The sequence below is a fragment of the Talpa occidentalis genome, unplaced genomic scaffold, assembly GCF_014898055.3.
Source record: "Talpa occidentalis isolate TD23 unplaced genomic scaffold, MPIMG_talOcc4v2.1 talOcc4.10, whole genome shotgun sequence".
In the NCBI taxonomy this organism is placed as follows: Eukaryota; Metazoa; Chordata; class Mammalia; order Eulipotyphla; family Talpidae; genus Talpa; species Talpa occidentalis.
This window is the reverse complement of record NW_023600993.1, coordinates 32,129,285-32,384,387: the sequence shown is the minus strand read 5'-3', so window position 1 is coordinate 32,384,387 and position 255,103 is coordinate 32,129,285. Positions and strand designations below refer to the sequence as shown.

At 45.8% G+C, this 255,103-nt stretch overlaps 6 protein-coding genes, 2 long non-coding RNA genes and 2 other non-coding genes across 21 annotated transcripts in view; 5 read left to right on the top strand and 5 right to left on the bottom strand.

Moving 5' to 3' along the window:
• Positions 1–12,830: 12,830 nt before the first annotated feature.
• CCR9 (C-C motif chemokine receptor 9) lies at positions 12,831–16,196 on the bottom strand. Its single transcript, XM_037520238.1, has 2 exons — positions 16,172–16,196; positions 12,831–13,977 (listed from the first exon to the last, which is right to left on the bottom strand). Exons 1-2 carry the CDS (start codon positions 16,190–16,192, stop codon positions 12,904–12,906), a joined length of 1,095 nt encoding a protein of 364 aa, XP_037376135.1. The 5' UTR covers positions 16,193–16,196; the 3' UTR covers positions 12,831–12,903.
• Positions 16,197–36,799: 20,603 nt separating this feature from the next.
• LOC119252777 (uncharacterized) lies at positions 36,800–39,876 on the bottom strand. Of its 5 annotated transcripts, none has more exons than XR_008553361.1 (5): positions 39,855–39,876; positions 38,852–39,032; positions 38,013–38,138; positions 37,721–37,924; positions 36,800–37,322 (listed from the first exon to the last, which is right to left on the bottom strand). It is a non-coding gene; the product is annotated as an uncharacterized LOC119252777 (long non-coding RNA). The 5 variants fall into 5 exon arrangements; XR_008553359.1 differs by lacking the exon at positions 39,855–39,876 and having other exon boundaries at positions 36,800–37,107; positions 37,226–37,322; positions 38,852–39,846; XR_008553360.1 differs by lacking the exon at positions 39,855–39,876 and adding an exon at positions 39,746–39,846.
• A 15,670-nt stretch (positions 39,877–55,546) lies between these two features.
• LZTFL1 (leucine zipper transcription factor like 1) lies at positions 55,547–76,441 on the top strand. Of its 5 annotated transcripts, none has more exons than XM_054693634.1 (10): positions 55,547–55,741; positions 62,541–62,665; positions 65,490–65,684; positions 67,227–67,287; positions 68,413–68,484; positions 69,631–69,696; positions 69,782–69,859; positions 72,031–72,207; positions 72,434–72,504; positions 72,976–73,013. In XM_054693634.1, the coding sequence occupies exons 1-10, from the start codon at positions 55,739–55,741 to the stop codon at positions 72,980–72,982; spliced, it is 855 nt and encodes a 284-aa protein (XP_054549609.1). In that variant the 5' UTR covers positions 55,547–55,738; the 3' UTR covers positions 72,983–73,013. The 5 variants fall into 5 exon arrangements, with proteins under 5 accessions (XP_054549609.1, XP_037383599.1, XP_037383625.1 ...); XM_037527702.2 differs by lacking the exon at positions 72,434–72,504 and adding an exon at positions 74,093–76,441 and having other exon boundaries at positions 55,551–55,741; positions 72,976–73,079; XM_037527728.2 differs by lacking the exons at positions 55,547–55,741; positions 72,434–72,504 and adding exons at positions 55,905–55,923; positions 74,093–76,441 and having other exon boundaries at positions 72,976–73,079.
• A 1,496-nt stretch (positions 76,442–77,937) lies between these two features.
• Positions 77,938–78,098, top strand: LOC119237771 (U1 spliceosomal RNA). The gene has a single exon (XR_005123416.1). It is a non-coding gene; the product is annotated as a U1 spliceosomal RNA (small nuclear RNA).
• A 10,965-nt stretch (positions 78,099–89,063) lies between these two features.
• SLC6A20 (solute carrier family 6 member 20) lies at positions 89,064–123,660 on the top strand. Of its 4 annotated transcripts, none has more exons than XM_037520206.1 (11): positions 89,064–89,294; positions 103,957–104,097; positions 105,717–105,808; positions 109,536–109,763; positions 112,154–112,264; positions 113,012–113,253; positions 114,144–114,306; positions 117,610–117,814; positions 119,686–119,845; positions 122,518–122,683; positions 123,511–123,660. In XM_037520206.1, exons 1-11 carry the CDS (start codon positions 89,174–89,176, stop codon positions 123,658–123,660), a joined length of 1,779 nt encoding a protein of 592 aa, XP_037376103.1. In that variant the 5' UTR covers positions 89,064–89,173. The 4 variants fall into 4 exon arrangements, with proteins under 4 accessions (XP_037376103.1, XP_037376094.1, XP_054555119.1 ...); XM_037520197.1 differs by having other exon boundaries at positions 89,174–89,294; positions 112,934–113,253; XM_054699144.1 differs by lacking the exon at positions 103,957–104,097 and having other exon boundaries at positions 89,174–89,294.
• A 4,126-nt stretch (positions 123,661–127,786) lies between these two features.
• SACM1L (SAC1 like phosphatidylinositide phosphatase) lies at positions 127,787–169,171 on the bottom strand. The gene is made up of 20 exons (XM_037527691.1): positions 169,044–169,171; positions 161,741–161,838; positions 159,271–159,345; positions 158,681–158,808; positions 156,062–156,211; positions 153,075–153,134; positions 152,202–152,235; positions 149,638–149,739; positions 147,555–147,640; positions 146,700–146,786; positions 146,124–146,192; positions 142,413–142,492; positions 139,346–139,444; positions 136,812–136,950; positions 135,697–135,766; positions 135,505–135,577; positions 133,049–133,142; positions 132,853–132,945; positions 132,098–132,155; positions 127,787–129,622 (listed from the first exon to the last, which is right to left on the bottom strand). Exons 1-20 carry the CDS (start codon positions 169,073–169,075, stop codon positions 129,486–129,488), a joined length of 1,764 nt encoding a protein of 587 aa, XP_037383588.1. The 5' UTR covers positions 169,076–169,171; the 3' UTR covers positions 127,787–129,485.
• A 307-nt stretch (positions 169,172–169,478) lies between these two features.
• On the top strand, positions 169,479–169,551 carry TRNAR-ACG (transfer RNA arginine (anticodon ACG)). The gene has a single exon. It is a non-coding gene; the product is annotated as a tRNA-Arg (tRNA).
• A 1,369-nt stretch (positions 169,552–170,920) lies between these two features.
• LIMD1 (LIM domain containing 1) lies at positions 170,921–220,439 on the bottom strand. Its single transcript, XM_037527678.2, has 8 exons — positions 218,631–220,439; positions 196,084–196,185; positions 183,033–183,100; positions 181,676–181,738; positions 177,421–177,551; positions 176,977–177,028; positions 176,375–176,443; positions 170,921–175,201 (listed from the first exon to the last, which is right to left on the bottom strand). The coding sequence occupies exons 1-8, from the start codon at positions 220,015–220,017 to the stop codon at positions 175,064–175,066; spliced, it is 2,010 nt and encodes a 669-aa protein (XP_037383575.1). The 5' UTR covers positions 220,018–220,439; the 3' UTR covers positions 170,921–175,063.
• Positions 220,440–238,152: 17,713 nt separating this feature from the next.
• Positions 238,153–243,702, top strand: LOC129145518 (uncharacterized). The gene is made up of 3 exons (XR_008551215.1): positions 238,153–238,188; positions 240,355–240,479; positions 243,493–243,702. It is a non-coding gene; the product is annotated as an uncharacterized LOC129145518 (long non-coding RNA).
• Positions 243,703–245,858: 2,156 nt separating this feature from the next.
• The window catches only part of LARS2 (leucyl-tRNA synthetase 2, mitochondrial), a 142,185-nt gene continuing 132,940 nt past the window's right edge, over positions 245,859–255,103 (bottom strand). The window contains exons 20-21 of the mRNA XM_037527664.2: positions 251,386–251,513; positions 245,859–247,162 (exon numbers count right to left, since the gene is read on the bottom strand). Of these exons, the coding sequence (XP_037383561.1) occupies positions 246,983–247,162; positions 251,386–251,513 (308 nt within the window). The 3' untranslated portion in view covers positions 245,859–246,982. The remainder of the gene's footprint in view (positions 247,163–251,385; positions 251,514–255,103) is intronic.

Sequence of the window (255,103 nt, the reverse complement as noted above, 5' to 3'; positions counted from 1 at the left end):
AGGGAGGGAGGAAGTGAGCTGCTTACACTGTCCTCAGCACCCCCTCTTGCATTAACGATACCCTTAAATCAGGCCTCTTACTTTCCAGCCAGCGGGTTGAAGTCAGGTAGAAGCAGTTTATCCAGTCACTCAAAACGGCCAGCAGAAGGCTTTTTCTGTTAATACCACAGTCCTTCCAGAGGCTTGAAGTCCACATGGGCTGGGGGCCGAAACGAGAACCAGCTGAGATACACAGGCACGTGTCCCCCGCTTCTGCGGCTGAGTCTGTCAGAATCCCCATTCGCATCACCCCACCGCTAAGCCCTGATTAGCCCAAGGTGCCCAAACTCTGAGACTTGCCACACATACACACACACACACCCACTTCCTTGAGTTCCGGATAATCCAGGCCCGACTCTGTCCACAGGCTCTGGAGATGCCGTCTGTCCCCCGCTGCTGCCAGAGGATGCTGAGATTCCCCAGGTGACTCAGAGGATGCTCTCAGCAGGGTCAGCCCTTTCGATCTGAAAGTGCGTGGGAAAAATCTGGCGAGAGGAGCTCACCGCCCACACACATTTGTAAAGCAAATAGATGGTGAAATCTGTCACCCAAAATGAGAAAACGGACTTTTTTTGAGGGAGCACTGAAGCCGAAGCCATCAAAAGCCGGCGGGGGAGGGGGGGACAGCTATTTTGAAAGCTGTTCACAGTGACTTAGGGTTGAGAGAAAGGTCAGCCTTTTACTTTTCCCACACCCGCCAGTTTCTGAAGATGGTAAAGCCAGGCAGAAGCATGAGCATCAGCCTCTGGTCTTTGGTGCATGTCCCTCAGCCCTCCTCTGCCCACTGTGGGAGGACAGACACTGGGGGGGCGGGGGGGCTTCCTCACACCTCTGGCATGTATGCACTGAGGTTTTCTCGAGAGATGGTAGCTCCATCTGAATCCTGGAAGAATCCCATTTTAGCTAAAAAATGAACCAAGCTGGACAGGCCTCACCACTCCTGAGATATTTGTGTCCTGACCAAAGGAAGCCCTCCTTTTCAGACCAGGTTTGGCTTTGGGCCCGGGGCTCCACAGAATTGTCAAAGAGAAGGTGATTTCAGGAGGGCCTCCTCAGATCTCTGCCCCCCAAAGGCCTCTGACTGAGGCACAAAGAGAAGGAGACTGCTCCTGGGAGGCCTTAACATCCACCTGCCAGGTCAGTGGGGTCGGCACTGTCTCCTCCCTGTGCAAGAAAGAAATCAGGTGAGGGAAAGGGGTATGAGGTAAAAGAATATGGGAGCAAAGTGGGGGTGAGCCAAGAGGGGGTGAGCAAAGGGGGGTGAGCAAAGGGGGTATACAGGAAGGGCCTTCCGCCTGGGAGGTTGGACTGGAGCTAGGTTAAGAGCTGCCTTTCTCATTGGCAGAAGGCGCAGTGGGGAATGGCAGTGTTGGTGTGGCCAAAGGCAGCATCCACATCTGGTGGGGGCCACATATTAGTGGAGCCAAGAACTGGCCAGTGAAAGTGACTGCAGACAAGGACAAGATAATTCAATTCATTCTGTCTCTGGAGCTGGCCTCAAAGCCTTGCGTGCTTTCATAAAAGGTCCTGGGGTGGGACAGCACCCTCCCAGGAGGTGTGTGTGGTTTCCTCACACCTTCTGGCACGTATGAACTGAGATTATGAGAATTGAGATGAAGTTGAAAAAGAGGCAGGATCCATGTGTGTGGAACCAGAGGTCTTTGTAAAGACAGTCCTTCACCAGTAAGGACACGGATGTGTGTGCTAGGTGTTCTCAGAAAGGATCACACATTTGTGACCCCAGGATGATCTGTGGAAGAGGGACAGGGAAGCCATGTCAGCTGTAGATCAGGCCTACAACCCCCTTCATTATCAGAGGTTCAGATACCAAACTCCCAGAAAAAGTTCTGCTCACCCAGGGCTCAAACTGTCATATAAGCTTGTGGCAAAGAGTTTCTTGAAAGGTTCTCTTATTTTGGTTACTGGATGACCTATTAAAATACAGATTCATAGGCACAACCCATATCACTCTGGTTCACCAAGTCTGGTTCCTTCACATCTTCATTCTGGTGGAGGTGATTCTTGGATGACACTGGGAAGGGTCTTGACAATCTCTGCTGTTAGGTTAGGACTTGAGGAAAGAGGTAGAATGAGCTAATGGGGCTGTCTCCTGATTTATTCTACCAGTGACCCTTAAATCTTGGACTGGAACCTCCTCCTCAATCAGTTGGCCCAAGAACTGGGATGCGGTGCTGGAAATTTCATTCTTTGAGATGAAGATAATTCTAAACAAACCCCCTGATGTGAAACTATCCTAAAGGTAAAATTTTTGCAGCCAATTACTTTCATGGCTTGTGCTTGCATTTTAAAAGAATGTTGCTAACTGGCAGATCATTTATCAATGGAAAAACAAATCCAAAGCGGCTTCATTCATGTCCAAAATTTAAAAATTAGAGGGAGAAATATGAGCTTGGCGGCAATGGCTATGTGATGGGCGGGGAGGGGAGGCGCAGAGGGGATGGTGCAGGTTGAAAACGTTTTCCTCAGCCGATCCATACACAGAATCAGAGGGGCTATGAACTTGGGTGGGGAGCAGATGGGAGTGGGGAATGGCATTTTTCCCCCTTAACATCTAACTAAAATTTAGGTCTTCCTTCAATTATGAATATAGAGTCATACTGGCATGTATCAGAAAGGCAGTGACATCAGCGCCAATGGAAGTGACAAATAGTTTCATATTTTCGTGGCAGTTTGTTTCATACTCTCAAAATATCTTTTATACTCCCCTCCACTCTGAAATGAAGATTGTCATTGACCTGCTGGTAAATTTTATTTCATGTGTTAATATATATCACATTAATACATTAATATTAATTCATATATTACATTAATACATGTAATACATTAATACATGTATATACACGTAATTAGTTTATAATTTTGTTATAATATTTACAGAATTGCTTTGTAATATCATTGATTTTCTCTACAATCCTCTCTCTCTATTATTTTCTTTTAGAAAACGTTCTGGGAAGGGGGCTATAGGCCTTGTCAGATCACCAAAGGAGTTGCCCACAGAAGCAAAGGTTAAGGACCTCTGGGTTCTGGCAGATCTTTATGGAGAAGAAAAGAAAGATCAGCTCCTTATAGCTATTTGTTGTATTAACAACAATAGTATCAGGTATCATTTAGTAGATTCAGAGTTCTGTAAATAGAGGTGTATAAACAAACAAAACATGTGGGGGTGGGTTTCTCTAACCATTCTCATTTCACTTGAACATAAATTATCAGATGATGAAAAACAAAACAAAACTTCCATAAACCAGGATTTACTAAGGCAGCCCTTGACCTCTAAGTCCTTACTATGTATCATCCTCCACACTAAAGGCCAAACAGTAACTTATTGTCACAATAACTACATAACACTACATAACAAGCAACATTTTTTTGTTTGGCCTAAATCACCAAGAATTCACTGCATTTATTTAGGTCACAAATCTGCAGTCTGACTTGGGAGTTCTTCGGGACTTACTCGCACTGGGCTCATTGAAGCCCTTGGTCAGCTATATGTCGTCCAGGCAGCACTGCTAATCTTGGCTGTGCTCTTCCATGCCCGAGGGTTGACAGATCTTAACTAGTTCACTCCTGTGTCTGTGGTCAGTTGATTGTTAAATGGGGGCTGGCTAGACTGGAATGGCCTTGGCCAGATGACTCTGCTCTGCTCCACATGACCTCTCATCCCCCAGTAGGATGGCCTAGGCTTGTCCAGATTGTGGACCAAGAATGATGGGAAATACACAAGCCTCATCTCAGAACACATCACATTGACCATATTCTGTTGGCCAACACAAGTCAAAAGTCGTGGGAAAGAGACTCCTCTTGATGGAAGGAACCACAAGTGCACTTGTAAAGGATATGAAGATAGCAGTGAGTGGAAATTTACAATTTTTTTCAATCATTCTACCACAGAATCAGAGAATCTTCCCTTCTTATACTTCCCTTTCCATCCCAATTCTCATCCTCCTTCAGGAAAACATTTGCTCTTTCCAGATACTCTCATCCATGTATCCACACATACATGGACACACTGCCTGAGAAGGGGGCAGATATTAACTAGTTCACTCCTGATTAAAAAGTATATAACTGCACTGCACACTAGACGACTATACACACATACATCACTAGTCACACATATTTATGGATGAAGGCACTAGAAACTTAACAGTGACTGCCTCTGGAAATAGGGCCGAGGGCTCAGTCAAGGTTTTGGAGATAATGACAGGGATGAAATACTTCTCCTTTTCTCTTTATACCTCTCTGTACTATAGAATTCCTTTTATAACGTGTCCCTTTAACTGACACAATTCAAAATTAATTTCTAAAAAAATAAATTCACATCAGTTTATGACTATCTCAATTTCCCAGTAAGCAGTCAAATATCCCATTCCTAAAGGTTGAGTCGTGACAAGGTAACAAACCCTCATGCATTCACCAAAAGGTTCAACTACTCAGCAACAAGCACAGCAGCATGAAGTCAGGGAGGAAGCCAGTCTGGCCACGGCTCCTGCTCTCTTACCTACTCGCTGGCCCATTGTGGGTCACTTCCATCCTGACTCAGGGCCTATGTGAAAAGACAACTATACGACACCAGGGTGCGAACAAAAACACTTGAACTCCAACTGGGGAGAAAGTGTAACAGCTCACAGGAGATCAGAGCCTATTATCAGAAAGACATGAATTCAATCCTGGAGCCACTGCCTACTAGCTACAACTTGGAGCCCATGACTGAACCATTCTGCACCTCAATTTCCCCATGCTATGAAGATTACATAAGATCAAAAAAGGGCCTCCCACAGTGGTTCTCATAAAGGATCACTCAAAAATGTGATAGCTGTTATTATTCAAGTGGTCGTATATAACATTCATTCTCATTGATGCACACCTGCTCAACTTATATACACTTATAAATGTCACTTGGATTAAAAAAAAAGAAGAAGGCAGGCCTCCCCGGTGGTGCAGCGGTTGAGCGCTGGGTTGCGAAGCTGCCCGCAGCCTCTGCAGGGCCGGTTCGATCCCCAGTTGCTCCCCAGCCACCGGAGGAGGGTCCCACATGGCGCGCAGACCTCTCCTGCCGCCCGCTGCTCCCCTCAGCAGTGTACTTCGGTCCTTCTGCCTGCTCTGCTCCCCCCTCTGGCTCTGGTGAATTCTCTCACCCTCCCGCGCTTCTGACTGTACCCAGTGCTTGTATAAATAAATAATTAAAAATTAAAAAATAAATAAAGTTCAATGTACTTTCTCACCTTAAAAAAAAAAAAGAAGAAGGCGACTCCATTTTGCCGGCCTGTCTGCCTTCAGGAAAACATTTGCTGTCCAATCCCTTTTCCTCTCCTTGCCTCTTGGGCTCTTTTCTCTCTGGGGATTAGCCAGCTTGCTAGATTGAGGACTAAGTGACTAGGTTCATTGAAAGACAAATTAACTTACAAGAGAGCAGATTATGGTGGTTTTCTAAGTGACCACAAAGCTATTTGACGAGCCTCCCATGAGAGCTGAGGCCCGTGGTAGCTGCCCTTGAATCTGAGCGGCCTGTCCTTGCTCTGACCCTCAGAGAGCAGCCCAAGTGACGCCACGTGACTCTGGTGCCCAGTCTGAAAAAGGCAACTTCCCCGGGTCTCTTGGGCGCGTGCACAGGGGAGGCCAGCGGCCATGTGAGTCGCCCGAGTCCTGTTAGACCCCTGCTGGAGCCAGCAGGTGTTGGTGCTCTACCTAGCAGCCAGCACTGGGGCGGCCACGCGGTGCAGTCTCCCCATCAACCTCCGGGTACCTCAACCACAGCCCAGGCCTGACCGCCACCACAGGGGAGACCCCCACACCATCGATGTCCCCCCGAGCCACGTCCAAATTCCTGACCCACATAATGGTGAGAATAAAATATTTACCGTTTTATTGAGTTGGTGGTGACAAAAACTGGGACCATCTGAACAATACAAGCCAGTTCTTAAAATGGCTCCTTTCACTTTATTTTTAATGGGCCAAAATGAAAATGTTATTTAAAAAAAATGGTTTTGTGGGATTATCCCTTAGACTTTCTCCAAGCAAATCTGACCCCCATTTTGTTTGCACGTTCTCCGTCCACGGCCTCACTTCTCATTGGCTCCTCACCTGGCTCCGTCTTCCTTGACTGAGCCTGGGGAACAGCTTATGTGGAAGCCACCAGCAGCCTCTGTGGGCTCAAGACCACAAACGCTTCCTGTCCTGGTCTCCTGCAGCCTCGAGCATCTCTCAACACTCCTGTCCACCCGCCTCTTGAACCCGCTCTCACTTGGCCCCTCAGTGCGCTCCTCTCCCATGTCTCTTCTCTAAATGTCCATTCCCTGGTCTCCTGCACAGGCTCCTCCTCTCTGCAGCCTCTGACAGGAGGTTCCCAGAGCTGCTCCCTCTGTCTTCCCCACCTCGCACCCTCTGCACCCCGCCCGCTGCTCTTCCCACTCTCCTGATCTTAGCGCTCCCGCGTCTCCGTCCTCACGTGGATGACCTCCAGGCCCACCAACCAGCCAGGCCCTGCCTACCCTTGCCCAGGCAACTCGGTGACATCTTTGCTTGAGTGGCTCGAGACGAAGCTCTTGCTTTCCAGCCCCCAGACCTGTCCTCCACTAGTGTGCCATCAGCCATGCAGACGTATAAGCTCAAGACCTGAGCCAGCCTTAATTCCTTGCTGGCAGACTCCTGTGCCTGTGCCTCTATCCCCAGGGTGAGCCTTACCTTCTCTCCAAACTGCCCTTCTCCCTCATCACCCCCGATCGCCAGTGGGCCTTTTTCAGCGGCCTGACCATGATGAACACTTTCCTGCAATAGTGGTACCCGTGAACATTAGAACTGGGGGTCCCACACTACTCAGTCATTATCAGATTTCTCTGGCCCTTAGGGTCTCTCTGATTTCCAAAGTTAAACAAGAGAAAACCACTGGGGCTCACTCTGGCCTTTCCTAGCCCCCGTGGGGTATTCTGAGTTACCTAGGTTGTCAGCTCTAACTAGAAAGTGTCACCCACAGTGTGAGACCTTCTAGAGTTTGCTCATCCTTTCACAACTGGCTCTGCACCTCCCTCGGGTCCCTTGGTAAGGGGTGGCTGAGTGGAACAGAGGAGGCTGCCACTCAGTCTCAGGTTTCGTTTCTTTGTTTTTATCTGGAGCTGTAACCAGATTAAGAGCATAAGTGTTCAGGGAGGTTGTGTCTTATGTTTGTTCTAAAATACTCCAGCAAAGATTTCTTTTTTCTTTTTTTCCAGCCAAGGTTTGTAAAAGAAGGCGCTATGGAAGAAAGGCAAGTGTGAGGGAAGATAGAAGGAGGGAGGAGAGTAAAGAGGGACAGAAGATGGAGGTTGGGGGATCTGTTTGTGAGAAAGGAGCCGGGGGAGCTGGAGGCAGAAGTGTGCGTGAGGAGGAAAGTCACCAGAAGTATTCACTGCTCCAGAAATCTGCCAGGCTTGGTCCATTGTCATGTATCCACACGCACACACGAGTGCGCTCGTGCACACACACACACACACACACACACACACACACACACCCCGTTGGGGCAGAATCTGTGGCTTCTTCGCAAAGGACTTGAGGCTCCATTCCTGCATGTGTTTGGGGTGGAGGCAAAGAGAGGGGACAGGTAGGAGCCTTGATGGCACCATCCGTGGCTGGTGCACCGTCATAGCCCACTCTGGGAGGCTTCAGCAGGGTCTGTGTCGTCACACATCATCATTAGAGTTTGTGCGCTGTGGAGTCTGAGGTGGTGCTGGCCGTGGCTGTGCCCAACTGTCTTCATATCCTCTGGCACTCGTCCTGGGACTTGGCAAAAGGTGGGTTGGCCCTCTGAAGCAATGAATGATTTGTCTGACCCCATCAGGCAAGGCAGGATGGCATCTGGACCAAAGCCAATGTTCAAGGGCAAACACACCCAGGGTGTCCTAGCCTGACCAGTTACTAACTGCGTGACTGGGTGGGCTTCACGTAACTCTGTGTCTGGCTCCTTCACCCATAGGATGAATTTAATTATGGTATCTACCTGTAAAAAAACGAACAGGAAGGTGCAGAAAGGTCCTGATGGGAGACCTGCACCCAGGTCTTGGCCCTGCACATTTGACGGTCAGGAAGATCTGTGATAATTGAGCTAAGATCAGACAGGCCTGTGTGCCCAGCCTCTGGCAAGGGTTCTGTGACAGACATTCACCCCGCTCTGCAGCTTGGGACACCCACCTCTCTGCCCATTGGGTCTTAAATGGCTCTTGGAGTAGGAGGTCCCTAATGAAGAGATGGTGCAGACTGACTTCTCTTGAAGTAACTCTGAGCTAAAGATTGGAGTGCGTACTAGTGATGATTATTAGGGATCAACACCCACCAGGGGAAGCAAGAGGCAGTAGCATTGGCAGTGAAAGAAGCAAACTGTGGTGCAAGCCCAGCAGACCTCAGTCAGCCTGACAAAGCCTGGCCAACCTGGGGGACAGAGCAGACATGGTTCCTCAGCTGCCCCAGTCCCACTGGTGCATTCTAGCCTTGCCTTTGTGCAGAGGATGCAGGTGGCCTTGACTGACAAGGTTTGGGGCAGGCCTACCCTGCAGGGACCGGCAGCTGGGGACCACAAGCTGGCCACAGTCCTGCAAGTTCTTCCTTGAAGGGAGATGCAGCTGGTCTATCCCCATTTGACCACAGTGGTCTGCTCAGCTGGTGGTACCAGAGTGTAACAAGTAAGCATGTCAGGGTGGAGAGGAGCTCATGAAGAGTCACAAGTGGGAAAGACACATTTGCATGCTTCTCGTAGGTTTTTATAATACAAATGTCAATGAAAGACATTAAGAGCGATGGTGAGCTGTCTGTACCAATAAAATAGAAAGTCTTCGAGCAACACCCCCTGTCCCGAGAGGCTGCTGGGCACAGACTGTAACAGGAGCAGCATATGGGATACCAAAAAAGACTGGCACGTTACCGTCTTGATTGTGCATATCATGCTCACGTCGTGGTATTCATCAATCACACGCAGCGAGCTATCAATAACTATTGAATGAAGAGAGAGATTTCCTCTGAGCATCTAAAATGTGCAAGGTGTGGGTGCTGGAGGCCATGATTACTCCCTCTTCTTTCAAAGTCATTCAGAGCCTCTTGACCAGACCTCACTTTGAGACCAGCAAACCAGCATGTAGGAGGAAGAATAGCTTTCGTGGAGAGAAGTAAAATCGATTGAAGGACAGAGAGCCTTGGCCCCCAGCCAGGGTGGGGCAAGAGTTGTGTTTTCCTATCTTTTGACCTGGACCTGATGGGGAGCTCCAACTAACGAGGCAAACTCAGAACTGGACAACCAAGTTGACCACACACTTGACACAGACTTTGACAGGTATGAGTCAAAGACCACAGAAACAAAGCAACCATCCGGAAATATGAGACAACTTTTTACTTATTGAAGCAGAGAGTCAACGGTGCCATCCAAAGCTGTTCTTCCTGGCAGCCTCGCTGATGTGTCTTAACCCATCGTGGAACACTACGAGGCCACCTCACCACTTGGGGATCGCCCCATAGTGTGCAGTGAAGGGTGATGAGGTAAAGCAAGGATCTCACTGTGGGCTGGCTGCTTCCTTCCACAGGACTGTTTGTACCAACTGTTACAGGCAGGTGGAAGAGATTATAACCACACTTCTGGCAGGAAGTAACTTGAGCCTCTGTCAAGTTAAGAAGATGCTGGTATCCAGTCTGATTCCCCCCAGCCTCCCCTTGACCACCAGTTCCTTTCAAGTTGCATGGAGGGAACATGATGGCATTATTACCCAAAGACTGTAGCATTGCTCAAGGTTGCCAATATTTTCTTTGAAGTTTTCTGGAAGTTGATTTCTGATCCCTGGAGTGCAAATTTGAGAATTGACTCCTTTTAAATTTACCAAATGTATTAGTATTAGTTCAACATGCTGTGTCTACTACAGACAAGCATTCCATGTGGGGTGCATGTGTGTGGCACATCCCTGAGGTCAAGAACACACAGGGCTCACCCAAAGACACTCCATGTGTGGCTTGTCCTGAAACAGGTGTCTGAGCCTTGTGTCAGGGGGTACCCCCTGACAGGGTCCAGCAGCTGAGTCCACATGGCGCTTGGCTTTTCCAAAGCCCTAGAGTACCTGTGTCTTGACAGAAAGGATTAATATATCCCCGTCATAAGCCCAGTGCATAGAAAGGGACTGGCTAATAGTGTGTACACAAATGTTTGCTGAGTGAGTGATGACCTGGAAGCCAGTCCAAAAAGAGTAACTCTCTAGTCACACAAAACTGCTTCAAAACAATAATCCCCACTCAAATCTGCATGTTATGATATGTTCACCAAAATTGGCAAAAAAAAAAAAATCAGCAAAAAAGCCAATTTCTTTAATAATGAAAGCACATCATATTTCATTTGGTTTTTTTTTTTTTACTTTTTTGATGCATATCATCAGATGCTATTGTCATCTCTTATCTTTGTTTTTTAAAGTACTAGCACAGCATAATTTCTAGAAATGCTTGTGGGTCACAACTTCCTTATGATTTCCCCATGTTGACTCTACCAACATTTTAATTTTAGAATTAATCTACTACTGAAACCTACCTTAATTGAATGCAAAATGGTCCTATTTATTCAACATTTATAAGCTAAGACAACTTGCCAACGAAAGTTTCTTAACATCTTTAAAATATGACAGTTGCAATACATCTTTAATCTTACACTGAAACTGTGTTAGCAGTGGGACTGACCCTGCAGGAAGCCCTTGGAACTACGTGTGAAGAGTGCACCCTAAGGTGTGATACTCCTGCCTCCTTTCTCAAAAATCAGAGGGAAAAAGGTGGCGTCCCTGGCATTTTTCCCCCCAACTAACATATATTGGCCAAAATCCTATTCACCATCACTAAATCTGCACCATAGTGTTCTTTAAGTGATTGTAGGCTGAGACTGGATTTGGCACGATTTAGCTCACCCCTTCCGCCTGCCAGCCCTCCCACATCCTGTGTCGCTGGAACCCCCGTGACATGTAAGCACAGCATGGGAAAGGCAAACTCATGTGATCTTCTGCCTAATTGCACAATGTTATTTAGGTTTGGCCTGTTCTGCTGCTTGTTCTTCCACCTTCTCAAAAGGTGTCTGGGTCTCCTGGAAATGGTGGTGACACGGCTGGCTACACTCATGGCCCAGCTTTGGAGAACACATCCTCCTGGGATGATGAGTGGAACTTGCTGTTCGGGGGCCTGTGATGTGCTGTCTCAGGTTGAAGCTTATTTACCACCGACACCCACACACAAGCAGCAAAGTCTTTGTATCACTCCCTTTGCTTCCCTGCTGCTGCCCATTTGCTGCTAATTTATTTCTCACTAACTTGTGCTTTAGAAATGGGTGGGACAAAGAAGCATGAGTCCAGTGCTTTTGTATTCCATTTTAGAAGGGATGGTTTCATTGGAACTGAAGCCACGGTGATGCACAATGCACTGAAAAACCAGATGCTGCTTCCTCTGGAGCAAGTGGCAAACCTGGGGTGGGTTATGGTGCTGCTCTGGTGTTCCTTCTGGAAGATTCCACTGGACTAAAGGGAAAAACTTGGGAAGTGAGTGTGAGTAGAGGTGCAATAAAGACTGGTCAGACAGGTGGTTTTAGGGTATTTTGGAGATTTTATTTCCTTATCTCAGTCTCTATTCTTCCTAATCCTAATATGGCTATTCAATCTATAATTGTATACACTTAAAATATAGAGAAAAGTGAAGAAAGTGGTAAATCATGGTTATTGTTCAGTTATCACTAAAAAGCACTTTTCTAATACATAAAATGTTTTAAGATGTGATAAGTTTGCCAAATAGAAGACAAAGCAAGAATGAAGTGGATTATTTTGGGGGGTGTGGGGTAATCTAATCTCTAAATTGAAAATCTCTAAATCTCTAATCTCTAAATTGAAAGCCTCTTAGCATACTAACACTATACAGTAAGAATGAAGAAGCATGGAGACAAATATTCTTCCGAGCTGAGATTGGCCATTGGCACCCTCCATGTCACAAGGGACAGAGTCCATCACAAAAGCCACTTGATGAGGAAGCCTGTGGCAGAGCCGGTCCCCACGAAAGCTGGTTCTTCGTCTCCCTGGCAGGCTGAGAGGGGCACCGCCACTACCCCCGCAGACAAGCACCTCCCAGGTCAACCCTGCAGCCAGGTGTGAATTCACAGGATGTGCAGGGGGACACAACTGGGCTGGCAGGCAGCAGAATCCTGATGACTTGCAGGTGTGCCTTGGGGTGACTGACCAGCCCAGTTTGAAAACAGAATGAGGGCTCTCCAGCAACATGGCCCAGACTGACCCAGGAGACCGGAAGGGGGCGGGATTTGATTTGAGATGGTTTGGCATGATTCTAGATCAAGAATCTGTGTGACCCGGCAAGGGTATCCGGCTCCCAAAACCAAGATGGAAATTGCTGGTGGATGGATGTTTCCCTGAAACCTGGTGTTTCTGTGGACAATGGTGGTCGTCGATGTTTCTATGACCGCTTTTGGAATGGGTGACATTGGAACCAGAAACACAGCAGTTCACAGTGTCTTGAGAAAATGAAAGCCTCTGCTAGAGTCGGTTATATTAATGCTTAAGCAAAGTGCTCAGCCAGCGGCCGCAGTGACGTTAGTCTTTCTTTGAAAAAGGCAGGTACTGCAGCATACTATCCTCAGGGCTCAGCAGGCAGCTGAGGTGGCCGGAGGGCTTGACAGCTCTGACTAGAAATACAAATGTTGAACTCCAGGCCCATCTGAGGTTTTTTTTTGTTTGTTTGTTTGTTTGTTTTCTTTTTTTACTTCTTTTCATTTCCTTGGGTTTTCCTTGGTCTCATCAGTGTGGAAGCTGCATCTCTATTTCTCGTTACTTCCAAAAGGACCAGCCACATGAGCGCGGAGACCCCTCACAGGGAGAGCGCTCCCGAGGTTGTCTCCAGCAACGTGGATGACAGCCTGAAGCTGCCCTCTCTCCGGGTAAAAGAGACCCACTGAGCCTGGCTAATGCAGCCCAGTTTCTTCAGGGTTTTCACAAGATCCCGGCGGAATCTCTCACCCACGAAAACGTAGAGAACAGGGTTCAGGCAACTGTGGAAAAAGGCAATGGTCTGAGTGACGTGGAGGCTGATGTCGATCCGGATGGAAGCAGCACAGCTGGAAATGAAGCCAAAGTGGACATCGATGGCCTGCACCGCCAGAACACAGTTGTAAGGGAACTGAGATAGGAAGAAGACGGTGAGGACAGAGATGGTGACCTTGAGGGCCTTGTGCTTGGATGACTTCTTGGCTTGTATCAGAGTGTGAATGATGAGGGTGTAGCAGCAAGCCATGACCACAAAGGGAAGGAGGAACCCCAGGATGACCTTCAGGGTCAAGACAGCTGACTTCAGCTTGGTGCTCTCATCCCCAGGGTAGACCATGGTGCAAATGAAAGTGTCGGATTGCTCCTTGATTTGGCTGTACATGATTTCTGGAATGCAGAGCAGAGTCGCTAACACCCAGACAGCAAAGCAAACCATTTTGCTGTAGAGAAGTCTTTTCTTCTTCCAGTTCTGTGCCTTCATAGCCCGAGCAATGGCGATGTACCGGTCCACGCTGATGCACATGATCAGCAGCACGCAGCTGTAGAAGTTCATCTTGTACATGCTGTTGACCACTTTGCACGTGAAGGTTTGGAATATCCACCCGTCAAGGCCAATGGCCCAGAAGGGAAGAGTGGAAAGAAAGAGCAGGTCGGCGATGGCCAGATTCAGAAGGAACATGTCGGTCATGGTCTTCACTCTCGTGCAGTACCAGTAGACGAGGGCGACCAGGCTGTTGCCCAGGGTACCGATTAAGAACACGATCCAGTAGATGGGTGGGAGAGTTTTGCTTGCAAACTGCCTGATGTGGTCTTTATGGCAGAAGTAGCTGGTGGTGTCGTTCATGTAGTCATCCGCAGTGGCTGCAAAGCTGTACATAAACTCATCGGGCATGGGACTCTGTAAGGAAACCCAGGATGCCATTACGTTGAGAACAATATGAGAGGCCAGAGGCCATGCAGGTTTTTGTTTTGACTCTGGACATTTTATTTGAAACCTCAATGGGGTTTTACATGATGTTGAGATCATAGGAACTGCGGGGTAGGAGACAGACCCGGGGGAATAGGAGGGGCTGCCCAAAGCCCTCCGATACTAGGGGGAGGTCAAGGGGGCACCTTTAGTCCCTCCTGACCCAAAGCCCTGCTCTCCATGTTCTGATGCTCGTAGTGGCCACACCAAATCTGAGCCTCCAGCTGGGGTGCCAGGCCCCTGAGCCCCACCTCAGGAAGCCCAGTCACGACAGCTGTTGGGTGCCCCACCTTCACCTCCAGAGGATGCCTGCGGCTTCCTCGGTTAGAACAGGGGCAAACCGCAGCACACAGCCAGGGCAAGTCCCGCAGAGCTCTCACCTTCAGGCTGTGGCTCCTGTGCCCGTGTGTCTGCTCCCTGCAGGAGACTTTGGGCTCAGAAATAGCAGCCCTAAGCATCAAGGGTTGGCAGAAGAAGGTCTCAGAGCTTTCTGGGCCCCCTCTTTACTGATCCCTGTTATCTCTGGTAAGTCTCCACCAGCTCCAGGCCTGGCACCATTCCCATCTCTGGGACGAAGGCAGGGCAGAGGGTGAAGACTGTCCAGAAAGGCTGTGCCCTCCCCACAAAAGGAGGTGGGATGGGAGAGGGAGATGGAGGAAGGGAGGTCAATCCACTGTGAGCAGCTGCTAATACACTTCGTCCCCACACTTGAGGAAGCAGTGAGCTGCAACAGGGAGCCTTTGCATTTGACCCCAGCAGGCAGCCCAGTGAAGCCTGAGCAGTGAGCACCCCCTCCAGGGGTCCTCCTCCACTTAGCTGCAGACCTGGAGCCCTCAGGCCACTCTCCCATCTCAATTTCCTTGTCTATAAACGCAGCTCTGCCTTCTCTGGGAGGCTGAAGGAATGTGACCCCTGGGCGGTGACCACTCCATAACACGTCCTCAGAGAAGTGGCTACTGGGACGTCATGGCTATTTCCCAACGAATGTGTGAGTCCACACCTCAGAGCTCCTGACTTTTTCTGATGGAGGAGGTGCTAGACACCTAATCACAGAAGGTCATTATTGGGGTGCGTTTTCTTCTCTGGGGTTGCCTCCCTGAGTTTAGAAGTTCCCAAGATTCCAACTGAGAATACAGAATGACTGACAGTCTCCAACACTCCCCTGGCTCTGTCCCAGCCTTGCTCTGTTCCCAGCACAACAGGGGGCATCCGGTCAGGAAAAAAAGAGATTCGCCTCCTTACTTCACCAGGTCCAAATTAGTACATTTTTAGTTGTCATGGCTCTATAACAATACGTGCAATACTTAGCATCGCTGGCATGTCATCAGTGATGTGCTTGACCTCAGCGATTGCAGTCACCGCTCTCCACACACCATAGAGACTCGAGGTGCTGTGAAGGGCAGTGTGTCGGCGCCTCTAAGGAGGCGTCACTACAACTGTGTACACGTAAAACCCAGACTTTCCCTCTGAGAAAAGCAAAATTAAAACCCTCAGATATTTGGTGAGGCATTTATGACTATCGAAGAAGCACCGGAATTGGATGTAATTGATTACATTTGGTTATAAAACCACAAATGATTCCCTGGATGACTTTAACCACCAATTTTTGTTAACCTCTTTGTCTCTTTCAGAGAACTATATACTACCGTGTGTCTTTTGTAAAGGCTACATGTTTGGTAAAAAACAACTAATGAAGTTTACTGTGGTTTTTAAAAAACACATGAAATGGATTCTGCCTTATTTATCTGCATTTCAGAGCAGATACATGGAACAAGTTAAAGTTAGTGCATCCTAGTTAAAGACCTTACCTATTCATAATGTTAATAAATAAATACTTCTGTTCATTTATTATTTTTCAATTATTTTAAAATAAGTTTTAATTAATTATTCATCTATAATGAAATCCAAAGTAGCATTCTCCTCTGTCTTCACAACAAACCCACCCCAAGGCATCCTGGCCCTTCTTCGTGTGTGTAAAGCCCTCCTCATGGGCATCCTGTGCCCTGCGAGGGGCGCTGCCCTGCAGATCTAACACTAGGAACCCACAGGAAGAAATCCTTCCCCAGCCCCAGAAGAGGCAAGACAAAAGTGCACTGGATGGGCCTGGGGAGCAGGGGATACTCACCATGATTTCCGTGTCTGTCATGATGGATCAGATGCAAACTTACTTCTAGAAAGAGAGGGCAAAAATCAAAAGGAGGTCTGGCTTATAAATGAACACCAACAACCATGTAAAGGTGGAGATAAATTGTTAAAACTGTTTGTTCTCATGAATAAAAAAAAAACCCACGCAAGAGTTAGAGTCTGTGTTATACTTATGAGAAGTCAAATATCCTGGAGCTCAAAATCATCTTGAATATAAACAGAAATGGAAAAAAAATCTCTCCTTTGAGTGTCCTTTGAGCTTGAACATTTTCCCCAGTGTGTCCTTTTTATATTAGCTCCTTTTCCCTTGACTCCGCTCCTCCTTCAGGGTCTGATTTGCTGACCACCACTCCCTCTCAACTCATATGGTCAATCAAGGGACTCCGAAAAATGGCAGGACAGCAGTGGATTTGGGAACATTCTGGGCCCATACTCTACAGGGGAAGTGCCTCTGGGCAACCAGTGGCAAGAGCTGGGGGTGGAGGCGTTGGCAGGAGGGAGGCCCTCTCCCCAAGGGGCCTAGCAGCCCAGCACCTGCCGGAGGCTCCATTTACAAGCTGCAGGCAGAAAAATAGACCCTACTTTCTCTGTCCCCTAAATCCAGCATGGAAAGGAAGCCTTAGCTTTGTTTACCAAAGAAATGGCAGTTAGTTTCCTAATTCAAAGGACCTCCAAACCGACTGAGTAAATCTCAGCTGCTGTTTTCATTTTTGAATCTCTTTAAAACCCTACCCTACGTGACCCAGGAACAACAACCTTGTTCCCTTCAAGGAAGGTGTCTTGAAGTTTGGCATTTTCTCTCAAACCTTTAGAAAGTATGTTTCAAAGATGCATGAGAGGCGCCACAGCCCAAGGTTCCAGAAGAAAACTTTCTCCTCCAGAAATCCAACCCTGATCTGTTGGCTTCCTTTCCAAAGCACATCATGACTCACGCTGCTTTTCTGAAAATACAGTGGTTTTCAGTCATAGCATGTGGTACAACCACCTTGGAAAACTATTTTGTCAGATGCTTAAAAAGTTAAGCCTACACTCCCCGTGTGATCTAGCCTTCCTGCTCTGAAGTATTTACATAAGAAGAATGATGCAAATCTGCGGTCACCAAGGACCGATATGTAAGTGTTCAGACACGAAAGCAGGCTTACGTGTAGTAGTCAATGACTGGAAACAAGCCAGTCTGTTGGGATAGTGACTGGACCAGCAGACTGTGGAAAGCCATGCAATGGACTAGAAACGGGTGGCTATACACACAGCCATGCGAATGAATCTCAGGATTATGATGCTAAGAAGCCAGAATTCAAAGAGTACATGCAGTGTGATTCCACTTACACAAAATTCTAGAAAATGCAAACTAGTCCATAGTGAATGAAAGCAGAGCAGTGATTTCCTGGTAAGAGAGAGAAGGGCAGGGCAGCGCAGGAGGGTGCAACCTTCCATGAAGAAGATTCTGGGGTGTGAGTATGTTCTTGATACTGATTGCAAAATGATTTCACATTCTGTGATCTACTCCGCAGCTCAAATATTTGTAGCTTATTGTAGCTGGACCACAACAAAACAGTTAAAGTGACAAAAGAAAAAAAGCAAGACCTGATGAAAATTTTCTGGTTCTCCTCACTCCTCAGAGTCATATCTGACTGTTAGCAGGTAAGGAGAAAGGCAGCCAAATCAGGGAAGGGGAGGGGAGGGGGGGGTAATTTGTGTGTGTGTGTGTGCGCATTTGTATGTATGTGTCATAAACATATTTCCTGGCCCCGTCCGCCAAGGGACCCCAAAACAGTGACATGGAATGACTAAGAATGAACCCTACACCCGATGTTTCTAAATACCTTTCTCCACTAAAAAGAACCAGGACTCCTTAGAGAAATGTCTGGCCCCAGAGCAGGGCAGGGAAATGAGAAGCTGAACCTGGACGTGATTTTTGCAGCAGAAAGCAAGGAGATGCCCAGAAAGATCTCTAGGACTTGTGACATCCGCTTCATGAGATTCCCGGCAGGCAACGCTGTGGCAATTTGAGCACCAAGCTAGATAATGGCGGTAATAATTTCAGCACATTCAATTAAATGAGGACCCATGAATCTATACTGGTAAAAATAGATGAATTAATAATTAAAGGTGGAAAGAGAAAGCTCTTCTTATGGTGCCAACTAATAAACACAGAAGGAATAAGGAATTAGAAATTAGTGGGTGTGCATATGATGAGGAATAGCATAGTCACCATCTTGAAGGATCTCCCCCCAAATCATATATTCCACCATTGATTTTATCATTCTCTTTCTCCAGGTATTTTTCTGAATCAAACTCTAAAAAAGACAAAAAAAAATTTTTAAATGTCCAGTGGAGTTTAGAAGATCCAACTCAATCTTATTTTATCTCAACTTGGGCAATATGGAGATTGACTTTTGAGACTTAAATTGGAAAACACTTCTTGGACCATGTCACCTCCTGTTTCACTTGCATGAAAAGAATGAATATGAATCAGATTGTAGCTGCGAAAACAAATTCTCAAAGACAGAAGAGACTGACGTTGGGCGTAGTGGGTGATTGCAAGGTTTAGGACAGGGACAGATATTCTCCAAACTTGGTAAGGGTTTGCAGAATAAGCCTCTACCTGGGGTGGAGAGTGTAAGCGGGTGACCTTTTTGGAGGCCATATCTGTCCAAACTTACAAAATTCTCAACAGCTGTGAATCAGCAATTCCTCTTGCAGGAATAACTCTCCTGGTTCTTTCACCAAAAAAACAAAGATGCACAGAGAAACACATATCACGGCATATTAATTTTTTTTTTGGCAGAGAATGAAGCTAGAGGAAACCTAAATACTCAGCCATTGGTACTTTCCATTATATTATTTATGCCTATTTATCATATAATAAGTACACCTATATCTATTAACAAACCACATGCTGCCCATAAATAGAATAAAATGGGCATCAGAGAGATACAAAGAGGGCACCACAATTATTAGGTAAAAATGCAAAGTGTAAAAGATTATGTTATGAGATCTTTTTAAAAATGTGTAAAAGATCAGACATCTCACTGCTGGTCAGGACTGAAACATTTTCTGGATGGAGATGGAGCCTGATCACAAGCAGAAAGTGAGACTCATTTTTCCCCAAGCAGAAAGTGAGACTCATTTTTCCCCTTTAGGTTTTGTAAAGTGTTGAAATATTTTACCTTGTGTGTGAAATTTTCAAAACAATCTTAAAAACAACTTGTCAGCTTCTTTTTGAAAAGACTAAGACAAGAAGGCCCAGCGCTCTTCCATGTGCACACCCCTTAGCAGAACTCGTCCGAAAGTAGAAGTCAGGACCTGCCAGCGGCCCTGGAAAGTGGGCAGCGCTGAAAAGCACAGCCTGCTGACAAAATCCGCTATGTCTGCTTTTTATAATTTTGAAATCCTGTAACAGGTTTTTTGAGGGTTTATCTTCCTTCCATTATACATAGGTTTCTGGCTTGTGGAAAATTTGGAGAGAGCCCAAGAATAAAAAATGAAGCTCGCTCCCCCTGAACCTACGACCTAAAGACACTGCCAACGGCCTTTAATTTATTTACTCTTGTCCTCTCAGCATCGGATGATATTTTGAATATTTTGCTCCACAAACTGTAAGGTCTGAGAGCTTGCTTTCATTTTCTTCTTTGCCCATAAAGAAGGACAGAAAAACCCGCAGACAACAAAACGTACTGAAGCGGAGAAACGTCTCAACCGTCTCTTGGGAGCACAGTAGCAGGTGACTCATCACTGACCCAAATCTCACGCCGGTGTCAGTGTGGCCTCGTTATGGGCACTGTGGCCGCCCAAATCTGGAAAGCCTTCTGGGTTGAGGTAGGGGGATCTACGGAGCAGAAGCAAAAGCCCCCATCTGTCCCTGGGCTCAGCCCTTAGTGCCTGGGGGACCCTGGCGAGGCATGACATGCCCTCACTGAGACTTGGGTCCTCACCTGTAAAGTGGAGGGCTTAGCCCCACCTGCTCCAAGGGCTCCTTACCAAGGCCAAGAGCATTGCTGTTCTGGATTCTCTTGGCAGGTAGGCAGAGCGCTGTGTGAGCACTAGGGGACATGCTGCCACCCTCAGCTCACAGTGCGTTCAATGGGTCTTGACACTTCACACACTTGCGTGGCTTACACAGTGAACCAGACATGGTCCTCAAGGAGTTCATGTTCAAGTACAATGGCTACATCTACATTGCAAATCCCATCCACGGTAAATGCCGTGAGATGCTCTGGGAATTGAGAGAAGGAAGTCATGTCTCCAACACTGGGAAAATTCAGGAGGGCTTCATTGAGGAGGTGATATTTTTTGCTGGCCCTTGAAGGCTGAAGAGTATGGGGACATACAAGGAGACAGAATCTTACTGCAGGTCAAGGAAACATATCAACAAGGCATGAAAGCCAGAAAGTGAGGTGTGTGCAGGATCCTAGTGGAGAATACCAGTTAGAAAAGGTAGCCTGGAATCCATTACTAGCCAACCATTATTTTTGTATTCACTACAATTCTTTAATAACCAATGTGAAAATCTGCCTGAAGCTGCTCTGGGTGTGGCAACTCCCCACACCCTAGCTTCTGAAGCTCATGGTAGCGCCCTGAATTGGACACAGACAACTAACAGCGGATCCTTATGCTGATCTTTGTCCAATTTGCTCCATAGAGGTAAATCATCTTTTGCATTTTGGGGTAGCTTTGTTTTTTCACCCTGCACAAATGTAGGGGCTCTGAGCTGTCTATCAGGCATCTGCTTCCCAACCCTGAGCCAAGTGCCCGCTACCCTGCCCGGCAGGAGCTGCGCTGGGCCCTGAGGCTCCCGGTGTGAGCTTGTGAGAGGAGTGCCGGAGAAGGGGCTTCAGAGCCACAGGCAGATACTGGAATGAGGAAACTCCCAACCTTGAAGTGCTGAAATCGCAGCTTGACTGGGGGTATAATTCCATCATCCAGATTCCCCCATAGTTCTCTTAACCCATCACCTCTTGCTGCAAAGTTCACTTTTTCCCATTTTTCACAACTACAAAGAATGATGCCCAAAACTTCGGGGGTTCACTTTCCCAGCCCCTAACCAGCTACCCCTAGCACCTTGCTTTTCCCTCCTTGGAGATTCAAACTGCCCTGAGCTACGATTCACATGTGTGTGTGGGAGTCTTATTACTCATTCTGGAAACCCGGGCAGGGCCCCACTTAATTCACCTCTGCCTCCCTGACAGCGCCTACAAAGCACCTGTTCCTCCTGACCATTGAACAAGGGAACAAGAGCCGGGGATTTAGAAGCCGTGGTGAGAGCACACACCTGCGGGCACAGGTGACCCTGGGCAGGGAGGAAGGGCTGGGCAGTACTCACGTGGAGAGCAGTGCCTGCGGCTCCAGGAGAAGACGCCCCAGCCTGTGTCTCGCGGCGGGCCGGCTGGCTCTGCCTGGTATGAGGAGCAGGTTCTGTGATCTCTGCGCCTGCAGCCACCGGTAAGTAACCAGAGAGGAAACTAAGCCACCCCTGCCTGTTTTGTCACTGGAGGGTGGCCCTGGAGGGTGGGGAGTCACAGCTGCAGCTTCCAGCAATCAGCAGAGCTGATCATTTGCAAACCGAAATGAGAAGTCAAGAACTAAGGGACTAAGGGACGCCCATGCCCTCTGCAGATGCACCTACAGACTGATCATCTGAGAATCATTTCTTTCCTAGACAGCACAGCCGCTGCCGGGGATGGGGAATTGGAGAGTTCTGAGGAGAGTTCCAGGCTTGTGCGATGTGTGCATTCGCAAGGTTTCTTTGGGTGCGGCTCTCTGCACAGGCCTGTTTGGGATGGTTACCCCAACACTGTCCATCACAACGTCACCCTTTTTGGCCTTGACAGATGCAACTGAACCCCTAAAGCCGCACTGTCCCATACAGTGTTTACTGGCCACATATGTCTCTTTAAATATAAGTTAATAAGATGTGACTAGTGTCTCGGTGACACCGGCCACATTTCAAGTGCTCCCTGGCCACACGTAGCTTGTCGTCGCCGTAGTAGACAGCACAGAGAAGGCCACAGAGGCCCATCACCCCAAAAGCTCTATTGGATGGTACTACTTTAGAAAGAAACCTGGCTGGGAGCAGAATAATGCTGGAAGATCACAGAGTCAAATCCAGTAAGACTTATTTTGACACGGCCATTAATACATTTCATCTTAACAGTGAGAGCTGAGGGGAGACTTTGAAAAGCCTAAACAAAATGTTATATTTTTAGCAAAACTCACAGATGGAGTCTTGTCCGCCAGGTGATGGGAGAGCCTTCGATGACAGCAGGATGGCATCCCCTCTGGGTTCCAGGGCCAGGTGCTGTGCCTGGTGGCCGAAGGGCATCTAGGGAATGACTGTGCGATGGAAGCTGCAGTCCACAACCTCCTCCTTCTGTCACAGAGACCCCAGTTGATTCCCTGTTGTCATTAGGACAAAACTTCTCTGTAATGTTTGTTCTGGGGGAAATCACAGCCACACGTTAATGGAGACTGAATTCTCTTTTCTATGTTTCTCGTCATAGTCCACAGTGACTCTCTCCAACAGGCTGGGCCTCCCCAGACACATGCCCACCATCACTGCTCACACAGAACAAGTGATGTGTGAGATGCAGGTGGATTTGAAAAGAACATCAAGTATGAAGATGGAGTTCGTGAGCACTAAGAACGAAAGCACAGGTTGATTCAGCAACCTTGAAGTATGAGTGAGCCATGAAGTTCCCTGACATTCGCAGAGCTTTGTGTCTAAAATAGTACATAACTAAGAATCCGCCAAATGCTCTGGGCTCTTGCTTCTCTCTCTAAATTGGCAATTGGTGACAGAGAAGACAGGGCCAATACTGGGAAGAAAATGCTCGTGGACTTTCTGGGTGCTGGGGGCCAGGGAGACCTTCGGGGAGTGAGCACCTCTGCGCGAGCTCTGGACGAGGAAGAAGCTGTACCTCTGCCTTCCCGGGGCTCCAGCTGTTCCTTCACCAGGTAAGAGCACCCCCGCACACACTGCGTACCCCCAGATGGTTGGGTCAGGCTGGTGGGGTGAAGGGAGTGGGGAGGAGGTGAGGGAAGAAAGGGGCGAAAGTCACCGCTGAGGTGCTCTTCCCTCTCCCCTCTGGCCCCCTGTGCTCCGAAGAGGTGGGGGTGCTTCGGTGACATCAAATTCTGGAAGAGCGACTTTAGAATTTTCAGAGAGATGTGAGGCTGGGAAGGCAGGCAGATGCTGGCAAGTAGTAGAGAGAACTTCTCATGTCTCAAAGTTGCTGAGACAAATGGAATTCTTTTTGCTGTCTTCTCGGTCAGGTTCATTCCTTGGAAGGAGGGCCCCATTTGGGGGTTTGTGTTCTTTGCTCAGTTTCTCTCCTTGTGGGTGGAATCAGAGCTGGGTGATTTAGAAGAGGTCTCCAGTGCTCTTTTTCTATGGACCTCTGTGTGTATGTGTGTGTGTGTGTGTGTGTGTGTGTGTGTGTGTGTGTGTGTGTGTGTATTCTAACCCTCCAAAGCTGAGTTCCAGAGGACAGGAGCACGCCTGCGTCCTTCTGGGTCCCAGGACAGGCGCTATGCCTGCCGTCCCCGGGCCTAGAGGGAAAACCCGTGGAAGAGAGGCCGCAGTCCACAGGCTCTGATGTCTGCAAGAGAGAAAAGGCCAAGATGAATTTATTACAGGGGCCCAAGAGAGGGCCAAGTCAGGATTCCCTCTTGTTTGCTCTCACATTCTGAGTGTTTAACGCAGAGCCTGGAAGAGAATAAATGAGTTTTGCTGTATCCTCTACATCTGGATCTGTATCTGTAAAGCTAGATTCATAACCTTGCTCTCCTCCCTCCTGAGCCATCCGTCCATATTGGGAAAGTCATTCTAGAAGAATGACTTTGGAAGAGAATCTACTTCATTAATCAAAGGCTTATCTTAACTTGGAAAGTTCAAAGTGTGTTGAAGGGCCTAAGGGTAATTTGGGGTGAGGGGCTGATGGGTGCACTTATAAGGCATCCCCTCAGCAAACATCTAAGGAGTTAAATCTGTAGGGACTTTTCTCTGCCCACTAACTCCATCAGGACGGGGACCAGGGGTCTTGGCCATGGTTGCAACCCAGCAGCACATTTCAGGAGTTTATTAATCATCTTTTGGCTAAATTAATGGGGGGAATGAGACTGGGATAAGTCCTGGGAATCTGGAGCAGTGCTATCTAATAAAGCTTTCTACAATGGGGGTTATTCTGTATCCGTGCAGTCGCCAGCCACAGTAGCTAATGCACGCAGACTATGGTTAGTATGATTGAGAAACTGATTTTTTTAATTGTGCTTAATTGTAATTGGTTTATATTTAAATGCACATGGCTGCACAAGGCTAGTGGCCACTGTAGGACATTGAGAGTACAAAGTGAGCCACCTGGCAGCAGGTAATAGCATGAGCCTGGGGATCGCTCACTCTCTGATTCAAGCCAGGGATCTGGCCCAACTGGCAGGATCACTTTCTTCTTCTTGAGGGAAGAGGGGCTTGGAGGTCAGCACCTACCTCCCCGGAAGGCTTAAAACCCTGCACCCTTTAGCTTCACTGGTTTTCTGGGATATCTGTAGAATCTTACATTCCTCGTGTTTTATGATTTGCAGCAGAAACCATTGAAGGACAAGAGCGAGGAGAAAGGAGTCATTTTTGCTAAACTGAGTTACCATGAATAACCATCAAAGGTTGGGGTGTCAGTTAGGAGGCAACTGTCAGACAGAGAGAGCGTGAGCAATAGAAGCGACAGGCAAGGGGGAGATATAGCCACAGAACGTTGGTGGGACTCTGCAGGAGGAAGAGAACGAGATATTTTGGAGGTCTTGGGCACCTTGATGTGACAAAGATGTGGGGTTTTGCAGATAACAATGCCTTTAGCGTTGATGTGATTATGGTCAAGCTACTGACGTCTGGAGCCAGAGGGGGAAGTTAAGAGTTTACTGTGTGGCCAGCAAACTTTTGCAGAACACAAGTTATTTATAAGGGACATAAGCGTCACCTGTACCTCCTGAGGTTTTGTGTTCACAGCACACAAATCGTGAGACCGTTGCAGGATTTTTGGTTTTATTTACCTCATCCATTAATGATAAAAATCACCCCTTCTGCCCTGACACATTATCTCATTGAAGATCTCACCTGTGTTATTCACTCAGCTGGGCCTGTCAGACTCCTGCTATGTGCCAGCAGCCACCTGAGAGGCAGGGCGACCGCAGGAAATAGTGGGTGGGGGTGAGAGCTGACAGAGAACTGAACGGGGAGCCTGGGAGCTCCTCAGCACGGGGGTAAGGAGAGCTCATGAAGAGGGGACATCTAAGAGCCAACTGACTGCAAGTTCCCATAAATATAAAGACTGGGGTCTCCACTCCCAGCAGAGGGAACTGTTGACAGGGTGGCTGCCCATGTCCAAGGACGAGAAGACCAGCGGGTGTGAGGGCAGCCAGAGAAATAGAAGGGACTGGAGGCCTGAGCCAGTGTCCTGATCCAATGCGAGATGTGCGGGAAAGCCACAGAAGGGCTTAGGTAGAGAATGACAAGTCCCAATTTCCATTTCTAATAGACTGAGGGCTGTTGCACGGGAAACTTCAGGGGAAAAGGCACAAACCTGGTGGCTGCTGGCAGGAGCCTCTGGCCTGAGCTCCCACCCACCATAAGCAGCAGATGGAAGGAGTGTTCCTTCCACTGGCCACGGAGGGCTAGGCCTCCACAGGAGCCTGGGCTCGGGCCCTGGCCCTTCTCCCACCTCCATCTCTAGGGAGGCGTGGGGTGAATTCAGAGCATTTCCATCCCCCTTCTCTGCAACACCCACATGGAGGGAGCGCACCACGCTAATTGCCAGGGAGCCTTCACTGTGGGGATGGCCAATGTTTGAGAGAGTTTTCAGAACACAGCAAAATTAAGCAGAAGGATAGGAGAGTCCCCGTACATCCTCTGTCAATGGCGGAATCTACACTGACACATCACTGTTACCCACAGGCCATCATTTACCGTAGGGCCATGCTGCATCCCGTGGTGTGGGACAAATGTGTAAGGACCGGTGTCTACCATTATCATACCACACAGAGCGGTCTCGCTGCCCACCTGCTTACTTACCCCTCCCTCCCTGCTGAGCCCTGACAACCACTGATTCTTTCACTGCTGTCGTAGTTTTGCCTTTTCCAGAACATCGGGTAGCTGGGCCCACAGTATGCAGCCTTTCCAGATTGGCTTCTTTCCCTTGGTTATATGCTTTGAAGTTTTCTCCATGTCTCTTCATGGTTCATTAGCTCCATCTTTCTAGTGTTAAAAATACCCTATTGTCAGGCTGGGCCACAGTTTATGTGTCCAGACTCCTCCTGAAGGACACCTTGGCGGCTTCCAAGTTTTGGTGATTGTGAATTTATCAACATTTACATGCAGGTTTTTGTGTGGCTGTAGTTTTGAATGCTTTTGGGCAAATGCCAAGGAATGAGACTATTGGATCATGTGACAATAACATGCTTAGTTGTGTGAGAAATTCCCAAACTGTCTTCCAAATCACTTTCTATTTCTGAGCTCTATCGGCTGGGCCACCTTGTACTTCCACCAGCCCCGGATGAGAGGCCCTGTTTGTCTTCACCCTCAGCACATTTAGTGGTGTCAATGTCTGGATTTGGGGCATTCTGATAAGTATCTTATTGTTTTAATTTGCATCTGTCTGATGACATATGATAGAGATCTCTTTTCCGATGCTATTGCCTATGGTGACTATAGTAAGATGTCTAAGGCCTTTCACCCACTTTTTTTTTTAAGTCAAACTGCAAATGTATCCCCATTCTATTTTTCAGTCACAATAAATGAGTTTTTGAAACTGAGCGCCTAGTTTTACAAATACAGTCTGATACAAATCAGAAAATAATCCTTTGATGAGAAAGATACCTGTTGTTCAGGGATCACCAGAGAAAAATCAAGACGTCAAATATGTAACATACCAGAGTTTCTTACTTCCTACTTTGTACTCTACCTTGTAAAAAATAAATAAATAAAACCAAAGGAAGTAAGCCGCATGTGTATTTATAAGTACAAAAGGAAACCATTTTGCTACGGAATGGCTTTCTGATGGTATCTGTATAACTGGCTGACGTTCACAAACATTTAACAATTACCGCTAGCAGACAGGCAGCGTGACACCCTGAGAAGGGGCCACTTTAGAGACCCCTGCTTATTGGTGGAGATGTGGCCCTAGTATTGTGAGCTCCTCTGGCAGGGAACACCCCAGAAACTGTCACACACACACAGACTTAGGAGAAAGCCTCATTACTGGGGGAAAACGAGACTCAAAAAGGAACAATAGATTTTTAGAGGAATTTGGGCAGCTTCAGCAGATGACCTCTTTCCCTGACTCTGCGGCCGACCTGTGAGACTGGCTTTCTCTATTTTGACTTTGTGTGATTGCATGGAGGGCTTTTCCCAGACACATGCCTACTCAGTATAATCGTCAGGTTCCTGGTCAATACAAATGCTCCGTCCCCGGTGGCCCACACACAGCCAGTGGTCTTCTTCCCTTCAAAATGCAGTTTTTTGTCTCGGACGTTCCATCTATCCCAGCTTTTCCAGGGGTTCTTGTGTTATCCTTGCCTTTCTATTCTGCATTCTAAATATTCTCTTGATGAATCAAGATGCACAAGCATCTTCAAAGTTATCATCAGGAGACGTCATGAATTTCTCTTTAAAGTGTTCATATTCACTGACGTGATCCTTCAGAAGCCATGGCTTTTGGGCCCGTGGTTGGAAGATCTTGGACCCAAAGTTCACTGGCTCCAGGAGACGGCGGAGGCCAGGCCCTCCCATGGCCTTGACCCATTTTTTTAGTAGGTTGTTTCCTTATTGGTGAGTTTTAAGATCTCTTTTATATTTTAATACAATCCTTTATCAGATGTGTCCTTTGCAAATGTTCTTCTCCAGTATGTGACTTGACTTCTGATTCCCTTGACGGTGTCTTCTGCAGAGTGGATGTTTTTCATTAGAATGAAGTTGAGCTTTTTTTCAAGGCCTTTTGTGTTTGATCTAAAAAGTCACCACCATACCTGAGGCCATCTAGGTTTTCTACGATGTTATCTTTTTGAGTTTTAGAGTTTCATCTTTCACATTTAAGTGTGAAATCCATTTTAAGTTTGTTTTTGCAAAAGGTGTTAGTTCCAGGTTCACTTATTTTTTGCATATGTGTGTACAGTTGTTTGTGTACAATTTGCTGAAGATATTATCCTTCCTCCATCTATTGCTTTTCCTCCTGATTACTAGTATTATCGCTTGCTAGTATTATCATGGGTTTCTTTCTGGCTATTTTTTCCATTGAGCTTTTTGTCTATTCTTACATCAATGCCACACTGTCTTGATTATTGACAGCCTTAATTTGGGGGCTATTTGTGACCCTAAAAATCAGACCATTAATCTTTTAATTCTTTTCTTATATAAAAAAAAGGTAAATCAGAAATGGACCCCCACCCCACAACATCATCCTGCTCCCAGTTTTTTTCATAGTGTGGCCCCTCACCCAGGACCCCATGCTGCACTGATGTCTGATCATTTTTCAAAAGCTCAAAGTTCAATGGCAGATGTTTTCTAAAAGTTAGAAAATTTCCACAGCATTAAAATAGCTGTGTTGAAATGTCCTCAGTTTCAAAATGGCCACATTAAAACAACCACATCAAAAGGTCAAGTCCCTGCAATGGCACCCCAGAGAAGAGCTTCTCAGGGGGCCAACTGACCCGAGGTCCCGGCCGGTGTTTGCTCTTCGAGTCTCACACTTGCGGAGCTCAGGGCCTTTTATTGAGCTTCTACCTGCTGGACACAAGAAAACATGCATTAAGACACCATTACAGGCTTCAGATTACTCACGAGGGTGCATCTGAGAAAAAACAGTCCGGTTTCAAACATTAACCACATTTGGAAAAAAATACACGTGCCCCAAAGCAACTGAATGTGGTAGGTATTCAGCAAAAGGTGAATTATTTTTGCAAAACAGACAAAGCAGCATATCAAAGTTTCAGAGAAGACCTATAAGAAAGAAGTTTGCTTGATAGTGTTATCTCTTTTTCTCTTTCTCTGACATGTTTTGGTGACATCTGTAACCTCCCTTCCCCCATATTCAAGGTTGTGTGGGAGAGAAGCAACTGTTGTCTTCCGCCTTTGCTGCCTTATATCCAGGGGGCTCCAGGAGAGGCTGCAGGACAGCATCCCCGCCCCCAGACTTGTGACCACCGCATATGACTGTTCCTTTCTGTTGGCCTTAAACATTTAACTCATTTCTCTTTCTGATTTAAGGTTCTCACTATCTCCCCAAATTTCTGATTGTCCCCTTCCTGCCTCGTACCCTGGAAATGGACGGGGATATGAGTGAAAGGCGGTGCTCATGGAACAGAGATTGGTGACTGCCACTTACTGTGGAACCCGGGCACCCCCTGCCCTGGCCATAGTGCCCCCCCGCAATGGGTGACTATGGGGTGAAAAGAGCCAATGTAGGATAGAGCCAGTGTGGAGGACTGTGGGGCACTGGTTGGGGACAGGTGTGAGAGTATACGTTTGTAGTGGTTTGAACCTGTAACCCCTGGAGCCGCTATGAAGATGTAAACCGACTTTGCCTCCATAAACATAATGTAGAAGAAAGGAAAACACGAGTCCCACTGGGCCCGGCTCAGAGCTCACGATCAGGGAGGGGCACTGGCATGCTGGGGTGAGGGCTGGATGTGGGTCTGTCTGATGCTACATTGACTTACAGGGTGGCCTTTGTCTCGGAGCCACAGTTTCCTCTTTTGTAAAACAGGATATTAGATCTATTTTTTTTTTAAGATTTATTTATTTATTTATACAAACACTAGGTACAGTCAGAAACGCGGGAGGGTGAGCGAATTCACCAGAGTCAGAGCGGAGAGCAGAGCAGGCAGACTGACAAAATACACTGCTGAAGGGAGCAGCGGGCGGCAGGAGAGGTCTGCGCGCCATGTGGGACCCTCGTCCGGTGGCCGGGCATCTTACTGGCGCTGCAGAGGCTGCGGGCAGCTTCGCAGCCCAGCGCTCAACCGCTGCGCCACCAGGGGAGGCCCGCATTAGATCTATTTTTATATAGCTATTCCCTGGGGTTGCTCTTGGAGAAGGGGCGTTGCTCTCAAAAGGTGCCAAAGTAACAACACTGGTCCCTCACCTGCGACCTTTGCCCTAAGAGCATTTCTCCAGTTTCCTGACTCTTGGCATTCCCTTCCTCAGCATCCTGAGAAGAGACCATAAGCAAAGGGTCTACTAACTGGCCCCCATCTTTGTTCTCCCCAGTTAAAGGTTTCTCTGGCAACTTATCTCTAACCCAGTGATTCTCAATGTGTCCCCCACACCAGCACCACCTGGCCTTGGGTGCCCCTGACCCCCGAATCAGAAACTCTGGGCATAGGCCCACCAGGTTGTGCTCCAGGGGCTCCCTTGGGCATCACAGCACCCCCTGTTCCATTGCTGGTTTGTCCCAGGTCCCCCCAGGGCTCCCGTAGCACCTCCTGTGATAACTTTGGCTTAGTAGCCACTTTCACAAGTGATGGAAACACAACCTGCCCAAATCTGTTGTTAAAAATGACCGGAGCATCTCCCTAGCAAATCTCCTTAGACCATATTTTAAAACAAAGGAGTAAAGGCATTGTGCCACAGCTCTCCAGTTCTTTCATCCATACCACATCCCCCATTTGGAATTGATCCATGGCTAATGGACACACATCTCAGGGCCAACTACAAAAAAGACAAATCTCCTGGCCCTTCCTTGTAGGCCCCTCTGCATCCTGTAAGTCCCCATTCTCTCAAGCCCCCAGACTTCAGCGTTCACCCAGGAAGATGCCCTGTGGAGATAAGCTCCCCTGCGGTTGAGCGTGAGTCAATGAGCCTGCCAGCTATGACACTCCTCGCTGCCACCTGTGTCACTGCCAGGGCATGATGAGCCCCCCAGATAACCCCAGATGAGGACCACAGACTTACATCACTTCCTTCAGGGAGCAACTCATAAGCATGAGCTCAGATCCCAGGCTCTCACCATAGGGCAGATTTCTATAGGAATGAGTGGACCATGGGGGTGCAAGTGAAGCTTCTGCGGCCCATGAGGCCAGATTTCAGCTGTTGCTGAAATCGCCTGTCTCATTCTTGAGCATTTCACTAAGCCTCACTTCGCTTTGCCTTTCATCTTCGCCGCTGCCAGCTTTGGGGGCTTCAATTCATTTACTGAAGCTGTGTGGGTGTTAAAGTCACGCTATGGAAAAACACACACTCACACCCCACAGGCTTTTTTTTTTCTCCGTGTGTTTCTATGCAAACAGATGCTTTTATGGCTTTCATGTCTATTGCGGCTTGCCTATCACAGTTTCTTTTCGAAAAGTTCTTCTACAAACTCAAAAGAAAAAGACCAGTAACCCAAATTTTAAAATGTGCAAAAATACGAAGAGGAGGTTTGCAGATAAGGGGGAGAAAAAACATCTGAAAAGATGCTCTAACTAGCAATTAGGAAAATACAGCTTAAATATTTTCAAAGTTTGAATAGGCAACCTTCCAGAGATGAATATTGGGCTTTTTTTTAATGTCAAATCCAGTTTTTATTGCTATATAATTCACAGCAAAGGATGCATATTGGGCTTTGCAGTGAGGAGCTTGATACTCTCCCAAGCCTGAGTGCCAGAGACGGTTCAGCCACCTGGGGAGTAGATGGTGACAGGGGTGTTAACATAGAAAGGTCGTGCTATCCCACAATGCTATCTCTTTTAGAGCACAGTCATGCATGCCTTCCAGACTGCATTGCCACGAAGACCCTTGTGTTGGAATTGGAAAACCACTTACGCATTTGCCAATAAGACAATGATTTCATAAAGGATGATACTGGCATTCTCCACCCCCCAACCCCCACCTCCAGTTTCGAAAGTTCACGTTACACCACTTTGCTTTCACAAAAAAAACTTACCTTGGTACCTTTTTCACTAAGAGAAAAAAATCCAAAGATTTTCACTTTTACAACAAAAGGCATCAGTGCCTGCATGGCAACAGCTGTTCCAGAGGCTGCGCACACCCTGAGCAGAGGTAGCAAAGTCCACCTCCTGCCCCAGAACTGCTCCTTGCAGGCCAGGCTGTATAGCATGTCGTTTCTGCTTCTGTGACATATGGGTGTTATTTTAAATTATATGTGTTATTTGATATGACTTGGGTCTGGCCATGCTCAAAAATTTTTTCCACATTTCATTGACCACACTGCTTACCTTGGGTAGATGTCCGGGGTTGGTGGGCCATGGTCAAAGATAAGTTTTGCTCTGCCTGTAATCACTGAGTATTTTACTATGAGAGTGTATGCAAGAAAATATTGCATCATTGTGTAATTGATATTACAGGCTTAAGGATTCTAATAAGTGTTCCTATCAGTTGAATAGCATAAAAAATCGGTTAACTTTGTGTTTATACACATATGTGTGATCACATTATTATAAAATCATCTCATTTGTTAAAATCTCTCATTGTTCATCCGATAGTCAAGAACAAAGATAGTTTCTCTTGTGTTCAACCACAAACACACACACACACCCCATCACTCATCCTGGGCATAGCAATTTCCACCCTTTGCCACACTGTGCTAACTTTCAGGATGTCTAAACCACATGCAAGCGGGCCTTTCTGATTAACTGATAACTTCGTTTCCAGACTTCCGTGCCATCTGATTGTCAACTCATAATTTCAGAGCTGCCAAAACACCAGATTTGGTGGTGGTGCCTGGATCTGGGGGTGTAGCCTGACAACCAGGTACCTGGCTTCCTGACCTCAAACCACACTTCTCCCCGCGTGGGCCCTAAGCATCCTCGAGACATATGACCCTGCTCGTCCCCCTGGCGTGAGCCTCAGAGCAAGCACTGGGGAGAGAGTGGGAGGCCCAGAAAGTTGCCGATCTGACAGAGTCCTCTTAGGAACATCTTTATAACCATGTCTTGATTTACACCCCACTTAATGAGGCGTGTGGTATAACGGGAAGACACCAAGGTTTGGAAGAAAACATAAAATCCAAATGTCACTTGGGGATTCAAGTTCTCTTGTTAGTGTAATTCCACCACCACTCCCCCACCTCCATGGATGGACCCACTAGAGCAGCCAAATTACAAACCTTCAGAAAATGGTTTTAGGCAAGAGGTTAGAAGAAGATGGGATGATGTCATCTTTGGTTTTCCCAGACTTTAGGGTGACTTCCCCTCTTTGCATCAGATAGACTTAATCTCCTTTTATTCCAATGAGATGCGGATTTTTTTTTTATTAGATAATAAATTTTATTGTTATATTCCCCATTCAATTGCAGCGCCCCCATTCTGACCCCAATCCCTCCCCTCCCGCCCCTGCCCCCCTAAAAGTGTCTCTGGTTCATAGTTTTTTGTTGATTTTGATTTTCACTTTCTTATAGTTATTCATTTTCCTGGTCCCTTATTTAAGTTTTCTAGATTCCTGCTATGAGTGAGACCATCCGGTATTTTTCTTTTTCTTTTTGGCTTATTTTGCTGAGCATGATCCCTTCCAGCGCCATCCATGTTGCTGCAAATTGCATGTGTTTATCTTTTTTGAATGCTGAGTAATATTCCATGGTATATATGTACCACATCTTCTTGATCCAGTCATCTATTTTTGGGCATTTGGGTTGTTTCCAAAGCTTAGCTATTGTGAGCAGTGCTGCTATAAACATAGGGGTGCAGGTGTTCTTTGGAATTGATGTTTCTGTGTCCTTTGGGTAAATACCTAGGAGTGGAATTGCTGGATCATATGGAAGCTCTATGTTTAGTAGGTCCAGAAATCTCCACACAGCTTTCCACAGTGGTTGGACCAGTTTGCACTCCCACCAACAGTGCAGAAGAGTTCCTTTTTCTCCACACCCTCGCCAACATTTGTTGTTGCTAGTTTTTTTAATATGTGCCATTCTCACTGGTGTAAGATGGTATGAGATGCGGATTTTAAGGCTCCAGAAAGAGACCAATCCAAGCTTTCTTGGGCTCTTTATTCCCTACCACCTCAGTGCAGTCCTCCTGCCCCACACCCCAGAGGTAACCCACACTGCTCCCAGCCACCTGCTGCAAAGGCGGGGCTCGTTCACAATATGACAATGTAGCCTAAGAGTTGGCCACATTTTCTTAAAGATCAGAGGTGAAGCAGAGGATGTCTCCTTCTTATTGTTATGCTTCAGCCTAGGCAGGGGAGGATAGAATTATGGGCACAGGGTGACAACCAACTACTTACTTCATTTGCGACATTGACTGCATTCTCCAAGAGAAACAAAAAAGAGTAAACAAATGTGATTTGTAAATGAAAGGGAGCTTTAAACTGACACAAAGCAGACATGGCGTCTCATGTGCCCTGTCTCTAGGAAGGTCCTCAGGAAGTCTGACCGATAAAAATGGATTGCAGTCTGTTATCCCAAGGGTGCCCACGCCAATGTGCAGGGCCAGCAGTGGGTGCCGATGCAGCCCTTGCTCAGCAGGACTGGCCTTTAGCCAGAGCCCTCCATCCCTGAGCAAAGCTGGGATTGCTCTCAGTAATCACCTCTGTTTGACGCCTCTTTTTCTCTTCCCCCTGTCTGACCAGCCTGTTTCAATGCACACAAGGTCTCTCTAGGTCTTCAGTCTGTTAGGGGGAAAAGGATGTCCCTTTTTAAGCGCGCGGGTGAGGACCCACAGCCAGGCAACCCGTTTTATATCGGGGCTGCTCCGTAACAAGTCTGTTACACAAGGTCTCTGGCCTGGGGGACCCTGTGTCTCTTCTCAATGACTCTGGATCTCTGCTCTGACATTTGATGGTAGGACTTTTCAAGCTTGAATGGGCCTACATGTCACCCAAGTTCTTGTTAAAATCTGGATCTGAGTCTGCAGGTCTGGTTGGAGTCTGAGCACCTGCATTTCTAACAGGCTTCCAGGGCGTGGCCTGGCTTCCCAGCCAAAGCACACTCTGAGTAGTAGGAGGCCAGGGCACAGGCTGGTCTCCTAGTCTGGAGGATGCGAAAAGATGCCCTGCATCAAACTAGCCATGTGAACAGAGGAAGGTGGTCAGGGCCCGAAATCAGGGGCCCAAATTGCTTTGTGAAGTGTGGTGTGCAGAGACAATGCAACATGGCTGTTACTACTGCTTTCCTGTATATGAACTATCACTTACTTTGGATTCAGAGAAAACTGGATTTAACCCCGTCACCATTTTCTAAGTGGAGGCTTGAGGAAGTCACTCCATTTCATTAAGTTTCAGTTTCCGCAGCTACAAAATGGGAGGTTGTCTTTTCAATAAGGACATATTTGTAGATATTCTGAGTAAATATGTATTTATATATGCATCTTCTCTTTATTAATCTCAGACAAGCAAAAATTCTGTGTGTGTGTGCAGATGTGTATGTGTGTTTTACTCATTAAACATTTCTGCTAAATCTGGAACCAGAACGTAACTAAAAATAATCTGCAAAACTGTTAACTAAATAGCCTGTCAAGAGTCATCTGATTTTCTAAGGTTTACAGAGCTTCTTAAAAACTAAAATGATTTATGGTTTGCTACCATAACGCTACAAAGCTAGTGGTTTCAACTAAGTTTCACTTACTCAACCCTGAAATTCAGTGGAAATCTGGGGAAAATCCACTCAAAAGAAAATTGCTTCCCTGAATCCTTCTGATCACCAAGCTGTCCAGAACCAAAATTTGGAATTTGTTCTGCTGGGGCCAACATTTCTCTTTGACTATAATAAGCACTCTAAAGAGGTGCTAAACAGCTGTGCTGTAACGACAGACCCCATTTCATTCCAACCCATCCAGAAGATTCTTCAAGACAGAGCCATGGACCATTTTGTCACAAGAATGACCATAAGTGCCTATCATAGCAACTCTGTGCCATGTTGTCATTGGCTCTGTTTCTGCACCACCCTCAGTCCTCACAACCATCTTGAGAGGTGGATGCCTTTGTTACTCCCATTTTACAAAAGAGGAACTGAGGAAAAGAGAAATGAATTAGCAAATGAATTTTAAAAATGGAAACGTTAACACTCATTTTTATCTGAGCAATATAAAATTAAGTTGTTCATCTGCTTAATTGGGTTGAAAGAACTGTCTTGGAATTACCCTGGGATACACACAAGTCTTCTATGCTATACCCTAAGATTGACATGCAAAGCTGAATATCACAGCACTGTGGATTGTATCAGAAAACTGTCAAAAACCCCAACTCTGAAATCAAAGACTGTGTGCAGCCATAAATAAATTTTCAAAGAATTCTTAGTGACATAAAAATGTTGTAATGATGCCATATGAAATAAGGTAGTAGGCTATTTACACATTCATTTATTCAAAATAGTTCATGAACACAGACTTTGCTGACATGGAGCTGGGAATAGAGCAGGTGAATGAGGCAGACTTGGCCCTCTGGAGCTCACAGTCTTGGAAGAAAAGACCCCTGAATCTTAGCAGTTGTCTTAAGGACTCAGGGTTCTGTTTACTTTCCACCTTCAGCCTTACTCTAAATTTAAGCATTATTTTTTTTTTTTTACAGATTTATTGAGCTGTGATTAGCATGCCACAAACTGCACCCATTTAAAACATACAGCTACATACACTGGATATAGTATACACTCCAAATTGTGAGAGAGTGAGGCCATCGCCACAGGGAGGAGAGAGAGTGAGCCTATCCATCACCCCCAGAAGTTTCCTCAGGCCACATTTCCCCCTCCCACTCTTCATTTAATCACCAATCTGCCTTCTGTAGATTCCTTTACATTTCTAGAAGTTTATACCAAATGGAAATACACAGTATATCCTTTTTTTGGTCTGGCCTGTCACTCAGCACCTTTATTTTGAGTTTCGTCCCCATAGGGTACCAACGCCGCTGAAGAGGATTCAATGACAGGACCGTCCACCCGGATGTTGTCCATTCCCAGGCTGGTGAGCATTTTGGTCTCTTCCAGTTCAGAACAATTACACATCGTGCTTCTAGAAACATTTGTGCCTTTGTGCATACATCTATTTCCTTTCCTCTTGGGTAAACACCCTGCAGTAGGATGGCTGGTCACACAGTAACTCTATGTTTAACTTTTGACGAAATGCCTACCTGCTTTCAAGTGGCTGTCTCATTTCTACCAGGAGGGTATGAGTTCATCTTTCCTCTGTTCTAAAAACCAACACGAGAAATAAACAAATATCTGCTGCTGTAAAAAAAAAAAAATTAAATTTAGAATTATGGGTCCCAATGGCGCAGCGGTTGAGCGCTGGGTTGTGAAGCTGCCCGCAGCCTCTGCAGCGCCGGTTCGATCCCCAGCTGCTCCCCAGCCACCGGAGGAGGGTCCCAAGTGGCGCGCAGACCTCTCCTGCCGCCCGCTGCTCCCCTCAGCAGTGTACTTGGGTCCTTCTGCCTGCTCTGCTCCCCGCTCTGGCTCTGGTGAATTCTCTCACCCTCCCTCGCTTCTGACTGTACCCAGTGCTTGCATAAATAAATAAATAAATCTTAAAAACAAACAAACACCAATTAAAAAAAATTTTAAAAATATAAAATTTAGAATTATGTACAGTAAGTGAAATTCAAGTTCCCTTCTATTCCGTTCCTTACCTACTTACTCCTACATATTACTCATTAAAAGAGTGACGTGTGTTCATCCAGTCTTGTCTTCGCTGTATGTGTGTGTGAGTGGGTTCTGTGATGCCTGGTGCTCTGTTCTGACTTCACGCACTGCACAGGGAAGCCCGAGGGTCTTTCCTTGTCCATGCATACAGCTCTCCGTCTATCTTTCAATTTGTCGCTGAATATCCTATCCTATAATAAGGAGGGAAAAGTGTTTTTAATGTGATTACAATTTTATTTATCTGTCCTATGAAAGAGGCAGCTTGCTTTCATGTCTTACATTAGTGAGACTCTTGATGAAGTTCCTTTCTCTTCTCAAACCTAAGCAAAGGCGGCCTGAAGAAGGGCTGTGCTTCTTCCTGCTGATCCAGGTCACTTGGCACCACAGTGGGCTTGGCGGCCCTTGCTGGAGTGAGATAGAATGTGGTGGATGGCCACTGAGGTCAAACAGCTTTGCATCATGTGGCAGTAATGCTCACTTTGTGTTTGTCAGAGAATTGCCATTTCTGGACTACCATCTGGTCTGGTTCTCAGCAGTCAGGAACGCGCTCATGGTTAGTCATTCTAAGAAAGGCAAAAGGGCCTAAACTCTTCAACTTTCAGCTTTGGGGCTGAGTAAAACTATGATTTTATTTTTATCATGTCAGAAAACATAGCACATCTGCCCTTGTGCTACCAGAAACTACTCTTCTGTTTCAAATAGACCATAAATTGATCCATGCTTGGTGAATGCTACTATTTTTGACTTTTTCCTTTATGTCTAGTTTTTCTCTCCCATTTTCAGTCCTAGTGTTACTAGGACTGCATTAAATGCACCTCTTTATTCTTCTCTCAGGATTATCTAAGTCATTTACAGGGGCTAAGTCATATACACTTACATAAAATTGGGACTCTATTGTAATATAGGTGCATGCCTTACAACATGTTTTCATGTTAGTAGATATCAACCCACAAGTTAAATTAAATCCAAATCTTAATGGCTAATTTCCTCATAATATTTCAGGTATGGACATCCCATAATTTTCTCTAGCCACCCCCCTATGACCAATCAATTTGCACTCATAATTGAAGAGTTCTGCTAGATTTTATCCAAGGTGGTGCTGTGATATCAGCGCTTACCATCTGCATGTGTCGCCATGTCTGATGGAAGACCGAACAGTAGGTTAGAGTGGTGGTACTCTGATCCATTTGTTGTGTTTTCTCCTGCTGTTGGGGTGTTACTTTGGTTCCAAGTGGCCATCCAGGTCCCATCAAAGAATCACCCAATAGCTTAACAGATGATGATAGCTCTAGCTTGGATCTACATTGTCATGAGGAGTTGGAAGATTATGATTTTCTAAGTTGTCATCCTTCTAATTTTACTATCTTTCTACATCTAGCTGGCATTCTTCCATAAAATAGAGCTTTATTTTGTCAGCTGGAATTATAGGGTTCAAATAGACAGACATCAAGGATACTTCACATTAATGACATGGTTTCAAAAATAAGGAGTGAATACTAGTTGCCTCGATGATAATAAATTTTTTTGGCTTTTTCTCTTTGAATATCATTATGGGCGAAAGAATTTTGATATGTTCAATGGCTATGTTTTGATTGTGTTATTCTTGGTTCCCATGGAAATATTATTCTCCTCAGATAACAGCACATCTCCAAACTGAGTTATTTAAACCAAAGTATCAAAACAAGAGTGGTTCCAAATATAACCTTCACACATTTTGGAAAGAGGAAACATTATTTTCTAAGAGAACAATGACAAGATAATCTAATAAATTATTTTGTTCATTGTTCACATTTGTGTTCTCTCTTCATCTTCAAGATGTGGGCGAATTCCAAGTGTGCCCTGAAGGAAGGCGGCAAGATGAGGATAAGGATCCTCACTGGTGGCCAGGGGCTTGGGAGTATGTTGTACTAAGGCAGCACCTGTAAACTCAGATTCAGCGTCAAGAGCTAGTCGATTGACCCACAGTTAAGATGCTTTCAAACCACAGGCATTATTAAATTCTTGTTCCTAACCATATCAAGAACCCAGTCCAGCTTCTCTTTCTTTCTCACATAACAGAGTGCAGACACAAGAGGCTCAGAGCCTCAGGCTGTTCACTTCACTAAATCATGGTTTACCCACCATGCTTTGCAGGAGAAATGATGACGAGGCTAAGCATTGTTGTTTCTAAGCAACTGTTGAGGAGGGTGTGAATGTGGAGCCCCACTCTTCAACGTCTTGTGGTTTGCCCTGTGATTCGGCCCCTTGTCTTTCCCGGTTCCTTCCCTGGGGAGGAGATCCATCTGAGAAGCCAGAGCCCCAGCTCCTCTCTGCAGGCCTGACCATGCCTCCTTCCCCTTCATCAGAGGCTACTCCATGTATCCCTAGCAGCTCCAAATGGAGGGTGCAAAGGCTAAGGTTAGTCTGCAAGTTTCTTCAAAGGAAGAGCAAACTTTTAAGAACCACATCAGCTTTCGGGCTCACTTTACCTCACAAGAGCAAAGACCATAGCTGTTTTCTTTACCTTTGTGACCTTGGGGCCTAAGATGGTGTTTGACATATCTGTCAGGTCTTAACATACATTTGGTGAACAAATAAATGAACTTACTACCAGAAGTGCATAGCTGGTCACATGGAATTTATGTTTATACTTGCTACTCTTTGGACTTCAGTTGTCCCTAAAACATGTCTGTAATAAATGGTGTGAACGTCTCTCACAGCTTTCAGCTTCTATACCTACATTTCTTTCCCGTAAGTTACACTGAGAAATGTCATTGGTGAAATGTATGAAAGTCGTCAACCTCAAACCAGGGTATGCTTTAATTTTCAGTAAAGTAGTGCCTGCTATGGTCTCACCTAGGGTCTTCTGTGGCTTTTTTCTTCCTTGTATCAACAAATAAGCAGGCATGAACACGCACACACACACACACACACACACACACACACACACACACCCTTACAAATACACTCATGTCAGGGTCCATCTACTTATAGGCCTTTTAAAAAGCATCTTGCTCCCTCCTCTGTACAGGTTGACGCTGTAGTAAATGTTGATTGTCTTAATCTAGCAGCCAGTTAAAAAAAAAAATCTTTTAGGAATAAGGCAGAGATGTTTGATGGACTTCTGCGTCGGAAAAAACAACAGTCAGCAAACCAAAGCTCTTCTGGGTTATCTGAGCTTTTGCATTTTAATCATCGCTCTTGATTTTACTCACAATCCATCTTCCCTTTTAACATTAAAAGTAAGTACTCCCTTGAACTTTTGCCCTCTGAAGTTTTGATCTCAGAAAGGTGATTTTTATTTTTGTTTCTTTGTATTCTTTCAAAATAACTGTAATGCCCACAGGAATATCTGTATTGAGATTAGCAGGTTTGAAATACACTTCCCCAGGGTCCTCTCTTGTTTCCGGGAAACTGCTGCTCTGCTCTAAGCTCATTTGCACGAGGTCCATGTACTTGGACTTGGCGCTAAATGTACTTGGTTGTGTGCTAAATAGTTACATTTTGATTCTTACCTTTTCTCTAAAAAGAACCCAAAAAAAAAGACTCAAAAGAAATATGCCCAAGTGAGAGTCTAGCAGAATAATGTTGGCAATGGGTTGGACCAGAAATCAGTTAGAGTCTTAAATTGAAAATCTCTCCTAGCAGCAGAAAAAAGAGTTGACGGTGGGGATTTTTTTAAAGAAGGTGTGAAAAGATGAAACTGGTTTCCCTGTTGTGACTCACTCAGCTACTCCATATTTAATTACATAAACTCCTTGAGCTGAGTTACCTTGTCGTGGTGGCATTTCTGAGACCACAAGAGAAGGCAAGCTTGACCCACCGCCAGAGCCTTGCTGGCCTTTGCCAGCCTTTGCTAGATGACTCTAAGTTCCTTGAGCCTGGACACTGCAGACTGGCCTTTTGATGAAAGGGATGCATCTAACCTGCATATTTTGACAGCAATCTAAAACAGTAAAAGATTTGTTGTAGGCAAAGAAAAATCTTTGCTTGCCAAAGAGAACGCCTCAAGCCCACCTCCATTGGGCTACTCTTGTAGTTTCATCACCTACAAAAAGCGCTAATTAAGCTTGAGATCAATGCCCATCCACTATCTGAATTATCTTAGGATTCAAAAGTCCTTTGTCCTTTTCATTTTCCCACTAGCACACATACACACATTCATGAACACACCTGTACACTCATTGACACACACTTCTTTCCTTCTGTTACCCTAATTTCTTAAATAAATTACTACTTGCAGGTGCAAATTTTAAAATCTTTCTTCTCCTTCTCTAAAATAACACAGCTGTTCATCATGCTGTAATCCTTAGCAATTACTAGAACCATAATCTATAATTAATATATAATTCCTATGTCATTTCAGTTCAAGTTTTCCAGATTCTTATTTTTCAAGAAGAAAGTGAATTTTATTGCTGTGCTTTATGTTGTTTAGGTAGAAAATACTTAACAAGCATTCTATGAAATGTTCTTTGTGAGAGGTTCATATTTACATTTTTACTTTAGCCATTTGAAAATGAGAAAATTTAGGCACAGGTGTTTTTTGCTGGTGAAAAACAAAAGGGCCAGATTGAACTGGAGGCAATGATGACATTAGAGGATGACTATTTTAGGCATACTTTTGAAGAGGTATGAGTAAAACAGAAAATTTAGAACAGAACTTCGGCTCTTAGAAGGTGAAAAATTCTCTCTGCACAGCTGAATTCTCTCTGTCCCACATGCTGTCTCATCAGCTAGCACCATCAGAAGTGAGAGTCTGCACTCATGTTTCAATTCAACTGTTTGAGACCATTTTTATTTTCACTAGACAATTTTATTTTACCATTTTTGCAAGGAGCAATATCCCACGTGTCCCTATTTCTCAGAGCACTTCCTAGAGGTCTGTGCATCCAGGCAGTGGGTTCATGACAGGTTGATGAAATATATCAGCCTCCTTTGAAAACCACTTGCAGTGAACAGACCAACTTCTACAGTAAACACACCATAACAAACAGTTGCAACCTCGAGCTTCAAATCAACAGTTCCTAGAACTATTTTTTAATGATGATATTACAGGATGACTCTTTTAGTAAAAACAGGCTCATTTTTTTGATGATGAGATAAAATGTGAGTCCAGATATTGAAAGTTCACATCCTTTACCTTTGGATTTAAACAAAGGTGCTTTCAAAGCAGTCATGTCAATAGCGTCTGACACTCTCAGATATATATTTCTTTTTACTTGAGGTTGCCTTTTTTTTTTTTTTAGTTTTTGTTTCTATGGCATATGTAACGTATAAATACAGCTTACAAAATATGGCATATGATTTTTAATGCTAACAAAGGATAAAAAAGTTTCGAGGGGCATTAATAAATTACCTTTAAACAGGCAAAAATGTAAGCAAGTGTGTTATTTAGTTACCTGTCATAGGGAGTACTTCTCTGCCACCATGTTTATCCCAGCAGTCCTGGACCCTGGAGCCCTGCAAATTTTCCCTTGACCTTGGAGGTAACATTGAAGGGCTACTTCATGTGTTTGCAAAAGTACTTCCCAATACAAGCCTCTCAGAATCTTTGAGAGCAAAGAAGAGCAACACAGAGAAATTTTGTTGTGAAGTGTGAGGTTCTTTTTTTCTTCCTTGACAACACAAATATGGTTGTTAAAAGAATCAAATATGGTAGCATTTATTTTCAATCTACTATTCATATACTTATTCACTGTTCTTGGAACTGCATGTAAATTAACCAGTATTTTCTACCTAAAAATTAGATGTGTAAAAGTGTGAAATCCATGGAAAGTCTTTTAAAGAAAATAACAAGAAAAAACTGTGGGCCATCAGTTTAATCCATTCCACAAGAAAAATGCAAAATTAGCAGCCATTAAAACCAGTTCTTCTTTTATAAAATGATCATTATGGTTAGCCAAATTGAAAAATCACAAAACACTTTTTTTTTTACACGTTGGAAATGAAAGCAAAAAAACAAATGGTCTTTCATCCTATCTGCCCAATAACATCTCTAACAGGTTTCTTTTTTAACCTTTAAATATTTAAACATTAATTTTAGCCCAATGGGAAATTTTGTCAATGTGATTAACTTCTGGGTGTGCAAAAACTAGGTCAAGGATGAAAACCATCACTTTGATTTTCCAAGATACAATTAAAGTTTTATTTTGAACCCTCATTTCATGGGGAAAGAAGAGAATATTCATCATCTTGCACCCCACTCACCTACCCTACCACAACTTTCCCAGGTGGTTAGTTGGTCTAAATTCCAGTAGGAGAAAGTTCTGTAAATTGACAAATACTTCAGACATGTCAGAATTATGTTTTGGTTGTTGTTCATATTGCATTTTTGTTTTTATTTCAGTAATAAGCATGGGACCTGGGAGTAGCTGTTAGCTTGAAGAAGATGGAAGTGGAAGTTTTGAAAGTTATTTCAGGAGATAAAAATCCCAGGATATACTGGAACTAGCAGGGAAGAGAGGACAGTTCATAGATGACCCTAAATCATCTCACTGATGGATGGAGATAAAGTGATTGGTGATGGGACTGGACCAAGACCAAACGTATGTGTAGAATTTATGTAGCTTTTGAGACTCCTAAACAGAGGAAACCTGGCAATATAATTAGGGTGTGCATGTGAGAAGCATGAGATGAAGGTGCAGATTTGATGGTCATCCTAATATATGACTGGTGAGAGTGTAGGAGCGAATGGGATCACACAGACAAGAAGGGCAAAGACAAAAAGGGTGTGAGGCTTCCCAAGGACACTGGCTTTCAAGTGAGCAGAAGAGCCAGCCATGGAGAGCAACAGGGAAGGAGAGAGCAGAGTAGCAAAAGCCAAAGAGAGTTTAAAGAAGGGGGTTGCAATATTGTGAAATGCTGCAAAAACTAACTGAGATGAGGGGTTAGATTTGGCAACTGAGAGAACATTTGTTGACTTTTGAGAAATATGTTTTGGCAGGGAGGTGAAGAAAAAAGCCAAACTGCAAGATGATTGACAGGTGGCGTGTGTGCAGTCAGCCTTGAGCACTATGTCAGGTTTAGTAATAAATGAAAGGAAAAAGCAAAAGCAGTCGATTATAGAAAAGGTCTGGACCAGGAAAGGGTTGGTTTGGTGTTTGTGTTTGTCATTGCCTTTTTTTTGGTGGGGGGGAGGTAATAATGTGGAGCATACTGGAGCATGATTTCAAACTGAGGAGGATCAAAGAGAGAAGATGAGCATGCAGATAGAAGGGTGTGGGTGGGGACTCTACCCTCAAAGGGTAGCTAATGGAGTTGAACCCTAAACAGAGTAGAAGGAGTTGGGTAGGATCATGAGAACTGGATCATAGTTAGCTTTGAACTGGTGTTTCTCCTGAAAATCAGTAGGACAAGGAGAAGGTACATGGGTGTTCTAGAAAATCAGTCAAGCACATAGATTCTATGACATTTACTGCATGTTTAATAATTTTGCCCTCTATTTCTGGAAGGAGGATGGCAGTAATAAACCATGACCAAAAATCATTGTTCTCAAAGTAAGTCACACCAAAATTAATATGCACCTTTTCCTTAGAAGATACTTCCCATAATCCAGTGCAGCCTGACACTTGTCATATTCATGTAAGGTGTATCTTTGTGTCCAAAGACATCTGCCAACTTCCTGTTTAATTTTACTATAAATTGTCTGAACAGGAGCTACCACGTGAGCCTAATTCACATCACAGGCGTTATGCCAGGACCTCAACAAGGTTGAGCATACGGGCTCAAAGGGAGCTCGTAATCAGGGTCATGAAGCAATCACCTGATGGCCAGAAAGTTTCTTCCTTTGGCTCCAACCACCTCACCTGCAACTAGAAGGCCTGGGTGTGCCCAGTCCTCTGGAGAAAAAAGAAAGAGAGCTAACAATTGAGGGCTGCAACCAAAGTGAAACTATCTAAATATTGGTGGTTGAGTTTGGAGCTAAGAATGAAGAGGAAAGGTCTCATGTCCCTTAGGTGGTCTTCATCCAGGCCTCCTGGTGACCTGAAAGTTCTGCCCCTTTCTTGTTCCTGCTCTTATAGGGATGAGGCCTGGCCCTTAGGAGGGAGCTGCCTTGGTTGCTGTGATCAGAAAAAACAAGGGCAAGTGTGACAAAGGGTGTTTTTCTATCAGCTTTTGGTTTATTTTCTCTTTATATCATTAAATTATAAAATTATGAAAATTATGCCTACTTAATAATGAAAGTCATGTACAGAAGAGCCCAGCCACTCCCACACCTACCGCCATTCTATTACCCCACCCAGATTTTGCTACAGAAATGTTTGCTTTACCTTTCCAGGTTTGTCTTTATATATATTTATAGCTAATCAGTATTACTAGATATTACTAGAACTACTATTCTTAAACTTGATTTCTTTATTTTATTATATGTTATGGATATCTTTTCATGTCATTGCACATGAATTCTTTGTTCTTTTTGACATCTGCGGAAAATTCCATTTTATTGCAGCATAATTTATTTAGTTATCTCCCCAACAGATTCCCCCAAAAGAATCTCAAGATTCTTACCACATCAAAGCTGCAGTAAACATCTGTGTACACACATTCTTGTGCTCTTGTTTTTTTCTTAAATAAATTCTTAGAAGTGAAGGCAAATCACTGGGTCAAAGGGTGTGTGCATTTTCAGTTTTGATAATAATTTCCAGTTTGCCCTCCAAAAAAAGGCACGTTGCCTTATACTCCTACTAGAGTTTTTTAAGAGTTTCTTTTTCCTCACACTCTAGGCAACACCGAGTATTATTGATCTTTAATGTCTCCTCACTTACTAATGAAGGTAGTCACTTCAGACAGAAACACAGAGACATTGAGTGGAGCGAGCTTATCTTTCTAGAAAAGCAGGAGGGGAAGCATCTGCTGGGACTGAAGAGGCGGAAGAGGGAAGAATGCTTTAGGACTAGGAAACTTGAGTAGATAACCACTTGGGTAAAGTAGAACAAGAACTGACCCAGAATGTTTAAGCAGCTGTAAAGCCCAGAGGAAATTGAAGAGAGAGAGAGAGAGAAAGAAGTCAACAAGTTTTTATAAGGCTAATATAGTTAGTTAAGTGACTTTCCTGGTTTTGAAGCAAAAACAAAAAAAAATAATTACTGATGGACTTCTGGTTGGAATTTGTCATGTTGATGCTGTAACAGAAAGTCAACTGGTGAGAGACAGAAACTTCTCACGGTTGAGTGATTATGAAGGTCTAGTCTTGAGAGCAAGAGAAATGAGTCAAGAAGGGTGATGAAGCAGAAGAAAATAGTTCAGAAGTTCACAGGTCACAAGCAGGTCAGAGACAAGGTCAAGGCAAGTGAAGGGGTTGGAACAGAGCTCAGATGGCTGGTGAGGGCCAGGCAGGGATATTTCTGAGTCTGACTTCAGCACTGCAATGGAGCAGCTGTTGGTTAGATGGAGTGTGGGGAGCAGAGCAGGTGCTAAACTGAAGCACAACTAAAGGCTGCTTAAAGCAACAGCAGAGCCTGAACACAAGGGTGCTAGCTAGGCAATACAAGGTGAAGCCGGATGCCACAGGCCTATTGAGTGTGCCTGAATGAGTGAATGATCCAGAGGTTGCTGGAAGACAGGCAGCAGTGGTGTAACTGCAGACGAAAGCAGGCAGAGGGAGGGATCAGGAAGTGACTATGAAGGAGGCACAGATGACCAGTCCAATCCCACCATGGCGACATGTGTTGTGGGGAGCAGAGGTGGTATGAAGGAAGCTCCCTCCTGAATGAGCAGTGCTCAGGAAAAAAACTAAGGTTCTTAGGACATCACGTATCCTAGGGAGCCCACGGGAAGCTGGAGAGGGCAATTATTGACCAGGATTTCTAAGAAGAAATGTGAGGACTCTGGAATGACCCAATGTGGATTAAAGGGTTGGGGGTCAGGGGAGCTGAGAATGAGCACAAGGATGCAATGGCTCATGTGGAACTTTCAGGTGAAGGGGTGCTGCTCCCCTGTCCCCCACCACCCCAGAGCTGTGCTGCCAGAGGAATGAAAGTTAAGACAATTGAGCCCATCAATACTTTTAGGGCTGGGAGACATGTGCCTGGTTGCTGCCTCTCCATACTCCCCATCTCCAACATCACCGATTCTCACGACCTTGCAAAAGTTCCCTGCATTCGCTGTCTCTACTCTGTGCCTTCCAGAACAAGAATAATCAGAGTATTTATCTCATGGGGTTGCTTTGAAGTTTAAATTAAACATTGCATGTTAAACATGGAGCACGTGTTACTGAAACACAGTGAGTTATAATGATTACATGCTAGAGGGTTTACAAACACATATCCACTTTAATGAAGGAAATCTTCACACCTGTAAATTCTAAGTAAGAAAATATATTGGGCAGAGGGACAATCTCAACACACACACAGAACCTTCTTGTGTGGACACAAGCAGAGCTGTTAGTCAAAACTAACTCCATGGCTTCAATAGTTTCTCTCACTAAAAAACATCAAATATAGAAATCCTCACTTTAAATCTCTGAAAACGCAAAAATTATTTGTTTTATATATGCAGATTACAAAGTTTATGTTGGTCTTTTGCTTAAAACTCAGGTCTCACTATTTTTATTTATTTTTATTTTTTTTAATAAATTTATTTTTATATTCCCCATACAATTGCAGTCCCCTTATTTTGACCCCAATCCCTCCCCTCCCCAGCCCCCACGCCCCCATAGTGTGTCTCTGGTTCAGTTTTTTGTTGATTTTGATTTTCACTTTCTTATAGTTATTCATTTTCCTGGTCCCTTATTTAAGTTTTCTAGATTCCTGCTATGAGTGAGGTCTCACTATTTTTAAATGGGACAAATTATATCCGATAAGAATGATTAGGGGCCATTCATCTCCAATTCCAGGCACTTCTGTGCATACAGGATGTTCAGGGGCATCCACACTGTTGGGGGATGTGATGGCGCAGTCCCTACCTGCACCTGTACTTGACAGTGCCAGGTAAGCTTTGCAGGCAGACTGAGTGCGGGTCCGATAAATACCTTTCATTGCTGGAAAGAGCCTCCCCTTGGGTGAATATCATGCCTCCAATGGTTGTCTTGGCCTCGATGTTAGCAGCAGATCAGATATATAATTTACTTTTATAGCTCCCTGCTTTTCAGTCTATTTTCCCTGTAAACATAGTTCTACTAATAACCTATTCATCATTATGTTTAGCAAAGTGGGCCTCCCCGGTGGCGCAGCGGTTGAGCGCTGGGTTGCGAAGCTGCCCGCGGCCTCTGCAGCGCCCATTCGATCCCCAGCTGCTCCCTGGCCACCAGAGGAGGGTCCCACATGGTGCACAGACCTCTCCTACAGCCCGCTGCTCCCCTCAGCAGTGTACTTCAGTCCTTCTGCCTGCTCTGCTCCCCGCTCTGGCTCTGGTGAATTCCCTCACCCTCCCGCGCTTCTGACTGTATCCAGTGCTTGTATAAATAAAACAAACAAACAAACAAATAAATAAATAAAACATGCCTCTAAATAAAAAATTAAAAAAATATATGTTTAGCAAAGCAATGACATTTTTTGCAACATTAACTCCTAAAAGTAGATGTTAGCCTAATATTTAAGCTCTTGGGGTTCATTAGAAATTCACATGCCTGGCTGTTTCGGGTTCATGAGTGCCCTCTGCGCTTTCTACCTGGCTTCCCCTTCCTCCCCTGGTTTCCCAAAAGGTGACTATATTTTGTTGACATGACCTTCGAATGCGTCCCTCTCTCCTACTTCACAGAGGGTTGTTTCAGTCATCTTCATTCTCCCAAAATACAACAGGCCTTTAAGACACAGGACCTAAATCCTAGAAAATGTGTGAGAAATATATTTGAAATAAAATGCATTGGACCCAATTTAAAAAACAAACCCACCATTGTTTTTATGTAATTGTTTTATGGGATAGCTTCAAAATGTAACAAAAGTGAACTGATCAAATAGAATACAATCCATAGTTATAGGAAACAGAAGGTTAAACCACAGGAACCAAATAATTTGCTCTCAAAAACTCATGAAAGCTACATAAGCCACCTCAGAATTACATTTAACACAGGGAACAGGGATAACTGAATATATTTGCTATCATAAGATACACCACCCAAGAAAAAGGGTCAAAATACTATGTCTGGAACCCAACAGATACTCACAAATGTTTATTGAGCTATTGCTGCTTATCTGTGATTCAATTCTGCAAGCATTGCCCAGAATTTCTTATGGCCCAGCCTTGCTGGAGGCTCAGGTTGGTTGTATAATAAAGCTCTCTTTTCAAGGAGCTTGAAATGTAGCAGTGGAGAAGACATGTAGAGGCTGACTGAAGGCAATATTTCCTTTTGCTTTTCTTCTTTACCCAGCCCACTTAGAAAACCCCCACTCACGCACACTGCTCACCCTGCATTCCATTCAGAGCTTCCATCCTTCATAGCACCACCTTTATAGAGAAGATTTTCTGAGCAAATTTGTCTATTTTCCATTTTTCTAAGACAGAATCCTGTTCAGTGTCTTTACACTGGTGGCCATCAGGCAGACATTCAGTGAAGATCACGTATCTAGGGGGCCCATGTTCCTGACTAAGTCGTTCGTGTAGAAGCCCCATCCTGGCATCTCTCTCTTGGCAACCTGACCTCAGAAAGATCCACAAACCTAAATGTATGTCTCTGAACATCCCACCGCCTCTCATGATGGAAACTGGTTCCTAGCTCAGGACAAACTTCTCTCCTCCACAATCATCACCCACATACCTCTTAAGACCTGACCCAAATTCCAGTGCTTCTGGGAGGCTCTCTTAACCTTGCCTTTCTGCCTTCCCTAGAGGTGACCTTTCCTTTCTCTGAGCTCCCTCACCACTTACTGTCTGCTTTGAGATGTTCTACAAGTTTGCCCTCTCCCTTGACTTGGATATAAGGTCATGCTGGGAAGGGACAAATCCCATCTTCTTCATTGTTCCCTTCCCCAGTTTTTCTTGTGTGTCCCGCCTTCCATGAACACAAGAGCAAAGCTTGTGCTTTAACTCAAATGTATCTGTTTACATGGGAATGTGGAACAAGGACTCAGAGCTGGTCATCATATTCACAATTAATTTTTCTGGCACTTTACAGGAAGGTATACCCACAACCAATGCCTAACAGTTTATGAAGTAGATGTAACTTCTTGATGGTTGATGGTTTTGGTGTTTGTTTCCTTTGGGGTGTTTTATTGTATGGGGATTTATCAGTGAAACTAATCTATCATTTGGGCTAAGAAATTGCCGTCATCCACACAATCTTAAAGGGAGTTGTAGTATTTTATGGTGAACCACTTCCTTGACCTCCTTTAAAGCACATATAGCAATTTCACTAATCTAATTTGTCAGCACCGCCAACACTGATGGTCACTGGAGCATTCTGCAAATGGGAGCAAATAGCAGAACTGAAAAATAGCCTCTTGCACTTGAGACCCAATCAAATGTCATAGCTCCTGTGGAAACTTTTTTGATCCTAGCTTCTTCCCTTTAAAGTCTTGACTGCTTTCCTAGTTTTAACTGCAGAGTTGGGGAAGCTAGAGAGGACCCTGGTAGTATTACATGCAAAAAGACATACTCCAAAGACTCTAAATCTTTAAGAAAAGCCCATAAAATGTTTTTCTCCTAACCACTTGCCACTCACCCCCAGTTCAATGTTTCTCAGACTTTCCTTTCCCATATAACCTTCAAGATTTTTGCATTTTCTGCACCATCTATGTTATCTTTTACTTAACCATTTTATTACTTTCTCTTTTTATTTAAGTAAAATTTCACCTTAATCTCACCCACCCAAACCCCTCACCGAAAGATCTATAGAGCAGGGGAAACTGGGGCTTCCTGAATCCCTCCACTTCTCCCCACAGATTCTCATGATGGTGGCCACAGAATCTGACTCAGTCATTTGGCGGGGGCGGGAAGTGGAGCAGTGGCAGAACATCTCTCAAAATTGCTAAGAAGCCCATGATCGCCATCCCAATTTTTTTTATGCCTTGTCTAGACTGCAAACCTCCTGAAATTGGCCCCAGTGTTAATGGCCAGTAATTTTTAAACACATAAGAGTTCTCATTTTGAAATAATTTAAAAGATAGTTAGATTGAAAGTGTTTCCTTCTTTGTTTTATTTGTGTTAAACTACACTAAAAGGTATACAATGGATTCCTTTGCATGCCTCCCATTCAATCCTCCCAAATTTAAATACACACATGTATTTTAAATTGTCAGAGCCATTTTTTTCAGACTGAGAAGCTCACTATTAAAGCTGGGTGGAGCTGCTCTCCCTCACAGCTCGAACTGTTTGTTTTAGTAATCAACCCAAGCTAGTAAACAACCCAAAGCACAAGTTCAGCCTTTTCATGAGCCAAATTCATCAATTTAAGATAAAAAATACATGTTCATATTTGCTGACACTATTTAGACAGCTTATGTAACAACATTCAACTCAGCTGGGTAGATTAGCTAACAGTGATATTATAACATCCTTGGTACAGAAGATTTTAGATTAGAATAGAATTTTAAATTAATAGAACTTGCTGATGAAGCTTTAGAGAATAACTTTAAAAATCCCCAAGCCACATAGTCGTAAATTAAATAGTTGCATTATCCACCCACTCCTTAGTCCCCCTGCACTAATAACCCTTAGCAAGCACAGGGTTTGCCTGTGGGAAAACAGAACTACAAACTGAGGAGCACAATTGTTTGAGTCTCATATAAGTGTATGAAATTCCTTTATCTTGCATGCACAACACCTAGTAAAGTGACTTTCTCTGTATGTGAACTCAGTATCTCTTGTAAGACAGAAGCAAAGATTGTGAGACTTAAATTTTGGAACAGACTATGTCTAGCTCATAATCAGAACTGAATACTGCACAACATAATAATTGTCTAATTCAACACTTATCAGAAATGTGAAAGATGGCATGGTAGATATTTAATTGAGCTTGGAGGGAGGTTATGAGCCGGGTGGAGTGAGAACATTCAACCTTGCAGGAACTTGCAGGGAGAGAGAGATTTTGTCCTGATGATACTGGGAGGCCAAAGGAAGTTGGGCGCAATCGAGCCAATAACCCCAGACCATCCTTCTATGTCTGGGAGTGCTCCGGTCACACACAGGGAAAACTTTTCAGTTGTGTTTGTCTCCTCATGATTGTGATCCCACCACAGGCAACTGCCTGCCTGTCATTCCTGGATCATCAAGCAAAGGACTCCTGATGATGACCTAAGACTGCCAAACCTCATCCAAACTGGAAAACTCTCTCCCCCTGCTTTTCAACACCATGGGACATTTCTAAGCATCCCTAAAATGAGTGTAAGGGGCCTTACCTTTGGAGGGGTGGGTATAAATTTAGAAGAGCAAGCTGTATTATTTGCATTTGGGTGGGGCTAAATGGTAAAAAATATGCAGCAATAATGAAATTTGGATTTCAGATTTGGTTTTGCTACCTGTTACTACACAAGATCCTTTTCTAAGCTATCTTTCCCCATCTGAAAGTGTTTCCTTCTAGTTATTTCTTGATCTGAAATTGTTTTAATTATTTCCATTTGACCATCTGACCACTTAACTTACCAACATGTTTCCATTGCTGCACCTTTTTCCCTTTGTTCTACAGAATAACTTCTATAGAATTTATCTGTTACCACTTTGTTCTACCATTTAAAGTTTCAAGTTTATTTTTAAAAGTACTGAGCTCAGTTCATGAGACAACTACTAAGCTTTCTACATTATTTGGTATATATATCACTTACATTGACTGCAGTGAATATGGCGATAAATGAAAAGAAAATGAAATTCTTGAAACCAGAATGATATAACACTCCTGTACCAGAATAGGTAACACCTGCTTTCTGGTTTTGCTCTTGAAAACGTTATTTGCTTTAGTTTCATCACAGATACACCCACCTAGTTCTGAATTCTTGGAAGTTACATGTGACCTTGGCACACTCTCTTCACCCATAAATTAAGCAGTTGAAACCAGGTGTCTAAAATCCCCTCTAGAATCTTACATCAAAATTATGATCCATTTTAAGTGTCGTGGCCAAAATCAGTATAAACTCAAAAAGCATTATTTATTTATTCATGAGTCACAGCTAACGCCAAATATCCTCTTCTAGGTTTGAAGACTTCCTAGATTCTCAGAAGCACCCCCTTGGCACTGTCTTGTTTCAGTGTTTACCCGCGCACTTTTTAGCTTACACATCACCTCTTCAGTAATTGTATCTGGCTAATGTTCGTCTTCTAAGCCTGCTGAAATGCCCACCCAATGGCCTATGACCACCCAATAACTTTCATCCACCCACTCCCAAGCCCCAGGTACTTGCAAAAAATATCTCATCCTACACTTTTGCCTCTCCTAAAACAGTGACCACTCCTGGGTGGTGGGTGAAAACTGCAGATTCCGGGCCTCCACTGGTGGTGCAGCGGTTGAGAGCTGGGCTGCGAAGCTGCCTGCAGCCTCTGCAGCACCGGTTGGATCCCCGGCCACCAGAGAGGGTCCCACAGGGCCCGCAGACCTCTCCTGTTGCCCACTGCTCCCCTCAGCAGTGTATTTCGCCAGTCTGCCTGCTCTACTCTCCCCTCTGGCTCTAGTGAATTCTCTCACCCTCCTGTGCTTCTGACTGTACCCAGTGCTTGTATAAACAAATAAATAAATCTTTAAAAAACAAAAACTAAAAAACTGCAGATTCCAAGTACCCTATCTAGACTTTGTGGTTTAATATTTATGAGGGTGAAGCTGTTATAGAGCAACCCCGATATTAAACGGGTTCCTGGCTGTGGGTCCTCACCCGCGCGCTTTAAAGGGACTTATGAATACTCTACTACAGACACACACAAAAGGGTTAATAAAAGGTTTATTTACAAGAGAAAAAGAAATAAGGAAAATGTACAACTCAGGGAGAAAATAGGGAAATAAAGTCTTTAATGCGTCCTACCCGATCCGACGACCTGGAAACCCAAAGTCACTCTCAGAGCTGGCCTGACGATTCGAGCTGGTGGAGAGCCAAAATGGGGGATCCCCAAAGCCCACGTGTCTGCCTTTTGTATCCACCTGGCTGCTTAACGCCACCCTCAGGTCCCAGCCACCTTCCCTTTGGTGGTGATGGGATTTGGAGTTCCCAGTGTCTTTGGCTTTGACCTGGGGTGGGGGTGGAGTCCACAAAGCCTATATGGAATTTGCTTTGGGACATCCTTTTCCCCCTAACAAAGCCAAGAAGGCATTTGTTGAACAAGCTTCCCTGGTGATTCTAGGCCTAATAGTTTGAACACTGATCTTTCACTGACTCCGCCTGTCACTTTTATATATATATATATTTAAAGATTTATTTATTTACGCATACAAGAGCTGGGGTACAGGCCAGAGATGTGGGAGGGTGAGAGGATTCACCAGAGACAGAGCGGGGAACAGAACAGGCAGACTGACTGAAATACACTGCTGAGGGGAACAGCGAGCGAGTCAGGAGAGGTCTGCTGCGCCAAGTGGGTTGCTCCCTGGCCGGCCGGGGATTGAACTCGTGCTGCAGAGGCTGCGGATTGCTTCACAGCGTAGTGCTTAACCCCTTGAGCCACCAGGGAGGCCCACTTTTTTATGTTTTAAGGGTAACGGTATAAATGAGATTATTTTCACCAGGAATATATGAGAAAACAAAATGGCGGGATACAGAGTGAGGGTAGGTAGAGCTCTACCCAGGAACCTGGCAGAGCTGGCAATGCCTACTTTCCCGGGCCAAGTAGGGACGCCTCTCTAGTGCCCGCCCCCTTCGTTGCCGTTGACAACAGTGGCCCCGCCCTCCAGCCACAGTCTGCGTGGCGCGGAAGGCGGGACTTCCTGACCTTGGGAGCCAATGCGCCTGCGGCAGTCCGTCGGCTGAAGTGAACTTCCTGTCGCGTGATCATAAAGACCAATGAAAGCGCATAACTCTGGGTCACGTGCTTCCGTTCCCATTAGCAACCGGAGGCTTCTAAACAACCCGCCCGCCCTGCTCATCTTCTAAGATCCAGCCACCCTCAACGATCCCGGCTTTGGCGAGGCTCTACCCGGCCTCTCCTGCTCTCTAGGCTGCTGACCTCCGCCCGCCACCATGGTGAGTAGCCGGCTCGCTGGCGTCACATCTCGCCGAGCAGAGGACAGCGGCCGGGACTAGAGACCCGGAGCGGGGTGGCCGGAGTGATGGCGTGGCCTGCAGTGGGTGGGCGCCTGCTCCTAGGCCTCCCTGAGGAGGGGAGGCCCTGTCGGTTAACTTCGTTAACTCCGGGATAGTCCTAGGTAACCCCCCTCTCTTCGGAGAGTGCCACATCCCTTCATCCCTCACCACCCTGCCAGGGATGACCTGGCCAAGTCACTCGTCGGTGGGGGCTGGTGAGGAGAGAGCTGGGGGAAACCGGCAAACACACACACCTCTCTCTCTTTCTCTCTCTGTCTCTCTCTTAAACCGGCGCGCGCGCGCGCACACACACACACACCACACACACACATACACCCTCTCTCTCCCCAAAAGGCCAGCTTTCCCTGTATGCTGAAAACACATTCGCTTAATCTTTTACACTGATATAGCAATATCAACGTAAATAGCAATTTTACTTAGAATAGTGCACAATATGGAAGTGTTCAGAAAAGGAAGGCAACCAGGATTTGGAGACGTCACTGAAATGGGCTACTGACTACCCTGGTAACCAGAATTCCGCATTATGTTCCAGGCACTCTCTTGCTACTGAGGGTACAGCTGTGAACAAAATAGATCGGTTCCTACTTTCTTTGAACTTAGAAGTTGACCTACTCATTCTCTTGACTTTTGTAAAAGATCAAGAACAAGTTGAAAAACGGTGATGGTAATGTTAGCGAAAAATTGACACTGTTTCTGTTCTGTCTTCCTGTAATTTGCTTCACAGCTGAGTCTTTGGAGTCAGGCTGAGTTTCTTTAGTAGATTGCAGATAGTTGAGATAGGGTTGTTAAAACGATAAATGAAATAATGCATATAAAATAGCACAGTGCCTGTTAAAATACTAAGAACTCAATATATAATATAATATATAATATATAATAACTCAATATATAATAGCTCAATATATATACAATATATGTAAGAACTCAGTATAAAATACTAAGAACTCAATATACTGCATTTTCTTTTATTTATCATAGGATATGGATTTTAGGGGCATAGTCAGAAACAAGAAACTATTTTTGATAACTTCATTCTCCTTCTAAGAGAATGCTTGGCAGTGCTTTGGGAGGATTCTTGACCTGCGTTTTTAATTCTTTATTGTTTTATTAACAAGTTATTTCTCAAGAAATTAAATTTTGCTTTCACTTTTTAGATAGCTCCCACTGAATTTAAATAATTTAGAGATCATATAGATCTCTAATTTAACAGATGATGTCAATGAACTTAAGTGACGTGGTAACAGTTGTATAGCTAGACTTGGTTTTTAGTCCAATGCTTTGTCTACTTATATCACACATCAGCCTTTTTCTTTTTTTTGCTAATGACTTGACCTGTGCACATATCGTATGCAGGTGTGTGGGGAAGCAAAGGTTTGTGAACACCCTTTCCTGGGCTGGCACTACTTCTCCTAATAAACTTAGCTGCCCATTTTTGCTCCCTTTCTACACTCGCATCCACTTTAAAGGAACTTCTCTGTCTTTGGTCTTAAAGATCTTCTTTCTCAATTTGAGTAAGTTCTTGGTCTTAGGACAATCTTAACTTTTCTTCACACAAGAACAAATATGAATTGTTATGAATTGATACGAATTAACAGATATGAACTGAACACCTGCACAAAACATTATATAGGAGCAATGTAGCTTACAAAATGATTCATGCCCTTGGGAGCTTACAGTCTAGTTGGAGATACAACACCTGAAAACAAAAAGTTAGTATAAGGTAGTGCTCAGTCTGTATTGGTACCAAATTAGTAGCAGAAATGCTATATACTAGTTTTTAGAGGGAGGCATATACTAGACTTATGGAGGGTATATTGGGAGGCTTCACCAGGGCTGTAAAACAAGTTTGGCCTTGAAGGGTGTCCTGGAGCATCCTTGTACTGGCTAATGAGAGCCAGTTGTATCTGTTTCTTCTCACCTCTGCTCAGTGACATTATATTGGTACCTTGAAATCAGCTGTGGTGAAAGCATTTTCACCATAAAAATAAACAAGGGCTACAAATCAGTATTTCAAACTTCCTCCCCCAACCTGTTAAACATTTGCCAGCACACCATTGGGCAGGATTTGGATTCTTGAATAGGAATGGAAAAGTGCTTTTAGGCCAGGATCAGGATAACAAGAGCGAAAACAGAGCCAGGAAATGTTATCATACTTTAGAAATGTTTTTTTGCATTAGAGTCCTGGAAAACAGGGTTGGTTTGAGGAGTTTGGAGGGCTGGTAGGCATAGATGTCCTACTTAAAACAGTGAAGAATGAGTGAGAATTTCTGTTTATGGCTTTTTTTTTTTTTTTTTAACATTGCGCCATTGTTTTAGGCATTTCTCAGTTGTGGGATGGTCTTACCTATAAATTCTGCCGTATTCCAAAAAAAGATTTGAAACAGCAGGGTTGAGTGTGGGCTCTGGAGTTCAATTGTCTGGTTCAGATCCCTGCTTTCCACTTACCATTTCAGTATTTGAGGAAAAACTTCCTCTCTACACTTTAGTTTTCTGTCTTTAAATTAGAAATGATATTACCTCATTCATAGGATTGCATTGAGAATTAAAGGAGCTTATTCCTGGCACATTATAACCTTTGAATGACTTAACTGTTAATCATTACTGTTATTTCTAATGTTTGACATTAATTCAAAGAGTTGATAATAATCAGTGTAAACTAAAACATAAGAAAAATTTTCCTTTCATGTTGTCTAGCCTCTAAGGTGAAATATTAATTACCAGATTAATCATATAAGGCAGAGTCATGGAATTTAAGGTAAGTGCATACCTCAGATATGTCAGTTCACATTGGGCAGAATATGTCAACTGGTTGTTTTGAAACATGAGTCTGCTAGATAAATAAACACTAAAGAGCATCATGATATCTTGCATAATTCTTAAATTTTTAAACTTTGACATCTAAACATATTAAAAACACTGTCAGGGAAAAAATACTTGGTGAGGCCTCCACAGTGTCAGAGGCAGCCCCCTGTGCTGAGTTAGAGCTAAGCCTGAACAGGAGGCTTGGAAGTTAGGCCTTTATCTCCTACAAAAAGGCTATGAACCAGTGTTATTCTTAATGTAAAGATAATTCTGACTTACTTAGTTCCCTCCGTTAGCTGCTGTCATTTGTTTCTTTTCAGTGTTTCTACAAAATGAGAAAGAACATTGCTAATTTCTAACTCATAGTTATCAAGCTCTCAAATGATTTAAAATAAAGACCAATTAATGGCTATTCAAAACTGTAGGGTAAGGAAAAATGTCAGGCTTTTCTGCCCTCCCACCATTAGGATAGATGATGGATCCTTGCGGTCTTGAATGCATGCCTGATGGCGGACACATGGAATAGGGTGTGGGCATATGTAGATAGGAGTCACCTGGGCTAAGACTGGGCTTTTAAGGGTGGCATCATGAGGACGCCAGTGGAAGCCAAAGCCTAGACAGAAGTAGAATAAGCAGAAGCCAAGAGAAGAAGAGAAGCAGAAAGAACACCAGAGAGCCCAGATAGAGTGAAGACTTGCTGGGGGTTGGGAGGACTACCAGCCTCCCAGCCCCCTAGCACCCTTGCCTGCCATATGCCTGGTAAATCTAAATAAATAAAAGACCTGCAAAAGCCACTGAGAGCTCCAGGACTCCTCCTTTACCCCATCTACTGGATCAGAAAACCTGCACTGTGTCCAATCCTGCCCCTACAATTGGCGTAGTTGGCAGGATGATCCATGCAGACAGGTATGGAGCCCTCCAAAGACCTGGAGGTACTAAGGAGTAACAGACTGTGTTTGCCTGTGACAACGCTGGAGGCGTCATGGCAGCACAGGAGATGGACAAGGTCCGGGAGCTGTGGGATGAGACCTCGCCTGCAGGAGATGCCCAAGAGGACCAGCCCAAGACCACCGAGGCAGCAGAATCTTTGGGGAAAGAAAGAGGACCACAATTCAGAGCTTGCCAGTGCTGACACAAGGAAGAAGCCTAATGGACTTGGACTGATGGACTTTGACTGATGGATTTGGACTGACAATCCCTCCAAAAGGCGGAGGAACTTTGCAAGTTAAGTTTTTGGGACCCTGGGGGAGAATGCTATTGTTTGTACACCCCAGGAGATAAGAATCTGGGGGTGGCCAGTAGGCCTTGATGGCCAAAAGCAGCCTGTGTATGCCCAGCAGCTAGGCAGAGGAAAAAAGCCAATTTTGAGAAGGCAAAAGCTGGTACTGATGCTAAGCTTGGGAAACCCTGAGTGGCTGCTAAGCACTAAGTAAGCTGAAGAAGCCCAGTGAGTCTCGTAAAATCACCTGTGGGTGATGCCCTGCTTGTTGTCAAGTGAGGGTGAGGAGCTGAGGAATCCGTCCTTGGGGGACAGGTGGGGAACGTGGCTTGGGGTGGAGCCCAAGCTGAATGTAGAGTTTGTATCCAAGGATCCCCGACCCATGTGCTTGTGCAATGAGTTGGCCTGAGTGCAGGGGTCTGTGTGTCACATTGGTGGCTATGAAAGCCAAGTGTTGGAGTGACCGCAGACACAAACCCTGAGGGTTGGGCGATTACCCCCAAAGAGTAGAGAATCCCCAATCCAGGAGTGAGTGCATCCTGGAGGTGAATGTGGTGTGTGGTTTGTGGCCAAGACCACAGCCAGAGAAGGTCAGGAAGCCTGACGGCTCCTGGCATGTGACAGAGATGTCGAGTGATTTCCCCTCCCTTGTATGAGCAGTGCCTTCAGCAGCAGAAGTGGTGGATCATCTGGTACCAATAATTGTCTTTTGCCACTAGGTTGGTGACCTGCCTGGACTTATTTGTGTTCTATTGTATTTTGTTACATTGTGATATATTTCAATTGCTTTTGAGGGCCATGGCTACAGTGTTCATATTGCCAGGAGACATGTGTTTATGACTTGTATATAGAAACTGATAAAGACTATATGGCAGAAAACCCTGAGGGGGTAGACTGTAGGGTAAGGAAAAAATGTCAGGCTTTTCTGCCCTCCCGCCATCAGGATAGATGATGGATCCTTGCAGTCCTGAATGCATGCCTGATAGCGGACACCTGGAGTAGGGTGTGGGCATATATAGATAGGATTCACCTGGGCTAAGACTGGGCTTTTAAGGGTGGCGTCATGAGGACGCCAGTAGAAGCCGAAGCCAAGACAGAAGTAGAACAAACAGAAGCTGAGAGAAGAATAGAAGCAGAAAGAACGCTAGAGAGCCCAGATAGAGTGAAGACTTGCTGGGGGCTGGGAGGACTGTGAGCCTCCCGGCCCCCCAGCACCCCTGCCTGCCATGTGCCTGGTAAATCTAAATAAAAGACCTGTAAAAAACACTGAGGCCTCTGACTCCTCCTTTACCCGGTCTGCTGGATCCTAGAAAACCTGCTCAGTGCCCATTCCTGACCCTACAAAAACCAAATATATTAGAGTTGTATTAAATGGAGTAAACTTAAGTTGCAACAAATTCAAAAATAAACCCAAAAACTGTGGATTAAAGAATACAAAAGTTTATGTCACTCATCAACAACCATCTCATCATTCATCTCAGTTAGGTATGTGAGGGGGGCGGTGCTGCTCCCTGAGTTCAGTGAGGGATACAGACCCCTTTCATTGTACTACTCCTCCCACCCCTAGGGTTGAGTTGTTCTGAGCTTGGTTCAGCCAAGTTGCCTCCTCCTCCAGATCTCAGAAACAGGCTGTGGCAAAGGTCCGCCCAGGCTCACATCAGTTACTGGGAAGTAGGCACATGGCCTCACCTGACTGCAAGTATTGCCGGGAGGTATCCTCAAATGGGTGACTGTACCTTGAAGAGGTGAACTGAATTTGGTGGTGTAGGGTAAGTGTAGGGTAAGGAAAAATGTCAGGCTTTTCTGCCCTCCCGCCATCAGGAGAGATGATGGATCCTTGCTGAATGTTCCCTGATGGCGGGCACCTGGAGTAGGGTGTGGGCATAGGTAGAGGGGATTCACCTGGGCTAAGACTGTACTTTTAAGGGCGGCGTCATGGGGACACCAGTAGAAGCCGAGAAGAAGCCAAGAAGGAACAAAAGCCGAGAAAGAAGCAGAGAACGCCAGAGAGCCCAGATAGAGTGAAGACTTGCTGGGGGCTGTGAGGCCTGCCAGCCTCCCGGCCCACCAGCACCCTTGCACCAGCACCCACCACACCCTTGCTGTGTACCAGGTAAATCCCAATAAAGGACCTGCAAAAACCACTGAGGACTGTGACTCCTTCTTTACCTGGCCTGCTGGATCCTAGAAAACCTGGTCAGTGGTCCTTCTGCCTCTACAGTAAGGTAAAAAGTATCAGGCTTTTCTGCCCCCCGCCCCCGCCATTAGGATAGATGAGGGAACCCTGTGGTCCTGAATGCATGCCTGATGGCGGGCACCTGAAGTGGGTACACCTGGGCTGAGAGACTGAGTTCATAAGGGCGGCGTCATGGGGACGCCGGAAGAAGCCAAGAGCGAACGGAAGCCGAGAGAAGAGAAGCAGAGAGAACGCCAGAGAGAGCCCAGATAGAGTGAGGATTTGCTGGGGGCTGGGAGGACTGCCAGATGCCTGGGATATCTAAATAAAAGACCTACAAAAGCCACTGAGGGCTCTGACTCCTCCTTTCCCCAGTCTGCTGGATCAGAAAACCTGCTCAGTGCCCTGTTCCTGTCCCTACAGGTGGCCATCTAGTTTCTACCATAGGGTATTCTGTATATTTTCATCACTGGTTCCTTTAACACATCGTCAAGACTAACAGATTATTCTCTCTCTTCCAGGCAGAGTTGGGCCTAAATGAGCACCATCAAAATGAAGTTATTAATTATATGCGTTTTGCTCGTTCAAAAAGAAGCTTGAGACTCAAAACTGTAGATTCTTGCTTCCAAGACCTCAAGGAGAGCAGGTATGTGAAGAATCTAAAGAAGCCCTCTAAAGGGAACATGCATCCGTCCTTTCTGGTAGCCAGTGTGGGGATGCAGTCACAGGCCCTGCAACCATACCCGTATTGTCACGGCCTGTTATTCACTAAGAGCAGCTCCACTGAGCCCCGTGATATGTGAAACTCAGAAATATCCAAGAAGTCGGACTGTGGTAGGAGCCATCTATTATCAAGCACGCCCCTGTGATAATTAGGGGAATCCAGAGTTTCAGAAAGGCAGTCGGGAAATTGAAGTCCATGTGGGTGAATGATTGGCTTACTCTGTATTAAAGATTCTAGATCTTTAATTACTTGAGTTATTAATTAAAAGATTAGAGCTACAAGACGTGGCTATTAGCAAGAAAACACTTAGGCAGTATATATTGCAGAATTAAGAGAGGGGAAAACAGCAAGAAACCATGAAAAGCTTGCTGACTAGTTCCGATGAGCAGCAGGAGATGATAATTAGTTTGGTTGGACCAGTAATGGAAGATAACTGACGTCTACAGATAATGTATGTTTTATCTAGAGGATGAAGAGAAAACCAAAGAAAAAGGCTAAATAATGAGACATGAGATTACTTGGGCATCAGATATTGGCCACTTAAGTGTCATGTAAGATGTCAGTGAAAAAGGCCTGCACAAGACATCTACCTGTCATAAAGCCATGAACTTGGCTCGGCAGCAGAGACCATCAGCTGTGGATGGTGTCTCTTTAACCCACTAGTCTAAATCATCTGGTTTCCTGACCCCAGCAGATAAAAGCAGTTTAATTGGCAAGATGTGAGAGCACTAGAGAATGTACTTCATTACTCACTCTGCATCCAAGTACCTTAACTGCTGTTCATAATAACAACTTGGGCTGCCCAAAAAGAGGTTTAAGCAATTTTGATATGCTCTGTTAAAGACTATAGCAACCTCATTAATACATTCAATAAGAACTTTCAACAAAAATAGTTAAAAGTTTTGGGTTTTTTAGAGGGACTAAATTTTTCATTAAAGAATAGTAAATCAGGGACCTCCCGGGTGGCACAGGAGTTAAGACGCAACCTATGAAACTGTCTGCAGCCTCTGCAGCACTAGTTCGATCCCTGGCCCTCCAGGGAGCAACCCACATGGTGCAGCAGACCTCCCCTGACTCGCACGCTGCTCCCCTCAGCAGTGTATTTCACTTGGTCTGCCTGTTCTGTTCCCCGCTCTGTCTTTGCTGAATCTTCTTACCTCCCACACTTCTGGCCTGTACCCCAGTTCTTATATGCATAAAAATAAATAAATCTTGGAAGGAAGGGAGGGAGGGGAGGGAGGGAGGGAGGGTGGGAGGGCAAGGAAGGGAAGGAAAAGGAAGGAAAAGGAAGGAAGAAGTAAATCAAATACTGTTAGCTTGAGTCAGCTGCTGGACATGTGCTGAGAGTGCTGGAAATGATTATGGGATTGAGTGGCCCCCAACCGGGCGGTGGGTATGTCAGTCCTCCCTGTTCCCTTCTGTAAAGTGAGGGGATTAAGGAAGACTGCTCTGAAGTTCCCTCCCAACTCAGACTTTCTCTCTGTGAGAGTGAATTTCTAATACCATAATTGATTTTCTTTCTTTTTTCTTTTTTTGAGTGCTCATTGGGCAATGGAACTTTAACTAAGATGAGTATTTTTTCCCCTTTGGGAGGTCTCAAGAATGCTAAGAGAAGCAATATATGTTTACTGTTCATTGACTCATAGGTATTTATTAACATGAATAGTTTAAGAAGGTCTTAAAATGCTACAGAAATAATAGAAAAAGGAGAAATTATACCTTTCAGGTGACTTTTGAAATATGACTTTACTAAATGTGATGAGACTACTTTAGAGTGAAAAAAATTCTAAGTAAAAAATTGAAGAAAAAGGCAGCTAGAGAATGCTTCTGATACATGTTACTTGTATTAAAGGATGTGTATATTTGTTTTTTTAATTAAAATTTTATTTTTATATTCCCCATACAATTGCAACCCCCTTATTTTGACCCCAATCCCTCCTTTCCCGCCCCCCACTCCCTATAGAGTGTCTCTGGTTCATAGTTGTTTGTTGATTTTGATATTTTCTTTCTCATAGTTATTCTTTTTCCTGGTCCCTTATTTAGGTTTTCTAGATTCCTGCTATGAGTGAGACCATCCGGTATTTTTCTTTTTCTTTCTGGCTTATTTCGCTGAGCATGATCCCTTTCAGTGCCATCCATGTTGCTGCGAATTGCATGTGTTTATCTTTTTTGAATGCTGAGTAATATTCCATGGTGTATATGTACCACAGGATGTGTATATTTGAAGAACGAGCCACAATTGAATTTTAGACTAGACATCAAAAATTATTTGAGCGTAAATTATTTCCAGTCTGTTTTATTAATGAAGATAGCTCCCAGAGAGATTTCCACTTGTAACCCTCTCATCCGTTGGATGACATGTGTGGTTTTCTTTATTTTTGCTTTATTTTGCAAATAGCTTTTGCTGTTAATGCAGAGGTTTTGTTTTTTTTTTTGGTTTTTTTTTAAGATTTATTTATGCATACAAGAACTGGGGTACAGGCCAGAGGTGTGTGTGTTGGGGGTGGGGTAAGAGGATTCACCAGAGACAGAGTAGGGAGCAGAACAGGCAGACCCACCGAAATACATTGCTGAGGGGAGCAGCGGGCAAGTCAAGAGAGGTCTGCTGCGCCTTGTGGGTCATCTCCCTGGCCAGGGATCGAACTTGTGCTGCAGTGGCTGCAGACAGCTTCATAGGTTGCATCATAACTCCTTGCGCCACCAGGGTGGCCCCACGCAGAGGCTTTGGATTGGGGTTGTTTTTCAGGCTGGTGGAGGAGACCTTCACCATCGATGAAGTCTCCGAGGTGCTGAATGAGTTACAGGCCGTGGTCCACAGTGAAGTGGAGTCTGAGCTCATCAACACAGCCTACACCAACGTGTTACTCCTGCAGCAGCTTTTCTCACAGGCTGAGAAATGGTACCTCAAACTGCAGACAGACATCTCTGAACTTGAAAACAGGTAATAAATCTGTATCCACAGTTATGACAGTAGAGACCCAAACATGATCTTGAAAGTTAATGTATGTCTTTGCAGCATCTTTTGGGGGGACTGGCACAAGAGAATATTTGGGTTGTGTGGCAGCTGAGCAACTGGTTAGTGACTTAGCTCTTAGGTGCCATTTACCATCCTCTTCTGAATTCTCTTACTGCTGTACTTAGTTGTTGTAAGAGCCTTCAAGATTTATGAAATTGCTGTTCAATCCATTATTAATTTTTCTTTTCCACATCTGCGTTATCTGATTGGTAGTCTAATACATCTTTAGAAATAGATAAAGAAATAAAGATTATGGAACAGTTAAAAATTAATTAAAGTAGCATCAGTTCAGACTAGTAGGGTAGAGAAGTTTATTTCTAAATAAACTTTGAAACTATATGCTTGTCTTTAAAAAGGAAAGAAAGGAAGTGTTACATAATCTAAACAATATCAAAGAGCTCATTAATTTCAAAAAGTATGGTAAAGTTGGTGAAAGTGAAATTCATTCTAAGGAAAGTCGTACCAGAAATGAGGCGAGTCTGGCCCCCAAATCCCTGGGAGCTGGTCTTTAAACACAGCCTCAGCACATCAGCTCCTGGGGGGTGTTTAGTCACACTGCGGGTGACCTGTGAGTAAGGAAGTAAAACATTTGACTTCACCAACTGTCAGTAGGTAATGGGGGAGAAAACTTTGAGAAACTGACTTACTAAGAAGCTTCGAAGAGTAGTTACTCCCAGTGATTCTGTAAGCTTTTGCCTAGACATCTCTCATTTACCTTTGCAAATGAAAGAAAATAATTAACCCTAAGCCATCTGTCTTTCTTGAAAATACATCAAGCTCTTTTTTAGCAGATGTGATACTCTTTTGCAGTAGATAATAATAGCAAATTCCATTTTTCTGAGGTTTCTCTGTTAAAACCAGTTTCTTCAGAATTGAAGCAACTAGACAGGGAAGGTGGGGAAGGGGCCCCGTGGACCGTAGTGGTGGATTATGGCTGTTTGGCTGGTGGGTGTGGTGTGGCAACATACATCTGAAGAGGCGTGAACCCTGCAAATCATATCACATACAGGCTTATAAACCAATGTTACCTCAGTATAAGATAATACAATTTTTTCAAAGTTAAAAATAAATAAAAGACAAATCAAATTTTCTTTCTTGAACATCTACTGGCTCCCAATGTATATTATATAATAAAACAATCTCCTAGTAGAACTTCAAAAATGAAAAGTTGGCTATGAATGCATAAGTATTAACATTGTAGTTTGGTTCTAGCAATAAATTTTACAGATAAGAACTTTACACCCAGTAGTGCAAAATATGGGTACTGTGCAAGATTCCAATTTGAGTTCCTATGGTTTGGATTTTTGAGCATCAGTTAACTGATGTATTTTTCATATGGTCAAATTTTGTCCATCTTGCTCTATTCTCTTTAGTGTGTAATAATCGCTTGATACCAGTGATTTTATTCTTGTATATGATGCAAATCTATTTAAATAATATTTTTTCATATTTGCTTTTATCTTCAAGAGAATTATTAGATCAAGTTGCAGAATTTGAAAAAGCGGAATTTACATCTTCAAATAAAAAGGTAATTTTTGGTCATTCTAAGTCCATATCTTAATGCCCAGTATTTAAATCCTCAAGTCATTCAGCATTCAGAGGTTAAAGTGAAAACTCTTAAGGAAAAGCATTTTGACTTGAAAGCACAATTCACAAATTGCTCTTAGACTTTCAGGCAAAGAAGAAAAGTTTTAGAAGTAACTTTTTGTCTACTATAATATATCTCACACACACAGACACACACACACACACACACACGTTTGTGATTTTGCATACAATCTCTGCCATCCATCTAATTCCAGCCATATAAACTCGTCACTGAAATGATGCAGAGGGTAAGTTTTGGGGTCCATTAACGCTGTACACATACCCTAGCTCTATCACTCTCTGAGTTACCTGAGATGGCTGAGCCTCATTTTCCACATCTAGCGAATGGAGACAGTAGAATAGTTGCCTGCTTTTCTTTTTAATCATTCTCATTATTTACAATGACCGCTTAACATTGCGTTGGCCAGATGAACCATGAATAGCCCCTGGTGTTGTATGGTTAAATGCCACTGAAATCAATCCATGTGTGTAGACATACCAAACAATTTTCCAGTGATTTCTTTGAGATTTATTTCTGGCTAAGAAATTTTGGAGTCAGAGGACGTAGATTCTTTTGTTTTTAATACCTATTGCTAAACTGCCAGAATATTCAGGCCAACCTATTCTTCAACTGTAATGTAATTGCCTAAATCCTCTTCAATACTACAATCTTTCTCAGAGTCTGGGGTTCATGCAGAAATCTCTATTTCAGCTCGCACAGGTTAAAATCCCAGCTCCTAGATGCTCGGATCTGTACCTGTTCTGGCTTTGAATGTCCTCCCTCCATCCTTTCTTCCCTCCTTCCCCTCTCATCTATATTATTTTTTAATAGATATGGGGAGGACAGCTGTCATTTTTATCTCTAGCTTATATTGGGCACTGTGGGCCAGGCACTGTCCTGGGCACTAGGAGGAAGCAGAGAATCAAACCATCAAAAATTACTGCACTTGTAGCACTGACATCCCAGTGGATATATTTACAGTGTCTTCCACTTAGAGAGTCAAGTGTCCAGTGACTACTCATGATGTATTCTGTGGTGAGTTCAGTTTGGTTTCTTTCCTTTCAGCCCATCATAGAAGTCATAAAGCCAAAACTTGCTCCACTTAATGAAAGCGGCACAGCAGAACTCCTAAACAAGGTAATGTCATCATTTTGAGAAATGGCAAACCCTCTTACTCTGTGCTCACCCCTGCACTACTCCGAGAGAGAGAAACTGAGGTGGGAGGAGGTTGATTCAGGCTTTGGGCCCCTGAGAGTAAGTGTCCGCCATAGTAGCTTTTACTTTATGATCCAGATGGGCCAGGAGAGGGTCTAAAGCAGCCTGGCTACACCTTTTCATGGTGACGTGAAGAGGATGGAGAGTTGAGGTTTATGATCTGTGGTAACACTGAAGGGATTTTTTTATTACGAAGTTTGTAAGACTAAATTACCAACATTCAGACTTTTTTTTCATGACTCCTGTAATTCTCAACATTATGCTACTTCATTTTAGATTAAAAGCAGTATAGTATCTGCCCTTCTTCCTTTGAAAACCAGATGGTCTTACTGGGAAGGGAGAACTGACATTCTAGAAACTGACAGGATGATCCTAATCTCTGTCACAGGTGCCTTAGAGTAACAGACACATTCCACGTGGGGGTAGTGAGGGCAGTGAGGACAGGCTCTTGGACACAACAGTGCCTGAGTGGGGCTGAAGGGTCAAGAGAGATTAGTTTTTGTCAGAGGGAAGAGAAAGGGGCCATGGAAGGCAGGGCGCAGAAAGAAGAGGGCGTGACTCGGAGTACAATGTTTTCTGACTGGGCTGACGTGTGTTGGAGGATAGCAAGAAATAAGACTTGACTGACAGGTGACTCTCGTGGCAGAGCTGCTTAAGTTCAAGTGTTTGACCTCTGCGTGGAACCATTTAGCGGCATGGGCACAAGGTGTTGAACTAATGAAGATTGGGCTTTTAAGATATATGGCAGTGTGCGTGGGAGGCCAAAATAGACCCCAAAGTTGCAGTATCAGTCAGGTGGGAGGCAGCAGAGAAGAGGGGCTTTGGAAAGAGAAAGTGAGGGATGAAGAGAGTGTAAGACCGAGAGAAGGAAATAGAAGTCTCAGAGCTAGATGACTCACAAGTGTTGAGGTTGGTGGGCTGGGCGAAGTTGGGAGTTCCCACCAGGGCATGCACATATTTAAGCAACTGTGTGATTTAAGTTTAGTTTAAAGATTAAAAGTTTAAGTGAAATGATTTCAAGTGTTAAGAATATTTGTGTGTTACTGAAACCTGAATTTACTCACAAAGGAAATTTTAAGACTTCAAGAAGAGAATGAGAAGTTGAAGTCAAGGCTGAAGACCATTGAAATACAGGTAAGTGAGGAATACTTGAGCAAAACGTTGAAAGAGTTTCATGCAGACTGAAAATACTGAGTGTTTTGTGTAAACTCCATCACAGGCTACCAGTGCACTGGATGAGAAGTCAAAGCTGGAAAAAGCTCTGCGGGACTTACAGCTTGATCAAGGAGACCCAAAGGTAAAAGAAGTTTTTGCTATCTTTTTTACATTTTCTAAATAGAATAAAGTTCTATTCTTAATATCAAGTCTTAACTACTGTTTGCTGTGCCCCTCCCCACCACTCCTTGAGAGGGTTGGCCCTGTTGTCCTGCATCCTTGTCTAGGAAAAGCCAGGGGAGAGCCGGGCCCTCCCCTCTGTCAAACCGGCAGCTCACCTGCCTCCCCTCCCCAGAGACTCTTACATTTATTTTTCAAGTTTTTTCCCCCTTTCACTTTGACATCCCAGTTATAATGGGGAAAAAGGTACTGGAGACAGGAAGAGCTTTTAGTTCATTGCATTTGTAGCTGGGCTTTATAATACAATTCTCATTATTAAGCTTTCCTTCACTCAGTGTGACAAAGTGGAATGAATTTATTGGTCGTGAATCTTCAAAGCCATCCATATCCAGTGGCACTTTTGTGTCACAATGAAATCCAGTGTCCCCCTTCTCTGGGCTGGTCTTAGTAGAAAGGCTGAGGTGGCCCCACCTGCTGCCAGCCACCAGTGCACAGCTCTGCCTCCCCAGCCCTTCCAGAGAGCCCTGTGATCTGGGCGTGGGCATTGCGATAGGATTTTACGGCAGCCCACCCACTCATTCATTCAAGGAATTTTCAGTGCAGCCCTGGCTTTTCTACAGTTACATTATGGTTGGAAATGTGTACTAAACAATCCCCATGCCTACTTCATTAGGCTGTTGTTATACTTTTTCTATGGAAAATTTGAAACATACAAAAATAGAAAGACTAGAATAGCCTCAGATCTATAATTGCCTACAAGTTTTGTCTTTTTGGTTTTTTTTTTTGTTTTTTTTTTTTTTGACCCTTTGTTGAGTTTCTCTATATTCCTCCTATAAATGATATCATTTGATATTTTTCTTTTTCCTTCTGCCTTATTTCACTGAGCAAAATCCCTTCCAGCTCCATCCATGTTGTTGTAAATGGCATGAGTTTATCTTTTTGGATTGCTGAGTAGTAGTCCATTGTGTATATATGCTACATCTTCTTGACCCATTCTTCTGTTTTGGGGCATTTAGGTTGTTTCCATATCTTGGCTATTATAAATAGCACTGCAATAAATATAGGGGTGCAGATTTCCTTTCAAATTAATGTTTTTGCATCCTTTAAGTAGATACCTAGGTGTGGAATTGCTGGGTCATGGAGTAGATTCATTTTTAGTAATTTGAGGGTCCTCCACACAGCTTTCTAAAGTGGTTAGACCAGTTTAATTGCAAACATTTTAGATGATGAATTTGTTTTAAAAGCCATTTTGGATTTTGCTCCAGTTTTACTTTTAAAATTCTGGAAAAACAAAATGATACATGCCTACACTAGTTGCGGTGAAGTAAAATCGTTTTTAAAGACCAGATTGCCAAAGAGGAGTAAGGAATTTTTCTGTTGTAAATAGCTTCATTCTCATATTGAATAATTATAGACCATTTTCCTTTCTTATTAATACAGTCCTGTTTTCCTTTTACAAATTTTATCAGGTTAAAAACAAGATTTGGGTAGACTGAATATCCAGTTGCTTATCTCTGCTGACAAAGTGCACAGATGTGCATATCACACAAATATACAAAACTTCAAATTTTACCAAGTTAGCAGTCCATGTAATCAGTAAGCATTGCTTAGGATCTCATAATAGTTGATTATAAATAATGATTAAATATGTACTATTTGATATAAACTTTATTATTGGGTTGTCAGAAAACTCATGATGCATTTTTTTCTGTTTTTCATTTTTTCAAAGAAAAATGTCATGACTTCCCTGACAACCCAATAATTTTATTATTTTTATCATTCAGAATTCTCTACCAGAATTTTTTTTTTTAACTTGACTTTTTAAAATGAAACCTACTTGTCATCCCAACTCGGGGACACACAGCCTTGTGGGATTTAGGATCTCATCTCTAGCAGTTCCTAAGTCACACTGGTGTCTGCTGTGTGCAGGGCACCCAGCACAGAGAACTGAGGGGCAACTGGGAGTGTGGCGACCCTCGAAGACCTGGTGCTCACCCAGGCTGATGAGGGAGGCCGGTGTGCACACTAGTACACAGTGTTTGTTTATATCTCCTGTAAAACTGAGTCACCATGCTCAAACAGTTACTATCCAGGATGCCAACGTGAAATTATGTTGACATATGTTCCTTATAGGATTCTGTACAAGCTCAAGACTTGAGTCACTTGGAAAATACAGTTGCTGCTCTAAAGAGTGAGTTTCAGAAGACACTTAATGACAAGACACAAAACCAGAAGTCCCTGGAGGAGAATTTAGCAACAGCTAAGCACGACCTACTCAGGGTTCAGGACCAGCTGAGCATGGCTGAAAAGGTCAGACTTGTGTTTTCCTGTCCAATTAAGGGATACAGAAAAGAGAGAGGATCAGGTGTCACAGGGAAATGCAGGTTCACCTTACCTTTTCTCAAGGTGTATGTCAGAAAGATTTATCATTTCTGGGCCCTGGGACTTTTCCATTTTTGGAACTAAGATATCTGTGATCATTAAAAACACAAAAATGCCCATTCCTTCCTGGCTGTGGTACAATGTCCCTCCATAGATGGTTTATATCCGCTGCCCTGCACCCCCATTTGCACTGCCTGCTTGTCTCTCCTCCGGCCTGCCAAAGAGGTAGGTGGCTTTTTCTTACAGTATTATATGCCATGTTCTTAATTTATATGAAGTATGTTGAGAACTGAGTTCTTGCTTTAGGGATTAGATTCTTACGAACATGGGCACTAAAATTTTAATTAAAAATCCTTTTCCAAGGCATATTACTTTGAATTTCAGTAAAATATATGCGAATTTGACCTAAAAATCAATTTACTATGTCAAGTAGATTTCCTGTATCTAAGGAATAGTCTGTTGGGAGTTATTTGCTAACACTTTACTTGGGAAAATGTTACTGTTTTATTGGCTTCTCATTTGAATGAATATTCTTTGATAGTCTTGATTTTATATAAGTAGATTTTTAAAAGAAATTAGAAAATATAAGCAGAATATTAATAAAATTAGAGTAAAAATATACATTTTCATCAAAATTGTTCTTTCTTTCCTTAACTATTTCTTAGTAATGGGCTGACTATTTTTTTCACTACATAGGAATTAGAGAAGAAATTCCAACAAACAGCAGCTTATCGAAACATGAAAGAGATTCTCACCAAGAAGAATGACCAAATCAAAGACCTGAGAAAGAGACTGGCAAAGTAAGCCATGCTGATCATGCCTCTCAGATTTTTCTCCCCACTGGGCTGGTGTTTGTTTCTCATTAAATCTAAGCGTGTGTCCAGAGAGGTCAGGCCAGCAGGTGGTTGCTCTGTCATGTCCAGAAGTCTGCATTTACGAAAAGCAGGAGAGCGCTGGCCCAGCCTCGTTGGCAACACCCACAGGGCTTCTTTTTAGGTTCAGCTACACATAACTACAATACATTGCTCTGGGCAAAGGGTTTACTTAACAGGATATTGAATGAGAATTACAGCAAACTCGAAGGGCAGCACTAGGCATTTCTCCTTGGTGGTGGTAACCTGGCAGGAGTCAACACCCAGTCATGCTGTGCCCTCAAGGTTTGAGAGAATGAGATTCACAAAGGCCAGTGCCGTAGCCAGTGTGGCCTAGAAGTCCTATTCCATGTATGCCGCTACCTCTGTGTGGCCACATACTGCCCACATGAGGACATGGCCAGTCATAAGAACTCACTGCCCAGAGGGAAGCCTAAATCCATAGATCCCACCACGTAGTTAAAGTTTTTTAAGTCTTCCTGATTCAGATACAGTCTATCAATCAGTCATTTTTGTCATCAATGGTTTTTGGCTGGGAACTAGCTGACATGCCTTCATCAAGGTTCTTGAACAGACCTAGGATCACGATCAAATTTATCCTTAGAGAAGTGGGTTTGTTAACCCTTTACTCATATATAAGGTGTTTGTGACAATCTGGATAGTTACTGAATTTCTTACCAAGCTATCCCGGAACTAAATGCCCACTAGAGACATGGTCTGAAGGTGTCCCAGCTGTCTTCTGCTCTCCCACCTGCTGCAGGGATCCTCTCTAGGTCACCAGCATACGCCTTGGATGTATCTGACTTCCACAAGAGCAGTGGTTTTAGGTGAAATGGGCAACATTGATAGTTAACATCGGAGATGTTTCAGGTAAAATTCATTTGGTAGCAGCAGCAACAAAAAGTATCATGACATTGTGTTCTGAATTTCTGTCTTCCCAGATATGAACCTGAAGATTAAAAAAGTTGATTTCACCTGGAAGCTGCACAACATGAAATACAAGCTGTTTTTCAACTTCAGGCATGTATTTCGAAGCAGTTTGTTATATTCACTCTTTATTTTTCTAATATTTAGACATTGCTTCTAATATTTAGAACTAAAGTTCCTATTTTCAGTTGCCTAATTGAGAAGAAAACATACTGATTCTGGCCAGTCATCCCAAACCCCTCTCTGCCAAGTGCCCCATCTTAGTTCCTCTGCAGAGACAATTCTTCATAGCAAAGAAGAGATTTTCAGAGTGGAAAGAAGAGTCATAGCCTTTTGCACTGGTATAAAGACTATACCTTTTTAATGAATATTAAACATCTATCCTTGTGCATTCCCCAGGGTAAACATTAAATAATTATTAAAGACAGTTATTATTTAAAAAGCCCTATTTTTAAAAATAAAATCTAAATTAATTTTCTCTATTTGATCATCTAAAAAGTATTAATTTACTGAAAATGTGAATACCACCTCTTACAGGCAACATTTTTATTAATTATTAGGAAAATTAACAGTGAACGTGAGGATTCACTTAACTTCCTCTGTTTCTATACAAATGCCATGTTTATCAGAGGAGGCCCAGAAACTTTTTGCAGCACAACTTACCACCAGTCTGTATTTCTGATGGAGAAGTCAAATCCATCCATCTGATGGAGAAGTCAGATCCAGAAAGTACTGAATTTACAATAACCTTTATGTTACTTTCCAGAATATTCTTTTTAATTAAATAAGAGCATTCTTTAAAAGACTTACATTCAACATATAATCAGTCACCAGTTCTCAGACTCAACTTTTGGTTATAGTTTATTTTTATGCATATATAGTAATTCCATTTTCAGAAAGTTTTGTTTCAATTTCCATTGATTCTGCTTTTTCCTGAGTGATTATGGGTAAATCATTAGATATTGAGTATCATATTTGCAGCCGTGTAACACAACAAAATCCTATAAGGATAAATGAAATCCAGAAAGCAGCAAGTGCCTCAGAATGAAGGCTTACTTGTAATATGTTATTTATTAAGTAGCTATTCCTGCTCTCAAAAGTAGAATGTCAACCCCCAAATGAGGTCTACTAGGATAGGTCTATTAGGATAGGATAGGGGAATGTCAAACCCTAAATGGTGTCTACTAGGATAGGTCACTCCACTTACGCAAAGGAAGATTTTATTTCCAGAGAAGAGTTTACTGATTAGAGGGTAAGGCTCCTTATTTTCACTCAAGCTTTTAATATTAGCCTTGAATTTGTTGGGATTTTTTTTGTAGTCTTTATGTTAAAATATTGAAGGAACAAATGATAAAGGCTAAGATAATTTCTCCCTAAAAGAACAGAGAAGACGGTCTTTAAAGGATGAATGACTCACAGAAAGGAGGGGGGAAATCCAATAAGCCAACATGTACTGCATATTCTTTCTTCACCTACCTCTCACTACCGAGGTCACAAATTAGCTTCTGTGTCCTTCGAGAACATTCACTGAGGATTCTGGTCTGACCCCATGTTTCTTTAGTGCAAATGTGATACTGTCCAGAAACCTGATACATATTTATGGACGAGGATATTCTGTAAAATTCAGAACTGCACTCTTGATTAAATGGCTAGTGTATCCTTCAGACATTTAATTATTTTCTCCCTACACTTTTCTTAGTTTGCTGCTCATAGGGACAGAGGAAGGTATGTTGGGAAACCTCTATTCCTGATTAGAATTTCAACTTACTGTCTTTGATAGCAATTTTAAAATATTCTTTATAATGTGTTCCAGTTCAGTAAACATTCTGAAAGATTTCTGAAACCTGAAAACCTAACTATACAAGATTAAACAAATATAATAACCGTTGGCATAAATCAACATGATGATTCTTTCATATACAAAATACATCTTGTGTTCTAGTTTCATCACCGTATGTTTTGTTTTTAATTTATGTCTTCATGTATGAGCTTTAAATTTTTATTTTTTGAGTAGATTGAAGATTTATCTCATTTAACAGAGAAAAAAAATCCTTTTATTGTAGGTATGTCTATATATTTTAGGTCTCTAAGAATGGTGGCTCCAGCCTTGGAGGCGCTGTCAGTATGCTAACTGGACAGACAGTCTGGGCATTGGTGGCTTTTGTAGTGGAGCCTTGGTTCCCCTTAAAAATACAAGGCTCCCTCTAAGCTATGACTTAAAGCATTTGTGGACAAAAGTAAAATATAAAGGATTTTTGTTATTTTTCCTGTTCAACATTTAAGTGTTCATTTTTTATTATATATGACATGCTGAGTCTATAGCAAATAAATGTTTCTGAGCACCTGTTGTGTCGTATGTCACTCTACAAGGAAAACATGCTCTACATTGAATTGTAATCCTATTTGATGAATTCTTTGCTATTTGTTATTATCACTCTGATCAACTAAAAAGGGTCCAGAGAAATGTTCACATGTAAACATTCCTTTTATATCACTTTCATATACATTGGTGATTTTATATATATTGGATTGTAAACATTTAGTATTAATGGTTTCCTTCTGCTTATTTGTAAATCCTTATATTCTAAAGCTTGGCCATTAGAGACATGATTTCGGTCACATAAGTCTTCTAGAAACAAAACCCATCTCAGTGAAGTATTAGTATTTACATAAAATGTAGTATTTAGACAATAGTATTTAAACCAAATAATTTTCAAACCACTTTCAGAGAGCAAGAAAGAGCTCCCTGGGGACATCTCTGGGCATGAGAGACTCTGAGCTGCCAGGGCTTGGGGTCTATATAGTGTTTGAGAGCAAAGGAATTAAACTTCATTGGCTCAGAAAGTAAGGAGAATGGACTTGGCTGAAGTCCATTTGTCCATCTGGGTGTGGTCCATCTTGTTGCTAAGCATGAGCACCCCTCAGCTGAGCTCAGAGGGCTGCGGGCTCATGGCCATCTCGCGGGTAATGTCTCATGGAAACTGTGCCCGCAGCTCCGCTTTGACCTGGTCTGGTCTCAGGTCTGTTGCTCCCTTCTTTGACAGGCTAACTTGATAAGCTGTAAAGAGATAGCTCAGGAATACACAGGCTGGGGCGGGCGGGGCGGTGGGCGGCGGGGGGGGGGGGGGGGGGGGGGGTGGGGGGGGGGGTGGGGGGGGTGGAGATTAGTACAAAACACTATGGGTGGAGAAAATTTATGGCAAGCAGGTACCTGAGCCTAGAGTCAGATTTATTTAATCTCTTATCTACCAGCCCAATAAAGATGATGGGGCAGCAAAGTTCTGTCCATGAGTCCTGTCCCTCTGTCTCTGTCAGGGGATCGCTCCTGTCTCAGAAAATGCTTCATATTTTTAAAAAATATATAACAATGAGCCTACTATTGAATTAATAGCTTATTAAATGGATTTTCATGAGCAATTAGAAAAGAAACTAATCACCAAGGGTCAGCATGTGTCTCCCTAGCAAGAAATAGCATAGCAGACCAAACTCGTGTGTCCTTTAACAGTGGGAGAAACATATCAGGATTTCAGCTAGGTGCATGGGAAGGACCACATGCTAGCCCTGCTGCAAAGGGGCTTACTTGGGTTGTCCCATAAGCAGATCCTACCATTCAGTGCATGTTGTGATTCCAGGAACTCCTGTGGGATACTAAGGAATTAAGACAGTGAGGGGCTAAATCCTACTGGGGACCTTGAGGCACTACTAATTTTCCCTCACCTCAGCCAGCATTTTTTCTGGTTAACATTGCTTTCCTAGCAAGATCAACCAGACCTCCCCCTCTCAGGTGAGAGAGAAACTAACATCTTTGAGATGATGTAGTCAGGATCCCATATGAGCCCTCAGATACATGGTGCTGGCAACACTTACCTGGTAGGGGAGATAATGATCAAGAATGTGGTTTTCCCAGGGTGAGGCTCCCCCATTGCACTCTGGTTTTGCTGAACCCTGAGATTCCCCAAATGTAGGAAACTCAACTGTGTAATTTGTGGTAATGAGGGACTGCATTCCTGCTCTCCCCTATTTATGGGAAAAAAAAAAAGTGGTACTGGCAGAAGCAGAATGGACAGGTCAGGTAAAACCCATGCTTGAAATGCATGTCAGTTCTAATAAAGATGAATCACTGCTCCTTCCAGAGTAAAAGAGACCCAATATAATCACTGGTAACACTTGACTGTTCTAGAATGATAGCAGTGTATCAAGGGCTCAGTGCAAATTCCTGCTGCCACATTTGGGCATTCATCAACAGTTCAGTGAGCCATTGTTATAAAGTCCATGCTGTGGGATCCAGGCACAGCCTCCATCCCACCAGCATAACTACTTCATTTATGGGTTTATTGTGCAGGTACTGAAGAAGTGAGGGCAGAGGCTGACTGACATTTATGGGCAAGTCATTCTTCCACCTAGTTGCACAGCATCTTCTGCAATGAGTATCCTCTAGTGGGCATTGCCAAGAGTTAAGAGGATCCATCCCCCTTACTTACCCAAACCTTTCATATCAGGGTAAGAGTGTCCCCTCTCACCATTCCTTTTCAATATTGTGCTGGAAATTCTAGCTAATGCTATAAGATAAGAAGAGGAAATAAAAGGCACACTGATTAGGAAGGAAGAAATAGAACTATATTTGTACATAAGTGACATGATTGCAGAAAAGGTGAGAGAGAAATCCTAAAACTATTAAATGATTATAACAAGATTTCAAGATACAAGGTTAATATACAAATGTTAATCTTTGCTGTTTACCAGCGATGAGCAAGTAGAACTTGAAATTAAAAATATAATATTTATATTCACACCCCCAAAATGAAGTACTTAGGTACAAATATAACAATATGTACAGGATATATACAAGGAAACTTTTATGAAAGAAATTTAATTTAAAAATAAATAAATAAATTGGGAGATAGTCCATGTTTGTGTATGGGAAGACTCACTGTTGTCAAGATGCTGGTCCCCCCCAACTTGATCAGATTTTTAAAAAGCCCAGGAAGTTACTTTCTAGATACCGACAAACTGATTGTAAAGTTTATTTGGACGGGCAAAAAATCCAGAATAGCCTATACAACAGTAGAAAAAAATGTTAGAAGACTGACACAAGTTGATATTAAGAAGTACTATAAAACTTTATTAATCAAGACACTGTGGTATTGGCAAGGAGAATAGACAAGTAGATCATGGAACAGAGTAGACAACCCAGAAACAGACCCACATATTAACAGTCAACTGATCTTTGACACAGCAATACAATGGAGCAACAGCAATACAATGGAGCTAAGACAGTTTTTTCAACAAATGATGCTGAAATAACTGAACATCCACATGCAAAAGAACAAAATGAATCTAGCATAAACTTCACTCTTCACAAAAATTAACTCCAAATGGATCATAGACCTTACTGTAAAATAATAAACCAGGAAATAACAAGAGTGAATCTGGATGACCTGAGGTATAGTGGTGATATTTTAGATATAACACCAAAGGAATAAGCCATGAAAGAAACAATTGAGAAGCTGGTCTTCATTAAAATCAAAACTTCTGCTCTGCAAAAGATAATGTCAAGCAAATGAAAAGACAAACCACAAACTAGAAGGAAATATTTGCAAAAGACACATCTGAAAAGGGACTTATCCAAAATAAATACAAAGAAATCTTAAAACTCATCAATAAGAAAACAAACAACCTAATTTAAAAATGGGCCAAACATCTTAACAGACACCTCACCAAAGCAGATATACACGTGGCAAAGGAGCATATAAAAACATGCTATTTATCATGTCATCCAGGAAATACAAATTAAAATAAGATATTACTACACAGCTATTAGTCCAAAATACCAGCACCACCAAATGCTGACAAAAATGTGGAGCAACAGGAACTCTCATCCACTACTGGGAATGGAAAATGTTACAGTCACTGGAAGACAATTCAGGAGCTTTTCAAAGCTAAGCATACGTGTGATGTAACAATCCAGCAGTCACACTCCTTGGGGCCATGTGGCTACATCATGTCGGCTTTGGGGGCCACTGGAGCGATTCAAGATTTTACTCTGAAGAAAATGTTGTGAGCCTTGGAATGATAAAATCTGACATTTCAAAGGATCACTCAGTGACTGGAAGAGTAGAGTGTTGTAAACTAATACAATTTTGATGAGTTATTAAAGTGCATCTATACAAATTTAAAATTGTGCCAGTTTCACTATTGGTGTTTAACCATGGATGTATAAAAATACATCTATAAAGGTTGCAATAGTAAAAAGAATCATAAAATCTCATCAGTAGAACCTCAAAGGATAAGTGTGATTGAATCTGGATTTTTTTAATTGAAGTAAAACACAGCAAAATGCACACAGCATAAAATTTTTGTAAGTAAACACTGCCTTTAACATCCAGGTAAAGGATTACCCATTATCTGCCGCTCAGAGGCTTCCTGTGTGCCTCTCAAAATACCAAAATACCCCCTAGGGTATCCACTCTCCTGCTTACTTGTACCTGAGATTCATCTTGATGTTTTTGAACTTTTTATACATGGATTCATGCAATATACATGCTTTTATGTCCAGCTTCTTTCAACATTATGTGAGATTTGTCTCTTAATGTATGTTGCAATTGCTTTATAGCAATTGCTATATAGTATTCCCTCATGTGAATATTCCACAACTCATTGATTCATCCAACTGTTGCTGGACATTTGGGGTTGTCCTGGGCTACTTATAAAGAGTGCCGCCATAAACAGCTTGTGTGGATCTTCTGGAGGTGACAGGTATCTTGAGGAGTGCCACTGCTGGATCACAGCCATTGCGTGGAAGGAGACTCATTATCCATAGATGACATGATTGTGCATGTAGACAATATTAACAACCTATAGGTAAATAATTTAAAAGAATTTAACACTACTAGAAACAGCATCCTCTATTAAAGTTTTAATCCTCCAGGATTTAAAATGAGCGCCCTTTATAACTTCAAGTTGCATAAAATAAAAATTGACACCATTAAAAAGGGAAATAGAGACATCCACAATCAGATTTGACCCAACAGACAAGGCACTGGCATCAAAGTGCAGTGTCCACTTTCATTTTAAGCACATTCAGAATATTTGTGAAAATTGGCCACACACTATACAATAAGAAAATCTCAACAAAGCCATTAGGCTGAATCACACGAAGTCTGCCTGATGAAAATCTCCATATGCTATAATCATCAAATCAACTGTTAACAGCAATGACAGCACACACGATAGCTATCCACGACATGGATGTGTCCCACAAAAATCACGTCAAACAAAAAAGTAAAATGCAAAACGACAGACATTATGATTCCATTTCTTTAAAGTCCAAAACCAAGCTACATTTTGTAGGCTACATGGATAGATAGTAAAATCAGAAAGGAAAACTAGGAAATCGTCTGCTTAACTCATAGGATGATGGTGCTCTCTGGGGGTGGGGGTCTTGAAGAACTTGAAGGGTGTGGGCAGGGGATGCTCCTGGGCCCTGGAAATACTTTGTCTTCCCTTGGGTGGCAGCTATGGGGATGCTAGCTTTGTAATTATTTGCTATGCTCTGCACATGTTTATGTCCACCTCTGTGGGCAGACCATCATAAAATGTAAATCACGGTAGATATATTGGGAAATGGACACCGGAAAGTCAGAGGTTCGTTTTAGAAGCACATAATTGCCCGTGATACAGCAAGGAATGGACTAGGCAAGCCCGATGCCAGGGTTCTTGAGCTGTTTCCAGGCAACGTGGCAGGTTGGCGAGCAGGGAAAAGGGTCCGGGCTCCTCAAGTTCATGAGGAGACCTTTTTTTTGTTGCAGATACAACAAAATCATCATTAAGATCTTTTTTCCCCCTTCTGTTGCCTTTATCTTACAGAAGAAATATAAATGGTAAGAAAAACCAGGCAGAGACTACCCTTCCCAAGGGCATCATGGGAAATGGAAAATGGAGGAGGGATTTTGGGGAGTCATCTGTCACTGCTGACCAAACGAATGCTGAGTGGCAGTGGTAAGGTTCTCTTCTCCTGGGAAAAGGTAGCCCTGCGCCTCCCAGGAAATGTTCTCGAAAACATTCAAGAGCCTCCAGGCAAGCAGGGCACTTCACGGTGACCCCTGCATCTGGACTCTCAAGCTTCACAGATGAGTCCGATGTGCAGCCCGGGCCGCGACCCCCGCGTGCCCCTGAGGCCAGCAGGGCTGCAGGAGTGTGGGTTCTGGCTCCGAGGCCTGGGGAGGGGCATTTCTCACAAGCTCCCCAGCGGCACCCATGCCCGTCCACACACCACATTCTGAGGATCAAGAGGCGAAAGAAATCCAATATAATTGGAATTGTTGGGCTTGCGAAACGAAGCATGTGTGTTTTCTGGCAGAGTGAGACTCACAGGGCTCCTCCTGCTAAGAAATGAGAGAACAAGCGCAAAACAGCACAGCAGGACATAGTGAAATGCCTTAGGGGTCACTGATGGAGACAGCGTGGCCCCAGGTATACGCTGACCCTTGAAAATATTTTCACAGCGCTCCGTCTGTTTTCCTCCACCTGATGCTGCCTTCTCGTTGGTCTTGATTGCTTGTTCCCAGCAAAAATATTTGAGGGGAAGAAATAAATTTAGCCAACACCAACAAAAAGGACCAAGGGCTTCATGGCTGCTCTCTGGGTTCAGGGTTTTCAGAGCAAGTGGCCGAGGCTTACTCACGGGCGATCAGCTGAGTGGTCGTGGGGAGAGGCCACATGTTTTTCAAACAAGCCCCTTTCTGCATCTGCTCTCCCTGACCTGAAAACTGCCTGTTCGTTCCCATCAGGCCTTTCTAAACAATGTCCACTTTGTCTTGTTCACCCAAACTACTTACCTCAGACCATGGAAGCATCAGTTTACTGAAAATGCTTTCAGCTTACTCTGTTGAAACATTTGTCCTTTGGAAGGAGACATGTGAGCAAAAGGACAAAAAATATTACATTTATAATTTTCTTTAACCTTATTCTGAGTCTTAGGACGTCCTGAGTTTTTACCAGTAGGTCCCAGAAAGTGTACACATTCACACATCTCTGGTGGCATTTCCCTGCTCTCTTTTAGATAACGCCTTCTTTGTCTGCAAGCCCTTGACTCCTTTTCATTTTTTTCTCTCATTTTTAAGGTTGCCATTAAAGTCATTCCTTTTCTCATATTTCCCAGAAGTAGGACCAGAAACAGCCATGGCCTGCTGCATTTTTGAGCTGTAGGATTTTCCTGTATGCACTTTTCCATGTGTGTTATATTATACTATAAAAAAGGATATAGTAAATATTATTTTTCTACTCATTAACATTTTCCAAGCTCACTGGCAATATGGACGTCCTTCGGCTAAGTCACCTGGGCCTTACTCACCTGGTGTCATGTGCAACTGGCTGATGGAGAGGTCCAGGCAAGAGAGGGAGGTTCTGGGGGAACAGGAATGAGGGAGACAGGGCCCTGTGGTCCCAGAAGGCTAGAAGGCAGCAGGAGGGGAGGGGAGCTGGGGCCCAACAGAAAGTTTGTGTTGACCACCTGCAGCCGGAGCGGCTTCAAAGGACAGAGCCACCTACAGGGCGCTGGCCTCCAGGATGAGGTGCTGTGTTCAGCATCCTGAGGGGGGAGGAGCAGAAAGAAGCTTCTATCTTTTCTTTTCTGGGCACAGAGGATAGCGTTCGGGACGTTGCTTTGTCCCAGCAGCTGCTCACAGTCCATGCCCAGAAGAGAGAAGCTCTGCTGAGGGCTGCCATGGCATGGCTCTCCCGGTGCCTCCAGGTGAGACCCGCGTGGTGGCGCTTCCTGCGGTGATGGAAACGTCCCGCGGCGGCACGTGCAGCGGCTGTGCTCTTGAAATGTGGCTCGTGTGACTGAGAAACTGAATTTTTAATTTATTTAATGTTCATTACCTCGGGTGATCACATGTGGCCAGCGGCAGCCCCCTGGACAGCACAGCTGCAGGGCGTCCCCTCTAGACCAGAGGCAGGGGTGGGCGGCGGGGTTCTGATACGCTGGGGGACCTTAACTCTTTCATCAAATAAAATGCACGCAGAAGCATACAATGTAAAGATGTCAGGAGGCAGCTCTGCCCGGGCTCCCTCCGCCCTTTCCAAGCCCTGGGCGCAATTCCACAGCCGCATCCTTGGGGCTCTGTGGACAAGGTCCCGGTGCCCGGCACGGACCCGGCACTGGAATACTGGGGTGGAGGGTTCAAGGCACAGCATGGACTTGTGAAAACTTTAGTGTCATTGATTTATCTTAAAACGCATGAAAGCAACACTAGCTTGCACATATGGTAGTGGCATAAAGTTTCATTTGTTAAATTGTTTACATGAAAAAGTGAATTAATTTAATGGAAAATAAGAAGCATGTGGCTCACAAACATTGCAAAATACAGTGTTTTACAAAAATGACAGACACAGCCAGCATGTGGGAAATGTGGAAAGGTCTGACTGGGGGGTTAGGCCTTGGACCAGCAGCAAGGGCACCCCTGGGAGCATGTTGGAAATGTGCATCCCAGGCCCCATTCTGATCCTGCTGAAGCAGGAGCTGTGACAAGACTGTAAGGGATTCCGGGGGGTCACTGGCGCTTGAGGAGCTCTGCTGCAGCTCTGAAACTCCGGCCTCAAAGGTTAGAAACCCCTAGAGTGCGTGAGAGTCCCGGGTTTCAGGAAAAAGTGATGGGGCACTCCTGCCTCCTCAGCAGAGGTGTGTCTACAGAGGCATGTATATGCATGCACACGCACACACGTATTGGCACACATACCTTCACCGGTGCATATACACACGTGCCCACACACTCTACTCTGGGGCAGGGGTCCCCCAGCTCTTGGGAGCACCCTCTTTTTCTGAGCTGGGCCAGTACCCCATCAGCCCCCCATTTCCTCTGTAGAACCCCCTGGTGTCTCCCACACTCCTATTTTCACTGTGTGGGCCTCTGCCCCCGAGAGAGTGGTGGACAGTAGGTGGACAGTAAATACTTGAATGTCTGAAAAAACCTCCTGTAATCTGTCCCAGAGTTGGTGATGCTGTGGAACAAAAGGAATGGTTTAGACTGTAGCACTCAGATTCTGCAGCAGGTCTTGGCCGCAGCAGCTGACTTTAATTGGGACTCAACCATGTGCCTGGCATGGGGGATAAGAAGATGAATAAGACCCGACACCAGCCCCAGCCCCAGTCCGGAGGGGACATGTCCCTCACACCCGTCCAGGGCAGCCCTGCAATGTCAGAAACCAGAGAGGCCCGGCTGCGGGTAGGGAGAGGGAGCAATGTATTCTGGCCGGTGACTAGGTGCTGAGGCGTCTTCAAAAAGGTAACATTTTAAGATGGATAGGTTTTTCCTGGGTCGAGAAGGGAAAAGGTGTTCCTGCCCGAGGGAACTGTTGAGAAACATAAACACGCGCAGCATTTTCCTGAAGGTGAAAAGTCTAACTTCTCCAAGAGCCTAAGAGAGCAAGGGTCAAATTCCTCTAGGCTTTACAGATGAAGGAGTTTGGACTTTATCTTGTGGGGAACAGGAAGCCACTTTGTTAGCTAGCAAAGGGAGGCCTGGGGTGAGTGTGCTGCCGCAGCCCTAGCTGGTGGGGTAAGAAGCCAGGCGGGGCTGTGACCCACACCTAGGCAGTTGAGTCAGGCCAGCCCCTCTCTCTACACCCTTTTCCTGTACCCAAGTAGCTCTGGTTTGCTGGCTGTCCATTCTCTGGAGCTGGGTCCAGACTGGCATGTGGCACAGAGAGATGGGTCAGGCTGTCCGTAGGAAGATTTCTTCATACTGGAGGCCCCAGGGAACCTTCACTCCAGGGTGACTTAGCTCTGCTGAAAACCCTGCCATCCTGAGGCCCCAGACTCTGCTGAGGGCTGAATTCCATTCCCTGCCCCTGCCACTCAGAATAGCTTCCCAGTCCCAGGCCCTAGGAGTGCCACTTCCTATAGGGGAGTGCCAACCGGTACATCCTCAGGAGTTTTATAAGCTGATTGTTAAACACAACCATTATGTAAAATTTAGTTATATAAACTAATAAATAAGTGATTTGACACAGAGGTCATGTTCAAAGCCTACCACGCCCTGAGGAATGCCCTATTATCTACTCTCTCAGAGTTATCAACTGCATTGCATGATGGAGGGGATATGATGCCTACCGCACACTGCTCCCCAACTCCACACCCAGTGAACCCAGGTATGCTGGCTTGGCATCGGCCACGGTGGAAGTATGCATCCCACAGACATCGGCAAATCTATCAAATCAGAGTTTTTGCTGCAGAGAGCCAGCTCCTGCTAGCCCACCAACAATGACCCCCACCCTTGCTTTGCAAGCTCCCTGTGGACATGCACCCCCCTCCTCAAGACTGCTCTTTCCTCTTCCAGCAACCACAGCAGCACAATGGTCTGTCTGATTAGCCTATCAGATGGTGTCAGGCAGGGGCGGAACCACAGCAGGAGCCCAGGGCATCTGGCCCACTTGCTCTTGCTTAGGACTGTCTTGAAACTATCTGGGGATGTCTCCTTGAGCTGCCCACAGCCCCACCCAGGGTCTCACACCCTAGGCAGGCTCCCTGGGAGTCTGAGGGGGGTGAGGGCCTAATCCTGGGGGCAAGGAGCTGAAGAGGGGTGTCGCCCATGCCAAACCACGTCAAACCAACACACACCAGACTGTCTCTTACTCCAGAGGACAGGCAGCCATTCCAAGCCTCTCTCCAGGGTGCCTGATTCTGAAATGCCAGGAACAGTTACGCGAACAAGAACATGCTGGGCAGCTAGGGGGAGGCAATAGCAGGCCTCTGCTACACTACTCACAATATAAAAAAAAACAGCTCTCGCTGCCTATCTCTGAGGCTTCTTTTGCCATGGATTTAAATTCTTTGGAATATCTCTCACGCCTTACAGTTGCTAAGGAAAAAAGAAAAAAAATGAGGGAAAAGATTGCAAAATTAGAGTTTGTTAAATGAAGAATTCTGTTTGTCAGAAAATACTAATAGAATAAAAAGACAACCTACTGACCAAGGGAAGAAATTGCTAATACAGGAAACTCACAAAGGGCTCACACCCAGGATATAAAAAGAGCTCTACGTCGGCAGAGGAAGATCAGACAAGTCAATGAAAACCTGGCAAAAAACTTAAACAGACACTGTTTGAAAGAGTATATCCAAATGACCCAATTTGCCTGGCGGAAGGCATGCGGCCTTATTAGTCATTAGGGAAATTAAACTCAAAACCACAATGAACTATCACTACCCGCCCACAAGACCCGGTAGAACTTTACAAGTTGAATGGCAAGTGTTAGTGGAGATACAAAGCAAAGTGAAACTCTCATGGTAGAGCTATTTGGTATGATCTCTCAGGAAAATAGTTTGACTATAGTTACTATAGCAACTAATAGGGTAACACCTGCCCTGTGGCTCAGAAACTCAACATACATCTGCCCTGTGGCCCAGCAAACAGTATATCTACCTACTAAGGGCATATACTTAGAATGTTCCCTACAGCTTTATCAATTAAGAGCCCCAATCTGGAGACAACACAAATGCCCATCAGTCATAAACACATTCACACCATGGAATACTATGCAGCAGTGAGGAAGAACAACCTGCAAGTCTACCCTAGCACTTGAATCAACCCCACAATGGTAAGCCACTAGACTCACATACAAAAGAGCACACACAGAGTATGTTGGGTTTTGTAAAGGTCAAAATGGTCAAAACTAACCATGGTGGTAGAAATCAGGAATGTGGGTTCCTTTGGGGAGGAGGCAAGGGGTAGTAGGAAAAACACTTTCTAGAATCTGAAGTTTAAAAATCAAAGTAGTTTCTCCTGCTGGATTTTGGGCTCGTTCTGCTTTGCTCTCTGGAGATAAAGTTCAAGGACCCGCATGTCCACCTTCTTCACTCCCCACCCCCTTCTCTTCTGCTAGCAGCCAGGCAGGAATTGCAGGGAAAGGCAGCTAGGGACTGTCCCAGAGTAGTGATTTCATTTTGACTTCAAGTAAGATTTCCATTAGCAATTCTGCCTCTTGTCTTTTTTAAACTGCATGCATTTATTGATGAAGCCTTTTCTTAGCTCTTACTATGAATTGTTCAAATTGTGTCATTAATACTAACTTATTAAATATATTATTCATTCATTCACCTGTTGGGGACTTATAGTGATAATGGACTTTTTAATAAGCAGGTATTATGTGGCAGGCAGTAAGTTAAGTTTCTAATTAATTCTCACATGAGTCCTTGGGAGCAGGATAGGTTTGACCCCATTACAGACAAGGAAACAAAGGCTCAGATAGGTTGAGTGATTTATCACTGCCCAGGCTGAGTGGCCTGGGCAATAGAGTCCACACAGCAGTTGTTCAAACCCTGGGCCCTGGTCCACCAAACACTGCAGAGCCAGATTCCGCCAGCACACAGTAGGCACACAATCCAGTCTCTGCATGGAGGGAAATATGGATCCTTTTAACTCCAGGTGTGTGGGCGTCCCCTCTCTACCTGCTGATCTCTGAGCAAATGTCATGTCTGGAAATCTCTCTGACCATCCCAGCACACACCCTCCTCCCAAGAACCGCTCTCTCTTTGCTTCCTTTGGTTGCCTTCCTTGTGTATCTCCAACTAGGATGAACCGTGTAAAGTAGCCTTTCTGTAGGTCAAAAATAGCTTAAAATGGGACATTTTATCCAGCCCATCTTAGGGCATTTCCAGTGTCAGCTCCAGGAGGGTCGGATATGTCCCTGTCTCAGCCCCGTCCCCAGACAAAGCCTGGTACATAGTACGCACTCAATAAATGATGGGTAGGTAGCTGAGGGCACCTGATCACGCCCAGGAGCTCTGCAGCCAACACACGGGCCCGGACGTCCAGGCGCAGAGACCCGGCACCGCCCAGCACCTGGTAATCTCGGGCGCCTTCCCGGCCGCGACGGCCAGGCGGGGTGGGGCTCACCGTCATCCATTTACCAGCCTCGCCCCTCCAACAGGCGCGCCGTTAATGAGATTAGCAATTAAAAAGCGGGCGGGCGGCCGCGACGGAGGCGCGGGGCCACCCCCAGGCCGAGCCGGGCGGGACAGCGAGCCTGGCGGCCGCGCCCCCAAACAGCTGTGCGCGGCGCTCGAGCGGGAACCGAGCGCGCGGAGGTCCGGGGCCATGGAGAAAGCGCGGCCGCTCTGGGCCAACCCGCTGCAGTTCGTGTTCGCCTGCATCTCCTACGCCGTGGGCCTGGGCAACGTGTGGCGCTTCCCCTACCTGTGCCAGATGTACGGTGGAGGTGAGTCGGGCGCCCCGGCGGCGCGGGCGGCGCGGGCTCCAGCCTGGGGTCGCGGCGCTTCCCGGGCGGGACCGTGGCGCCTTCGGGGCAGAGAGGCAGCCCGTCCCGGCACCCCTGGGGCTGCGCCGCTGGGACTGGGTTCACATTCCAGGCTGGTAAACTGAGGCTCAGACAAAGTAGGTGATTGGCCCAAAGGTGTGGAGCCGCCGGGGATCGGACACAGGACGTCTCAGCCCACGGTCGGGGCGCTTTACCCAAAGCTGCCCGCTGGAGCCCTGGCAGCCCCTGACCCCATCCCGGAGGCTGCCAAGCCTCCCGCCACACCCGGGGCGCAGGGCTGCAGGGCTGTGCGCTGTGGGAGGCGCGGGGGGCACAGCTGCCCTCCCTCTGCAGAAGAGGCGGCAATGAGCTGACTTGTAGTGAGTAAACGTTCCGTTTTAGTGTAAAAAGTGAGCAGGAAATTATCTTGTTCAACAGAAACCTCTTTTACAACTTTCAGATCTGGAACTTTGCATCAGCACGATCTGAAATTCAGGTTTAAACGGATCCTGAGCCATTTCTTTTAGTTTTTTATGAAAAGGTTGGTTTGGATTTGGAAGCACACAAAGTAGGAAAGGCAGATCATTCTGGGGGTTTGTTTTTCTTTTTGTTTGACAAATGTTCGCTCGGAAGTCTCACAGCACACTCACCAGATAGGCAGCAAGCCCCACACATCCCCTAAAGGTTAGAGCTGGGGACTCTCCATGACTTGGCAAAGAGCTGCCGGGAAGGCCAGGTGCCTTTTGGGAAGGCGGAGTGGCCATAGGGGTTGAAGTGTCAGCATTAAACTGTTTTTCTCAGTTGTTCTATTTCTAGAATTCTACTAAGAGGGAATAACCAGAGTTCTGAGAGAGGTGGGAAACAGAAGGGACTTCATCTTTTAATAAGAGCAAAACACCGGGGGCTTCCTAAGCTCTCAGCTAAGGAGATCATTCAAGAAAGTTTGGACCATCCAAGCCATGGTGCTTTTTGCAGTCACTAACGTGGTGTTCCCAAGAAATTTATGAGTATTTTTTTACGTCATATACTAAATCGAGGGAGGAGGAGTCAGATTCCAAAGTGTATAAGATGAATGATCTTGATTATGTTTTAAAATATATAGAGAAGAGATTGGAAAAATACACGCCAGTGTTAATAGTTATGTCTGGGTGATTTTTATTTACCTTGAGGTGTATATCTGTGTGTGTGTGTGTGTTGTCTTCTATAATAAACAAAAATGTTTTCTTCCCCACAAACGACTATGGAAAACGTTAGCCCCAAGTATTTACAAGATGTAACCCATTTTAATAAGACCAAGACCTAAAACACTTCCCTAACCCACACCGGTTCAAAAAAAAATTTAGGAAAATGTTAATGTACAGAATTCTTTTAATAGTGTATTCTTAATTCTCTGATTCCTTTTTTATTATTCGAAGGGTATAAATACATCATAATTATGTGAAGGGTGTGTGTTGCCATATGCTCTAACAGCTTCATAACTGACTTTTGAAAGAATTATTTGTCAGGATGACATTTCCACGTCACTGTGCTCAGCACACCTTCCTACTGTGACACCTTTATCCTGGCTACGTGCTTTCCAACCAAGGCCAGGTAAGCCTTGTTGTCATATGACTATTTAATTCCCTGTTTCTAACAATGCCGTAACTGAATAGTCTGCATGTAGACACAGGAGGAGAGGTGTAGTTCTGGTGTAGGATACATAGTATAGAAGGAGTTGCTAGAGAAACCACAAGACCTCCAGGGCCCAGGAGGAAGAAAAAAGTGTATCAGACTGGAAGGGTGGGTGCATAGATGAATGGATCGATGATGGTCAAGAGACACGGGGACACAGGAGAGAGCTAGATTAGGGAACAGTGGGTGGGTGAGTGGGTGGGTGGGTGGGTGGATGAAGGTGAATGGGTATAGTTGAACAGATGGCACCCTCTGAGGCATAAATGTCTCAGAATAAAGACCAAGCAGACTATCCTGGAGCAGCAAGGACTTGACCACCTAACACCTGCCCCTATTTCCATCCCATTTCCTGCCATTCATCTTCCAACCCACCCCCAACTTTTGTGAACAGCCCTGTCAATGACCGCCTACGCCCTGCCTCCTCACTGCACAGGATATGTCCTCACCTGGGAAGCCGCTGCTAGCCCGGAACCTCCCACCTGCCTCTGCAGGCCGGCCCAGCATTCCCTTCCCCTGTCACTCTCCCCCAGCGTCCCCACCACCTGGCAGGCCAAGCAGCACCTAGTCAGAAGGACCTCGCATTGCTCAAGAGCCCCTCTGTCTCCCACTCCCCCAGCGCGGTGAAGTGGGGACTAAGAGGGCACTCCCAATAAATCTTTGCCAGATAAACAGGCAAGGGTTCTTAGGAAAGCCGCAGGGCCCTGGAGGTGTGGACGCAGGTGGTGTTACCGAGTCGCGCTACTCAGTGGTGTCCCAGATTAATAAGCGATATGCTGCAGAAGACAGACACGTTCTTCACTTAAAACCAAAGGGTAAGCCAGCCCCATCACGCAAGGCTCCAAAGGCGTGTATAACTTCCTCCAAAACAGAGCTGAGGCCCCCCCACCCCCCCACCCCGGAAACAAAGAGCCTGTTATGAAGCCCCGAGCCACGGGTGCCGACATACTTCCCAGAATAACACGGATTAAGGGTCTGGGCTCCTTTCCACGCGGCTCTGCCGGGACAGGGAGGCTTGTTTCCTTCCTTTTCTCGGGCCAGGCCCCACAGGAGGAATGTTAGTTCAGAAGATTACATTCCAGGTGCCACCCGCCCCTGTGCAGCCGGCGGCTCAAAAGGAAAAGAAAAGGCGAAAGGCGGCCGAGGGAAAAGCACAAAATCTCTTGAAAAATCTCAGCTTTTCTAGGGGAACGTGTCCAAGTCTAAAGAGTGGTTTTCAGGAAGAGATTGGGATGCAAATGAACCGTACACTAATGTGCAGAAGAAATACAGCAGCTTAATTTATTGATTATTGATTTATTGACTTTGAAATAAACGTGCTCCAATCATGGAAGAAACATGGAGAAGTGAGGAGAGGTGTGTGGCAGGTGGAGTTATGGAATTCTCTTCTCCTGACTTTTCTCTGTATAATATTTGAACATAAAGAGAGGATGCCGCCCCCGCCCCAGACTGGCTGGGCATCTCCCCTCGTGTCCCTTCCACTCCTCTTTGGGACTTCGAGCTCTGCCTCTCAGGCTTCAGCCTTCCTAAGACTTTATCAGCCACAAATTGCTGGGCCCCAGCTCGGGCCTGCGGGGAGGGCAGGACTTGCCTTCCTGATCCCCTCCTGAGGCTCCCCCGCCATGCTGAACTAGGGTCCACACTTTAGAGTCACCCCCACTCCCACGCCTGCCCAGGCCGCTAGGAGCCCAGCCGGAGAATGTTGAGTGACCAGCTCTTGGACATCAGCAGGACCTAACGTATAGTGCCTGCTGGTAACTGTGGTGTCAATACCATGGCCGATTCACACAGATTCACATGAGCACGGTGTATCACAGAGTGGGGCCGCGCCCTGCTGCAGCCCCCGGCCAGGTCAGCCCCCCAGAGCTGCATTCCCTGGCCAGGTCAGTCCATGGATGGGTGGTGGCAGCACAACTGCTGCTCACTTGTATGATGTGTGTGTGGGTCCACATGTGGATATGCACATGTCTGACTTGCAGTGTTTCCAGTGGGACAGGAAACTGAGTTTCAAAGGTTCATAGGAGTCCCAAAGTAAACTCAAGATGCTGGGTTCCCAGCCCCAGAAAATACAGCCAGGGATTCTTTTGAGAGGCTACCTCTGCTGCTGATCCTGAGGTTTCTAGACTCAGTCTTGGTAACAGCCAGGCCACAGGGCTCCTGCCGTGTAGAGCAGGCGTAGCGGGAAGCATTTCTACAGGTATTCCACTGGCTCTTCACAGTGCTCTCAGGGTCAGTCCTGCACCCCCAATTTAGGGGTGAAACAAGGTCAGAGAGGAGAGGTTTCTGGAAGATTGGGAGGCCTCAAACCTCCAGAGGGCTATTCAGAGGCTTGATTGAACACTCTTCCCAGGCTCCAGGCTTCTGCTTCATCTGGTAAAGGTAAGATAGCAGTGCCTGCTACAAGGTCCAGGCCTTCTCCTTGACCCGACTCAGAATTGCCAGGGCTCAGGGCACTCCCCGGCATGGGCCCATGTGACATTCACCCTCAGCTTCACCCTAACAGCAGGGGAGCCTGGCTAAGCGCCCCGTGCCTGTAATGCCGCCTCCTGAGAGTCCTGTTTCTGGCCCTGGCTTTTTCAACCTCTGCCCTTCCCCAAACTCTAGTCTTCTCCCTCTGCCAGGTGCACCACCTGCCCCTTACCCTCTCCAGGGATCCTCCTCCTCCTTAAATTAAAGCAACTTGTACCCCAGGCTCAAGCCCTCCCTTGAGCCACAGCTGACACACAGGCAGAGAAGCCTCTGCCAGGGTCTCCCCAGTGACTCAGCGGGTTGAGCACAGCGCTGTGAAGCTGTCCACAGCCTCTGCAGTGCGGGTTCAATTCCCAGCTGGCTGGGGAGATTCCCACAAGGTGCACAGACCTCTCCTGTCTCGGCCGCTGCTCCCCTCAGCAGTGGATTTCAGTCCTTCTGCCTGTTCTGCTCCTGCTCTGTCTCTGGTGAATCCTCTCACCCTCCTGCGCCTCTGGCCTGTACCCCAACTATTGTATAGGTAAAATAAATATTTAAAAAAAAAAAAAAAAGCAGCCTCAGCCAGCTGCAGGCAAGATGGCCTGGAGCTCCGAGCAGCTGGGGTGCCTGAGTCCCACCCTCAGAAATGCTGACTGAGCTGGTCTCCAGTTTGGCCTGAATAATAAGAGTTTCAAAGTTTCCCGGGGAATCCTACTGTGCACCCAGGTAAGAATCACCTCCCCTCTCCCCCATATCCCTTTTTAAATAGGAAGGAGAGTAGAAAAATCAAACAGCATAAACCTTCCAGGCGCTAAACTTAAGTCATTCAGGAAAGTCACTGAGTATCTGCTGAAGCCTGGGGGCGGGGGACATTTACAAAGGCAGCGAAAGCCTTAAAGTGGAGGGGGCGGTATGCAACCTTTGACTCGGAACAGGAGGGACTTTAACCGTGGGCTATTCAGAGAGTTATTCAGAGGGTTATTCAGAGGCTTGACTGAAATAACTCAAGAAGGACGTGGGGCCAAGGAACCCAGGAAGGCCTCCATCAGTAGCAGCATTTAATCTAGGCCTCCACAGGTGAGTCAACACCCCTCAGGCTTAGGAGCACATTATTCCAGGCAGAAAACCATGTGTGCAAAGGGCACAGGGTGTACGTTGGAAGGAATGACTGAAGCTGTGGCTGTGATTATGGGGCCACGCGCCAGAGCAACACGGGACAGGAACCTGGAGGTGAGGAAGCTGAAGGGTTTGAATAACAAGCTAGGGAGAAGGAACTTGTTTCTGCCAGCAAAATGGGGTTCTAAACAGGACAGGGGCGGGTCAGAGCCATGGTTTCCAGGAAGGAAATCTGGGCTGTGGTGGGTAGCTGGTAAAGCGATGAGCTGCCTAAGGAAAGAAAGGGACAGATTGATGGAGATCTAAACATTTTAAACTAAGGGGTCAGGGAGAATAAAGGTTACTTTTATTTTTTTCACCTGTGTCTTTGTTTCCAAAGTTGGCTAGGTTTGGCTCTGAATGGGTAACTTTTGGGGGAAAGCCAAGAGTGAGCAGAAGGCATTGGATGGAGTGTTGCAGCAAGAAGGGCAGTGGTTCCCAAAGCGTGTTTCCTGGACCAGCTGCTCCAGTGTTACCCGGGCATTAAAATGCACCTGCAATTTGAGGAGCATGGGGCACACATGAAAACTATCAGGTTAAAAAAGGCCCATGTGGGTTTTATAGAGGACATAGGTTTGTAAATGGAGGAAGAACAAGAGATTGGAAGTCTGTGTAAACTTTCCTCTGAAAGTGCTGACTCTGTTTTTCTCTTTGTGAGTCTCAACGGAGACAGGGCAAGTTGCAAGGGCTTGCTACGGAAAAGGAATTTCTCTTCTAATGAGATTCTCAGGTTAGCAAACAGGTAAGGTACTACCCACAACAATTAGAAAAATAAGCAACATATGCCCTAGAATAACATATAGGTATATATTTGGGGGTTTTATATATATATGTATTTTTAAAGATTTATTTATTTATGCATACAAGAGCTGGGGTACAGGCCAGAGATGCAGGGGGTTAGAGGATCCACCAGAGACAGAGTGGGGAGCAGAACAGGCAGACTGACTGAAATACACTGCTGAGGGGAGCAGCGGGCAAGACAGGAGAGGTCTGCTGCACCATTTGGCTTGCTCCCTGGCTGGCTGGGGATCGAACTTGTGCTGCAGGGACTGCGGATTGCTTCATAGTGCGGTGCTAACCCCTTGCGCCGCAAGGGAGGCCCTGTTTGGGGGTTATAAAAGTAACACATGTTCATAGTAGAAAATTTAGGAAATAGAGAAGTGTACAAAGAAATAAAACACAAAAATCACCAAAATTCCAACACCCAGAGGTCGTGGCTGTTAATACTCTTTTTTGCTTAAAAGAAAGTGAACCATATTTTATATGCAATTCAATGTCTTGCTTTTATCATTTGGTCTATTACAATAGTTTCAAATCATTTAATATTATTTGAAAATATGAATGTTAACAGCTCTAAAATATTCCATTTACATATGTACCATAACTTATTCTCCCATTCTCCAGTGTGGAACTTGAAGTTGTTTACAGTTTTATACCATTATTACCCAAATGGTTATTGTCTTTTAGTGGAATAACTTGATCCACTTATTTTATGGTTGCCATGTTATATTCAAAGTTATTTTTCATCATGTTTCTACTGCCTTGCTTTTTACTGTTTGCTGTTGTTTTCAGGCTTTGCTTTGATCTTTTGCAATATAAAGTTCTTTGCATTTTCCCTCAAGTGACTTTGAAGGTATAAAACCTATTAGTACTTAAATTTTGAAATAAAAAGTGTACTTATTTTCTCTAGTTATTGGTTTCAAGAATGAAATGTTATCTATTGATATCTTATAGAAGTTGAAAATGTTAGCACATTTTTATTTCCTGCTCTTTTCCTGATTACTATTCCACTTTCCAGTACTTCAGACATATGAGGATGACTATTTTCTACTGATACTATGTCTTCTCACTTGAGAACTACATTTCTGATTTGTACTCTTTTATAATGAGAGCACTAACATTATTTTTAGAATTAATCTTGTTTACTCGGTTCACTACTAGTCTGTTCTTTTACAACACAACTCTCTAATCGAGTTCTGTATTTAGATTCAACACTGATTGGCTGCAATTCATCTATAAGTCACTTTTTCAGGTATAAATAGGAGATTCACATTCTAAGTCTGAGCAGGTATTCACATGAACTTGCCAGTTATTTTTACTCAAAATTCTAATGATGCTTTTCTGTTTCAAAATTATTTTTTCAGATTTCAGTTCTCCAATAGAGAACTCTGCAGCCAGATTTCTTTTTTATTAGTTCTTAGGTATCCTGTATAACTAAGATATTATATATAATTTTTATCTCAAAAAATTATAAGCCATATGTCTAGGTATTAAATATGTTTTCATCAATGTTGCCTGGTATGAGAGAGCCCTTTCGGTGGCCCACGCAGGGGTGTCTAGCAGAGTGCGTTGTTGTACGTGAGCTAGCTGCTGTGTCTCTGCAGTGTTCTTTCCTCCTCAGTTCTGGGTTCTGATTAGAGGCAGATTAATTGCTTGGGTGCTCTGTCTATGCCTTGCCTCCTCTTGTATCATTTCCACCTCTTTGTCCTCCTCCTCTAGATTACAAGATAATTTTTCAAGGATGTGTTATTTACCTATTGCTTCCCTTGGCTTTAAATTCAACCATCATAGTTTTATTCCTCTTCTTACTATTTTTTAAAGATATTTATTTATTTATTTATTTTTGCACAGAAGAACTGGGGTGTAGGCCAGAGGTGCGGGGGTGAGAGAATTCACCAGAGACACAGTGGGGAGCAGAACAGGCGGATTTATTGAAATACACTGCTGAGGGGAGCAGCAGGCGAGACAGGAGAGGTCTGCTGTGCCATAGGTAGGCTAGCTCCCTGGCCAGGGATTGAACTTTGGCCATTGTGGTGGGCTGTTGTGATAACAGCTCTGAGATTCAACCCCTAGGCCACCAGGAGACCCCTATAAGCTCTTTTTCTTAAATTGTCCTCTCTCCATCATTGCCTGGTGTTGTCCCATAAGCAGGGAGCATCCTCTTGACTTAGAGATCATGTGCTAGAAATTCTTACAATTTCTTCTGTTTACCATAGCAGATTTATTTCAGAGGAAGACATTTGCTGTGATACTTTGGACTGATTCTTTTATTTTGACCATAGTGTATTATCAGATGTTTGAAGACTTCTTTCTGATGGAGCGGTCTGAGAGACATATAAGTGACTATGGACTTGTCTACTCTACATCTTACTTAATGCGCGCACACAAAAGAAAGCCAGAGTTCTAAGAATTTCAAATGAAATTTTTTAATGCACGCCAACTTCCCCTGACAATAAATTCACAATCTACCCACCCCAGTAGTCCCAACACTGTAGAATTATTTACCACCAGTCATTCAACAAATACTTACTGACCACCTAATCTATGCCAGGCCTCATATTAGAAGGCATGAACCAGGCAGACCCCCAGCCCTGCCTTCAAAAGCTATTTAGGGAAGTGAGGATGGACAGAGCAATAGACATTCACGGGCCAGAGGCTGAGACTATGAGATGAGAGAGGGAAACCCCAACTTAGTTTGGGGTGGTCTGGAAAGGGTACTAGAGGAAGTGATTTGGATGGAAGGTTCTGTGTTATCTAAAGGATTCCTTCCTGTCTTCAACAAATATTCACTGTGCTCTGCTCTCTGCCGAGCTCTGAGTAGAGCAGGGAGCAGGGCTTTTGTGCTAGGGGGAAGCAGGCCAAGTAGACAACTAAACATGCAGTATTATTTCACTTGGGTGAAATATTTGAAGTTAAGTCCAGCGGGGTAAGAAGTGAGAGGGGCTCTCTGGAGTGGGGGCTCTTTTTGCTAAGGCAGGCCAGCAAGTCCTCTCAAAGATGCTAGGTTTGGCAGAGAGCTGAAAGCAGAGGGAAAGCAGTCCAGGCAGAGGGACAGCAAGGGTAAGCCTGCTGAGACTGGACCAGAGGAAGGGCTGGGCCACTGCAGTGGAGCAAGGCAGGCTAATGCTTGAAGAGGAAGACAGAGTCCTCTCCCCCAGAGGCTCGCAGGTCACAGGCAGGCGTGTGGATGTTATTCTAGGTGCAAGAAGAAGCCAAAGAGGGAGCTTATTGGGTGGAAGGGTTGTGGGTGGGAGGAAGCAGAGAGTCACATGATCTGAGAATAAACTTTGATGGGGGAGACAGTGTAGACAGCGGGGATGAGAAGACCAGCTTGCGGGGAGGGTAGTTGAGATGTGATGGCGGGGGCTGGGGTGGTGGTGATTAGTGAGAATTTACCAGGTGAAGAGCTGGCTTCCTACCTTTCCAGTGTCTGTGCCTGCGTCATCGCATGCACCCAGGGTAGAGCAGACTTCCACACAGGCCGGCCATGCGTGCTGGGCTGGACAGGAGCCTCGGTAACCTGTTTCTGCATGACAGTCCACTCCACAAACCCAAGGACTTAGAAGGAATAGTGGAATCAGACATTACCAGTTGGCAAACAACAGGGAAGTAATTGTTTCCAACAAGAATGATCCATGGAGGGCCTCCCCCGTGGCGCAGCAGTTGAGCGCTGGGTTGTGAAGCTGCCCGCAGCCTCTGCAGTGCCGGTTCGATCCTCGGCTGCTCCCCGGCCTCCGGAGGAGGGTCCCACATGGCGCGCAGACCTCTCCTGCCGCCCGCTGCTCCCCTCAGCAGTGTACTTCGGTCCTTCTGCCTTTCCCCGCTCTGGCTCTGGTGAATTCTCTCACCCTCCCGTGCTTCTGACTGTACCCAGTGCTTGTATAAATAAATAAATCAATCTTTAAAAAAAAAAAAAAAGAATGATCCATGGATGTAAAACTAGTGGGCAAAGATCTGATGAGAAACAAGATAGTTATTTCATCTCAGAATACCTCCCCAAAGGGAAGTAGTCATTTCAAAAGGAAAAATAGTGACTCTCACATTAGTAACCTGGTAGGATCCACCCCAACGCAGTAAGCAAATTTAACACGGCCAGGAACGGGGCAGACTGACGAAATGTGTCTCTGGACTAAGGCCTGGGTCACTTGACTGTTCCTGCCAAAACCCAAAATGAGGGACATTGCACAGAATGACTGGCTGGTACTCCAGAGGGTCAAGGTCATGAGAGAAAAAGAAAGCTGAGGAGCTGTCCCAGATGAAAGGGGACCAACGAGCTTGGCAGACGCCGTGAACTAGATCCGAGACCAGAAAACAGATAATTGTGGAATGATTGGCACAGTTATTGTATGTAAAATAATAGTATTGTATCAGTGTGAATTTCCTGGTTTTTCCCTTATGTAAGAGAATGTCCTGACTTTTAGGAAATGCTAAAATATTAGGAAATACTAAAGAGGTAAAAAGAAAAAAAAAAGCAGTGGCTGATAAAATGAGCTGCTTCCCACAGTGCTGTGGGTGGGCTGGGCATTTCCCCTCTGGTTTTGTGGGGCCCACCTCATGTGGCTGCAGGTCGCTGACCTGGAAGCTCCCTCGGATGTTAGTGGTTGGTGCTGCATTGACGGGGTCCTTGATTTTCCTCACTTGGCTGCTCGTCCTCAGGTAACCTGCACTTGCCTTCCTACCTGGTATCTTAGTGAGCGCGTGTAAAAAGGGTGAGGGTGATGGTGCAACGGCCCAAGGCCTGGGCTCTGAACTCATGCTGCATTTTCCCCCACATCCTATCGAGCAAAGAAAGCCCAAGGCCACCCCAAATTCACCAGTGGGAAGATAGACTCCACGTCTTCACAGGAATAGCTGAAAGACATTTAATCTCCCATAGTTTGCCCCATCAAGATACATGGGAGCAACGCACCCTTCTCCAGGCCCCTCCCTGTCTGCCTCTCCGTGATGCCAGAGCTGCTCCCCCACATCTCTCATCCCCCTGACACCCCAATACAGAATCAGTGTCAGAATTTTTACCCAAATGGAGCATGAGGAATGGTAGAATTGGAAAAGTGTCAGTCAGTGGATTTGTTTTCAAACTTATCACAAAAGTTTTCTTTTATTGAGATATATGTAGAAAAATTATCTCATTTTGTACTATGAGTTTGACAAATGCAACCAGTTGTGTTACCACCACCACAATCACAGGTTTTATAGTCAGACACTCTCCCACACATCCACAGCTCAGTTTTCTGCCCCTAGAGTTTTGCTTTATCCAGAATGTCACATAAATGTAATAATATAATGTGTAACCTCTAAACCTCTAAACCTGGTAACTCTCAGGCAAATGCTTTTGAAATTCACCTGTGAGTTCTGAATATCAGTAGTTTGTCCCTTTTTATTGTCCATTATTCCACTGTATGGATATACTAGAGATCATTTATCCATTCACCCATTGAATCACAATTTTTGACAACAATGAATAGAGCTGCTGTAAGCCTTCATGTATAGGTTTTTTGTGTAAACAAAATCTTTGTGTCTCTGGAGTAAATACCTAGGAGTATAATCACTGAGTCATAGAGTAAGTATATACCCGACTATAAGAAACTGCCCACCTGCTCTCCAGAACACTGTACCATATCACATTTCCCCTGGCAACGTATGGGATTTCCTCCAAATCCTTGCCAGCACTTGGTATCATCAACATTTCTTATTTTAGCCATTCTAATAGGTGTATGAAGTGTAAATTTGCATTTCTCTAATGAGCATGAGGTTGAGCCTCTTTTCATGTGCTAATTTACCATTCATGTATTGTCTTTACTGAAAGCTCTGTTCAAATTCTTTCACATTTTTTTGAATGAGTTCCTTGTTTTCTCATTATTGAGTTTTGAGAGTCCTTTATATATTCTAGTTACAAAGTCTTTGTCAGATGTGTTTTGCAAGTATTTTCTCCTCGTTTGTAGCTTGTCTTTAATTTTCCTAGCAGTGTCTCTCAGAGCAGCATTTTAAAATGAAGTCCAATTCATCAATATTTTCTTCTCACAATGATTTTGACATTGTGTGTAAATCTTTGCCTAATCCAAGTTCATAATTTTTTTCCCTATGTTTTCTTGTAAACCTTTCATAGTTACACATTTAGGTCTATGATCCATTTTGAGAATTTTTTTGGGTATAAAATATGAGATATGGATTCAGGTTTGTCTTTCTGCATATGGATTTCAATTTTCCAGCATTGTAGTTGAAAAACAATTGCAGAACAAATTCACCAGGATTGTGTAATTTGTTTGGACAGGGAGGGGGGTAGAGGGTGGATGGATGGTTGGTGGGGGCGGGGGTGAGTTGAAGGGGGTTGAACAGATGCTTGGTAGAGGTAATAGAAGTTACTGATGGCAGTGCTAAGGGGCCCTGTGCTCCCACCTGGGAACTAGGCCCTGGATTTCCACCATTCCCATGGGCAGTAGGCCATCGGGCAGACCCTGTGAAAGAGAAAAGCCTTCAGTGGACCTTGCCAGATCTCGTGTGGCTACTGTTTAACACTCTGCGTGAAAATGAGCTTTGCTTATAACCACTCGGGGTTTGAATGTTGCTCCAAGCAGATTGTGCCAACACAACCTTTACTGTCAGGTATTTTCTGGATGGGAGCCCCTGACAGCCTCTTGGGTTCCTTCATATGGAAAGGAGCCTGGTAAGGTGCTGAAACACGTTTCTGCAGAGCAGGAAGGGAGCAGGGCCCCGCTGAGTCATCAAAGCAGAGTTGGAAGAGAGAGGACAGAGAGGACAGCCCTGGACTGCTGGCGGCTGTGGGCCGCTGCCCGGGTGCAGGCTGCAGGGCGGCCGCGGGGCGCTCCTCCCTCTCGCTGCCCGCCATTCTACTTCCAGGATCTCTATCCTGAGGAAATAACCCAACATGTGGGTCAGGCTTTGTCCCCCCAGCTTTGTTTAGGTGGCAGAAAACTGGCACGCGCCTTAGTGCCCAGGACAGATGAAGTGAACTCTGAGCTCATTGTCCTCGCGGTCGTGCAGCTCCTTAAAGGGCGACGCAGAGCCTCAGGCGGGCGAGTGGTTATGACCCTGGGCCAGAGCGGGCTAGAGGGTGCGCTGTGTGCAGAGGAGGCATTTTTAACTATTGCAGGTTTACGTAGGTATATACATTTTGTCATTTGTCACAACACTTTCAGAGCCACTTTCTCCTGTGGCCGGTCTTTAATCCCCACAGCCTTCCTTCAGGGTTTTATTTTAATCAGAAGCCCTGCCCTCTTCTCCCACTGGACCTTTTTCAGGTCCACTGCCAAGCAGCGGGAGCTGGGGCAGGGCTGGCTGAGGCGGTGTGGAGAAGGAGGGAGCAGAACCGACAGGAGAAGCAGGCCTCAGCCAGCTGCTGGCCAGAGGTGCTGGCTCCAGCCTGCCTGCTCTGTCCATGTATCTGGTAGTGGGGAGGTCTCCTGAAGCCCTATTTCAGCTCCCCAGCACCCCACTACCACCAAGGATGCTTGACTGCAGATGGGTCCTTGAAAACCGTGGTTTAAAAACTTTATTAGTCATAGTACCCTTTATTAAAATAAAATTTTAGACTGAAGGTCATTGTATAGAACAGGGACACATACAACAGGGATGCTCTGTGGAAGGAGGCAGTGGCCTGGACTCTGCTTTTTGGGGCTCCTTTGTATCCCCACACATATACACCAAGACCCTGCCTCATCTCTGAAGATAGCGAGTCTGGTGAAATGGTCTGGAGATCTGAACAAATGAAATTCCTCTGCCCAGGTGATCCCTCAATGCAGGGAGCAGGACTGCTAATCTCCCAAGCTCAGGGCTTGACCCAGAGAAAGTGCTAGTAAAATGGTTGTTCCATACACCCCTCCTTGTGGGGTACTGTTGAGGCTGCACCAGAAGCCCAAGGCAAGAGCATGGGGATTGGCAGATGGATGGATGGATGGAGTCAGGGGTAATATTGAAAATATTTAACAATTAAGTGGTCCTGGCTGTGATCAATTATTACACATTAGAATAGAAGATGAAATGGGGGTTGGGGTTAGCTGAGGCACCGAGGAAGGCACTCAGGGAGCTTAGGACAGTGGTAATGAACCTCTCAAGTTGGAAGTATTTATAGATTTCAACAAGTGATGTAGCTGCATGTCACCCATCAATGGATGGACAGAGATGGATCAAGAAGTAGACTGCAGGATGGATGGATGGATGGACGGATGGAGAAAAAGAATAGTGAGTGAGTGGTGGGTAGGAAAATGTGTGGGTGAAGAGTGGAGAGTGAGTGGAAAGACGGGAGGATGGAGGTGTGAGGGAAAGAAAAAACAAGAGTTTGGATGGGTGGATGGATGGTGGAAGAAAATGTAGATATAACATGGTAAGAGGACTTACAGAGGGTGTATGAGAAGGTGGAAGAGTTGAGACAAGGACAGGAGATAAATGAAAAGACAGGAGGGTGGGAGGATGGCAAGGCACACGTACAAAAGGACGCATGGAGGGACGGAAGGGAGGCAGGGGGGGTGGATGGAAGGAGGAGTGTGCAGACGCTGGATCGGCTGCAAGGAAAGCCTGTTGGTGACAGCCTGGCTCTCGGCTCTGGCGCCCGCAGGCAGCTTCCTCGTGCCCTACATCATCATGCTCATCGTGGAGGGGATGCCGCTCCTGTACCTGGAACTGGCGGTGGGGCAGCGCATGCGGCAGGGCAGCATCGGCGCCTGGAGGACCATCAGCCCCTACCTCAGCGGTGTGGGTACGTGAAGTGCTCCCTAGTCTTCTCCCACGTGGAGAGGGAGAGTATCCTGGCAGCACGGGTGGGGCTGGGGGTCCATTGACAAAGCTCCCAGAGCAAGGGGCCAGCAGGAAGTCCGAGAGAGTCCTTGAGAGGGGTGCGCAGGTGACCCAGGAGGGGTGCTGTCGAGTGTGGTGAGGGGCTGGCTTCCCACACACAGGGTGCTGAGAAAGGGAGAAATGATGCAGGGAAATGACACCACAGTGCTTCCCTCCCCTGAGCCTTGGTTTGCTCTTCTGTGAAAGGGCAGTAACTGCCTGACAATGACTCAAGGTCCTCACTCCATTCTGGGAACTCACAAACCACACGCTGCTACTTAATAACAAGGCCTCTCTTTTTCAGTGGGCATCTACTGTGCTGGCCTGTGTGTGTGTAAGCTCATTTAACCTTGGCCACACCACTGAGAGGTGGCCAGATGGGGAGGTTCCCTCAGTATCTCCAGCGTGTGGAATCTGAGGAGAGCTGCTCATAGCCGCCTCTCCTGCACCTCCTCACACCTTGTCCCGACACCTCCAGGACATGAATCACCTGCCCTGGCAGCCTCACATCCCAGGGCTGCCTCTGCGGGCAGGAGGGAATTTGACCAGCAATGGCCTCCGTCTGTTCCACTCCGCCCTTCTGCCCCCAGACAGGAAGGCAGGCAGGAAAGCAGAGTGACGTCTCAGGAGCAATGGAGGGTAAATGCGTATGTGGCCTAGTCTTGGCTGCAGAAGAAATGTGCCCTGTGGCCTCATCTTCAAACCAAGCTATCTCCTCACTTTGAAAGGCTATTAATTTTTAACATGGAGGTGTGTGGTTTTACAATCTGCCCAAGTAAGTGACCCCAGAGGGCTCTCTGAGGCAGTATTTGTTGTGTAATAGGACAGATACCAGAGGTTTGTACCAGTCAGGGTGCTGGGCAATGTTTAACTGATGGCTCTCAAGGAGCTTGGGTTTGAGGTAGGCCTATAACACTCGCCGAGACAGTGATGTATAGCTCCTGCCACAGCCAGCTTCTGACTGTAACCAGATGCCCACACAACCCAGACCCCAACAAGCTTGACCCGGTGGGGGCATCCCCCTCCGCTCCTGACCCACCACCCCACAGCTCTCTTCCCCTCACCACCAGGCAGGGGTGACTCAAGTGAGCCCACTTCAGGTAAGAAGGGCTACCTGAATGTCTGGCGTGAGGGGTCTTGGCAGCGACAGTGCTTCTCGCACTCGGTTTAGGTCCTTCTTCCACCACTTATCACTGGCCCGATGGCCCAATGGCCCTGGACAAGAGCCGCACCTTTCTCCTGTTGAAATAGGGATAGAAATACCCCATCACAGCAACATCGCCAGGTCTTACATCACATAAAATCCTCAGCATAACACCTGGCACTTAGATTTCAAAAATTGTCATCAACCTCCTGTCCAGAAGGTGGGGAGAGAGCACTTAGAAAGGGCTCACAGGTCACCTTTACCCCTCTGGAATCTCCTGAAATAGGCTTTGCCACCCAGGGCGATCACTGCAGGCACTTCCTGAGGCCTGTGGTGGGCAGGGCCACTGCTCTTGGGCGGGAGAAGAGCCTCCTCAGGGCCCCTCTGCTTCCTTGTAGGTGTCGCCAGCGTGGTGGTGTCCTTCTTCCTGTCCATGTACTACAACGTCATCAACGCCTGGGCCTTCTGGTACCTCTTCCACTCCTTCCAGGTGAGAGGAGCCCGCCCCAGGCAGAGGGGAGCCGGAAAGGCTGAGAGCAGGGCCACAGGCAGAGGTGAAGGTTGAGGGCCATGGCCCCAAAGGGATCAGGAAGTGGTGGGAAGGGCTGGTGGGAGGCTAAGTACCCCAAGCCAAGTGAGGGGCTTCTGAACCTGGGGTCCTTGGGCCCCTGGAATTGTAAGTCACACCATGCATATATGTATGAGTATATGCATATGGGAAGCAGGCCCACAGCTTTCCCTGGGTTCTCTCTGAAGGCTGTGACTCCAGTATATTAAGAACCTCTGATACTGGCCAGGAGAAACTCTGGAGATCTGATGGGGAGGACTCCAGCAACACAGTGGACAGGGTGGCCCCCTCCCCGCCTCCTCTCAGCTTGCTTCCTCCTGTCACTTGTCCTTCCAGATCTCTGACTCCAGGCCGAGCCCCTCTTTTACCCTGCAGACCAAACGTTCTTATTGTCACCCCATGTAACACAAAAGCGACTATTCCAAAAAACAAACATTTTAAATGGTTTCTCATTAAAATGATAACCATATTTTTATGGAAAATATGGAAGAGGTTGAAAATTGTAGAGAAGAGAGAGCCCTAATCCCTCACTGAGAGGTCATTTTTGTGAGGTGATTTTTGAGAGGTGATTCCAAGACAAGGGATTTTCCATGTTTGCCAGAGCTTGCCTTTTACTCTCAAGGGACCACGCTCCCCATTGCTCCTGCTCGCCTTCCAGCAGCCTGCTCCTTCACAGTTTCTCCCCAGCTGGGAAAGGAGGGGAGGAGACAGGAACTAACTGGGCACATGCCTCACCCTTTGCCACTGAGCCAACCCTTTAATGAGACAAGAGCAAGGCAGGGCCGGCCATGAACTGTGGACTGACTCTCCGGGGCGCTCGGGAACCACCTGGAACCATTGGCCCTGTAAGGAGTGCTTGGGTGAATTACCTGGATCATCGGGGCTAGGCATCTGCACATGGAAGATGCCACCTCCACACCCAGCTCTGGCTGCCCAATAAACTCCACCCAGGTCATCGCATCAGAAAATCTCCTGACAGGGTGTTCTTCCCTGAGCCTAACTTCCCTGAGTCTAGCTGCAGCCCATCAGCCTCTTCCCAGCTCAGCCTAGATGTCCATGGAGACTGGCCACGACCTACCTCTGAGTAGAAGCAGGTGGCTCCTCTTCCTCTGCAGCCTGGAGGCCTCTGCGCAGGCTTGTCCTGCATGGTGGGCAGGCTGTGCTCTGCACGATGACATGCCAACTAAGGGGCTGTCATACATGTTGCAGGCATTATAGATTTGTATACTTATGGAGATAATTTTTCAAAAATAGAAGCAACATGTCCTGTTCTAACGAAGTCAGACTAAGTTTACCACTTTTTAACAGTAAAATAAGTGTCTCAAAAAGGAGACATCTTTTCTAACCCTCAGACTCATGAGGGTCAGCAATTCCTGAAAATTTCTTCACTATGCAGTCCACCCTTCACAGGGGCGTGGCTTCTCCCTCAGCGCCTCTGCCGGAGTGGTTGGTCACGTAGCCCCAGCAGCAACAGCAGTGGCCTGCGGCACTGACACTTGCTCTGGGCCGGGGAGAATCGCCAGCACGTTAGAAGTGTTTGCTCATGTCATCATCGCCACAGCCCAGTGACACTGAGGACCTGAGTAGCTGTGAGATTAGATGCAGATGGCCGGGCCAAGAGCCTGTGCTCTTGTCCACCCCACCTCCAGGCAGGCGTCCCAGCCTCAGGCCTGACCTTTCCAGCAGGAGCCCTGCGGGCTGTACAAAGGCAGATTCCCGTGGGAGAGACAGGGTGCTGGAAACTGGCTCACTTAACACACGCTTCTTTCCGTTCTCCACAGCTGCTCCACCTGGCTCTGCCCTGGAATCACCTGGGGGTCTCTTAAAACTCCTAATCTGAGGCCCCACCTCTGACCAATGCAATCAGTGGTACTGGGGTACCCCCGGACACGGCATTTTTAATGTCTCCTCTTTCCCTCGGGTGATTCAGTCTAGGCGCCAAGACTGGGAACTGGGTCAGCTGGGGGCATGTGCCCAGGGCCAATGAGTCCCACAGAGACTAAGTGGCCAGGGGGCTGCAGGCCGGGTCTCCCCTGGGCTTCATGTCCTCAAGGGACCCTTCCGCCCACGGGGGCTTGGTGCAGGCTGTCACTGGGCCTGCACTTGGTGCAGGCTGTTCCCTCTGCACGGCAGTCCTTTCCTCAAGTCCTCATCACTCAGCAGTCTAGCCTCAGTGTCTGTCTGACAACTGGTTTCCAAGAGGCTGAAAAGAGCCCTGGAATTCACCCAGTATCACTTAACTGCCCTCTTCTGGCCACAGCAAGTCACAGGCCGACCCAGATTCAGCGGGAAAGGCAGTAGATGCCACCCCTTGGAAGTGTTAGTGGCCTCCTTTGGAAACACTCTGGGTCAAATGCCAATGGGCAAAGGACCCCTGATTGCTGTCAGGGGTCCCACTAGCATGGACCCCAAGCACTCTGAGGGTGTGCAGACCTGGCTCCAGCTGCTCACTGGCAGGGCAGCCAAGTCTCATAAGGAAATGCCGTTGGGCCTCAGTTATGTTTCCTATGAAATGCAGAATTGAGCCCAGTGGGGTCAGACTCACTTCTGTCCCTGGACAGTTTTTGTCTAATGAAGTCTAAGTTTGTGCAAACCAGGTAGATGTGAAAGTGGTAGATGTGGGTCTTGGCAGGACAGATAGGACCCCCTAACTCCTCACAAGTCAGAATGAAATCCACCATGCTCCCCTCAGCACAGTAACTCTCTTTGGTACTTTTAGGTCAAGTTCATTGTACTATTTAGACTCTTTGTTGCTGAGTGACAGAGGTATAGTCTGACTCAGGCCTAAAGCGAGTCACCAGCACACGTTCTCTGTCCTAGATGACAAGATGGCTGTGGGGAGGCTGAACCTCATCCTCTTCTGATTTCCAGATGTCTGCCCAGTGTAGGACATGCCTGTCCCCACCACCTCAGCGAGGGCAGACTTGACAATGTTGGCCCAGGACTTGTGGAAATAACAGAAACCGCCCCAGGGAGAACGAGCAGAGGCTGTTTATTCAGAGTTCGCAGTGGCGAGGGGGCCTGCACCGTCACTTCACTTGGCAGAGGTGCCAAGGATGGCAGGGGCGTAGAGAGCTAGTGGAAAAGAGCAAGGGCCCAGGAGCGGCCTGGTGGGAAGTTGTAGGCGTTGTGGGCCTGGGGGGGCTCCAGGCAGGCTGACTCTGGGAGTCGGGCTTGTCGGGCTAGTCCTGAAAGAGAGAGCACGCACCAGGGAAGCTGGTGGTCAGTGACCAAGTCCTGACCATCCTGGGCCAGCTGCGGATGTTGAGCTGGAGCCCCTGGGCTGGCTGCTGCAGCTGTTGCGGGTCAGAGCCCAGTTGTCGCAGATTGTCTGGCCATTGTCTGTCTGATTCGGCCTGTCAGACACAACAGAATTCCATGGTCTCAGTGAACACCTGAGGGGTTGCAAGAAGTGTGGAGCCCCCTCTTCCCAGCCTCTCCCTGCCCCCTCCCATTCCCAAGCCCTGTCTGTGCCTGCTGACAAACTCTCCAGTTCCCTGTCTGCCTTCAGGTCCCTGGCCTCTGCCTTTTGGGGACCAGCTCCCTTCTCTTCCGAGAGCCTCCTGTCCAGGCTACCTCCCTTCACTCCCACCCTGACATTTGGCCTCGGCCCTCATCTCTCTGTCTGATGTTCCTTTTAATCCCAAAGGATCCCCTGCCGTGGTCTGTCTGTCCCCTGAACAGCAACCACACGGGCCTGGATGAGGAGTGCGAGAAGGCTTCGTCCACACAGTACTTCTGGTACAGAAAGACCCTCAACATCTCTCCATCCATCCAGGAGAACGGGGGCGTGCAGTGGGAGCCAGCACTGTGCCTCATTCTGGCCTGGCTCGTGGTGTACCTGTGCATCCTGCGGGGCACCGAGTCCACTGGCAAGGTGGGTTGGCGAGTCCCAGGGGCAGGTGCTGCAGAGGGGTGGGAGGTGGGGGGTGGGCAGCTGCAGCCTCTACCCCAACGTGGGCCAGGCCAACAGGTTCCTTCTGCAGTCAGGGGACAGAAGCCAACTAGAGAGCCCAGCACAGGTGGTGCTGCTGGCACACATCACCTACTAGGTGGCCAGAGGTGCTTGTAGTTGCAGCCTTACGTCTTGAAACAGGATATTCCTTACACCTAAAAAGATGAGCATTTCCATACATCAGCCGACCCCAAGCCCATTCTCCCTGAGTGGTGCCAAGCAAGCAAATAGTGAATTTCTATTTCCATATAAAGACTGAATGACTGCTGCTATCCCCAAGACTCCCTCTCTGCGGTTCTGCTATCACACTGGGAGGTTTTAAAAACTGAATTCTCCACCCAACCCCCATGGGCTCTGGAGCTATCAATGGGGCTGCCATTGCAGCAGCTGATTCTAATGTGCAGCCCAACTTGAGAACCTTTGCGCCAAGCTGCTTTCAATGCCCCTACAGAGTTGTCAGCCCTAGTTGATGGACCTTTTTCTTTGGTGCAGTCCTGGGTTTACATGCCTGCTGGGCTGAGCTGCTCATTTAACTTTAATCTGCTCATGGAGCAGGTTTTCTTGGTCTTTCCAACACCAGCCACCTTGCTCAAGCCTCAGCAGATGCCCATCCTCAGTCACTCCTCATCGGGGATCCACATGAGTGGGCCACGCACAGTGTCTCAATCTTGCAACAACCCTTCATGGTAGATTTCATGATCCCATTCTCCTGAGACAGACAGATATTAAAGCAACCTGCCCGCGGGCACCAGCTAGTGAGAACAGAGCCAGGCTAGACCTAGCTTCACCCCAAAGCCTCCCATTGTCTCGGTTTGGTGAGACACCCCTTGTTTGCGCTTTCCACGTTCTCCCTGTCTTAATCTCTCTTACCTTCTCCCTTCTGAAGGTCCTAAGAGCTCACCTGTCCTCAGCCTCTTGGCCTCCTGAGTTACCTCCTCCAGCTGCGCCATGTTTTTCTTGAAGTACCAAAACTGGAACAACCCACAGTATTCAGGTTGCCCATCACAGTCCTAGCACCAGGCCTGGCAGAGCATTTTCTTTTGGTTTCCAAGATCCCATGATGACAGTGTCTTAGCCCCAATAACACCCATTTATGGCCAAATTGAGGGACTAGAGAATGTTCTCTGGGAGAGCTGAGAGACTACAGCAACTCCTCTGTCCCATAAAAAATACTTTATTTTGTTTTGTTTTAAGAATTTATTTATTGATTATTGCATAGAAGAAGTGGTGTAGGCCAGAAGTATGTTGGGGCGGTTAGTGAAAGGTTTCACCCGAAATAGTGCAATTCAAGCCCATCCCATCTGGACATGGTCCCCAGCTAGATTCTTCATAGTAGGACCCAAACTTTAAGGAATTGCTTTCCAAAAACGAATCTTACAATATATTTCTTTGCTTTACATGAGGGGCTCTGGTGCATATACACGTTGGTATTCAGAAACAGTTTCTGTCCTTGGTGGACATACAAGCCCTTTAAGGCCTCAATTATAAGGGTTTGTAAAAGTTAGAATTATCCAGAGAATGAAAGGCTACTGAAGAACTGCCATGAAAACCAAAGATAAGACATCATTGAACTTGAGATGCATGTCAACAGGAAAAGAAGATTCAGCTGACAAAAAAAAAATCTCATTGATGAGGAATTTTAAAGCCCATGGAGATCAAGTCTTTATATGCATGGGATCCTTGGCTTCTAGTACTTACCAGGGGACTCTGTCCCCTGTACCACACCTCACTACTTTCCCTCTAGAAGTACCATGGCCAAGCCTCCCTCAGGCCCCTGTCTTGGGAAAACTTGTCCTTCCTCCAATGCCCTTAGTCTTTTTCCTTTTACAGAGAACAGAACTTGTGTGTGTGCCAGGGCTTCTTGCTCTGCTTAGATTGCTAGAGAGGAATCAGCCTCCGAAACTGGGCAGAGCCTCACATGCAAATTCTGGGGCTGCCTTTTCCTTTGGGCTCATCTTACTGGATTGCCAACCTTTTCTTTTTACACTAATTTCTTTATCTAGCAATTTAAAAATGTTAATGTGATGGACACATTTTGTGGATGGCCTCAAATCCATCCTCAGACCTGTTTCCTGTTCTCTACCGAAAGATCTTCGTGGCAGCCATGGGCAACCATGTCCCACCACCATCCCATTTCTCCAGCCCAACTCAGCTGCTGCATCTGACCAAGAATCTCCCTCCTGTTTCCACCTGTCAATAGCCTGAACACCCATGAGCGCGGCATTCCCTGGGGAGAGCAGCCATGACCTGGGCTAAGGAGCCTGTGGTTGCCACATCTCCAGGAGGCTGACTGTGCCCTCTGGTGCCTGCAGGTGGTGTATTTCACGGCATCGCTCCCCTACTGTGTGCTCATCATCTACCTGATCAGGGGCCTCACGCTACATGGAGCCATCAATGGCCTGATGTACATGTTCACCCCTAAGGTACAGGGGAGGGGCCCTGGGTGCACCTGTTCATCCTGCCACCCTCCAGGATGGGTGGAAAGAGGGGAAGAAAGAGGCTGGGCGAAAACCATAGTGTACCGGTGTGTGTGTGTGTGTGTGTGTGTGTGTGTGTGTGTCTGTGTGTGTATGCACGTGTGCCCACTTGACTTTGGGTGTGGGCTCCCTGTTGATACTGGGTCACCTCCTCAGACAGGCAGTCCCCAAAGCTTGTGAATTGTAGGGCTTTAAGTCTTTCATTAACCCCTTGTCCACCACACCCAGCTGTCAGCTGCCCCAACCCCACGTGTGGCCTCTAGACCCCTAGTCTCACTAGGAACTCCTCTGGACTGTAGCACTCCACCCCGGCCATCTTGGCCTCCTGCTCACATGCTTCTAGGGGAGCATCCACAGAGCTTCCCATGATCCCTCCCAGCCTCCCACTAGACCCTAGAATGGGGCAGGGAGATTGCTGGGGGGACATCTATTGCCTTTGGGCAGAATAAGTTCATTTAGAAAATCTGGTGCCTGGAAACAAAATGACTATGGCAGCTACTGCTCAAATACCCCCCTCCCCACACACATTCCAAATGTCCCCTAATGTCCTCTACCGGGCCACACCACCCCTGTCTCTGGGGCCCAGACCCTTTAAATTGCCTGGGCCTGGATCAGGGTCTCCATCACTCTCTGAATGATTTGCCCCTACACTTTGCAATTGCACACCTCCCACCCCCGCCGCTGACTTTCCAGATGGAGCAACTGGCCAACCCCAAGGCCTGGATCAATGCCGCCACCCAGATCTTCTTCTCCCTCGGCCTGGGGTTTGGCAGCCTGATCGCCTTTGCCAGCTACAATGAGCCCTCTAACAACTGCCAGAAGCACGCCATCATCGTGTCCCTCATCAACAGCTCCACCTCCATCTTCGCCAGCATCGTCACCTTCTCCATCTATGGCTTCAAGGCCACCTTCAACTATGAAAGTTGCCTGAACAAGTAAGACAGGGTGGCCCCGGGGAGCCTCTACCTCAAGTTGGGAGGTGAGGCTCCAAAGCTCTGAGCTGAGGGAGGTGGGGGCTGAGAAGTCAGAGGTGTGGGGCAGGGAGCACCCAGTTCACAGCCCTCAATCCAGGGTTCAAGTCCAGTTCCCCACCACCACCATCGGCAGGTCAGCATCTGCCTGAAGTGACGAAGGCAACTCCATGTCTTCAAGGCACCCAGCACAACAGGGCATTCAACAAAAGTCCTTAGATTCTTCTGCCCCCACCTCCCCGCCTCAGAAGTTACTAGAGCTCCCTAACTGAGCTATGGGGATCACCGAGTCTACTTTCTGAGACCCCTTACCCAAAATACAAGAACACGTCCAGGAGGTCAGCTGTCCAGTACACCAGTCACTAGCCACAAGGGGTATTTACAAATTTAAATATAGATTGATTTAAATGAATTTAAATCTTAATTTAATCTTACTGAAAGGTAATTAAGTTTTTGAAGGTAATTAAAGGTTTCCAATGGATTTAATTTGGTTCCCCTGTTGCACTGAGCCACAGTCAAGTGCTCAGTTGCCGCATGTGGTCGGGGGGACCACAGTGGACAGCACAGCTGTAGAACGTTTCATTTCCATCACCACAGAAAATTCTGTCGGAAATGCCCGCCCAGAGGTTAAAACAGCGTGGGTGCGTGGGTGCAGTTTCTTTTGGTGCATATTTGAGGCTACTTTAAAGCCACTCAGAATCATCCTGCTTTGTGGAAGGTCACCAGCCCCCAGAGCCCTTTACTGGATGATGTCACCTAGTCAGGAAAGAGTCAGGGGAGAGACAGCTAGGCCCAGAGGTTTGGTGACCTGGCCTTTTAATAAGTGAGGGTCAATTTGATGTTCTGCTCTGCAGGGTGATCCTGCTGCTGACCAATGCTTTTGACCTTGAAGATGGCTTTTTGACCGCCAGCAACCTGGAGCAGGTGAAAGGCTATTTAGCATCTGCCTTCCCTGACAAATATGGCGAAGTGTTTCCACAAATCAAAAACTGCAGCTTGGAAGCAGAGCTGGACACGGTAAGGCACAGTGAGGTCTGGGCTTGCTTCTCTCCACACGCATCACAGGGGCCTTTGAGAGTCGGGAGCAAGAAATACAGGACAAGAGGGCCCTGACCACCCGCACCCCAGCACCACCCCGGAACCCTAGTGATTATATATAAATTTCTTTGGGTTCTCTGTGACTTTTCTTTTCCTTTTCTCATTTTAAGGCTTAAAAACATAGGAAAGCGCAGAGAATACTGTAACAAACGCCCTTATATATCCACCACCAGAACAATTATAAACACTATTTTGTTGCTATTGTAAATGGTGCTGTTTTTTTCCTACCTCTATCACTTAAATTTTTTCCTACAGAACAACGTTAATGGCTTTTTGTATGTTGATCTTGTTTCTAGCAGCCCTGAGAAAGTCTCTTATTAATTACCATATTTGTCTAGATATTTGCCAGTATCTTCTAAGTAAACTCTTACATCACCTACAGATACAATTTTGCATTTCTATTTTCAATCCTTATGTCTCGATTCCTCTTGGTTACTGCATTTGCTAGGACTTCTACCACAACGGAAATGGAAGTGAGCGTGGGCAAAGCTGTCTAATTCTTATATGTCATTACTTCTAGACAGCGTTTGTAGGGAATACTCTTCAAGACCAGAGAATCGTGAAGACCCATAGCTCTGGTTACCTACCTTGGAGGAATTAGCACTTAGTTCCTTGGGTGAAGGCGTTCTAGGTCATTCCATGGATGAAGCCGTAGTGTTTCTCCGGACTCACTGCTCACACAGGCCCCTGACACGGCCTCCCCTTCACAGTCCCTTTCCTGCATCAGCCCCCAGCCCCAGCCCCCGCCCCAGCCCCCAGCCTTTAAGGCCTAGTTCCTGTTCAGCCTTTTGGCTTCTACTGCTCTTCTCATTTCGAATTGCCTTTTTTGTTTTCAACCTCTGGGACTTTTCCTCATTTGTTGTTTTTGTTTTTTGGTTTTTTTTTAAATGATTGGTTAGATTTTTTGTTTTTTAAGATTTATTTATTTTATTTATACAAGCACTGGGTACAGTCAGAAGTGCGGGAGGGTGAGAGAATTCACCAGAGCCAGAGCGGGGAGCAGAGCAGGCAGAAGGACCGAAGTACACTGCTGAGGGGAGCTGAGGGGAGCAGCGGGCGGCAGGAGAGGTCTGCGCACCATGCGGGACCCTCCTCCAGTGGCCGGGGAGCAGCCGGGGATCGAACCACGGTGCTGCAGAGGCTGCGGGCAGCTTTGCAACCCAGCGCTTAACCGCTGCGCCACCGGGGAGGCCCTCCTCATTTGTTTTTAAGCTTAGTTCATTGTCCACAAATTATATGATTATTGATTTATATTGACTTTTTCCCCTGTTGTGTTTGTTCTCTTTTATCCCCCCAACATTCCCCCTTATTCTCTCCTGTTGGAATGTGTACACTCCATGTCTCTTTTGAACTTTTTCATGCGTATTTAACTCCACACACTCAGAAGTTAAACAGTATCTTGTCTCTTCCCAAACAGGACAAGGGCTTTAGAACACCGTCATCTCATCCCTCTTGCTTAAATACCTTTCTTGTCCAGTCCCACCTTTAAAACCAGTAAACTGGAGGCCGTTGCTCATGTATGCAGAGCGCATTGCATGGGCATACATGTTTGCCATTTTATTTATTCGCCTTTTTCTCTTGTGTCCCAGCTGTCCAGTGGGGTTTTTTCCTCCCTTAAAATTTATTCCTTTATAGCAGGTTTCTTGATGATAAATTTTCTCAGGTTTTGTTTACAGGTAAATGTCTGTATTTGATGCTCGCATTTAAAAGACAGTTTTCTCCCTGAATAGAAAGCTCCAGGTTGGCAGTATCTTCTCTCAGCACTTTAAAGGTTTTCACTTTGTGGCTCTGGCTGCCGCTCTTGCTGCTGCATGTTCTGTGGTTCACTGCAAGCAGCGAGTTCCCTCGTTCTATTTCTCTCGTGATCTTCCTTCTGTCTTTGGCTTCTGTTGTCTAACGATGTATTTTTTTTGTCCAATGAGGCATGGCTGAGGGGCCTCCCTGGACCTGGGGAGCCATGTAACAGTCTTATTTTCTAGTTTTGGGAAATTCTCGCTTGTTATCTCCTGCTCATCACCTCTTCCCTCATTTTCTCCTTTTAGAATTTCATTTGGCCCCATCTTAGGCCTCTCATCCTACCCTACATTGATTTCTCCTTTACTCCCCCCCATCTTCTTAAATTCTCTTTTGCTTCCTTATGGATTCATCCCTGGGATGTCTCACGAATTCTGTCCACAGCTATTACTGGTATTGTTGATGGAGTATTTTAATTCAATAATTTTTAGACACTTTCTTTTTCAAATTTGCCGTTCTTTCTATTTGTTCCTTATTATACGTTTATCTACTCTTAACACATGTGTCTTCAAACTGTCACACATAGCTGCCCCAGTGGTGCCGTGATAGGGAGTGTGCCTGAGGGGGGATGTATCTCATCACTGAGGTTATCTAGAAAGCAGATCAACTTTGGTAGGTTTTATATTTTTGAATCCTCTACAAGTGATCACCACCTTGTTGTTTGCCCAAAGGAGCTGACACCCCACTGTCCCCAGTGCGGGGACCTGTGTTCTGAATCTGACACCACAGCACCTGCCACTTTTGGGAAGGTGTTCAAGCCTCATCTCTTATTTCTGGGGACTCTCTGCGCGAGTGGCTGGTCTTGTGTGGATTTATAAATCTCTGTCTGCGAGTGCCCTGCTTGATCGCCTCTGTCTGTCCTGGGGGTCTAAATTGGTGAAGCGTTCCCCCAGAGAGGGTTTACTGCTGCCGACACCCCCACCCCAGCACCCCTTTCAGCCTCCTCAGGGGATTTGTCTTTAAGAAGGAGTTTCAGGGTCCATTTCCACGGTTCAGTGAAGACCTGGCCCCCGAGCAGCACTGCCTGCTGCTCCTGCTGGCCCGGCCACCTCCCACCACACCCCTGCCGCTGTCTGGCCTCGCCCCCCACCGCAGCTCCCAGCCTGGCACACCCAGCCAGTGAAAGATTGGAAGCAGAACGTATCAAAACACTGTATCTTATATTTCACCCAGAATTTATGTGGGTTGTGGCAGGAGAGGGGAACTCAGGGTCCTAAGGTGACTGCAAAGACTCCGGACAAATATGGCAAACACAGACTCCGAGCGCCCTTGTTTCTCTCTAGCCCAGGGGGGCAGACAGGTCTCAATCTCCCCTCTGCATGTGGCTTTTCATGGCTGGTTTCCTGGTTCCCCAAGTTGCCTAGCATCGGGTGTGTCAGGTGCCCAAACCTCTTGGGTGTGTAACTGGTGTCTTCTTGCTGCGGACAGGCAGTCCAGGGCACTGGCCTGGCTTTCATCGTCTACACCGAGGCCATTAAGAACATGGAGGTGTCCCAGCTGTGGTCTGTGCTCTACTTCTTCATGCTGCTGATGCTGGGCATTGGGAGCATGCTGGGGAACACGGCGGCCATCCTCACCCCGCTGACCGACAGCAAGGTCATCAGCAGACACCTGCCCAAGGAGGCCATCTCAGGTGCGTGGCCAGTCAGGAAGGAGGTGGGGCCCCGGGAGGGCGGGGACATGTGGGGAAGCAGCTGCATGTGCTTGTGGGGTGGCCATGGGGCTGCCACCTCACAGCAGTCCTGCCATCATTTCTTCATCTTGGGCCATCTGGGACCCAGCGCATGTGATTCGCCCCACAAGTCTGGTTCACTACACAATGGGGAGATAAAGGGGCCACCCCCACCTTGGAAAAGGCCAGCCTCCCCAGCCCACCACTCAGAGTTCCCAGGCCAGGAGGGAGGCTGCCTTTGTGTTCATGGAGGCAACACGATGATGACATTTCAGATTCGGTGAACTTTATATATATATATATAGTAGCCACCACGGGTCCAAGATACAAAACAAATTCCCCTACCTCAAAGATCCCCTTCCCAATCAGTGCACCCCATCTCCCGGAAGTCTATTCTGACTTGTACTGTTTTAAACAGTAGACCCAGAGACACACTAGGGGGTGGGGAGAAGGGTGGGGAAGAGGAAGGATTAGGGCCAAAATAAGGGGGGTGCAATTGTATGGGGAATATAACCAAAATGAAAACGCATACATTGTGCAAAAATATAAAATAAAATATTAAAAAAAACAGTAGACCCATAATTGGAAAGGGGGTGTCTCACCTGGTCCCAGGTGCTTCACCTGCAGGGAGCCCAGAAGCCCTGCTCCAGGTGCACCTGGCCAAATGGGATCCTATTCCCCGAAAGAAACCCCAGCCCTTGAGTACTTCGAGGCTAGATTAGAATGAGGAATTTGAAAAGCTGTTTAAAGGAAAGATGATCAGAAAGCAGCAGGGAGAAACAGAGCCCAGGGGAGACGTCCGTAAACATAGAGGCTCTCAGAGCTGCTGGGGCAAGCGGTCCATATGGCTTTAGGCTGGTGATTGAGAACAAAAGAATTCAACTTGGGCCTCCCCAGTGGCACAGCGGTTGAGCGCTGGGTTGCGAAGCTGCCCGCAGCCTCTGCAGCGCCGGTTCGATCCCCGGCTGCTCCCCGGCCACTGGAGGAGGGTCCCACATGGCGCGCAGACCTCTCCTGCCGCCCGCTGCTCCCCTCAGCAGTGTACTTCGGTCCTTCTGCCTGCTCTGCTCCCCACTCTGGCTCTGGTGAATTCTCTCACCCTCCCGCGCTTCTGACTGTACCCAGTGCTTGTATAAATAAATAAATAAATCTGTCTCTCCCCCAGGTGGGAACTCAGAGTCAAGTGCTTTGTGGGGTCCTCAAGGGAGGTAGCGGGAGGAGAAGGGAACAAGAACCCAGGTTCTGGAGGCAGAGGGGCCTGTGTCTGAATCCTGCCATGCAGCATGCAGCGGTGCCTTGAGAGAGTCCCTCATCCTCTCTGCACCTTAGCATCCCCGCCTGTGAAAGGGGATCCTGATACTTTCCCAGAGGCTTAAGGCATGGCAACTGCCTGTGTTGTAGTGGGGGCTGGATAAACACTGGTCTCTTTGCTCCCTTCCTCACCCGCTGACCAGGCACAGCCCCTGAAGGTCAAGTCTCTCCCCCGCAGTCCGCCTCCTAGGAACGCAGGCACTAGATTTTCTGGATACACCCACAGCCTGGGTGACACTCGCACAGCATAGCCCATGGCTGTCAGTTTCCCGTGGAGTGTGACGCCCCTGCAGGACAGCTTCGAGATTAGCCTCCCCGACGCTGCCCACACGCCTTGGGCCCGCGCTCCCTGACCCCGGCGCTCCTGGCTGCGCGTGCAGACACCAATCGGTGACCCTCTTCCAGGCCCGTGGGCGAGCCGGTGCCCGAGGCCCCCGGGGCCCGTGGCTGTGCTGCTCCCAGCAAGCTGGATGACCAGCTGGGGGGTCTCGGGCGGTGAGCAGCTGGTCTTGTGGCCCCAGGTCTGGTGTGCCTCGTCAACTGCGCCATCGGGATGCTGTTCACCATGGAGGCCGGGAACTACTGGTTCGACATATTCAACGACTACGCGGCCACGCTGTCCCTGCTGCTCATCGTCCTGGTGGAGACTGTCGCCGTGTGCTACGTGTACGGGCTGAGGAGGTGAGGAGGCCGCGCCCGCGAGCCGCACAGAAGCCCGGGAGGCGGTGCCCCGCAGGAGCAAGGGACTCTCCCCTGCACCTCGCTTTTTGATTCAGGCTTGGCAGTGTCCCGGGTTCTTTGCTTTGTCTTCAGATCTCGGTGGCTGCCGGACCTCACTCCCACCCTCGCTTTGCCTCTAACCCATTCTTCTCTATTTCCTATATTTTTACTTTTTAATATAGGTCATTTGCCTGTTGACCCTGCTGGACCCCAGTGGCTTCCAGGCACAAGGACTTGGGTCTCCAGGCACTAGACAACTTGCTCATCGGCCAACAGCAGTATTTTTCAAGCACGCTAACCAAAGCCGGGTTGATAACTCACACCTGCTGGCTCATGCAGGCTCTCAGGTCCTCGGTGGTGAACATTTTCCTCTCCCCGGGTGGTGGTGTGTGTGGCTGAGCTAAGAACCGCTGGTCTAGGGCTTCCGACTTCGAGGCTGCAGTGCATTTAGCTGGGGGCTGGTGCAGACAGTGACCACTGGGCCTGTAAGACCAGGTGGGGCCCACCAGCTTCCGGTAAGACTGGAGACCACACTCTGGGAGCCACTGGTCTGGGGCACCCTGCTCCTCCTAAGAGTGTGATCGCCTGGGCAGCCACGCAGCAGCAGGGAGCGTGTGAGAAATGCAGGCTGGCAGGCCCTGACCCCTGAGTCAGACCCTGCGTGTCAAGCTGCCAGGGCAGCCTGGATGGAAGGGTGGTGCTGCTCGTTTCCCCTCCTCCAAACTGGTTTGAAGGTGGGACAAAGGGCTTAAATGACACCCCAGAGGGAGGCCCATTGGCACTTCCAGACTGTCGCCATGTGCCCCTGGAGACAGTGGGTCCCCTGCCACACTGGGGCTTTTTCATGATCAGATAATTTTAGGACGGAAGAAGTTAAAGCTCAAATTTGTTTCCTGTAGGACTTCCCAGAGCCTCAATGACAATTGTGAATCTCAAAGAGGAGGTTATGATTTGCAGCATTTGCATAATGTTTTGGGTCAAGAATTGGATTCGCCCTCCCCTGCCCCACCCCCAGCATGTACACAGCTGCTAATGTTTGAGGACGTGGGTATGAGGAGTGACCAATATCCATGTTTCCTCCCCCCAGGGGATTTGCTGGTCTGTGTGGCTGCCAGGTGCTAACTCTGGGAAGAGTCCTGTGTGGCCGGGGACAAGTGGGTCACAGAAGACCTGCCAGTCTAGAGGGAGAGATAGTGGCTGGAGAGGCTGTGTATCAGGAGAAAGAGCAGGCTGGGGAGAAAGGAGCAGCACCGAGGGTCCACTGGAGTTGCTAGAGAGGGGGTACAGTCCACCCCGGGGTGGGGGGGTGGGGTAAGTGATGGGGATGGGGGAGAGACAGAGGCGCCCAGGGCTTTGTAAGCCACCTGAGGCCAGAGCTGCCAGAGACGTCCTTCTGCTTGCACAGGTGAGAGCGCCACCTCGTGGCCCCTCTGGCGAAGTGCCGTGCCGCCTGTTTTCTGCAGGTCTGTCCACCCTTCTCTGTCCTGGGAAGTGCGAGAGCAGTGGATGGAAAGGCCAAGCAAACCCCAATACTTTCTGCCATCTTACTTTTGAAAATCCCAGGTGTTCACATTATGCTCTTGAGTCTTCGAGGCTTCGAGCCTAGACTCCTGCTAGCTGAGCTGCCACACGGGGGCGGGGCGTGTCCGTCTTACATGGACGCCTAGGACATTCCACAGGTCCAAGCCGGGCGCATGGCTGCATCCTCCCTGCCCCTCCATGGCTGCTTCTCCCACCTTGGGGAGCAGTTTAAAAAGCTCTGGAAGGGAGGCAAGGCAGGCACGAGTCCAGGTTCCAGGCCTCGGTCAGCCCCTCAGTGCCTAGGTCTCTTCAGCAAGTCACGTCACAGCCCCAGGCCTCGGTGCCTCCCCTGGGGAGGGGGAGATGGCTGGGCTAGCCTTTCCTCTAGTGCTGAGGGTGTTTCCCCACCCTTATTTGTGAGTATATTAGAAAAGCATGTGATTAGTTTAATTGACTCCTTGATAAAAAGGCTGTGCTATTGCTGAATTTAGTCAAAGAGTCAATTTAAAGAAAAAAGAGTCTGTAGACACAATCGAAGTCATCATGGTAATCTTCGGGCAACTGCATTTGGGAAGCCTTGTGCTGGCTTCGTTCCAGGCCGGCCCCAGTGGGGCACACGGGAGGCTTTCGGTCCCAGGCTGGGCTCACCATCTCTCCCACAAAACCTGCTCCATTGCAAGGCACAAAGAGCCTCGTCTGAGGCCCTTTCTCATCGGCAGTAGAGTTGCCATAGGCACTAGGGTGGGGGGTCGGGCAGAGCTGCCCTGGGGTCCCTCGTGTGAGGGCTGGCTGGCCGGTGTCCCCGTGCTCTGCCCCTGCCAGGCTGGGCGCTGTCTGCACATCTGCACCAGCAGCCTCCCCCTGAAGGCCAGCGGGGTGAGAGTACCTGCTGATGCCCACTTACTGTGGATGTGGGGTGCTTGCTTGGCTGCCCTCTATATTGGCCTTGGTCTTCTCCCTCCCCACCCTGATGTCTCTTTTCCCAGAAGAGTCTGAGAGGGGCCAGTAGTGCCCAGAACAGTCTTCCTGAACTAACAGGGATGTGCAAGCTGGACCGCCCTCACCCCAACAGCCTGACTAATCCAGACCTTCTCTCCCGGCTTTCCAAACAGATTTGAAAATGACCTTAAGGCCATGACCGGCCGCACACTGAACTGGTACTGGAAGGCCATGTGGGCTGGCGTGAGCCCGCTGCTCATCATCAGCCTCTTCATCTTCTACCTGAGCGACTACATCCTCACGGGGACCCTGCAGTACCAAGCCTGGGACTCCTCCCAGGTAGCGCTCTCTCGGGGCCCCCAAGGTCACTTGAGAGTACAGCCCTTCAGTTTTCTGAAGCCAAGGGCACGCCTTCCACGGCATGAGTGGGTGACTCCTCACAACATGGAAACATCCCTCAAGTATTTCAAAATACTCAGCCCAGGACAGCAGATCTGGGCTGAGTTTTCAAACACGCGTTGTGGTGGAGAGAATTAAGTCTCTCCAGGACTTGCCGGTGGGCTGGGGAGTGGGCTGCAATCTGGGGAAAAGCCTCCCTGCAAAGCCCCTGGTGCCTGCCTCTTGAACTGTACACATCTCCGTAGTCCGCAGGCCTCCAGCCGAGGAGGCATCCTTAGGAAAGGCTGAGCAAGCCTGGAGGCCTGTTCCCTGGCCCTGGGAGGAACCCTGCAGGAGCAGAGCCCTGGTGGAGGCTCCCGGGGCTGCAGGGACCAGATAGCACTTGAGCTGCTGGGTCCTAGGAGGCTCTGCTTTGGAGGGAGCTTCTATGGGATGGGCTTGCTCAGCCCCGGGCAGCAGCTGTCCACCAACCAGAGAGGCAGCATGTCTATATTTCAACAACCAGGACAGCTGTATCATGTATTTCACCTGGGGGTCAGCTCTGGCTTCATTTTTGAGAAAACTAAGTAATCCTGCTGGCCAATGTACACATCTTTCCCTGTGGGTAGAAAATGCTGACCTTTAGCATGCAGTGTGTTGGGGGTGGGGGCATGCAGTGAAGGTGTGAAGACCCCCAAGGTGCCAGCTCACACCACTCCACCAAAACCAGTGCACAGAAGGTTCTGCTGGGGAGGTTCTCTCTGCCGACTCTCGGCTTCTCCTTTCAGGGCCAGCTCGTGACCAAGGATTACCCCACCTACGCGCTGGTTGTCATCGGGCTGCTGGTGGCCTCCTCCACCATGTGCATCCCCCTGGTGGCCCTGGGGACCTTCATCACGCGCCGTCTCAAGAGGGGAGACACAGCTCCTGTGGCCTGAGAACTGGGCTTTCCAGAGACTGCAGTCAGCTGCTCACGGTTTTACAGCTATTATTTACAGGTGGAACCTCCTCAGCTGCTTTTTAAAATACTTACTCCAGAAGTACCCCGTCTGCCATCTTCCTGAGCCTATACAGAAGAACCAGGAAGGCGTGGAGGAAGAGGACTCCCTGGAAAAACACACGCCCCGCTCACAAAGCGCCCCCTTCTCCCCTCATCTCCCCCCATGTTTGCACCGGCTGCCTCCTCAGCACCGAAGAGGCAGGTTTTTCAAGGACAGTCTTGAAGACAATTGTTTCTTGATTCTAGGAAAGTCCTAGAATTAGGGCACAGTGTGAGCTGAAATGTGACTACAATTTTTCATGGAATAGAAACAATTTCCCCCCCAAAATGATCCCAAATATTTAGAGGGCAGTGATCTTTAGATTGGCTGGAAAGGTGCCTGTGATGACGTACCTGAATGCCACGGGTGTGAAACGAGTTCTCCTTACTTAGTGAGTCTGCAGTTGCTACCTTCTTCACTAATAGAATTGGCCCTAGAGAAAGAGGGGTTTTTTGGGGGGCCCACAAAGGGGGTCATTTTCCTCTAATCTCTCACAGTGGGTCCATGACCAAATCCTCCCTACAAAAATCGCCCCACTACTGATACAGGCCCAAAGCACCTTTGTGTGGATATCTGAGGGGTCAGAGCAGACAGCCCTGCCCGCCTGCAGTGCCCTAGTGCTTTGGGAAAAGTGCCAGAAGCGACTGTGAGGATGAAGGCGAACTAACTTTCCCAAAGACTTAGTCACATTTGGACTTGATGGTCGACTCTTTATAGGAAAGACCACAAACATCACTTAGAATCAATTTTAAGTTATTTATCTGTACAGAAGTTTTCTAAAATGTATATAATTCAAACAGAGCATCCTGTAACTGAAGACACCCCATATTTATGATATAGCATTAGTCCACCATGCACATGTCTCCTGTCTTTTTTTTAAACTGCAATAAGGAGAATAAGGTTACGCCTAAAATGAGAGGGGCCCTTCTTGCGCTGACATTCTGTGTTTCTTCAGATCATGAAATTCAAGAAAGTTCCTTTGGCTCGATTTGCATGGGCATCTTTGCAGACACGAGCACTCACTTGGGACATCAGCTGGAGATAGCTACTTGTTTTTTACTTTTTTATGTTATAAATGTCCTTTAGCAAAAGTAGACGCTAGAAAGGGCTTCTGTTGGCTTGAACGGCCATCTTGTCAATACGTCTGGCTCCACCTGGTGGCCAGTGATGAGAAGGCCTCTGCCTGTAAGATGCTTGAACCAGTATTTGCTATTCACAAGTAGTCCTCTGATTTCCCATCAGAGGGTTCTTTAATGAAAACTCTCAGAGAGTGAAGTGGAGGGTGGGTATGTTCAGTGGCAGATACAGAGCATAGAGCCTGTTCTGGAATCCTGAGGGATCAGCTCTCAGGCCCCTGTAATGGCCGCCGTCTTTAGAGCAGGGGCCACCCCTTTTGGGGGCAGTCAGCAGTAGGGCGACCAGCCCTCAGGACCCAGTATCTTCAGGAGCATAAAGACAAATGTCCCGGATCACCACTTCACTGACGCTCCATTTCTGTAGCTGCCCCTTCACTGCCCACTGGCACCACCTGAGTGCCCAAGCTATGCTCAGAACCAGGCAAATCTGAGAACTGTCCATTTAGGAAGGAAGGAAAATGTGTCATACATTTAGGAATATTTACATCACAAAAGGGCCCTTAAAGTTTTGAAAGCAGGTTTGAACTTTTCCAATCACATGAAGTAAACACTGTTGGTTTTGCTCATGAGTCACTAGATGAAATGTTCTCCAGGTAAGCGCTTCAAATTTCGGTTTTGCTCTCGTTTCTGTGAACTTCATGAAGAGCAGAACATTTCTCAACAGGCTCTTGAGCCAATAACAAGTCCAGTAATAACATTCTAAGAATTTTAGAAGTCAAAAATTCTTTGCTCAACATATTTGTCCACCCTCCCTTCGAGAAGCTGGAGAGGAAAAGGGACATTCCATCAATGTCCACTTAACAGTCCCTGTGATATTTTTTTTTAATTTTTATAGATTTATTTTATTTATTTATGCATACAAGGACTGGGGTGTAGGCCAGAGGTACGGGGGTGAGAAGATTCACCAGAGACAGAGTGGGGAGCAGAACAGGTAGATCCACTGAAATACACTGCTGAGGGGAGCAGGAGGCGAGACAGGAGAGGTCTGCTGTGCCTTGTGGGTAACTCCCTGGCCAGGGATCGAACTCATGCTGAAGTGGCTGGTAATAGCTTCATAGCACCGAGACTTTCATCCCTGAGCCACCAGGGAGGGCCCAGTCCCAGTGACATTATGACTGGATCATGGACTCCATCCAGAAAGCTTCCTATTCATATTAAAACATAATGGTCCTTGATTTAGCCCTAAGAAAACAGGCAGGGGAATGCTTTTTAAGCAGTTGTCATAAAATCCTAAACATGTTGCCATCCACTGGCTACATACAGTTTTAAGGTCTCTCTTTTAACACAGTTCTACATGTCACAACTGATGTCAAGTGGAGAGATGCCTACTAGTCTCTGCCCCATCTGCCACTTTTGGGGAGCCGGTTTGCTCTGTGGCACTAGATAACCAGAATATCTCCATCACAGCGTAACAATGCCTCCTCCTGCAGGAGACCCTGATTCCTGTATCACTCTGAATCATACCTTCGGATTTTTCTCTCCTTGTATGTGGTAGTAGACTTCCAGGCTGACCCCCAGAGAATCCCATCTCCCAATAGTCATACATTCATGCAGTCCCTCTCCTTAGTGACCAGGACCTAGTGTCTTGCTTCTAAAGCCTAGATCATGGCATAAGTGATGGGCTGACCTTTCCAGGATCAGGTTACTGATTGCTGGTTTATTGCTGCCATGTTGAAGAGGACTGTGGCAGAGGACTGAGGGGGACCACCAGCCTCCAGTCAGACTGAGACCTGTGAGGAACTGGGTCTGGCCAAGAAACCCTAAGTGAGCTTTAAAGTGTATCCTGGAGGCTCCCTGGTGGCGCAAGGGGTTGTCTCAGCGCTATGAAGCTATCCGCAGTCACCGCAGCATGAGTTCAATCCCTGCCAGGGAGCTACCCACATGGCACAGCAGACCTCTCCTGTCTCACCCGCTGCTCCCCTCAGCAGTGTATTTCAGTCAATCTGCCTGTTCTACTCCCCACTCTCTCTGGTGAATCCTCTCACCCCCTCGGACCTCCTGCCTACATCCCAGTTCTTCTATGCAAAAATAAAAAAAAAAAAATCTTTAAAAAAATGGTGTAAGAAGATTCCTTTTTCACTACACCCTCTCCAGCACTTTTTGTTTTTAATATGAGACATTCTCACAGGTGTGAGTTGGTATCTCACTTTCATTTGGTCTGTAAGGGGATGTAATACTTAAAAGATATAACAATTTGTCTTTATTAGGATATTTCCTGATATCAGTTTAAGTAAATTCCAAGTTAATAGTCTACTGTATTAATAGTCTACCAGTTCACTCAACTTTACAGTTCCCCAACCTTTAGGAAAATAAGCACTTTCCTGAGGTACCATCCACCCTCATTCTGGGGGAACCAGAATAGATAAGACTAGGCTATGCTCTAGTTGAGAATATTTCCATGAGTGCCTTAAAAACGTACATATATGTCGTGTGTCTCCCAGATACCATTTCCAAAGGATTTTATCGCATTTCCCATGTGCAAGAGTTCCCCACGTGTCGGTGTTTATGTCAGTATTTCCCTCCTGCTCAGACACCTTCCTGTGGCCTCAGAGAACATTTTCAGCGAGTCCTGTTTTAAAAGACAAAATTTGTTAGTAGGGACAGGGGACATCTTCCTCCTACCCCACCCAGGAGACATCTTTTGAGAGACATTTATATTTAACTAGGTATTTCCCTGGTTTTGTCTGTAACTAAAAAATAATTATAAAGACAAGTACAACTTCTTAAGTGATCACAACTGGAAAGTAGGATTTTTGATGCTATTTAACTTCATGTTGACTTAAATAGCCTCATTTCCCTATAATGACTATGCACTGCTTTGCATGATTTCTAAAATTCTAAATTAAAAAATAGCCCTTTCAAGATTAAGTACAGAACACCAACAGTAGTTAGAAAAGAATATGACATTTTATTTTCACTTATGGATATATAGTACATGAATTTAGAAATAAAATCATTGCAGTTCTGAAATATTGATACTTTAAGATCTTACACACCAACATTTGTCCACTCACTGCAAAGCAGCCGCATTAGCAGTTCGGATTTGGTCTTTGTTGTAGCTCTTAGTGTCAAATGCCCAGTAGCATACGAGTAATATATTACAATTAACGTAAACTAAACCTCAATATCTCATCTTTGGAACAAATTATGTTTATTTACATATTAGTAGGTAGCTCTAATTACTTATCCTATTTTGAGTTTTAATGAGTGATTTCAAGGGACAGGGATTTCCAGCTATTGTTTCCTTTAGAGTGCCTACAAGGAATAACTCTTACTAATGTTTAGAAAAGATAAAGAAAAAATAATGTTAAGATAAAGGCGCTTTTAGAGATATTTAAGGAAAACATAAGGTACTACTATTGGGAAAAACTGTACATATTTTCAAGCATAACACAAATATTGTAGCAGTGTTTAATTGATTTGTTTTAAAGTAGTGGCAATTATACTACCTTACATACTTTTCTAGTATTTAAACCTCATAATTACAATTTGAATATACAGCCCAACTTACAATTAGAACTATGCATAGCTTCTAAAGCATATTTTTCAGATTTGTTTTTGCACATAAATTAAAGTAATTGGTCCTTGATTTGGAGAACTATAACTATCTGGAAGCACTAAATTTTGGACACACTTATCGACAGCTAATAAAAATCTTTACAAAGTGAAAAGCATCAATAGTACCATGCGTGGAAAAGCAGCTGCTGCCCTCAGCACATCAAATCCCGCTCAAGGCCCTCTCAGAGGCCCTATGTATCTATGAATGACCCCCAAAGACACCCAATGTTCAGGAAGAGCAGCTGACCAGCCAAGGATATTTTCCACACTGGAGCGATCCTTAAAAGACCGGAAGCTTTGGACCGTTAGCAATTTAAGAGAGAGGCTTTACATTCTTTGATTTCATTTAGACCTTTAAAAAAAGACTAAGAATAGCTAAGTTTTTTCATCATACTTAAACTGCTGGTCCAACTGCAACAGTTCAAGTTGAATGAACTCATGAAGCGACCCACTGAAGCTTCAAGAGAACACCGTACCCCATCTCTTCATCTCCTCTTTCCTACGTGAACTCAGACTATTTAATCAAACTACTTGATGTATGTAAAAGACTTACATTTTATAAACATAGTAGCATTAGCTTATTATTACAATTTGAAGGAAAGTCCAAAGATGTAAGGAAAATTATGCTTGCTAACAGCGACCACGTCTACAATGACAATATAATGAAACTGAGCTAAAAAAATAATTTTACTGTTTTAAATAATGAAAAGAGCTAAATTTTTAAATATATTACTTATTCTGCAACAATGATTAAAATGACAATGAACAGATTGCTTCCATTCTGTAGCTGAATTCAGGTTACATTTTAATTACAGAAGAGCTTCAAATTATAAATAACCATCCCAATAGTGAAGTGATCATCAAGGCAGTAACATCAGATCAATTTCTAATTCATCACCCCCACACAGAGCACAAGATGTGCTTGTGGATAAAGGCGTTTATCAGGCTGATGTGGAAAGCAGTTCAGTAAAGACTCCAGTTCTGCACAATGGACTCTTCCAAGCCAAGCCGCTTTCCACAGACACACATTCAGTCTATCTTTTCCTTCTGGACCAACCTAGGAGCATCAACAAAATCTTTGCCATTGTAAAGAATAATGAAAAATGTTCCAATGCTTGCAACTCCCCAGAAGAGAACGTAGGCCAGTGTTTCTGTCCAAGTATCACCTGGTGATATAAAAAAAAAAGAGTTGACAAAAGTTACAAAAGCCATTTTGTTGATAACAGATCCAGCTTTTAGCTGCTTAGCACATCTTGGTAACATTAAAGTTTATTAGTGGTCCTCAAACTCTGGCTAGCATCAGAATCCTCTGCAAAACTTAACAGAGCATGAACTGCTGGGCCCCACCCCAGAATTTTTGATTCAGCAGATCTGTATGGGTCCCCAGACCCAGCATTTCTAACAAGTTCTTAGATAATCCTGATACTACTGGTCCAACGGCCACATTTGAGAATCACTTAACAAAATTATTTCATATTTTATCAAACAAATAATAGCTACTACTTTAAGATTATATACTTTTATGTTACAAGAAATTATTACTGTTCAGTTCACAATCCTGTACCTACACATAAAATATACTTTACAAAATAAATATGCTTAAATCCAATAATATATTTTAATAAGATATTTAACACAAATCGCTTGATACGTATTTTTTTCAAAGTCTGGTGTTCATGAAGGATAGCAGTGGGACATCTTGAATACTTGGACATAGTGACATTTCTTTCCTGCAACGGTACTGGCCGCATCTGCAGATGGAGATGGGGAAATGCATGCAGTGGCCAACAGCCAGTGAGCGTGCAGCTCAGAACAGAGAGTCGGACTGAAACTTTTCTAATAAGTGGTCAGGTATGTGCTCATTGATTTCCTGTTCTCTTAAAAACCAAAGTAGGAACTGGGAATCAGAAATTATCACATCTAAACACTACAAAGTTCATTATTTTGCAATTAACTAACGTAAGACATTACTACCTATAACATCTATTCTCTTTTAACTCATAAACACATTTGAATTTGCTAGTTGTTAATTTTCAGAGCTCTGAAAATTAGCTCAGAGCTTCTTGGAAAAAGAAAGGCAGTTCCTCATAGACACAGCCTGGAAAACTAATTGTCCAATTTGTACTGGCTGAGCTTTTGGTCCTGATTTCCCTGGTCCTCCAGAGGTTCCACAGGGATATGTGAGTATATAGTCAAGAAGAAAAAAAAAAAAAAAATCAGAACAGATCTAAATAATAAAACTAATTCAACAGTGGAATGGCTCCCAGAAAACAGTACACGGTGTTGAGTCAGATGCTCTAGTGAGTGAAAGAGGCCAGCATGGGCTTCTGCGCAACCTGAGCAGCACACGCTCACTGGCCCTGTCCTCTGCCTCCTGCCCCAAACCTGACACAGGAGACCACACATCTAACAGTGGTCCCTGTGCTCAAGAGCCCTCAGTCTGGCTTTACACTGAGCTAAAAATGGTTTTTACATATTTTAAGGGTTGTAAAATAAAACTGCCACACAATATGCAATAGAGACTGTGTATACAGTGTAAAGTCTAAAATATTTATCTGAAAGGGGCCTCTGAAGGAAAGATACACCTAATTATCCGCTTCTGCAGTGATGTCCACTTGCGCGCCAACCACGCTGACCACCAGCACACAACCCCAGACTGATTCCACCCTCAAGGGGATCGGTGTCATGTGTCTTTTCATGGGACTAGAAATTGGTCACTTTCTCCAACCTTTCCACACACCTGGACTTCAGGCATGCAAGGGCTGGGGTTGGGGGTACTCCTTTCACTTGCAGAGACCATAGGCAAGTGTGTATCCTGGAGACCTCCCTTAACTCTTGTGTTATTAAATCTTTTTAGGGAAAAAAAAAGGAAGTTAAAAAAAAATTCATCTAGCTCTTTATAGAAAATGTTGGTTAACCCCTGTTCTAGAGTATTGATAGGATGCTCCTTCCCCTACATCTTCATTGTTTCCAGGCCGCACACTGAAGCTGCACACAACGGACAGGCACGAGTCTCCCCTGCCAAAAGCCAGAATTAGCGGTGGGGAGCCTGGATGAAAGTCCTTTATATAGAGAACATTTATTCAGGGCTTATTGTCTTCCAGACACAGGAGATAAGACAAAGCCTCTGTCCTCAAAAGTTGCAGATAAAATGAGAATGACAAGTCACGTGAGCAGAACGGGATTAATCCTAAGATGTGACAGGAGGAGATGATACACCCAGGAGTTTGATAAATGCTTTTTTTCTCTTAAGGTTTACATTTTTTTTCTTACTGCCAACATAATACATAATAATTACAGAAAATAGTCCTAGGCAAAAAAGAAGAAAACATTTATCATCCTGCCTTCCAGAAATAAATTAACTCTTAACATTTTAATGTTTAAATCTTTACATGTGTGTGTGATTATTTTTAAAGACATTTTTAGATCTTTTTAACTGAACATTTTCTTAAGAGAAAAAAAAGCATTTATCAAGCTCCTAGATATATCCCCCTCATGTCACATCAAAGGATTAGTCCCATTCTGCTCACTTGACTCATTAGATTCACAGGGGAAACATCAAGTGCTAAGAAGACACCAAAACTCAAGACATTGTAAAACAAAGTTCAACTCTGTAAGATTGCAAAATATAACAGACTTACCAGCCATAAGCAAACAGATAATGCACATTGAAAAGGCAACAACCATGATAATAGGCAACTGGAAAAAAAAAACGGAAAGAGAAACCATCATTTAGAATGCTAATCAACAGTTACAAAATTAGTTGTGTATGCTTAGCTTGAGAAAGAATAAAACTTCTGTAATCTAATGTACAAACTATCTTTTTTCAACAAAACATGGTTATTTAGGGGTTCCATCTCAGAGTTGCCCAAATCTTCAGATTGGTTAAGTTACAAGATCTGAGGAAGCATGGCCATGCTCCAAACCACAGAGTACCAAGTGGAAGGAGATCAGCCAGAGGAGAACCTGGGATACTATACTAGGTTGCCTTTGTATCTTCCACTCACTGGAATGAGACCCAGAGACACCTGCAAAGTCCGGTGAAGAGGTGCACTGAAAAGAGAGACGTGTCACCCACACACTTGGCCTTCCATATTGTAAGTTTGCCTTCAGCAATCCCTGAATACAAGGAAAGTTGAGTCGTCATGGAATGAGAAATGCTCGTCACTTTGCTTATGTGTTCCCACATAGAAATGATATAGGAAAGGGTGAAGTGTGAAAGAAAACAAACACTTCAAAGTTATTTTACCTCTTCTTGATTATCTCCTTAGAGAAACTTAAGTATTTATATATCATTTAGAACAACACATAATGTTGGAAATCATGGGGAGTTTGGTACCATCTAACCTTCAGAAACAGTACTTTTTATAACTGGAAAAACACAAAGATTTCTTACAGCCAGGAATTTCCAATCCCTTGGAACGCTTAAAGGACTATGGAATTCTAATTCGTCCACTGAATAGTTCCCAAGAAATAAGTCTATGGAATCCTAGAACAGAAAGAAGGAAATTAATAAAGATCCAAATTACATGTGATTATATTACTGAGGAACAACACAGATACAGTCACCTAAGAACCAAATACAAACTTACTTGTCTAAATCCATCAGAAAAGTTGTTCTTGTAATACCGGATTAGTGAATTCAGGCCATCCATTATGAGTCCCAACTGAGTTCTCTTCCCAGTTCTGGTTAAAAGAGATTAAGTCTTGATTTACAGACTTGCATATTAAGTTCTCACATTGTTTTATGGCCTATAAGCATGTTACAAAGATTTTAAAAATCATCCCTGAAATTATAAAAGAGACCCCTCACAAAAGAAGACCCAAGAAATACATATTCTCTTTCTAAAATACTGCCAAAGTAGGCATAAGGAGGAAAGTTGCAAAGACAAGAAATGAGAAACACATGGCTCAGGTTGAATGGTATGAAACAGCAGAGAGACTAGAAATCTATCTTATTTTGTTCTCAGGGAATCTGTATAGCAAAAAAACTCAGTTGCGAATTCGAATCAACATGGTGGTAGGGAAACGGTGTGAGTAAGCCCATAAAAAAAAGTTAATAAGGAGGAAAAGCAGCAGGTCCCTGCGAAAACCATGACACGGATGATAAACGGGGGACTCTGGCAAACTGCCTGAAGAGGAAAGTCGCCAGAAAAGAGGACTAAAGGAGAGGAAAGCGCAGAACCCTGCTACCTCCCCCACTCACAAAGCCGGCACTCTCCGACCAACAGAAAGAAAAACAACTACAACAACAACGAGAACAAACTACAGATCAAGCAGGACTGTGAGTGGAAAGGAACCATTGCAGGCACCACACCCCGCGAACGGGAACTGTGGAGAACCGTGCGGGAATCACCACAGAGGTGAGCGAATGGCTCCGGGTGCCACTGGAGGAAGGTAAGTACTCTGTGGAGAGGCCGGCACATAGCCCAAGGCCGGCTGGTAAGCTTGTGCGGAAAAGCGCGGACACGCTGGAAAAGCATATGCAGATCATGGCAGCCCAGGTCTGCGCACCCAGACCTAGGTTTGTGGGGAGACACGTGGGAACCGTCACTGAGGTGAATGACCCTCAATCAAAAGCCAGGTGCTCGGGCACGGGAGCAGGGTGCAAAAGGCGCCATTTCTGCAGAAACTGAACTGGGCTACCACCTGTGTCCAGGATCTGAGGGCGTGGGAACTGAGATCCGGGCTCGAAATTCGGGGCTTGGGATCCCTATGACGCGTGGCACAGGGGGCAGACACAGACACAGCTCTCCACGCTGTTGAGCCATACACACCACCCCCACTCAGTTCCCCGGAGACCCACGGGAAAAAGCACATTTCTGGAAGGATATTAGGAAAGATCTCTGGTGCCACCTAGTGACCAGAACAAAATCACCAACTTCCTAATAGTTGGAAGTCAGGGTTTCTAAAAGCACCCTCCGGCTCTGAGGGAATGGGCCACGCAGACGGGGGTAAGAAGGGAAACAAGGCATGGAGCAAGACCCCATTCTGGAACTGAGAGGTAGGCACAGGATTCAGGGTGTGGGACTCGCCATAACAGTGGGCACTGCACAGGGTGACAGCCATTGTTTTGGATCTGAGACCCTGAGATTGAGAACTAGAGTGCAGAATTCAGGGTACGGGATACACACAGCCGTGGGCACAGCACCAGGTGAACACGTGGCAGACACAGCACCCAGCGTGAGCAATAGCCCCTGTGTAGAGGTGCTCCCCTCCATTTCTCAGAGAACTACAGGGGAAAAGCACAGGTGGGCAAGTGCCACGTAGTGACCAGAACAGAATCACCAACTAACTGATTCCCTGCTGGAACTGAGTAAATACCGAGGGAGGGAACTGTAAGAGACAGGTGCCCAGCAACACAGCCACAGCATCAACACCCTGGTGGAGTTTTGGGTCACCAGTGCTGGTCCCAGTCTGGTAAACAGTTTTCGACACCCCTGAAGGAGCAATCCAAAGAGATGCCCACCAACATCAGTGGCACAATATCCCAACGCATAGAACAAATTAGAAAGCAAACAGCAGGGAGAAGGAAAAATACAAATAACCAAATAAGCCCTCAGGAGGACACACCACAAAAAGAAAATCAGTCACCAGAGCTCAACAATGACATGGAAGAACTTCTCTGCCTGTCAGATAAGAGAATCAAAAAAATTCAACTGTACTTGTAACAAATTCAAAATTTTCTAACTTCTCACTGTCCTGTGGGTCCTTGAAATTAGCGCTAGTATCACCTGTGTACTCTCTAGAGGTGCAGACCCTCCGGCCCTGCCCCAGACTGTAACACTGGCTCCGAGTTTCAGGTGCACATTAAAGTTCAAGAACTGAGGAGGCCCGGTTCTCAAGCATCTTCACTAAGCATCAGCATCATCCAGGGAGGTGAACCCACCAGAGCCTGGGCCTCATCTAGTAACCCTGACCAGAAATGAGTCCATGCACTGGTGTTTTAATGGCCGTATGGCTGTTGTGAAAAGTTACTCAAGTGACTCTAATCTCCACCAGGACTAGGAACTACTGATCTGGAATTAAGTTTAAAAGTATGGCTTGCCTGGTAAAGTCAGTCTTCAAGGCACCGGTTCCTGCATACTGTTTGGCACAAGCATTCGCATTGTCAGCCCAGGCTATGAAAATAAAGGTAAAAATCAGCTGATAATAATTAAAATGATAACCAGAGTTCTAAATCCAAAATATTAATTTATTCAAATTAACTAACTTTGCCACTTTTAAGGTAAATACCTACCATTTTTGTAAATCTTCTCAAATTCATTCTGCTCTTCAAGTTTCTGTCCTACATGCAAAACTCCTAGTCTCTGGAATGAGAGCCACACCCATGTTTAATGCATAATATATTTCAGCAGACAAGATTTAGAAAGAAAAAGCAGACAGTCCCCAAAAACACATCACATGGCATTTGGTTGCAGGCAGGCAGATGTGTTCCTTGGTGAGGGGCCCCAGCTCACCATCGCTCTCTCCCACTTGAGGCAGGCTACAAATCCTCTCTCAGGGCTGTTTGCCCTGTTACCCCCTCTCTCCTTTGAGCTCCTTTTACCACAGGACAGTGGCAGGACCACACTCAGGGAGAAGGTAAAAGGGGAAGGAAAAGTTCCTCTTCGAAGCCCTGCCATCCCCCAAAGTTCCACTGTCTTTACTCCTCTACCTGCTTCACAAATCCCATTCCCAAATTTCTTTACCCCCAGACTATTCCAGGGACCCTTTGAGAATCAGACAAACATTACAGACACACAGCCCTTTGTGTGTAATTTCAGAGGATTCCTGGGCTTCCTGAATATCCCTAGCTACTCTGCTTTGGGGTTCACTGACCAGAGATGAGGAAATCCTGCCTTGGTCTTCATCTCGGACTCTCCTTCAACCCTCTCAGAACCACCATCTTCATTGCTTACCTCAGACAACACAATTCTGAGACATCCTCACTATCTCTACTTCAGAATGGAGTATTCACACCCTCAGACACATCATAAGAGCCACCCGGAATGACCTTCTACTGGGAAAAGCTCTGCTCTCACTGGATGGGGAAAGGCACAACTGGAGTGCCCACACCAGCTGGCAGTGGTGCTAGAGAGGTTCCTGCCCAAAGAATGACAGTTGGGCAGGGCTGATAATGCTGTATGTAGCACACAAAATTGTGAGATAGATTACAGCACCTTGTTAATTAAGTAGGTTCTTGTCAGTCGGCCTTGGAACAACCATTTCTAATAGAAAAGACTGTTTCCACTGAAAATTATACTCTGAGGTATATTCAACAGGGTGAAGGGACTGTGAATGTTTTTGATACTGGTATTTAAAGGTAAGTTTAAATTTTTTGCTATTAATTAAAAGAAAAAAAGGGATTTGCACCTGAAGCTGAGCCTGAAGTGATCGACGAGCTAACATACTCTGGATCACATTGGTCCTGTCCAGACAATCCATACAATTGCTGCGGAACACGCCTTCCTGATTCGTCACCACCTTGCCGGTAGAGTCCACTAGAAAATAACTAAAACATATTTGTATAAACACTCTCATACCAAAGTCAGTCAAATCTGTTAAGGACATACCTCTTATAACACAGATCTTAAGTCACTGAGAAATTGAAAGGTCAGAGAGGAGTGGACAGTCCAGGTACACTTGATTTTTATAGCAGTTTGGACAGCTGAGGCATTTAAAAAATGATTGCAGTTTCAGAGGCCATCTCACCAAGAGATGTGAGAAAGTAGAGCCGGGAGTATTGTGAAGGTTGCCATGGCAGCAACCACATCTCCCTAAGACCAGAAGAGGGTTTCCTTTGACATGATTGTTCCACCTAATCCCATGTATCAGGATTTCCTAAAGTGTGGTTCCTAGATCAGGATGCTATGAGCTGTTTATTTAAAATGAAGATGCTTAGTTTTGATATAAACTGAGTAAGAATCTCTGAAGCAAGAATTGGATAATGTGCATTAAAAATTTTTTTTTAATCTTTTTAAAAAAATGGGGTAACATGCAAATAGTACAAAATAGAAGGTACAATAGGGTGTTATTTTAAAACCCAGTTTCCTTTTCTCTCCTTAACCACCCAGATATCTGCAGGGGAGCCAACCATGGTTACCAGTTTATCTGTTTCCCCGATTATTATTATTATTTTTAAAGTGCTCAGATAATTCTATAAACTTGAAATTTTGACAACACACAGTGTGGTGGTTGGTTAAGCACATGCACCCTATCAGTAAGCAGCTGGATCCTAACCCTAACTCCTGGCAATTTACTAGTTTGTGACCTACATTAACTTAAGTTCTCAGAGCCTAAGTGTTTTTGCCCACAAGAAAAAAGGTGAAACCGCACCTCTAGGATTTGAATGAAATGCATAATGTACATAAACAGAGTGTATGGGACAGAGCATATAATGCATACTAGATCATATTAATTTCATTAATTAAATTTATTAATTTTATTGCAATTATACCACAAAATTCAAAAGAGGGGGTAAACACAATAGACTAGCCAAAAGTTAAATATAAATCATGACCTTAAAAAATAAGGACCTGAAGGAATGTGTTTAGACTAAAATTCTGCATGAAGTTCATGCCAAATTGGTGAGGCGAGAGTTGGTATATGTACACATGTGCCTGTAGATATTGAAAGTTCTGATAAAATAAATACTTAATATTTTATAAGTATTATTTCTTAAACTATACAGTAAGTTTATGAGGTAGGTGGTATTATCTCTAATTTGCAAATGGAGAAACCAGGGTTTGATGATAACTACCCTGCCCCTGGCTCACATGACTAGTAAGAGGCAAAGAGATTTCAACTGAGGTAAGAAAAAGTCCAAAGCCCATTTTCTTTCCACTTTGTCAAAAATTCCTGGATAACAATGTCCAGAAAGGCCATCTAAAAGTCACTGGAACATAGTGAGTGGCAATGGACACAGACTGTCGTCAATGCTCTCTTCTTTCTCATACTTGCAGGTGGCAGCAATGAATGGCTTAACCTAAGGAACCTACATGTCAGGCCCAGTCAATGTTTTCTCTAATCCAATAATGACAGGTCAATGCCTCTACACTAGCTATGTTCACAAAACTTCACAGGGGGAAAAAAAAAGACTTACCTAACTGAAGCTAATTACTTAATATGTATGTATACATATATACACATTCAGGTAGTATATATATACCATATATATTTTTTAAACTGAGCAATAACTACAAGAGAGGTTTAACTTTGTTATTGTGTAACTAAAATTAAAAAGCATATTTGAGTTGCCAGGGTTAGAACTACACAGAGGCAGAACAAAATGAGAATGGTTTAGATTCTTCTGCCTTAAAAATAGGTTGACATATGCATACAGTACAGTATACCTGTGGACCAAATAAGTAACATGGTGAACACACAAAGTATCAAATAAAGATATTTAGACCCTCTTATCTATTAATACTATTTTCAAGAATTTTTTTAGCAAATAATCTAATGTGAGTTAAAAAAAAAAATATATATATATACACACACACACCCCTAGAGTGATTCATTGCAGCACAACCTCTCATAAACTAGAAAAACTCCAGATATTCCATGAGAATGAGAGTGTTTAACTGAAACTATTTATAACAGAAAACAGAAAAGCCATGAAGCACTATCATTACAAAGACTAGGTAGGTTAATGACAAAATATCCATGATGAAATTTAACAAAATCTACTGAAAATAAACAGGTGGTAAACTAACTTCAACTATATAAAATTTGTAATTGTGTAGAAGATTATTTATAAAAATGTGAAATTACCTAGTCTTGGGGCATTTTTAAGAATTTTAAAATATTTTTAAATCATCAAGTCTCATCTTTTCAATTAAAAAAACTAATGACAATAGACAAGTACTGTCAACCCAGTAAACTGTATTTGTAATAATGTGGCTTACCTTAATTCATCTTGCATTTCTGCGACCTGATCCAATAAAATACTTAGTCGATCCCATCTCATATTTTTACATTCCTTATGAAAGTCAAAGGCAATATATCTATCAAAAGAAAAGATACTCAGAAAGTGATTGAAGATTATTAATTTTCCTTCTATTAATAATACTTCACAATCTGATATTCCTCTCTATATGAAAACATACATATTTTTGGGACAGCAGAACCTCCTTCACTCTGGGTTCACCGTTAGACACAGATACACACACACACATTTTATCTTCACATGTTCCTCCAGAGGCCCTAGCAGTAAAAAAGTCTAGAAAAATGCTAGAGCAGTTAAACTAGGTTACAGAAAAATGGTCTGTCCAATGGAAGACCTTATATATAGTCTCTACTTCCATATACACTTTTCATATTTTAAATATAAATCAAGTCCTGGATTTGTAGTTTACAACAATAGTTCAAAATGGTCAAGACTGACTCAGCCTAAGGTGGGTAAGATTAAATGCCTGTTGTGTGTGTACCACGGGCTGAGAGAACAGAGATAGGATGGACCCGGACCCCATTCTGGTTAGTCACTGTCCATTCTAACAAAAAAAATGCACATTTTAAAATCAAAGAAAATTTTCTTGTTTGTCAATCAATAATGGATTATTTCCTGCTACCTAATATTTAAGAAGCACAATTCTCAAAGTTAGAACACATCTAACAGTGAAGATGTCCTACCATGAATTGAAAAAAGTTGCCCTTGAGAGGGGAACCACGGATATATGGAGATCCTTATATATGCCTAAACTTCTACTCAGGAATCAAGAGAAGCCATAGAGTAGGATGACTGGTAGGACATTATACTCTTTTCTACTGAGCAAAATTCAGATAAAGCGTCTGCTCTCTTGTTATTGCCTCCAACAGGCCGAAGAGGAATTAACAGAGACCACTGCTCCTCAGATCAAGAGAAGGATTCCTGCCACCTCAATGGTTATCTCAAGTGAGAATAGTATCTTTGGAAATCAGTATAAAAGCAGAAGCTAACCAACAGAGAGGCTAGGCTAAGCAGGGCAGGGGGAAGCATTTCCAAAGGCAGCTCCAATTAAAGTGATATTGTTATAGTTACTTTGGGAGTATTCTGACCAGAATCACTGTAGACTTGTGTGAAAGGAGTTCATCAGCACCTAAATGCATCTGGTTTCTGAAGCTTATATTCTTCTAAAATCATCCGTCTTCTAAAAATGAGTTACAAAGTGATATTTTGACAATAAATGTTTTGAATATATTATTTTACTTCTGAGCCAATAAACAGTTATACATCTTTCAAAGTCTTAGGGGGAAAGAACCCTTACAGACACATAATCTTAGACATCTTACTCTAATTTCAACCAAAAGAATAACTTTCTATTGCGAATGTGTCCCACCAGTCCTCCAAGCGCAACCACGTGATTTTTCTTTTTCTGGTCACTCACCAATCCATCAACTTTATTTTATTCATTCAAAGTACCATGCTTAAAAAACTAAAAAGTGAAAGAGCCTAAAAATATTTGCAAGATGACAGTAAGTTTATCAACTAATTTCAGACTTTCCCCAACACACCCTGCCAAAATATGTATTTATTGTTTTTTTAAAAATAAAATATGCTTTTTAACATGGCTTCTCTGGTGGTCTTTAGTGCTTTAGGAAAATAACAATAGCTTTGGTAGTGTCTCTTTAGCGGCAGATGCTCTCCAAGTTCTCTGGCACAGAAGGGCATAACTGATTTATGCCTTAGTTCTCAAAATAAGTTTGTTTCTGCTACAAACTCAAAGAAAACTCTGGAGGCCAGCATCCCTATGGAAACCCTCTAGGGCAGGGTGTTAACCAGAGTTATACACAAGAGCCAGCAAACAAGTTTTTTCAGTTTATACATGCTAGATTTCAAACCCAGAGCCTGATTTTTCAGGTCTGAGGTATATTCTGAGTAAGTTCCTCTAAGGATTCTGAGTCCTCCTGGTTAAGAATCCCTTCTCTAAGTCCTCCAAAGTGTGACAGGGCAGGCTACACTGTGAGAAGGCAGAAGTGTGCATGAAGAGAGGGTGTTATAAAATTACTAGAGCTTTTGAGTTTGACGAGAAGACTTAAATTTTTCCTCAAAGGCTCACTATTCAACTTTGTGTGTCTTTAAAATTTTCCACAAGTTAAAAAAAATTCTCCCAAATTACCCAGTACTATTTTTTAAAAAAGATTTATTTATTCATGCATACAAGAACCGGGGTATAGGCCAGATGTGTGGGAGGGTGAGAGGATTCACCAGAGACAAAGCAGGGAGCAGAACAGGCAGACTGACTGAAATATACTGCTGAGGGGAGCAGTGGGCAAGACAGGAGAGGTCTGCTGCGCCATGTGGGTATCTTCCCAGCCGGCCAGGATCAAACCCGCGCTGCAGAGGCTGTGGACAGCTTCACAGCTCTGCACTCAACCACCTGTGCCACCAGGGGAGGCCCCCCAGTATCATTTTTAAGCAGTTTCCCTCCAATGCCTGTGACCACTTCTGACCATGGTACACCCCCACCTTCTGTTCCAATTTCTTGCTGCAGAAAATTCCAAATAGGCTGACTCATTATCTTGCTTCATCCTATATGGCAACTCTTGATGTTTTAGGATCCCCTCTCTTTTGACAAAGCTACAAAGAGTTTGCAACAGTTGCCTCGTAACTTAAGGGAGATCAAAGCTGCTATTCCAGATAAGGTCACCATACAAGAGCAAGCTGCTCTAGTTTACATGATATTTCGAGACCACAGAACCCAAACCAATTATGAGAAACTGAAAGCTGTGACCCAATGACCATAGCAAAACAAAGCCTGATGAGAGAATTTTAATCGGGGACTAAACTTTTACAAAATTAAAATTAAAAGATTAAGAGGTTATTCTGTATATATATTATGCCAGAAAAAGCTTCAAGTCTACAAAATCATGGTTTGATCTACTGTTGAAAAATAAAAAAATCAACCTGACTGTATCTAGTGAGATCTATGTACTCATGCCCAAATGCAAACACACATCTACTCTGAAGACCTGCAGCAGATTTTTATAAGGTACCTGATCATTCCACTTGCCAAGGAAGACACCATTGTTGCAAATGCCTGCTCAAGTGGCTTCTCTGAGCCCTTTTGGTTAACCTGCAAAAAATTAAAACCAACACAGTTTTCTTCTAAGCTTATTTAGAAGGAGAGTGACATCACTAAAATGGCAGAGTAGGAAGCACCAAATTCTTGTTTTCTCACAAAAAACATTTAAGAAAATTCCAGAAGTTGTTTGAACCAACTTTGTAGGAACTCTGGAAAACATTAAAAGATTTACATCAACTAAGCAAATGCCTAATCAAGAAAAAAAAAATTTGTCAAAATTGTAGGACCGTTTCTTGGCATTTTCGTTTGCCCTTTACCCCATCCCGTCTGCAGTGCACTGATGGTCTTAATCTTGAGCACAGAGGCAATGTGGTTCTCAGTCCCCTTCTGCAACCTGGGGGAATGGTCAGACCTTATTTACAAATTATTGTATGTTGTATCTGGACCTGAAGGTCCAGAGAATCATTTGTCTCTGTCCAGCCTAACTCTGAGCACAGGCAGGCACCACTCATAAAAGATTCAAGTAGGTTACAAACCAACTAATGTCTAGGGCAAGAGATTTCTGGTGCTGACATAAACTAAAACCATCTAACTAAATACTACAGAAGTTGGGGGGATATTTTTTAGGAAATTAGCACATTCAAAAGCAGCCACTTATATGAAGGAATTTAGAAAGCAACATGCATACCCAGGCAAGGTGCATGCTCAGGAAAGTCCTAGAAGATCTTCAGCCTTCACCGCAGGCTGATTCCAGGGCTCAGAACAAACCTAGCTAACAAGTGAAGGACTGCTCCAGCACAGAACCTATCTGCACAGACTAGAAGATGGGTTGGTTCTTTTTGTTTGTTTTTGTTTTGTGTTTTCATTTTTAGTATTCAATGAAATCTCCACCAAAACATTAGTTGAACATGATCTAAAACAGAGACTTCAGTGAGAATCCACAACAAGAACAGTCTTGTAAATACCTAGGAGTGGAATTGCTGGATCATATATGGAAGCTCTATGTTTAGTAGGTCAAGAAATTGCCACACAGCTCTCCATAGTGGTTGGACCAGTTTGCACTCCCACCAGCAGTGCAGGAGAGTTCCTTTTTCTCCACATCCTCACCAACATTTGTTGTTGCTAGTGTTTTTAATATGTGCCATTCTCACTGGTGGTATCTCATTGTAGTTTTGATTTGCATTTCCCTGATTACAAGTGATGTTGAACATTTTTTCATATGCCTGTTGGCCATAAACAGATGACTGGATCAAGAAGATGTAGTACATATACACCATGGGATATTACTCAGCATTCAAAAAAGATAAACACATGCAATTTGCAGCAACATGGATGGAGCTGGAAGGGATCATGCTCAGCGAAATAAGCCAGAAAGAAAAAAAAAAAATACTGGATGGTCTCACTCATAGCAGGACTCTAGAAAATTTAAATAAGGGACCAGGAAAAAGAATAACTATAAGAAAGAAAATATCAAAATCAACAAACAAATATGAACCAGAGACACCCTGTGGGGGGTGGGGGGCAGGGAAAGGAGGGCTTGGGGTCAAAATAAGGGGGTTGTAATTGTATGGGGAATATAAAAAAATAAAATTTAAATTAAAAAAAAAGAAACAGTCTTGTAAATGTACTATAAAAAAATCTCAAGTGGATTACAACAGCTCCAACAATGAAACAGAAACCTAAATGGTATAACCAACCTACTACACACCACTACTACACATGGGACCACCATAATAAATGGGGCTGGTATGTTCAACTGATTTTTTTTTAAAGATATATTTATTTATTTATTTGTTTGTTTGTTTGTTTATTTATTTATACAAGCACTGGGTACAGTCAGAAGCACGGGAGGGTGAGAGAATTCACCAGAGCCAGAGCAGGTTGCAGAGCAGGCAGAAGGCCGGAAGCACACTGCTGAGGGGAGCAGCGGGTGGCAGGAGAGGTCTGCGCGCCATGCGGGACCCTCCTCCAGTGGCCGGGGAGCAGCCGGGTATTGAACCGGCGCTGCAGAGGCTGTGGGCAGCTTCGCAACCCAGCGCTCAACCACTACGCCACTGGGGAGGCCCTGTTCAACCGATTTTTGACAAGAATGTCGAGATCATTCTATGGGAAAGGGACAGTCTTTCCAATAATTGTCAATGGTGAAACTGGATATCCACATATGAAGAATAAAGTTGAATCCATTTCTTACACTATATGCAAAAAGTAACTCAAAATGGATCACAGACCTAAAACTTTAAAACCCCAAGAAGAAAACATAAAAGCAATATTTCATGATGTTTTATTTGGCAATGATTTCTTGAATGTGACATCATGAACACAAGCAACAAAAAGATAAACTAGATTTCATCAAAGTGAAAAATTTTTGTGCCTCAAAGAACAATATCAAGAGTATAAAGACAATCCAAAGGCTAGGAGAAAATATTTGCAAAGCATATATCTGATAAAGGATTAATTCCAGGGGCCTCCCCGGTGGCGCAGCGGTTGAGCGCTGGGTTGCGAAGCTGCCCACGGCCTCTGCAGCGCCGGTTCGATCCCTGGCTGCTCCCCGGCCACCGGAGGAGGGTCCCACATGGCGTGCAGACCTCTCCTATCACCCGCTGCTCCCCTCAGCAGTGTGCTTCCGGCCTTCTGCCTGCTCTGCTCCCCGCTCTGGCTCTGGTGAATTCTCTCATCCTCCTACACTTCTGACTGTACTCAGTGCTTGTATAAATAAATAAATTAATTAAAAAAAAAACTTTAAAAAAAAGAATTCCAGGATATAAAAAGAACTACTATAGATGAACAACAACGACAACAAAAAACTTGACTAAAAACTGGGCAAAATATTTGGTAGCTATTTCTCCAAAGAAAATATACAGATGGCCAATGAACACATGAAAAGATACTTAACAATCATTAGAGAAACAAAAATCAAAACCATGAGACACTACTCCATATCCATAAGGATGGCCAAAAGCAAAAAAACAAAACAAAACAAAACAAATGCAATCCAGAAAATAACAAGTGTTGACAACCATGTAGAGAAATTGGAACCCTGGTGCATTGCTGGTGGGAATGTAAGAGGATGCAGCTGTTCTGGAAAACAATATGGTAGTATCTCAAAAAGTTAAACACAGAGTTATCATATGACCCAGCAATTCCACATTTAGGTATATGCTTGAAGGCAGGACTGAAACAGATACTTGCACCCCAACGTTCACAGCAACACGTTCACATTAGCCAAAATATAGAAACAAACCAACGTCTATCTATGGAAAAACAAAATGTGGTACATACATACAATGGAATATCATTCAGTGTAAAAAAAAGATATGAAATTCTGATACATGCTATAAGATGTATGACCCTTAAAAACATTATGCTAATGAAATAAGTAAGACACAAAAGGAACAAATATTATATGATCCCATTTAGGTACCTAAAATAGGCAAATTCATAGACAAAGTAGAGTTATACCAAAGGAGACGGACAAGAGAAAGTTATTGTTTACTGGATACTGAATTTCTGTTTGGTACGATGAAAGGTACTGGAAAAGGCCAGATATATTGGCTGCACAACATTGTGAAATACTAATGCCACAGCATTATACACTTAAAAATGGTTGAAATGGTAGATTCTGCCTTATGTAAAAAATGTTAAAGTTTTTTGTTCAGTTTATTTTGTTCCCCAAGAAACATACCAGATTAACTATGACTTGTTTTCCATAAATAATTACTTGTGAATCAAAATGCCTCTGGAAACCATCCATCTAAAGAGGAAAAAAGATGCACATTACCAGATTACATTATAAGGCTATTATATTATAATATCATATCAGATATTACATAATATTAAACCATATCTCCTTATATGTCCTATCTTTATATTCAAAAGAATGACCTTAGCAAAAGGACCATGTCTTCCAGATAACGATGTACTAAAGAGTAATTATAAGCCATTCCATTGAGAGCTGCAATACTACTATTTTAATTCTGAGTTAATCTCCAATGGAATAAACAGTCTACTAAATATAGTTATAACAATGCAAATTTTACTGAGATCTCTAAAATCTAAATTTGCTCTGCCATTCAATGACTTTGTTCTTCCATATTTCTAACATGCCAAGCAAGACAGCCTATTGGCTTTCAGGTTTACCAGGTTAACACAGGCCTGATTTAAAGGTAAATTCTGATTTAGAGATAATAAAGATATGCAAACTATAATGCCATTAAGCTTCCACTTATAGGCAATGAAAAAAATCATGAAGGATACCCACGTGATTTGCTACTTTGTTGATCTGTGGCCTTGGTTTGTACTTGAGGTTTGGTCTTTGAGACCAGAAAACTGGTATTGATCCTCGAGTCTAAAAGAAAAGAAAGATATGTGCAACACACATTCAGACTTGTTTTTCTCAGTTTAGTGACTATTGTACATACACACACACACCCCAAAGACTGCAAAGGAAAAAAATACAATCTACCAACTATGAAAGAAGTCTATTGTGGGAATACATTTGGAAAGGACTTTTCTCCTGACTTTATATACATGGCACTTGGGTGGTAGACTGTGTTTTACCTGAATTCTAAATTAAATCAATTTATGAATAAAAAATCAAGTTTTATGTGTTATGGTCTAAAATGATAAAACCAGAAAGCTTTTTGTCCAGTCTCAAATGAATATGCTTATGAATGTGTAAATACATTTAGTTAGCCACTAATGCTCTGCAGCATCAAGTGATCCACAACTCCGTAAGGAGGCAACAAAGAGGGGTGTCATTTCACAGTAAGTGCAAGACAGGAACAGTCAGTCATAAGCCAGCTGTTTGTCCTGTCATCACTGCCCTGAAAAAGACTAGAGAGTTAAGAGCTAGATAGAAGATCCATTTCCATAATCCGTGTGTGTCCTACCCTACTTCCCTTTTATGGATTTAATTCAAAGGCGGGAAATGGTAGCAGGTAAGAGCAAGGTTAATGGAATATCCTTGTTTTGAGTGTAATTTTTCCATAGTGCAGACAAAGAAATTACTTTTTAAAGGATGGGGAGGGAGGAAAATTTCAACCATATGACAGAAAATTATGATCCAAGCAGAAAAGGACAACTGGCAGTGTGTCCAGCCAACATACTAACTTGCCTGTACAAATGAAGTCCTGCTCCCATTGTAGTGCACAATTTGTTCTGTTTCCACAAAGTTAGCTGCATGGCCTTCAGAATCAATTCCTGAGAGAAAAAAAAATTAACTTTATTTCTTACTAAGAAATACATCAGAAATTCACTAATTCAGTGAATTATTGAAAATTAAGTCAGTTCAAATCAGTGGAAAAGTACCTACAAAAATAAATATCAAACAAGCACAGTACAAAATGAGAAAGCTACTGAAAGCTCACTCATTTATACAGGCTTAGAAGTATTAAGAATCTATTAAGAAATAGATGAAACTGGTTGCTATTTAATAAAACATTTGTAACACACACAATTCCTCTAAAACATACTGTTTCTCAGACTTGAGACATATTTTATAAAAGTGTTTCCCAAACTTGAGACATAAAGAAGAAAAATCCTTAGGGACCATATGTTCATAGATTCCAGATTTGAAACACTCTGTGGGAATTAAACCATTAAATCAATATTAATTGCAAATATGAACCATTTTGTTAGTATTATTTAGTAATTATAGCACAAGTGGCATAGCAGATGCTTATGCTGATTTTATCAAAATGAAAGCAGAAAAACTACATGATTCTAGAATTTCTATAACTCCACGAATATACCCATGAAGTCTTGTTTGAAAAGCAGTGCTCTAAAGTATTTACAGAGTCTTAGTATCGCTTAGTCCTCTCAAATACTTGAAGCATTCCTTTACAATCTTGTTTACTTGATCTATTTTTACTTAAAAAAAAGTTTGCTAAGCAAGGCAACTTTCAAGGTAGTCCCTGACCCCAATTACCAAGTTATCAAAAAGAAACTGATGGATTTGTAACTGTTCCAAATATTTCTTCATGTCCTTCCTATCTGACATATTTCTCAAATCTGACATTTTAAGATCTCAGGTTATCAGTGTTTTGCTAATATATTAACAGAAGGGGACATTTCTTGCTGGTTTTGACTCAAACTGAGTTAAATGTCTTTTATAGAAATGTCTTTTCTACACTTTCTAAAACTACTTTTCAAGAGGCATGGATTATGCTTGTTTTTTTCCCATAATCCCCATAAGGAATACTATGTAGTTATTTTTAAAAGACTGAGAGTGAGAATAAGATTTTGTATGTGTATATGAGAGAGAGGACTTCTGAGATTTCCAAGTCATATTAATCTAAAAAATTTTAAAAACCAAGGTGTAGGAAAATATGTACAGTACAGAACCACTGTCTAAAAATAAAGGACATGCCTGCAAGAACTAACAACTGATTAACTGGTAGAAGGGTGATATGCAGCAGATGGGGTCAGACAAAAGAAAGTTTTTAATTGCATATCTTTTTATACTTTTTGATACCTAAACTATATGAGTATATGACCTACCCACAAAATTTAAGAAAACTTAGCTATAAGGGAGCTAATTCTGGTCATGGGTTCTTGGCCAGGTCATACTTATGTCTTTCTTCCTCTACTACATCATCTGTCTGAGGAAGATTAGCCGCATAACCATTACAACTTCCTGGGCCAAAATATCTAGGACTTATCAAATGGCCCACAGCACGGCTTCTGATTATTAAAAAAATTACACTTTTCATTATGACAAATAAGTTTTAATACATATTTTATAGTTTAGTTGAGCAAATTAGCATGCTGATAGTATAGAATCAAGAGAATTAGTGCTCAAAATATAAATTTAAACTTTGAAGACATAAAGTCAAATTCTAGCTTTATGAATCCCAAGAAATCAAGAGCAATAAAAGGAAATACTTTCTGATATAAGTTTACATTATACTGAAAATGATACTGAGTTTAGCTCCGCTTTTAGAAATTCAGCAAAAAAATCAGTTTTTAAAGCAGTAAGCAGCAGAGTAGGATGTCTTGTTGACATCTGCAGTGTAACTATAGTAGCCAGAGAAAAGAACAGAAGACATGTCTAATACTATATTAATGCAGGAAATACTTAACAAGGCTATCAAATGATAATGAAAACTAAATGCAGAAGTTTAAATTCATGTCATGGTTAGACAAAATGTTAGTGATATAATCCAGTACTCCAATCAGGCTAACAAAATTAATCTCACCTCTTACATAATAGCGTACACCAGCTCTGAAACAACTTCTCCTCGAGATGAGAATCCAATCAAAGTATTTTCCATTAATAGAACATGAGTGCATAGTAATAACTTAAGTACATTAAGAAAAATATACAGAAATCATATGTATTAGGTCTAGATTAAATTTGAAGTGTCTATTTACCCTAGAATGAATGACTCCATCTTTAAAAGAAAAAAAAGGACAAAGAACAAGCAAATCTTTTTTTTTTAGTACTGTATTACTCAACTGTGAAATTTTGTTAAGTTAGTAACCCTAGTGATATAGACTAATATTATACTTAAGTGCTTCATCATGGTGTTTCTACTTAAGTAATAATCATATTATTTATTTAATCATATTATTTTGAGTGGTTCATCATGGTGTTTCTACTTAAGTAATAATGATATTATTAGTCATATTATTTTCCCTTATATTTTCAACCACTTTCTAAAAGTAAATAATTATTAATCATATCACCAAAACACCGACTTCAAACAAAAAACGTAATAATTTAAAATAGATCAACCTCAACTAAGAAATGTGAAAAAAGGAAAAAACATATAGACTACAGTTTAAAAAAAAATTGCATAATTACTTAACTACAGTATTAGTCTTAACAGTTGATAAGCATATGAAGATTTATAGATTAAACTATCAAATAAAAATGATCTAGAAACAGACATTTTAACTCCACTTTTTCCTTCAAACAGGAAAACCTGAATATAAATAGTGTTATCTACAAAAGCTATTCTTAATATCCAGCTATCTCCCTAACTACTGGTTAACAGTATACATCATATAACTCACTACCATTCACTGCCAGAATAAAGGGTTAATGAAGTCTTTGGAGTTGGCAAACCTCTTACATTAAAATAAGGTTTTTATTATGTATACAGTATCAGAAAAGAACATATTATATATAAATATTTACAAAAATGCCCATGTATGGGGAATTCTTTCTTAACAGGTAGTTTCTGAATGGGGTGATGGAAACATTTTGAATAGTTTGCATAATATTGTGAATGTAATTAAGTTGTAACTAAATTGTACACTTAATGGTTAAAATGGCAAATTTTGTTAAATATATTCGATAATAAATATTAAACACACACAAATTCCTTCTTTGAAGCACCCAGAGTACTCACTCTTCTTATAGTTCCCTAACTGTCCTCCAAGAGGTAACTGCTCATCACTTCCCTGCTTGTCCTTCTAGTTTCTAAACAATAAATTATTTAGTATGAATAATTTTTGACCTTTTTTGCACAGAAGGAATTATAATGTATATAAGAGCCTAAGATTCATCCTTACACTGCATGAAGCAGATACCTCCTCTTCAATGTTGAGTACAATCTGTAAGGACCAGAGCACAAGACACCTCATTCTTCTGCTGATGGAATTTGTGGGGTTCAGAGTTCACTCTGCCAGTGATGCTTGACTAGTGATGTTTGGCTAAATACAAAACTGTTTCTAAAGTCATGTAGGAAAACTGTTCTATAATCTCAAAACTGTTCTATAAACTCATTATTATTCATTCACAATCTCATTTTTTGGGGAAAAATGGCCCAAATACCTAAAAGTATTAACTAAACACAGTTGTTGTTTTTATTTTTTTAATTTTTACTAAGAAGAACTGAGGTGTAGGCCAGAAGTACAGGGGGCAAGGAGGATTCAGAAGATTCACCAGAGACAGAGTGGGGAGGAGAACAGGCAGATTTACTGAAATATACTGCTGAGGAGAGTAGTGGGCAAAACAGAAGAGGTCAGCTGCACCATGTGGGCCAGCTCCCTGGCCAGGGATTGAACTCATACCTTAGCAGTGACAGTGTGATAACGCTGAGACTTAACCCTTAAGACCACCAGAGAGGTCCAACCTTGGAAAGCTTGGAAAGGGAAGGAGGGGGAATCAAAAAGGAAAAATCAATTAAGTAAAAGCTTTTATCTTGAGATTTCTTATTTTTATTTCTCTATAACTGTGGAAAATGGCTCTTCTGTTACTTTTCTGTTTTCCTTTAAGTATAACAAGTATAATAATTTAAGGAAATCATATTAACATAACAGACAAATCACGGACTGTTGTGTTAATATGCATCTTAAGGGCACTCGACAGGCAGATCACCCCAGTTCTTGAAGGGTATAGTTTCGATTATCCTTAGGCATGCATCAGCACACTTTGCTTATACTTTAATAGCCAGCTCACTTTACATCTCCATTTTTATTGTGATGTTTATGATAAAGATAGGTTTTTAAAATGAATTTACAATTAATCATTATGCATTCTGCATTTGTACTGACTTCCACCCAGAACCATCAACCCCAGAACGCTTGAACAGAGAGAATAATGTAGACTGATGAACTCATTCTTTCAAGAAAAAAATCATTTATAATCAGTATCATAAGATTTTATGTTAATAGGTTTGATTTTGTTATCAAAAGCAGTTTCTACTAATTCTAAAATATTCTTCTCATGCTATATTTGAGACTGTTGCAAAATCCGCCTTATATTAGAATAAAGCCTGTTAGAAAACTAAAGAGGAATACAATTTAAGGATACAGCCATGTAACACTGGAAGTGCAAACCTATGGACCTGAAATGAAGAGATATGTTATATTCAGGCATAAGTAAACTTTAAAAATAAATAAAAAGCACTATATAAAAAATATTTACGCTTAGGGAATAAGGTAGTAGTAAGCTTGTGAGTGACTTTTAATTTTACAGTCCTCTGATGTAACACTGTCTTTTCAATTACAAATTTTAAGTGTGTGTTACAATCATTTGGGTTTGCATATTCACACATTTTGGAACATTAATGAAACTCCATGAAGTTGCTCTTTGCCTACAAAAACTTCACTTCCTCAGGGAAAAAGATATACCCATGCAAACTGTTTGCTACTGGAACAAAAGTAAAATCAAAGCAAATGTGAGGAAATAAAGCAATTTATTTGCCCTATCTATTTGCTAAAGCAAACCTGTAAGGCAAATCTATTTACCTAAATGCATTCCCTAGCTGGGTGTCTTTGTTTATACCTCTTTTGTATAAGCTAAGGACAGGGGAAGGCAACATGTGTGCACATCTCTCCTAGGTGACTGAAAGGAATCATGTTTCCACAGGAAAACAAATGCAGAGCTCTCTACTTCAGGTCCTCAGGTCTCATTATTCCTCCGCCAGGACCCATTCTCTCTCTTATACAAAGCAAGCAAAAATTACTTTTGCTTAAGTTATTTTACTTTACTTAAGTCTTCTGTAGGAAGATCAGAGTAAAACAGACTTCTTTAACCTAGAATTTTATGAAAGGTAGACCTAATCCAAGTTCATAAGTTATAAAACTATTTACCAAAATCTCTGGTGATTAGTCATTTTATAATATGGATTCAATCAACACTTGGACTGTAACAATTTAGCAAGTTTTATTTAGTGTATATTACCTCTGGCTGTGCAGCAAGTTCTCTGAGAAGATGACCATTCCATACAAACCGCTGATCTGCCTGAGAGAGAAGTTCTAAGATTAATATTTTCCACCAACTTGAGTTTCTACAGAAAGAAAACCACATCAATGTTTCCACCAGGTGGCCACAAACAGCTCTTTGACATAATCCAAGCAGAACTCAGAACTCCCCTTCCCTTCAAATCTGTCCTCTAAGTATTCCTATCTCGTTGCCTCAAGTTAATGGATTGGCCCTGATAGAAACCTGCAAACCCCTCAGAGTACTTCTTTCTCTTAATTTAGTCAACCATCACATTCTAAATCTTCTTTCAAATCCATCCTCTCTTGAATATTTAGTGTTATTCTGTGTGGTAGACATCAGGTCAAAGGCCAAAAGGGTAGAAATAATAAAGAAGCAGATTTTAGCTAAGTATAAAAAATGATTGTATAGCAACATAAGCGTCTATATAATAGTGAAAGAGTAGCTTAATGGAGTAGAAGTTCCTCCAATGCTATGGACATTGAGCATAATCACATGTATAAAGTTTTTAGAGCAGAACTATGATGCATAAAAAATGAGATAAGCATTTCTTGAATAAAATGAAAGTTGGAATATTTGGGAAAAAAAAAAAATCCATCCTCTCTTCTATGTCTACTTCCACCACCACTGGCCAACACGTGACCCTAACCTAACTACTAAAATAGCTTTCTTGCCTTCAAATCTTGGCTTTGACCTTCCCACCAATTCCTCTACATGCTGTCAGCAGAGTTCTCTAACTTGACATATCTCCTTTCTTCTAGAACTACTTCAACAGCTCTGTTACCTAGAGAAACAAATCTTTGCAGTCTAGTCTAACCAGTTGTGGGAGTTGGCAGCCCCTATTGAACTCTGATCTCACCTCTGGCTTTCAAGCTATGAACTATAGAAGAAACTCCCTCAACAACGCAGTAACCAATTCTTTTTATAAAACAATTCTTTCTATAAAATACACCAATGGATCAGGGGGTTGCAATTGTATGGGGAATATAAAAATAAAAAAAAAATGTACATGCATATAAAAAAAAAATACACCAACGGGACACTTCCCCATCCTTGCCCTCCGAAGCTGAAAGTCACAGGGTGTAGGTTGTGCATTTAGTCATAACTAGTTGAAGGGTACATTTCCCCAGATTTAGGTGTGTGCTCCCAGCTTGCTTGTGCCAGCTGTACTTGTCATTACTATTACCAATACATATTTTAAATAAATATTTTATAAATCAACGAAATATGACTTTAAAACAACCTACTGTTTCTATAAAGTTAAATGATTTGAAATTTCACTTTATGAAATACAAGTTATTAAAATAAAACTGCTGTTGAGTTAGGAATAAGAGTGGCAAGTATAAAAGAATAGGGAAACAATGAGAATCCAGAGAATTCTGCAAAGAGATTGCTCTGCAAGTGTCAAAATCTTTAAAGAGCCTCAAACTGAAAAGCATTATCAATGTAATTTACACAGGAAAGACAATTAGATATCAGAAAAATCAAAACCAAAGAAAAACTTACGGTCCTACATTAAAAAATATATGGTCCTACATAAAAAAAATGACCAATGTAAAATTTTACATTTTAAGGTAAAATGTTTACAGTATATATGGTTGGTTTTCTCATTTTATGAATCCCTTTATTAATTTTAACTGACACTTAATTAGTGACAAAAACCTCCCTTCCTATCCCAATAAATAAGATAGCAGCTTCTTCAATTTAGTCTAATATTGCCACTGCCTCCGCCTGGAACCTCCCCCTCTCCTCTTGTCATCTGACCAGTAAGGCCTACATAACAAGTCTCAAATGTTAGCACCCGTAGCAAAGACACCCATCACTCCCCTCCCAGAGAGAGAGCGCTCCACCTTCTTCCAGGATACCTCAACACCCACTTTGGTTCATATCCCCATGATAGCAACAGTGTTCCCTTATTTTGTGATTGCTTGAATTTCTGCTTCCTCAGAAGACTGCAGATTCCCACAAGGCAGTCTTTGCATTCTGTGTCCCCAGTGGCTAGTGCAGTTGCTGATACATAGCAGGAATTTGAGAGAGGGATATTTGATAAACAAAAGGAGAATATAGCAACTGCTTTTATAAGCAAGAGTCTTACAGTTAAAAGCCAAATTTCTTGATTGCTTAGCTTACATTTAAACTTATATCTAAGCTTGCATATAATTTTACTTTATTATATTATAAAATCTTAAAAGACCCAGACAACTAAAAATACTGACTTAGGCTGAACATGATGAAATTATCATTCTTATAATTCAAAAATGGTCAATTACTAGTAAATTCATAAATGAAATACAAGTTATTAAAAGGTAACTGAAAGCAACCTTTTAAATGCTCCCCAAACACATCTAAGATTCCTTAATCAAGTCAAGCAGTATTCTTAAAAAGCAGCGATTTTAAGCTGATACCATTTGAGGCCTAGTTTAAGGAAACACTAATCTTAAAGATAAAACACCCACCTTAAACAAAAAGGTATTTTTCAAGTTCTTAAATCAACTGTTACTTTTCTAGCTTCAGAAACTATAAATTAGTTCACTGCAGAAAAACATCACCTGTTAGAACAATAATTTTATAAGCATTATTATGTTGCTAATGCTGATAACTGGTGACATTGCAAACACTCAGAGCTAGGAAATTACCTTAAATACATGCACTTTAGACGGCTTTTCTAATACCTTCACGAGCTGTTTGCAATCCCACCTGTGAAACATACAGAGATTCTGTTGGCCCTGAATTTGGGATTGTGGTGGATGTTTGAAACAAAGTGTATTTTCAAAGTCACTCTAATTCCTAATTCAATAGCAGTTTTGTTTTAATAAATTGCCTTTGTTAAGTCAAATTTCAGCCAGGATTGAGAAAATTCAATATATACTTTGATGGGTAAAGCAAAGAACAGCCCTTTGAAAATAAAATAAGCAAAATAAATAAAAATAACTGAAGATTAAGCTTACCCTTTCTAAAAGACTCATTTCTTGGAATTCTGGACTAGTGTTGGACAGTCGCTGTAAAGTATGAGTCAAATCATATGTTGTTGAAAAGTAAAAGCCATCCATACTCAAGACATGATTTATCATCGCCAGGAAAGTTTTGTTATCTTGTAACTGTAAATGAAGGGGAGAAAATAAAATCAGTATCTCATACCCGAAAAGGAATCTGTCAGCATGAAAAAAAAAAAAACCTATCAAGTCCAGTTACATACAACAGTCACAAGGACTTGGCCTGGGCTGGGGAAACCCACCATTTTCCCAGAACCTAGGACAGTTCCTGACACACATTAAGATGCTGAGTAAACAATATTAATGAAAGGCAAAACTCCTTCCCTTTGGTAACCTTCAAAACTTATACTCAAAAGGTCAGAAGAGTTATAATAAGACATTATCATCCTAGGTTATGACCTACTGTGTGCCAGATACTTTACATAAATTTTCTTTCATCTTCACAACTGCTCAGCTAGGTTGGCATAATTATCCTCATATGACAAATAAAAAACAATTTTAAATTCATAAAGGGCCCAGTAACACAAAGAATAAATGACAAGCATAATGTCATCCTCATTCTCAAGAAATTTTACTGGCTTGGGCTGAATGGGAAGTAAAGTGGAATTTTAAAAAAAAAAAATCACAAAGATTAAAAAGTCCAGGAAGAGTTAAATTTATCTTTATTTTAATCATTATTTTGCTAGCTTTCCCACTAAATACCAAATTCAACATGTTTTTCCTTTCAAAAAATAATTGGTAATGTTAGTAACCTTCATGTTATAATTCTACATACCATAAAATTTTTAATTTGGACTCAGACACGTTTTAAAAAAAAAAGGTACAAGCAAAGCATATGTAGTGAGCAATGCTAAAATTAGTTACATGGCCTGACAACAAGTACAGCAATCAAGAGAAAATTGTTCAAGTAAATATTACCAGGAAATTAAATAAATAGTTATTTTTACTCTTAAAATATCATGTCTCAGAGAGAATAAATACACTTATAAGTAAAAAAAAAAGAAAATCTAAAGTTTAAACTAAAGTATAAAAAAACATTCCTACAGTTTTATTTAGCCATTAAGAAAAATAAAGAATATTTATCACTGGTAAGTTACATGTTTAAAAATAGTAAGTTTTCTTTTAGAAACAAACATTTTTGTGATCTTGGAGAATTATATAAAAATATTTTTACAGCAAACACTGTAAATACAATTAATTTATAAAAGCAACACTCAATAGGTATAAATCTCTAAACATAAAATTGATGTTAGAAGAAATTTCAAAAACTAGAACAAGACAATGCCATACATCTAAGTTTTAAAAAACACTTCAAATAAAAATATATATAATGTGAATATTAATAAAGGTAGTTCTTACTTTTTGTGGTATGGTGGAACTGTAAAAATGACCAATTTATCTTTATAATCTTAAACCATCATTAATCAATGGCAGAAATAATGATGGTTATAGGATCTTTAAAAATTTTGCCAAAACATTAAAAATTCCACTATAAGTTTTAGGTGTACAGGGAAATGGAAAAAATAGTAAAATATTTATTTAGTGCAGTATAATTTAGTACAGTGCAAAATATGAGAATCACTGAGGAATAAATTGTATTTCTTATAAAAAATTTATCAAGAGTGCTTGAACAGTGCTGTCTTCTTAAATACTTTATGATACAGAATATCTTTTCCACACCTTGGCTAATTGCCACAGTTTTCTAAGCCTAGACCTCCTCCTAACACTTCATCCTTTGCACTTTCAAAGTCGTGAAATATCTCCAAGTGTTTTTTTAATGTGGAGTTTATAGCTCACATCATTTTCACTGGGACATCTTCTACCTTTCCAACACAAACACTTCATCATTAATGTCAATAAATTCACCTTCACCAAGACCTCTGGCAGGGTACCTTAAGGGTGAACATGTCGGGACTCCCATGTTCAGCTATACTCCATCTTTTCAATTCTAATTTCATGTCTACAGCTGTCAGTTTTTGTTTCTTTGCACTTTGATCTTCAGTGGGCTATTTCTTTAGTTAATATACCATAGTAACTGAAATTTACACCACGTTGTTGGGGGACTGGTATTAACTAACCATGGTAACTAAAACATAGTCACATAAAACCTTGCAAGAGGATTGTTTGAAAATACACACACACAAATATATACACAACCTATATTGATATGTGGTAAAAGAAAACTTTTTCTCTGGGGAAAGAGGAAATGAAATGGATGAGTAGATTTTAAAGGTATTTATTATTTTATTTCTTTACAAAAAGAATATGGAATTAAGTCAGTATTGATTATATATGGGCATTTTCTGTTTGTCCTTTTTCTATAAATATTCCATAACTTTAAGAACTGAGTTACTAAAAAAAACAAAACAGATCAAAACCAGGAGCAATAAAACATATGAAGGACTTTTTAAAAATACATTTTATAGCTAGGAATAAATGTAGCACAGCCGTACTCTATGGGTTGCCTAAAGAGACTAAAATGAAATCCACCAAACATTCTTTGTATTTCCTCTCTTCCCACCACCCTCATAGTCCTCTTTAGGTTTGCAATTAGCAAATTCTTACAGTTCTTACCTGAATATCAGTTAAATGCAACATTGTCTTCTTATAAGAAAGGACATCAAAATCTGTTGCTTTCCAGATTACATGATTGAAAAATTCACCTACTTTTGTCTTTTTGGTAATGACAATTAGATAATTACCTGCATAAAGTAAAGCCAAACATATATAAATGTAAGTAAGGTACCTCTAAAGCCAAAAGAACCAATCTTTATTGTTTAAATTCTAAAGGCTAGCAGAATGAGACTGTCTTATATAAAGACCCAGTTTTTGGTCCTCTAAAAGGCATGGAATACAATACTCCTTCCACCAATGCATTAAAATTTTTATCTAAATACTCTTAGAATTTATGAAAACTGTACACCACTGGAGAGTTCAACTCTACTTGAAATAAAACCAAAAATAAAACTCTTTTAATAGAACCTTGGGCTAATGAATTTAGCTTCTTGGCATTTGGGGTATTTTATACTTTCATAAAATAATGACAAATACCTAAAGTATACATTTATTGCCTAAAGCATGATATGAGGTTGCCTTTTCATGTAACACTATAAAAGTGTCAATTTAATTACCTTCTTTGCCAATCTTAGTTTATTTCTTCTTACCTGCCACCAGATGAATTGTGCCCAATATACCAAATATTGGTCTTGTGACGGCTGAAGGAGGAATATCTTTCTTGACTTTAAAATAAAATAAGAAAAAGAAAACGCTCACCAATAGAAAGGTAAATTTAGTTTGGTTTTAATAGCTACTGCAACTAAAAACACACAATTTGTTCTTAGAAAGCAATATTCCTTCATTAGTATTAGATCTCCATTTAGACAAAATCTAAAATAAAAATGTCCATGTTGTAGTAAGGCTGTCCAGAACACACTGTCAAAATGTAACATGCTTCAACATCCTCATCAAATAAGGTGTGGTTATTTCTAGTGTAAATTTTCAAACTTATTCAACCTCTTGCCAGAAACAAAGTCTCTATTCCTTTAAGAGAATTTGAAAGTGAATGGAAATGGAGATTGACACAAGATATCAATCACAAGATGCAATTAATGGAATGCAAAAAAAGGCTTGCCTATCCAAGGCTAAAGAATGTGGGAAATGGAGGTCTTCCTTCCAAGAGAGGAAGGAGGAAAGAAAAGCATCTTCCTCAGGTCTCAAAAGTAATCATATAGGGCCTCCCTGGTGGCGCAAGGGGTTAAGCACCACACTATGAAGCAATCCACAGCCTCTGCAACACGAGAGTTTGATCCCCGGCGGGCCAGGGAGAAACCCACATGGCGCAGCAGACCTCTCCTGCCTTGTCTGCTGCTCCCGTCAGCAGCGTATTTTAGTCTGCCTGTTCTGCTCCCTGCTCTGTCTCTGGTGAATCCTCTCACCCACCACACCTCTGGCCTGTACCCCAGCTCTTTTTTTTTTTTTTTTTTAAAGAACTTTTATTTTCTTACATGTTAATCTTTTCTTTTTTTTTTAAAGATTTATTTATTTATTCATACAAGCACTGGGTACAGTCAGAAGCACGGGAGGGTGAGAGAATTCACCAGAGCCAGAGCAGGGAGCAGAGCAGGCAGAAGGACCGAAGTACACTGCTGAGGGGAGCAGCGGGCGGCAGGAGAGGTCTGCGCGCCATGTGGGACCCTCCTCCGGTGGCCGGGGAGCAGCCGGAGATCGAACCGGCGCTGCTAAGGCTTTGCGCAGCTTCGCAGCCCAGCGCTCAACCGCTGCGCCACCAGGGGAGGCCCTGTACCCCAGCTCTTGAATGCATAAATAAATCTTTAAAAAAAAAAAGTAATTTATATAAGTACAGAGGCATTATCATTAACTCTGATTTTATTAATACTGTCCTTCCTAATAAAAAATAAAAGAATATTTATAGATCACAGGTCTCATTTCACAATTTTAAACCAGTCTGCTTCACAAAATATATTTTGGAGAACTTCTAGTTCAAGGAATCCACAAAAAAGCAAAGAGATAGCGTCTCCCAGTTAAAAGAAGCTTACTGGGCTGCATTCATATTACCTCCATGTCTTCTCCGAGTCATGACTCATAGCAAAGTAAAGGCTCTATGAAGGTCTAAGTAAAATAAAGCTATTCCCCTATTTATTTCAAAGTTTCCCAAATTCATGCATGGAGACATGAGTTTTATTTCAGTCAGAGTGTGAATACCCTGACACCCACTTTGAAACACTGCTGTGAACAGAGTCCTGTTTCTAAAGACAGTCCTGTTATTATAAATAAAGTGATTCTGACTAAGGTATAAAATTCACTTGCTTCTCTTAATAACTCGATTTACTGAGTAATGCCATGCCACAATTAACTAATATGAAAAATGGTAATACCAGTAGTGCAGTGAAAAGTTCAGAGAAAGATCATTTGCTAAACTTAAATGTACTACTGATAGAGCTATAAATTATATTAATGAGTTCAACTGCAATAAAATTACAATAATTTTAAGAACATGTTATTTTTACATGGAAGGGAAAAAAAAAAACCCTCTTTCCCTGGCAATGGTTTACATTCCCAGTGGAAAAAAGAAACTGAAAGAGAAACTGAGCAAGTCTGCCCCTCATCCTCGTTGGCTTCAGGTCAAAATATTTCTTCATGTGTCTACTTCTTGGGATTGTCGTTATATGCAAGTTACTCATAACTAGCTTTGCCCACTCAAATGAGTGCAATCCCTACCTACAACAAAAAAGTCACTGAACAGTCAAAAGTCATTAAAAATATAGAGCTTTTATAATACACTAGGCTGTATCAATATGATATAAAGAAGTGATTAAAATTTGGGAGAAGAGTACTAATATTGGTTAAAATCAATCAGCAGCTAACAAGCAACAGACATAGAAAATGCAAAATTATCAAACTGAAACAGAGTTCTAATTCCATCTGGTCAAAGGAAAACTACAATGGTTCTTAGCAGGATAACCAAATAAATGGCAATTTAGTCATACCTTTCCTACATTTTATAGGAAGACACTCAGATTCACACACTGACATATTCACACTCTGAGTACTTTAATTATTACAAGCTAGGTATAAAATCTTTCTCAGACATTTCTAAATATGGCTATAAAATACCTGAGAGGGTAACTTCTGTGGACACACGGTCGATGATGAGGACATCATCTGCTCCATCATCACAAGCTTCCACATAAAATTTTTCAGGTGTGATATGTCTAGGAAGAAATTTAAAACCATAAATAAATAAAATGAACACTTATACAAAACTATCATAACAATTTTAGAAGAGTTTTAATTTGGCATCTTTCCCAGCTTCTGAGTAAATGAAGCTGATGTCCTTATGAGTTTAGTGCAACTCTTTCACTTGTGTTTTTATTGCTGACAAGGTTTTAATTTTCTGTAAATCACCTATTTGACCTATACAAGAAAGTCATAATAAAATAGCACAGGACGTAATGTAGCACAGTACTTGGGAGCACAGTCTACAGATGCAGAATACCTGTGCACCTAGTAACCAACCCTGGGGCTAGTTCCTTAATCTCTCTATTCTTCAGTTCTCTTATCCATAAAATAAGAATAATACCAGATTCATAAGATAGCATGAGGAGGATAAAATGAGCAATCTTTCATAAGCACTTAGATTATCTCACACACAGTAAGCAAGATGTAAATATTAGCTGAAAATACCAAGAAACACATTTTTAATAAAACGTTTCCAGGAAATTGTTTTAAAATAAACTACTTTTAACACCAGGGGTGTTTTGTTGAATGCCACATATGTGTTTCTGGAAAAAACTTGTCATTCTACAAAATGAAAGATAAAGGTGGTAAAATTAGGATTAGGATAAACTTTTAAATTTATACAAGTTTATAACAAAAAATAACAGTTGTTTCCTTTGGAGATAACTTGATAGCACAAGCAAGTAATTTAGCATAGCTGGAGCTGTCTCAGGAAACATTAAAAATGAACAGAAACAACAGAGTGAAAAATGCAGATTTGCAGGTAGTAAAACAAGGTAGACTGAGGCTGCTGTTAAGGTGGGCACAGGAGAAAGTACAACCCTCCGTCACTGACCAAGGCTGGGGAGAGAAATAGATTTTCCTTTTATTTGTTTTCAGTAACTAATCTTTACTGTGCTTAAACCACATTTGAAAGAATTTCTGTCTGTGCAGCAGTTACATGAGGACAATCTATTATACTCCATCTATTCCATTCCCCTTGCCTATGACAGATCTTAATGCAAACCCACACAACCATCATTGATATTTCTTATTTACTATTCATGTACAAGCTATTCGGTGTTATAGAAAGAAGTCCTCTAAAAGAAAATAATTGTATTAATCATTTTTTTCCTGTAAGTTCTTCAAGGGATAATCAACCCCTTAATTAACCAAATATAACTTATCCTTTTACTAACTTCTTAATATAAGGCTTGTTCCCTCAGTAGGGGGATGGGATACGCCCTGGGAATAAAAATTAAATTTTAACAAATGATGCAAAATGCAACAAATAAGACAAATTTGCTTCAAATATGGCACTCACCACTGCTAGCTAAATATAATAGCTCATTCTTTTTGATTGTTGAATAGTATTCCATTGTAATATATCACAACTCACTTGTGGATCTATCCATTTACTTGTTGATAGGCATTTGGGTTGCATCCACTTGGAATGTTATGCATAAAGGCTCTATGAACATTCTTATACAGCAGTCACCCATATCTACAGGAGATAAATTCCAAGACCCCCATGGGATGCCCCAAACTGCACACAGTATCCAATCTTATATATACTATTTTTTTCCCTTATACATGCTTATCTGTGAAAAGTCTAATTTATAAGTTAGGCATAGTAAGAGATTCACAACAACAATAATAAAAAAGAACAATTATAACACATTATTAATTGTTATGTTATATTAATATAATTGTAATAAAAGGTGAACGTGTGAACATGGTATATGTCTCTCTCTCTCTCAAAATAGCTTTGGTATGTAATATTTTCAGACCATGAACGATTTCGGGTAACTGAACCAGAGTGGCATGTAGCCCTGCTAACAATGCTGACATCTTAATTTTAACCCAGTAAGACTCGTGTAGAACCAACAGAAACTGTGAGACAATACATCTGTGTTATGTCTCTAAGTTTATGGTGATTTGGAACAGCAGCAACAGAAAACTAGCACTGAGATTAAATCCCCCCCTTGAATGAAATAACCTTCACATTAATGCTTGGTCAAAACACTCCCACAAGCAGGCACGTGCATAAAGATAAAACACTTAACCTTCCTGGCACTGAGGAATGAGATGTTTTCCTCAACTGAATTTTCTGATGCCTGGTATTCCTACATGATAAACTCCTTACAGACCATTTTTAATGGAAAGTCTTTAATTTTATTAGGCCAAGATAGTTCCTTATTTCTTAACCTTAGCATAAATAACAATGTTCTCGTGACTGGTTAGCATCTATTTTGGCTATCAACAAGTAAAAATTCAGATAGTAAAAAAGATTCTTCTGATCCTACTACAGCCATCCTAGATCACCAATCCTCCTTTAGGTCCAGCAGTCTCTGCTCACTGGGTTACTCCTTGGGCACTCTCCTACAGCCCGGTTTCATCTCTGACTACCCCGGAACCTAACGCAATCCCAACCCCAGCTTATATTTCTAGGAAGTCAGTTCACTTTAATTTCATCCTCTTCTACAAAATCTCTAGGTTCCATCTGCTTCCTACTCTCTGTACATCCTAAAACCCATTCTCTCCAACAACCACACTCCTTCATGGGACCAGGCCTAACAGTCCCCTAATCTGGAGCTCCCAAGAGCACAATCTTCCAGAACCTCAGGCCCTACAAAGAATGCTCTTCTACCAACATGCTCTATACTCACTCAGCATCACCAAGCCCTAAAATACCCCTTTAGGGTACATAAGAACTACCAGGACATCTGGTTAAACTTTTGGATTCCTAGACCCCACCTCCAGAAATTTCACTTAGTAAATATAATGTGGGGCTCTGGAATATGCTTTTAAAACAAGCACCGCCTTCCTAGGTAAACTCCCTGACAGTCCCCTTACTTTCCCACCCTAAAGTCCCTCTTGTTCTAACTAAGCTACTTAAGATGGTGTCTAAAGCCATATAGCAAGTGACTCAGTTTTGCTGGTTCTCTCCCATGGATACAGGAGGTATACATGTTATTAAACTTCTTTTGGACTTAAAAAATAAAACAAGCACATCAAGTGACCTAATGCAGACTACTACTAACCTGGACTTTCTAAACTGAACCCCCCATCCAAAGTCCTAGATACAAGTCTATTGCATCTGGGCCTACATTTATGACACTAAATTTTAGCTTCTTTCCATCCTTCCTTGAAGAGAGCTATGTGAATAATGTGAATGCTCACTGTACTAGACAGACTACATATGTCTTTATCACAGTGTAGCTTAGTTTATATCTGTTCTCAAGGTTACATCAAATCTGTCAGACGGATCTCACAGCTATGACCATCTTTTAACAACAAAGATAACTTACTAACAGACAAAACAGTGAATCAAGCAGCAGCCTGATTCACTACCTAAAGGAATTCCCATCTTACACCTATTTCAGCTGATTTTTTTAAAGACAAAGAACATACTCTGATATCTCCAGTAATGCATTTCTGTTGCAATCATTTCGTAATTTAAAATCTATCACTATCTGACATTATCCATGCTTACACAAATGATTAAAAAAGAAAAAAAGAAGTCACAAAGTAGGATATTTAAAACTATGGATGTTTTTAAAAGTATGGATGTTTAAATTCTGAATCATGATCCTATTTTGCATAGTAAAAATCCACAGGTTCATGTCAACTTTTCAATTATAGGTGACTCATTTTTACACCAGACATATGTGAGATAAAGGCTAGAGCAATCTGATAAAAGAAAAACAGGTAATCTAATGCAGTAATGGAAAGATCATTGACCTCTGAGCCTGGCCTGTGGTGTTTCAAGGCCAGTCCCGCCATGGCTTGGCTAAATGACCTGAATATGGGACCAAAGTCAGTTATTTCCTTATCTTCAACAATGACAGAGGATATATATCAACCTATGACCTCACAGAAGGAATGAAAAGATAATAATGTACATGAAAAGACTTAAGTTGCTGCTACTTCAAAAGATTCCAAATTACCCCAGACTGTGTTCTTTATGAAGTACTGGTAGGTGTTCTGCACTTCTTTTTCTTTTTTTTTTAAGATATATTTATTTATACAAGAACCGGGGTACAGGCCAGATACGCAGGAAGGTGAGAAGATTCACCAGAGACAGAGCGGGGAACAGACAGACTGACGAAATACACTGCTGAGGGGAGCAGCGGAGCGAGACAGGAGAGGTCTGCTGCACCATGTGAGATTCTCACAGGCCAGCCGGCCAGCTGGGATCAAACCCACTCTGCAGAGGCTGTGGACAGTTTCACAGTGCGGCACTCAACCACCTCTGCCACCAGGGAGGCCCCTGCACTTCTTTTTCTTTATGCAGGTGATTCGCTGGAATCTGCTCTGAAAAGGCTTTGTGCTAGATACTGAGGAGGACTGGAGAAGAAATAAATGTTAAGATGTTTCTAATATATTCCACATGTTTGCAACCTAGTTGGAGAAACAAAGTACATACAATGATTTTATCATTTCTAGGTGGCAAAGTAAGTGGCTCAAAAAATACTGAGGATGTGATCAGCATATAAAGAGGGGGAACAGGAAGACTGCATTCTGGATGGAAGGATCAAAGTAAGCCCAAGTTTTGATGCCAGAAGATGGTGGCCAAGTCTGGTAGAAGGCAGGGCAGGGGAATCCTTGGGCAGTTATGTGAAATAAAGTTCGGTGTCAGATTGTGAAGAAGCTAGGAAACAGATGAGTAAGAAGTGGGGATTTCAACCTTTAGGTCAATCAGAGGGAACCGAGACTGTGCAGGGGAGCAGAAAATTAAATCAGGGCATTAGGAAGGTGAACTTCAGAGTAGGGCAAAGATGGGCTGGAGAAAATATATGACATAATATAGAACAAATTATTTAAAATCCCAAGCACTTCAATATTTAAATACCCAGCAGTCATACTTTTGCAATAAGCTATCTCTTATGGATATATTTTTTTTAAGATTTATTTATTTATTTATTTATACAAGCACTGGGTACAGTCAGAAGTGTGGGAGGGTGAGAGATTTCACCAGAGCCAGAGCGGGGAACAGAACAAGGAAGTACACTGCTGGGGGGAGCAGCGGGTGGCAGGAGAGGTCTGTGCACCATGTGGGACCCTCGCCCGGTGGCCGGGGATCGAACCGGTGCTGAAGGGGCTGCGGGCAGCTTCGCAACCCAGCGCTCAACCACTGCGCCACCGGGGAGGCCCTCTTATGGATATTTTTAAAAGCACATCTTTATGTGTAGGACATCTCTTATATCCTACTAATTCTGATATAGGTCAGAAACTCTTCCACATGCAAATGCAGGTAAAAAAAGAATACTCATTAGGTGGGAGGCCATATTTAAAAACTTTGAACAGCATTTAAAAACCTTGAGCCAAAGAGCAGGAAGGACCAAAAAGAAGCAAAAGGAGCAAAGCCTATAACTCACAAACTCCTTAGTACAGAAAAAGCTGCAAGAAAAGTTGTATCTTCACATTTACAGAGGCACTCAAAAACTTTTCCAGAGAAAAAATTAAGGACTCAAAAATTAGACAATGAGTTTTACACAACCCCTGATTTACTCTCTCATCCAAACAGTTTCCACAACTCACAAAAATCAATACAAAAGTATCAGCCTCATCACTTAAGGGCAACTTTTCTTCTCTTTTAGGGATTGAGAGCCCAACCCCCTCCCCCAATGGTAAATTTAGGGCTTCTTTGGCAGCTCATAAACAATCATAACTCTCAAGTTCTCCATCCCATTCAATCTTTGCCACAGGAAAATTCAATTGCGTTTTGTAACCTAACGCTAAGCTGCATTAAGCCAAGGTTCCATATTGTTTAAACACATTTGAGACCTGGTGTCGGATCGTATTAAACCCTTTAGTGGCTATCAGATAGACAGCAATAGCCTAAAGAGCCAGCAAAGCACACGTGACACTGGCCTGGCCAGTACTCTAGTCAAAGACACTTTCGTGAACTCATTCACCAACAAGGTGATCACCTTGCAAAGGGGAACTGTGAGAGAATAAGGAAACTTGGCAAGGAAAATGTGGAGGGAAATGAATAGTTGAGTTTTCAAAGAAAATTACAGTGAACAGAAGTTGCAAAGGGAGTGAGCTAAGAAAACATTATCAGTTTTTCCCCAAAGTATTTGATGTAGATGACTTCATTCCCAATCTTGCAACCCAAATTTAAACTGAACCTTCCAGAAAGTTAAGTGGGCTTGACATTCTGGGGAACACAGAAAGTGCACAAGGCCACATTCTGCTGTCCTTCGATGCCTGCAAAAGGAAATGTGATAGCTAGGACTAAAGACCAAGATATTTTAACTTATTTACGGTGCTAGCTTCTGCAGCACACAGACTAAAATGAACTTATTTAGGAATGGGTAAGCTCCTCAAAAAATCACACAACTGCTTCTGCTGTCAAAGACACAGTCAGACTACAGCCACTGGCCTTTCAGTCTAGAGAGAAAGTGTCCAACAAATTGAGTAGAACCGAGTTACTCAGAGCCGAGAAAAGTGTAGGGCACGTCGGTAATGCTAAGGAAATGCATGCTTTTATTTACCCAGAACAAGCCAAAAACTCTACAAATAACTAATTTACAATTCTAACAACCAGAGTCTATTTCTCAAAGCCTCAAAAACTTGGCTTTCTCTAAAAGTCAAGCTGCAAAGCCAAATCTCTCCAGCTTTATACTGCAGCTGTATAAAAGTTAAAGGCAAGTAAGTCTTTCAAGATTTTAACAGTATTGAATGCCTGTTTCTTACATTTTTTGCCTGCATCTTAAAGACTTCGATGCCTAGAGAGAGAGCGAGCTCTGTCAATTTGGGTTTGCAGTCTAAAGTGGTGCTAGATAGGCTCATTAAATAAGGGAAGTGGGAGGGGGAAGACATTTCCATCTTCCCCTAATAAGCTATAAGGATACACTGAGCTGTCATCTCTCCAAAAAAAAAAGAAAGAAAGAAAAGTGGGGAACGCGTGTCCTGGGGGCTGCAACCAAATGCCCACCCTGCTCGCGGAGCCGGCCGCAGCGTCGCTGTCCCGCCCGGGCGCGGAGACACACCGGGAGGCCGTCGCTCCCGGGCCTGTGGCGATCCGGGCGTGGCCTTGGGGCGGCCGCGACCCACAAGAACCCGGACGGGCCACGCGCGAGGCTCCCGCACCCGCCCGGCGCCGCGGGCTCCGGAGCCCTCCCCAGGCCGGCGGCCGCACCTGCCGCCCTCACGCCCTTTCGGCCAACGACCTCCAGCCCGGGGGACTCACAGCTTCAGCTGCCCGTAGGTCGTCGCCGCCATCGTGCACCACCTCCTCGGGCCTCCTCACTCCCCGCCCCGCCCCGCGCCGCCACCTCCGCTACGGCGCTACCGGTCACCCAGGCTCGGCGGCCGCAGAGCCGGGCCCTGCCCCGCCTCTTTCCCCGCCCCGCCCTGTTCGATGGCGAACGGGAGGCGGCCGTGGACAAACTTAGTGCGCGCGCTGGAGCACGCGATGGGAGGGGCCTGAGGCGATGGATTGGAGGGCGCCGCGGAGCGCCGTGACGTGGCCGCTGAGGATTGGCGGAGCGCGTTGGCTGGGGAAGAGACCGAGCGCGGGGACCTGTAGGCCGACGCCGCCGGGGCGGAAATGCAAGGCTTCTGTGCGCGACTGTGAAGTTGCGTAAGACATGACCTGTGTGGCAGCGCCATCCCGAGCAGTACGGGGCCAGTGGCGCAATGGATAACGCGTCTGACTACGGATCAGAAGATTCTAGGTTCGACTCCTGGCTGGCTCGAGGCGTACTTTTTTTCCCCCCCCCCTTTTTTTGCCACGTTCGGGCTTGGCGTTAGTGTGTTGGAAAGCACTATGGCTAGGGCGTGACGGTTAAACTCCTAGAGTTTTAACGCTACTTTGCCCAAAATGTCATCTTTTAAGTTGTACTTGGATCCTGACATTTGGTGAGGTGGTTGTCAAGAGCAAAGCGTCCCACGGAGGCGGCACATGAGGAGTCTATAGAAATGGAGTTCATGTAGGAAAACCCCTGGAAAGGTGGCAGTGTGACGTGGGGGTTGTGTCCGCTTCAGAGTGCCCGTGTCGGAGGTGACCTACCGCGTGACAGGAAAGCGCGTTTAGGGCCAAGAGTCGCGGCCTCTGGAGCCGCGACCCCGGTCCAGCCCGCGGTGGGCGCAGCGCTGACCCCGGCCAAGGGCGCGCTGCAGTGCGGCTGCGCGCCTGGCCGGGGCCCACAGCCCTAACTCGGAGGTCCGGGCGCCAGAGGAACTCGGGCCCCAGATCCCAACAGGAAACCTTAAAACAGGGCGTTTTCACAGTCAAGACGACCCCAGGAAGTCTAGTCTACTGCGCCGCGTTGTAGAGGCGCCTGAGGAGGCCGGACACGTCTGCGGCGGAACCGGGACTAGAACCCGGGACACCCGCGCGGTGTCAACCAGTCCTTCTGATCGTTCGTCTCGCCACTATAAGCTGTTCATCCGAGGAAATTATGGAAACTCTATAAAGTACAGGAAATTTCTAGGATAAAAGTAATGCGAATTACCGTTCCGAAATCTTTAACATTTTTTTCCCCTTATGCCTTTCCTTCCACACTTTTAACTGTGGATATACTTAACAAGCGCTTTCCCAAATTTGGGTATCAGAACTCATGTTTTCATTTGTCCCCTTCGTTTTTGTCTGCGATTTAAGGTCATTCCGTATTATGTGAGGATAACCCAGTAGAGAACTAGATGTTTTAAGTATTGTCCCTTGGTTGGGTTGTCACTTCAACTTAAATAAATAAATAAACTTGGGTTGTCACTTTAACTTAAAAAAAAATAAAACCGTGTTGAATTGTTTCTGATGTTATCAGGGGGGCTTTTAAAGACCCATTTCAGGGCCTCCCCGGTGGCGCAGCGGTTGAGCGCTGGGTTGCGAAGCTGCCTGCGGCCTCTGTGGTGCCGGTTCGATCCCCGGCTGCTCCCAGACCTCTCCTGCCACCCGCTGCTCCCCTCAGCAGTGTACTTTGGTCCTTCTGCCTGCTCTGCTCCCCGCTCTGGCTCTGGTGAATTCTCTCACCCTCCCGCGCTTCTGACTGTACCCAGTGCATGTATAAACAAAACAAACAAACAAATAAATAAAAAAAAAAGACCCATTTCATGGACATTTTCTAAAGACTTGGTACATATTTTCAAATTGCCCTCCAAAAACCTTAAGCCAATATACACATCCATCAACAGCATGTTTCCTTGCATGACACTATTTCTTTGCAATTGTCATTTTCATCTGCCAGAATCCATGAAACCATGTCATGCTCGCGTATTAGTCTGCAAGTAGGGTAAAATCCCAGCCCCTTCAGTTCTGATACCTATGTGTTCCTTTAGGAATCCATCTCTCTAAAAGACCAAATCCAGTTAGCAAAGGGACCACCTGCTTACTCACACACAAAAGACGCAGGAAACATCATTATGTTGGACACTTTAATCAGCTACAGATTGAAGCAGTTTTATTGTCATAATATTCTGAATACTTTTATAGGAAGTTAAAATTTTGAATTGATAATCACATAGTTTGAAAAAGTTGATGATAAAATTTTGAATGATTTTATAGTAAAAGAAGAGATGGGGAAAATAATTTCTCTGAACAGTGAAATTTTCACACACTATATGGAAATTTCCCACTCCTGTCCAGTTCTGGCTCAGAACAATAGATATTTACTCCCTTGTTCCTATGTTTTTAAAGGGTTACTTTCAATAGTAACTGAGAAATTAGGACTTATTCCTGTCACAAGAGAGACTACAAAGAATTTGGCTAACAAGTGCATCAAGCAAGAGCGGCTTGGGGTCCAATCTGCACATTCTTCATAGGGGTACCAGCAGCCATCGTGGCGATCGTGTTCCCAAGCGTGGAAAATGGCATACAAACACAGCTGCAAAGGACTTTGAGTTCCAAATACAGCTGACCTTTGAACAACTGGGGTCAACTGAACCCTCAAAGTCAAAACTTCATATATAATCTTGACTCACCCAAACTTAACTAGAGTTGCCCCTTGGTATCTGCGGGAGGTTGGCTTCACGATACACACCCCCTCCCGGAGAATGTTCGAGTCCCTAAGAGTGGGACCTCCCTCTCCATGACTCTGCATCCTTGGGGTCATCAACAATGATGTTGGTCAGCTGAATCTGAGGATGCAGAACCTGGGACAGAGCGAATCCACACGTGAGTGGGCCTGCACAGTTCAAACCCCTGTTGTTCAACGGTCAACGGTACTATTGTCTCAAATCCCAACACTGTTTTTTCATTGTTTAAGTTGACTCAAGGCCATGGAAACAAGGCAGCACCTGCAGATGACGAGAACTCTCAATTATCCCATCGGCCACCAGGACAAGATGGCAGAACCTCACTGACTCCACTGAAGGCTTTCACTCTAGCATTAACCATGGAGGAATGCATCACTCTCTAACAGATGGGGAATAAAAAGGAGAGAGAGATAGAGGGAGGGAGGGTGAGAGGGAGGAGTTGGGGTAGAGAGAGTCCTGAGGTAGCAAGCCAAACAGGGTTTTTGGCTTTTCTCAGACCACCTAGGCAGCTTTTTAATGTTTCTAACTGGGGAGGGTGAGGAAGGGAAGGAGACACAAGAAAAAACTAAAGGGCAAATGAGGCCAGGGAAGAGGCTGGGTCTGGAATCAGGCTATTCCTAATTCTCTTCATGTTCTATAGAGTCCAAGAGTTGTCTAAAAGAACTAGGGAAAGGCTATTTGCTCTAAATTTTAAAACAAACTGACTCACCCTGGTCTGCCAGGTGCTTGTATTTTCTTTCTAGGTACCTATAAATACAATCCCATAACAGTTCTATTTGACTAATAACTTATAGAAAGTTTAAAATACCAGGTAGTGGAGAGTTTTTCATGGCTTTTGTGCAAACGCCTGAGGAGGAGATAAAAACTGCATGATTCCTACCTGGTGTCCCCTCCTGTTATGCTGATAACAAGAGAAGCTGCTGCTTGGGTTTCTTGGGTGTCTGGAAAATTAATAATGATCTTCAATAATATAAAAAGCCAGATTTGCAGAGACAGCTGAATCATTTTAAATTAAAAAATGCATTTTCAAAACTTTAAATGAAATGTTTTTCATTTAAAAAATGAATCATGGATTTTAAAACCAATTAGTTACTGAATTTACAAACAAATCCCTGCTACTTCTGACGATGGTTCCAAGGCAATTTTCTTCACTCTGTCTGACCTGAGTAAAGGTGTGTGAGCAAAGATGGAAACATTCCTAGGATGGCAAAGACAGGTCAAGATATATTGGCTGGCTTCACTTGCCCGACAGCCTTGCCAAAAATGGGCTAGTGACTTGCTAAGAGAGGGGGCAAGCCCAGGGCTCACGTCTCTAGTCTCCTGCACTCACGGATTTTAGGGTCTTCAGCCCTTTAAAGGAACCAACAAAACTCTGCAGCCCAAGCTGAAGAATCATCTGGCCAAAGGATTCCAACAGAATATATTTAATAAAAATGGAAAAGACAATTAGCAATGCCAATTCTGTACTGCTACAGGCAATGGCTACCAAATGAGCCAAAACGTGGCCTAGAAGTGGAGCTGGGACCAGTGTAAAGTTTGTGAGTCTCCTGTGCCTTGGGTTCCACTGACCAAGCATGGGAGTGCCCGGCAGCCAGTTCCTTTGCTGTGGGTAGGAGGTGAGGACACGGAGAACATGCCAGGTGCCATTTTATGCCTAGCTGGCAGCAGTGAAATGCCCCCCACTCACTGCAGCAAGGCTCTGGGACCCTCCCCACAGGCTGAGAAGGGCAAATGGTGGCCAACTTTTGTTTTTTAACACCTTCTTCTCATTCAAATACCAATGGATATTGATCTCAGGAGTATGACATGCAGGGTAGATTCTGCCTCAGTGCAAAGGCAGCCTCGCCACTCTGTGGCCCTCCCTCAGCCCAGGCCACCTGGGGAGAAGCTGATGAAATGCATAAGGCAATGGCACCCAATTTCAAATGGATCTATTCCCCACTGACCTTTAGTAAGAGATTACAGTGCCCTGAACTGCTGGAGTCTGGCCTGTGTAAAGCCAGAGATTCCTAAAACACCAAGAAGGTATCTGAGTCCAGTGTGATAGCCAAATTCCTCCTGAATCTGTGATTTGATGAAGCTCTTGTCTGTGAGGTATTTTTTGTGTGTGGAAGACTGAAAGTGGAGGGAAACAATTTTTTTCAAAAAGAAAAAAACAGATAAAAGCTGTGTACCTTGTATCGGTCTCTTCAAACATAATGCTTGTGCCAAGAATTGGGCAAGAGAGAAACCTGTGACATGAGTATAATAACTTACCCTGAGGTACTCCCTCCCAAGCTGGCTTAGAGATCTCTCTCACACACACAAACTCTCCTCATTTACAAGGGGCTAGCTCTCAGCATGTAGGCAGGACTTCCCCAAAGCCCATTAAAGTAAGCTAGAACAGGCACACAAGATGTCCCCACAGAAGATCCTGAGACTTGCCTTAGCAAGAGGACTCCAAAGTCACAGACTCCAGAGAGCTCCCGGAAGGGGAGCAGGGGGAAGATGCAAAGAGGTGGGCAAAAAAACCCGGTGCCTGCACCAAGTTCTTGTCCCAAAGCACACATTGCTAAAATAGGGGCAATCTCTGTTAGCCCTCAGGCTGCCTCTAAGGGAGTGAAGATTCACAAGCAGACACAGAATGCTGTCAGTGTACAAGGAGGAAGCCCTGTCTCACTTATTTCAAACCCTGCCTTTGGTTTTGAGTAAATTTTTCCTAAGACACAGAGAACATGCTAGAACTTCCTTCCTGCAGTAATGCAATTAAGAATTGCAGCCCATTCTACATAAGGACTGAAGCTCTGGAGTGGAAGGAAGTCTTAAATCATGGTGTTGGAGGGTGGGGAGCTTGGGTACAGGTATTTTCCTAAAGGGGAGGAAGGGGGTAGACTCTATGAGCAGCTGATACCGCTTCAGAGGACATTGTGAAATCCTCAGCGCAAGCCTCCCCTCCTCTGAACGTGAGCTGTTCCCAGAACAGAGAGCAGGGTTCACTCGGCGCTCTGATGCAATCTCCGGCCATGTGCCGCGCACTTGCTGGAGATCTTCCTGAGTGATCCGATGGAGTGGCAGCGGAGAAAGGCACTTGGAAAATACACATACCAGAGGGCGGGGTTCACCTCTGTGGTCACAGGGAAGGGGCCCCTTGCCAGCCTCCCCCACACCCAAACTCCCCTCTGGAGACCACTGGAGTGAACGGGTAGATTTCCGCTGTGCGACTCTGGTTTCCCGGGCGGTGCGTCTAGAAGGCTCTGGTCAGAAGTGGCGCTGGTGGAGGGCAGCGGGGGCGGGGCCCTGCTCCAGCCTCTGGACGTGGCAGGAATGACAGAACAGGTGGTCCTCCAGGGGGTAGCAGCGGTGCCCGTCCTCATCATTGAGCTCCAGGCCGCAGTCCTGGGGGAGGCAAAGGTGCTGGGGTAGAAATGCAAGCAGACAAGACCAACAGGCAGGCCCCAGCCCCAGGAGCCAGCAGAGGGTGTGCTGTGGCTCTGCAGGGGCAGATACACGCAGCCACTGCCCTGCCCACTGCCGCCTGTCCTTCTCCAGAAGCTGAAGCGGGACAGTCAGGGCTGAGAGGGAAGGGCAGTGTGAACATGCAGCAGGTTGCCAGGACTTAGCTCAAAATGAAGATGAAAAATATCCCCTGAAAAAGATTTTATATTGACTGTATGCGGAAATGGTAACATTTTGGATATATTGAGTGAAATAAAATATCACAAAACTAATCCCACCTTTTCTTTTTACCTTTTTTAAGTGGCTGTTAGAAAATAAAATCACACACATGACTTGACTCTGTCCCCTGTTGCTACAGGCTGGCGCTGCCCCACAATGTGTGGAAAATGTCACCGAGCAAAGCGTCTTCACCTTTCCTTCAGGCCCCTGGGGTACCATCAACAGTCACTCCCACCTGTTTCTGGGGTGCGGGCAGTGGAATCAAACTGTTCTCAACCACACCCCCTCCTACCCCCACAAGAGCTTCACAAAATAAAGCTGCCATAATTATGTGAATCCACATAATTCCAGCTGTGTCTCACAGGCACCCCTGACAAGAGTGGCCTTGTTGGATGGTCTTGGGGCAATGGTGGCACCTTTGACCTGGGGTGTGACACGGGCCAGAGAAGGGGCCCCCAGCCACCTGCACACCAACCAGTGACACGCCTATTTCCAAAGAAGGTTTATCATGACTTCTAGGATTCAGCTGAGAAAGGGCTTCCTGGCAGAGGAACACCTACAAGCTGTAGTTGGAGGGAGTCTATTCCCCAAATCACACACCTGCCTGACAGCCTGACCCCCAACAGGATCTGAACCCCATGCAGCCCTCAACCTCCCAGTGCACAGCGTCAGGAGCGCAGCTGTGATAACTTGACACTTGGCAGTTATGAATGTGGAGGAAACAGTAAAAACCTTAAAACCCCAAACATCTACATCCTTGCCACCTCCCTCCCAAATGAGGGTTCACAACTTTTCCTCCATTTGCTCTGGAGGGCAGCCCCATGCCCCAGTCAAGCAGGAGCACCACTCTCTAGGGCTTCTGTGCCAGCCTCAGGACTGGCAGGGAGGGCCTACCTCGCAGTGGTAACACTCCACGTGGTAGTCTCTGTCCATGGACACGACGCGGATAGTCTCGTCTGAGCCCTGCAGGGAAAGAAAGTAAGCACCAGGGGTCAGTTAGGGGCCCACAGGCGCCACATGCCGGGGGCAGGGGTGGGAGGGGCGGTAACAAGCAGGTGGCCTGAGGACAGGAACAGAGAAAAAGGAGGAGGAAGCACATGTAGAAACAGGGCCCATTTAGCCGACAAGAGAGGAAATGGGAGGAACAGCAATCCTACCTTCTGAGTCAACTCTGAACGAAACACCTATGTGGACATTTATTTCTTAAGAAATGAATAAAAGAGAAGCTTTCTGCTCGCCTTCTAATCTAGGAATTAACACCAATTGGGAGAGTTTGACCTGATTATAGAACCAACAGGGTACAAGAAGGGCAGCAGGCTGGAGCAGACAGAGGATGAGAAAGGAGCTTCATGGTGACAACACTACTTAGCTCAGAGTTGAGATGTCAGGAAGATTTCTTTAAAGGTGTAAGGATAGGACACGAATCTTGTGTAAGTGACTCCTGAGCAATGTGCATGTCTTACAACACCCAGGAGCAGGTCTGAAAGGCATCTTACCTCGGGTGGAAGGATGGGAAGCCCACAGGCTGCACACTTGGGGGCCAGCACCCTGGGGGAAGAGCAGAGAAGCAGCAACATGAGTACTGCACAGTTTCTGGGAGGCCAGGCCAGGACAAGACTCATGCCTGTACCAGCCCAGAGCCTTCCTCTCTGGCCTGCGCCACCTCCTGCCCCTCACTCTGGCCCACTCTCTGGGAGAGAAGGTGACCAGCTGAATCAACGTGAAGTCAGGTAAAGTTGGAGCCACAGGGCTTGGCCAATTGCTCCTGAAGAATCAGATTACAGGGTTTTTATTCTGTTTTTTTCTGTAAACATGATTCTCTAGCCAGACCCTGTCTGCACTGGCAATGAAGTGGCCTCCCATAACCATTAAGACATGGGCTAACAGTCCCAGCAGCCCAGCCTACTCGCAAAGTCCCCCATCTGCCCCGTCCTCCTTACTTGTGGTAATCCCGGACACAGTAGATTTTATTCTCTGAATCCACAGTGAAGGGCACCCCATCCAAACACTCATTGCAGATGACACAGCGGAAACAGCCAGGGTGGTAGGACTTCCCCAGGGCCTGCAGGATCTGCACAAAGGAAGAGGCCGGCGCTCAGCGAGGACTCCGGGGCACGTGGGGCAATGGAAGGGGGCAATCAGACCGCAGGAACACTCCCCACCCAGAGCTCACTCCCTGCAGTGGACCAAGGTTGACATGATGGGAGGGAAAGGCAAACCTAGCCAGCTGCATACACAGGCTCCTTCTCCTGTATTTCCTAAACTTCCGGGAGGGAATTTAAAGGGCTACTGAGCAAAACACTTTCACAGTTCTTTGCAGGAAACGATGTAAAGCAAGGCGAGGAAAGGATCCACGCCAGATTTGGGAAGAAGTCATGGAAAGATGAAAGGAAATTTCACGTGGAAATGACAGAGTATGGGGGGACCCTCTGAGTTCTGGCTCCTGGATGCCCTTTCCAAGCAGGTTTGACTGTGTAGAGGGATAATCCAGAAGTTGTGACTCAGCTCCAGATGATCTCAAATATCAGGGTAAGAGAAAACTTCTTGTTGTTTCTTAAACACAATGAAGAGAAAACCCACAGCCCTTCTTCCTCTCAGTGTCATTTGATCCGTATGTGATCTCTGGGCCAGGCAGAGCTGAGACAAGGAGGGCAGGAGAGAGGAGAGATGAAAAGAACATCCTGGCTGATGCCAGTGAGTAACCAAACTAACATCAACTGCTGCCTCCAAACCTCTCATAGGTGAGATAAACATTCCCTCGGTAAGTCAGTGGACCTCAAAGTGTGGTCCCTGCACCTGCAATATCAACATCACCTGGGAACGCGTTAAAAATCATTCTCAGGCCCCACCTAGTTCTCCTGAATAAGAAACCCTGGGGTGAGGCCAAGCAGATGATGTTTTAAGTTAAAGTGTGAAAACCTCTGGTTTGGTTTAAAATGAGTCTTGGGTTTGCTGCTGCTTTTTTTGCATAGTGTGAGGTTGAAAGCATCTTCGCTGACTCGATGAGATTCCTTTCTGTCATTACCTCTACCATGAAACGTAACACAACATGAACTAGGACGCCTGCGCTAGCACGCTTGTGTGAGCCAGCATGCCCATTTGCAAGGAATGCACAGAACCATCATCAGCATCCTTGAGGGGGCTGCACAAAACCCCCTAAACATGCAGAAGGGGACCTGAAGCTGAGGAAAGTCTGGTCACCAGGAAAGCCTAGTGTTTGTGAGACCCTTGGCGACAGGCTGTTCCAGCTCCTTCCTGACGCCACCTCCAGAGGCCAAGACCACGCAGCACAAACTGCAGCCAAGGAGGGGCCAGGAAGACTGTGTGGTGGCCTGGCTCTCCCCCAACAGCTCAGCTTTCAAGCCCCCCCATTTCCTCTGGGGCCTCACTAACCTCCGAGGCCCTTCTCAATCTGCACTAGCTGCTCAAACAGGAAGAACAACTGGCTGGGCTTCCAAAAGTCCACTTGGCAATCTGGACCTTGGAATGCATTTTACCCCAAGACTAATGCTGTCTTGGCAAAAAGAGACCCTTAAATTAATTTATCCACATAGTGCCAAGAGTATGGTAGAGTAAAGATGCCACCTTCTAACTAGCTGTAATAATTTCCTTTAATGTGGGGAAATGCCCACTTCCAACCTGCAATCCCAGAGCAGTCCTCTCTATTAATAAAGGAGGGCACAGACAATTAATACACAGAGTTGCACAACTGGGGTTCTGCTGAAGAGCCAAGAATGGCGTCTGAAAGACTCTCTGACTTATTATGATTCCTGGTGGCAGTTAAAGGTTCTGTTTAGGAAAATTTAAATAGATATTAGCTGGAAGTTTTCAAGTCCTAGAGAAGATCTGCAAGAACCCAGTTCAACTTCACCTTATCCTGTGCAGTAAAAAGAGGTGGTCTCCAAAACTCAACTCCTTCCCTGCCTGGATGGTGCTTCAAAAGGTGGAGAATAACACAGCACCCCCTCAATGTGCCCTTAAGACAGTCTTGGACTTTTCTGATCAATAGAATGAAGAGGAAATGATGTTTTGAGATTTCTGACACAAGGACCTAAGAAGACAGGCAACCTCCTTTCTACTTTCTTGCTGAAAAAAAATCAAACTAGACCACTGAATAGCATTTGTGGCCACAGGGCAAGAGGCCTGGAGGGTGAGGGGTCACCCTGGATGTTCTAGTACAACTGTGCCACCAGTGAACACAGCTGAGTAAGTGACCCAGCCAATGCCACACAAGCAGAACACTCGCCCTGCCGAGCGAGCCCTGACCTAATTCCAGACTCACGGAATCAGGACAAACCATCAATCACTGCATCTTAGGGAGGTTTGTCATGCAGTGGCAGATATATGTAATGCCTTGAGGCCCAAAGAAGGCGTAGCACACACAGAAATAAGAAGAGGGTTCATGGTCATACATTTGGGCACTCTGACAGTAGGCTGCAGTGGGCTTGTCAGAACTCTAACAGCAAATGCATATTCGGCTAGAGAACTGGAACTGTTAGTCTGGCAGGCGTCGGGGTGAGGGTGAGTGGCTCCCGCCTGCCTCCCCTGGGGAAACGGGTGGGTGGCCCTGTTCCCAAGGTGGCTTGATCACTAATGAGGACACAGCTCTCACAGGGCCAAGCTCTGCTATGGAATCATAAACAAGGCAGGTTCTGGTCCTCTTGTTTAGTCCACGTTAGTCTAAAACCAGCAGAAATGTGTGTGTGTGTGTCCATCAAAGACAATCATAGAGTGTTCACAGCAGTTTTATTCATAATCACAAACTGGAAACCACCCAGGTCCTCACCAGCAGCACAAATAGCTGTAACATTCAATGGAGTTCTACTTAACAATGAAAATAAATAAACTTCTGACACAGACAATAACATAGATGAATCACAAAAACACAGATCCAGAGGATTCTACACTATATGATTCCATCCATATAGTTCCAGCATCTGTGAAACAAATCTGGGACAACAGAAAGGGGGGGCGGGGGGGCAGGGTGAGGACAGGAAGGAACTTTCTGGGGTGTGGGATGTGGGGAATGTTCTACATCTTGATCTTGGGGTGGTGGTTTCATTGGTACATCCATGTGTAAAAATTCATTCAATTGTACATTTAAGACGTGTGCCTTCTAGTCTGTGAATTGTTTCTCAGTAAACAGGTAAAAGAAAAATAACAGCAATTTTCTACTGATAATGGAATAGATCAGTTTAGAGAGGATTTAATAACTCTTTCTAACTAAAAGAATTTGATATCATTTTCCCTGACCAGAATAATTCTAAAGGGTCCATCTCCAATAGCAAACAATATGATCCCTAAGCCAGAGTAAGAGCTCTGTATTTAACCCCCGACCCTCGCCCTGTGAGGCGGCCAGGCAGCAAGGATAGAAACACTGTCCCCCACTGAAAAGATGAAGACACGAGACCCAGACAAGCTCAGAGCCAGGGGCAACTGGAAGAATGGCACATATAAAACCTGCTCTTTATTCTACTGTCTCAAGACTAACTACAGCCCCCAAAACTCATTTTAGGGGGCATCCCCTGGTGGTGCAGCAGTTGCGCGCTGGGCTGCAAAGGTGCCCGCAGCCTCTGCAGTGCCGGTTCAATTCCCGGCCACCGGCGAGGGTTTCACGTGGAGTAGCAGACCTCTCCTGCTGCTCCCCTCAGCAGTGTACTTCATCGTCGGTCTGCCTGTTCTGTTCCCTGCTCTGTCTCTGGTGAATTCTCTCACCCTCCCGCGCTTCTGACTGTACCCAGTGCTTATATAAACAAATAAATAAATGTTTAAAAAAAAAAAAAACTCATTTTAGGAAGGAACTGAGCTGGACAGAACCTGGCGAGAAAACAATCGTCTTGATCTTTTTTGCACCCACCCCCAAGGTAACTGAGATTTCCGAAATAAAAACAGACTCATTTAGCATCTCACCTGGGACACCACAAGGATTACAGAAAATTAGATGGAGGCCAGTGAGATCCAAAGAGCCCACAGGAGAAGGTGTCATCAGACAGAGCAGTTAAGGATGCTACAGCACTGCAAGGCAAGAACGTGGGTTCTGCCGCAGCAAGCAAACTGAACGCCACAGGATCTTCTTTCCATAAAACCAGTCGTAATTACAAATCAGAGTAGTAAACACTGTTCTTAAATAGGAAGTATGGTCTCTGAATGGCTCCCCTTGCCACCAGGTATTCCTGTTCAGCTGACCCTACTCACCATGTCCATGATCAGGTGTCCACAGAGAAAACACCTGTCAGCAGACTGCTGGAAGCCAGAGTACTGCAAAGGAGAGGAAAGGAACGTTACACGCAGGCAGCGGAGAGGAATCAGCTACTCCCCAGCCAGCCCATCAGGAGAATTACAAGACATTTCTCAGAGAGATGTGTCACTCTCTACAGGAGTCTGTCATTTCCCCAAGGACAACAAAGCTGTGTGATAAACCATGGGACAGCTGTCCTCTGCCACAAAAGTCACTGCAAATACCAGTGCCTTCGCCCAGGTATCAGCTGTGCCTGGGCAGCCACGGCATGCCAGGCTCTGTGTAAGAGGCCATGCACAGAGAGGCTTTCATCTTAAATTCAGTGGTTGTCAAAGAGGAGTTCCTTGGCATTACCTGGGAACTTAGAAGAAATGCCAACTCTTGGGGTCCCCCCCAACCTAGTGAATTGGAAACTCAAGGCTTGGCCCAAAAATCAGTGTTTTTAGGAGCCCTTCAGGGTATTCTGATGCAAGAACAAGATTGATTCCCTTGCTCTAATCCTTAAAATAAATCTGCAATGGAAATATTGTACCATTTCTCACATGGAAGTAAAGGGAAGTGCAGTGAGGTTAAGTGACCTTCTGGAGGTCATACAGCTTATTAGGCATAAGGACAAAATTCAAATTCTAACCTGGTTCTAGTTAAAAAGCCAATGCCTTTTATAGCTGGCTTCAAATAAACTTGATGAATACAATCTACCTTACCTTAGCAACATACACACACACATCTCGCTAGAATCTTAGGAGAAATGAGGTACTCACTTCAAAAAAGATAGTAGGTATTATACACTGGGAGATGCTAGAAACCTAAACTTTGCAAACAGAGCTTAACAAAAGAAACTATAATGAAAGGACGGTAGAAGAAAAGGAAACTTCCTGCAGTTCTTTAACACATGGCACAGGTTCTGTTGCCCAGAACCTTCTCCCCATTCTAGGGACAGCAGTCCCTTATTTTCACTTGCGAACAAGCTCCATACCTCCCCACCTTGTGGTCCCCATGGTGCCCTTGGTGGTTTGTCCCAGATTCACCCGGAGGTTTAAAGATGGAGGAGTAGACAGAAAGAGGGAAGGTAACAAGAGGGCAGGCCCAGAGACCTTTAAGTCCCTTCAAAGCACAAAGCTGTGTGGTTGGTCATTTGCCTCACAAACAAGAGCCATCCCATGCATCTACAGAAGGCAAGACCTCTTCTCTGGCCATGCAGCTTCCCAGAATGCTAGGACCACAGAAAGAAACCACCTTCTCTGCTTGGCACAGGCCTCACCATGGGACTCTGGTCAGGCCTGGGGGGAGAGGAGGCTTGGGTGACAAACTCACCAGGAAATCTTCCTCACAAAACACTTTGCCGTTGACAAAATAAAAGGCTTTTCCTCTCAGCTTCCGACCTGGGGAAAAAATACAAAGACAGAGTGAGAAGAAAATGCTGATAGCTAGCGAGAAAAGAGAAAAGAAAGGTAAAATCTTTTCAGTAAAGCAAACATGTGAAAAATGCCTACATGGATAAAAGTCTGGTACTGGTTACTAGCTGCTCTGGGCCTCGGGGAAGGGCAGGCTGGGGTGAGAGAACAGGGCCGCCCAGCGGGTGCTGCGTGGAGGGAAGACCCCAGGGCTGACTGGGGAACCACCCGATACCACTTTGAGCACCTCCTCTCTGCTGAGAAAGAAGGCTGTGGGATATCTGTTGACAGGATGGAGAGCGGGTCCGGCCTAGGCAACAGACTCCTGAAACTGCCCCAGGCCTCCTGATAGGCATGCAGGGACCCTACAGACACCCTACCAGGAAGGTCCTACAAACTGATCAACTGGCAATTTCTCTCTCTCTTTTTTAACTGAACTATATAAAACATACATTATTGGAGGATAATGATTTTTCTTGTTTTCTCTTTATCTAAATGAGGTAGGCAGAAGTAGGAAAAAATTCAAAACACCCCAACTCCTTAGCTGTAAGTTAGTTTCTATGAAGCCAGGATACTGACAAAGATAAGACACTTTACCAATTTCTTTGGTCCCTTATGAAAAAACACACTGAGCCATGTGTTCAGGGCACACAGGACCACCTCAACAGGAAACCCTGGTCTGTTACCCAGCGAGTTTCCAGATTTGAGAATGTTCCCAGTGCCGGGCACAAAACATACCCAACACACTCAGGGAGCCTTAGAACCTGAATGAATGCTACACACTGGTGGAATCAAGCCCCATGGGGTCAGTCCATAAGCTGAAGGCCAAATTACCAATGTCGCAAACACTAAAAGAGCTAAGAGAAATCCCCCAGACAAGATACGAGAGCCCCCAGAGCAGGCAGAGATCAAAGTGACAGGAAAAAGGCTGTTAATGAAGAGTTTCCAGCACACAGAGAGGATTTCGAAGTATGGATGCAAAGGAAAAGCCACCAAAAAAGTAAATAAATTTAACTACAAAAGCCAAAACCTCCAGATGGATTAAAGACCTAAACAAAGAAAGAAAAATGATAAGCCATTAAACAAAAGCTGTTATGAGAAAATATAGGCAACTGCCTCTGACCTTGGCATGAAAAAGGATTTCTTAGGTGAGACATAAAAAGCACATCTTGTAAAGAATGTTAAATATGACATCAAATAAGTAAACTTCTATGCAACATAAAGCAACATACCCAGTGCTATGAATAGTAACTACATGTAACAGGTACTTAAATTATTACTGGAAAGATGAATGATACAGATGAGTCTACTTCAGTGTTGAGGTTTTCAAACCAAGTATTCAGGAAAAAACATTTTATATCCAGTCATAAGTATGTATGCAACTATTTTCCAGGAAAGGGGATGCAGTGGCATAAGACACTGATTTTCAAAGGAAAGAAGCAGTTACAATACATGTTTAAGGATAATAAAACAGTTAATCAATTACTGAAAAAAAAAAAAACAAAAAATGAAATCAACCAAACATCTAACTCTTATTAAATAATTTATGGCTTATACACAACTATGCAACCATAAAAGATGTGTGTATTCAAGAAAAAGATTTAATGACAAAGAAAAATATTTAAAATACTTTAAAAGGGAGCTGTGAAAATATGTGTATACATGCATGTGAGCATAGATACTGATACACATGTCGGTGTACACACCAACAAGATGGCAAAATTATATGTATGCGCAGATGCCTACCAAATGTTGATAGTCATTATCTTTGAGTATAGGAATGACTGGTTTTTAGTTTTGCTTTCTACAATGACTAGATATTATTATCATAGCCTAAAACAAACTGTAACGGAGTGAGGAAGTATAAAAAGGCCCATAGGCATATGCTAAGAGGTTAGGAGTCTTCAGCTCTCCAAACCTCCTCTCCTGTTCTTTCCAAATCAGTCACCCTTTCTTCTAGAAGGTTCCCATTCTAGAACCTTCACAAGTACTTCCTGACTCTGCTAAACTAGGATAACAAAAATTTCAGAACTCCTTTGACAGCCATGGCAGTTATTTTCATTTACTTACTTATAACTTTCCCCTCTATAAAAAGATTCCAAAGGAGCCAAAGTTTTAGAAAGGAAAACAAGAGCTCACTGGAGTATCCTCTCTGCCTTGTATCACCATTAAGCATCTGGACAAGAGCTGACCTGCTTTTGCCACAAAAGGACACAAACAGCCCCCCACAAAGAGCAGCCCAGCCATGAGGGAAAGCAATTCCCACTGTCTGGCCACAAGTAGATCCCTTCTGGGGAACCCCTTTGCTTTGCTGTTCCCCTCTGGGATTTTGCACAGGGAAGAAGCTGGTTTTGCTGAGGACAGAGGTGAGGCTGCAGCTCCCCATCAGGCCACTGGCGGGAGCAAGGTGGCCACCTGGAAGCCACACAGATTTCCCAGAGAGGAGGCTTCTGTGCCCAAGGCCACCAGAACACAAGGCTCCTGTTCAGAATGGGGTTCTGAAGAATCCAAACTGGGAACTGATTTATTTTATGAGAGGACAGGTCACCTGTGTTGCAAAAATCAGATCATGAAAATGCAAAAGCCTCGCACCCTTTAGGGTTCTGAGAAACACATATCAATTACAAGCTTTTTCACTTAGATCTCATTTAAAGGATCACGTCTGCTTGAACTGCTATGCCGTGTGTTTCTGTAGCTGCTGGTGAGAGTGTAAAATGATAAACTCTCCCTGGAGAGGAAACTTTGTAATGTTTATTTCTGACTCAGTGGGGTTGTCTGGGACTTAGCTTAGGAAAGAATCTGAAATGCGAATAAATATTTAGATCTCAATTGCTAGCCTTAGAGAAATGATTACATGAAACAGAGTACATCTAAATGAGGATTACTAAAGAATGAAATAGTATAACATTTAAAGTCTATTTTATACATAAAATACAATTATTTTGTCAACAATCCAAGTTGAAAATTCTGTAGCAAAATAAATGCCAAATTACCAATATTGAAAAATGTTTATATTATAGGACATTCAAAATAAATTAGCAAGTGTAAAAGTAAGCTAGGAAACTGTATTTATAATACAATTAAGATTCAGTAGCTTACACATATACACACTCCAATGATATGAAAAGAACTGGAAGACTATATAATAAAACTAATAGTAGTCAGCACTGCAAACAATTATTACAGAACTTTACTTTCTATTTACTTCTATCTTATAAATTTCTTTGATTTTAAAAAAACTGAGCTAGTATTATGTAGCATTGGTAGGTTGTATTAAAGGGAAATTTCACTTGCTGATTTATATATTTCAATATTTAAATATTTTTTTCTAGCACTGGGTACACAGGTAAAGGGTGTGAGAGAGCAAGTTCACCTTTTGCTTCATAAATTTCTGTAATAAATTCTTCTAGAATTTATAATCAGAAAAATACTTTATAATTTTTTTCAACTATGCAATGTGAAAAGCAAGATCAAAAAAACTATGTATCTCAACTATGTAAAGAAATGCAGAGAAAGGAAATTTGCACAAGTGGACGCACATGGTATATGTGTGATCGTGGGGGGATCAATAGTTGTTTGCTTCTTTATACTTTCGTATGTTCCTCCAAACTTTTAATATGAGTGGACAGTACTTCCATCATCTTTTTAAAAATTGCCCAGCTGACCAGACACAACCTGTGCTGCCTGCCCCAGAGGCAGAAGTCCCAAGTGCAGAGACCAGGACAGGGGCTCAGAGGCTGTACCTGTTTTCCCTTTATCCTGTTCACCCCCTCCACTGAAAAAAGGATTCTCCCACAGAGCTGTGAAGGTGGGGCCTTTGTTTGCTCTGACTCCAACTCCAGTTTTTACTTCAGTTTTTAAAAAAAAAAATCACCTAAATTTAGAAACTGGATCCCACATCCAAATATAATTGTTTGTATTTGGTCAGAGTAAGAGAAAAAAAAAATACCCTAACAGCTGTTGGCTGCCTTCTGTGTTTCAAGTGCTATATTTGAACTTTCATATATTAAACAAGTTTCCAGAATGTTTGAAAACATCACCATCCATGCTGTTGCACCATCAGCCCCTTTCCCATGCTCTTCCTGTGCTGCCACATCCTTTCACAGAGAAACCCACAAAGCATGCGAGCATAGAGGGGCTTCACCTGGGATTTAGGCAGAAATAATCCCCATGGCGTGCAGCGTCCAGAGCAGGGCAGGGATGCCGGAGCTCACTGTCCCAGGGAATTAGGGCCAGTGATGTTCCAGGACTGCTCCCGACTCTCTGGGTTTCCTGTCCTCTTGCTAAAATCACCATACTCATGGGCTACGACTTCTAACTCCATAAATTTCCAGGCTCTGAGAGGTTCGCCCAGGTAGTAAGTGGGTAGGTGGAGCCCAGATCAGTGAGACTCTGAAGCATATGTGGGGTCCAAGTGCCATGGGTCCCCCACATGAAAGCCGTGGCGCTCCCCTGCCCGAGGATAGTGCAGCTCACCCCACCCAACAGAAGAGACCTGGAAATCCACTTTCCTCCGTCTCATATGTGCAAGGATTACTTTTTAAACAGAGACAGGAATGCATGGTGGGCACAGTGCCAACTTCACCCCAAAGAGACCTGGGTTCACATCACAGCTTTGGTCATGAAACTGAGTTTTTCTCCTCCCAGGGAAAAGAAAACGGAATTTTCTTTTTCAGAAGAACTTTCCGAGTACTGGGCACTTACTTCCCTACGCTGTATGCTGGCTTCCCTGTCCTGCTAATTCTGTGAAAATCCCTCCTGATGGTGCCCCCGTGGACAGAACCTGGTAGGGCTGAACGCCCATCTCCCCCGCAGGCATGTTCTGGGGAAGGAAAAGTCAAGCAGGATACAGCAAGTGACCTTGTCTCGAGAAGCAGGAAGTAGAGGGAAGGCCCTCTCCAGATGAACCACTCCATATCTGGCCAACAAAACACACCCACTAACCTGGAAACTCCTGGAATCACTAGGTCCTGGAAGTTCCCAGCACGGACTGGACCCAAACAGTGACATTTGAAAGCTAGAGCATCCTGTCACCACTAGGTGACGCCAAACCACAGACTCAGGACAGGTCGGCACTGCACAGCTGGCTGAGAACTCCAGGGGGCCGGGAGGACAGCCTGGGAGGGAACCCTGCAATCACATGACCCGCACCCCAGGCAGTTGAGCTCCACTGAGTCTTCACTGTGCAGATGGGGAGACCAAAGCTAAAGAGAACAAGCAGACCTGCCTATGTGACTAAAACAAAAATAGAGGAGCTGTGATTTGAACCCAGGTCTCTCTGGGGCAAAGACAACACTGCCCACCATACTCTATTATCTGTTTCAAAAGGAATCTCAAAGAAAGGGGAAGAAGGTAGATTTCTTGGACTGTTTGCCTGTGCCCGAGTGGGGCTGAGATTCACGGCTGTCACCCACTTCACGGTGGCACGTACTCGAAGGTGTGACTAAGGAGCCAGCTGTGCTGCGCCAGAGCTCATATAGACAAGGGTAAAATGGAGTGGTCCAGGGGTAGACACCCCCAAATTAGGCCAGTGTCCTCAAACTTTAGCATGCATCAGAACCACCTGGTGGATCTGTTAAAACAGATTTCTGGCCCCAGCCCCAGAGATCTTGACTTGGTACATCTTTGAGGGGTCTGAGAATTCAGTCTTCTTTTTTTTTTTTTTAAAGATTTATTTATTTGTTTGTTTTTGTTTGTTTGTTTGTTTGTTTATACAAGCACTGGGTACAGTCAGAAGCATGGGAGGGTGAGAGAATTCACAAGAGTCAGAGCGGGGAGCAGAGCAGGCAGAAAGACCGAAGTACACTGCTGAGGGGAGCAGCGGGCGACAGGAGAGGTCTGCGCGCCATGTGGGACCCTCCTCCGGTGGCCGGGGAGCAGCCGGGGATCGAACTGGCACTGCAGAGGCTGCGGGCAGCTTGGCAACCCAGCGCTCAACCGCAGCGCCACAGGGGAGGCCCAAATTCAGTCTTCTAATAAACTCCTCAGTGAGGCTGCTGTGCTAATCTAGGGGCAACACTCTGAGAACCACTAGGTTAGGTGAGGCTTCAGATTTGCCTCTGAACCAGCATCTCCAGTTGATGCAATTCATCTTGGTCAAACAAAAGCACTAAGGCCCTGGCCACCACCGAGCAATGGGCATCAAACACAAGCCCTGCAGGCCGGCATGTCAGCATCACCTCATCATCACTTTAGTTTCAGAATCATCCTGCTGCTGGCCGGGGAATTCCCACACCAGGAAACAGCTAGTGATATGCACACTAAAAATATATCAGTTTTTCCAGAGGTTAAGAATACAGCAGTCCAAGTTTCTCTTTATTTTCTGATTATAATAGTTTATAAAATATTGACTAAAAAATATACAGACTCATCACAACCCACTCCAAAAAGTTACTTCCAGAGATGCAGTAAATGAATATTTTATATTTGCCTTCAGGGGGCACCTTCAGGGAACAGAGAAAAAGGCAGATGAAGCCAGTGCAGCTCACAAACAGCAGCTGAGACAGCCAGAGGGAGATCAACCGCATCATCTGACAAAGCTGAACTCTCCATCCTCCCCATTCCCCCTTTCCTCTGGAAATAGAAACAACTTCGTATTCTGGAAAAGTAATTGGCCCTTAGCTGTAAGGCTTCACCACAAATTTCATTTTCCAAAATACTTGTCTCCAAAGCAAAAATGCAGTTTACCCAACAATGAGAACAGTTCCTGAGGACAGGAAGTGAAAAATTAGCAATCACTCAGAGTGTATTTTCATTGTGCTGTCCCAGTTGGCAACTTCTTCTGTGCTCTCCACAGGGTGAGTCACACGTGGCCATTCATAGGCAAGCTGAATTAAAATAAAATAATGTAAACATTTAGTTCAAGTACTTGAACAAGTATATTTCAGTTCCCTTACAGCCACTGGTGACTGAGGCAGCTGTGGAAATTTGTATCATCACACAGAGTTCTGCCCGATCTGCTTCTTCAAACAGCTTTTTCCATGATAGGTTAACTCTTAAAAGGTATTGCTAATACCCAGTGGCCTAGTCAAGTTGACATATGAAATTACCCATCACAGAGTTAGAGTTAAGGATGAAAATTTAAGAGAACATGTGAAGGACAGGATGTTTGCCAGAGAAAGAGACGCTCTTACCAAGACAAGGGCGCCAAGGAGAACCAGGCAGCCCCTACAACACTAGAACAAAGTTCCACCTCCACCAAAGATCTTCCTCTCTAAATGCAGGGTTCTGTCTCTGAGAAGAGGTGTTGGTCCAACATCTTCATGCTAATTAGGGTGTCATGCCCCTGGCTTGGCAGACTCAATTCTTCAGTCTAAGAGTTGAGGGGACAGGTAACACTGGAAACCACCAGGAGTCACGCATGGTGTGGGACGACCGAAGGCCAAGAATGTAGATTCCCACCCAAGCCCTGACTGTGAATCCATGCAAGGACTTGGAATGCTGATGATGTGGGGACAATTAACAGTGTGGGTCATGCTGCTGCTGTCCTCTGCAATGTAGAGGGTTCCCAAACCCAGACTCCATTCATGTCACAGGCATAAAGAAAAATCCAATATGCTCCCACGGTCAGGGAATCCATGGCCTCTGACTGGATTGACAGAACCTGATCTGGGAAATCAAGTCTGAGCCCAGTTCCAGTGTATCCAGCAGATGGGCTTCTACAGATTGACAAGAGACCCTTTGATGAGGCGTCAAGTCAAGGTCACCTCTTCACTCTCTCCCGACCCCCTCAGCCCTTTGTCCAGCTCCAGTCTATTGGGGCTGGTTCCTGACTTCCCCCTCGCCCACTCTTCCTTTCTCACGTTCTTGAGCTTCAGCCTTTTCCTTAGGACCAGCTGACTCATTCCACTCATGCAGAAATGCTGAATATGATGAGAAATATTGGGATGACTCAACCACTCAGAAACTTAGGGATCAGAGGTCTTAAGAAAAAAAACCTCCTCCAGGTCCTGAATCCATTTCTCTCCTGTGTGGGCACCCTGCCACTTCCCTGTTCCAAGTCCCGGGCCACTGGTCTGCATCCTCAACTCAGGAGGATCTGAGTCACCAACCTTTGTCATCACGCAGCCCCAGAGCAGCGAATGACCTGAGAAGTCCCAGCATGACCCGTGTCCAGAGCCAGCTTCCTTCCTTTAGCACACACTCTCGCTAACAAAGGTGTTTCATGCAGTGGCTGAGCACAAGGGGCGAGGGGTAAGGGCCCACACCACCCTGGGTTCAAGTGTCAACCAAGCTACTGCAATAAAACCAACCACAAGCAAACTGGATTCTCCACACCCTCGTGGGTGGCTACAGAATCTAGTGGGTCAGCATGACTTCAGGTCTAGGGTGGGGGTGGACTGACAGTAAGCGAGAAAGCTCACCTGTCAAAGACCTAGGAAGACCACAATACCCGTGTTAAGGAAGCAGGCCTGTGGTGAATTAAAAGGAGACCTCCCATGTTCAGGCTTGACTATTTTTGAATCTGTGTTTCAAAGGCTGGGTTGGTGAGGCAGTTCACAAAGTCAATGAAAATAGTGTCCAAGGAGGTATTCAGGCTTTGTAAGAAAAGCAGAAGAGTTGACAAGAATCCTCCTGTTCTTCACTTTATTGCTGGTGAATCCCCAATCACTGATTTATTCATTAAGAACCTCTGTTCTACCGCTCAGGGCTCAGTTCCAGTTGATTTCTTTCCACGAAGTGATGAATGGTACATTTTTCATGTTCTACACGCAGGCTCCTCACTAGCCTGACAGACTGTGCCTTGCTTGGGTCTATCTGTGTGAGATTTCCCTCTAAACTCCATTCCCAGTCTCTATCTGGCATGAATGTCTGGCTGCTGGAAGTGGGGTGGGCGGGGCACATGGTCTTAGTACTGTTATTTTTTCTGAAGGTGCAGCTGACAGACCCCCCCTCAGGAGGAGAAGCACTGGGTGACCACACTGGCCCTTGGCATCCAGCGCTGTCCCCGGGAGGGGAAGGTCCTGCCTGCCCCTCAGTGGCCTTCCTTGAGCTCAGGCCTACACTGGGTACCCTCCCCATCAGCCCTGAAGGTGACTGCCTCCCAGTCCTCACCCCCCAAGACTGGCAGCCTCACATCCTATGGGATTCTGGGGAGGAGAGCAAGTGGGATCTTACCCAGTCCATGCTTTTCCAACTCACATGGCTGAAACAGAAGCCATGAAACCGGGAAACAGGTTTCATCCTGACTCCAGGATGGAGTGGCTCAGTCTTTACAAAATAAACAAAATCTTACTTTGGGGACTAGACACTGCCTGGAGCGAGCCTGGCCTTCTTTCTCCCTCAGTCTATTTCCGAAGGTGTCAAAAATGCCACTTGACCCTCCCTGTCCAGCACACTTTTGCCTCCTTCTCATTCCGCCTCTCTCAAGCCACACACGGGCGCCAGCTTCCCCTCAGGCAGGCACTCGAGGCTCGGCTTCCAGACGCTCAGTGTCTACAGGCACCAGCCAGGACCCCGCCTTCCCTCCACACAGACCCTCCCTCCCACTCCAGGGTGTGCCAACAGCCTCCTGAGCGCATCCAGGCCACTTTGGGTGGGCAGGGCCTGTGGGGGAAGAAAAGAATTCACAGCACACATCTCCATGGCAACCAAACACACACGCTGCCCAAGGAGCAGGTCAAGAAAGAAGGGGACTTTACCAGACCACATACACGCCCACACATCACACCCTGAATGCTTACTTCTGGGAACCAACACCAAGGAAACAATTCAGCAGAGGGACAGAAAGATGCAATCACAAAGACATTCTCCGGGGTGTGAGTAAGACCCAAAACACTCCAAAGGAGCTACAGGATACCCAAGTGTAGTGCAGCTCAGTTGAGGGCTGTTAAACTGTTAAAATGATTATTATGAAGACCGCACTTGCCACGTGTAAATCAGAAAGGATACAACACTGCATGTGTTATGCTCAAACTAAAAAAAAAAAAAAAAGTACAGACAGTTGAACAAGATCTAGAAGGGAAAACACACTAGTGAAAATGGCTGTGCAAGCAGTCAGGACATCAGTAAGTTGCCTGAACAAAGGGAAATTATATCTACTGACCAACAGAGGCTGCTGGGATACACGATGGGTGCAGGGGTCTCCAAGCACTTCTGCCACTGGGGAGGAAGCTGTCTTTGGACACAAGAGGAAGCCCCTTGGCCAACAGGAATGCCACTGTACTTGCTCTGCAGAGTCCTTGCCCTCATCTCTTCAGCAAAGGTTCTAGGGCCTGATTTGTTGGTACTAAAATAACAGAATATGGTTCATAGCCTGCATGAAAGCCAATAGCAGGGAATGCCAAATCCAGGAGAAAATGTTCCTTCCACTCAGAAGAGCAGGGAAAGCTTCCTGGAAAAGGAGGCATAAACCCGATCCTAAAAGCCGGACAGACATTAAATGGATAGATTTTTGTGACTATAAAGCTGGGAGATCCTGATAGCCCAAAGGACAACAGATCTTACCTAACCCTTCAGTGCTTTCCTGAAGCCCCTCAATAAAAATAGTTTAATATCCCACCATAAAAAAAGAATTTAAATTCTTTAAGAATTTAGAGGATAGGGCCTCCCCTGGTGGCGCAGCAGTTGAGCACTGGTCTGTGAAGCTGCCCACAGCCCCTGCAGCGCCAGTTCAATCCCTGGCTGCCGGCAAGGGTCCCACATGGCGCGACAGACCTCTCCTGTCACGCCCGCTGCTCCCCTCCGCAGTGTATTTCGTCAGTCTGCCTGTTCTGTTCCCCGCTCTGGCTCTGGTGAATTCTCTCACCCTCCTGCACTTCTGTCTGTACCCAGTGCTTGTATAAATAAATAAATCTTTTAAAACAAAAAAAAGGAAATTAAAAAAAAAAAAAGAATTTAGAGGATAGTTGGCCTCCGTGGTAGTGCAAGGGGTTAAGTCTCAGCACTATGAAGCAATCCACAGCCTCTGCAGCATGAGTTCAATCCCTGGCAGTGTATTTCAGTCAGTCTGCCTGTTCTACTCCCCACTCCGTCTCTGGTGAATCCTCTCATCCCCACACCCCTGGTCTATACCCTAGTTCTTGTATGCATAAATAAAATAAATCTGGGGGGAAAAAAAAAAGAATTTAGAGGAGAGGGTATTCTGGGGAATAGTGGGACCAGAAACAGAGAAACAGAAAAGGGAAATTCAGTTTGACAGTGACAAAGAAGCCAGAGGCAACAAGACGGAGACCTGACCACGGTGGCCTTCAATGCTTGACCACAGGGCTCGACCGAATCGCTCTGTCTTCCTTAGGTGTCTGCTTGTCTGACCCGAAGCAGGATGAACTCAGGCGACAAGAACTGACAGGGTCATGCAGCCTCAGACAGAACCAACTAACACATCAATAGGTCTTTTCCCCAAACAATCTTCTTAAGTTCAAACGCTTGAGTAATTGCTTGAGACAAAAGAAAACTGCTTCTACTGAGTATTTTTTCCTGTAAAGTACAGCAAATACTGAGAAACAGTTGCCAGTGGCAAAAGTCAAAGGTAATTTTTTTTTTAAAGATTTATTTATTTATGCATATAAGAACTGGGATACAGGCCAGAGTTGGGGTGGGGGAGTGAGAGGATTCACCAGAAAGAGTGGGGAGTAGAACAGGCAGATCTACTAAAGTACACTGCTGAGGGGAGTAGCGGGCGAGTCGGGAGAGGTCTGCTGCGCCATGTGGGCAGCTCCCTGGCCGGGGATCAAACTCCTGCTGCAGTGGCTGCGGACAGCTTCATAGTAGTGTGTCAACCCCCTGCAACACCGGGGAGGCCCACAAAGGTAATTCTTAAAAGAAGATATGATCACAACCCTTGCACAGAGTTTATTTAACTCATCAATAAAAGAAGGAACCAATGAGATGTTACAACTGGGAGACTGCCGAGCCCCATATATGGACAGGCAAAGCCACGTGCAGTGACCTCCCAGAGCAGCGAAGTGCATGGCTGCCAGAGCTCGCACAGCCGTGAGCTGTGAGCTCATGTGTTGCCTTCAGAATTCTACATCTTACAGAGGGTCACATTCTCAAAGACAAGGAGAATCCATAACCAGACAACTCTGTTTCCATTGAGGATGCTGAGACTCTGAATCAATTTCAAAGCTTCTACAGTTTTCCCTACAAAGGAAAATTCTGATCAACGTACAGACTATAAACTCTCAGACATGTTGTTTCCTAGGAACTCGCAGTGAGGACTGAGGCTTGAGGTGCAGAACCTGGCACACACGTGGGCCATCAGGCTGGGAAGGTTAGTGGAGGTCATGCCCAGTTGCTTCAACGCAGTCTGGGGCTCAGGAAGATCTCAGTCTAGGCTATCCTCCTCCAGAGGCTTCCATGAGGAGCCTGGTACTAACTCAGGGTGCTCGCCCCTGGCCTCTCCCTGGAGTCACCCAATATAGAACACAGTCCCCATCTAGAAACTCCACCATAGAGCTTCTGATCCTGCTGGCCAGTGGAACTGGGGCAAATCTCCTGGGGTGATTCAAAGGGGCAGCCAGGACTGAGAACCAGCAGGCCAGATGATAAGACCCTTTCACCCCTGACACTCCATGGCTAAGTTGCCATGTTTTCTTTTAACTGGCAGCTGCCAGTCTCATGGGACCCTGTCCCCAAGTGCTCCTCAAAATGAATCTTTGGTAGAGACCATAACATAAGCACATTCACTACTTGGCCAACTTAGCAAACATCCTGCAACAAGTTAAATCTCCCAGGGTGGTCGCCATCAATTCACTTAGCAGGCTGCTGAGCTGAGCACAGGCAGCGCGAGCACAGATGCCCACAGGTGGCCGTGCTGAGAGGTTCCAACAGGTATGGGGGATATACACAGGCATTTACCCCCACTCTCACACAGCAGCCTCCAAATCAAAGATTCTGCAAAGAGTGATAAAGGGGCCCTGCTTCACAGCAGGGTAAGTGATTAACCACCTTTGGGTTGGATGCTCTCCCCTCTTCTCCTTCTCCTGGTCCCCATGTTCCTTACACCACCTCCCCAAACACACACTTACTGCAGGCCGCACAGGTGAAGCATGCGTCGTGGTAGAGGTTCCCCATGGCCTGGCAGGCCTGGCCAGCCCCAAAAACGCCTTTGCTGCATTTCACACAGGCTCCTGTAAGGCAAGAACACACCAGTGAGTCAGGATGGAAACAGAGTGAGATGCCCATCCCCCCATAACTGGCCCATGCCAGTTGGGTTGCTCCTTGGAAATGCCTCTCTCTCGCTCTTCCCCTATCAGGTTGGAAGGGCCACCAGGCTGAACTCAGGCCCCCTGGCCCCCCATCCCTACTGCGGGCTGATGTGCAGAATGCCTTTGCTTTGTCAACCTCCTCTCTCTTATCCAAAGATTTCACTGGCCCAAAGTTCCCACTGCTAAGGAAAAATGGCACCATGATTACAACATGCCAAGCACGCAGGTCAGGCAACTTCAACTAAATTATTTCCTTTAATTCTCAATGGTTACCACCAACTAGGGTTTACTATGTTCACTTCCTACAAAAAGTATCGAGCCCCAAGCTCTACCTGGTCAGAGTGTAAAGTCGCTGCTTTTCTCATCACCTGGCTCCTTTGCTCCTAACAGGCCCACTGCGTCCCAGCTCTCAGCCTTTGCTGACACCCGTGACCACTCCTGTCCCTTCCAGTCCTCAGGCCTCCCTCAGGACCCTCTCAATGACGTCTTCTTCCATCACCGGGTCTCTGGCTCTGAAGGCAACAGGACGAACCAGAGAGGCTCCAACCTCAGGCCCCCTACTGGCCCCTACCCATGCGGTCTGCGGTGATCTGTTAGTCTTCCCAGCATCAGTTCTTATTTTAGGAAAAGGAGGTTAGTTCTAGCTGCTCAGCCTGTTCCCAGGAGCCACGGTCAAGGCTGCCTTGTAAACCAAAGACACTGACGAGCTCATCTGTCTCAGCTACAAAGGGTCTCTTGGAAGGCCCGGTCTGAATCCAGAATGCCACGATTTAGGAGCTAAGTGACTAAGTCAGGTTATTTAAGCCCTTAGTCCCACCTTTATCTATAAAGTAGGGATAACAGTAGCACCACCTTGAGGTATAGATTCCGTATGCAGAATCCAACACTCCAGCAAGTTCCCCAATGCCTGGTCCCTTGCACCTTCTCTCTTACTGGCTATGAAATTGCTTCTATGAGCGTAGGATGAGCCTCCGACACAGCTGGTGCTGCTGGACCTCACCAGCAGCAAAGTTCATAGTATCCCCCTTGTCGTGAAATTGAAAACCTTGAGGAATTCAGAGGCCTCAGCATTTCTCTTCCTCTGATTATTTCATATATAACCCAGGCTGCTCTTAAATCAAGAAACATATTGGTTTTAGCAAACTGCATCCCTCCAGGGACACCAGGTACTGACTAGGTGCTGCTGGCAGCCAGGCCAGGGGGGACCCAGGGGAGCACCCATGGGTGTGGAAGTGATGGTGTTGACACCTTCACCATCATTGGACATAGCACCTGCTTCTGGCTCCGGGTTGTAAGGATCATATCTTAACTGTGGCCTCTGCAGGGATTCAACAAAGAGCTGTTGAGTTGAATCACTTCCTACACAGCTCCCTACAGGGGCCTTTCCATGTCTCTTCCTCCCCAACACTCATGCCCTTGCGCCTCCTGTTCACACCTCTGCCCCTCCAGAAGCACATTCCTTTCACAGAGATCTAGAGTCTTATTCCTCTGTGAACACCCCCACAACTGACAAAGTGCACTGAGAATGTCCTCAGCAACACACATAAAAACAGAGGAAAGAATTACAAGCACAACCACTGAGCACTGGCTGTGGCACAGTGCACATGTGATGCCGGGGGAGAACGCGCTCTTGAGAAACACCAACTGACAGGCAATAGCAGGTATTCATTACACCATCAGATGGTTCTAGGTCCACTCCCAGACCCCTGTCCCCAACCCCCTGGTTGATCTGACTCTAATACTTTTCAAAAAGTATCAAAGGCTGGTTTGTCAGCAACTAAAACACCCAAAGCCACCCCCAAAGGCAACCTCACTTGCTCCCTGTTCATCATGGTGGCCTCTTGGCTCAGCCCACTGTAGAAATGCTAGCTGAAGAGCAGAGGAGCATGGGCTCAACAGCGTGGTCAGCCCTCCCCACCCATCCTCCAAGAGGACACAGGAAGAGGCCAGCTCGAGATAGCTCACCAAAGATGAAAGACAGAATAGATCTCAAGAATCGGGGGGGAGCTGCTGACTCAGAATGAAGAACTCCTCTCGTCTGGGTTTGGGGAATAAAATGAGACCCCTCTCTCACTCCAACGGCAAGATGGACAGTCCCCTTTTAGGGGGCACTGACCAGTGCCCCAGCCGCCTGGGCTTCCCCTATGCTACCTCACTCCCTTATGTGGTTTCCTCCTTATCTGGGGGCTGTGACCTGTGGACTTCAGCCTCCCCCTCGCTCATTCCTGCAGCTCCAGCCCCTTCAGGGCGCTGACATCCTTTCTCACCACTCTACCATCCAGCACAGACACAAAGCAAGGAAGGAAGCCACTGGGGCACTCAGCTGTCAGGCATGGAGCACGGAGGGCCCCATAAGAAGCCGAGTAGGTAGGAAAATATTTCATCCTGCGGCTTGTGGCAAAAGGATAGAAAACTACTTCATAGGCAGGAAAGAGATGTGTTCTTCTTTTGGTAGGAAAAAAACACAAAGTAAATTCCCTATTCTAGGAAATAATGTAACTACCAGACCCTGGGTGGGGAGCGTTCCTCCCTTGTAGGAGCTGCTGCCATCCCCTCTCTCAAACCCAACTTCCCAAAGTCCCTGTACCCTGTGGGTGGTCACTCCGCTGGCACATCTGAGAGAGTATCTAAGCCCGGGTTCTCACCCAAAGGTCCTGTTTTTCCCACCTGGTTGGCAGCTGTGGCTGTTCCTGTCACATATGTGGGATCCCCCAGAAAGAGAGGGGCTCCTTCCTTGTTCCCCAATGCACTTCCTGCTCAGGGGTTCAGACTCAAGACCAGTCCTGCCCCAAAGCTCCTGCTGACCACCATTCTGCTCCAACCCACACACACAGGCTATCTCCAGAGTGTGGACTGGTTTCTTCCACTTGCATAATTGCCTTGAGGTTCCTCTACGTACCAAGAGTCCCTTCTCTTTCATTACTGAGCTGTTCTGCCGTGTGGGGACCACAATTTGTTTATCCACTCACCACTGACAGACATCACCTAATTTGGGGCAGTGGTAAATAAAGTGACTTGGGTACAGTGTTTGTCTAGACAGCTATTTCCTTTTCTCTGCAGTAAAGACAGGGGGGTGAACTGGCTGGGTCTAAACAACAGGTGTCTGTTTAACTTTTTAGGAAACTGCCAAACTGTTTTCTAAAGGGGTCCTGTCAGCTCACCTTCCCATCAGCAAGTCAGAGTTCCAGTTTCTCCACACTCAGAATGACAGTCTTAACTCTTGTCCATTCCAACCAGCATGTAGTGGGACCTCCCTGCGGTGCTGATTGGCTTTACCCTTGTGACTAACGTGGGGCCCGGGCAACTTTTCATGTGCTGCTTGATATCCTATAGCTTCTTTGGCGAGGTGCTTATTCAAGTCTTTAAACCATTTTTTCCCCTTTTTGTTGAGTTATGAGAATTTCTTACACAATCAGGAAACAAGTCCTTTATCAGATACCTGCTGGGAAGACTTTGCTGGAGTCCTATAAACTCCACCCTGAGTCTCCCAGGACTATCAGCTGCAGTTCAACTCCAGGAGTTCTCTGGGCTCAGCCTCACGCTCCCTCCTTGTGCCAAGGCCCGGACCCCTCCCGGGGAGTAAGCCACAGCAATCTGGGCCCTGCTCCAGTGGCTTCTGGTTCCCTTGAGAATCGCTGTCCTTTGTAGCCTGAGAGCCACTGTCTTGAAAACTACTGGTGCATGTATCTTGTCTGGTTTTTTGCTTTAAGGTTTTGTTTTGTTTTGCTTTTGGTTGTTTCAGGCAGGATGTTAATCCAGCCCTTGCTACCCTCTCTTTAGAATAGGCATTATTAAGCCTTATCTGTGCCCAGCATTGTTTTACACAATTATGTGTTTCTTCAGTTCACAATAATCCTACAAAGTAGATATTATCAATTTACAGATGAAGAAACTGAAGCTTAATGATTAAGCAGATTGCCTAAAGGGGGCTGACGCTAGTCATGTCCTTCCCACTGCATTTATTAGAGGGGCAAAGGAACCGAGTGGCAAGAGAAGCCCCAACGACTCAAAACTCAATGTTTCCGCATTGTGAGCACCGGCGAGTCCATAACAACCAGCTCACTGGTAGCAGCAGAACCACTGTTTGGCTGCAGCTTAGAGACAGAGGCTGAGCGCACCCCACCTCCCTGAATGTGGCCTGGGGGTTCTAGCATGGAGGGATTCAGGCAGAAAATGTGTGTGCACTAAAGAGTATCTGGAAAGCTTAGGAAGCTGGGTGGGGCTTGAAAGATCATTGGTAGTCAATAGACTGGGGGATTCTTTATTTTTAACAGGATGTTTATTAATTTGGTTTTTTTCTTTTTGATACTCTCGTTAACAGAATTTATTTTTTAGAAGTTTTAGGTGCACAGAAAAATTGAGTGGACAGTACAGAGGTTTCCCATATATCCTGCTGCCTTCCCTACAAAATCCTACACCAGAAGGGGTTACACTGGTATGACTGATGAACCCACACCAACTCATCACAGTCACCCCAAGTCCACAGTTTCTATGAGGATTCACTCTTGGTGATAGACATCTTACAGGTTTGGGCAAATGTAGAAGGTCACATATACAGCACACAGAATAGTTTCACTGCCCTAATCCTCTGGATTTCACCCATTCACCCCTCCTAACTCCTGGCAACCACTGACTTTTTTGTTGTCTCCATGGTTTTGCCTTTCCTGACCTATCAAGTGTGGGAATCTTGCCCTTAGTAATATGCTTTTAAGATTGTCCATATCATTCTACGACTTGATAGCTCATTTCTTTTTAGTGCTGAGTAATAATCCACTGTCTGGATGCAACACCTGTGAGCTTTCCATTCACCTGCTGAAGGATGTCTCCGTTTATTCCAGGGCTTGGCAATTATGAATCACGCTGCGAGATAAAACATCGAAGAGCAGAATTTTGTGTGAACAGAAGCTTTCAACTCACGTGAGTAAACACCAAGGAGTGTGACTGCTGGATCGTATGGTGAGAATATGTCTAGCTGCTTAAGAAATTGCCAAACTGTCTCCCACAGTGGCTATGGGATTCTTTTGAAAATCGTAATAGTCCCACAGGAAAGAGCAAGGACTAGACACAGCCTCCCATTTGAAAAGATGTGCAACCACGAGTCACCGAGGATTATTCACGCACTTTGCCCCCTCTCTCCTCAGGTGAGGCTAGCAGCCCACGTCTCCCCTCATCTAGCTGCCAAGGGCAGGGTCTGGCTGTACATTTTAATGTCCCCAGAAACAGAAGGACAGCAGAGGGCCCCACGCACAGCAGATGCCAAATAAGCACTGAATGCCTTCAAAAGCTGGAGTTTTCCAGGTCAGGAAGGCAGAGCCGGGAAGGCTGGAGGGGTGTGCATGGCGCGGGAGGATGAGTGTGACCACGCTGAGCCTGCTGGTCTGCAAGGAGGTGGGACAGGATAAGGGAAACTCCAGAGGGGACCCACGGGACACGGGAGGTGATGCTCTGAAGCAGGCATGAGGGTGGTGGTGGAGAGGAAGGGTGGGTGGAGAGAAAATGCACACCTAGGGCGGTAGGCAGGGTGGAAAGGAGCTATAGCTTCCCGGCGGCTCAGAGCTCCCTCCGCTGATTGTCATTGACCCATGTGGCCCAGATGTCTGGGGCCTGCCCACGCAGAGGCACCTGGAAGACAAGGCCCCCTACCTTAAGGCCCCCTTCACACTTCGTTTTCCCTGCCAGGTTGACTAGCTCTAGATCGGGGGCTAGCGTTAGGCAGGTCAAGGCCTTGGGCAGTTGTCCGGAGCCTTTCATAACGTTTCCATGTGACAGAGAAGAAAAACGCTGTTCCACTCTGACTAAGTGTAATGCAATGTCCTTTGAGAGGCCAACGCAATGTAACAGGCCTCCTGAAAAGCGTCTCAATTCTAAAGGTTTCCTACTAAGGGAATATGACATTTTATTAGAGCTGCCACCAGTGTCCCACAGCAGTTGTTACTCAGCTCCACAGTCACAGCATCGGAGAACTATCAATCAGGCTGGCCCAGCTGCATAAGGTTTACAAACCACTTAAGGGAGAAACTTTTCTCAAAAACAAACATCAGTGCAGCCTCACACACGTAACCGACAACAGGGAAGGCACTACGGCTTCGGGTACGGGGTGGGATCCAGCCCACTCTGCCTCCTGGAACTGCCGGGGGCCCCTGCAGCAGTCCCAGGAGGATTGAGTCCCAACAACAGTGAAACTGATCTAACGCCACTGAGCCTGACCTGGGCAGGTTCCGCAAGACATAAATTATCCCAAATTGGTATTAAATTATCTCCCACCATAACTAAGCCAAGAAACAAATTTGGTTTAGGGCCATGGCTCCTTCCCCACTCCCACGCAAAGGCAGGATTTATAAACAGGAAGGCCAGCAGAGCAGCCCTTGCTCCTGCGGCAGCCAGACCGAGGACCCTGGAGCCACCTTCAGCGGAGGCCACGCCCACCCAGGTGGTGAACACACCAGCATCTTTGGCTGTTCTGAAAACATCTGAACTCCAAAGGCTCCATCAGGCTAGTCACTGGGCCCTGCGTGAGGAAGGGAGGTAGGTCTCTTGGAGCTGTCCCCACCCTGGCTGGATACCCTCTTTAGTTCTCTAACCAGATGATGCACAGTGCCCAGGATCACATGACCACAAAGCACCTACTGTGCTGAAGGGGGCTGAGGCAAGGGTCAAGGATCCAATCAAGAGGGGACAGCTCATCCTGAACATGTCTGAACGAATCATTATGGACGCAAGTTGAGCAAGGCGTTTCCTTGGCTGAAGGATGCAGCCTGTGGACCTGGGCAGCTCTGGAGTCAATGGGTTCTAGAGAGGGGCCAAGTGTTTGGGAGAGAGCAGGACCAAGAACCCCAGCAAGACCTCCTCCCAACTCACACACAGCCAGCCACTGCTCTGCTCTGGGGATGTGCTGCCAGGGCCCACTATTACCTGCGGAGACTTGCTGCAGCCTGGGGCTGAATCCAAACACCCAGGCGATTTGAAGATGCCTCCAAAGCTGAAGCCTGTGATGCAGACAGTGCAACGGACCACATCCTACCTGGCCCCCTGGATCTCCTCTGCCTCCATCCTCTCCCCCACACACCCTGTAATCCCTGAGGCAAGACACTTATCAAGCCACAAAGGAAGTATTTAAGGCCATTCTGGGCTCTGGGGGGATTGCGCTATCTCCTTGATCACTCTGAAGCTGCTCAACAGTGGAAGAGGGTTTTGCTGCAATTTCCCAATCACTGTAAGCTGGAGCCGCATGAGCCAAGCCACTTAAGGTTCTCTTCTGGGTTCTCTTCTCACTCCCCTTGTCTGGCCTGAATCAGCCCCTGCCACTCACTCCCCAGAAGAAAAAGAAGTTCAGGGTATCCCCAAGCCAAGTTCTGCACCCCACCCTGACTCCTCAGTCTCCAGGGTAGCCCTTCTCTGTCCTTTTCCTCCCCTGAAGAGGGTCTGCCCTGGTCTCTCCACACAGAAAGCAAGAAAAATAAGCACAGGAAACGATAGTCCCCTCGCCAGGCATCCAGTGCAAGGCAGGGTGCCTCTCAGTACTGACCCACTGACAAAGACAAGGACACTGAGAGTAACAGGACCATTGGGGGGTGCAGAGAAAAGGCTTCCTCTGCACTGCTGGTGTAGCGTGTGTAGCCTAAGTGTGGACAAGCTTTCTGAGGGCCTATGTGGCACAATATATCTAAAAAAAACCTTTACCCCATTAGACACTGATATTTAACAGAATTCTTCCTAAGGAAAAAGAAAAAATACTGCAAAAATAGATATACAGAATAGCAGACTGGCGGTTGCCAAGAATTGGGGGTACACAGCCAAGATTGGGGGGGGCATGCCAGCACAGCACAATAGGGGGACAGAGGAAGCAAAAGGTGAGGAGTGCAGGGCTTCCTGGGCTATGGGTTCTAATTCTGGGAGTGAGGAAGGGGGGGTGGTGGAAATGACATTCTTTCTGGGAGCAGGAGAGACAGGACCTGGTCTTGCCCTAACATGACCAACCTGGCTGCTAACTAGGACAGATCTGTAGGAAGACAGTGCATGGGACTGAAGCCTTTCTCACGATCAAAACTGACCAGCTGAAACTTCTCTGGTTTCCTCTTGAGAGAAACTCCCTCCACTGTGGGTGTTGGACAGGAAGGAACAGGAGCTTGTCAGGAAGACCTGGAGAAGAGATTCCTGTTGCCTGTGTACCAGGGGGAGAAGGGTCTCAATTCTGATTCTATAACTACTTGTGTAAGATAGACTCTGGCTGGCCCTGCAAAGAAATCAGGCCAGCAAGTGGGATGACACAAAGTTTCTCAGAAAGTTCCAGAAAGCAAATGGAACTGAGGCACTTCCAAAAATTAACTCGAAGGGAAACATGCTTCATTGGCTGGCCTCTGAACTCTAGTTTTGTGACATTGTTAGAGGCCCTTTCTCTCCCTTTCTCTGGCCTGATCCATGTAATTCTCACAAAAGCCTCCAATTCTCAAAAGTTCATTTTCATTCATTCAGATGCTTAAAAAAAAAAAACTGCTTAACAACTTAAAAGTGGTTATCTCCCTACACAATGATGGGTGACTTTTATTTACTATTTTTGTCTATATATCCTTACTTTCCTACAGTTAGCTCTACTGAACATGCTGTAAAATGCCAAAACCACACATGACTGCCACATTAGAGAAACCTGGTGAAAAAGAACCAGACCTTTATGAGAGCACAGTAACTATCAAAAAGGGGATGAAAACTACTTGTGTAGATAATATCTCAACAGAAGAAACTGGAAGGGTATCAGCCAAGCAAGACCACCTCGGAGAGCAGGTAGCTTAAAATGCAACAAGCAGAAGAGCGCCCAAGAAAATTGCTGACACAGCTCAAGACAAGACCCTAAGGAGTCTCCAACACAGCTGGTGGGAGTGTCAAGGGCATAGCCACTTTTGAAGACATTTTGACCATTGCTGGAAGGGTCAAACATACTCCTACGACCCTGCAGAGATTCCACTCCTAGGTCCTTGCCAAGAGAAATGAGAGCAGGCCAGAGATATGATCATCACAGACGTACCCGGTAAGAGTCAGAAACTGAAAGGACCCAAACGCTCCTCAATGAGGAGATGGGCAAACAAGCTGTGGTGCAGGCACATAATGGAATAGTGCTCAGCAGGGAAAAAGGACCAAAAAATGATAATGCAACAACGAAGACAAATTTCACAGGCATGATCTGAGTGAAATAAGCCAGACAAAAGACTACTCCTGCTGACTCTTGCGATTTGCAGTAGTCTCTAAAATGACTGCAGATACTGAGGTCACAAACACCAAACCATGGCTCCCAAATGGAAATACAGGATTAGGGTCCCTAGAGTGACCACTGGCCACCATATTTTTATCAACCAATCAACATATCACCTTGTTTTCTTTGTGCTGAGGTGTAAAGATGCCTCGTTTAGTATATGTTGTTGTATATCCTGCAACAGGTATATTGCTGTTGTATACATTTATTGTTGCACATATTAGGTTGTCGGAAAAAATCATGACGCATATGTCGTGACTTTTTCCGACAACCCAATACTAAGCATGTGCTGCTGGTTGACGCGGCAGGGACACTTTTCTTCCTGACCCGGCCTCTTCACTTCCTTTGCTCTCCAGTAAGCTTGGGCAGAGCTGCTTCTCCCCACACACACACACCCACACCCACTGTCAGGAGTGGACAGTCCAGAGAGGTGGCTGCAGACACAGGAGCAACTTCCAGCTCCCGTCCACTCAAATTTTTAGAACTAACCCCCTCAGCGAGCCAACAAAGAGGCCCTGTTTCAGTACTGCCGCTTGAGAGGAAAAGCTCAGCTATGTCAGAACAGGTCCCAGACAATCGGGCCTTTGGAAGCTGCCTGGAAAGCCATCCTGGCTTGGCCACCCTCCCCCGCACAGGCAGCGGCTCCAGAGCCCAGGCAGAGCAAGAGCAGGGCAAGGGCCACCTCTCTGGACAGGAAACACTGTCCTCATTCCTCTCACGAGAGCCAGGGGATGGGTGTTCTCGTGTGATGCTCTGCCTGTACTCCCTAAACTAAGAGTGTGTTTTTAAGGTCCTGGAAAGTTGGCTCAGCTACAATCACCCCTGCTCCCTCATGCCCGGTACCTCTACCTTGGTAAGAACACACACGCGGAGGCTGAGTGAGTGATCCTGCCACGCCTGTACCAGGCAAAGGCCTCAGGAAGCCTTATTGGGGGCGGCAAGTGGACAAATCACAATCTCTTTGTTTAAGCATTTGTCGGTTTGAACAAATCAACTGAGCTTGACTTTCACATGGGACAAGGTAAAGATGCTCCAAACTTTCGGGAAAGCAACCACAAGTGCACCTACAGGAAAGTAATCCCCACAAGCCATAGCCTGTTCTGAGTGCCCTTGGGGCACAGTGCGGTTCATCAGGAAGCACCAGCAGTAACTTGACGTTTTCAAGTAGCCACGCTTAAAAAGTAAAAACAGACGAAACTAATTTTAATAATACATATATTACTTAGTCCAATATATCCAAAGAATTCGCATGTTAACATATAATAAATATTTAAGCATGAATGAACATTTTACATTGTTTTTCATTTAAAGTTTTCAAAATCCAGAATGTATTCCAGACAATGCATACCTCAATCTGGACCAACGTGCTTCCTGAAGTGCTTAGTAGCTGCCTGTGGCTAGCGGCTCCTGTACTGGACAGCATTTTAACTTACTCCTCACGACAACTATGCTCCATTTCATTGATGAGGAAACTGAGATACAAGAATGTTGAATAATCTACCCAGAGCAGATCCAGAGCCCACAGATTTATGTGGCATTTCATTCCCACAAGCAGCTCCTCAAATTCCGATCTCAGATCAGATAAGAACACGCGTGCCTTCTAGCACATCAGCCTGCTCCCATGCAAATGTCCCCGAGACTTTGGTGAGCTGGTCCCTGGACCTCTGCAAAGTTTCCACCCAGACAAACCATGGCATCCGAGCACCTCCAGTCCTCAGCTACTCAAGGCCCACACAAGAGCTCATCTGAGTAACTAGTTGGCTGAGGGATGGAGACAGCTGGCCCAGCACTCCTGCCTCCCTGGCACTCCCTGGCATTCCTGGCACGTGAGTGCGTGCTGACTCTGGAGCTTGTGCCCACCACAGCAGCAACATCCCACTCAAAGCACTGGCAGTAGGAGGAAGCCAGGGACTCCCCTTCCTGCGCTGGCCTGGGTGTCCACTCATTCAGCAAGTCATTACTGGGCATCTGCACTGTGCCAGTCACTGCCCTGGGCGCTGGGGATACAACAGTGGACAGGAAATACACCCCACTCTCACGGAGCTCACATTCCAGAAGGGGGAGCTATGCGATGAGTCTTTGGGCACAAAGGAAGCCCCATGAATTCTGAGTCACTCTCTTGTACAGCAGGAGCTCTATACTCAAGGGATAAGTTTAGATGTGGTGATGAAGAGTCTAGGGAAGAACAGGGGGGAGGGCAGGTGAGAGTGAGTGACACACCTGAAGTTCATGCCCACCACCCCAGGACTCCAGGGTGCCACCCTGCCAAGCAAGACTGGAAGCCATCCATTCACCCAGAGACTCACCCAGGTTACATGACTGAGATGTCCTTCCCAAAATGTGGTCAGGTCCTAAGGTGGCCTTAAGGAATAGGACTTCTCCAAGTTTACACACTTTGGAGGCTCAGATGTCCAACATTCAGCTTCTTCCCCAGGTCACAAGTCACGTCACCCATATCCTTACCCAGTAAGCTCATCCTCCAACTCTGACGGGGCTGTCAGACACGGGTATCACAGCTGCCACCAGGCACCAGGTACCGAGAAACTACATGTGTAGCACTCCCTGTTCCTCAGTCCTCTGGTGAGCCAACATCAGCATTATCACCAAAACATTTCAAGCTTTTATTTTGATTACATAATATTATAAACGCATAATGCAATTCACACATTCAACAAATACTTCATGAGCAGCTTCACCAGGCCAGGTCCTGCTTTGTATCTTGAATTTTATCACTAATTAGGCATTTGATTTTATTTTCCTTATTTCTTAAGTGCTACTTCATCCAATAACTTAAATTTTTTCCCTAAAAGAATGTAGTTTTGACTCCACGGGTGAGGTCCACGAATACCCAGCAGCAGTGGAGACAGCACTCCAGGCTACCTCTACAGCGGACGATGGTATCTCAGAGGAAGCGGGCGGGCCAACTCAAAGAAGTACCCGCTGCCACCTTCCACCCTGCCCGGGGTGTGTCCACTTACACACGTGTCTCACACCCACTGCACCCCAGGCTTTTCCAGTGGGTTTCTGACTCCACTGGAAGCAAATAAGACAAAAGCTTGCAAGCACAGCCGCACACACCGCACACACTGTATCTGAAGCAGGTGCTGTTCCAAACACTGGCATCCTCAGCCAGGAATAGCCTCCCAGCCACCAGCCCTGATCCAAAACTGGTTCTAGAGGCCCGCAGCACAGGGAAGGAAACAGAATTCCAACGAGCACAGGACATCCAGTCCCAATGGGGGAGGAAGCTGAGGGCACAAAAGTGAAGCAAGGTGCCTGAGCTGGCACAGGCGGGCAAGTGGCACAGCAGTCCTGCAACTTGTTCTCCTGCTGCCAGCACGCTTAAGGTGAAGACAACTCTTCGGCAAACACCCTGGAGCCTAGCCACGGCCGTCAGCTGGGCTGCCCGAATTCCATCTCTTGCTAAATTCACTACCCCACTGCATCATCAGAAAGCAATGTGAACACAGTGGAGGAGAGGGGGACAAAGCAGGGGACAGTTAGGCAGATGGCAAAGCCCCACCCTGACGCCAGTCCCCTGGGCGAGTGCTGACCATCACGTGAGCCAGCACGGCCACAGCTTGGCTCCACCCTGCTGAAAGGAAACCATAAACAGCCCATGGGGAGGTTCATGAGAACAAGGAAGCTGCAGCTGTGGTCAGAGGAGTTTTGGGCAGCAAAATGCAAATCTGCAACCCGCTTGCTATGCTGAATTGACCATCACATGCTCCCCCCTGAGCCTGCAGTGATGTGTGCTCACCCAATTCAGGGTCTGCATTCTAAGAGGGTGCTTGTCCACACTAACTAGGTCCTCAGATTGCCTGGGTCACTGAACCTCCTAAGATCAGCTGCAGCCCCATGCTAAACTCAAGTCCCCTGCACTGGAATGACAGTACCATGGCAGGCTTCCAGAACTTTCTTTATGTTACAACATATGTGGGGGAGGAAGCTAGGTCTCTGTTAGGTTCCCAACCGACTTCCAGTAATTGGGAATAACCAGTCCTCAATCTCCTGGGACACCCAGAGCTGAGTCACAGAACAAGAAACTTGGAAGGAACTTGGCAAGTCTAAACTCAGGGCTCTCAAAACTCAAAAATAACCTGGCTATGGATCTCGAAGTATTCCCTTTGAAACACTTAAGCAGTAAGTCTCCAGCCTTCCAACGTGACTCTGAGGTTCTGTGGCCAGCTGGTTTCCCTAGGAGGGGACAAATGAAAAACAAAACCTGGAGGAGATATAAATATTTGCTGGCAAGGACTCCCCTGCCGTTGACGTGCTTTGGAAGTGCTGTAGGCCTGTTTTGTTTTAGGGTAAGGTTTCTGTTCAATCTGCCAGATGGGCTCTGAACATCATTTCATCCGATGTTGGGTCTTAAAGCAGTTCCTCTCGTAGTCTGAGATTGATACTGATCCTTACACCAGGATATCCTGGCTGCCCCAAGAAAAGCAGGGGCCGGCACCCCCCCAGTCCTGTCACACAAGCACCCCCTGGGCATGGCCCACTCAGCCAAACCCACCTTCAGAGGAACACGAGAAATCGGAGGCTGGAGGGCCATCAGCAGTCCAAGCCACTGGGCGGCACGTGTCTGTTCTCTGAGCCTTCCTGGCTCCACTGTGCCCTGCAGGGAGTGGCTGGCACAGGCTCCTGGCCCCACGAGGAGCTGCTGCTGCTGCCCTGGCATGAGTGCAATCCAGCTGCTCCCGCCAGCTTGGGCATCTCTCCACACCCTGCCTTCCTCATTGCCCCACCAGAGCAAGGGAAGACCCCAACTCTGATGTACTCATGGCCACAGGCCCCTCCTGAGGTTCCCTTGGTCAGAAAGCCAAGGTGCTCCCAGGTGGGAGGCACAGGGTGGTGATCACCATCGTTAACTCAGGTATCAGGCGGGCGACTTAACGTCTGTATGCCTCAGTTGCCCATAAAACGGGGATTAAAAAAAATAGGGTTGTTGGCAGAATTAAACAAGTTAATATGTGTGATATCTCACAAGTAAACATGTGAGATACTTAGAAAAGCGCTGGTACAGTGCAACTGCTCAACAATTTTAGCAAAACTATTGCAGAGCCATCACCCCAGCTGAAAATCCCTCCTCCTCCCCCCTCACACCCTGACTAAAGCCCCTCCATTTCTTCAACAGGCAAAGGGGCCTTGACCATGCCAGGAGCCGAGACCACTCTCCTGTGTCTGTGACCAGGTCTGACACCCGGGCCTGCTGAGGACAACACAGGAGCCTGCGGAGGAGGTCTGGAATGTGCCAGCAAGACACGGTCAGCACTGCCAGCTGTCCCTCTACTGAGGCCCCCAAGTTTAATGAGAATGTGGGCTTCAGCAGGCCTCTGGGGCTGGCGACCACCGTAACACCAGTAGCTGGCCAGGTTTGGCTGTTCCCTAAAGTATATCATTAGTCCTTCTTAATCTCACTTGCATCAGACACAGTCTTCTGAGCAAAACAGCCTCTAGCTCAGCAAATACTTCCACATCTGGCCAAAGAACCAAGAACCACAGGGCATGCCGCACCTGGCCCCACAATGGACTCACGCACTACTGTCCACTACAAACCACACAAAATCTGAAACTGATGACCCTAAGGGAAGCAGGCATGTCAGTGATTCAGGTTCTTATCCTAATTGTATGTATTTTCCAGATATTTAAGTATCAACAACTATTATTTGCGATGTAAATGTAACCATATGCAAACATAACCATAACTGAAATAAAAAGTGGTGTTTAGGGCCTCCCCGGTGGCACAGCAGGTTGAGCACAGTGCTGTAAAGCTGTCCACAGCCTCTGCTGTAAAGCTGTTCCATTCCTGGCCAGCCAGGGAGATCCCCACATGGAGCCGCAGACCTCTCCTGTCTTGCCCGCTGCTCCCCTCAGCAATGTCTTTGGTCCATCTGCCTGTTCTGCTCCCCGCTTTGTCTCTGGTGAATTCTCTCACCCTCCCATGCCTATGGCCTGTACCCCCGTGTTTGTATAAATAAATAAATCTTTAAAAAAAAAAATGGTGTTTAAATTCTGTAGAGGTCTGGAAGGAGGGTGGGATGCTAGGTCATTCTGCCTCTATCTTTCCAGGCTCTTCTCACTGCTGACAAAGCTGTTGCCCAGTTCTGTGTTTCTTGGTCAATTAAGATCCAGGCATTTGATTGTCCCCAAAGCCACTGCAACAGAATTTGGGGCCACGAAGAGTGCTCAGAGACCATTGGGCTCAGCAGAGCGAGAGCAGGGCGCCCACTGTCACAGCTGGGTGGCTGGGAGGATCAGACCCAGAGCACTGGGTCCCCCGGCTCCCCAATTCCTGTCTTTCTTCCGCAGTTCCATCTCCTCTGTGAGTCGTAAATCAACATATATAAAAAAAATAGAACCAAAAAAAAACAAACATCTGGCAAGAACGGTCATGTCAAAGGTCTGTTTCACACTCTGGATTATTAATGGAAAGAGCAAAGAATTAGATGGAAAAAAACAAGACATTCTTTCCTGGCCACAGAGGAATAGAGCAGAAACATACTATCCCAAGAAGGGGAGGACCTCCGAGAGATGGGATGAGCCCAGGCACACTCCCTGGGAACCACGTCAGAACTGCCCAGGACACCCACCCGCCCCCCCAAGGTCACAGGTGAAGACTGTACCATGCGACCAGGACATCCGCTGGGGACCAGCAAGGGCAAGTCCCCGCGGTGGGAAGGACCAGCAAGGGGCTGGTGGGATAGGAGCCGGTGAGCGTGGCAGGGCTAGGGGGATGGTAAGAGCTGAGTCTGATCTGCTAGTCTCCCTTCCACAGCAGGGACCCCAAAGCTAAGAGCATGGCGGAAACCTGACTGGTACACCTCGCTGACACAGAGAACACAAGAGATAAACCTCCGTGGGGGAAGTTCCGGAGCTTGCTGTGTCCCCCGTGAAGCCTCTGAAGAGCTCGTTGCTCAGGGAGCTGGGCACAGGGTGAAAGTATGTGATGAAAAGTCCATCCCTTCAGAGAACACAGGCAACCACTGGACAGCCCAGCAGGCGGCGGGGGAGCTGGCCCACACTGGCAGCACCTGCTCCTCGCCACCCCAGCCTGAGATGCTTCCTGATCACCCACACGTGTTCCACTCATCCCCAAAGCTGCCACGGAATGCTTTCCAAACATACCATTCCGAAAGGTTTTGGAAGCTTCAAATCACACAATTGCTCCAAAACTCACATTTGCTATCAGAAGCCAGGACGCTGGGTATCTATGGAGGGTGGTGGTGACTGTCAGGGGGCACGAGAGTGGGGGTGCCTGTCAGGTGCTGGAGACTGTGGTATGTTCACTCTGTGAGTTCATACAATATGGATAATTATACATCAACAAAGTAAAAACTACACGCCTCCGTGATTAGGAGGGGATGGCCAACTGGTCGGTTAAAGACGCACATACGCCGCCCAACTTCGAAAGGGTTGGGTGTCCCGACCTCGGGACACACCCCTGCAGGGACAGGCAGAACTGAAGTCTTGGGTGTCATTTACAATGGTGACCTGGAGGCCTAGAAAAGTACCTCCATGGCAACGGGAGCCTGGATTCCAGATCCAAATGAACACTGGGTATCTCCAAAAAAGGCTCTGGAGGCAAGTTCCCAGCTCACTGAACTCAGGCGTGCCCACTCGCAGACAGACAAGGGTGATGAATGATCTGCTACCTTCTTCCACTGTAGCACAAGGTTTCAGTTTACTGAATACCTGATATTTGGTGGGTAACCGGGGCTTGTGGGGTGCATACCGGCCCCTGTTCTGGAATTCTGGAAGGGCTGCTCTATTCCAGGATTGCTCCGTGTTATTTCCTTTTATATGAAAACACTCTGAGACTGCTCTCAATTTGCCATATAGGCTGGAAATAAGCCCCATATTTCAAGCATCTGTTGCTAGCAACATTGGATCAATGTTTGGTCATGAGGACAGTGTGGAACACAGTGTTTAAGAGCCTTCAGGTGGGAAGGAGTAGATAAGACATTTTGTGGCCTCTGTTTGCACTGCTAATTTAGCCTCCAATGCTAATAAAATGAAATCCAGTGCTGCATAGGCTCCAGGTCCCTGGCAGGGACAGGACTATTCCCAGGAGGCATCATGCCTGGGCTATTCCCAGCAGGCTCCTAGGCTAACTAGGGCATCAGTCACTACAATTTCCTGGGTTCATTACTGTAGCAGGAACATCCACTAAAGACAGGAAAATTAAAGACAACGTCAGCCTCTTCTCTCCACGCAGTGGGGGGTGTGAACCTACCCATCCACTTGCTGAGTAAAGGAGACCCTGGAATCAACGAATCCTCCAGAGACACCCACAGCAGGGAGGGAAGGCACAGGGCCTTCTGGTCCCGAGAAAAGGTCTGAAAAGGACAAGGAATCCACTGATGCCTCTGAGGCAGCTGGATGGGGAATGAATTTGGAGGGGCAAACAGAAAGCATCTAACTCAGACCTGAGAGCCACCTAGTCCCACTGAGCATGAGGTCAGAGCCCCAGTTGGAGTGGCAGCACCACCACTTATACCTGTGTGGTCTCGAGCAAGTCACAGCTTCTCCACTGTGAACAGAGAATGATGGGCTGTGGGGGTTAGACGGCAACACCCACAAAGTGCTTCCCCGTGCCTGGCACGTCACCGGCACTCAGCAGACAGCTGCTGGTTAACTTCATGATGCCCAACGTCACAGCGAGTGAGTCTTACCTGCCAGGCAGTGAGGGCTGTGGTAGACTCTGCCATGCACCCCCAGATCTCCCTTCACTGAGGGAGCTGACCCAGAAGCTGTGGGAGCAGCTGGAGGCAGCCCTTGCCTGCCAGCCCCTTCCAGCACTGCCATAGCTGCAACCTCCTCATCCCAGGTCACCCCCTTCCCCGGGTACGCACATCTGAGGACTGACCCCTGGGGGAATGCAAAGGCCAGGCCACCTCGTCCCAATTCAGGACAACCCTGAAGGGTTTTTCCAGCTCTTGAGCTCGCTGTGGGTCAGCTCAAAACTGTCAGGCCTGCACCACAATTTAAGTTCCCCTCTCCCACTCCTGCTTCCTCCCCTCCTTCTGCAAGGGGAGGGCCCCAACAGCACCCCTTGAGAAGCCCCCTGCACACTAAACTCTGTTTCTGAGTCAGCATCCTAGGAAGCCCAGCCTGGGACAGGTGGTTTACTTGAGTCCTTTTCCTTAGAAAGGCAGGAGTGGTCCAGTGCGAGGAAGACAAACGGACACACAGTGGAGGGAAAGGCCAGGGAGAGAGCAAACAAAAAGCTCCCCGAGCCCCTCACTTCCTCCAGGACTGAAACAGCAGTGTTAAAGCAACAGCCACGCCTCTCCCAAGTGAGGCCTCGGGAGGTAAGAAACCAACATTCTCCAAGCAGCATCAAGACTTTGTCCTTAGTTCTTTCCTCACAAGGAGGACACACAGAGGCCACCACAGAACACCTGAAGAAGTGAGGAGGAGGACCCATCACCTCCCCTGGACCACACTGTACCAAACCCACGAGGCATCTGTGGAAAGCGCCAGAAAAGTCCTCAGTGATGAACTCATCAACTACTGGAAACCCAGGTGTCTCAAACCTAAGACTTCTCCAAGGTGGTGGCCAAGAGCCATGAGCCCTTGCACAATGTCAAATATCCACAGGGACCCCTTTTGTTTGACCCAGGAAGGTAGCTAGGTGACCAACCCAAACCTCTTCTTGACTTTGCTGGAATTACACTGACTCTGGGGTCACACCACCCTCACTGTCTCTGGCGAGAGCCCTGCATCATGAGATATTTATTCTATTTGGAAGTAAAATGTCATCATTACTCAATAAATGTACCATGTTGAACAGCTAACACCAGTCCTAGGGGAAGGGTAGGCATCAGCTGTGGCAAGCCCCTCAAATGGTCTAGCCACCTCACTCTAGAGATGAGGGGGTGAGGCCTGGAAGAGCACAGGATTTGTTCAAGGGCCCACACAAGGTTAGGCTAAGAACTGACTGAGCCAGAAGCTCAGACAAGACTGTTCCGCCACCTCATGGCGGTCACAGGAGAACACACAGAAACTCGGCTGCCACAGCAGGTATGGGGCAGCCCCTCCCAGGCCATGGCAGTGCGGTCACTGGCACAAGCTCTGCAGAGAGTAACAGGGCAATACTGAAGGACACCAAGCCCCTGACCTCGCATTCCCACTCCTGGGAGTTTATCCTACACCCGCACCGGCACCTTGTGGGTGGGCCCTTCCGAAGGTTCACAGTGAGGGCTGAAGACATGAGCAGGGGCACATCCACACAGTGGGACTAAGCCCACCCAACACGGGCTGTCGAGAGACTGCCCAGGCATGGTGCCCAGCAGGCCAAGGAAGAGCAGGTGGACAGCAAGCCGGCACTGTGACGGCAGACACACACAGTGCCACCTCCCGCAGGCCACGCCACTGGAACCTGGGAAGGGACTCATTTTGTACTGCATGTGTTTGTGTGTCTTTAGAATTGCCTAAGTGAGTGCAAGACTTGTCAGAATATAAATTAAATGATTCCACCAATACAAAATGTTCAGAATATGTGGGGCCTCCCCGGTGGCGCAGCGGGTTGAGCGCAGCGCTGTGAAGCAGCCGGTTCAATTCCCGGCCAGCCAGGGAGATACCCACATGGCGAGGCAGACCTCTCCTGTCTCGCCCGCTGCTCCCCTCAGCAGTGCTTTCGGTCCATCTGCCTGTTCTGCTCCCCACCCTCTTTCTGGCGAATCCTCTCACTCTCCTGCGCCTTTGGCCTGTACCCCAGCTCTTGTATAAATAAAATAAATCTTAAAAAAAAAATGTTCAGAATATGTAAATCCACAGGCAGAACACAGATGGGTAGCTTCCAGGGGCTTGGGAGAAGGAAGTGGGGAGCAAATGCTTTATGGGTACATAAAGCTTTGGGGTGATGAACATGCTTGGAAACTAGACAGAGTTGGTGTTCGTACGACATCATGAATGTACTCCCTGCAGTCAACTGCTTATTTCATAAGTTCTTTTTGTTATGTGAATCTCACCTCAATGTAAAAAGACATAAAAATTAATGAACGATATTTAATAAGATGTTTTCACATCTGTTAGGATGCAGCTGGGCGAGGCCGGGTAGTGTGGCAGTTGTACAGGGGGGTGCAAACCCCTGCTACACCCAGTACTGCTTCTGAGAATTCGGATAAAGTCACCTACTGCTTCTGAGCTTCAGTTTCCTCATCAGTGAAATGGACAAATGACAGAACCTGCTTCCTAGGGTTGATGCCACGAGGAATTAGGGTGAGCATAGCGCCCAGCACCACCCCAGTCCCCAGGCCTCTGCTCCTGCATTTCCCTAAGCAGATGCAGGGTCCATTCCCTCCCCTCCTTCAAGTCTGCCACATTCTTCAGGGGATCTTTCCTGAGCACTTGACTTAAAATTGAAATTCCCTTGGAGCCCACCTGCCCCTTGGTTCCAGGCCACCCCTGCCTCTATTTCTCTCCCTAGAACTTGCTGGTTTATTTTCTTCATCTCCTGGCCTTTCTACCACACTGTCTGCTCAGCTTCTGTCTGTCCCGTTAACTATGTACCCCCAGGCCTTGAACAGCTCATGGCCCAAGGTGGTTGCTCAACAAATACATGTTGAATGAAAGAACGGTGCTAGCTAACACCGCCCCTCTGATCCACTGTCTAAACTTGCCTCCCTGAGAAAATAAAACTGCTGCTTTATTGTTGAATGAGCTTGAAATTAAACAAAAGTTCACATTTTAAAAACCACAGTAATATTTCCATTTGTGTATCATTCTCAAAGGGGGAGAGGGTTTGCAAAGGAGACAGTTCACAGTAAGATAGAGCTGCATGCTCTAAAACTCAAACCAACAAAGTCACCCCGGCCCCCGTCCAGTGGTGTGAGAGCTTCTTCCCAAGAGGTTCTCAGGAGGAACAAGAACACAGGCTGCTAGGGGCGCTTCCAACCATCCCTGCCAAGCACCTGGGACAACATCGTATGTTCACAGAGAGTAAGGACAGACTGAGAGCAGCAAGTCCATCACCCTCTCCTTCCAGAGTCTTCCTGTCCTGCCCCTGCCCTCCTCCACTGAGCAGAGCTGCAACCCCAAAGATTCGGCTTCCACCGGTTCTCATGACTCAGATGGGGAAAGCATGGCCCCAATTATTCAGAGTTCAACACTGAACAAGACCAAAAACAACCCTCAGAATCTTCTAAAAATAGGCTGTCTTTCTAGTTAGCACCCTAGGAGACCACTAACTACATCATTACTCAACAGAACTGAGCTGCTCTCTTGCTGTCTCCAAACTCAGTGGAGAAAAAAAAAAAGCTGAAGCCAGCAGTCTCCAAGACTTTGTGGTTTAAAAAAAGAAAATAAAACAAAAGCCTTGCCAATTTGAGAAAAATCAGTAAGGAGCATCTTCCACCCTTTCGAGAGTCCTGGCTGTTGGTGCTCCCTGGCTGCTGGCTGAAGCTGGGGGTGGGGGTGGGGAGGGGGGTAGGAATTAGGAGACACCTAGTCCACAGGTTTCAAATCTCCCCAAATGTCAGGATCACCTGGCTAGCTGGTGAAAATGCTGCTGCCAGGTTCTGCTCCAGAATTTCTGACATAGTCCAGGTTCACATTTCTAACCAGCTCCCAAGCAAAGAACTGCTGCTGGTCCAGAGACTGTACTTTGGGAAGCACTGATCTAGAACTTGTGTTTCACCTGTCTCAACTACACACAGTACCAGCAGGCAGGCAGACACACACACACTGCTGTGGAAATATACTCTGTCCAATCACTGGCCCTCAAAGAGTCAGCCTATTACTAATGACGGGACACCCACGGGGCCCTGGACCTGAGAAAGCTGGCTAGTTTCTGCTGCCAGAGGTCCTAAATCACACCAGAAGCTCTTGAGATCCAAAATCACAGGATCTTCCTTTTTTGAGCGCAGTCATGAGCAATCCCAATCCACTTCACCCTTTACATATGAGTAATCTCAGCTGCAAGGTCTGCTTCTGAGCAAGGATGCTTTCAAGTTTCCCAATCAAGAAGAAGCAGCTAAAAGAGGAAGCCAAAAAACCAAACAAAACCAAACCCAGGCAGCACTCAAGGAGAGCTACAGCCTCCCTAATGGGGAACACATCTCTCCGTCTCGGGAACCCCAACATCTACGGAGGGCATCTCCACCGACCTCTCACTTACCAAAGTAATCGGCCTTCGGGTGAGCATCCATCTCACGCTCCAGACGCTGGGTGAGGGCTTCTAATTTTAATTCAGCGGCTGAAAGTCCGAGGTCAGAGCCTGGGATGAGGGTCTGGCAGGGCAGCCTCACTCTGGGAGGGCTGGGGCTCTCTGGGAGCACAGCCCCCAAGCTGCCATCAGGGGACCAGCCAGAAGGACCTTGTTTACAAGATAACTCAGGCGGGGTGGACATCACTGGATGGACAAGGCCGGTGGGGCTGAGCTTGGGACCAATGCCAGGGTCTGTGCAGCCAGGCTTGGGACCCAGGCCAGGGGCGGCGACCGCCTGCAAATTGTCTGTGCTGGCTGGTGAGGATGCCGGGGTAGAACTAGAAAGGTACGATTTGGGCCCATCCTGGAACCAAGGTGGAGGCTCCACGGTGGGTTTGGGCATCATGCCTGAAACCTCACTCCCCACCTCTGAGTTTGTTCTTGGAAGAACTCCTTGACTGGAGCAGCTCAGGGCCACGGGTGCTGAGAAAGAAGGGGTTCGAGGCTGAGCCAGCCCCAAGAAGGCCCCATTCTCTGGGCCTGGAGAAGGAAGGCCTGGGCTCACCCGCTGGAAGGAGGCTGTGGTCCAAAGTCCTGCTGGCTTCTCACTGCCGCGGTCACCAACACCATCTTGGCCTCTCTCAAATGACCTGCTGGAGCTCAGGGAGAGCTGTGGCTGGTATAGTTGATGGTCCCTGGAGGGTTTGGGCAGTTGTGGGTCACCCCCTGGGGCATGAGGCCACCCACCCCCTACACCTGGTTTGATACTGGTGGACATCCGTGGTTGTTCGTCCCACTTTGGGCTTGCCACGGAGAGGTTGTCATAATAGTCTCCATGGGTAAGGCAGGAAGGATCCTCACAGGGGCGATGGGAGGCAGGCATCTCAGAATTCGCTGGGCTTTCCTTCGAACCACAGTCCTGGCTGCCATTCCTCATGTTACGGGCATATGGCCTGGCCCTCTGCTCCTGGGGTAGGTACAAGGGCTGCCCAGAGGCAACAGAGGTGGATGTCCCAGGAACCACTGTCGAAGCTGCAAGTGGGGGCTTGGCTGCACCATCCATGGTCTGCTTGCTGCCGACACCAGCTTCCCGGTGAGGCTGTGCTCCTGGGCGGCCCCCACCATTGACAGGGCCCCGGACCCCTCTAGGCAGAGACTCCTCCTGCAGGAGCTGTTGCTGCTGCTGGAGGTGTATCTTGGCCATTTTGGTGGCAAACACCCTGCGTGTTTCCTCAAACTCCGGGTTGTTGCCTGCACCCTTGTCCACTCGGAAGAGTCCATCCTTGGAGGCCTCGTACATGTTCAAGTCCTCGATGAATTTACTGGCCTCCAGGCCCAGGTCATCATACTTATCCATGATGCAGACCAGTGTCTGGGCCTAGCCCAGGTGCCAGGTATGAATGTGTAGGCAGGTGGGTGGGGCAAGGAAGCTGCTGACAAGGGTGGGGGTCAAGTCCAGCCGGGGGCAGGGGCAGGTAAAGCCTTCCACCTGGCCACCCTAAGAGTCATGACCCCAGGTCTTAAGAGTCCAGATGAAGTTGAGGCCTCAAGGCCAACTGGACCAAGTGTGCGTCCAAGTCCCGCTCCCCTCCGGTGTGTCCACGTGGAGGGCTGCTGGTGGCGCTGCAGGGTCCCCGCCTGCTCTGCAGAGTTCTGTTACTCAATTCGTAAAAGAAAAATGAAAGGGGGGGGGGGGGAAATCACATCCTCCTTAAGCAACCAAACTCGGAAACCCACAACAAGACAGCCGCCGCCCGCCCGTCCCGCGGGGGCACCGGCGTGGCGCGGCCCGCGGCGCAGGCAGTCCGGGCGCTGGGTCCTCCGCGCGGCTCCGGGCCCCGAGCTGCGATCCGGCGACGCGGAGAGGGCGCGCGGGCCGGCGGCCGCGGCAGGAAGTTCACGGCAGCCGGCGCGGGCCGTCCATTGTCCGATGGCGGCGGCGGCCGGGCGCGCGCGGGTCGGAGGGCGGCGGGACGCGGAAGTGAGGGCGCCCAACGCCGGCCCGCCGCGCGGAGTCGACCGGGCACGTTCCGCGCCTGCGAGGGGGCGGGGGCTCCGGGAGGGGGCGGAGCCCGGCGGGGGCGGGGACTCCGGGAGGGGGCGGGGGCTCCGGGAGGGGGCGGGGCCCGGCGGGGGCGGGGACTCCGGCGCGGGGGCGGGGCCGGCGCCGGGCGGGGTGACACGGCGGCCCGGCCCCCGGCCGGTCCCGCAGGCGGCTCCCGCGCCACAGCACGGGAATGACGCGGGGGTTCCCCTCGCCACCGTCAGGACGCGAATCCCAAACCGGCCCCGGACCTCCGTCGGGCCCCGCCCCGGGCAGCGCGGGGCTGGGGGTCTGCGCGCGAGCTCGCTGCGGGGCGGCCTGGCAGCCGGTGGGCCCCAGACGGGCGGCGTGGAGTTTGCGGGAGTCTGGACGCCACGCACCCCTCGCCCCACCGGGCCTCATTTTCCCGCTGCCGCTCGAGGCAGCCTCTGCCCAGACTAGCCAGCTGCCCGGCTCGCCTAAGGTGCAGGATTGAGCACCGGGGTGTCACCCGCAGGCTGGGCCTGCGCTCTCTTTGACAGGTAGGGAGACTAAGACACAGAGGGGGACGGATCTGCGAAGCGTGCTCAGGAGACCAAGTCCTCAGAAAGGGGGACAGGACAAAGTCCTGTTGTTCCCCAGAGCGCACGCATTTGAGGTTCTTAGTGAAACAATAAAATCTCTTGCTTTGGTGGCTCGTTATTCCTATGGGGATTTCTGAACCCGAGTAGATTAGTGACCCAGGGGTGAGGACATCTCTCAGTAGAAGGCTGCAGCCCTCTTGGCCTGACCCCCTCCCAGTATTGGGGATGGAGCTGACAAAGTGCTAGAACACATGGCCATCCCTGTGCAAAGTCTAGCAAACCCAGAGCCAATTCGTAGGGGTTCAGTTCTAACAGCTGGGACCCTGGTACAGGAGCCACAGACACCAGCCAGGTCCTCTTGTGCAAATTATTCTTTCCACCCTAGCTTGGCAGCCACCTAGACCCATCATCCTTGATCTTGCCTCCCCCTTCACACACCCCCATCACTTCGATTGGGCTAGCCAACACAGTGGCATGCGTCTCTATAGCCAGGTTTCAGCTGCACAATGTGGGTGTGGGGAGCAGGTTTTTGCCAAGTAAGTACAGTGTAACTAAAGTGGGCAAGGGAGTTGCCATTTCTTCTGCCTAGAACCTATTCCCCTAACATCCAAGAACTCCCGCAATCCTCAGGTTTCTACTCAACAGTCATTACCCCAGGAAGTCCTCCTGGATACCCCTCTCTCCCTCCCCACCCCTAACTGACACCACAGCGAATGCCCTGTCTTCTCACTAGAATTTAAACTTCTTCGCCCATTTTGTTCATTGCTATAGCCTGAAACAGTGCCTGGTACATGACAGGGGTTCCCCAAATGCTTGATAAATGAATGAATGAGTCACTTAGGAAAGGAAATATAGGGCCTCCCCTGGTGGCCCAGGCGGTTGAGCGCAGCACTGTGAAGCTGTCCACAGCCTCTGCAGCACGAGTTCGATCCCCAGCCGGCCAGAGAGCAACCCACACGGCGCAGCAGACCTCTCCTGTCTTGCCCGATGCACCCCTCAGCAGTGTATTTCATCAGTCTGCCTGTTCTGTTCCCCACTCTGTCTCTGGTGAGTCCTCTCACCCTCCCGCGCATCTGGCCTGTACCCTGGTTCTTGTATGCATGAATAAATAAATCTTTAAAAAAATTTTAAAAAAGAAAAGAAAAGGAATTATAGGTGTTACCAGCTATAGGTCAAAAAAATTAATTGAAGTTAATGGTGACCCAGATTTGGGGAAACAAGGAAAGGAGGCTGTATTATTATTCCTGTAACTTTGTAAGTCACTACACATCTTTGATCGACATCATATATATCTTAGAAGAGTATAGCTAAATAAAAACGTGTATGCATGTGTTTGAACTTAAAGGATATTTGACTTAACATGTTTGCATACATATGTATATGTTTTTTATATAAGTGTAAAAGAATCATTTACTGAAGGAATTTGAAAAGCCTTCATCCAATAGCCTCTAGGCAGTAAACGGTGTCAGCCAGCTATGGATTCCCAGGGGGCCCATGAGGCAAAGGGCCCCTGTCTTTGGACAGAGCCCTGCTTATTTTGCAGTTAACTGAAAGGGCCTTTCTATCGTATTTGCTTGGCTACAGGGAATGTCCCCCACACAATGCAGTGTGTGTCCCAAAGCTGAAGAGCCACTTCAGGGGGAGCTCTGAAAAGAGTCTTTATATTTCAGCCAAGCAGATGGATGAAGAATTAACCTAGGGTCCTCTGGGCTCTTTCCATCCCACTGATGCCTAGAGAAAGCCAGGAAACGCTTGCCCCTCCAAATCGGTTTCCTGAACCTTGGCTGCTATGGTCCCAAGTTTCACTGTGGGATTGCCCCGTGAATGGAGAGAAGCAGCTTCGATGAAGGCCTTTTCGTGGTGTTTACAATGAGCCTTTGTGTTGTGATTCTCTGCCCTGGAAAGCAGCCCAGGCCAGACCCAGATCCTAGACCATGACCTAGCGCGGTGCACCCTGCCATTGCCAGGACACTGGGATGGCTCTTCACAGTCTCAGCCCCCCACCCTGGCTCTTCTGCCACACAGGAAGACCCAGCTGGAGGCATGTGCCTACCACAGGGCCCCACGTGGCTCCCCACACACCCACAGGGGAGGGAGGTGGCCCGCTGGCCCTGATCCAACCCAGCCATCTGCATGGAGAGCAGCAAAAAATGTTTAACGGGACAAAATGAACTGCAGTGCTGGCTTCTGAGTCAGCTCCAATCTCTGCTTACTCTTCCAAAAAATGCACTTGTATATGGTTTAAACTCAAAAGGTGCAAACAAGCACACAGTGAGATTAAGGCGGCCCCCCCACCCTGAGTCCCAGCCATAGGAGCCCCTCCAGAGACAACTGCTGTCACAGTGCAAAGCACAAGGCACGCATGTGTTTTTAAACACAGCAAGTAGAAGAGCACTGCCCTTGCTTTTTGCACTCAAAAGTGCTCTTGGACATAAGTTCACATGCACATGGCTCATTCTTTTTGAGGGTAATATTTCTCTCTCTCTTTAAAGATTAATTTATTTATACAAGAACCGGGGTACAGCCAGAGGCACGGGAGGGTGAGATAATTCGCCAGATACAGAGTGGGGAGCAGAACAGGCAGACAGACTGAAAATACTGCTGAGGGGAGCAGTGGGTGAGACAGGAGAGGTCTGCTGCGCCATGTGGGTTAGTGCCCTGGCCAGGGATCAAACTTGTGCTGCAGAGGCTGCGGATAGCCTCACAGTGCTGTGCTGTGCTTAACCTTTTGCACCACCATGAAGGCCTCCTCTAGGAACTTTGATCACCCCAACTTGGAGCCCCAGCACAGACTGGTAGAGCCCTTTGCTAGGCAGAAATGACAACCCTGGTGCCCGCCGTGCTCAGTCATTGACTGGGGGCTTCCAGGAGAGAGTGACCTCAGCTTCCCTGCTGCAGCTGGGGGCTCTCAGCTCACTATGCTCCCCATGCCACCTCCAACTTTCCTCTTGAAAGATCTGAATGGTGCATCTCCATGAGAGCCATCCGTATGGATGTACAGATACATGTGTGTATGTAAATTAGTTTTGTTTTACAAAATTTGATCATCTTGTACATACTGCTTGGTGATCTTCTTTCTACTTCATCTGTGTCACTGAGTACAATGGCACATTTCATTAAGTAATTCTTTCAAAACAAGGACATGTGCTTGAGCATCAGGGCACCAATAAGTTTCCTGAAACGATGAGCTAAATTTTGCAAAAAAAAGTACATAATGTATATTTTCCAAGAGAGAGGGCTGGTGGTTTTTCTCATATCCTCTGAGGAGTCCAAAAATGTTAAGAGCCACTAGCCTAAAACATGGCTTATGGTAGAGGTATGCCATGGCTGCTGAAACCAGTCGCCTACCTGTGGGCGACTTTCAGTTTTGGTTACAGTGGGTAATGATGTTCATGAGCCTTACCATAATAATATTGTTCCCTTAAATAACACTCCACAAAAGCAATGCTCTCAAAAGATTTGTGTCTCATCTTGAAGGCTTTTGATTCTAAGACCAGTTACACCTGATGCCATGACTTTCCCCAATCAACGAATGGGGGGCTGGATCTATTTTATTGGGGTAATAAAGTAGTAGAGAACTCCAGAATGCCAGAGGACTTGGGGACATTAGTGCTACATGTGTAAAGCAGCTTCAAAAAGTATCTGTGACACTGTCATTAATCCACTTGGTTGGGGGGGTGAAAGAGGCACCTCACAGTTTCAGGGCAGCCTGAGGAGAAATTGTTAGAGAATTGTTAGAGAAACTGTGAACTAAGGATCTGGGCATGGGCCAGTTCCTCATCTGCTACCTGGGAGGAGATGTAACCGGAGGCTGGATTGTGAGCCCTGGGAGAGGAAGCAAGACCGCCCTGTTTATTTTTGTCTGCCTGATTTCACATCTGCTGACATCTTCGCACCCACTCCCCTCCCTGTCTTTAAACCTCAACCTTTTAGGAGATAAAAATGGAGCCCTGAGGCCACAGCTATGTGTCATCTTTGGTCAATTTGGCACAATCTCTGGGGGAACCCAAAATGAAAAATACTGGGGAATACAAAATGCTCACAATCTTTTAAGCATGTTGAAAACAAAAAACAAAACATAAAACCACCCAAAACATGGAAACAATTTGAGCCAACGATAGACCACACTACATAATAGGGTCCACAGTATACCCAAAACATCAGAGGGCTGGTTGGAGCACTAATTTTTTTGTCAAAATAAACGGAGCTTTTGTGTCAAAAGTGATTTCACGGTTTGATTTCTTCTGAGAACATCCAGTCCTCACTCATGTTAAAGTTCCCCACTGAAACTCACATAACTGTGGGGCAGGTGAGCAGGGAGGCCCGGGGGCGGGGGGGGGGGAGGATAGTAGCCTCCCTCCTGAAGCTCCCCCCCAACTTGGGAACAGGCCTGAGGTAACAGGAGGGCTGGGAGAGGATTAGGCTATGGCCCTTTTGACCCACTGGCCCTCTGATCTCTGTGGTAAGGAGTACAGTTGCCTGATATCCCGGATGCCACACTGTGAGCCCTGGTGTGCTGAGTCCACCTCCATGGCCTTCTCCCAGCCCGGAGCTGATGACAGCTGCGACACTAAGGCAGGCCTGTTCTTGGGAGATCTCCCCCTCCTCCCACAGGCCACTGTGACCCCAGGACTCCTTTGGACAGCAATCTAAGGCCTCCCCCACTTCCTACCCTCACTTCCCGCATTGTGGTCTGAGGGTTCGCCTGACTTCCTCCTTCCCCCTCCTCCTGCTCAGGTATTTTTCCCGTGAATATCCCTGGCATGTCTATTCCCATCACAGTATTTGCTTCCCAGAAGACCCAAATGATCATACCTACAGTTTCCAGAAATTGATAGGAGTTCAGCAGACAGCCTTGGTGTTCATTGCCTGGAGGGCAAGGCCAGTCTTGTGCCAGTGCTTGTGTACAGTTGGGGTCATCACTTTGTCCCCTTCTGAAGAGACATTGCATCCCCTTGCCTTTGTGGTGCCTGCTGGGGGTGCTGACACTGAGCCTCAGCCTGTTTAATCGCGGTCCACCTGAGTAACTCTGTGCCTCGTGGGTGCCTCAGTGAGCTGGTGATTGCCATGTTCAAGTGCAAGTCAACATGTGACTTCACATCAGAAAACATAAAGGTCACTGGGGTGTGCTTGGAAGTTCCTCTTTTTGTTTGTTGGGGGATGTGACATCTATAGACCAGGCGTTCTGGGTGCCACAACAGTAGATCACTGGGAAAGGGAAAGAAGTGGAATAGTTGGGTCATTTTACCATTTACGAAGAAACTGGTACTTCACTTTTCTCCATGGGTTAAAAAGTCCTCTTGCCACTCACTAGTTTAGCAGATCTTGTCTCAAAGGAGAGCATGGGTCTGGAGCGAGTGGAACACGGTGAAAGCAAGCTAGAGATTTCAGACAGAAAAGAGAACTAGGTGGAGAGTGTCCCCCAAATGCCTGTCCTTCCTGGAAACAAGGATGTGCCCTTATTTGGAAAGGGAGTTGCTGATGTAATTAGTTGAGGTCATCCTGGAGCAGGGTGTGCCCAAAGCCACGACAGCTGTCCTTATGGGAAGAGACACAGAGACACAGCAGCTCATGAAACAGTCATGCAGCCAAAGGCAAGGAATGTCACAGTCTGCCCACCACCCCCAAAGCCAGAGAGAGGCAAGGAAGGATTTCCCCCTAGAGCTTTCAGAGTGCGTGGCCCAGTTGACGTTGAACTTGGACCTCTGGCCTCCAGAACTGTGAGAGAATCAATTTCTATTGTTTTAAGCACTTGGTCCATGGGACTTGGTTATGGCAGCTCCAGGAAACGCACACAGGACTCCAGCACAGTGGCAAAAATGGCACTTGGCCACTCTTCAGCCTCCTTCAGCCAGCCCTTTCGTGAGTGTTCAGACTCCCCAGTGAGGGAGATCTGGAAAAGCATTATAATGACATTTCACTCATTCATTCAACACATATTTAGCTAGCACGTGAGCTCTGTGCCAGACCCTTTGCTGATGCCGGCGATGCCTGGGAAAGAAAACACATTTACTCGCTGCCCCTGGGCTGCCCTGGAACTAAGGGAGACAGAGGCACATCAAAGGATCGCACAAATGGATAGAGAATCAGGCTGTAAAAAGTGTCAGAAAAGAAAGCAACTTATGTCTGAAGGCCGAAGGGGCAAGGCTTGTGAGGAGTGGGGGAGGCAGGGAGGACTCCATGAGGGGACATTTAAACCTGCAGTTGCTGGAGGCCAGCCGGGGAGAACCGAGGCACTGGGCTGGGGCAATGCCGGAGGGTGGGGCTTGGGACAGAGAAGAGCTCCCCGCTGGGAGAGGGACAGCCTCTTAGGGCTCGTTGGGGGTTCTGGGTTTATTCTAAATTCAGCAAGAAATACTCCTGGCTAAATCTTCACCCCAGGTGGTCATCCTTAGAAATGAATTTTCCAATGGGGAGCAAGAAAGGAGTTTGAATGAACAGCCATGTTGTCATCTCCAGGGGCCTGGTGGGTCGCCTTGGCTGATCACACGCCCACCCAGCCCTCCTTGGGTTGTGTTGGTGCAGACCTCACGCTGAGTCTATATCGAAAACAGGACACATCTGCATTCCAAACTGAGAGGGAAATGAAGGGAAGCAGAGCTCGGGGAGCAGCCCTCTGTCCTTGAAGCGTCCTCACCTGTAAAGTCCATGAGCTAAAGAGGGCCGTGTGGCTCAGTAAGAGCCCAATAAACCTTACTTTGGGGCAGTTTTTATAACTCAACAGTCTATGGGGCTCATCTCTTTCAGGGCTGCCTGGATCTCAGAGAGCTCTCCACTCTTGTGTCGGTGTCTCTGCCTTGTCCAGACAGCAGGAACCTAGGAGGGGTGTGTGGAGAGTGCAAGCAGGGAGAAGCCGGCCCCCTGCGGAGGGTCACCGAGTGAGTCAACCTGACTCAGCAGGCCCTTCCTGCTCTCCTCTTCCATGAAAGGGCATAAGAAGCCAGAATCCTCTGCCCGTTCCACAGGCCCCTGCCCTCAAGCACTGTTTCCTCATCACTCTTTCAGTTTCTCAAAGATGCTAACCATTTTCCTGTTGCCTGGCACCTGCCCGTGCTGTCCCCTCTGCAGGGGTGGCCTCACCTTCTAGGTTATAGCTGCCTGCCGCCCGCTGGACCTCTGATCAGAGATTTCCATCAGACCCCAATTACCCTCTGCTTCTCCCAAATAGAAGTCAAAGTCAATGTCCTATATTTCATGCGGGCACCATCTCGCCCCAGCTGCTCTGTCTCCCGTGCCAGGAAGACACATAGCTATTCCCTTCACACATAAGGACCATCTTCTCCCTGCAGAACGGGTGGCCCACGCACCCTCATTTTCATCATGTGTGGCTTGTGGCTCTGGCACTGTGTACAGATGGGAATAGTATTGGAGATGAGTTTACAAAGTGAAACTGGGCAGGCAGATGGCAAAGTACCACCGGTGAGGAAGGCAGTCTCTGGGTCACCTGCCACTCACACCACTCTTATCCAGTCCTTCTCTGATGGGAAGACAGTGTCTACATTTCTTTGAGCAAGCCTTAGTTTCATCTGGATATGCATAAAATGTTCCACATATGCTTCTCCTCCATCTTCAGAACCTGCCACACAAGGTCAATATTGTTTCCATACCTATAATCATTTTGCTGTCTCCTTATCAGAACAAGGTGTATTGGTCAAGAACCTTTCTGCTCAGGGCTCAACTGCAGTGAAAAACCCTGTTCTAAATGCTAGGTTGACCTCTTACCCCTCGGTTATTACACTCCTCCAGAAATTTGTTTGTTCTTTCAACAGTTTTTATATATTAGCCCTGACCCAAATAGCAACCATTATATATTGATGGGAAACAGAAGGAAGACACACAGTCCCTGTTCTTAAGGAGCATAGTGGTGAGTGGGGCGCAAGGAGACAGAAGACATAAAAAACCCAGGTCATTCTGCAGACATGTGGCAAAAGCAAGGAGGAAATGTAGGTAGTACAGGTGGTGAAAGAAACTTAACTTGGCCCAGAGGTTCTGGAAGGCTTCCTGGAGAGAAGCTCTGTTGTTGTGTCCCTGGTCCTCATTTAAGGGGATGAATAATTCTGAGATACCAGCACGTTGTCCAAGATCTCAACTCAATCCTGAAGCTTTCTCAGGAAACAAAGGACAAGAGGCCAAATATGACAAAAGATGCTCCCATTGCTCTAATAGCTCAGGAAGTTCCAAATCTGGGAGCTGTGAGATAGGAGCTGTGGGTGAAGGCCCAGTGTGGACGAGAAATTTATCTTGGTCATCTGAATAACCAAATACATAAATTTCATATAAATCACATTGCAGAAGCCTCGTAGATGGACAGTGGTGGATCTGGTGAAAAACAATGTCCTTCAGAAATCCAGTAGGTTTCTTCACAGAAAACTTCTTAATTGTCAGATGTCCTTAACTACCTGTTCAGAGACTATTTTATGGGAGGGAGAGGCCTTGTACCTACTCAGACTTGAAATCACACAAACAGAAACTACTGAAGTTATAACTGAGCTCCCACAAAGCTCAACTCTCTTGCTTCCTGACAGAAGAGAGAGCAAGTCCTTTCTGGAGGGAATAGTATACCTCTCATTCTCTACTATGCTTTTTTCTTATGTCTGGCATACACTTAAAGAAAAGACAAGATCTGAAGAAACAGAAACGTCATCTTCCATCAGCAAAAAAACAATCAATAGAAGAAGACCCACAAATAACCCAGATGTAGGGATGCACGCAAAGAATTTAAAATAACTATTTAAACATGTTAAAGTGTTTACAGAAAAAGATAGGAAAATATAGAAATATCTAATAGAGAAATAAAAACTCAAAATGAAAAATTTTGAATTAAAACATACAGTATCTGAGGTGAAGAATTCCCTGCCATTTCACAATAACAAAAAACTCCCCTAGACTAAAAATTAGTAGTAAGTGTAATTAGCTGTAACCACCCTTTGTTTTCTCTACCCCTCTCCCCTCCTTGTGATTAACCATTAACTGGCTCCACCTTCAGTCCTGGGAACTTGGAAAACTGATTGTGGGCCATCTCTAATAAAATTCTCTGTGCCCCCGTGAAGGTGATAGTGGCATCAAAAACAAACATCTGCTGATTGCTGAGAAAACACCCTGCTTGGAAAGTCAAGCACCTTGAACTCAGGTCACCTAGACTGCCCGGCACCTCCTTGTACTTGGAAATGTGATGCCCTCCATATCCCTCATAGTCCTTCCCTGCGTGTTCTCCCAGGACTGCCACCATTCAGGGAGCCGGTGGGACCTACTGACCTCTGGTGACCATCTCAAACTCCCTTGCAAAGACATTCCTCATGGATCAGAGTTTGGCTTTCAGGCACAGACAAAAGATCTAGTTTGGTCCTTTACAACAGCACAAAGAAGAAGCAGTGAACAAAAAAGCATGCCAGTAAATATATAATTACCATCTGACCCAGCAACTGCACTCTTGGGCATCTACCCCAGAGACATTGTAAGAGACAGCGAGTCTCACCACTCAGGGCCCAGTGACTTCTCGAATGAAGACAGTTGGGGGCTCCGGAAGCAAGCTGAGCCTGGCAGCTCCACCCCCTGATGTCTTGAAAGGGGAACAGCTGAAACCTAGTGGCAGAGAAGAACCCCTTGGTAGTCTTCAAGAGGCAGGGCCAGGAGGCACCTGGGCACTTCTGCTCCTGCTCTGGTCAGGCCCCACGTGTGTTCCTTCAGCTGGCTCCTGCCTGCTGCTCTTTTCCTGGCTATGGTGCTTGGCTGTTGGGACAATCCTCTCTTGAGAGGCTATGGCCGCCACCATCCTGACCTTATAGATTTGAACTTTGGTCCCCTCCTCCTCTCCCAAACCTCTGGGCCTTGTGTAATCTCTTGCTTGTGTTTCCTGCTAGAAATTTGCCTTGGATTCATTCTCCTGGGGACTCTGCTCTTGGGTGTTGGCTGCTTTGCTTTTGGGACCTGCCTATGGCTAAATGTCTGCCCACGAGGGTATGGTTGATTTCAGTTTGATCAAGAGTCCATATTTTGAAATCTCTCTCCTACTCTTCTTCTCCCTCTCTCTATTCCCTTTGAATGTTTAAAAATCTCTGGGCACACAGAGTTTCACTACATTGTTTTTATGTGTGTGGGTGGGCATGAACTCTCACAAAGGGCAACAGGGGTTTCAACAGTGTGGGGACCCTGGGCCCCCCTCAGTCTTTCCTGGAATCAAAATGAAAACATGTTCACACAAAAACCTACACATGAATAAATGTTCATAGCAGCTTTATCGGTTATAGCCACACACTGGATACCCTTCCATGGGTGGTTGGCTAAATAAACAATAGTATCTGCATACATGGAATACAACTAAGTCAGAAAAAGCTGTGATGAACTATTGATACATAGGATAACTTGGATGGATTTCCAGGGAATTATACGGAGTAAGAAAAGCTAATTCCAAAGGTCACATACCATGTTATTCCTTTTATGTAATAGTCTTGAAATGATAAAATTATGGAGAGGGAAAACAGATTCGTGGTTGCCAGGGGTTAGGGACAGGATGAGGCTGGGGTAGGGAAGTGGTGGTGATTATAAAGGCAACACAAGGATGTCTATAGTGATAGAACTGTTCTGTATCTTGACTGTGGTGGTGAATAAATGAACCTACATCTGTCATCAAATTACATGGGCTGAGTGCCTGGACACATTTGTGCCAGGTTAGTACAAGTAAAACTAAGAAAATCCGAAGAATATCAGTAGATTATATTAATGTCATTATCCTGGTTATGAGATTATGGTATAGTTCTATGAGATGTGATCACTGGGGGAAACTGGAAAAGGCTACAGGATCTGTCTATATTATTTCTTACAACTGGCCATGAACTTATGAAAGATATATAGGTAGAGGGAGCAGGGGAGAGAGAGAGAATAGAACTGAGGTTCGGAGGACTGTGAGATAATATCAAATGGTCTGACTTAAGTTCTAACATAAGTTCTCTCTTCTCAGAAAGAGAGAATAGGAAAAAAATGGGAAAGAAAAACTTAAAATTTAATGGCTGAGAATTTTCCAAAATTGATGAAAGATGTCAACTGTAGATTCAGGAATCTCATGATATCCAAAGAAAACTGCATCTGGTATGTCTCACTCATACAACTGACATATGGAGTTAAAGATAAAATATTAAAAGTAGCTGAAGAAAATATCTTCCATGGAACAACAAAAAGAATGATGAATTGTTTCATCAGAAACAATGAAAACCAGAAATCAATTGAATACCATCTAAAATGTTGAAAGAAAAACGTCTTCAACCAAGTCTATATCCAGTGAAAAATAGGGAAATTTTTTTTCCCAAACAAATAGGAACAAAGAAAACAAGAGAATTACCTGCCAGCAGAACTAGTACATGATACACTAAATGAAATTCTTCAAGCTATAGGGAAGTCACCTCAGATTAAAGGCCAGGTCTGAAGAAGAATCAAGAACAACAGAAGTGGTGTTTGGGTCAATATAAAAGATTTTTTCCTTTTAAAAATTTCTTTAAAGAAAGATTGTTGACTGTTAAAAGCAAAAAAATAATAAGCAGTTTATGTGAGATTTACCACACATGTTGAAAAAATATCTAACAATGGTTCAAAGGACAGGAGGGGATACCATTGTAAGAACAGTTTAATGTGTACACTATTTGTGAAATGGTACAGTATTAATTCAAGGAAGTTATTATCACTTAAGGCTACATGTTGCACTGTCTAAAACAACCATCAAAGATAATACAGAGACATTTAATAAATATATTATCTGTTCAACACTCGACAACTGAGCAGCTGGGCTTTACCACCCAATTTCACAGATAAAGAAACTGAGACTTGGAGAGGCTGGAGCTACGCCCAAGGTCACCAGATAGGAAACAGATGCACCAGAACTCAATCAAAAATTCAGACCAAGCCCATTGTCCTTTCCATCATTCTAACAGCTAACAAACTCTCTGCACTGGGCCAAATAATAAATATTTTAGGCTTTCTGGGTCATAGAGTCTCTGTCACACCAATGAACTCTGCACGAAAGCAGTCACAGGTAATACATAAACATTCGAGCATGGTAATATTCCAATCAAGCTTTATTTACAATGTCAGGTAGTGGGCCAGACTTGGCCATGGGCTATCGTTTGCCAATCTCTGCCTTATTCTACCACGGGGAGTTTTTGGCTTTGGCCCAGAGGTCCATTCTGACCCACTGCCAGGGGCCAGACTACCAACACAGCCCACAGATTCTATTTGGTCTAAATACACAGCTGTCCCACCCTCTCCTCTTCCTGCCTGGGCTCTGGCCCCAGCATTCTGGTAAACAGAAAGCTCAGTTCCTTTTCATTCCTGCCTCAGGGAAAATATCCAAGTAAAGGCAAGGGACTGCTGGGCCTCAGATTACTGTACAACACTGTGCTCCTCAGCTTGCTGTCTGTCCCTCCTGAAAATAAACCCACAGAGCTTCCTCCAGCAGCTCCTACTCCTTTGGCAGGAACTGCCTTCCTAGTGGGGCTTCCAGCTTTTGGGGGTCAGCCCAGCTCTTGACAATCAAGACTTTTAAACACACAAACTATATTTGCAACAATGATTCTTTGACAGCCCAAGGGGCCAGAGTGAAGCCTTATCGGAAAGACTGAACAGGAAACCATCTGATCGTTATGCTTTTGTTCCCAGTAAAGAAATGGCCAGACTGTCATTGAGTCTCATTGGTTTTCAGCTTACAAAATATACCCAGACTATTTTCAGCAGTTTTCTCTCCCCCAATGCCCATCTTACCCACCAGCTGGCATCACTGGGCCAATTATATAATTAAGGAAATCAAAATCTTTGCTGTGTTAACAACTTACTCAAGGTTATAGCATCCTCTTAGGCCCAGAATCAGAATTCAAAGTGTCCTGCCCCACCAAGCTTCCCCCAAAAGTCTGCAACCATTTCATGTCGCTTGGAATCACTTAAAGACTTTGGACATATGGGCCTCCCCGGTGGCACGGCAGTTGAGCGCTGGGTTGCAAAGCTGCCAGCGGCCTCTGCGGCGCCAGTTCGATCCCCGGCTGCTCCCCGGCCACTGGAGGAGGGTCCCACATGGCGCGCAGACCTCTCCTGCCGCCCGCTGCTCCCCTCAGCAGTGTACTTCGGTCCTTCTGCCTGCTCTGCTCCCCGCTCTGGCTCTGGTGAATTCTCTCACCCTCCCGCGCTTCTGACTCTACCCAGTGCATGTATAAACAAAAACAAACAAACAAATAAAATAAATAAAGAAATAAAACATGCCTCTATTAAAAAAAAAAAAAAGGCTTTGGACATATCCAAAAAGGAAAACATAAGTAAGGTGGTGGAGGTACTGCTACAATCTTGTCCACACTCAGAAGCCTACTCTTCCGAATCACTTCCTTGTGAAGAGTTGTGACGTCCGTGTCTTCTACCCTTTGGGCCACCGCAAGCACTGGCCCCAGTGATTGAGTGGTCAGCTACAGAGCCTTGCACCTCCCCACGCCTCATAACTCTTGCAAAGAGATGCACTTTGCAAAGAGTGCAAGCTGCACTCCCATACCCAAAGGTACCTGGTTTCTCCTGAGGCGGGCAGGTTCCCTGAGGGAGGGGCTAGGAGGCAATTGAACATCCTGGACTAGAGGACCGACCCCAAGGGTATCTGCAGCCCAAGGGTCCCATGGTCTTTGCGAGGACCTGCAAGGAGGTGTAGACCAGGGGCCTCCCCCATCACCAGTTTTCTGCCTCCCACCCAGGGAAGAAAAGGGCACTTCCCCACAGAAACCTTGCCACTCCGGCTGGCCCACTTCAGCAGTCACACCCCAAGTCAGGCCCTGGAGGGGACTGTTCACCCTGTCCTGAGACCCTGAGAGTCTCTTCTCCTCCACAGGACACGGGTTCAGGTGTGGGGCTCAGGGGTGCACAGTGACGCTTCTACCAGGTCCCCTCAGCCTATGGGCTTTGCCGCTAAATGAATCTGCCTCCTGGCTCTCCCTTCAAGGCCACCCTAGCAACGTGCTGTCTGTAAACAAAATAAAGCTGCTAAGTCCCTGAGCTTGCTTTTGATATTCCGGAGGGGCGGGGGAAATGAAAAGACAAGATAAATATACAAAACATTGTATTGGCCAGGGGGGTAGGAAATGCTGGGGGTACTTTTTGTAAGATCAACAGGAAGGACCTTAGGAGAGCAGAGCCCACAAGGAAGTGAGAGAGCGAAGCATTCAGAGGGGTGTTCTCAGTAGGGGAACAGTGGCTATGAAGTCGTGAAGCAGGATGTGGCCCTGATGTCAGAGGAACAGCAAAGAGGCCGGTGAGCAGAGTGAGCTGAGCAGTTGGAGAGCTGGGCTGGGGTCACTGGGCAGGTGGAGATGTCTGACACCTCTCCAGGTACACCTGCCAGCCCTGCACAGAGCAAAGTGCAGCCAAGGAGGGTTTTAGGCAGCTGGTGGAGCTGTGGCAGCAGATGCAGGTGAGCTCGGCCCTGTAGGTGACGTGTGTTCTTTGAACGCACCTGCTATCTGCCCTTGAGCACTGCTCAGGTCTGGGAGGAAGGGTGCAGGTACAGGTGCACAGACTCATTTCCGGGCTCTTGCACTGCCCCCTCGGGCCTCAGGGAGAGATCAGTACCTAGATAAAGAGATGAAATCTGGGAAAAGAAGACTCCTCAGCCCCTGCCTCTGCTTCTCCCTGGACCTCAGGACCACTCTCTGGTAGGCCCAGGTTTGTCACCACCCCAGGCAGCTCCCATCCTTGCCACAACCCCAGGACTGTGCCTCAGCTCATCCTTGGGAACACCTGCCTCACGTGTGGCTACTGGGGAGTCACAAGAGGCCAGAGGAAAAGAGAGGGCTTCAGGAAGTCCATGAAAATCAAGGTCAAGTGTGTGACCCCGTCCTCAACTCTCAGGTGACCCCTCTGTCCCACATGGCCCTGTCTCAGGAGTGGCCTTTTCCTGGGCAGGCTGGGAGGCCAGGAGAGAGAGGGAAAAGGAGCGACTGTGTGCTCTGCATTTACATTACACTGTGAACTTTCCACTTGGCCCAGCCTGGTCACCACCCCCCATCCGGAATGGGTGTGATCACGCGGAGGCGGGGCCTAAGGCCCTGCTGGGTAGGTCACAGCTAGCTTTTTTTTTTTTTTTTGGTTTTAGTTTTGGTATTACAGACCTTATGACAGAGTGAACATTCGAGGAATCAGATTCAGAAAACACAGCTAGACTGTTCTCATAAACCAACAGCACCTGGAAGACAGAACCTAACAGAGTCCACCTCCAGACACTAGCTGGCGACCTCAGGCAGGTTACCCCATGCTCTAAGCCTCAGTTTGCTTATTGTGTAGTGGGTTCCCTGCTTGCTAGCCTCCTACCAGCACCGCCAGGAAGGATGAAGTGGGATAAAGCATATAATCATATTGCCAGAGGAACAGTAAGGAGCAAACGCCAAGTCAGAATGACATCCTGCGGCCTCCCCGATGGCGCAGCGGTTGAGCTCTGGGTTGCGAGGCTGCCTGCGGCCTCTGCGGCGCTGGTTCGATCCCTGGCTGCTCCCCGGCCACCAGAGGAGGGTCCCACATGGCGTGCAGACCTCTCCTGCCGCCCGCTGCTCCCCTCAGCAGTGTATTTCAGTCCTTCTGCCTGCTCTGCTCCCCGCTTTGGCTCTGGTGAATTCTCTCACCCTCCCGCGCTTCTGACTGTACCCAGTGCATGTGTAAACAAAACAAACAAATAAATAAATAAAACATGCCTCTATTAAAAAAAAAATAATTTAAAAAAAAAAAAAAAAAAAAAAGAATGACATCCTGAATCAACTCCACTCCTTGACATCTTTACAGACTCTACCCCCATCTCCACAATGGGGAGACCCCAGGTGCTGAGGATTATACCTCCCAGCATTCCATGAACCCAACTTCCTGACAGGGGGCTGCTGGGAACAGGGGCCACCAAGCAGTAAAACTGAACACGTGTGCTCTTGCTCTCTCTTCTGGCTTCCACTTGTGTCCTGTGTCTCATTCAGATGGTGTTGCTGGTAGGACATGTCTGCCAGTTAATCTCTCTCTCTCTCTCTCTCTCTCTCTCTCTCTCTCTCTCCCCTCCCTCTTTGCATTCCCCTTGTAAATAAACCTTTTTTCCCTTCTTCTCTGTGTGTGTTTGGATAATCATTTCTGTGCTTTTATTAAGAGTACACAGGACTCCTACCACAGGTGGGTGCTGTCAGAGGACGGGACACTTCAGATGATGGTGCCCCATCTCAGCACGGGTGAGGATTGGGGGCTTCCTCTATAACCATCTAGCTGGGCCCCAGCTCAGGCACTTCCCTGATAGCTGTAATTTTGATTAATCTTCAGGACTAACCTCCACCCATCCCATCTCCTGCAGTGATGTGACAGTGAAGCTTGTCCTCTGTCAGGCAAGAATGATGAGGTACCCGCCGAAAGCAGGGGGGTGTGATACATGGGTGTGTGACATAGGTCTGTGTGGTGTGTGTATATGTAGGTGTGCATGTGGGTGTGTGTGAGTGGTAGGGGGTGGGTTTGTTGGGTGTATGTTGTGTGGTGTGAGTGGTGTTTGTGTGCAGGTCAGGACAGGGTGGGAGTGAGGTGTAAATCTCCAGGTCCAAAACACAGGGAAGCATTCAGGAATGTGTCACATTTCCACCCTGAAAGAGCAGCCCATGACCCTTTAGAAGCAGGAATCTAAAGAATTTCCCAGATTTCCTGCAGGGCATCTGGGAAGCCTGTATTTTTTACCTTTCATCCCACACCCTCCAAACCAACAAATCCTTCAAACCTTCTCTGTAGACCAACAGGAGAAGGAGAGTGGGGCGGATTGGGGGCCAATAAACACACCCTTGGAGTAAAAGTTAGTCATTTATAAAAATGACACAAAGGAGGTCTGTGACTTCACACATGGCCCTGCAGTGAGGCCTGGAGTCTAGTACAGAGGTCAGGGAGGGTGCTGGCTGCCCAGGTAGGTGGGGCAGGGGTCTGTGACCGCAGAGAGCCACGATTAGCAGTTTTCACAGATGTAGAAAGTAAACGGTGTCACTTGGAGATGTTTGTACCCAGGTATTAGCAGACGATTGTGATCTGAAAAGTAACTAAGACGCCCAGCGACGGGCAAGAGATTGGTTTCGAAGGTTGTTCAGGTGGCAGAGGCAGCTGGCTGCTCACAGAAGATCGGGGTTTCCTTCTCTCATGTTGTTTGTTGGAAGTGGGTGCCCAGTCCAGATGACATTTCCCAGTGCACCTCTGCCCCCCACCCTGTGACTGAATTCTGCACAGGAGAAAGTGGGCAGATACAATGTCTGCTACTTCCATACCCGGCCCATAAAAATCTCCAGATGAAATTCTATCTCTCTCTCCTTCTCTATGTGCTAGATATCCATGTCCTGGGCAACCTTGAAAACCAAGGGTTGAAGATGGTGGAGGGTCCATCAACCTCGGTCTCTCCATTACGTTGGAACAGAATGGAACCCTGCTCCTTGCTCCAAAGGATTTGATTATGGGAACGAGAAATAGTATTTGCTGTGTGTGATCACTGAAGTTTAGGGGTTTGCTTATTATAACTACATTATGTCAGCCTATAATATTTTTTATTGCTAATGATGATTGCTAGGCAGGCATTAGTAGACCATGAAGGCATTAGAACACCATTGAAGTACTGCCTGTAATAACTGAAAGCTTATTATCAGCTTATACCTGAGCAGCTGACAACCTAGAGGTCTACTACATTCACAGCCCCTGAGGTATTTGCTGATGACTAAGATGTTAATAGTTTGCTTGGTTCAGGCTGCCATGCCGAGTATCAAAGGCTTATAAACAACAGAAATTTATTTCTCACAGTTCTGGAGGATGAAGTTTGAGATCAGGGTGCCAGGGAGGCTGAGCTCCTGAAGTCTGCTGAGCTCTTCTAGGTTGCAGCCTGCTGACCTCTGCTGTGTCCTCACATGGCCAAGAACAAAGAGAGGGTACAGCTCTCTTGTGACTCTAATGCCATCCATGGGGGCTCCGCCCTCATGACCTCATCTAATCTTAATGACCTCCCACAGCACCACCTCCTAATATCAGTACATGAAGGGTTAGGGTTTCAAGAAATGAATTTGGGGGAGGGGAGGAGATGACAAAAATACCAGGCCCATAGTAGCAGTTAATTAAAATACTAATAGAAAACTAAGATATTTCCTGCAGAGTCTGAAGTTAGCTGACAGCTGGAAGTCATTGATACTGCAATGGAGCTTGGCCAGGGACACTAGGCCCAGGTTCCCTCTTCTCAGCTGTTTCTCCCAGTCCCTGTACGCCTTGCTGCCCTTGTGCCGGCACTCTACAACGAGTGCCCCTCTGGCCCACCCCGGCCCTGTGTCTAGTGTAGGGACATACCTTTTCCCTGATAAATGACACACCAAACCCTGTAAGTGACATGACTCTTTGGGTGACCCTGCCTTGCTGTGGACCCCACAGGGCTGATCATACACTCTCCATAACCTCCACCCCTCGCAGGGGCTGAGGAAGGGGAACCCCTTTCCTGGCTCAAAGGGCAGCTTATGAGGATGTGGCTGGTGAGGCTGCTGAGCTCTCCTTTGGGTGGGGCCAGGGACATGTACCCCTAGGTAACCGCATAGCAGGTTCTTCTGTTGTATGTGGAAAGGGTCTTTTGGGGAAGACACTGCTGTGAGGTGACTGCGGACCTGGGCTGGGTCTCTCTGCCATAGCAGCACAGCACGGAGGTCTAGGTTCACTGCTAGGGCCCAAAGGAGGCTCTGTCTCTCCACCAGAGGTGATGGCTCCTTGGGAGTGGCCAGTTCCAAGCTCAGAGATATTGTGGTGTCTGAACTGGGTGCCTCAGAACACCAGGAGTGCCCACCCAGGCAGGCACCCATAGCAAGCTGCCTTCCCAGCACAGACCAAGAAGTGTGAACTTGGCAGGTCTAGGGTACTTTGGCTACTATTGGAGAGAAATATAGATATCAGGCTGTCTTGGAAAATCCAGGAGGTACGAAGCTGGTACCCTTGGGAAGCAATGGGGCAGGGTGGGGCCACAGCTCTGCTATCTTGTGTGTGGTTTGAACCCAGTTCCTCAGGTGGCAAAGCACTCAGAACAGGGCCCGGCACATAACTATTCCTCAATAAATTCTAGAAACAATTGTTGCTGGCGATGGGAATCACAGACCAGGGCCGCTACACACTGTGTCTGGGACACGCATGCCCTTCCAGATGCCAGACAAGAATGGAAATTCAAACTCAGGGCTTGAGGCTCAAGAGGTGAGTCATGGGTGCCGGGTTCCAGGTCCTGGACTCCAGCAGGCCCGGCCACCGCCTCTCCCTCAGGGCCTCATTATCCCTGCGCCCCTCCCTCATGTGGGCAGATGGGATAGAGGCCTGGAGTGAGGTCAATCCTTCTGGACAATCCTTGGCCCCATTCTAGGTTCTGAAGCCTCTGCCCACAGGTCTGGCCTTCCCTGGTCTGCTCTAGGCAGCCCTGCCAGTACTGTCCCCATCCACCCACTCACCCACCCTGGGAGAGATTCCCCACTTTCTCATTGTTGGTCACCCCAGATTCCAATCTCCAAACTCATCAGTTTGGATGAGAGCCTTTGCCGCCCACTCTCAGCATGGAGAGAAAGCTGGCCCATGAACAGCTATTCTCTGCTTACTCTTCTCCCAGGGAGAAAGGGGAGAATACTCTTCTTTTGTCTGCCCCTGTGCCTTTCCTTGGCCTAGAGTGCAGCAGGGCTCACATTTAAGGAAACTGCCTCCTAAGCTCACTTTGCCTGGAAGACTACCAGCTTTTCCTACAAAGTAGGGGGTGCGGCACTGAGTGGAATCAGCAAAGATGGGGGTCGAGACCCTTCACTTACTGCCATGGTTTCCAGCGAGTCACGGCCTCTTTGGGCCTGAAGGGATTGCTGGCATCTTCAAGTTTGGTCTCACTGCTGCTTGGACTCCAGGGGCGCCGCCCCCGCTGCAGCCCAGGGGCACAAAGGCAGGCAGAGGGAGTGTGGCTCCTTCAGATCCATCCCGCCACTTCTCTTGGGTCCCCGGCTTCTATTCAGAGCCTTTCCTCACTCAGACTGCTTCTCAAGTTTGGACGATCATCTTTTCTCATTGTGGTGGTCGCTGGGGGCTCCGCCCACATCCTCCTGGCAGGGTGGCCTGCCTGTCCCCAGCTGCTGTGCATATTGGAGGCGGATGGCCCAGCAGTGCTGTTCTCTGGAAACTTCCCATACGCCATTGGGAGTTCCTTCATCCCCAGTGGCAAGGCTTTCTTACCTATACTCCCTACAAACTGGCCCACAGTCAAAGATAGATTTAGGGTACAAAAGCCCAATCCTCTTCTAAAGGAAGGACAGTCTGTGGGGTCACAGCATGCCACAGTTCCAGTTTAGAATTCCCTAGACAGAAAAACCAAGAACAAGCTGTGTTTCCTCTTCAGACACCCCACTTCTTCCTCCCAGGAAGGCGGGTTGTTGCTGGAGCAGAAAAGCAGGCATGGGACTGAATCCAGGCTTGAACAGTTATTAGTGATGTGACCCAGGTGATTCAGCTACACTTTTCTAGGCTTCAGTTTTCTTATTTACAGAATGAGGGTCACAATTCCCACTTGGTAGCATCAATGTGAGGATCCGAGAGCAGTAGCAAAGCCACGTACATGGTACCTGGTATACCTGGTGAACTTGGCTGCTCTTTTCTCTTCTAGGAGGAGAAAGGCCAAGGGGCAGCTGGCAGGGAGCCAGGCCAGCTGGTGCAGGAACTGTGCCTTCTTTGGCCTGTGATCAATAATGGCCACCTCTGGCCCAGTGGCCTCATAACCCTTCCTCTGAGTCTCAGCTCAGGAACCAAATTAGCTGTGAATGAAAACCAAAGCCAATTTCTGACACTCAGCTTTTGGTTTCGAGGCCATCGTGTCTGACTGAGCACTGGCCTGCCAAGAGGCCTCTGGGCCATGAGTGGCCTGCAAGGGTCTCCAAACTTTTCTATTTGGCCCCACACCTTCTCCAGCTCACACCATGTGGCCATCCGCTTTCAGCAGCCTGTCATCAATCAGTAGGCCCAAGCCAGGCAGCAGAGGCACTGAGAATGATGGCTGCTCTATTCAGTCAAGATGCCCCAACAAACTCCAAGCTCCCCTTCCAATAACTGCTGGTGAGAGAGTGTCACTGACATCCCTTGGGGAAATCTTCTACTCTGGGCACCAGAGGCAGCCAGGCCAAGTTAGACTTGATCTGAGGGCCCCGGCTGGGTTCATGACTAGTTTCCAGCTCTCAGCCTTTGTCCCTTGTTCCAACCTTTTCCATGTCACAGTCCCATGTGTCCTCAGGCACCAGTGGGTGGCCACAGTGGATTCTGAAGAAGTTTGGGAGTTCCTAGGAGGTTTGTCAGGGCTTTCAAAGCTTCGAGTCATCACTTGAGGAAAAGAGGTTCCCCAGCACCAAAGAAAAATCAGTCGCATAATGAGGCTCCCAGAAGCTGCCAGAAGCATGCAATCAGGACATGGGCAGCACACCACAGTAAGATTTCAGGGCATGAGATGAAAACACGATACAAGAGGGCAGTTTCTGCCAGTGGGACAAAAGTTTACAGGTTAAATTACTTCCTTCACAGGCTGGCATGATCAGGATTGACATTTGCTCCTGGGACGTATCTTTTTCTAAACTTTCATTAATCACATTCTAAACCATCAGCTCATTCTGACTCAGGCAAGATTAATCATAAGTAGCTCCTGGGGCCTCCCTGGTGGCGCAAGGGGTTAAGACGCAACCTATGAAGCTACCTGCAGCCACTGCAGCACAATTTCAATTCCTGGCCAGGGAGGCGACCCACATGGCGCAGCAGACCTCTCCCGACTCGCCTGCTGTTCCCCTCAGCAGTGTATTTCATCAGTCTGCCTATTCTACTCCCCACTCTGTCTCTGGTGAATCCTCTCACCCCCTGGCACCTTTGGCCTGTACCCAAGTTCTTGCATGCATCAATCAATAAATATTCAAAAAAAATAAGCAGCTCCTACTTACGGAGTTTATCATGTGCATGAGCTTTACATATACTTTCACTTTCTCATACCCCAGGGCACGAGTACTTTTACTTCTGGTTTATAGTTAAAGAAACAAAGCTCAGAGAGGTTCTCTGGCATGTCAAGGTCACTGAGGTTTTAAGTGACAGTCACAACCTGGGGCTGGCTGACTCCAGAACCCATGCTCTTGGCTGCCATCTTGCCATGCTCACCAAGAACAGGAAAGTTCCACAAGGAGAATAGTGCCTTCTGTTCTTCTGTTCCTAGGCTGCAAGATGCTAAAGCAGAGAAACAAGAGGGTGCTCCCACACCTCTTCACACTGAACAAAGGCAAATCGTAGCTTCACGGAGGCTACTCTTTGATTCCTTGGATTCCTCTTCACACAACAAGAGAACCATATTTTCCTAACTGGGGCACATCCTGTAGGCAGCTGGATACTCTAGGAGAAAAGATGTTCTAAGGGAACAAGTCCTGGATGCTTGGAGTTTCACAAAATTGTACATTTGATGTACACTGAAATACAACATGGCCAATAAAAATTAGAAATTGCAAAAAAGCCATAAGGAAAAAATGTGTAGCTTCCTCAATCAATGATCTGTGGGCAATTGTAAGGGTTGGAATAAAAAACATTATGGTTGGGTCAAGTCGTATGAGTATATGACCTTCGTCCTGAGAAAATTTCCATTTTATCTCTTTCTTGAAAACAAACTTTCGCTGGCTGACTCATCTTCGTGGGCAGCCCATCATTCTTCACCGGCTCCAGGAAGGTGTGTATGTAGGTTAGGATGAGAACTATGTGGTTTCCACATTACTGATAGTTTCGGGATTTTAGAGATCAGTTTCATTTCCTTGGCATCTGATTGGCTCCTGCTGTGGCCGCATTTGCCAGGGGGTTTCCCGGGCACCATTTGCTCTGTGTGCAAACTCACGTCTATCACTTCCTCACAGACATGACCTTGACACCGTTCACGAGCCCGGGGCTCCCACTGGTTTGGCAACAACCGTCATCCCCAGCCCCAACACCACGTCCTGGGCCTCTCAGCCACCACCTGTGCCAGCACAGGCTCTGCTGTGACTTCCTGGTTTTACAGCCCAAGGGCTTCAGAGGAGGGGAGCCCCAGCGACTGGAATTGCTGGTTCCTCCATCAACATTTCCTTTCCTGGGCCTCCCCTGGTGGCGCAGTGGTTGAGTGCTGGGCTGCGAAGTTGCCTGCAGCCTCTGCAGCACCAGTTCGATCCCCGGCCACCGGCGAGGGTCCCACATGGCGCGACAGACCTCTCCTGTCGCGCCCACTGCTCCCCTCAGCAGTGTACTTCGTCAGTCTGCCTGTTCTGTTCCCTGCTCTGGCTTTGGTGAATTCTCTCACCCTCCCGCACTTCTGACTGTACCCAGTACTAGCATAAATAAATAAATAAATAAATAAATCTTTAAAAAAAAAAATTTCCTTTCCTGACCATAGTGCTGCAAACAAAGGGGTTGAGCTGAGGGGCCTGGTAGACAAGAGGGATGGTGTCGGGTGTGGAGGCCAGCAGCTCCTCCATGGAGCTTTTGTGCCATGGAAACTGAGCAAATATTGAATCAGATCCTGGGTTTCTTCATATTTATGAGAGAATAATTCCTTCACTCCAGGGTTTTTGTGGGAATTAAACGATATGACGTAAGTTAGTGAACTTGTTAAGTCCGGCTTTTGGCCTTAACGGAGGCAGTTAGTAAAGTGCTGAGATCACCCCCCAACCCACCTCCCAACTGCTGGGGATCAGGTCTTCCTTTCAATTGTTCCATTAACCAACTCTCGCGGCATTACCAGTTTTCCAAAGTTTTATCAGCTGGAAAACAGTTCTCCTAAGCCATGTGCCCAGTCCAGTAGCCTTGAGACTTTGCTGGCCTGTAGCTCTGGCCAGTTATGTGCAAAGTTCCCTACCCGTCACCTTATTGACTGGGTCAAGGCCACTTAGCTTACCTTAGAAATAAACAAGACAATCAAGCAAAACACTCCTCCCTCCCTGTACCCAATGTCCTCATCATTTGCTTATATTTAATCCACATTTGTTGGTAAATGCAGTGGGATTGTGTACACGCAAGTCCACTCTGGGAAGACTTTAAATACCTGCTCAAGAATTCTGGCCCCCACCTTGCCTTCCATCTGCTTCCTTTCCAATTCACTTCATCACATTTTGGTCTTGGACCAAACTCATCCCAACGAAGATAGGAATAGGAAGGATTAATAAAACACTACGGTTCAAACGCTTTGCGACATATGTTTCACAAACTTTGTTGCCCGTTAGAATCATCTGTGTTGTTTTCACAACCTCTGATGCCCAACTGCACCTCAGGCCAATTATACCAATTTCTGGGCAACAGAACATCAAATGTACAATTTTGTGAAAATCTGGGGAGCAGACGTGGTATTAAATTTGAGTCAAGTTTCAGAACCAGTGACTTAACCACTATTGCTAATGTGCCTGAATCAGTGTTGGGTACCACATTTGCCAGTTCCACAGGCATCTCTTTATAACATTCCATGTGGAGCCAGGCACACAGCCAGTGCTTCTGACAAAGATGGAATACCTCAATCTGTTCCTGATTAGCTCCTAGAATTAGAATATGGTAGCTATTCTCAGATCATACAAATGCCCCAAAGTCAAACATGATAAACATTTTATTCCATTAAAAAAAAGTCATCTGTTAAGTGATGAACTGCAGGGGACCACATCTGAGGCTACATCAAAAATCGCACCAGAGAACAAATAAGATTTTCAGCATCACAAAGAGGCTGGATTCCTGCTTCACTAAATGTTAACCAGTGAATTAGGCCAGTTCTGGTAAGAGCACCTGCTTGCTGACGTCATGTAAAACCAGGATTGCCCCCCAAAACACGGGTCCGTTCCTGGCCATTTCCTGGGCAATCAGTCCACAGAAGCATCAGGCAACTCCTCTGCAGTGAACTGGCTCTTCCTCATGATGGTCTCTGGGCTCTGCTTCTAAGCAACATCACCATCTGGGGTCCACATGAACAGACCCCTTGTTGGGCTGCTGAGATTGGTTGATTTGAGATTGGACCAACCTGGTTCCTTCTCTACCAGCAAGTGGCACACCCCGAGGAAGCAGCCAGAAAGCAGAGCTTGGTTCCCAAGCCTGTGTGCCCACCACAGAGCAGGCCTGGAGGGCACATCCAGCTGGGAGCAGCAGCCGGCGCAGCAGTGACCACACATAGGTGGGGCGGAGGGCACTGGCAGGACTAGCACAGCTTGCCTTTCAGTTCTGAGCGACTTCGGGAGTCCCCAGTGTCTATTCCTTCTGGAGTTCATGGTGATACAGAGGCTTAGTCACTTCCCCTTGTTGAACAGTGATTTCCACACTGCAGGAGTCACATGTGGCTCCTCAGTTGAGACTCATGTTCCTGTGGTGTGCCCAGGGCAATGCAATCGGGGGATTCAGAAGCTCCCAAGCTGCTTGAGAGACCGTGTGTCAGTCTCATGGGCTTGTCTTTTCTCCTCTCCACTCCGCCCAGCAGATGGCTTCACATGGGGCCAGAGGGGTTTCTCCACCCTCCCCCTTTGTTCTTGTTTCTCCATGCCAGCCCCCACTCTCACCCCTGTATGAGGCCACATGCCGAGCACACCGGTGACACGAGGCTGCCATGGCAATGAAGATGGGTGTTTAAGACTTGTCTTTCCCTTTCCCTGGGCCAGCAGACTTCCCCTTTATCCTGGGGCTGGGAAGAGGCCTCGGCGGTGGCCGCAGCCTCCCTGTAGTCACTCCTGCACCAGGAAGTTGATGAGTGCGGTTCTGGGGGAGAGGAAGGCCTTCTTGATGCTTCGGCCCTGCAAGAGCCTGATGCCTAGCTCGCTTTGGAGAACAAGTTCGTGCACTTTGTCCTGGTCCTGGGCAACTTGTTGGGGCACTGGGATTTGGCCACAAGCTTTGTTGTTGATCTGAGAAGGAGAAAAGGTGGGACAAACAATGAGGAAAGTCCTGAGAGCGGCAGGCAGCCTGAAACCAACTGGGTACTGCTGCATCTGTTTGGGGAAGGAGGGAGGAAAGGCAGCACCCAGTCTTCTGAGGGGACAGTGTACAAACAGATGGATAGGATGCATGCCCGAAAACTTGGGGGGGCGGGGAGGAAAAGAGAGAGAGAGGATAGCCCCCCAGCACTGAAAACGCATGTGAGGACCATACCTAGAGCTTCCGGAGCACTGCCCTATCACAGATCGGTGGAAATTATGTCAAAAGCCCTCAGCAGGAAAGGGCTGAAGGCGATTCCAGGGGAAGAGGGATCTCTGTGCCACTGGGGATCAAGTCCAAATTCAGATCTGGCTTCGGGGCTAGTCAGGGAGGATTTCACCTCCCTATCTGATAACTGATTCCAGAAGGGGGTGCTCAAGTGTGATGCCATGGAAACAGACCCAGGGCACTTTAGTGCTCCTCTTGCATAAAATGGGCTAGTTCAGTTCGAGATGCCAGTGGGTATTACATGAATGTGGTTCTAAGGGCAAACCTCACATCAAATATGGACTGAAATCGCCACTGAGGAGAGTCACCCGATGGCCCAGACACATTCTGAGCAGCTGCGCTTCAAATCCTCCATCCTATTGCTTCCATTAGAACACTTAGCTGGCTCTCACTAACATCCTGTTTTTTCCTGGGAAAACGGACTTGGAAACGGTAATATGAAAAGACACTAGGAGTCATTTTTCAAGTTTCAACTAAAATACAACAAGGGGCCCTTATTTGTCCACTTAATTCCCCCCTCCCCCTGCAGTTTATGTAGAACTTACTGGCATTTATACTGGTGGTTTTAGCCTGATCACTGGGTGGCAGACAAATAAGATAAAACAGCACATCCTGGAATATCCTGAAATACTGTTGTCTTTAAACAGTGCAAGGCGTCCAATGGAGCCTTCCATTCCGAAGCTGTGGACGTGCAGTCAGAAGGACGTGCCGCCTCCGCCTTTGCCTTCCTAAGCCGTTAGAAGCTGTCTACTTTCAAAGCCATGTGCTTGGCATGACTCAGACCTCGGAAGAGACCTCCCACCCCGTCACACAAAAGCTGTGCCCCTGTGAAGTCCTGGGGGCCCCAAATGGGATTCTCAGAGCATATACTTGTTAATGAATCACAATACCAGTCCCATCTCTGTCCTTCCTCCCCTTTTTCTAGAGTAAAGTCTTCTCCAGCCACCAGCCAGGATAGGGGTGCTGGGCGAGAGCACCTACTGTTGCGCAACACTGACGCAGCTTTGATTCTCAGGCCTGGACTCGAAAACTCTGGGCGCTGGGTCTCGATTTTCTCTCCTTTAAGGAAAGAATGCTGTGGGTTCTTGATCGAGGGAAGTGAGATAACCTGTGGAAAGCGAGCAGCTCCTAAGACTTTCTCCCTCTACCTTGGTCAAGACTCCCAGCCAGGATGGAAGGAGCCAGCTCAGAGTGCCCTCTTCAATGGGTGGCCCCAGCACAACACCGACCCCCTCCTTCTAGACTTAACGACCTCTGGTGCTTCCCAGGAACCCAGGGCCTGGTCCTAAGCCACCACGCTGAAGGCTCTCCAAGGGAGCCGAGTCATTCTTGTTCACAAGTGGGGTTTGGGGAGTGGGGCATGTGGCCTCTGGATGTGCCCTGGTGCCCAGAAGCCTTCCCCTGCTACCCCTTAATGGGCACCCCTTCATGGATTCTGGCTCCCTGGGACTCCCTGAGTTACCTTATCCAAGACAGTTCCCTCCAGTGGTGGGTCTCAGGCTCCCCCTCTCGGCTAGTAAATGGACAGAAATCTGGTTGGGACAACAGTGTACCCTGGGGCAGCTAAGCACTCCGGGTGTTATACCACTACCTCAACAATTGGGTCAGGCAGGCACTATGTCTGCCTCTATTTTCTGACTTAGGAAACTGAGGCTTAGGAACTTAAATATTTTGTACAGCGGAGATACCTAGGATGGTCTGGCTCCCAAGCTCTCATGTCTTAACCTCGAGACTAAAACTAAACCTTCTATGTGTGACAACTCGTGTGCCCCCCAGATGTCCCTCCTGGGGGTTAAGCTTCATGAGGATAGGGTGGTGCCTCTGGGCTTTGCATCCTGAGTGCTGGCATATGCTGTGGGCACACAGAGCATGGACTCTGCCACAGCTTCTATTTCTGGCCACGGCACCAACTGAGACCACAGGGGGACAGAACACAGGCCTCTACAGAAGTTCTGCCACAGGGCACAGTGCCCCGACCTGAGGTCTTCAAGTTGGGTGTGCTGCTGGGGGTCCTGCGTATGTTTTCATTTCAATGATGATCAAAAATGATTTTACCAATTACCAAAATGAAATTTCTTTTCTGCAGCAAAATGGGAAGACATTCTGTAAACTAAAACTTCTGTCTCTCAAATTGGTATTTCTCAGTTGTGCTGAGGACGAATTTTCAGTTATGCACGAGTTATTTCTTTTTTCTTTTTTTTTAAAGATTTATTTTTATTTTTTTATTTATTTATACAAGCACTGGGTATAGTCAGAAGCGTGGGAGGGTGAGAGAATTCACCAGAGCCAGAGCGGGGAGCAGAGCAGGCAGAAGGACCGAAGTACACTGCTGAGGGGAGCAGCGGGCGCAGGAGAGGTCTGCGCGCCATGTGGGACCCTCCTCTGGTGGCCGGGGAGCAGCTGGGGATCGAACCGGCGCTGCAGAGGCTGCGGGCAGCTTTGCAACTCAGCGCTCAACTGCTGCGCCACCAGGGGAGGCCCTGCACGAGTTATTTCTTATAAACATTACTCCAGTTAGAGAAATGACCTCTCTGTGCTGCAAGGCTCTCTTGGGTTTCGAGGAGTGCTGGAAGAAGCCCCCGGGGGTAGTCCCACTCCCCCCCTCCAGGCAAAGTGGGGCAGCGGAAACCAAGTGCAGGGACCAGCAGGGCCCCAGCAGGGTGGGGACCAGGGGGCTTTGAAGGAGCCGGGCTCCTGGGTGAAAAACTGACCTTCCGGCTGGGTCAGGGAGTAGGCCCGGGGTATACACAGTGCAGAAGAGGTGGGAGTGGGGCTGGCAGAGCCCACACCTCCCTCAGCCTTAGGTGGGTTTGTTCACGGCACTTTCACAGCAATACTTTTTTTCACAGCAATACTTTCACGGCAATGTTTTTTCTTTCCTTTTTCTCTCCCATTCTCTTTGCCACCAGGCTTTAGGCTCCTGAGGGAGGACCTTGTCTGTCATGTTTGATTTTGTGTCCGCTGAGCTTAGCACTGTGCCTGCTGTGAAGTAGGTAACTCCACCCCTGGGGAAGGTGACTAACTCCCCTGAGCCTTTCTTCAACGGAATTAAAAATGAGAATGGGAAATAGCTACCTTATAGGCTGATAAGAGCTCACTAAAAATTTGAATGTAGGGCCTCCCTCGTGGTGCAAGGGGTGAAGTCTCAGCACTATGAAGCTATTTGCAGCTGCTGCAGCACGAGTTCCATCTTTAGTCAGGGAGCTACCCACATGGCGCAGCAGACCTCTCCTGTCTTGCCCTCTGCTCCCTTCAGCAGTCAATTCACCTGTCCTGCTCCTCTCACCCTCCCTTCCCCCTACCACACACACCTCTGGCCTGCACCCCAGCTCTTGTATCCATAAATAAATAAATCTTTAAAAAAAATCGGAGGTAAACTACCTGGTCATTCTTGTGGTTCAGAGGAGACACAGAAATGCCACCCCTGCCTGGCTTTCCCTCTTGAGCTACAGCAGCCTACTCAAGAAATAGTCTAACAAAGTGTCTCATCTTAAACAATTCAAATATATAAAAATGACATGAAGGCAAAAATATGAGTTTTTGTACTAAAGGGTTTAAACAAAAAACTACTTTCATGTATTTTTAAATGACCCAATTTACCAAAAAGAAACACTACGAGGCTTTCTGCAGCATACTTTCTAGAGGGAGGTGCTGTTCCTTGCATTGCCAACCTTCCCGCCCTCCTCCTCCTCCTCCCCGAAAGAGCCAAAAGCAGTTGAATAAGAGGGAGACTGAGACAGTCCTCAGCCAGAGAGGAAGACATTTAGGACTTGTCACCAAGTACAGGTTTAGTTTTTCCAAAACCGAAGGTGTCATGGAGGGTGAGACAGGTGGGAAGGGTAGGATGAGGGCTGGGATTGCTCAGGCCTCATGACAAACCTCCAACAGTGACCCGTCGGCCCTGAGGGCAGTGGGGGACACTCACCAGAACAGCCATTTGGACGACATCAGGCTGTTGAAGGAACTTCGGGTCCACGGCTGGCCACGCTTGAAGCAGCACGCTGGTGTCCCAGGCATAGTGGGCGCAGAGCTTTCTTGGCACCAGTGCCAGGCCTGCAGGGCCAAGGTTCAGGGATCATGAGCACATGCAGGGGTCACAGAGCAGCAGAGAAAGTGTTCACCCCAACACAGTCTGGCTTGGAGCTGGTCTGAGAAGGTTCCTGGAGGCCACAAGGCCACACACAGCGTTTCACAGCCTATTATGTGTCCCCCACTAACATTAGCCTAGCTTATATTCCCAGGTTGATAGGCAACTTGCTTTCTTTTTTCAGTGCCCAGAGCTGTAAAGGTAGATGGACATGGTGTTCTTTATGCATTTGGGAAAACAAGCTTGCTGATTTGACTTGGTCTCTCTGCAGTTGTTAGGAATGCTTGTGTCACTGGGAATGGATCCCAAACCAGTGTGCTCCTTTTGCTTCCTTGCTGCCCTCAAATGCTTGTGGACCTCCCACCCAGTCATTTTACTCAGAATCACTGGAGCCAACATGCCCAGAGCAGCGGGGCGCTCCTTCTGAATCGTAGAAGCATCTCAATCTTTCCCATTAAACATTCTTTTAGGAGGGGTTCTGACTGATTACCCATTGCCTCAGTGTGGGTCAGACACAGGAAGAACAGAGGACGGAAACCCTTCAAGTCTTGTTTCCCAGAATGCTTTGTGCCGCAGTCTCCAAGCAGAGGTGCCTGGGTCCAGCACACTCCCACTCAGCACCCAGAGAGTTGCACAAGGCCAGCTGTCAGTGTTTTGGGACCTCATGAGAAGTCCCCAAATGTGCAGGAAGTACACTCATCAGAAAAACAGGTCCTGGTACCCCCAGCCTAGCCACATCCCCACTGCCTCCTTGTCTTTCCAGAGGAGGTTTGGGAGAGGCAGGCAAGGGTGGGGGGCGGTGCCTTGCTCCTCCAGTGGTGGTGGAGAAGCCCCCCTGTTATAAGCCTTGAGACCAGGAGATGCAATTGAGGGACAAGCCCAGGGCTCAGGGGATGGTGTGAAGCTGAATCTGGAACAGAAAGAATGAACCTCCACCCCCTAACACCAGTGCCAAGAACAACGGGCTGGGAATGATGATTTTTTAATTTTATTTTACTTAGCGACAAAAGTAATGCATGCTCCTTGCAAAAAAATTGGAAAAGGTCAAAATACAAAGAAGAAATTTGTATTTACCCGGGTAGCATTTTTTAAAACTTTTACCTAATTTTATAAGTAAATAATAGATATTATAAAGATACTTAGAGCTAGATACTTTGATAGTAATGTAATGTATTTAATGAACACTAAATACACAAAAATGTAAAGCCAACCGCTACCACCAGGGCCGTGGTGTGTGCTGGTTTTGTGTTCTCCTTTTTCCTATGTTTTAAATTATAGGAATGCCTTAGCAATAGTGCAGGTTTGGCTCCTGACTGCAGCAGCAAAGCAACAATTGCAATCAAGTGAGTCACACAAGTTTTCTATTTCCCAGCAAATACACAAGTTATGCTTACGCTACATTGTAGTCTATTAAGTGTGCAGTAAAATTATTACAGTCTAATAAAGCATTGTACTACACACTTTCATTATAAAATACTTTGTTGCCAGAAATGCTAACCACTGTCTCAGCCTTCCCAAGTCATAATCTTTTTGCTGGTGGAGGGTCTAGTAAAAAAAAAAAAAGTAATATCTGTGAAGTATAATAGTACAAATAAATATCATAAAATGAGCTATGACTGTAATAATTTCATGGAAAGGGATGATACACTATGGTATGTATTTTAATATATAATATGACCCTAGTTTTATTAAGTCTACGTGTAAACAGGTAAAAGGTTAGAAAAAAAAAAATCCGAGTTGTAGCAGTGATTATCTCTGGAAGGAAGAAATACGGTTGATCTTTCCTTTTTAAAAAAATTTTTTGCAGTTTTGTACAAGGAACATTTATTACCTCCGTAATTTTTAAAATAGTTTTTTTTTCCCCACAAACTGTGAGATCTGTTCAAGATACTTCTTCTGGTTTCTTTTTAAGATTTCATTATTTCCCCTTTTTACATTTTGCATCTATCTATAAATTATTTTGTGTGTAATGTGTGAGCACATCAGGGAAAAAAATGCACAGTCTATTTTCCAAACCCAATTTGTTAAATAAATCTACTCTTCCCTACTGGCTTGTGATTTTTTCTTTTATGATATATATATATTACCAGGGATGGTTTCAGCACTGTTCACTTCAAAGCTACTGAAAGCGCCTTTTTGTGATGAGGTAAAGGACGGGCCAGAACATGACTGGCACGTTGTGTCCTTCATTGAGAAAGTCTTGCCACCAAAGAGTTATTTGCCTAACGCACACATATGCTTAGGGACATGGCTAACTTATATCCTAAGCACAAGCTCCTCACGTTGTCCCGGATTATAACAGACAATTCCCAGCCAGCCTTGGCCACTCTGTGTGAGCCCTGGTCTGGTCTGGCCTGTTGAGCCGCCTTGGTTGTCGTGCTGGGACCACAGGTTTATGTGTTGTATCTTTATGTGTTTCCCTATCTGGCGCTCTTGTTATGACCCTGTGTTTCCAGTTGATGGGAGGGAAGCGGAGGCCCCGAGAATCTGAGGATCAAGTTGTGTGGAAGATGTACTCCTGGGGCCTGGCTGGCCCCGGGCCCTGGGGTGCCTGTGCTTACTCCATTTCTAACAGATGTGCCTTTTGGCAGAAGCAGAAAGTGGCTTCCTGCTTGTCCCTCAGAAGGGATTCTATTAAGACTCATATCTAAATACAAGACGGCGGTCACGGAAGGGCGATCGTCGTCCCTTTATTTCAGCAGGCTGGCCCAGGAAGGCTTGTCCCGTGACCCAGCTGCAGCGGGAAGAGTTCCAGAGCCTCTGCATGGCAGTTGGACAGGATGCCTGGGAGATGAAAGGACCTTGGACGTAAATGTTCTGGGCAGAAGCTGTTACAAAATCCACTTGAAAAAATGAGGAAGCCCAGCCTTCCTGTAGCAATCAGCATGCTTATTTATAGCGGCCTGGGCCTCACCAGTGTGTTTCCATATACGTGGAATTGGGGCATCCTGTTCAGCCGGAGGAACTGAAACTCACGACCCCGGTTCTACGTAGGTTTTTCACATCCCTGCTCTTTTTAGGGAAGTAAAAAGACAACAGTTGCATGGCAAATACAGATACAATGGTTGCTTTATGTGACACAGGTCTGGTCAAGAGCTGACATTTGGGAAACACACAGTGAAATTCTGAACACAGGGTGGGGAATGGTAAGGCCTGGCACTTCAGGCCACCACGCGGGGCTGGCTGTCCTTGACTGCCCTTCCTGTGTCTCCCTCCTCTGGGAGAACTGTTGCCACTGACCTTCCTGCAAATAAGCAAAACCAACCTCTCCCACTCGGAGACTGGCGAGGTGGTCGTGACACGGTGGCACTGGGGATGCGTGCTGGGCATTTAACCCCCGCTGCCCACAAGCACACACAAGAGAGGACTTGGGCACTCATGTCTGACTGCACGGTGCCTCATCAACCCTGGCAGTTCCAAGAAAATGAACAAGAAGGGTCTTCACTTTAGCCTTTAACCACAGAAATGGATCCCCTGACAACATTCTGAAATAACAACATTGACACAGCACCCACAGTGAAGTATAAAATACCATAAGTAGAACAGTAGATAACTT

Excerpts from the sequence above, each read along its gene's own strand:
- CCR9 (XM_037520238.1), bottom strand. The coding sequence starts at position 16,192 with ATGACAGACACGGAAATCATG. Across the intron at positions 13,978-16,171 it reads TGACAGACACGGAAATCATG|AGTCCCATGCCCGATGAGTT; the intron begins GTGAGTATCCCC and ends GTTTCCTTACAG.
- LZTFL1 (XM_037527702.2), top strand. Across the intron at positions 67,288-68,412 it reads TTACATCTTCAAATAAAAAG|CCCATCATAGAAGTCATAAA; the intron begins GTAATTTTTGGT and ends CTTTCCTTTCAG. Across the intron at positions 69,697-69,781 it reads TGAAGACCATTGAAATACAG|GCTACCAGTGCACTGGATGA; the intron begins GTAAGTGAGGAA and ends ACTCCATCACAG.
- SLC6A20 (XM_037520197.1), top strand. The coding sequence starts at position 89,174 with ATGGAGAAAGCGCGGCCGCTCTGGGCCAACCCGCTGCAGTTCGTGTTC. Across the intron at positions 104,098-105,716 it reads CCCCTACCTCAGCGGTGTGG|GTGTCGCCAGCGTGGTGGTG; the intron begins GTACGTGAAGTG and ends GCTTCCTTGTAG. Across the intron at positions 122,684-123,510 it reads AAGCCTGGGACTCCTCCCAG|GGCCAGCTCGTGACCAAGGA; the intron begins GTAGCGCTCTCT and ends TTCTCCTTTCAG.
- SACM1L (XM_037527691.1), bottom strand. The coding sequence starts at position 169,075 with ATGGCGGCGACGACCTACGGGCAGCTGAAGCT. Across the intron at positions 159,346-161,740 it reads CACAGAAGTTACCCTCTCAG|TCAAGAAAGATATTCCTCCT; the intron begins GTATTTTATAGC and ends TTTATTTTAAAG. Across the intron at positions 146,193-146,699 it reads TCAACAAAGTAGCAAATCAC|ATGGATGGTTTCCAGAGGCA; the intron begins GTGGGTATCCTT and ends TTTCCTCTTTAG.
- LIMD1 (XM_037527678.2), bottom strand. The coding sequence starts at position 220,017 with ATGGATAAGTATGATGACCTGGGCCTGGAGGCCAGTAAATTCATCGAG. Across the intron at positions 176,444-176,976 it reads TTCCCATCCTTCCACCCGAG|GGCTCAGACGAGACTATCCG; the intron begins GTAAGATGCCTT and ends CTTTCCCTGCAG. Across the intron at positions 175,202-176,374 it reads TGGAGTGTTACCACTGCGAG|GACTGCGGCCTGGAGCTCAA; the intron begins GTAGGCCCTCCC and ends TGCCTCCCCCAG.